Source organism: Phascolarctos cinereus, unplaced genomic scaffold, assembly GCF_003287225.1.
Source record: "Phascolarctos cinereus isolate Bilbo 61053 unplaced genomic scaffold, phaCin_HiC Scaffold_9;HRSCAF=440, whole genome shotgun sequence".
Taxonomy (NCBI): domain Eukaryota; kingdom Metazoa; phylum Chordata; class Mammalia; order Diprotodontia; family Phascolarctidae; genus Phascolarctos; species Phascolarctos cinereus.
The window spans coordinates 191,176,750-191,465,107 of record NW_027556402.1 but is presented as its reverse complement, the minus strand read 5'-3'; the positions used below and the strand labels follow the sequence as shown (position 1 = coordinate 191,465,107).

Genomic DNA, 288,358 nt, shown 5'->3' with positions numbered 1-288,358 from the left:
AAAAAAGAAATAGAGATAATAATAGCACCAATCTCACAGGGCTGTTACGGAGATCAAATCAAATAACATTTTTACGGTGCTTAGCACAACGTCTGGCATTTTATAGATAGTTGTCCCTTTTCCCCTAAGGTCTCCATCAGTTCTAAGTTCTACAGTCTCTTTGATCTCTAAAATTCCATGTTCTAAAGCTCTAGCTCTTTAATTCTGCATTCTAAAGCAAGAGTTCTTACTCTGGGGTCTGTGAATTTAGGGTTGTTTTAAAAATATTCTGATAACTGCATTTCAGTATAACTGTTTTCCTTTGTAATTCTATGTCTTTTATTCTATGTATCTAAAAGCAGTCTTCTATAAAGAGGTCCATAGGCTTCACCAGACTGCTACCGGCTACTGATGGGGATGGGATCTGAACCCCTAAAAGGAAAAGACTATGTCTTTGGGATCTGGACTCCAAAAAGGAAAAGCCCTGGACTTTTCCCACATGGTCAAGTCTCTGGCGTTTGCCTGAGGCATCTACCCATCCCAGTAATCCTCTGAACTGGCCTTTCATTGTTGCCTATTGTCATTGCCTGTTAGCTCTGTATCGTGGCGAGGTGGGGGGGGCACCCCACTTCCTACGGTTCCTTCCATCTAGACCCCTTCTGCGTTCACCTGGGGCACCCCAGCCCCTCCAGGTCCTTCACTATTACCTCCCAGTCACCCAAGACTACTTGTCCATTCCTACATCCTTCCCACAGTCTTTCTGTATGTAAGGTCCATCTTGCCCCCCCATTAAATTGCTCAGATTCCTTAAGAGTCTGACCGATAATGCGGATTTTTAGAATCACACCCACCTTGAACCATGTTCCAATAAACCTTGGTTTTTGGCTAAAAGAAGGCTTGAGTCAAATTCTTTTGAGGCAGGACCTACATCGTTATTTTGGAGCAACCCTAAACCTCAATAGTACCACAACCCAAAAGGTGAAGAACTCCTACTCTAAGGTTTATTCCAGCTCCAAAATGATGTAATCTGATACTTGTCAAACATAATTTTTCAGATTTCCAAGGTCTTAAAGGGCATGCATATGCATAAAGTAAGCATAGTGCAAATTATTTATGCTGATAAAGAACTCATAAGTTTATACAAATCAACTGACAGGAGATGGCAAGGACTGCCAAACAATGCCCTCGAACCACTCACTATAATTTCAGGTTCTCAGCCAAGTAACAAAATCCAGACACAGGCCTTAGTCCTGCTGGCTCTCATTGAAACACAGTTTGATGGTATTCCCAGGTCACACATGGCTCTTTGACCTTGGGAAGTTCTGTACAACCAAGGTCCTGACACCCCTCAGAAACTGGTCTAGGGCCCTCAAGGACCCAAGGATGCTAAAAAGAGCTCACATCCCAAAGCACTCCAAGATTTACAATCCTTTCTCCCTACCACACCCCTGTAACATAAGTAGGAAATGCAGTGATGCTAATCCCATTTTACAGCTGAAAGAACTAAAACTCGCTGAGAAGAAATTTGACCCAAGGCACTCAACTTGTAAATAGCAGAGCTGTGGTGGGGTTTCCCGTCCTCTAACTCCAATACCAATGTGCTTTAAACTATACCAGACAGCCTCTCTTTTCTCTTAGTACAAGGACAAAGAAAGTGTTGACAACAAGAAGCAGTCATCCAAATTCTGCTTGAAGACTTCCATTGTCAAGAAACTCACCACTTCATGACTCATCCAATTCTACTGCTTGACAGTTGTAATCGTTTGGAAAGTCTTCTCTATAAAGAGCCAAAATCTGCTTCCCTAGAGTTTATTAGAATTATTAATGTAGGATAGACTATGAATTCTCTCTCTCTCTCCCCTCTCTCCTCTCTCTCTCCTTCTTTCTCTCACTCTCTCTCTCCCATACACACACATTTCTTTCAGATTCTCTTCTTTCTAGCCATGCTTTCCCATTTTGTATTTACAGAATTAATTTTTGAACCCAAATGTTAAGTTTTCGAGTTGAATCTATTAAGCTGCAGACTAAATCCCAAAATCTAACCTATCAAGATCTTTTTTGTCTCCTAACTCTATTGTCAAATATGTTAGCTCAACCTTTAACTTGGTATCATTTGCAAATTTGATGAGCAGGTCCTCTATACCTTTATCAAAGTCATTGCTGAAAATGTTAAGCAGCATAAAGCTCTCTATGGCACTCCAGTAAAATGTTCCTTCCAAATGTGCCAACAAACAATCAGTGACTATTCTTTGTGTCCCAGCACTCAATCAGTTCCAAGTCCTCCTAACTTCACATCCTAGCTGACATCTCTCCATCTTGTCCACAAGAATAGCATGAAAGGCTTTGGTAGTTGATTTCCTAAACTTGTGGCAAATTGTATCTGGAGCATTCCCCTGATACATCAGCACAGTAATCCTGTCCAAAAAAAGGAAATGCGGTTGTCAGTCATGACCTGCTCTTGAAGCCATCTTGATTCTTTGTGATCACTCCTTCCTTTTCTAGATGGTCACTAACCATCCCTTTAAGAATATACCCTAGAATTTTGCCAGAAACCAGTCAAGTTCACTGACCTACAATGTGCAGATTCTATTGTTTTCTCTTTTTTCACAATGAAGGCAATAAATATCCCCTTCTCCCATCCCTCCTCCTCCTCCTCCTTCTTCTTCTTTTTTTTTTTTTCTCTCTCTCTCTCCTCTCTTTCTCCAAGATAGTTCAAATTGCTTACACAGTAGCTGATTACTCACATCCACCAGTTCTTTCAGTACCATGTCATGTGGTTGATCTGGGCCTGCTGACTTGGACTCATAGAGACCTGCTAGGCCCTCTCTCCACTATTGCCCATTTATCTTGAGTGTCCACGTCCTCTTGTCCATTTCACTCTTCTTTCCCAATCCAAACATTCCTCCTGCAAAGCAGAGAAAAGATGAGCAAGACGTGGCACACAGCTTTTCCTTCTTTCCATAATCCATTATTATCATCCTATCTTCCCCAAGAAGCAGGCCTAACCTTTTTGGATCCTTTTCTTTGCCCAACTTAGATTTTTTTAGAGCCTTCTTGTTGTCCATAGATGTTTTCCCAGCCTCAGTTCACATGAAGCTTCCTTATACTCTTCCTACATGGACATGTTATACTTTTGTGCTCCTCCATCTTACCTGCTATCTCTTTGGGGTCTCTCATTCCCAATACATAGCCAGCTCTAATCCTATTCTGGTCTAAATATGATTAAGATTATAAGATTTAGAACTAGAAGGAATCTTGGAGATCACCTAGTCCAGAGGTTCTTAACCATTATAACAGTATTTCAATATAATTATTTTCCTTCATAATCCATATGTATTTTATTTTGCATATCCAAAAACCTTTTGAGAAGGGGTCCATGGATTCACCACATTGCCAAATGAGTGGATGACACAAAAAAGTTTTAAAACACCTCACCTACTCTAACTCATTTATCTTACAGATGAGGAAACTGAGTCCCAGAAGGATTGTGACTTGCCCAAGTTTAGACAGGTGGTACAGCCAACATTCAAACTCAGGTTCTCCAATTCCAAATCCAGAATTCTTTGCATTATTCCATTCTGCCTCACTTACACCCTTCATGATGTCTTTGACACTACTTTGACTGAATATTTCACTGTTGGGAATGTTATTCTAACCATGCTTGGTTTTTTGTATGGTATAGCAAAAAGAGTACTAGACTTGGAGTTAGAGGACCTGGGTTCAAATCCCACCCCCTGCAACTTGGACCATATATGACCTTGGACAAGTCCTTTGACTTCTTTGGACCCAAGCATCTCCTTGGTAAAATGAAGGGGTGAGCCTTGAAACTCTAAATCCTATGATTCTAACACCATAAACCTCAAAGCAACAGCAGCAGTGGCAGCCGCCGCCCGGTGAGGGTTCCCAGTCCATCAACCAGCCAGCAGGTACCAGCTGTCCAGAGAGAAACATGGGGCCCATTCAACAGTCTCTCCAAACCACCAAGTATTTAGGCAACAGCTGCAGCCACTGGATATGGATATGGACCATTTTCAAGGAGAAGCTATTCGCACTGAAGGTTGATATCAGAGGAAAGCATTTTTTATTGCGTTTTGTTTCATTTTTTAAATATCTCACACTCTGCTTCCTCCAAGATGCAGCCCTGCAATCTTCCATGTTTTAAATCAACACACTCGGTTGGAAAGCAGGCTTTCAACTTTATGAGCCTCTTTTTTTTCCTCATCCTCCCAGTTTTAATTACAGTGGGGTTTGCCAAAAAGCTCTATCTGAGGAGCGGCTCCATTTGCCAGAAGAGACTTCCAATGACCCTGCGGAGTTCTGGCAGCCTCTGCTGGAGGCAGCGGCTGACCCCACAAATATTTCTTCCTAACCAGCGGGGCTCTAGCAATTGGCCAGGCAGGCTGGATGTGTGAGTCAGGGTCTGTGAGAGATGCTACAGTCTATCCCCAAGGCAACAAGATGCCACCCCTCTTGTAGAGGTAAAAATGAGGAAGCCAGGGATCAGAGTTCTAGGCATCTGAATGAAGGCATGAACCACCTCGGTTATGTTGCCTTCCTCCCTCACCCCAAACCTTCTCCACTCATGCCCAGCACAGAACATCCCACACAGAAGAGCATTTTTATTTCCTCCTGCTTTTTTATAATTACATGCAGTATGAATCTGCCCAGAATCTGGATGCTTTGCTTCCTCTCATGCTTTTTGTGTTCTCTAGGCAAATACAGTCGTCATGGTCAATGAATCATGAAAAATTACCAGTAAATAATTCTTCTGGAATCATAATAGATCCACTGTATATAAAACAATCTGACTATCCTACATTCCTAGTTCAGAGAGTGTCATCTAGTGGCAACAGCAGGAGATTCTAACTCGTCCCATTTCTTGCTTTCCTGGTCTTTATTTTATTTACATTTATGCCAGGGACACATCCATCTGGACTTACTAAGCCACTATTTCTACAGTGTATTAGGGTCTACAAAACAATGCCCACAGAACAACCCTACAAGGTAGACAATGCAAATGTTATTATCCCCATTTGACAGATGAGGAAACTGAGACTCCAAAAGAAAACAGACTTGTCCAAGGTCACACAGGTAATAAGTAGCAGAAGCAGTTAGGCAATTGGTAGTCACTGATGGCTTCTGAACAGAGAAATAATTTAGGAAGATTAACATAATAGTGGTGTGAAGTTTGGTCTAACTATCCACATAGGATAGACCAAGTGGATGAAGAACAATTATTGTCCAGGTCATGAAATGAAGTTCAATAGAAAACCCTATAGAGCTCATCCAACAATGCATATATCTTGGATAATCACTGAAAATGGACAATGAGCTGAGCCTAGACTAAATGGTGAGAGGGTAAGTGGACTGGACTCCTTTCAGGAAATTGCATATTTTTCTCAATAACCCCAATCTTCTCCCTAAAACAAAGGCCCATCTTTTAAACATTATTACTCTTCCTATAATATAACAATCCAGAGTTGTCTGTAATATATTAATACAACTGCCAAATATCAATATGGTGGTAAGTAATATGGTACTGCAGACTCTAAAAAAAAGAAGTTAAGGACGGTACAGAGGGCAACATGAGGCACCTAATGGGCATAACAAACTTCATCAAATCACAAATAAAGAATTCCACAGAGAAGCAGTATAAAGGCTACTGTACGAGAAAAAGGGGGGAAAGAGGGGAAAAAGATGGCATCAAGAAGCCTGAAGGCTCAAGTCAAAAATGAACTGAAACAATAACTTCAGCAAAGTCTCAGGATACAAAATTAACACACACAAAATCATCAACATTTTTGTATATGTTGCCAACAAAACCCAGAAGGAAGAGAAATTCTGTTCAAAACCATGGAAAGCATAAAATATTTAGGCATCCATCTACAAGGACACATATGAACTATATGAATACTAATACAAAACACTCTTTTTAGAAATACAGACCTAAGTAAGAGGAGAGATGTTTTTTATGCATGGTTGGGTTATTCAGAAATAAAAATGACAATCACGTATAAGTTAATTTAGTTGTTCAATGTCGCGCCAGGAGGTGATCATGGGTGAGGAGGTCCCAAGAAGGAACACAAGCACTCAAAGGATCATGAGTCCAGCTGTTTATTACCATCAGGCATGAAAGTAGTTGCTTCACCATACAGTCCTACAGGCACAAGTGGGATATGTACCCTAATTAAGAGCCCAGTTCTCCTAAGTCTCTGCCCTTGCATGTGATTGTTGTTGCTAAGCAGATTTGCAGTGATCAAGCGGGAAGGGAGACCTCAGAGATAATCAGTGAGTGGTCTAGATTGTGACTCTTCCCTTTTAATGCACAAGAACGCTGAGATGAGTTAAGTTTGCTAACCTTGCTAACTTGGATTAGATGAAGTTTTCTGAGCCGACATTTTCCTAACTTTGCATTCCTAACCTTAAATGTAGCTGACCAAGCCAGTTGCTGGGTACATAGGAACTTTCCAATATGTAAGCAACTCAATCCATCGTCAATCATGGAGTCACTTATGTCAGCTAGAGCCAAGAAATAGGCCAATCTTCACCTGTGCCAATGAAATTATTGAAGTGTGACTTTAGAGAGCCAGAAAAAAAATAATAAAATTCATCTACAGGAAGAAAAGGTCAGAATTCTCAAGGGAAATAATGGAGAAAAAAGTGAAAAGGAAGGCTTTTTAGCAGTACCAGATCTCAAACTACACTACAAAGTAATAATGATCAAAACTATTTGGTGCTGACTAAAAAGTAGAAAAGTTGATCAATGGAACAGATAAAATACATAACAAAGAGAAGTAAATGAACTACTAAATGAAAATGAAAAGTAAATGAAATAGTAAGATAATATTTGATAAATTCAACTACTAGGGTAAAGATTCACTATTTCACAAAAACTGCTGGGAAAATTGGAAGTAGTCTGGCAGAAATTAGGTTTAGACCAACACCTCTCACCATGTAACATAATAAGCTCCAAATGGATATTTGACCAGATTGAAAAGATTATGTCATAAACAAATTAGAGAAGCAAGAGAAAAACATGTCTTTCACAACTATAGATAGGGGAAGAGTTCATGACAGATAAAGGATAGAGAGGAAGACAGAAGATAAAATGGGCAATTGTGATTATATAAAATTGAAAATATTTTGTACAAATAAACTTGATGCCACTAAAGCCAGAAGGGAAACATTTAAACGGGGAAAAAATTTTCACATAAGGTTTATCTGATAAGGATCTCATCCAAGATATGTAAAGAATTCACTCAAGTTTATAGGAACAAGAGTCATTTCCCAATAAATAAATATTCAAACGGTATGAACAGGCATTTCTCAAAGGAAAAAAATCTAAGCAACCAACAACCATGTGAAAAAATATTCCCAAATCATGAATAATTGGGGCAGCCAGGTGGTGCAGTGGATAGAGCACTGGCTCTGGATTCAGGAGGACCTGAGTTCAAATCCCACCTCAGACACATAACACTTACTAGCTGTGTGGCCCTGGGCAAGTCACTTAACCCCACTGCCTAGCCAAGAAAAAAAAAAAACCAACCAAATCATGAATTAAAGAAATTCAAACTAAAGCAACTCTGAAGTTTCACCTGAGATAAGACTAGCAAAGATAACAAATTTAAAATCACAAATGCTGGAGGTGCTGCAGTAAGACAGGCACATATATGCACTTCTATGGTTTGATCTAGCCATTCTGGAAAACATTTTGGAACTATGCCCAAAAAAGTCTGTGTAAGACATAGTTTAGGCCTACATCCTAAAGAGATCAAAGGAAAATGTAAAGATTCACATGCACAAAAATATTTATAGCAGTAGTTTTTGGAAGAAGAGGAAGTTCACCAATTGTGGAATTATTAAATAAATTGTAATATATGAATGGAATGAAATGTTACTGGGTTGTAAGAAATGAAGAACTGTATGGTTTCAGAGAAACCAGTGAAGATGTATGAACTGGAATGCAGTGAAGTAATCAGTACCAGGAGAACAATTTATACAGTAACAACAGGGTAATGAAAAACAACTTTGAAAGACTTAAGACCTCTGATTGCTGCAATGACCAACCATTACTCTAGACGACCAATGGTGAAGCACGCTCCCCACCTTCTTGCAGAAGGGTAAGACATTCAAGGTGCAGAGTGAGGCATACATTTTTGGAGATGGCCAACACGGAAATACATTTTGCTTTATTGTAAGGATTGTGTTTCTTTTTCTTTCTTTTTTTTTTAATTCATAGGGGAGAAATAGGAAGGAAGAACTAGTGATAGTGCTGGGGAAAAAAAGGAACAAAAGATCACTGGAACATTTTTAAAGATGCTTGGGAAAGAACAGAAGGCAATTCTGATGGAAATACAGACAAGCAGGACAGCTTTGAAAGTAACATTGAATTTAGTATATATAGTTTTTTAAACCAAGCTGTATATAATAAAGATTTGTGCTTTTACATATAATCTTTTTCTATTCTACTTTTCATATGGAAATGCTTTCTTCTTGTACTTATTAAATCAGATAAAAAATTTAAATTTTAAAAAAGATGGGCTGATCATATATCAAGAGCAAGGAATCACTGGTAGTCAATATACTCCACTGTCAACCATGTGATGTTAAAATGTTGGGTAGGCAAGCATTGTACAGGATGAATAGGCTTATATAAGATGTCTCACGAAACCTACATATTCCAAAGGCACTGCCCTTTAGTTACTGCTCTCTAAAACAGGCCCTCCAACTTTAACATCATGTCAAAAGCCTCTTCTTCTTCCTGTTGAAGGGTATCAAGGAACCTCTCATAGCTGTCATGTGCACTCTGAGTGCCACCAAATTAGTTGCCTAGCTTTTGCAAATATTTGAGTACTATGACCCTGGGTTATTGCAGCTTCAGGAAAAATATGAAAGCTCTTCATTACTTTCCTAAATGTCTAGGTTTCTTAGTCTGAGTCTCCTGCCATTCCTGAATTACCTCTACAGCATGCCCAGGTCACCCCTTGAAGGGTTCCTCTCCTGGTATACAGAGATGCTCCCTTGAGAAATATCATACAGTTATTTTTTCCCTTTGGCTGCTCAATTTGGGTTTGATTCTTTCATTGGTGGAATCTAATGAGAGACAAGCACTCATCCAGCAGCCGTCCATACCTGGACATAAACTTAGGTAGGAACAATGCTGTATCGGAATTGAGTTGCATTTGAGCTCACTGTCCCCAGAGACCAAACTGGGATAGAGGAGAGTATGCCTCTGTGGTATTGGAGATAAATGTTTATTGACATATGTCCCAAGTAAATACCCCTTTATAAAAACTAGTTTTTATTAAGTGGTTAAATGGAACAAGAGTAATAGTCACTGCCACCCAGGTCACTGCCTTTAGCAACCTGGCTCTGGGACAGTAAGCCTTGTGTTTAATCACTATATGTACGGCCTTGTCTGGGATAAAGCCATGCCCTTCAAATCTGTAGGGACACCTGGAAAGATTCTCTACCTGGGACTCTCATTTTTTGATACCCTAGTTTGTGGGACCCTAGAGCAATTAGAAGGATTTTTTCTTTCGCTTTGTTTTAGGTTATAGTTGCACAGATATATGAATATAGATAAGCACATTTATATAGTATATGTGTTTCCCTTATAAGTCAATTCTATTCGAGATATCATTTAAAAATTTTTTGATTTCTTGATTTGTTGAATTATAAATATTAATACCACCTGCATTGCTGAATCCCATGCAAATACTGATAGTAAGACTAAACTTAGAAGCATGGAGTTTGTATCACTAATTGAAAAATGTTCATTTTTCTCTTTTTCTTTCTTTCTTTCTTTCTTCCTTTCTTTTTTTTTCCCCTTACATTTAAACTGACCTAGACTGCTTGCCTTACTATGAGATTCTTATTCCTATGAATCCATAGGGTAATGTTTGCTTGTGTGCCTGGTAACTCTCAATCAACCCTATGTATTTAATGGTTTTCTTGGGAGCCTCACCTGTCTTCAGGGCTCATTTGACATGGTTTGATTTTGTTTTCCACTGTCTCAAAGTTAACATGTCAAGTTATTGAGCGAGCTTGGAATTCTGGCAGGATTGCTCTTGCAACGTCAGGGATCCATTCGGGGCATTTTATTTTGGCTTTGGAATAAGAACACAGAGGAAATTTGCCTGGATATCTAAGGAGATTGCCTATAGTATATGGGCCCTGAAAGAAATTTTGCTGTGCCTTGCGTAGAAATAGACACTTAGAAATGTTTGTCCAGACTTCATTTGGATGGTATATGCACCTGGTACCTCTGACTATATTTTCCAACATGGAGGAGACTGGAGAGCCTTCTTCTAGGAGTATTAGGATAAGATGTAATAGAAATGACTCGGAGAGACATTGGAGCACGTGTAGATATTCTGCGGCTTGTTTTAGTCAACTAACAATGTGGTGAATAGGAAGCATTTTGATAAGCTGTGGAGACATTCAAGAAGAACTAGCAACCAGAATCTTGGCTACCTTTCTGTTAGACTGCCTGCTCTTTGTTTGGACTACCCTTCTGACAGTCCCAAGTAAGAGACCAATGCTGCAGAGAACTGAGATCAATTTAAACCTACTCCCCCTAGGGACAAAGATAGGAGGGGAGGAGGTGGGGGGAAATATTTTTTTTTAACTTTGTTATTGCTACATCTCTGAAGTATATCCCTTTGTATAAGTGTACGTGTGTGTGTGTTGTGTGTGTGTGTGTGTGTGTGTGTGTGTGTGTGTGTAGGGGGCAGGTGTGGTTTAAGATACCACAGCTTTCCATATTGGTCCCAAGTAGTACACTGACTGACCACCATCACCTTTGCCACTGGGTTCCTAGCTCCTGAGGAAGTGGCTAGTACTACTGCAGCACTGGTATTGATGAGGGTATCACTCCTCTCAGTTGGCCTTTCGCATCATCCTCAGTCCATCCAGATCTAAATATGAAGTAAACAAACTGACCAACGTAGTAATGAATTGAAACAAAACAGCGAAGGAAATAACAAGGAATAATCAAGTAACAGAATCATTCTCAGTTAAAATCTTTACTCGTCCCTCATTAATTTTGCAAACTTTAACCTCCTTTGCCAGTCCCTGTTCATCAGCGGGTGGCTTGATAACTAATTTTCAGATGCCACCTAGGATAGTAACAGCATCTACTAAAATCCCTTGCCACATAGATGTGGATGGTTTGCTTATTGTTTTTCCTCCTCAAAATCAAAGAAGCCATTCTCCAGACATGTTTGGCCCAGGGACTACCACTCAAAGCTTAAGGTTTTCTGGTTGGCTAACTACAAAAGTCCAATTCTTGCTTCTGACTAGGGAAGCCACTGTGACAAAAGTGGAGGCAGGGAAGCACGGAGCACCTGGAGCGAGTCTGCATCTTTGCTAAACATTCTTTCCACTGTATGGTGAAGTGAGCTGCCTTTTATTTAACGTTATAGAGCTTCTGACTATCTCATTTTATTCCAATTCTGAACCTGAACTCAAGCCTCCAAACCAGCCTGAGTTCGAACTGTTCTAAAACGTTTGGCCTTAGTTGTCAAGAGTAGATCAGGAGTGCATCAGAGCTGCGGCTGAGCTTATGCCTGAATTTTTGTTGTTGTTCAGTCATTTTGGTCATGTCCACTCTTTGTGACCCCACTTGGGGTTTTCTTGGCAAAGGCACTGGAATGGTTTGCCATTTCCTTCTGCAGCTCATTTTATAGATGAGCAAACTGAGGTGAACAGAGCTAAGTGACTTGCCCACAGTCACACAGCTAGTAAGTGTCCAAGGCCAGATTTGAGCTCATGTCTTTCTGACTCCAGACCAGCACTCTATCCACTGCCCACGGTTGAGTTAAGGGAGAGAAAGTATGGAGGAAGAGGAATCCCAGGTGATTATACATTCAGATATTGAATCCTTGCATTCTATGAGTGCCATGTGTCTGACCATGCTTTTGAATGCATATCTCAATAGGGGCAAGGACTAAGTATGCAATATCACTTTAACACAATTAAACACTGGCTCCTCAAGGTTCCTGAGCAGTACTGTTTGCACCAGGAAAAAATAGTGGCCAAATTACCATCTAGACCTTGAAAAAAATTCACCTAAGTGTGAGTGCAGATTGTCCTTAGTTTAACCCCAAACTCCATTAATAACTTTAAATATCCCTTCTTCTGGATAAGCCCCATAAATGTCATGTGTCACATTCAACTCAAAGTATACTGTCTAATAGCCTCTAGCAACTAGTAAAAAATATGAATATCACCTGGATCTTTAAGAATTATGTCCTGCAATCAAACTGTGTATATCTTTGATGCAGCAATACCACTACTAGGTTTATACCCCAAAGAGATCATATAAAAGGGAAAAGGACCTATATGTACAAAAATATTTATAGCAGCTCTTTCTATGATGGCAAAGAAGTGGAAATTGAGAAGAGGTCCGTCAATTGGGGAATGGCTGAACAAATTGCAGTAAATGAATGTAATGGAATATGATTGTGCTATAAGAAATGATGAGCAGGTGGATTTCAGAAAAACCTGGAAAGACTTACATGAACTGATGCTGATTGAAGTAAGCAGAACCAGGAGAACATTGTACACAGTAACAGCCACAGTGTGCGATGATCAACTATGATTGACTCAACTCTTCTCAGCAATACAATGATCTAAGACAATTCCAAAAGACTCATGATGGAAAATGCTATACATATCCAGAGAAAGAACTATGGAGTCTGAATCCATATCAGAGCATATTATTTTCACCTTTTTTTTTGTTTTGGTTTGGGTTTTTTTTTGGTAGCTTTCCCTCTTGTTCTGTTCCTTCTTTCACAACACGACTAATGTGGAAATGTTTCCATGATTATACACGTATAACCTATGTCAGATTGCTTCCCATTTTAGGGAGAGAGTAAGAAAAAATTTGGAGTGGTGCTGTGGATAGAGCACCAGCCATGGAGTCAGGAGGACCTGAGTTCAAATCCGGTCTCAGAACAGACAGTTGACACTTACTAGCTGTGTGACCCTGGGCAAGTCATTTAACCCCATTGCCTAGCCAAAAAAAGAAAAAAAAATTTGGAACTCAAAATCTTGTAAAAATGAATGTTGAAAACTATCTTTACATGGAATTGGAAAAAAGAAAATACCATTTGCCCAAAAAAAATGCCTTGAAGATGATAGACAATGTAAGATACCATTTCCTCAACAGTTATCTCTTTGGGGATCTGGGAATGCCCAACATTTTCAGAAAGCTCACATAATGCAATTACTGTATCATTTTCCTTCCTGCATACCTTGGTCATTACCTGAGGTTCCCCTAAATGTTCATCACATAATGTAAAATCCTTTCAATACAATAATAATAGCTAGCATTTATATAGTGCCCAGTTTGCAAAGCACTTTACAAATATCTCATTTGGTACTTACAACAACCCTCCAAGGTAGGTGCTGTTATTCCCATTTTACATTTGAGAAAACTGAGGCAAACAGACTGAATTTGACTTCAAATCTTCTTGACTCCAGGCCCAGCAATCTATCCCCTGTTCCACCTAGTAGCCAACAAGCTTAGCCACAAAAAGGGAGAGAGATATGGAATGATGGGTAGTGGGGATGGATGGATGGATCAGGTGGGGGGGCAGGGTTTGAGTATCGGGAAGGCATGGGCTTATTTGTAGGCGGTACAGAAGCTGCCCATAGGCAGCAATCAAAGTGAGAGAGTAGGGATAATAGACGGGGCAATCTACTGAAGAAATGGGATGGGAATGAGGAAAAATACAAGCAGAAAGGAAAACCAGTTTGTTACTGGCACCAACTTGACCCCAATGCAAGTGTTTCTGCTATCATGTTGCTCCCTTACATTGAGATGAAAAATCAATGAAACACTGTACTTGATAATGATTACTATTTTAGGTTCTCTGGCAACCACTGACTTTCTCTTTTCAGAAGCCCTTGTTCTGCCAGCCACACCCCCTCCTTGGGGACCGCCTCTATCTACCCATTAGAATGTCAGCTCTTTGAAGGCAGGGGTTATGCTTTTGTCTTTCTTTGTATCCCCAGCACTTAGCACTGTGCCTGACACACAGTCTTCAATTAAATAAATGTGTGCTGACTGATTGACCGTCTTCAGCTCCAACCTGAGTCTCCACTCTCAGGTTAACCCTTCTTAGGAAAGGACAGAGCCTGCCTTGTTTCCAGAGGACCTGGCCAAGTGCACTTCTAACCTTCATTGGCACTCTGATTTAGAGTGTACTAGAAGATCTGAACTTGACTTTGGACTCCACCGGTTCCTAGCTTTGGCACCCTGGGCCATCACTTTATTTCTTGATGTCTAACTTTCCTCATCAGCAAAACAGAGATGATAATATTGCCCTGACTTGCCTACCTCACAGGGATAGAGGAATATCAAATGGGATCAAGAATTCTTGTAGCTGAACAATGCCATATAAATGCAAACCATCATTGCTTTGACCGTAGGGTTTTAAGCTATGAGTAACCTTATAGGTCACCAGGTCATAAGACGCTAAATGTCATATTGCACCTAGCATTTATAAAGCACGTCAAGGTTTGCAAAGCATTTTACAAATACCTCACTTGATCACCACATCCCTGAAGGTAGGTGTTATTATTATCGCTACCATTTTACAGATGAGGAAACTAAAGCAGACAGAAGTTAAGTGACTTGCCCAGGGTCACACAGCTAAGGAAGTGTCTAAGGCTGGATACAGACTTTGGTCTTCTTAACTCCAGGTCCAGCACTCTAGCCACTACGCCACCTAGCTAGAGGGGACCTTAGAGGTCTCATTTCTCAGAAGAGGAAATTAAAGTCTAGAGAGGTTAAGCGACTTGCCCACAGTCAAATGGAAAGTAACCATGTCAGCATTTGAACCCAGGTCCTCTGCCTCCAAATCTAGTGCTCTTTCCCTGATATTACCCTCTCTCTCCCATCATCAAAGATATATATATATGGGCAGAAAAGGAGATGGGACAGTAAATGAGTGAGAATGAGGGAAAACAGCTGGATGGTCTGATTGCTGCACTGGCACCCACTCCCAGAACAGTTAAAAAATCAGAGGATGCCCTCCGGCATTAACATGGTAGATGAGGAAACTGAGGCAAACAGGGTTAAGTGACTTGCCCACACAGCTAGGGAGTGTCTGAGGCCAGATTTGAACTCAAGGAGATAAATTTTCCTGACTCCAGACCCAGGCCTCTAACCATTGTGCCACCTAGCTGCCCAATATTTTGATTACATGAAATTAAAAAGGTTTTATACAAACAACATAAATGCAGCCAAGAGAAAATAAAGTTTTAAAAAATAGAGAAATGTATAGCCAGTTTCTTCGATAAATGCCTCATTTCTCAAATATATGGGAAACCGAGCAAAATTTATAAAAATAAGAGCCATTCTCCAGTTGATAAATGGCCAAAGGATGTTAACAGGTAGTTTTCAGGAGAAGAAATCAAAGCTCTCTATATCACTATTGATTTGAGAAATACAAATTAAAACAACTCTGAGGTACCACCTCATACTCATCAGATTGGCTAACACGACAGAAAAGGGAAATGACAAATGATAACGGGAACATGGAAAAACAGGGACACTAATGCATTGTTGGTGGAGTTATGAACTGGTCCAACCATTCTGGAGAATAATTTAGAACTATGCCCAAAGGGCTATAAAACTGAACATACCCTTTGACCCAGCAATACCACTACTAGGTTTATATCCCAAAGAGATCAAAGAAAAAGAAAAGAGCCTATATGTACAAAAATATTTATAGCGACTCTTTCTGTGGTGGCAAAGAACTGGAAATTGAGTGAATGCCCATCCATTGGGGAATAGTTGAACAATTTACAATATATAATGGTGAGGGAGCACTATTATGCTGTAAGAAATGATACAGGGGATGATTTCAGAAAAATATGGGAAGATTTATGTGAATTGATGCAAAGTGAAGTGAGCAGAACCAGAAGAACACCATACACAGTAAAAATAATATTATAACAATGATCGACTATGAAAGACTTAGCTACTCTGATAAATATAATGATCTGCAACAATTCCAGATGACTCATAATGAAAAATGTTGTCCATCTCCAGAGAGAGAACTGATGCACTCTGAGTACAGATTGAAGCATATTGTTTTTCACTTTCTTTATTTTTCTTTACTTTTTTTTTTTTACAAAATGCCTGATATGGAAATATGTTTCATATGACTTCATATCTCTAATGGGTATCATGTAGCTTGCCTTCTCAATGGATGGGGAGGGGCTGGAGAGAGGAAGAGAATTTAAAACAAAAAAAATGTTAATGAATTTTTAAAAGGTATGTAATAAAAAAAATTTAAGAGGGAAAAAAAAAACATGGGGCCTGCCAGCAGCACTAGACCCTGCAACAGCTGAGTGCCACAGGAATCAGATAAAAATGTAATTGGGAAATATTTAATAATACTTAACAATAAATTTAACAATAGTTAGCAAAAAACAATCTTTAACAATTTAACAAATATTTAACAATAAGTAAAAATAGAATAGAATATAGATGATGTTAATATGTGGTTTTCTCAGTCAATATGCAACCATAGGGATCCTTATGTATAATTTAGTGACGCACAAACTCCACCCCCTGCCCAGAGACCTAGGTTGCCTAGGTTCCTAGGTTCCAATTCCAGCTTTTCTACTATCTTAGGCCAATTTCTTTACCTATACAGGTTTCTATATCTCCTCTGTACAGTGAAAAACTAACATGACTGCTAAGTTTTCTTGCAACTCTAAAGGCTCTGGTCTTTGCCCACTTTGAGCTGTTCATAGGAAATTCTCAGAGCAGCTGTGTTCATAGAGGGCTTACAAGGCAGGCCTGGTACCACTTCACAAACTTGCCCATCTCTCCAGAGCTAACTATTCTCTCCCAGGGCAGCTTTTCTTTCCAAGGGGGAATTCCTTTCAAAGCTGGGCAGGCTAAGTTAGGCAAAGTCTCTTCCCCAACTCCACCCCATGGGTTCAGTACTAAAGAGTGGTTTTAAAAGTTCTCTTTTCATATCAGTGCACAAATTATATAAGAGGGATAATCTCAGCTACACCTCGTAAGGCTAGTTAAAGGCTCCAATAGTCCTGACCCATACATTTGGTCCAAAAAAGACTTCTTCCCATACTTGCTACTTATCCTCCCTGAGGACAGCTATTCCTTTATGGCTTTCTTTGTAACATGTACTTGTGATTTTTATCAGAATGGAAATTCTCTCCATCCATCTATGGAGAACAGCAATAACAATAGCTGGTATTCGTATAGCACTTTAAGGTTTACAAAGCACAAAGCAGGCGTGATTATTATCCCCATTTTACAGACAAGGAAACTAAGGATTGTGGTTAAGTAACTTGCCCAAAGGTCACACAGCTAGCAAGTGTCTAAGGCTGGATTTGAACTCAAGTCTTCTTGACTCCAGGTCCAATACCCCTTCACTACCCAGCTGACTAACACAGTCTTAAAGGGTTGCCTAAGGCTCTGAGATAGTAAGTGACTTATTCAAGGTTACAAAACTAAGACGTTTCAGACAGAATTCAAACCAAGGTCTCCCTACCCTAAGGCTGGCTCTTGCCTTTAATAATACTACTTCTAGAGCACTTGAATGTTTACAAAGTCACTGTGGCACACAACAGCTCCATGAGGTAGCTAGTAGCTTATTAACGCCTTTTTATAAATGAGGAAATAAGCTTGGGAAGGTTATGACTTAGGATAATGGGATTTTTGAGTTTAAGTAGCCCTTCATTCAACCCCTTCATTCTACAAATGAGGAAACTGAGGCCCAGAGAAGCAAAGAGACTTGACAAGGACACATCCTACATTAGCTGAGAGAACTAGGCCCAAACTTACACTGAACTTTGCCTGTCAATGCACTCGATCCGGCTCCAGAAAACTAACGGCTTTGAAATGCTGACTCCATGAGGGAAGGATAAAAAGGGAGAAAGAAAGGGAAAAACAATTACTTTTTCCCTAAGTGCTTTTGCTAAATAGGATGGGAAAAGAAACCAAACTCACAGATACGGAGTCAGGAAACAAGTTCTGATTTCGGTTCCGCCAGGTTCTCCCCAAGCAAATTAGAGCAAGTCTACCCCCTCCCTAGACATCAGTTTCTTCATCTGTAAAATGAGGGGGTACAACGAGATTACGTCCCTTACATCCCTTCCAGTTCTAACACGTTTTCCTATGCTCTCACATCCCTTCTAGCTCTAACATTTCATGCTTTAATATCCATCCCTGCTCTGATATTCTATGTTCCAAGGTCCCTCAGGGCAAAAATGTTCTTTTTTTTTTTTTCCAGGTCCCTTCCAGCTCTAACATTTTATGTACTCAGGTTCCTTTCAGCTCCGACTTTCTATGAGTTTCTGAGTCCAAATGTTACTGTTTTTGGCATCTCCACTTCCAGGGAATAACAAAACAAACCAACAAAACCTTGGATCGTGGCTATGACCTTGATAGGGCAATGCCATTTTGAAGAACTGCTCAGGAAACCTCTTGATTAACTCAGGAGGGGTGCTCTTAGCCTCCAAAAGGACCAAAGCCCAGATCCTCTGCTCTGGAATACAGGTGACAACCAGATGGCTGGAGACTAAGAAGGAGGGAATGTATTCTCTTTGGCATGCAAGTCACACAGATGAATCCTCAAGGAGACCCCTATTAAAAAAAAAAATTTAAAGACTCAAAAAGCAATCTGCCCACAAGCTTGACAACATTTTTTCTTTCACACAAACTCACTCCCACATCCTCCCAATACTATACTATGAATGTTGCAAAATAACACCTGTTTTGCCAGGTTTCCTCCCAGGGTGCATTTTTTTTTGGTGACCGGGGAATTACACCCTTTGAGTGAGACTTTTATAAAGCCCCAAGCCCTTCAGAACTGACTTGCAAGAGGAATAGCTCTAAGCAAACCTGGTTTTCATTTGGCCAGCCAGGACACTTAACACCTCTGGGCCTGGGGTTCCTCTTCTGTAAAGGAGGGAGTTCTCTGTGGTCCCTTCCACCTCCAACCCTTAGGATCTTGTGATCCCATGACCCCAGTGTGAACTGACTGCCAATCCCACAGCCCTGCCACACTGGACAATCAAGTTCTCTGCGAAATCCTACACTCCTGGCAAAGAAAAACACTACAACTAGACAGGAAAGCCACTGAAAAGGAGGGAAGGAGGTGAGAAAACAGGATGCATAAAGGTGAATGCCAGATCCTGTTATTGCCAATTACAAGTGGAATCCAAATAATAAATTTGCCTGGAAGGCATCCCAGAATTCACAGTTAGTGACTGAATCCTCAGAAATCAAGCCGGCTGCATTACTAAAATGACAATTAAACTGAGCTGTAGAAAAATACTTGGTAACAGAGTGGTATTTGGCTCAATGAATTAAATATGCTATTTAATATAAATACATTTTTCCAAAACTACTTCCAATAAAAGCTCCAGTGGATGTAAAGTGAACATTTCTGAAGTTAAAACTATTTTTAACATTTTCCTAGGCTAATATCTTTTCCTAACAATTGGCACTGTCAGAAAGCAGAATAGGTTATGTGGTGGAGGTGGTGGGTTCTCCTTTATGGGAGGTCTCCAAACAGAGCCTGGAGGAGCATTTGACAGAGATTCTATAGAGGAGTTCCTGCCTCGGGTACCATTTTAACTCGGTGACTTCTAAGAGACCTTGCAACTCTGAGAGTCTATGAAATCTCTAACTCATGATGCTCATTTCAGAAAAGATCTTTGTGTGACTTATTTGACTTCAGTGCTATCTAAGGTCTCTTCGTTATCTTGCAGGAGCCCAGGCCTCCATTTAACTTCCCACAGTCTCCTCACCATGCCTTAACCCTTTAGGTACCGTTGCCCTCCACCACCATTTTCTAGGACCTCTCTGTGGGTTATCTTCTCCTTTAAAATGTGAGGAATTTGAGGGCAGGGACTGTCTTGCTTGTCCTCGTATCACTATTGTTTAGCACGGTATCTGGTATGCAGAGCATTCATTTAGTACATTCTATCAATCTATCTACCAATCCAGCTGTCTAGCTATTTATCTATCATCTACCTATTCATTCATTTATCTATGTACATATCTTCTAGCTATAAAATTCTATGCTTCTAAGTTTCCTAGGATCCCAAAGTGCCAGGTTCTCATCTGTAAAATGGGAGTGATACCTTACCTGCCTGAAGGCGGAGGACTAGAGCAGATGATCCCTTGAGGTCCTGTCCGACTCTAAGAGGAATGACTTTAAGTAATTACTGTCCCCTTCCTGTACTTTTCTGCTTTGGTGTCAGAGTACAGCACATGCCACATCTCAGAATCAGAGTCACAAGCGTTAAAATGGAATAGTTTCCTTTCATTAGCTTGAGAGCCTTTCAGTGGTTGAAAATCAGCCCGCCACCCATTTGTCTGTATTGCTAGGGAGCACATGTCTATGGCATTAAAACTATATTGCAAGCTAAATAGTCTGCTATTTAACTCACAAGAATGTCAATCTGTGTATATCTTACAGCTAGAAGGGATGACAAGAAACCATCTGATCTGCTCTCCTGCCTTTAGGATAGCACGGCATAGTGAAACGTGGGAGGACTAGGATTCTAATCCCAGAGGTGCTGACTACCTAATTGACTTTGAGAAAATTATTTTCCTTTGCCTATTCTATTTTAATGGACTCCTAAATGTTTTCTAATCCATCCTTCCTATAGCTGCCCAAAAAAAAAAAATCTGGCTGACCATGCTATTCCCCTACTGTAAAAACCTACTATGGCTCCCTATTACCTATAGCATAAAATATAAACTCCTTAGCTTGGCATTTAGAGCCCTTAGCAGTCTGGCCCCAAATCATCTTTCCATATTATTCCATTTCATACACTCTTCATTCTAGTCAAACTGGCCTAGATGGGTACAAATCTTGTCCATCCTTCTAGTACCTGCACGCACTCACGTAGGTCAACCCCTATTCCAAGAGATCCCTCCTGATCTCTGCCTGTTGAAATATTTCTTTTCCTTAAAGGTCCAGTTCATGCAGCATCTCCTCCGTGAAGCTTTGTCTGACTCCTCCCTTTTGAAACTCTCTCTCTCTCTCCTTCTCTCTCTCTCCCTCTCTTGTCTCTGTTTCTCTGTCTCTCTGTCTCTCACTCCCTCCCTCCCACCCTTCCTCCATCCTCAATTTTCCTTGAGTGCTTCTTGTGTAGTCTTCTGTATTTCTCCTCTGTCTCTATTACATGCCCCATCATCTTACAACTTATTTGTGTACATGTCATATCCCTTCTATGAGACGTAAGATCCGTGGTGAAAGGTATTGTCTATTTTTTCATCTTTATCTCCCCCTAAACCTTTCATACAGCATGCACACAGTACTTGTTGATTTGGGCCTCAATTTCATCATCAAACAAGAGTTTGAACTAAGCCAGGGAACTTCTTTTTGTATCATAGACCCCTTTAGCAATTTGGTGAAGCCTATGGACCCCTTCTCAGCATAATGGTGTTAAATGTATAAAACAAAATTCATAGGTTCACAAAAGAAACCAATTATATCATCATATCATTACCAAAATAAAAAATAAATTCATGGATCCAGGTTAAGGACTTGTGGACTAAATGATCTCTGAGTCCCTTTCTGTTTGCTAGTATTATATGACTTTATGGCCTTCTTATTCCACAATTCTACTACTGAGGAGAAGTCATCACATTACCAGCACAAAATAGAAACAACAATAAGCTTTTTTAAATGCTTCCTAGATCTAGGGCACTAAGTTGGTTTGACCCTGAAAAACATGAGACCTAGGTCCTTCTCTTAAATAGCTTTTTTTCCCAGTTGACAAGACAGAGTAGATACATAAAATCCCAACGTAAGGCAGAGTAGGGAAAGTTCTAAATGAGTCTAGGAACAATGATAACTGTCATAGTACTTGCAAGGAAGAAGAGATCCATGTGGACTGAGGTAGGAAAGAAAGGCTCCATAGCAGTGATAACATTTCCTGGGATGAACATTGAAGCATAGGTAAGATACAGGTAAGTGTCACGCCATAAAATGACTGAACACCATTTGGTGAGGGGTTCTGGTTTGTCCTATTTTCAGTGGCAGGCAAATCAAAACCCCAGGCAAGGTTCATTATTATTCTCTAAGAAACAATGACCATGATGACTACAGATAAGTATGAAATAATTTACATGAACTGATGGAAAATAAAATAAGGAGCTGGGAAAACAACATACACAATAACAACTACGTAAATGGAAATAAAGACAACCATAATACAGGATCCATTTTGGGGTGGATGGAGGACATAGAGGGTTATCTATCCACCAAGACAGGGAGAGGCTTCATTAGAAGCAACATCGATACAAATGAACTAATGGATTTGTCATGCTTGGCACATAGTAAATGCTTACTAAACGCTTTTTCATTCATTCATTCATCCATCCTTAAAAGTGTAGCAGTGTGTTATCTGATAAACTGCCCTTCTCCATTCTAATGGTATTTTTGTCTAAATCACTAAGATGGATCACTGAGGATTGGAATATCCTCATCCCTCAGCAGTGTAGAAGACACACTGACAAATGCTTTCTCACTCCTCTTTTTAAAGACTTCACAAAGATTATGAATTCTGCTGTTTATATTTATTGCAAAATGCACCCAGAAAATATTTACTAAGCAATTACTATGTGCAAAGCACTGTTCTAGGAACTGAGGAGTTACAAAAGACACATGAGACATGGATCCTGCCCTGAGCTTACGGTCTAGAAGGAATAGAGAACACATGCACAGAGGAGTATAACACATATAATGCATAAACTACACATACAATTCCTTATGACATAATTTTCCAAAATATTGTTTATCCTACTTTAGTTGTACTTTAGGAAGTTACTTCCTGCTGACATAAGGAGGTAATGCAATCTTAACAGTATTGATCTCTAAACTGTACTTTAGTATGTAGTTACTTTGAACAAGGTCCCTGGAGATGTTTAATTTCATTCATGGTGGCCCTACTAGAGCTTCAGGAAGACAGGACCTGTATCTTTTTGATATCTGAATCTCCCCCAGAGCCTTGTGGGCTGCTCTGTATACAGTCAATCATTTACATTTGTCGATGTTGTTCACTTGGTGTGTGGAGATTCTTGTTACCTACCGTCAGAGAGAGCCCCACCTATACAACCTTACAATTGGAAAAGGCTTCAGAAGTCACCTTCTCCAATCCCAATCAAGTCAGAAATCCTGTCTACAATATTCCCAATGAATGGTCCTTCAATGTTGACTTAAAGACCCCTCAAGATGAGGAATCCATTACCTCTAAAGCAGATTGGTCTATTTTGGGACCATTCTCATGTTTAGGAAGTTTTTCTTAACAATGAATTTAAATCTGCCTCTCTGCCACTGCTGTCACTCACGGGTCATAGTTCTACCCTTGGCAGCTAAATAGGAAAAATCTAATTCCTTGTCCCTTCAAGATTTGAAACAACTGTTCTATTCCACTCCCCCAAATCTTGTCTTCTCCAACCTAAATATCCCCAGTTCCTTCCATTGGCCTTCATGTGGTATAGTCTCCAGTTCCTTTACCACCATACTCTAGCCATCTTCTTGTCTCTCTACCCTTAGCAACTCCAGCTGCCACCCTGAGATTCTGCATTCCTGATGAGTGTTCATTATGTCTGGGCACTTCCAGGTCTACCATGATACACTCCTTCTTTGTTGTGCCATGCTGCTACACTCTACCCTGGCTTCCCATCCCACTTTCCATCCCTTATTCTGAAAACAATTATCAAGTTAATACTAATATTCCTGGGAAGATGTCAATCAATTACCCTATGATTCCACTCACCATTGCCATAATTAATGTCCCAAATCAAAATACTCCTCCCTGACCACCACATACAGATTGTTTTCCCTGATGGCAGAGACTGTCTTAATTGTTACATTTGCATCCTCAGTGCCTGGCACTTGAATACTTTTTCATTCAGTCAGTCATTCTAGTCATGCTCCTCTGCACATGTCTGTTAATGTCTTCCAAGAATATGGCACCCAAAGCTGAACAATGACAAGAATGGGGTCTGACCAGAGCAGAGGACAGCAGAACAACTACTTCTCTTGCTCTGCACTCAGTGCCTTTCCTAAGGCCACCCAAGATGACCTATTTTTGTGAATGACCATCTGGAAAGGTTTTTCAGAGGACTCCCTCCCATGCTGTGTGAACTCTTCTTGGCTTCAGTCACAAAGATGGATATTTTCTAGTCTTGCCCTTGAATTTGTAGGGCTATCTCTCTGTGAGGGCCCAATGTCTTCAAATGAGATAATATTTGTAAAGTGCCTAGCACAGTATTTGGCACCAAATGCTACATAAAATGCCTATCCTTTTCCTTCCCAACCTCCCACTGCTTACTCATTACAGCCAATAATCAATAAACAAAATCATAAGCAGAGAGAGAGCCTTGTTTGCTATGTTGAATGTTATTTACATTTTGTCCTCCATCAGAACATAAGCTCTGTAAGGGTAGGAACTGGTTTAGCCTTTCTTTGTATGTACAAAAATTAGTACATACATAAAGCTACCTAATAAATGTTTATTGATTCAGCCAATCAGGAAACAAGTACATATTAAGGCATTGTGCTAGGGGCCAGGGATAGACGTGTATGTATGAAACAATTCCTACAGACAAAGAGCTTACATGCTAATGAGATTTAACAAGTACATATAAAAATATATCCATAAATACAAAGTAAATCAATACAAATATATACAAAGTGGTTAAAGACAAGGCATTTTGAGAGGAAGGGCATTTCTATTTGGTGAGTAATCCTCCCCGACAAAATAAGTAGGGTACATCACCAAAATGAAATCTCTTCAAAAGGAAGATAATTTACTGGTATACACTGAAAAGTAATCTATTACAAGCCTCTTTAAAGTTTCATAAAAGCCATATTTGGGAGGAAAGCCTCTTCTGACTTTGGCATCAGAAGTCTTGGGTTCAGGTTCTGCTTCCTTCACTAAGGGTGTGAACCAGAACAAACTGCTTAACTTTTATGGGCCTCAATTTCCTCATCTGTAAAATGAGAGGTTTGGTCTAAATGGCCTGGAAAGTCTGTTACAGCTCTAAATGTATATTGCTATAATCTTCTGTTTGGGCCAATGGGCTACATCACACATCTATGTTATCCAGTGCTTCAGCCTGGCTCTTCTTAGCACACTAATGATTTGTGTATGGGCCCTAAGCAGCGTGTGCACGTTGTGATATAACATTAGAAAAACAAATGCCCACTTTAGTCTGACAAAAGCCAAACAACTTCTGAGCTAGTCTGACTGATGACTCTGTGGGTCCTTGAAGAACAGACCTCTTCCTCATCCATCCACAAGCAGTTTCTAGCAGCTTCTCTGAGGATCCGACATCTTATCAGGCCATTAAGTGCAGAAAAGTCCATGCTGCATCATGTCAAAGAACCAAATACAAATGTCCAAGAGCACAATCAGAACACAAAGGCCCTTTTTCTTTGCTAAGGATCTTTGATGAGATAGGAGAGCTTTTATTTTCAAAATTGTACAAAGGACAGAACTATAAAGGAGTCTCATTATACTGCTCTTTTCCTTAGGGCAATGCTCCAGTTTGGGTAAGATCATCCCCTTAATGTTTTACAGCAATAAGGGTAACTAATACTCTAATTAAGGTTAGTCAGTGATTTCTTTAATAGCCCTATTTTAAACTGTTCATGGCTCACTTCCATGATGAGGCATGTGAAGGAGATGGGCCATCAGGCATGATTCCCTATGGGGTGGGGGAATCCACAAGAGTCAAGTAACTCACAGAAAGTTAAAATTGGAAGAGACCATATTCCCCTAATCTTACAGTGGGGAAAACTTGAGCCCAGAAAGTAGAATTGATTTGTCTATGGCCACACAGACAGTAAGGGCAGAGAAAGACCTAGAACTCAGGTCTCCTGACTCCTAAACCAGAGCTTTTTCCATTGTATCACATTCTGAGAGAGTGTATATTTCCTGGCGATCTCTATGTGTTTCCTTCCCACTGGCCATCATCTCCACCTCCTCCCCAAAGGAACTTTGAATTCTGCCCCGGGAACAGCCACACTGGGCTCTGATAGGTAAATCTTCTTCTTATCTTTCTTACAACTAGACCTTCCAACCATCTCCAATCCAACTGCACCCAGCTACAGAATGCCCCCACCCTTTTCAACTCCTCTTTATGTGTTATCTTCTCCCATTTGAATATCAGCTCCTTGAGGGCAGGGACTGTCTGGCTTACTTTTTTTTGTATCCCCACTTCTAGGCTTAGTGTCTGTCACATAGTAATGACAGAGCACTTATAAATGTGTTCTCTGTCTCTCTATGTCTCGCTGTCTCTTTCTCTGTCTCTGTCTCTCTGTGTCTCTCTTTCTCTCTCCTTACACACCTACCTAAAAAAAGCAAGAAGACAGAAAGTGTGGAGGAGAAAGATCAACATAAATGCTGCGAGTTTGGGGAAAAACATCTCCCTAGATAAAGTAACTTCTGGGACCAAAGGAAAAGACCTAAGAGACAGTGTTAATAAGAGACCTTCAAGCTATACTTCATTCTCTGCCTTACTCTTACAACAATAAGAATGAGTCAGATTCCATAGGAAGGCCGCCTCCACTATCTCAGAGAGCACAACTACGGAGAAACGGTTTTCCCCACCTGATCTTTATCAGCTCCTGTAGCTCCAGGCTTTCTTATTTTCCCCCATTTCCTTTCTGCTGTGGAATGCCAGTGATTGGCTGTATACTCTAGGGGAGCCAAAAAAAGCTATAGAAACTTAATCTGTGCCCTAAGAAGTGGAAGCTGCTACCAGCCCTGGCAGTCTTCCTTAGTACCCTAATGCATTTCTTTTCCTTTCAATTTGGCTTCTCATTTTTTGCCCTCCAGTCTAGCAGACCTCATTGTGGGCAGGCGAGATGCTCCTTGGGTGCTCGTGGAACCCCAAGAACCAACAGAAGAAAGCAGGCAAAATACATATTGAATGGAGATTTTAGGAAATGGAAAAACAACTGGATAAATTAAAAGGGAGGAAAACAGGACAGGAAGTTAAAATAATACTATCTCGTGCTTCTATAGCACACGAAACAAGAATAAACTGAGACTGTACATACATTAATAAGAAGCACACTGGGGATTGAGAGCAGATTAAAGGAAGAAGGGCATGAGAAGATGCCCACATCTGACACAATCACTGAATTCACTTCAGGGCCAAAACCAGAAGGAGAATTGGCTGGTTGGTTATTGTCCTTCATTCTCAAAGCCGACCAAAATGACATCACTGTGCTAGAGTCAAGTGACAGTGTGTCAGGCTGTGGCTGATCAGACCAATATGAGCTCGGAATGCGCTACCACAGGTCAGGCACAAATAGTCCATGTGAATGTTTGGGGGGGATTCTCTAACTTTGCGCATCTCGAATTTCGTTCGAGCTACTTTAATTCTGCTTTGCTCATAGAGCACAGAGGCAACTTCTCTGATGGTGAGCATGCTGAGCAGTCCTATGCCAGTGGCTTTCAGAGGTTATACGTGGGTCTGTCTTGACTATGAATTCCAAGTGTCTGATTCCTAATTATAATGACAACCGTTCTTTTCTTTCAATACAGAAAACAGATATGAGCTGCTAGAGCAAGGATGAAGCTAAGCTGAGCCCTTTTTTAGCATGGGGGTGGGGATGGGAAAGTCATAGCAGATGGATTAAGTGCCTAGGGACAACAGGGTAGAATCATCAAATTTTATAGCTGGAAGGAAGCTTTGCTATCAATCAAGTTTAGTGGGTCTCAAACTTTTTGGTCTTAGGACCCCTTTTATACTCTTAAAAATTATTGAGGACCCCAAAAGATCTTTTGTTTATGCAGGTTATAGCTATCAATATTTGCCATATTTAAAGCTAAAACAGTATTATTATGAAAACAGTTTTGACCTTGCTGACCCCCTAAAAGGGTCTCAGGGACCCCCCCTCCCCAGACCACACTTAGAAAATCAATTATCTAGTCCAAAGCCTTAGATAGATAGATAGATAGATAGATAGATAGATAGATAGATAGATAGATAGATAGATATAGACAGATAGACAGATAGATAGATAGACAGACAGACAGATTGATAGATAGACAGACAGACAGACAGACAAACAGACATAGATAGACATAGATAGATAGATAGATAGATAGATAGATAGATAGATAGATAGATAGATAGATAGATAGATAGACAGACATATGAGGCAAAAGGGGAAGAAGAAACCTAAGGTTGCACAGCAAACCCACAGAGTTGAGCTCTCCTAGCCCCCACTTCAGCATTTTCCCCCACCACCACTGTTGCTTTAGTGTCAGAGTTAATCTTCTTTTTCTAAAAAATAAACAAATCAAGTGAAAAAAAATTAAAAACCATTAGCAAGTTAGAGTTACAAGAGCCCTTGGAGATTATAGAATCATAGAATCATAGCCCTAGATCTAGGGTGGACAATAGAAGCCATCTAATCTAAACCCATCAGTTACAAATGAGGACATTAAGATACTGGGGGTACACTGGAAATTTGCCCATGAACTTTCTCAAGCCAGTTTCAGCTGACTCCAACACACCCCTATACTGGTATCCTTGAGACTTGATATGAAGAGACCAAAGTCTGGAATATGGTTTTAAAAAAACACCAAAGCTCTACCTCAGTTCAGTCTCAGCAGTATCTCTTTTTTTGGAAAAAAAGGGGGGAAAAAAGGAGATATCTAGTTTCTAGTTTAACCTCTTCATTTTGCAAAAGAGAAAAGTGAAGCTCAGAAAAAAAAAGTCAGTCAACAAGCATTTATTATGTGATTACCAGGTGCTAAGGTACTCTGCTATGTTCTGGGGATACAAAGAAAGGCTAATATAGTCCCTGGCCTCAAGGAACTTACATGCCAATGGAGGAAATAAAATAACCAGGTGAATGAATGAAAATAACTAGGTACATACAAGATATATACAGAGGAAAAGGAAGGCAATCTCAGAGAGGAAGGCAATAGCACATAGGAAAACAGAGAAAAGGCTCATGCAGAAATAATTTGCCCAAAATCACAAAAACAAGTTCATGTCAAAGCTGGGGATATTACCCAGATTTCCTGATCCCCAATCCAAAGCTCACATTTGTTACAAGAGTTTTGTCATTTTGTTTTGTTTTGCTTTTCTGATGTGAAGGGAAGGTGGAAGTAAGAAAAAAATAAATGTTGTTAATGGAAAATAATTGTTTGATTATTTTTTAAAGAGGAAAACTTGGCCATTTCTGGCCAGATTATAAAGAAAACACTTCATGCACTGAAAGAGCAAAAATGAACTTGGCTAGTAGGTTCATGCCTGCATGTACACACACACACACACACACACACACACACACACAACACACACAGAGATACACTCCCTCCCCTTGTTTTCCCCTGGACACAAAGTTGGAGAGGGGAAGCAGAATGACCCCCACCTGCTATTGCTCTAAATGAAAGACTCTAAATGAAGAGTCAGCATACAACCTCCCTAAAGCCCCAAAACATGAGCAATGTTTTCCAGCCTAAAGCTTTTGTCTACATTTAATCAGATTCCTGTCGTCATAGCCCAGTCAAAGGCACCATCAGCTTTTTTCTGACATCCTGTGATACATCTGCACACCTCCTGAGTAATTTCCTCAGCATATTAAAGGCTATTCATAGCACTGAAGATTGGACTGTGAGGAACAGTACTGTATTGGCAGGGGGTCTGGAAAAGATGACCAATTTGATTTGGCATTAGCACTGAATACTATTTCAGTTTTCCCTTTTCCCCCTAGGAAAAAAAAAATGTGCCTCTTATGAAGCTCTCATATGATTTAGAAAAACTTCTGGCCAACGCAGCAAGCAGTGCAATAGAAAATGCACTAGGCTTTGATTTAGGAGATCTGAGTTGGTGTTCAGACTCAACCGCTATTTTCCTGACCTGGAGCAAACCAGCTGCCCCTTCTGAGCTTCAGTTTCCAACTCTGTAAAATGAAGGGCTTCAATCAGATGGCCTCTAAATTTCCTCCTAGCTCTAAAATCCTGTGATTCTTTCACCTCAGTGAACATCAGTAGCCCCATCTACAAAAGAGATAATATTTCCCTCTTTCCCTCTTTGTACATGTTAAAGCATTAAATTGGGACCCAATAGCCCACACCAAAGCTCTGCATTTACTCTACCTCAGTTCAGTCTCAGGAGTATCTCTCACAATTCTCTTTTGACTTTTGCCCTCATCCAGACTTTCTCCTTGGAATATCAGAATTTGGTTTGTGTCTAGGTCTTCCCAATAAAAGATGTTGTTCAGTTGTTCAGTCATGTCTGACTCTTCACGACCCCCTGGACCATAGTGCATCAGGCCCTTCCATCCTCTGCTATTTCTCAAAGTCTGTCCGAGCTCACGTTCGTTGTTCCCATGACACTATCTATCCACCTCATCTTTTGCCACCCACTTCTCCTTTTGCCTTCAATCTTTCCCAACATCAGGGTCTTTTTCAATGAGTCCTGTCTTCCCATATGTAACCAAAGTATTCAAGCTTCAGTATTTGTCCTTCCAATAAATAGTCTGAATTGATTTCTTTAAGTATTGATTGATTTGATCTCCTTGCTGTCCAAGGGACTCTCAAAAGTCTTCTCCGCACTACAATTTGAAAGGATTGATTCTGTGGCACTCTGCTTTCCTTACAGTCTAGCTTTCACACCCATAATGGAAAAACCATAGCTTTGACTGCACAGAACTTTCTTGGTAAAGGATTATGCAAGCACTCAGGCTAACAAGAACATTAACTATAAGAATATCTTTATTAACCTGACAAAATACAAAGGATTCAAATCTTAACCTATGAAAAATCAACACAATTCTCTTTTCCTCTCCAGTGTGCCTTCTTCCAGGGACCCATAAAGTCTTCCATGCTTTTTGGTATTAACTTTCTATGAGCATCATCCCAGTCGCCCAGTGTGGCTAAAAAGAGGGTTGGACTCAATGACCTCTAAAATCCTTCTGACCTCTAAAGTGCTTTCTAGCTCTAAATCTGATCCACGAGCACATGGCTTTACCTCAGCACCATCCCCCATTTGCATGTTTCCCTGAAGGGGAATTCCTTCCAGAGAATGCCATGCACATGTGTTCAAACAAGGAGATCGGATTAGATGAGCTCTAATGGTCTCCTCCAACACTAACATTCTGAGTCTTTGAGACTAATCATGTCTTTCTGTCTTGTATTACTGGAAAAGGAGAGATTCCTTAGTGATATACCTACTAATCTAGCTTTGCCTGTGGATGCCAGGAAGGAGGCAGAGAATTGGTATGAGCTGCTTTAAAGAAGCCTATTGACCCGTTGCCTTTTATTATGAAATTATAGACATATTCTAACAAAGCTACCAACCCCACCCCAATTAATCACTGACAATTATTCATGAAGATGGAATTCAGGGGATGGGTCAAGTCCTTAGTACCTATCTTTGGTAGGTTTTGTAGTCTTGGAGGATTCTCTGCTTCGGTTTTAGGGCCACACTTTCCCAATCAGAGTCTCTCTTCCTCTTCAAGGGGTACCACACCCTACTCTATCACTGCTCTTCCTCAAAACACAGGTATTTCTTCTGTCTGGGAGCTCCTTGACTTCATATGCATGGCTCCCAGAGATTTTCACTCCCATAGCACACAGTAGAGTAGAATGCCATGAATTTGGAATCAAAAGACCTGTGTTCAAATCCCATTCTTAATAATAATAACTATTATTGTTGTTGTTGTTGTTGTTACAGCATTTTAAGGTTTATAAAACCCATTACAAATATTATCTCATTCTATCTTCATAAAAACCTGGCAGATAAGTACTATTACTACCTCCATTTTACAAATAAGAAACTGAGGCAGACAGTGCTTAAGTGACTTGCCCAAGGTAATACAACTAGGAAATGTCTGAGGCCAAATTTGAACTCAACTCTTTCTGACTTCCTGTCCAGTGCTCTATTCACTGTACCACTAGCTGCTCCTATAAACAACTAGCTTGACCTTGGACAAATTATTTAAACTCTCTGGGCTTCAGTTTTTCCATATTTAAAATTATAGACTGAGACTAAATTATTCCTAAGACCCTTTTCAGCTCTAAATCCCAGGATTCTTCTAATGGGATAACAGTGACATCTGATTCAGCTAAATTGTAATAAGGTGCTTCATCAGCAGATTCTGTTACCCAACAACTTCAAATTCTTGATGTTATCAGTTTTAGGATGCATTAAGATTAATCATTTAGAACAAAGCAGTTCTAGGAATTCAAAATTGGGCATATCCAGTGTTCTGAAACCAAGAGACACCCAGAGTTAAACGATCATTTTAATATCCACATCTTCATGTTTCAGAAGGTCTTTCAAAGTTGCACCATCATTTCTTTTGGGGTAGGGCCAAGAATAAAGATCAACGCTCATGAATGTGATATTGATTTTATGGAGTACCTGATACATAATGGTTCACAATGGCTTTTTCTTTTTTTCCTTTTTTTTTTTTAATGACTTCTCAGTCCTGAAGTCCTTCTAGTTCTGGGGAGTATGCCTATTCATAATAACTAACATTTACACAGTGCTTTAAGGTTTGCAAGGTACTTTACGGATATCATCTCATTTGATCTTAATAACAACCTGTAAGTTTGCAGATGCTATAATTATCCCCATTTGCAAAAGAGGAAACTAAGGCTAAGAAATATTAGGTGACTTGGCTAAGGTCAAACAGCTAGTAAGGGTCTGAGATGGGATTCGAACCCAGGTCTTCCTGACTTCAACTCAGCTGCCTTTTATTTATTAAATATTTGATTTATAAAATATACCCACTTTTATCTTCAGAATACAGTGGAGCTCCAGAGCATTAAAGCTAGTGAAAGAATATCATGGGCAAGAGTTGAATACAATTCCCTTCTCCAGCAATAAGGTCAAAACTATGATTTGCATCACACTCTCTAAGTTAATCATCTGCAGCCTAAAGCAGGTCTTGGGAAAAGAGTGCTTTGGAAGTGAATGGAAACATCACGAGAGAGTCAGAAGGAGGCAAATTTCAGCTCACTAAAAGGAAGAGCTTGCTAATAATTAGAGACAGAGACTGGACCAATAATTTCATTGGTGTTCATGGGAGTTCCTAGCGAGTAACTTCCTCTACCATTTTAGATCTGCATCTCCTCTGCAATTTACAAACCTTAGAGAGTTTGTCTGGAGCACTGAGAGGTTAAGTGACTTGTCCAGCATGGTGGAGCCAGTATGAGACAAAGCCCAGGTCTTACTGGTTCCGAGGCTTAGTCTATATCTACTATGCCACCCTGCCTCTCAACAATGAGTTATCCCAAAATGGAATGGGCCGCCTGGTAAGGTAGCAAGCTCCCTAGCATTGGAGGTTTTCAACGGGAGACTGAATAATCCCTTTGGGGGAGGTTATAGAAAAGATTCTAGTTCATGTATGGTTTGGATTGAATGTCCTTTGACATCCCTCTGAGATTCTATGATTCTAAATATGAAAATGATAAGTAAAGGCCATTGATTTTGGGAAAATACTATCCTCCCTTCATAGCCTTGTATATGAAGGTAGAGATTTTCCTTTCCTACTCACTCATCTCTACCATTTAAGTCATTAATAAATCATTTGACAGTGTACTTTCTCAACGAAACCATCATATTATCCCTTTCCCCAATTCTGACTCACAGGAAATTCTTAAATTTAAGAATTAGGAGGATTTTTAGAGATCACCTAGTCCAAACACCTCATCTATATGGATGAGGAAACTGAGGCCCAGAGAAGGAAAGGGACTCATCTGAGGTCACAGAGCAGCATAAAGTGAAATTAGGACTAGAACTCACCTCAGCAGATTACTAACTCAATTATTCTCTACATAAATAGCATAGTACCCGCAGTTTTGCATATGAGTTCATGTGTATACTGTATATAAGAAGAGATATTTCTTCATGCAGCATATTAACTCTCTCATTATCCCTACTAAAATATAATTTCATTAAGCTAATAATAATAGCTGATATTTATATAGCAATTCAATGTTTCAAAAGTACTTTATATATAACACCTATGGTACCTAGTCAACTGCTGGCAATAAAAATTACTAATATTTTCATAGTGTTTTATTTACATGGTGTTATTTGATCCTGGCAACAACTGCAGCAACTTTCATTACTATAGTAATTTAAGGCTTTTATAACAGCTTAGTGAAGAGTACATATTAATGAGGACCTCCCTTTTACAAAGAGGAAAACTGGAACTCCAAATGGGAAAGTGATCAAAGGTCACAGAGCTGAGAGCTGGCAGAGACAAAAGGCTCAAACCCAAGTCTTCTGCCCCAGATTCAGTGTCCTTGGTACTACTAAGAGACTGTGTGGCACTGTGGGAAGAGCTCTGGATTTGACATCAGAAGAAAGCGGTTTCGGCTCTAGCTGCACTAATTACTATTCGTGTTACTTTGGCCAAGGCACTTTCAAGGGTGGACGACAGGGATAATTTCTGTTGTCTCTTCCAGCTCTAACATCCTATGTATCGTGTTCTAAAGTCTCTAGCTCTCATATTTATGTATTGCAAGATCTCCAGTACTCGCTTCCTAGGTCTGCAGGTCCTTTTCAGCTCTAAATGCTAGGAAAATATCACACTGCTTCTCAGTCCATTTCCATACTGGGATGAATTCATTATCTCAGCAGTGAGAGTATTGTATTCCTTTCACTGGGGCACACCATACCCCCTCAAAACATCCTTATCCTGTTTGGTTTTCTTCTATATTTTCCTGTAAATCTTTCACTAGAATCCTGGAAGATTTCCTACGGTTGTTTTAACCAGCTGGTGGCCAACTGTTGTTGACTGCTGATAATTACAATAAGGAGACAGGGTTAGGAAACGAACCCCAGCTGACAATTTCAGGAACATGGACCTAGAGCATTTCTTTAAAACACTGAATGCCTATCCTAGTCTCTTTAAGTAGTAAAAATGTATCCCTGATCGTCTTCAGTCTTTTCCTTCTCTTTTTTCCCCTAAAACCTTTGTTGCCCTCTTTCTTTTTTCTTCCCCTGTCTTCCCAAGCAGTTGTCTTTCCAGCCATTTTCAGCTCCTTGATGATTTCCATCATTCTCCCGGGGAGTCAAGTAAGCCCCAGGACTGCAGTAACTTATCCGTCACACAGTTTTCTGTGTTTTACATGATTGGTATTTACTATGTCGTTCAATAAAAAATTCACACTTACCATGGCAACCCTCACATCACGTGGTCTACACAAAATTGCCAACAAAAAAAATTCATGTTGGAAGGGCAAAGACCAACAGAGCATATCAATTTCTATGCATTTCATGACCTTTTAAGGGGGGAAGGAAAGGTTAACCTACCACTTTCCCCATAAAGGCATTTCCATTTTTCAGGTCTTACCTCCTTGGCATTGGGGGCATTTTAATACAATTTCTCCTTCTGTCTTCTTTTGTCCTTCTGTACTAACTGTAGATATTTTCCCCCAGAAGGCCATGAACATGGTGGAAAGGGCACCTGTCTAGGAGTCATGAGATTTGGGTTTGAGCCCAGCTCAGCCACTTACTAGCTTTGAATCCTTGAACAAGGCAGAGCTCAAAGGAAGCTTAAAGAGTTAAAAGGGAACTTAGAGGTCAAATAGTCCAACTCTTTAATTTTATTAAATAACAACTGAGGCACAGAGGACCTTGTCCAAGGTCACCCAAGTGTTAAGTAGAAGCTAAGTAGCAGATCCAGGTTTGAACCAAGGGCCCCAAATCCACCATTCTTTATATCAGATGCATCAAACATGAGCCTCAAAACTCTGAATGCTTCCCAAAACAGATTAAAATGTAATTGGGAAACACTTAATAAAATAAATAAAAATACAATAAAATACAAATAATGTTAGTATGTAGTTAATATGAGGCAGCAGGGATACTCATGTGCAGTTTTGTGGCCCCATTTCCATTCGAGTTTCGCACCACTGTTTTCCATGACACCATGATACAGAATAATTATAGAAGGGAAGAGTTGGAAATTACTTTAGAGGACTTCTATTTCTACCCCCAACTGACACAAAAGCTGCCTATGATACCTACAACATACAGGCATCCAATCTACACTTGAAAACTCCTAAGGACCACCCCATCACAGCCACCATGAGAAAGTCCATTATATTTCTGGATGGCTTTCATTGTTAGGGAGTTTTTCCTCCAAAGAATCTCCAAGTTGTAAGGGACCTCAGAGGACATTTGGTCTGACTCATAGCTGACTAGGAATTCCCTTTAAAACCGCCCTACTAAGTGACCACCTGGCTGTCCTTGAACACTCTCAATGATAGGACATTCTCTCTCCCTAACCATTACCTTGGTTCACAGCAGTCAGATTGGTCCATTCCATTTTCTAAAAGCTCTGAACGATGGTAAGTTTTCCTTATGTCAAGTGACTTAAGTATATGGAAGTCACTCACTCTTGAACCTCAGTTTCTTCATCTATAAAACAGGGAATGGTAATGCCTACCCTGCCACCTCACTGGGGTACTGGTAAGGTCATACTGTTAACATATGTAAAGGAACTGTAAATTGTAAAGAGCTATAAAGCAACACACATCTAAACTACTCAGGCAAGCTAGGAGGTTGATATCGTCCAATGTTAGCTCATAAAAGAAAGAGAAGCCCAATGACCTTGGAAGATGAATGCATCCTGCTTTCAGAGATTTACTCCAATCTACTCTATAGCTGCTAAAAGCTATTTGTCCATACATTTCCATCCTTCAGGCTAATCTACCCACCATCAGCACCCTAGTTCATTTATCCATTCATTTAGCAAATATTTGGTAAGTGCCTACAATATATAAAGCAATGTGCTTAGTCGCTTGTAGAGATTACAAATATCTGTAAGATATGGTAAGAAGGCATTTATGATCTAGTAGGAGAGAAAAGGTTTGTGTGCATTATAATACAATTATAATTATAACACAAGGCATTATAAAATAGATAATATTATTCATAAGAAAGATTGCTGATCAAAGAGCAGCATATCTCTTCAGGGAGAGGAGGTACCAGATATTCTAGGTAGAAGAAACAAAATGAACAAAGATGTGAAGGTAAGAATAAATAATAGCTGAGGTTTATATGGTGCATTAAGGTTTACGAAATGTTTTCACATATAGAATTTTATCTCATTTGATCCTCCCAACAACCCTGTGAGTTAAGTAGAAAAAAATGCCATTACCTTAATTTTTACTGATAGGAAAACAGACTGCAGGAGGTTAAGTGATATTCACAAATTCCACAGCTAGTGAGTGGAGGACCATGCTATGCAGATAAGATCCATTGGGCTGGTAGAACAATTGGGCTGGAGCATAGGGCTCTTATAGGGCAGTTCATGAATAAAGACTAGAAGGTAAGGGAAGGCCAGATTGTATAGGGCCCTAAATGCCAAACTAAGAAGCTGGCATTTTATTAAGTATGAAGTCATTGGATGAGTCCTAACACAATGTTTTAGGAAGATCAATATGATAGCAGTATATAAGATCAACTGGAAAAGAGCAAAGCCTAGAGATGGAGAGACCTGTTAGGAGGCCAGTGCCAGTCCAGGACTGGAGCAGTAAGAGTTTGAATGTACTACAGAGGTAATGGTAATAATGGAAATGAATGGATTGTGAAGGAAAAAATCAACAGGATCCAGAGACTGGGTATTGTTGAGGGTGGTTGAAAGAGGAGACAACAAGGATAATTCCCACATTTTGAGCCAGGGTACCTGGAAGAAGGATAATGCTACTAACAGAAATACGAAAAACAAAATAGAGAATTTGTTTGAGGGGAAATGGGGTGAGTTTAGTCTTAGTTATGTTAAGTTACAAATAAAGCAGAAGTATCTAGTAAGAAGTTAGAAATATGGGCCTGGAGTATGTCAAAAGTTCAAAGATGAAATGGGGTGCCCCATTACTGGAAATCTTCAAGTAGAGATTGAATACCATATGGCTATGTTGTAGAGGGAATTTCTGCTCAGGAAAAATTTGGACTAGATGACCCCTGAAATCCCTTCCAATTCTGAAATTTCATTATCCTGTGATTCAACAGATAACAGAAATCAGCCTCATATTTTTACCATAAGGAATCTGGTTTCTATCCTCTTGTACTAATGGACATCAGACCATGATGGAGCAACTTGACTGACATAGCTTGATGGATCTATGATTTTATCAATGTCCAAACTCCTGACAATGACTCAGATTGTGAGCCATCCTGTGATATTCTTGTCCTTTTTTCCCATAAATACACTCTAAGGGGTCCACCTAATATATTGGGGCCCCTCTCTAATTCCCTTGACATTTAAAAAACTAGACATAATTTTAAAAAAACAAAACAAAACACCTAAACAAAGATATGATGCATCACATGATAAAGAAGATACCTGGTATCAAAGTCAAAAGAACTAGGTTAAAGTCTTGCCTCTGATACATCATTGGCTTTGTGACTCTGGGCATTTCACTTAACCTCTTAGAATCCCTAGGCAACTTTCTAAAACCATAAATTGCCCAGCAGGTGCCTATCTGCACTGGTGAAGGAAGTTTCCTCACTGGAAATTCCTTATGCCAATGAAATCACAGGTTCATACAAGGAGAAGGAAAAAAATTAAACAAAGACAGTGTAATATGACCCCCTATTTTAATGTGGTTCCTCACCACATTAAGGAAACAGAATATTGAATAAGAAGAAAATTACAATTAAAAACAAAGTTTGCCTTACATTCAAAGTGTATCCTAAGACCATTTGAAACTAAGAGGAGAAGCAAGAGAGTGCACTGATGCTTCCCAGCTGTCTCCTCTAGAGAAAATAGTATTTATTGCCCCCCAAAGGACAAGTCATTTTCTTCCTCCTCACCCACATCAACCCTCTAGCAAGTAAATGAAAGCTAAAATTAAAGTCAGTTGCTTAATGTTTCTTCCCACTTTGAACTTTGGATAACATCAAGGAAATAATGCTTCATCCCAAAAGCTCCTTCTCAAAATGTTATTCATGGATGGGATTTGTCACTTACTGACAGTACCTCTAACTAGTGGATGCTAAATCTTTAAAACGTGAATGTGCCTGGATATATCTAAATTCCCTAACATCCCTACACCAACACTGTTAGGCAGAGAGTTTGGACAAGAATGTGAGAAAGAGGAAAAAAATGCCTTTGAATCTCACAGAGCCAGGTCAGTCTGAGTGATGAAGAACTGGGCAGCAAACAGACTTGTACCTCTGCAAGAGTCCTGAACAAACGGAAGGCTGGATCATCCATATCTTCTATATCACACCTACCCTCCAAGGGCTACTAGGTAGCTCAAGTGAGATAATCAACATGAAAGTATTTCCAGTGGTTCACAACTATGCCCGTGACCCCTTCAAACTTTTCTTTGCTATTCCCACTCCCACTGTTTTTCACTGTGTCAAGTGTTAAGGTAAAACAAAAACACACCTGGTAGAAAAGCCTATTCTCGCCATACATAGTTCCCTCCCTATCTCTCCCCCCATCACAGTCCTCACAGAAACAAAGGAATTCTGTATGAAGAATGTTCACAGTCAAGAACTAGAGAAATGGGTACCAGTGGTATGTAAGTACCTGCCTTTCACTATGGTTCTTAGGTTGGTGATTGATGGCAGTACATAAAAGGTGGCACCAGAGTTTCATAGTGCTGGTGGTTGTGCAGACTGGCCCCTTTATACTGAAAGAGTCAAGCTTATTGCCACATCATTGGGGAACATTTCAGAGAAGTCAAATTGGGACCAGTACCAGCATTCACAACACACTTGTGTCGCTTATTGTCTCCACTTTTATTGTCCCTTGTATGAAGTTGTATAAAAAATAGTATTTAAATGTCACTTTAAGGTTTGTAGAAGGAAGCACAGAAAAGCAGGGTAGCTTGGCAAATAATATGTAGTATTTATTATATAGTTCTTCTAAAAAGTAAACAGTGTGAAATGGAAATTTTTATATTGAAATCCTCTTTTTAAGTTGTGCTGGGCACAGGGAAGTGTTCTTTTTTTGTCTTTTTGTATTCAAGTTCAAAATGAGTAAAAAAAATGAGTTCAAAATGAATAAAAAATTTTAAAAGTTTTAAGTATGGAGAGAAAAAGATGTTTTGTTTGTAAAAAGGTGGGGAGGGCATAAAATTTGGAAAGTACTCATAGTATTACAAGATCCAGTGAACATCTGTTTTGGAGAGGAATGTGTAGGTGACTGGGCTTAGTTCAAATAAAGTTCTGGGAGGAGAAAGGTGGAGGACAATCAAAATACACTGAATTCAAGAGGAACCAACCTGTTCTCAATTATCTTGAATGTAATGGCTCGACTTTCGTATCCAAAAAGATTATGAGAACCAGATTGTACAGGTGTGGTTGATCAATTTCTCCCCCGACACTGGATGTTCTGTTCATTCCCTCTTTCTCTTCTGATTTGACCCACCCACATATAAAACTAATTGAGTACTCTATCCTCAATTACCACTTTTTTAATCTGGTCCGAACTTATAAGCAAAGGGAATAAATAATGACCAGAGAAGGTGATTCATAATCAGAACTTGAATTCTCCCTAGCCCTATTATTCCTAGATGATCCCAGCACCTAAAAGAGGATGCAGGAAAGAGACTGAGCCGCATGAGCTACACCAGGTTCTTACCCTGCGCTATATGTGATTTCTCCCGCCACTTGAATGGTGTGTGAAAAGTTGCTACCAAGATGTTCAATATGCTATATTTGTCATTCTTTTTCATCCGCTAAATAAGATCGATATTTTGACTTTATAAAGCCAAAGTGCAAGAAAAAATGACAAAACTATTGAAAAAAGCAACCAGAAAAAAAAATTGTTTCACACAAATAAGATCTTAGGAACAGTAGTAAAATGTGTTTCACTTTGTTTCATAAACCAGAGAACTCTTTATTCACCCACAGGCAAAACGTAAAATTTTCAGGTTCAAAAGTGCATTCAGTGTACTATCATAAGACAAGTATATTAGCCGTTCTTGTTCAGGTGGAATAAGATCAAAAGCAACATGTTTGTCTATAGAAAGTGGGTTCCTTATATAATAATACTTCCAAAATAACTAGCTACTTAAAATAAAAATGAGAACTGCTTTTTTTTTAACCAGTAAGTTAATAAGCCTTTATTCCCTTCTATTTCATTTTCAGGTGAGGCATTTTTTAAAATTGGGAAATGTATCAAAATATATAATATACTTTAATATTTTCTGAATTAGAGTAAGAATTTAAGGAACATGCATTGATATTTTTAGAGTATTTAGTTCTTTAGAAAGATTCACCAAATACAAGTTTCTGGAGAATATTGTTCCTGTAAGACAAACTTGCTTTATCTTTGTTATCATTAAGAAAACAAAAGTTTCTTCATTTAGCTTAAACACCCTTCAAAGTACTTTGACATTAGAAAACTATTGTTTCACAACAAAATAGAGTTCCTTGTGTTCACAAAATTCAGTGAAGAGCCTTCCTTTCAGTGGACTATTTTTTATAAATTTGAGTACCCTTGTAACAAGTTTTAAAACTATATGTAGCTACTTACTAACATTTTTCAATCAAGTGATTGCCTATGAAGCATGTAAATGTGCCCAAAGTACTAAAAAGTCATATTTTTAACTACTACTTGTAGACCTGGGTTTCATCCTGATATCAAATGAACTCCAGCAATGATAAGTTTAATACAATTCTCCCACATTATATTATTTTCATTTTTTAAATCCATCAATCACATCGAAATTTTCATTTAATATGACATTGCCTTTAATGGTTTGCAAAGTAACCCATCCTCCCTAAGAACAGTTTCAAAAACACATTATTCATGTGCCATCAAATAAGCATGCCTAAATACATCTGTTGCTTCGTCCACTTGAAAGCAAAATATGAAGACTTCAGTTTTTCAACTAATTGGTTGCAAAGGTTTTGAGACATATGAGCAATTTGCCTTCTCATCTACAAGGGGAACCTTTGGAAGCTGCTTTGCATATGATTTTGCCTAGTGTCATTTTGACCCTCACAACACCTGCAAGTAGCAACAATCTGTCTAGTGGACTGAGTCTTTCAGTATTAACAATTATGCATTAATTCTGTGAACAACATTCAGAAGATCATAGGTTGTGAGATCAGAGTTGTTGTTTGTTCTTCATCCTCAAAGAGGGAATTTAGAGGTCATCCAGCCAATCCTATAATTTTACCCAAATAAGATGAGGAAATGAGACCCAGAGAGTTTAAGTGACTTACCCAAGATCCCACATTATTTAATGTGGTGGAGTCATGATTTGAATCCAAAGATTCTGAATCAAAATCTAGCACTTTCCATTGTACCACACTGTCTTCTATGATCAAAAAAATTCTTTTGATATCATAGACATGATGGGGGGGGTTGTTTACTAAAAGCTCCTTTCTCTAGAAAATGATCTTTTCTTACTAACATATTTTGCCTGTACATTTTAGATGTCATTTAACTTGGTTTCATGCTATCATCTGCTAACCATTGGTATGAAGCAGACACAGCATTCTTTTCTTTCCATCAACAGCAGTACTTGTTGGGGCAGCTAGGTGGCTCAGTAGATAGAGCGCTGGCCTTGGAGTCAGGAGGACCTGAGTTCAAATGCGACCTCACACTTGACACTTACTAGCTGTGTGACCCTGGGCAAGTCACTTAACCCCCTACCTAGCCAAAAAAAAAAACAGTATTTGTGAACCCCAGTGATAAATAAAGTGGATCCGATTTTCTGGATTTAAGGCTTTTTACTTTCATGTCTGCTTTTTTGCTATTTAAAGTGTCTCTGTTGTCTTCTTTATACCAGGTTCAGCTGCTCCTGTAGTTTCTCTTCAAATCTCTTATGTACTTATCCTTCTTTTAAAAAAAAATATTAGAGATGTCAAAAAGTATAGCAGATCACAGAATCATAGATTTGGACCTGAAAGCAACCAGAGGCCATCTAGATCAATTCTTTTATTTTTACAGATGAGGAAGCTGAGGTACAGGGATATTAAATGATTTACCTAAGATCATATAGTTATTAGAGTCAGAAAAACTGACGTAGGTCCTCTGACTCCAACATCAGTTTGCTTTCCACTGTATCAAGCTTCCACACACACACAAAAAAAGGTTAAACTTTAGTTTTATACATTTCTCATTCAAATGAAACAAATTGAAAGACTGTAAGGTTCCTTTATCTCTTAATAGGTCAAAGAACTTGGGCAATATTTTAATACTCACCTCTTATACTTACCTCAACAGGCTTCGACATCTCCAGCACCAGCTTCTTTAAGCTGGAGAACACCCCCCACAGAACACACGGGACAAAACAACTTTCAGTAGTTCCTCTTTATTCTTCATCTCCTTCTCCTCTCCTCTTCTCCTTCGTTGCTCCTTTCTTATCTATTTTCTCCTCATAAGCTCCAAATAAGCTCCCATTGGTCACCCTTTCTTACCTCCGCCCAGGCAAGCCACTGTACGCTGCCCCGAAGATCTTGGCCTTGTGAGGAGCGTGTATCAAGAGCAGCGCTGACCAATCACTTACCCAAGATCGCCTCCTTCACCTCATGTCTTTTACATGATACCAGAGGTCCTCAGGCGACTACGTGCACTCCCTTAGGCTAAAGGCGGCAGGGGAGTCCGGGTCAGTCAGAACACACCCTACAAAAGACAATACACCTCATTTGCAACATGAGCCTTCCTCAAATGATGGTGACAGTGGCAAGAGATACGCATTCTGAGATCTCACACATGATTCAAATCTTACCAGCACAGCATATTAAGCTATCATTGTACTGAATTCACTGCAGTTGGTGTCAGTTCACTGCATAAAGTCTTGCTTGTTTTGACTTTGATTTGAACTTTGCTTTTTTTTGAGGAAAAAAAAGATTTGTTTCTGCAAGGGGTGCACTAGGAAATATCCAATAATTTTGGCCATTGCTTTATGCCTCCTTGAAAGCATCTCATAACCCCATGGGGAGAACAACATGTTCTTTTAATTTGGAAAATTTTGTGAGAGGCTCCCCTCAAATTTGAGCATGGTAAGATTAGAATAAAAGGAGTATCACTTATGTGGTATTTAGAGCTGGACACAATGTGAGAGATGGAGTCCAAATTGTTCATTCTACAGATTAGAGAACTAAGGCCCAAGAAAGAATGTGATCTGCTAAGGTCACATAGGTAGTTAGGTAAAAGAAGAGGGTTTCAACTCCCTGGTACTTTTTTCCCCACTAAACTGCCTCATCTACCATTCCTAGTAAACATATGGAACTTATCCTGAAGAAATGGTACTGGCTGAGGATGCAACATTTAGAAAGGGCTTTAGATAAACTCAATGATGACAGCACCACAGTGGACTTTAAAGGAAATTAGGATGTTGGGAAGAAGGTGACTAACCTCTTAGATTGTCATCAAGGAAAACAAACATGGCTGCCTCACAACATAGAGCCATAAAACTTTAGAAAGAACAAATCTCAGAGATCATTAAGTCCAACCACTTCATTTTACACAAAAGGAACCTGAGATCCAAAGACATTAAGTAAATTTCCCAAGGTAAAGCAGGGCCAGGGCTAGGACCTAAGCATTCCTGACCACCAGTGGATACTCTATCAAATGCACCATGTTCCCACTCATGTTCCTTAAGGCCTTTGTCAGAGTTGGAATCTTACCCTGGCTGGGCCATTGTCATTAACCAATTATGCTATCTTAGCGAGGTCTCATTACCATAAAAATGTAATCAGGGGCGAGCTGATGGAAGCAACTACATTTCATATGAGGATGCCTACCTCAAGGACAGCCTTCACTGAAGTTTCCAGCAGTGAAATCCTGTTAACTATATTCTTGCACATAGAATATTTTCATTGTGGGTCTAGGAGACAGAGAAAGAAGATGACACTAAAGTCCTCTGGACCCGTAACTAAGCGTGACATCTGGGAAGCTGTTGTGTCTTTCTAGACAGCTAGGTAGCAAAATGCAGTCAAACTGGAATGGACTGATTTTTTGGAACATGGTATACTGACCAAAGACGGAGGAAGCATGGTAGATTAGAAAAAATACTAGATTTGGAGTCAAAAGGTATGAGTTCAAATATCAGTTCTACTACCTACTGTGTAAACAAGTCACTTTAATTCTTTGGACCTCAGTTTCCTCATCTGCAAAATAAGAAGATTTCCTCCATTAGAGGGCAGGGACAGATTTGGGAGTCTGGGTAACTTTCTGTTATATCTATCCTTACCACTTAGTATAGAGTCTAGAATATAATAAATGCTTAATAAATGCTTATCAGCTGACAGTTGGACTAGATGACCCTTGACAGACCTCCCAGCTCTATATGTACAATCCTATCATACAAAGGGAAGCCAGGAGCCCAACACTACCTCTACGGAAGTAAGCAGTGTCTAGTTCCAGAATGAATCCTTCTGGGCCCCAGCTTTCCTAATGGGTACAGAGATTACATGAATAAAATCAGAGGAAGAGTTCTTCACACTATTATTGAGGAAGGGAATTACAGAGGAGTGAATATGCTCTCAATCTTGGGTTCATGATCCTCTTACCTCTGAGCTTGGAGTTAGTACTGGTCCTATGCATTAACAGTACTAATACCTGTTTCTATAATGTGTTGTATCACTCACTCATAGTTTCAAATGTGATCAGTCTTGTTTACCAAATCAGCTAAGTGCCTTATACATAGGAAACATTTAATGAATATTTGTTGAATGCAATGGAATGGAATAGTATAGAAGTGAACAGAACCAGTAAGCTTCTCTGATGAAAGTCTCATTTCTAAGATATGTAGGGAACTGAATCAAATTTATTAGAATAAAAGCCATTCGTCAATTAATAATTGGTCAAAAGATGTGAATAGGCACTTTCAGAGGAAGAAATTCAAGCTATCAATAGCCATTTTTTAAAATTTTGCAAATCACCAATAATTATAGAAATATAAATTAAGACAACTCACACCCATAAGATTGACTGAATTGACTAAGAAAAAAAAAAGGAAAATGACAAATGCTGGAAGGACTGTGGAAAAACAGGTACTTTAATATACTGTAGGTGAAGCTATGGACTGGGCCAACCATTCTTGACAGCAATTTGGAACTATACCTCAAAAGCTATTAAACTGTGCACACCCTTTGACCCAGTGATACCATTACTAGGTCTATGCCCCAAAGAGATCAAAGAAAGAGGAAAAAGACACATACACACAAAAATGTTTATAGCAGCTCTTTTTTTTATAGCAAAGAATTAGAAACTGAGGGGATGCCCATTAATTGGAAACTGAGGGGATGGGGAGTGGCTAAACAAGTTATGGTATATGAATGTGATAAAATACAACAGTTCTGGAAAAAAATGATGAAAGATGTAGTTTTAGAAAAACCTGGTAGACTAGTATGTACTGATGGAAGTGAACAGAACCAGCAGAACAATTTTCAGTGACAAAATGTTGTAAAGGTAATCCACTTTGAAGGACTGAGGAATTCTGGGCCCCACAATGACCAACCACAATTCCAAAGGATTCATGACGAAACATAATATCTGCCTCCAGATGGAGAGCTAATGGACTTAACATGCAGATTGAAACATTTTCTTTCTTTCCTTTCTTTTCCCTTGTTTCTTTTTTTGGGGGGGGAGGCAGGGAGGAAGGGGAGATGTGGCTAATGTGGAAATTTGTTTTGCATATCTGCAATAGGCTTTGTTTTTCTAAACTTTTCAATGGATGGAGGAGTGACAGGGGAAGGGAGAGAATTTAGAAATAAGAATAAAATTGAATTTAAAAATTAACTGAGCAAAATTCAAGGAAATAGAACAGAACAGAAAATTATAAACTACCTGAGGGCAGGAACTACGTCTCATGCTTCTGTATTCCTCACAGCAGCTAGCATGTAAACAGGCATATAATAGAATCTCAATAAGTACTGACATTCCCTAGCAAATACAGAGGAGCAGGGTCTATTTGGAAAGGAGAAGAACTGTACATTACAGGATTTCCACCAGGTAACCTTCCTGAAGGTGATGCCAGTCTTTTGCCACAGATTTGCCACTGCCAGTCAGTGAAGATACTCTGAGGGATCTAAAATTGCCTGTAGTTCATCAGTTCAGTTCCAAATAGGTCATCTTCAGAGAAAGTACATCACCTGCTCAAGAGAATAGCAAGCCTCCATGGGCCTTGTTTTGCAAATCCCAAGGAATAATCATATTAGAATAGGTTAAGCCTATAAGCGAGGCATAGCAGTGCCATGGAAATTCAGAGAAAAGAGAAATCAGCCCTGGCTGGAGGCATCAAAGAAGCTCCTTGGAGGAAGCAACATTTTAGCCAGCCTTTGAAGGAAGTTGAGGATTTCAACAGCTAGAGATGAGGACATTCCAGATTGCCCATACACTACTTGGAGTAAGTCACTTAACTTCTCCATTTTATTTTTTCATCTGCTAGAGGACAGCGTTGGATTGGCAGGAGCAAAAGCATAGAGAAGGCAATGGTTATGTTCAGGAAATGGAGTTTGGCTGCCTGGATGTCCTTCCTAATCTGTGGAATGATTGGATTAGCTTAGAGGTATGAATCCTCTGAAGTCCCTTCTGACTCTGAAAGTCTACGCTCTTAAAGGCTTCCAGCTGTGAGATTCTGTGTTCAATATTCCATGCACCTCAAGTGTAAATGAATGAGTCTCCAAAAGGAGGTTTTGATAGCAGAATGCTAGGAAAAAGCAAGGGGCAGATGAGGTGTTTGTGCCTCTGGCAACTGGGAAGAAGGGAACAGCCCAGAGTAGATAAATGAGCAATGCTGAAGAAAACCTTCACGATTCTGCAATTTCATCTCAAGTGGTTAACTAGGCCCCTCCATGGCCAATTTCATTTCTGCTAAGAGACTCTGTTATGGAACCAGAACAACTTAGACAATAACAAAAAACACTGAGAAGACAAACAACTTTGAAAGATGGCAGAACTCTGGTCAATGCAATAACCAACCACGAATCCAGAAAAACGATAAAGCATGCTACCCAACTGAGAGATGACAGACTGAGGTTACAGAATGAAACATATAGTTTTGGGCTTGGACAAAGAGGGGGTTTTTTCTTTTGACTTTGCTATGTACATTTGTTATAAGGGTTTTGTTGTTGTTATTGTTTCTAATAGGGAGAGGGAATTACAAAAGAGACAGAAAAGGAGATTTTTGTAAATTGAAAAAAATTTTAAATTTAAATTGCCATCTCACAGCATGGCTACTTTGTGCAAATGCCACATTTATTATCTATGGAGGGAAGAATTTAATCACATTATTTTTAAGCTAGTCCACCACCATCTACCCCTTCTTTTTTACAGAGGAGAAAACTAAGACCAGAAAAAGAAAGCACTTGCCCAAGGTCCACAAAACTGCTAAGAGGCTGACCAGGGATTCAAACCTTGGTCTTCTGATTCCAAATCCAGTTCACCAAGTCCCCTCCTTGACATTTTTCATTCCCTGAGATGAGGTTTTTGATTTCCAGGATCTTGAATTTCTCCATGCAATTATGGCATTATTCCCTGGAGACAAAATTCCTGTCTCAAGTGGGGTCCAGTCATTAAAAAAAAGATGGAAAGGAGGAACTTAATATGGTGGATTCACAGCTGCCTCCCAACCCTTCTTACCAAGAGGGAGTAGGAGAACCCGTTTTTCAATTCTTCTAAAACTGTGCTTACTGTAAATGATAACTAATGAGCACAATTAATTTTTATCAATTGAAAATGATCACCATAATAGTAAATTACCTAAGACAGCTATCAATAACCATTCTACTTGGAAGGCAAATGCACTTAAAAAAAACCTTTTGTTTACAAGAAAACACTGATGTCTGTATTTCTCCATTTCAAGATATTCAAGACAGCTGGCATTTCTTTTTGCTGCCCTCACCAAAATTTCATTTCAGAGATTGAGAATTCAGAAAATGAATTTACCAGCTAATGACCATAAAGAAAAATAACTGGAAAATGACCAACTTTTATCAAGGGGAATAATGTATCTATGCATCTTCACAAAGAAGTCAACTGCCTATAGTAGAAAGAGCACTGAAAAACGGGTCAGGAAACCTGGGATCTAAACCCAGTTTGGCCACTAACTCATTCTCTGGGCCTTTGCTTCCTCATCTGTAAAATAAGAAGGTGGCAAATATAATATGTTACATATATATATACATACATATGACATTTTATATATATAATATATACACACAGTAACAATAACAACATAAAGGAAAAAATCAAAAGAAGTCAAGCTGAGCAACTCAAAAAGCAATAATGGTCCCTGAGAAGACATCATGAAACCTATCTTTCTCAGCACAGCATAGGAGCAGAATGGTGTCTTGTCACTGGTGGTCACTATACTGAATGTCTTGCTTTAATTAATTTTCTTATTGCAAGAGAGATCTGGAGGTGGGAGGAAAAGGAATGACCCTGAGATTAAAATAAAAGAACATCAATAAATGAGGATTGGATTTAGATAATCTATAAGGTCTCTTCATTCTCCAACATTCTATGATTCTAAAAAAGTCGATAAAATTTAAAAGGTCTCTGGATTTTTTTCTTATATCTTCTTTTCACTGAGGTTGAACCTGCTTGGGAAAAGGAAAAATAAGATGACAGTATTTAGAGCTGAAAAGGACCTTAGAGATGAACTAGTGCAACCTCTTAATTACACAGATAAGGATCGTTCCTTTATTATTTGTCTTTCGTTCTTGAAGAGGATCCAAGACATCAGGAAGGTGATGTCATGACTTGCAAGTGAATTGATTTAAGTGAGGTAAGGCTGTGCAAAGTCATGAAACTGAGGACCAAAGAGGAGATTTGCCCATAGCCAAAGAGACTGTAATTAGCCATGCTGGGGTTCAAATCCAGGTGCTCAATCTTAATCTAATTCCAGTGCTCTCTTTACCACACCATGATATGAGTAAAATTGAAGAAACAATGATAAATTGAGATTGGAAGGGGGAAAGGTGTGTTTTGTGAGGTCAGAATGCTTTTAGAAAGAGGCTAAGTCTGGGTAGGTGAGTCTTTGGCCAAATACAGAAAGGAGGAGGTGCTGAGCAGGGTAAAAGAAGATAAAAGAGACAGAAGTACTCAAAGGGGTAATGGAAGCAATGATACCTTCACTCAGTACTTCCCAAGACCAGGGAAACCAGTAACCTACAAAGACAATACCCTGACCAAAAAAAAAAAAAAGGGCACTTCACTAGAAAATGATGATTGGTCCATTGTCTCTCCTGAGCAGAGAGAACCCTGCAGGGGGACATCTTCAACATGGTTTGTATTAGTTTTTCTGCTTTCACAACCAATTATATGCCAAAGGGTAAAAATGTTTCACTAAATAACAAACGCCAATCATTTCTGTACCTTCTGTTCCTCTTTAGCTTAGGAAGACAGATTCCAAAATACTCTAAGATTATTCTTATGGTAGATTTTCATCTGCCACAGAATGTCTTCTTTGCCAGCATGAATAAAAATATGGACACCAAAAAAAAATTCAATCTTTTCAAACCAGGGAGCATATTGAATGCAATTTGTTGTATTGATTTTTAAAACATAAATACCATGTGCAAGACATTTCCAGTAACAAAAATTTTTTTTGAAATTATTGAAATAATCTATCTTGGCTATACTCTCTACCAACTCTGGGAAAACAGCTACCAGGCTCCAGCCTCAGCTGCATGGGTTGGCCTCCTCCCCAGTCACATAAACCAACATTTATGACCCCCGGCATGATCCTCTTCCCTCAGCAGTACAGTCAAGGCACCTGGTGGATGCTTTCGACATGTCATGTAAATCAGCATTACCTCTGATAAATCAAAGAGGGAGAACAAACACACAAAATGTGCCATGACTGAGAAAGAGAAAATGTAGCTGGTTTGCAAGGGCTCATCTTTGCAAAACTGTCATTATCTCAGCATGCTGGAGAATCAATAGAATCCAGCAGGATAGAAGGAAACTGAAAAGAAAGAGAGGGAGGGGTGTGTGTGTGTGTGTGTGTGTGTGTGTGTGTGTGTGCGTGTGATGCCAGTGAGAAGACCAAGTGACGTAGAGGCATTAGAAGCACCACTATTACATGACTATCATAGAGCTTCGTGATTTGGTGACCAATCTCCCCCTTGTGAACGTCTGGACCTCAAGAAGATTTCCTTCCCAAATGTTGGAAATGGTACCCAGACATCACGTTTGTAATTACCCAGAAAACCAGACAAAAGTTTAAAAGGACAATAGGTATGGAGCTGGAAGACTTTACAAGCCAGCTCTTCTATGTTACAGATGAAGAAACTGAGGCCTGGAGAGCTCAAGTGACTTCCCCAAAGTCACCTAGTAGTGACAGAGATGGCTGAACTCAGGTCCTGTGACTCCAAAACAAGTGTCCGTCTACTCCACCGTGATCCCTTCAGGTATACTGCCTTGGGAGCCAATAGCAGACTTTGGAAATAGGATCGGAAGATCTTTGAGCTAGTAGGGACATTCAGGATCATCAAGGCCAGCCCCTTCCTTTCACAGATGAGGAAAGGGAGACCATGAGCTGACTTGTCCAAGGTCACCTAGGCAGCAAGAAGTAGAGCTGGGATCCAAACTTGGGTCTTCTTGGACTTCCAAGTCTAATTCTCTTCCTAATATGCCGCAGCTGCTTCCACAGTTTGCTTTACCTCGGCACGCATGAGAATACCTAAAAGAGCTCTCCTGCTGCCAATGTGGCAAGGTCCCTTTTAATCCAAGAGTCTTGGGACTGATCTCTTATACTGCTTCTGATAGATAGCAGGATCAGTTTGCCCTCTAGCTCAAATGAAGTGCCATGACATCACCAGCATGGTGACCACAAGATCACATATCCATCACAAGAAGTCAGTGAAAGCCCTGAAGTGTCAAAGGCATGAGTGTATGTTGGCCGTACTTTCCCTCCATGTGTGTCCCTTCATGCATGTTGCTACATGTGTCCATTCTTCCCACTGATGGTGTGTATATTAGTGGATGACTAAACCCCAGGTTTATGAGGGAAGTATTTTATTGCTGCTTTCCTTTCTATACTTTTTCACTAAATGTCTCTACTTTGATTAACTTGTTTTGAGATAGTCCTCTGGCATAAAGGCATCCCCCTGGGAGGACATAGGGTTCCCCTATTGACCTTTGCTTTCTACAACTAGGTTCACAGTGTCATACTCCCCCCACCCACCCAGTGTAGGTGTGTCTGTCAATAGCTTAAGTCCTTGCCAACTACCTAGCTTTTGTCTAAAGAAAGACCTATGGGCCAGCCAGAGACATAGTGGAAAACTACCCTTTAATGAGTTCAGGTGCTGAGAATAACATGTGAAATAACGGAAGTCAGTTCAAATGCAAAGCTTTATTGCAAGCAATGGGGAAGAGGAAAAAGGAAGGAGAGGAAACTGAAACCCAACATTACAACTCAGGCAACATAGAGTATAACTCATATAAGGACAGCACTGCATTGGGGAGCACATGGGTCCATTCAGCAGAAAAGGAGCGCTCCAAAGTGCCCTTCCAAGGGTGGAATTTTTAACACTCTGATTTTGGTGGCCCCTCTGAAGCTGAATCAGCTGCATATTAAGGGTCACAGCAAAATATTATTTTGGGGGGGGTTGCCATCTGGGAGAAAAAATGCAAGCTGGCAGTAGACAAAATATTATTTGGGGAATTTGTTATCAAGGAGAAAAACAAGCTGACGGTAGACAAAATATGGAGGACACAGTTGTACTAACCTTGGAAAATATTATTGTCAGTATTTTTCCATGACTGTGTTCTATAAACTTACAGCCTCCCTTAAGGGGAGACTGTCACAATGGCCTCAAAACCATCAGGTTTAGTTTTATAACAATGGTTTCTGTGCATAGATTCTATACGCTACTGCCTCCTGTATGGGAAAACTGTCATGGTGGCCTCAAACCTACCAGGTCTAATCATATAATATAACTGTATCCTTTGGCTTTCTAAAGAAAAAAATAGGCAAATATACCAGGGGGATAGTCGAAAGGGGTAGTTTTTTGACTGAATATATACCCATAGAGTTACCTGAACCCAGGGTAGCTTTGAATAGAGGCCCTAGTGTGTGAGTTCCATGTGCTACAGACAGAATAGTTGTACTACTCATGGCATAGAGTTTTTGTTAGGAAAGAATTTTGTGACCTCTAAAACTCCAAAGAAAGGTAAACTAGTACTCTAATCATCATCATCATCATCACTTCATCATACCAGGCCTTGTCACATTCCCATCTTACAAATATTCTAGAATCAAAGGACACTAAAAAGATTGACTCCTAGAATTTTAACCTAAAATACATAGTAGGGATTATTGGTTTCAGAGAAATCAGTGCTGGCAGGGAACTTAGAGAGTATTTATTTAATCCAACATCTTCATCTTAGTGAAGAGAAAACTGAGGGCCCAGAGAAGAGAAGAGATTGATTTGCCCAAGGTTGCCCAGGTAGTAAGGGGCAGAGTTGACGTTGGAGCCAAAGCCTCTGATTCCAAATCCAGGGCCCTTTCCACTCTACTAAGCTAGTGAACAGTTGACCAACAGTGATGATCATCCCTGGTGCTACTAGGGTTTCTAGGTGAAGATGATTAAATGGCTCAAGAAGTGGTGTGATGATCAAACAGGCAACAAATATTTGGTAAGTGCATAAGTGCGTATGGCAACATGCTAAATTCTACAGGAGATACAAAGAAGCATACGAAAGGGCACCCACTATCATGGACCTTATCAATCAGAAATGAGCACTAAAAAGATCTAAAATAGCATACAATATATGTGACTGAGTCTAAAGTACTCATACATGTGAAGGAAATCACGTCACTTTATAATAGGGTGTCCCAAAAGTCTTAGTGTCATTTTAAGCTTCCAGCCCTGTAATTATTACACCATCATATCAATACCAAATAAGTGATATATATAATAAGTGTTATGGAAATCCAGAGGTGGTGGAGGGAGATGACCATAATCTGGGTCATAAGATTTTCAAGTCTGAACAGACCTTATATACCATCTAGTCTAGCTCCCTCTTCGAAATAATGTTTCCTCACTTCTTACGGTACAATAGGTTTCTATCACATTCATATTCCACAATTTGTTCAGCCTTTCCCTAATAGACAGATGGGGATATTTGGGGAGGAGGTGGGATGATCTGTAGCTCACAGTCAAAACAAAACAGATATGAGGAAGGAGGGTCTTATGACCTTGAAAACCTACTACTTATAGGTCTCAACCTTTCCATGCATGGTTTCAAACTTGAAGTCATATAGGGAAATAAAATGTCAGGGAAATAAAATGAAGGTTTGCTCAATGCTGACGTTGGGCTTTCTAGTATAAGGAGTCTCCCATTGATGAAATGGATCAACAGGCAAATACAAAGGCTACTATAGGGAGTTGGACCTAATGACCTATAAGGTCCTTTCTGATACTACCAATGATCTCAGATAGATCTGCGTCTTATAGTCATATAAATAAAACTCATTGCTTTCTGGGTCTGCAGACTGCTTTGGTATTTGATGTCAAGATGGTGTCACATGTTTTGCCCCAAGGAAAACTTCCTTTAGAGAGGCTAACTGGGACAATGAGATATTGATAAGGGAAGGTCATAGTTGTCCACTCTCTCACCTACAAGTTATTCTGCACAAGTCTGATTACCATCTGCCAATATGGGACCAACTTCAGGAAAGTCTATAAGTCAAGTCATTCTTATGAACTATGGGTAGCAAAACTATGAGAAGGAGAAAATGGGGGTCCAAAGTCTACAAAATGGTGGGGAAAAATTCAAGAAGGGAAATCCAGTTAGCAGAACAGGGTCAAGCATAGATTCAATAATTCTAAAATGCAGAGTAGTCAGAGGCAGGTGTTTTAAATAAAGGCATATAAGGAGGCCTTGGGCAACTCTTATGACCCCTTGTTTTATGTAGATACTGAGCTGGGCACTGACACCATCTATGGTCAATGATTGACAAAGGGAAACTGTGGTTTGGAATGAAATAAGGAATGGCAGCCCAAGTCTAAAGACCACATGGAAATACCAAACTAAGAGGGCCTGCTAAAGCAGGAGTGAGAGGGGGAACAGAGGAGGAGGAGAACCAACAGGGCTATAGAGCTACAATCTGCAAAGTGCTTTACATAGATTTTCTCATTTGATTCTTACCATAAACATGTGAGGCTGGTACTAAAGAAATTACTACCTCCTCTTTACAAAAGAAGAAACTGAGGCTTAGTCTGGTGCAGTGACCTGCCCAGAGTCGCAAGCAAAATTTGAAACCATGACTTCCTAATTTCAAACCCAACATTCTAATCACTACAAATTATGCAAAACATTTTTTAAGTGCTTGTTCTGTGCAGACACTGCTCCAGGCACCAAGGGAAGCACAATGTTTAAATAAAATATAGCTCCTGACCTCATATAGTTTATATAATTGGATAACAAAATACATACACAGGATACCTATAATGTGCAATATTGTGTGATAAACGCATTAGAAATGTGCTAGGTAAAGTACTACGAGAGGTCCAAGGGCAAAAGTCACACTGACTAAGAAAGACTTTATCCAAGGGCTAAAGGTGGAATTGGGCTTTACAGGGGAGAGCTGAATGTCATACAGGAAATAGAGGGCATTCCAGGCAGGTGCAACTGTGTGAGCAAATGACAAATAATATGAGGTGGGCAAATAGATATTTAGACAATAGAGAATCGTCCAGTGGCAAAGCGGTACATCTTGGGATCAAAAACAGGAGACTCTTTGTGCAGTAAGAAGTCAGCTGGAGTCTGAGCCAAAGGAGGGTGATAGATTTTGTATGCCTTGCAAAGAATCCAAGAACAAGATACTCCTGCTAAAAACAGAGCTTGTAAAACCACAAGAGTGACAGAGTGAGGAGAAAGCAATAGCCATTTTTCTCCTCCATTTGGAAGGGAGAACAAGAAGGATTTGAAGGTGGGGGGAGAGGGTTTGAAAAAAGGAGAGGCTAGGGAGGTTGTGCCCACTAAAAAGGATAAGGGAGGGAAGTTTCCTAGGTCCAAGCAGGATTGACAGATCAACCTGCCTTTCTCATCAACACCATCTGGTGGTTAGAACTTGCACAAAACGAATACTGGTTTTCTATTACCCTTTATCTTCTTCCATTAAATGTCAATGTCAAACAATGACATTGCAAATGAACTTACCTATGGCAAAAATCCACACTCCCAGGCTGAGAATCTAGCACCATCCACTAGGATGAAAAGTGATTGGTAACTACCTGCTCTGAGATCCTGAAATAGGAAAAGCATCCAATACCTAGACCCCTGGTGTCGGCGGTCCACAGTACAGCTATGATGTAAAGTAGACATGCTAAGCAGGGCCTGTGTCTTACTCATCTTTGTATAATCCCCAGCACCTCGCTTGGGACATTATGCATAGGAGGAAATTAAAAGAATAGAATGAGTGCCTAGAAATAGTTACATTCAATTTTCAATGAACACTGCTACTGCCTAAAATAAGGTAGGATTATGGTAGAAAGAAAGAAAGAAAGGAAGGAAGGAAGGAAGGAAGGAAGGAAGGAAGGAAGGAAGGAAGGAAGGAAGGAAGGAAGGAAGGAAGGAAGGAAGGAAGGAAGGAAGGAAGGAAGGAAGGAAGGAAGGAAGAAGTAGAGAATAAATACTACCATATTGCCCAAAGCAAACTCATTATATAGGTGCTACCAACTAAAAGAGACCTATTATTTTAAAAGGACATAACAATTCCAGGTATCAACAGGGCTGTTCTCCATAAATAACATTGATGATATTTATAACTGTGGACGCAGACTTGAAATATCATAACTCTTATGTAGTTAACCCTAATTTGAATTTTTTTTAAACACAGTCTTCCTATCTCAGTCAGGCTGAAAGTGCAATGGCCACTCATGGGCCCAATCCCACTATTGATTATCACAGAACTTTGACCTGCTTTGTTGCTGACCTAGCTAGTATATTCCTCCTTAGGAAGCCTGATGGCCCCCACTCCTCTTCCACTTGAAAGAAGGAAGGAGGGAATGGATAGTGCTGGGCCTAGAGTCAGGAAGACTCTTCTTTCTGAGTTCAAATCTGGCCTGAGACACTTACTAGTTGTGTGACCCTGGACAAGTCACTTAACCCTGCTTGCCTCAGTTTCCTCATCTGTAAAATGGTCTGGTGAAGGAAATGGAAAACCACTCCTGTATCTTTGCCAAGAAAACCCCAAATAGGGTCATGAAGAGTTGAATAAAACTGAAACAACTGAACAACAACTAAATATATATTCATTCCTGAACTTTTTAGTTCAAAACTATGTGTTATCTCAGAATGCTATTTAAAAACAGATAATGAACACAGAGCCAGAAGGTACCTTAAAGTTCTTATAGTCCATCCTCCTCATTTCAAATGTGGAAAATGAGGGCCAGAGAAGGTCAGTAATTCACCAAAGATTACACAGATATTGAGTAGCAGAGCTGGGATGCAAACATGGGTTCTCAGAATACAAATCTGGTGCTCTTTCGAAAGTACTTCCTCCCATTTATCAGTAAGACAGTGGAGGCTAATGTTGGGGATATAGCATGCTGGTTCTCATAGAGTTATTCTAGGGAAAATAAATCACCATATAAATCGAAAGACTTCTAGTTACAAGGGACTGAAAGGCGTACTGGAAAGGGCGTAGGATTTGGAGTCAGAGGATTTGAGTTCAAAGGGAAAGAAAGAGGGATGGGGGGAGAGAATGAAAAAAGAGAAGAGAGAAGGAGGAAGGGAAAAAGAGAGGGAGGGAGAGAGGGAGAAAAAGAGGTGGAGGGGAGAGAAGGAAAAGGAAAAGGAGAGGAGGGAGAAAGAGTGGAGACAGGAGTAGGAAAAGGGGGAAAGAAGGAGAGAGAGAAAGAGAGAGAGAGAGAGGTTGTTCCTAATAAGTTACTGATGGAACTGAGAGCAAAAAACACAGTTACAAATGAGAGTGCTATTGGTTTAAAGCTTTTTCTATCCTCTTGAGATAATTTGGAGTCATTTAAAGCAGAAAGCCATTTCAAGACCATGAAAAGCTCCTGTGCATTTGAACAAAGGGGGTTTGTGAATGTATGCAACCAGACATCTCTCTGGAGGCTAAAGTGAATGACACTTGGCTGTCAGCATTCTCTAGGATTGTGTCTTGGGAATATGATAAGCAGAAGTCTTTTAGGCACCAGTAAAACCAGAGCACTGTGACTACACAAGAATATGTTGAGAAAAGATGCCAAGCTTGGAGTTAGGAAACTGAGCCTAAGGCCTGTCCCTCTGTGTGATCTTTGGTCAGTCGTTTCTTTTCTTTGAACCTCAGTTTCTCCATCTGTAGAGTGGGGATTGATAACACTTGCATAACCTGTCTCCCAGGTTGTAAGGTCAGCTAGAGGGTAATGTGAGATACCGTAATAGGCTTTGAGGGTTAAGACCAAGTAGCCTCCCGGCTCCCACTCATAAGGCCAGCAAAGACGCCTGCTTCAGATCTTCTTCTGGAAAATGAGAATTATAGTCCACGGGACTATAAGAGGAGAACTATGATGTGATGTCCTCACCCTGGGGAACTTTGAATGTAAAAAATGACCAAGCAGGGCAGCTAGGTGGCGCAGTGGAGAGAGCACCAGCCCTGAAGTCAGGAGGACCTGAGTTCAAATGTGACCTCAGACCACACACTTGACACTTACTAGCTATGTGACCCTGGGCAAGTCACTTAACCCCAATTGCCTTAAAAAAATTTTTTTAAATAAAAAAATGACCAAGACCACAAAGTGCTAAAGTTCAGGAGATAAATTTCAGAGTTGCCAGAAGCTTAGAGTTTAAGTGACTTGTTCAAGGTCAAAGAGTTCAACTTAGTCTGCCTGACTCAAATTCCAGCACTGTACCCACTATAATAGCCTGTCTCTAGGGATTATACTTCTTAATTCAAATGTGAATTAAAAAAAAAAAGAACCTGAAATAAAATGGATAGTCACCAAATGAGCAATAATATATGAACAATTTGTAACATAGAGATGTAATGGAATATAATTATGCCAGAAAAAATTATGAAGATGAGAAATTTAAAGAAAAAATAGAAATTATATGCAGTGATGGAGAATAAAATAATCACACTGTGAACTACAATGTGCAATAACTACAATACTATAACCAGTAACACCAAAGTGTAGAGGACAGCCTAGGTACTGGGGAACTGAAGAACGCCCTTTCTCAGTAAAGAAGGGGAGGTGGGCAGCAATGGCTCTGGAATTTGATAAGTGCTGTAGACACTGGCACCGTGTCGGTCTTGCTGAAGAGTTCTTCCTAGACAGAAGGAAGTGTGAAGAGCATAAAAACTCCCTCTAGTACAAAAGCAAAAGGCAGAGGCAGCCGGGTGAAGTAATGGATGGAGTGCCGGGCTCAGAGTCAGGAACACTTGAAGTCAAATCCTGCCTCAGATACTTATTAGCTGAATGACCCTAGACAAGTTATTTAACTTCTATCTGCCTCAGTTTTCTCAGCTGTAATGTGAGGATAATAATAAGCAGCTATGTCTCAGGGTTATAATGAGAACCAAATAAGATAATAATTGTAAAGCCCTTAACACAGTGTCTAGTCCATAGCAATGCTTAAATGCCTGTTTCCTTCTACCTTTGGGGGGGGGAATGGCAAAAATAAAAAAGGGGGTATTTTCAAGGGGAGTGAAAAAAAAAGACCTCACTAGTCTCAAACAGTCAGAAAAACTGTTATAGTCCCACTTCTAACATTTACTAGCTATGACACTTTGTACAAGTTTCTCCAGACTATTTCCACACTCTTTCCCCCTTGCGGATTATTGTAAGATTCAAATGAGATAAGTTAGATAAAGCGCTTTGTCAACCTTAAATAAGCACAATGTAAAGTCGACTGTAATTATATTTGTAGTGAAAAGTACTACAGAAACATAATGCATGAGTATGGCTCACTCACCAAATGGAAGATTAGGACAAGAAATTTTGGAATCTATTTGATCTTTTTCCCAGCTATCATCAGGGTCAATATGTATCAACCTATCTACTACCCTTCTACTCTTACACCTCATGACAATATGGTGGTGATGTTGGGGCCTTAGAGGATAAAGCAGTGAAGCGCTGAGCTTTGGCCAAGCTAGAAAAACTTCAGGTACAGGCCTGGACATCAGCATTCTGCCCTGAATTGTTCTGGCCACAGCAATACCTGAATATTGCTTACTAAAATGTGGAGGTTGGAGGCAGCAATGTATGTCCATGGAGGAAGCACCCAAAACAATGAAATGACAGATTCCTAAAGTATTATAATGATCAGGAACTAAATAATCAAATGATTAGTCACTGAATCAAAAAAGGAATCATGTAAAACTGGAAAGGGCTTTAAGTTTCATAGTCTTAGATCCCCGGGGCTAGAAAGTACTTTAGAACACAGAATTCATTTATCATCCATCCAAATCCAGTTTCCAAGTTTTCTCAATTCTTCCTCCAAACCATCTCTCAGTATCTATCTCATTTTCTCTCCTCACACAGCAACCACTCTAATGCAGGCCTACATCACTTATCGCTGGATTGAGCTCGTGTATCCAGACAGTCGTATACAGTTTCTCTCCTTTCCAATTCATCCTCCACACAGATACCCAATTGCTATTTCTAAAGCATAGTTCTGACCAAGTCAATCTACCTCTAAGACAAAGTATAAAGGTCTACATTTGACATTTAAAGCCCTTCATGATCTGGCTCCAAACTATGTTTCTCTCTTCATACAGCCTATGTTCCAGCCCTGTAATGACTTTGCCTCTTCCATGCCTTTACGTAGGCCATCTGTCCCCTATGCCTGGACTGCTCTCCCTCCTTACCTCTGTCTCTTAGAAGCCAGCATTCCCTTTAAAGCTCAGCTCAAGTGTTACTCCCTAAAAATTTTACATATTCCTGATTTCCCCGGCCACTAGTGTTCCCCTACAAATATATATATATATGTATACACACATACTCATATTACATATACACATATATACATACATATACATACACATACATACACACATACATACGCACACATACACACATATATAAATTTACTTATCTACATACATATTTTGGCTCCTTGGAGGCAAGGACTACTTTGGCCTTGTCTTTGTATTCCCAGCACAGGGACTGGCTCTAGGGAAGAGGGGAAGAAGTATCAAGTGCCTTCTGTGTGCCAGGCTTTGTGCTAAGTGTTTTACAAGTACTATTTCATTTGATCTCTAGTAAAATGCCTGTTCAGTTGAATCAAATTGAATGTCAGAGGAGGCAGGGACTTTTGAGATGATTTTGTTCAACCCCTCTTTCTTAAAAGAAGAAACTGAAGCCCGGAAGTGAAGGGACTTGCCCAAAGTCACACAATGAATTAGCAGCAGAGATAGGGCCAGACCCTAGCTCTCCTCACTCCCAAGCTTATACAGTTTGTGATTTAGTTGCTAAGGCATTCAAGATGAGCGTGAGGCTCCCAATTTTTCTTCAATCTTAAAAGACAAATTGCATCAACTGTTCAGCTGCCTGGCTCTTTGGGCTGTTGCAAAACCTAAATTGGAGCAGCCATTTCATGCAATTGAATCTGCTGCTTGGTGATCAATCTGCACAATTTATCCAATCAACCATGAAGATATAGACTCTCTGGTCATTTGTATTGTTAGTTCCAGACTCATGTCCTTGCTGTTTAAAATCGTACCACATTCTAGATGCTTCCTTTACTTAAAGTTCTTCCTTTTGCAATAATCCAGCAAGGGTCACTAAAAAGACATCATAGTATAGTGGAAGGAGCCAGGAGAAATCTGCACTGGGCTCTGACCTTTCCTAGCTGGGTGAGCCTGATCAAGTTATTCCATCTCTTTCTGCCTCGGTCCTTTCATCTGTAAAATGAGAATAGAATTACTTTCAACTCACAACAAAAGAACTTCATGAACAGTGAAAGAATTTCCACACTTAAATTCCAGCTCTAATATGTGACCTTGGGCAAGTCACCACCTCTTTGTGTCTCAGTTTCTCAGTGTGAAAATAAGGGAGTTGAACTGGATGATCCTTAAATTACCTTCCAGTTCAAATTCCTATGGTCCTATTATACTAATGGGGAAATTGCACTGCCCCCAAAGGGATATTACCAAGTGACTCCCTTCAGAGGATAAACAAGGACAAGTGAATCTCAAGGACACAATACAGTTCTCAATCTTGAAATTTTATTTATAAAGGATAAGTTTTATTATATTAACTTATATTTTAGTGACTAAGTTTCAGGCAAGAATGATATTTAAAGGTAGACAGTTTCCTGGACCTTTATGAACCATATTAAGGAAAAATAGTCTTGCTGGAGACTTTATTCATAAAGGGCAGAGATGAAAGAAAGAGCTTTGTCTTTGCTTTTAGAAGCTTGTCCAGTTCTGCTATTGCTACCATTTTCTTTGTTTAGTTTGATGCATATATTCCTGGTAATTGGTTTTAAAGGTCAGTCCTAGAATCTTCATAAGATGTTAATTTTGTATTCTACTCTCTGCTAGCTTTTTCAGTGATGATTTTTTTTGGTTTGTTTTAAAATGGATACAGCAATATAGGAGAAAAAGAAGTTTTGTAGAACAGACTAACAAAATGAAGTGGAAAACTGGGACCATTCAACATGGGTAACACTGTAGATGGGGTATAGCTACATTTCAGCAAGGCCTTGGGCAAAGTCCTTCATGCTATTCTTGTGTACCAGATGAAGACATGTGGGTCAGATGGCAGCAAAGAGAGACAGATTCAAAACTGCTTGAATGACGACATTCAAAGAGCAGTAACTAAAAGATGGATGTAAGTCAGTACAGAGCTCTCTAATGGACTGCTCCAGGGAAAATGCTCAACATTTTTATCAATGACTTAGAGGAAAGGATAGATGGTATACAGATCAAATTTGTGGAAAGTATAAAGCTGAGTGAGATGCCTCTAATGCTTTGGACAAGAGAGCCAAAATCTGTAAAGGCCCTGACAAACTAGAAATGATGCTTGTGGCTGCTCAGCCACTGTCAAGGATTTTTTTTTTAATCCTAAAGAATACATGAGGCATTGTAGGCCTAGAAACAACCAAATGATTGCCTAGTTTTCAAAAAAGCAAGAGTGTAGGCATTAAACTACAGGCAGGTATGTTTGAGTTTGATCCCTAAGAAAATTCTAGAATGTATTACTAAAGAGATGGCCTTTGAGTATTTAGAAAAATAAGCCAACATGAATTTATCAAGAACAGGTGATGCCACCTTTTTGACAAGTAGAATGGGGAAAAGCATAGACACAATACACCTGGATTTCAGCAAGATGTTTGACAAAGTCTCTCAAGATTGGTTTTTTTAACAAGATGAAAAGATGTGTGCTGGATAGTTCTAGAATGATTTGAATGAACAAATTTTAAAAAAAAATAGTGGTTGACAGATTGAACCTGAAAGAGAGACCTCTAATGGAAAGTCCCTGGAATCTCCCTTGGCCTTACACTATTGGACATTTTTTATCACTGACTGGAAAAGAGGTATAGATGATATGTTTATCAAATGCATAGATTACATGAAGAAGGGAGGAATTGTTAACACATTGGATGATACTGACATATAGAAAGTCCTTAGTAGAATGAAAGGATGGGCTGAATTTAATAAGATAAAATCTAAAAGGAGAAAGTACAAAGTCCTACACTTGGGCTAAAACTAAAAACTAGCCTCACAAGTATAAGATTGGGGACACGTGACTAGATAACAGTTGATATGAAAAAAGACTTAGGGGTATTAATGTACTATAAAACTCAATATGTCATCTTAGGCTGCACTCACAAAAAGTGTCCAGAATCATGGAGGCAACAATTAGGTGATTATCTACAATAGTCAGACAACATCTTTAGTAGAGATTCTTAATTTGGGGTTCACAGACCTCTAAGGAGTAGATGGATAGATTTCAGAGGGTCCCTCAACTTTCATAGGAAAAAAAAATACACCTTTATTTTCACTAACCTTTGGTTTCCTTTGTAGTCTTATGTATTTTAGTCAACTGATCAATAAACATTTATTAAATGCCTACTATGCACCAGGCATGGTGCTAAGCACTGGAGTTTAAAAAATTTTTTATACATTTAAAAACTTCATCCTGAAAAATGGTTCATAGGCTTTGCCAGACATCTAAAGGTGTCCATGACACAAAAAAGGTTATGAATCCCTGATCTAGAATACTGTGTTCAGTCCTGGACAACATATTTTAGAAAGCACATTCACAAGCAGATGTCCAGAGGAAAATGGTCAGAGTGATAAGGTTACTGGAAATCATAACAATAATTACTATAATTATGATAATAAAAAATATTTCCATGTAAGGATTGATTGAAGGAACTGAGGATACTTTGTTTATAGAAGAGAAGTCTTAGAAGAAACGATAACTGTTTTCCCTTCCATGTAAGGCTGTCTCATAGATGAGGAATCATACTTGCTCCCGCTTGGTTCAAAAGTGCCCTCTCTTTATTTAACTTGGGAAGTCTACCTGGGATCTACATATTGATGATGGCTGAGGAGGAGGGAAATTATTGTGGAAGCCTAGGAGATAAAAAGCCCTGGGGTACTTTGCTACCAAATCAACTGAAAGATTCAGTACAAACTCTTAGGAAGGCTCTTGATGCCAAGCAAAAATTCTGGATAAAATGAACAAGAAAAATGTGATCAAGAAAAGCACCAAATTTCATCTTAGACATTTGGCTATATTAAAATTTACAAGCTCATTTAATCACCTCATTTTACAAATAAGGAAACTAAGATGAAGAAAGCATAAGTGACTTACCCGAGGTCAAACAGAGAATAAGCAGGGGAGTCAAGATTTGAATCCGGGTCTTCTGATTCCAAATTCTATATTCTTTCTACTGCCTAAGCTGCTTTAAAAGAATTATATGCTTTTCTAGTTACTGGGTTTTTAGTTATGGTCTTAGTGAAGAGATTTAGTTTTTTCAATAAAAAAGATCAGAGAAATAGATTAATGCCTATTTTAAATAGATCTACAGTATCTTATAACGTCATCAGAAAAATATTGATATTACAAAGATCAGGTTTGGTTGGTGGTTTGGTTCAAGGAACAGTATGGCATCTTTGAAAAGGCTGAATGCTCCATTTGGCCTCACGGCTCATGCTAACACAGAGACCCAAGTTCAAGGGTCTGCAGAATATTGGTACTTGGGAAGCTAGTTCAAGCATGAGGCTTATTACTATATCATTATGCAGTGGAGCAAACAGGCAAAAACAATCTGTCTCTCTCTCTCTCTCTCTCTCACACACACACACACACACACACACACACATACACACACACACACACACACACACACACACACACACACACACACACACACACTATGGCAACACAAACTGAGACTTGGCCCCACAGGGCCAGAGTCACTTACATGAGTGTACAGTGGCAAAATCAATCTCAGTGAGAGAACACACTTAGAGTGGGGTCAGAGTAGGTGAGTTTTTTACCTTAAAGATGGGCTTTGTTCAGAACCAGTAACTGATATTAGATATAGGAGGGAATATTCCTAATCAGACTCAGATGTGGAGAGAAAATCCCCCTGGATTGCTCCTGGATTCCAGACTTGGGCGGGGCAGTTAAATTAAGTGAGGATCTGAATCTATAATCAGGGATCTCTAAAACAGGCATCTGTGCATAGCTATGGCAATCTGCTAGGAGCCTCATACAATCAGGCACCATGGCTGTTGACATATTTGACACAGGGACGGAATGAGTTATGACAGTGGAAAAGCACAGGTTGTCTGTCATAGCTTCATGGTCATTAGGATCACTAAGTGACTCCATATTGGAGTCTAATCACTTATGCTACAACATCAAACAATAAATCACAATGATCACTCTGCATGTGCAGCTAGAAGGCACCATAGTGCATAGAGCGATGGGCCTGGGGTCAGGACAACTCATCCTCCTGAGTTCAAATCTGGTCTCAGACACTTACTAGCTGTGTGACCCTGGGCAAGTCACTTAACCCTGTTTGCTTCAGTTTCCTCATCTGTCAAATGATTCAGAGATGGAAATGACAAACCATTCCGTTATCTTGGCCAAGAAAACCCCAAATGGGGTCTCAAAGGGTTAGACACAACTGAAAAACCACTGAACAACAACAAAATCACTGCACAATTTCCCAAATAAGATTCACATGGGCTACAAACAGTCCTTTAATTCTGGCCCAGCTCATTATCCATCTGCAGTATCTGACCAAGGGGTGGGGGTGGGGGTGGATGTGTGTGTGTGGGTGTGTGTACACACTAATAGAGATTAAATGACAAATCACAGAATATTAGAATTGGAATGAATCTCAGTTGTTATCTTGTCCTTGGACAAGAATTCCTCCTATACCACACCCAACGAAGGTCATCCAGCCTTTTGCTTGAAGGGAGGGTAAACTTACTGCTTCCACTTGGGACAGTTCTGGCATAGTAGAGAGAGTGCTAGACTTGGTACCATTATGACCCAGGATAAAAATCCTACCTCAGACCCTAACAAATTCTCTGTGATCCTGGTCAATTCACTTACCTTCTCTGAGCCCAGATTTCTTCATCTGTAAAGTGATGGCTGTAGTAGTGCCTTCTTCACAGGGCTGTATGTAAAACTCTTTGCAAGGGAATTTAAGTGCTATATAAATATTAAAGTTCATATTAAAGTAAGGACAATAGACATTTTTCATATATTTGGTTTTCCAATGAGAATCATTAAGCAATCCAACCCAATCCAACAAACATTTATTAAGCAACTAGTATTCCTAAAGCATTGGGCTGAGTGCTACAGATTCAAAGATAAAATGAAAAATAGTCCCTGCCCTTAAAAGGCTTATAGTTTACTGGGAAGCATGTTCAGGTAAGCAGATAGGGACAAATGATTATTTGAGGAGAGAGAGAGAGAGAGAGAGAGAGAGAGAGAGAGAGAGAGACCGAGACACAGAGACAGAAAGAAAAGGAAGGAGAACACTAACAACTACCAGAGATCAGGAACATCTCATTGAAGGTACCAAGTGCTGAAGAAAGCTTGGAATTTTAGGAGGCAGAGATCCAAAGGGAGTACATGCTATACCTAAGAGACTGAAGAACAGACCACAGAAAAGGGACAGCCAATGTGAAGGCACAGATGCTGTATTGAGGAAAAATAATGAGGCCAATTTGGATAGACTATTGAGCACATCAAGGAGAGAAGCAATTCTGCTTCTACAACATTTCTCCACTTGATGGCATGTTCAAATCTCTTGCTAGACTACTGAAATAGCCTCCAAACCCGTTTTCCACCACAGAGTCTGTCCTCTCCTCTCAGCCGCCACAGCAGTATTCCAAAACGCAGGTGCTCATGTCACTCCCCTGCTCAAAAAAACCTCACATACTGCCTCTCCCTGTTGCCTCTAGGATCAAATAGAAAACCGTTTGGCATTTAAAGGCCTTCACCCTAGTTCTAACCCATCTTTCCAGGTTTCTCATGCATTATATCCCCTTACATACTCGATGGTTCATCCAACACGGCCAACTTGCTTTTCCTCATTACAATGTTTCCTCTCCCTTCTCTGTGCCTTTGCAAGGCTAAACCTCGTACCCAGAATGCATTGTTAGTAATGCTATAACAGCTAACATTTATAGGGCACCTTCTCTGTCCCAGGCCCTGGGCTAAGCATTTCACCTATATTGTTTCATTTAATCCCTTACTTCATACCCTCCTTACCACTGCTTCTTGCAATCCTTAGCTCTCTTCCAAAGCTCAGCTCAAGGGACATCTCCTCGATGAGGCTCTTCCTGATGCCTGCCCCTGGTTTCAATTCCCTTCTCCTCAAAATCACTTTCTCTATGCTTATATATTTATGTCTTGTATCCCCAGGAAAATGTAGGCTGTGGGAACCTCTGTATGAGGCTCCTAGCAGACTGCCATAGCTATGCACAGAAGCCTGTTTTAGAGATCCCTGTTGTCATTTTTGTCTTTGTATGTGAAGTGCCTGGCACATAGCTGTGGCGGGCACTTAATAAATACTTATTGAAACCCTGAGGTTTCATCTCATACCCAGCAAATGGGAAAAGACAACAAAAAACAGAAACAGTCAACATTGGAAGAATTGGAGAAGGAAAGACAGACACACTGATACATTGTTGGTAGAGCTACGAGTCAATTAAGCATTCTGGAAAACAATCTGGAATTCTGCAAACAAAGTGACGAAAAGATTCATACTCTTTGACTCAGAGATTCCATTGTTAGGGATAAACCCCAAGGAGGTTACTAACAAAGAAAGGCTCCATACACACCAAAATCTTTAAAACAGAAATTTTCACATTAGCAACGAGCTATAAACAAAATGGATGCCCAACAATTAGGTAATAGCTAAATGAACTATGGAATGTTAATATAACGGAATATCAATATACTTTAAGAATAAACATGAAGTATACAGAGAAACATGGAAAGACTTAGGCAAAGTAAAGTGGGCAAGGTCACAAAAATAACACATCCATTACTATAACAGTGTAAATAGAAAAAACAACCTCAAAACAGATGAAACTGAGTGTTGTGAAACTGTAAAGAACAAGTTTGGCTCCAAAGAAAACATATTAGAAGATATCTTTTTGAAGAGGTTGGGGTCCATGGTTGTGAAACATTTCACATAACATCAGATTTTGTTCTGTGTTTTGACTGGTTTTGCTGATTTATTTTTGTTTATTCTTGGTTATGAGGGATAATTCTCTGGGAGCAGGGAGGAGGAAGGATAGGAAGAAAACCTAGATGAAGCACAAACAGAATATATCAATAAAAATCTATTGCTAAAAAATAAATGTTTATTGATCAAAATTATCCTGGGTCTTTTGTGATTCCTCCTCACAAGATGATCCAGAGGTGGTCATATACAACCCATCCAGTGCACTAACTATACTGATGTAGTGTCTGAGGAAAAGGCCATCAGGACGTTCATCAACCACAACACTGTCGAGGTCTTTAAGTTCTATTAGCTGCCCAAGCTGTATGTGAAAAGATATTACTGTATGAACTACGTGATCAGCAGCAAGATGGTAAAGAAACAACTATGTGAGGCATGAGATGATGAGACAACCCCACCTCACTTCAGACCAGCTGTGTCTGCCCCCAAACCCCATGTAAAGAGCTATCTGCCCATCAAAATTCCAGAGGCCCTAAAAAAAGTCTACCTTTTTAAAAATAGCCTAGAGAGGTGGGCTAGAACTAGTCTATGAAGTGCTTTAAGTGCCACACAAAGGAAATAGTGACCTACAAAGGTTGTTGGACAGAAGGGTGATATGATCAGATCTACGCTTTAGGATGATTATGGCAACTCCGTGGAGAACTAGTTAGAGAAGAGAGAGACTGAAAGTTGCTGACCAATTAGGAAGCTATTAAAACTCTTCATGACTCATGATGTTAAATGCGATCTACCTCCAGAGAAAGAACTGATAAACTCTGAGTATAGACTGAAGCATATGCTTTTAACTTTATTTTTTGCAACATGATGAATATGGAAATCTGTTTTGCATGATTTCACATGTATAATGGGTATCTCATTACTTGCCTTCTCAATGGGTAAGAGAGGAACAGGAGGGACAGAGGGAGTTTAGAAAGGAGGAGTGAGATGTGGTCTTAGTATATATCTATATATGGCAAGAATGCAGTCATATATAGTAAGAAGCAGTCACTACATGAGATGTTTTTGCTTGTTTTTGTTGTTGTTTGTTTTTGTTGTTACAGAGAATTTTCTCTAGAGAAAAAATATGGGAGGGAGGGAGTCATCTTCCAGAAATGACTCAAATAAAGGCCATAGGCATTAATAAGATCATTTTTTAAAAATAGACCAGATTAATAAATAAATGAATGAATGGATGAATGAATTAATATAAATAAATAAAAAATAGACCAGGTAAGAGATGATGAGGTCCCAAACTAAGGTGGTGGCTAAGGGAATGAGGGGAGAAAGGTGAGAAATCTTGAGATGTAGAATTAAAAACACTTGGCAACTAATTGGGGATGAAGAAAAGGGAAAGGAAAAATATAAGACTGACTATGAGTCTCTTAACCTTAGTGCTTGGAAAGGTAGCAGTGCCCTCAATAGAAATATGGTATCTGGGAGATGGATGGTTTTGGGGGAAATGATAGGCTCCATTTTGGCTATGTTGAGTTTGACAGAACCTTGGAGAACACATGCTTTTAAGTGCTGAAATCTGAATGATGATACAGCAAAGGAGACTAAGGAGGAATCTAGGGAAGAGAACTAGGAGACGCAATGTCATGAAAACCCAGGGAACCGCATGTTCATGAAAGGATGGCCAATAGTGTCAAATGTTGCAGAGAGTTCAGGGATAGGACTGGAAAAGGGCCCTGAGATTTAACAGTTAAAATATTTGAGAGCAGCGTAGTTTCCGTTGAATAACGAGGTAGAAGTTCAGATTGGAAGAGAGTCAGAAGTAAGTGGGACAGAAATTAGAAGAAACTAAGAACTGGATTACAAAAGGGAGGAGAGACACAGAATGGTAGTTTGAAGAGATATATAATCAAGAGACAATTATTTAAGGATGAGAAAACCTAAACATATATGTAGGCAGAAGAGCCAATACTAAGGAAAAAATTGAACATTAGGAAGGAATGGAAGGGAATAATAAATGGGGCAAGCTCTGAGAGGAGATGTAATCAAGGGCCCAAACAGAGGCATAGGTGAGAAGAATCACCTCTGCCTTGGAGACTAAAGCAGAGGATGAGAAACGATGGGAAGAGGGAGGAGATAAGAGGAAGCTCACAGCAGATGACAATTTTTTTTTCAGTTAAGTAGGAAGTAGGGTTCCCTGCTAAGATGGAGAGGGGAGAGGACATTATAAAAGACTAGAGGAGAGAAGAAAAGGTTTGGAACAGCTCTGTGGAATGTATGCTAGCTGATTACAAAAGATTAAAAGGAGAATTTGCCTCAGTGGTAGTCTAGTTGAAATTAGATAATATGCAATTGTCATAGATTCAGTATTGTTGTGTGACTTCCTCCACTGATGTTCATAGCATGTGTGTGGAAGTGGAAAAGGTGCAGTTGGATTTTGGCAAGGCACAAGAAAAGTGCCTTGTAAGTAAGTATGTGGTGAGATGTGGTGGCAAAGAATTTTTTTTGTATTAACATTTTTATTTGAAATTTTGAGTTCTAAATTCTATCCCTCCTTTCCCTTAACCCTTCCTTTGACAGTAAGCAATCAGATACAGGCCATACAAGTGCAATTGTGTAAAACATTTCCAAATTAGTCATTTTGTACAAGAAGACTCAAATAAAAGAAAAAAATTAAAGAAAAAGTGAAAAATAGCATGCTTCAGTCTGTATTCAAACAACATCAGTTTGAAAATGGATGGTATGCTTCATCATTAGATCTTTGGGATTGTCTTGGATCATTGCATAGCTGAGAACAGCTAAGTCATTCACAATTCTTCATCAAACAATATTGTTCTTACTGTGTACACTATTCTCCTGGTTCTGTTCACTTCACTATGCATCAGTTCACGTAAGTCTGAAAGCATCTGTGACAAAGGATTTAAGAGTAAAAAAACACTGAAGAGTTTAACTGGTTAATTATAGGGTCAAGATTGTGAAGGGATAAAAATGATGCCTGAGCAAGGGTAGATGGAAGATGAGGAAGGGATGGAAAGACTAAAGGTCGAGAAAAGGATAGAGAACAAGTTTAGGAAAAATGAGGCATAGAAGAATGGGAGGCTATAACCTCCTATTATATGAATATATATCGTGTGGTCTCCTATGCGACATTATGCCTGGAGTAATTTCAGATTTTTGAGTCATAGAGGTAAATCTGTTATGGATGATGGTGAAACCATGGATCTGACCATATGTGCATGCAGCTGAATTGTTGAGAAAGTGTTATTAATGAGAGTTTAATACTCTCATTTCATTTTACTCCCCCTCCAACCTCAACCCAACAGTTAATCATTTCAATCCTACACCATGATCTTCTCTTGAATCCCTTGCCTCTTTGTCCTACTCCTGCTCTTCTCTTGCCATACTCCAGCCCTGGATTTCTCCCACCATGTGCTCCCTCACTAGTCTCTGAAATAGGCTGGAGGATGTCCCACAACCATGTTGATTGAGTACGTTACAAATTCATGCTACTCAACTTCAACTGGGCTCTCACTGCAGCAAGGCAGCCTTTTTATTCCTCTCCAGTGGATTCCCTTTCTCAGTCTCCCAACTTTTCCTTCACTCCTCAAGCTCCTCGATCTCCTTCTCCCCACTTTCTCTAAGCTCAGAACTTTGACATTTCAATGGGGAAAAAATGAGGCCATTCAATGTGAGCTCCCTCTTCTCTCATTCTCGTCATCTCAAAATCTCTTGACATCATCTCCCACTTTCTCCTTCTTTTCACCTCTCTCTGACAAAAAGGTGGCCCTTCTTTTTGCTAAAGCCAACATTTCTATATGTGCAATTGATCCCATCCCCTCCTATCTTCTCCAGCAGACTGCATCCTCAATCATTTCCTCCACCTCTCAAATCTTCAACCTCTCCTTATGAACCGGTTCCTTCCCTAGTGCCTTCAAACATGCCCATATCCCCATTCTAAAAATAAAAAACTCACTGGACCCTACCATCCCTTTAAGCTATGCCTCGCCTCCTTTTCTCAAGCACCTTGAAAAAGTTGTCTCCATTGGTTCTCTACATTTGCTCTCTTCTCATTCACTGCTTAACCTTTGAAATTTGGCTTTTGACCTCATCACTAAACTGAAAAGTCTTTCTCCAAAGTTATCAATGTTCTCTTAATTGTCAGATTTAATGGTCTTCATTTGACACTGTTAATCACTTTCTTCTCCCAAATGCTCTCTCTTCTCTGGTTTTTCAGGATACTGTCCACACCATTCCCCCTAATCACAGGTATAATCCTACTCAGCCAATTCTAGTGGTTTCCTATTACTCCTGGGATAAAATGTAAGCCCCTCTGCTTAGCTTTTAAAGCCGGACACAGGCTATCCCTAACCTATCTTTCCAGCCTTACTAGACATTACACTTCTTCCTGCCCTCCGAGATCCATCCAAATTGGCCTTTTCTCTCTCCCTCACTTGGGTCATTCTACCTCTAGTCTCAGTTACTTTGCACCAGCTAGTCCCCTTGCTTGGAATACACTGCCTCCTGACCTCTGCCCCCCTCCTTTCCTTAAAGATAAAGCTTAGGCACCAACTTCTGCATAAAGCTTTTCCTGATTCCCCCAACTATGAGTGTTTCCCTCCCAAATTACCTCTATTTAACTACTTTGTCTATATTTGTTCTTAATAACTTTATAATTATGCTGTGTGTAGATATGAATATATATGTGTGTATACACACACATACACAGAGTACTCATCTCTCCCATTAGAACATAAGCTTGTTGAGGGTAGGAATTATTTCATTTGTTTTGCTTTTATCCTAGCATCTAGGACATAGGAAACGCTTAATACTCGATTGATGATTGAAGGTTGAGTGAGGTTTATGAACATTTAGCCAGCATGACTTGGTGGTCAGGAGATGATCACAGAGTTAGAAACACTTGGGTTCTAGTACTGCCTCTCACATACACTAGCTATCAGGATCTTGTGACTATCTACATTTTCTTTCATTCTTTTGTTATCGACCTCTGCCTGAGGCATCTTGTAAAATGATACCCAATGCATCCGAGACTGTCACCTCCAACATGAATTTTTCCCAGCATTTACAAGTTCTGATCCAGCTGCTCTTCTTGACGTACATATATCTGGGACAGGCATTACAGGTGGTCAGTGAACTAAGTTCAGAATTGAATGGAGGGAAGTGAATGGGTTGGGTTACATTTGGAAAAGCATGCAATTCTTTTAACAATACACACACACAAACACACACATACACAATCCACAAATGCTCTCCTAGATGTTTTCTGGTGATAAACCTTGGAATACTATAATACTATAATTGTTAAAGAATCAAAATTGCATATGATCCAAAGGAGAATGAAAAGAAACATGGCATGCATAAGTAGGCTCCAAAATGTTGCTAGTTGTGGCTTATGTGCAAAAAATAACGTAAAGAATAACACTGATGAAATACGTACTTGGGAAAAAAGAGTAACAAGTAGATAGCTGGAGTGCTGCAGTGGTACCACAAAATGTAAAAAGATTGAGAGGAAGCACTTAGGTTTGGCTAATATATGAATGTGGGCAAGAATTGCCCAAGATAAGAAATTATGGATGGATTGCAACTTGCACTGATTGAGGGAATTGAAATCATAGAACACCAGAATTTTGAGGGACATCAAAGGTCATCTAGTCTAGGACCTTAATAAATAACATCCTCAGTAAGTGGTCATGTTGACTAAGAACAACAGAGGCCATGGTAGAGTCATCAGGAAGTCACACAATTCAATCCCTTCATCTTACCAATGAGGAAACAGAGACCATAGAGGTGAAGTGATGGGTCCAAAGTCACAAAACTAGTAAGTAGCAGAGGAGAACTTAAACCCAGGTGTCTTGTGTCCCATCCAGTATTCACTACATTACGTTAACCTCCAGTGTTGGCAAATTCACTATTTCAGAAAGCAATCCATTCCCCTACTGAATAACACTAATTTTTAGGGACTTTTTCTTTATAGCAAATTTTCCCTTTTTTGGAGAAATATTCGCAACCAAGAAAACATTAAGTTGAAGGTATATTTTTATTACAGATATGATAAAGCATGATATCAGAGAATGCATTTCTAAAAGTGACAACTGAGATATTCCCAGAAATGGTCCATTTAAAGCAGAGAACATTTTTGTGCTGAAATGAGAGAAGAAGGAATGAGGGAGTAGGAAAGCAGGGTCGTACAGATAAGCAAAGTCAGCATAAATGGACATCTAATTGGGTACCTAGTCTTGGTCAATGGAGCTGCCCAAGTTGGTAATTGTGATTTATTGGAATGCATTTGAACTCTCCAGATTTTTTTTTCTTTATCCTCCAAATCAAATTAGTAAAGAGTCCACTCGTGGTTTGGTTTAGACTGTTTTTAAGTAAAAACTTTTTTCCTAATGCCCTTTTTTTTTTACTGTTTTCTGCATTTAAAAGAAAAACAATCGAAATCACAAAACATATGAAGCTCCTGTCCCACCCCAGGTAGGAATGTTGGTTCCCAGAAAAATAGTACTATAACTGCCTTCCTACATATTCAAAAGGGTGATCTGATTGACTACGAGATCTCTGAGCCTGTGATGCATAATTGCAAAGTGAAGAAGAAAAACTTATTTAGAAATAGAGAGATTCTGAGAGAAGAGAAAGAGTTAAAAAAAAAAACCTAGGGAGAGAGGCAAGGCATGGACTTTTAAATGGCAGTCAGATCTCCCTGGAGAAGACATGAGGGAGTAGGAGGAGAAGAGGCAGCCAGCCTCCCTAACACATCCCTTAATTTCTAAAGCCCACACTCCCAAAGACTGAGAACAGATTTCCTGGGTGAGACGTTTCTCTCCTTGCTGGAAATCCATGATTATCATTTGTGTGACCAGCATTTGGTGGGAGTGAGCCATATGAACCAAGAATGGGTTATTTGTTATCCTCCCCTTTAAAATAACCTAGGAGGGCAGCTTTTAGTCTGAATTCATAACAGAGAGAGCATCATACTCATAGACTACTAATACTTTAGGCAGATAGATTATTCTAGCCTTATGCCCCTCCTGGAAATAGGATAAAAGTGCAAGCACCTCAAAATGGTCTTCCTGCTCCCACAAAAGCAGAGATTGCAATCTCCCTTGCAGAAGAGTAGGGGTCAGATCCTGGATGGGAGATCTAACTACCCACTTTATTGCTGATTCGAAGTTGGATGCATATGCATTACTATTACAAAGATGTTGGGAAGTGAGTTGAGTCTGGATACACAGATGTACTTTTGGGAGTGGAATACCACATTTAATTTAAAACAAGACAAAAAAAATACCACTTAACTGAGCTCAACTGTGAAGCTGGGTGCAGAAAAGCAATAAGAAACAACATAAATGATGTCATTGAGCCTGGACCAAGTTCTGCAAATCTTTCTGTATCCAAGAAGTCAGAAAAAATTCTTACACCTAGATTTAAATCCCAGTATTGTGATCTTGGGCAAGTCCATTTTCCTCTCTCAACCAAAGTTTCCCCATCTGTGAAAAAAAAGAAAGGTACCAAATGAAACAATTTCTAAGATCCCTTCCACCTCTAAATACTATGATCCTAAAAGCAGTCTCAGCATGCTGTGTTACAGAGTGGAAGCAGTGGCTGGTCTTGGACTTAGAAGACCAAGAATAGAATCCTAGCTGTATCAGCTAGATAACTGCCAACAATTTACTTAACCTCTCCAAGCTTCAGTTTTCTCATCAGTAAAATAGGAATTCAAATGTTTATACTACCTAACTCACATGTTGTTATGAAGAAACTGCTTTATAAACCTTAAAGTGCTATGGAAATGTGAGCTATTATTAGATTCCTTCATGGATTCATGATTTCATGAGTGTGGTCCTCCTTCCACCAACCCAGACTATAGCCTACTAGCCAAGAGAGCTGAGCTCCCAGAATAGCTGAAGATGACAGACCCAAAACTGATTCTTCTAAAAGCTGTGAAATTAACTTCTGCCTCCTCCCTCCATCTCTCTGTCTCTTTCCCTTTCCGTCTCTCTCTCTCTCTGACTCTCTCCGTGTCTCTGTTCTCTTTCTATGTGTCTCTACCCTCTGTGTGTGTCTGTACTCTCATATACATACATGCATATATACATATGCATGTATGTATATATGTATTTGTGGATGTGTGTGAATAAATGTATATGTGTATATATACATATATGCATATGTATTTGTGTGTATACATATTATATTGTATATTATATAATTATATGTATACATGTATATATATATACATGTATACACACACATATATGTATAGTGGACCGATGATAGTCCTGGAGAACAAATAACATACATACTTCCCTCCTCTTGGCAAAGAAGTAAGGGACTACTGGGGAAAGAATATACTCTCTTTCTCCTTCTCTCTTTCCATATATATCTAAACATATATCTATATCTATATACACATATATACATACGTGTGTGTGTGTGTGTGTGTGTGTGTGTGTCGCCATAGTTACAGCTCTGGTTGCCAAAGTTTTGTGAAGTCTTTCTGAGAAGCTTGTTATCAATAGTAGAGATTGCTGAAGGCATCATGGAGAAGGTGGCCTGTGTGTGGAGCTTTGAAGGATAAGAATTCAATTGGCAAAGAAGAGAGAAGGATATTCTAGAAATCAGCAACAAAGCCTGGAAGCCAGAGATCACCAAAACATGTTCAGCAGACAGAGAGTTATCAAATTCTGCTTAAACATATACAGCATAGGGAGAAAAATATGAGGGGAGGCTGGAAAAAGCAGGGAGGCCTAAGATCGTGAGGGGCCTTTAATGCCATGGGAAGAAGTTAGAATGGGGGGGAGAAGAACTGGGGCTATTTGTCTAAAAGTTTCCTTTTGTCCTTCCTCTTAGTACAGTCCCCCACATCCTCTGACAACAAATCCAGTGTTCTTTCTTTAACACTAGATTTTCTCCCACAGATCAATGAGTTTTTCTAACGAGATACTACCAACAGAGCAGAATTATTAATTTAGTCAAACAAATACTTATTGAGGGCCTACTACGCGTAAGGCTCTGCTAGAGGAAATGTATAAGGAAATCTCCGCTCTTGAGAAAGGGTCTAGGGGAAGTCTAGCTCAAACTTGCACATATAAAGATCACAATACAAAGTAGAGGGTGAGTGAAAGAGAAGTACAAAATGCTCCAAGAGTTTGGAAAAAGGAGAAAAATCGCATCTGGTTTAGAGCCAGGGTAGTCAAGGAATAGTATAACACTTGAACTGAGTTTTGAAGAATGCCTAGGATTTCAGCAACTGAAAATATTGAAAAGGTGTATGACGTTTGGGGTAAGTGGGAGGTTTGGGGGGTTTTTCCTCTTGTCTCAGACAGAAGCATGGGGCACATTCAGGGGGCAGTGAGTGGTCTAATATGACTACAGTCTTGGATATGGGTAGGGGAATATTGAAAGAGAAGTCTGGAAAGCAGGTTGGGCCAAAGAATGAAAATCCTTAAATGCTAGATTTGGCTTTAATTTGGTAAATTTAAACTACAGTAGATTTATTATGAACAATTTAATCATCCTCAAATTCAAATTATATTTCCATGTCAATATTCACATTAAAAAGCTCTCTTAGGGATTCAGATATGGAGTTGTTTATTATTTCGTTACTGTCCTCTAAAGTAAGCCTGCGCAATCAGTAGTAAGTACTGGTAGCCCATGTCTGTTCTCCTCTCAAAGCAGCACTGATAGTATAATCAAAACATAAAGCAGACTTCCACAAAGAGGAAAGTGCATTATACCAGTTCGATGGACCAGACTCCCAGTCTTAATTTCCTTATGCCCAACAGGTTATATTTTTCATTTAAATTGTTCCTAGGGAAATGCTATTATTTCATTGTATCTTTGTGCATTTCCTTTATTGAATATCATCTGATTAAAATACCCCACTTGAAATCTTTACCTTGTTTTGTTTTGTTTTTAATCCAGATCTGTGGTTTAATCAGTGTAGGGAGCTCCCTGGTGAGCAAACTCCCTGTACCATGCAGATCAGCAACAGTTCAGCAATTAATAGTCTCATATGGCTCACAACACTCCTGAGTGCAGCTGAATCATATTAAAATATAACTGGGAAATATTTAACAAAATAAATAAAAATGCAATCAACTATAGGTAATGCTAATATGTTGTTTTCTAAATCAAGGTGCTCCTGCAGGGATCCTTAGAACAAAGTGTGACAGCCTCGGTTTCTGTATTAGATTGATACCAAAGTCACAAAGTTAGAATGTGTAGGTGGGACCTGAAATTTAGGTCTTCTAAGACTAGCTCTTTATCCAGTATACCATAATGTCTCCTTTAGCAATTTATGCGACATTTTTTTTCTCCACAAGGATATCTGTGGCCTTCTCCTGGTGTGATTTTTTTTGTTGCAAGGACCATCCCACTCATTGTGGAAGAAAAGGTAACAGATTAATCCTGTTCCATTCATAGCAATCTCTGTTCACTGAGTGTGGAATGAAGACAGTGAACCTTTATACAGTGATTCGGGATAACCAGATTAGCTAAACAACCTGCAGGACCTTCACCTGAAAGACATTTCACAAATAACAAAGAACCCTGTTTGGAGACACCAATTGCTATTTACGCACTCGATCCCCGCATTTGTTACAGGAGATGGAATAGAATGCTCTCATTGCTGTGTTTAAATGAAGACTCTTGAAGAATGCAGACAAACAAGCTGCTGAAATTCCAGCTGTGCTTCAGAGCAGTGTACAGGACTAGATTTCAGCTCAATATTGTTAAGAAATGGCAGATAGTTAAAAAAAAAAAACACACACCAAAGCTAGCATGGGTTACCCAAAGACGGGAATGCCGCCTCTGAGAGGCATTTGAAAAAAGGGAAATTCTCATCAGCCTTGGATGAGTCCGTGGAGCTCCTGGTGGCGGAGGGGTTTTTGTTTGTTGGTTTTGGTTTTGTTTTTCATGGATGAAGTAGCTGTGAACGTGTAGTGGGTAACGAGGGGGCACAGCGGATACAGCACTGGATGTGGGGTCAGAAAGACATGAGTTCAGATGTGGCCTCAGACACTAGCTGCATGACCTCTATATGCCTAAGTTTTCTCATTTATATAAATGGGGATATAATGGCACATACTCCCCGGGATTGTTGTGATGACGATGAGATGATATTTGTAAAGTGCCTTGCAAACCCTAAAGTTCTATAAAAGTGCTATCTATTATTATTAAACTTGGGAAAGCCACTTTTCTTTAGAACTCAGCTTCTTTAGCTGTAAAATGGAAATGAAGGAAACGTGAGTTTGAGGGATGTTATATTAGATGGTGTCTACAATTCCTTTCAACACAAACATTCTACATTTTAGGCTTCCTTTTGACACCAATAATAAAAAATAATAATATCTACATAGTGCTTATTATGTGCCAGGCACTGTGCCAAGCACTTCATAATTATCCCAGTTGGGCCTCAAAATGACCCTGTGGGGTAGGTGCTGTTATGATCCCCATGAATAGATGAGGAAACTGAGGCAAAGATTAAATAACTTGCCTAGATTTACATATCTAGTAATTGTCGGAGGTCATATTTGCACTTGGGTCTTTCTGACTCCAGACCCAGTACTCTATCCACTGTTCCACCTAGTTGCCCTTTCAGCGCTGAAATGTTCTATGTTTTACATACTAAGGACTCTTCCAAATCTCACAATCTGTGAATTTCTAATGAACCTCTAACATTCTGTACCAAGTGTAAACGGTTCAATATTCCAAGCAGAAAATATTGGTACTACTTTGGAATATAATATTCCCACTAGGTGGCAGCACAACAGCAGACAACTAATAATGAAAGAGAGTGAATATTTTCAGTGACATTGATGGACGCTGCATCATTGTTTCAGCTTATTAGAATAAGAAGCCTCTAAATATAGACCAGGTACTGAGCCTCATTACTAACCCCCTGGACTCCCATCAGTGTAGCACATGTAGGCACTTAATAAATGTTTATTGATTTGATTGGACTACTGCAATAGCTCCTAATATATCTTGCTTCTATTCCCCACACCAATCCATCCATCATACAACTGTCAGACTACTTAATCTTCCTTCTGTAGAGAAGCCCTTCTTTGTGGAGAGGGAGAGAGACAGAGAGAGAGAGCAGGAAGGAGGGAGAAAGGAGAGAGAAAAGAGAGAGAGCTCAGAGAGAAGAGAAGGCGAGAGAGAGAGTAGCAGAGGGAGTGGAGGGGGAGAGACAGACAAACAGACTGTGGGGCTACTTTTCTAGGAGTTTCTCTTTATCCTTCCTCAGAGTGCATGTTTATGGAACAAAACAAGCATTTGCATAATGTAGTACAATAAAAAGATGATTGTCCATAAAACTGCAAATCTGCTATGTACAACTTGCTATTCCTTTCAAATATACAATAAAATTAGCATGTAAATTTCTTTTTTTCTCCTTTTTTTACCCTCCCCCCACCCTGCCCTAGAGATGGCTACCATTAGACAGAAATAGGTACATACACACACACACACACACACACACACACACACACACACACACACACACACACACACACATATATATATATACATACACACACATATATATCTATATATGTAAAATAATTCTATATACCTACTTATCAGCTCTCTCTCTGGATGCAGACAGTGTCTTTCTTCATATGTCCTTTACAGTTAATTTGGGTATTTATAATAGCCAAAATAACTTATTATTAACGTACTTAGGAATATCTGGAATTGTAGTTATCTGTGTTTGTCTCTTCTTTTACTAGACTTTTAAGTTTTATGGGGGCAGAGACCATGCCTCACCAAAATTCTTTTCATCTTGTCTCCCACTGTGCATGAAGTACACAGAAAGTAATACACACAGAAGGCAGGGAGGTGGTATAGTGGATAGAGTTCTGGAGTCAGGAAAGACCTGAGTTCAAATCAAATGCTAGCTGTATTACCTTGGACAAGTCTCTTAACCTTCCTTCATCTATAAAATAGGGATGACACCTACCCAACAAGGTTATTGTAAGGATCAAAATGAGATAAAATGTGTAAAGTACTTTGCAAATCTTAAAGCACTATCCTAACGCTAGTTCTTATTATTAGCTATTATTTCTTGAAAAGAAAATTGAGTGAATGAAAGTTCATATACTCCAAGGAATTTTTTTCCTTGTTCCCTTAAATACTATTAATGAAATGTAATTTAAAGACTAATCACAATGTTTTGGGAACTCTGACTACTAAAAAGGACCCTATTTCTCCTCATTTAAATGCATAAGAGGCTCCCAAACACTACATATAAACACATCTCTTTTAGTTCACACAGACAGTTGAGAGATTGAATTTAATCCTCATTACTTTAAAACAAAATCTTGCTCTGTGCAAAACTTTAACATGTTAACCAGTTCCTTCCCCCAATTCCTTCTCTGATGCCTCAGTGTAGTATAGCAGCCTGTGACCTTCAAGTCCACAACACACAGTGAAAAATTTTAACATACTGGGAAGTCATGGGAAGGGACTAAGTAACTCTCATCTGAGGACCAATTTAATTGAGGTCAAAGAAATCATCATCAAAGGTTAGCCAAGGTAACTGCTTCCAACTACAATCACTCATGAAGCTTTCAATGGAAAGCATAGGACCAGAAGTGTTGATAAAGATCCATGCTATCTACCTGTTGAAAGGCAGGAAATTGATTCAAAATGCAAAATGAACCATATATATTTTGGACATAGCTGTGCAGGAATTTGTTTTGCTTGACTGTGTATATTTATTACAAGAGCTTTTCTTTTCTTTTTAAAATATTAATTTATAATTTATGTAATAAAACATGCATTTCCATAATAGTATAATTTTTAAAAGAGATTCAACATGAAACTGCAAATCTATTATGTATAACTTGCTATTCCTTTTAAATATATAAGTTGTCATGTAATTTTTTTCCTTTCTTTCTTCCCTCCTTCCCCTCCCCACCCAGCCCTAGAGATGGCTACCATTAAACATAAATGTGTATGTAGATATAGATAGAGATATGTATGTAAAATCATTCTACATATACTTTTATTTATCAGTTCTTTCTCTGGATGCAGATAGTGTCATCCTTCATATGTCCTTTGTAGTTAATTTGGCTATTTATAATAGTCAAAATGACCTATTCACTCAAAGTTGTTCTTAAAATAATATTGCTGTTGCTGTATACAATGTTCTCTTGGTTCTGCTCATTTCACTCTTAATATTTCATGCAAGTCTATTCATGTTTTTCTAAGATCACTGAGCTCACCATTTCTCATAGCACAGTAGTATTCCATCACAATCATATACCACAACTTGTTCAACCATTCTCCAGTTGATGGGCATCCCTACAATTTCCAATTCTTTGCCACCACAAAGAGCTGCTATAAATATTTTAGAACAAATAAGTTTCTTTTCCTTTTCTCCTAATCATCAGTGGAAGTTCTGAACAAAAGGAAATAACTCCAATGAGGAAAACACATGAGAGTTGTCTGAAGATATCATCATGAAAGCAGAGATCCCCACAGACCAATTTAGATTTTTTTAATTTTTAATTAATTTATTTTGAATTATCAACAATCACGTCCATAAGCTTTTAAGTTTTAAATTTTCATCCCCCTCCTTTCCCACCTCCCTCACCCAAGACAGCATGCAATCTGATATAGGCTATACAAATATATTCCTATTAAACATATTTTCACATTAGTGATGTTGTAGGTAAGAATTAAAACCAATAGGAGGAACCACCAGAAAGAAGAAACAAAACACAACAGAAGAAAAAAATAGCAAATAGTATGCTTCGATTTACATTCCAAACTACACAGTTCTTTCTTCTTTGTGGATAGCATTTTCCATCATGAGGCCTTTGGAGATGTCTGAGATTCTTGTATTGCTGAGAAGTCTATCAATATTTGTCATCGAACAACATGGCTGTTACTGTGTATAATGTTCTTCTGGTTCTGCTCATTTCACTCAGCATCAGACCAAACAAGTCTTTCCAGGTTTTTCTGAGGTCAGCTTGTTCATCATTTCTTATAGCACAATAGCACCATTACATTCATACACCACAACTTGTTCAGCCATTCCCCAACTGATGGGCATCCTCTCAATTTCCAATTCTTTGCCACCACAAAAAGAGCTACTATAAATATTTTTGTACATGTAGGTCCTTTTCCCATTTGTATGATCTCTCTGGGATATAGCCCTAGAAGTGCTGTTGCTGGGTCAAAGGTATGCACATTTTTTTAGCCCTTTGGGCATAGTTCCAAATTGCTCTCTAACATGGTTGGATTGTTTTGCAACTCCACCAACAATGCATTAGTGTTCCAATTTTTCTCACATCTTCTCCAACATTTATCATTTTCCTATTTTATCATGTTGGCCAATCTGATAGGTGTGATATAGTACCTCAAGTTATTTTAATTTGCATTTCTCTAATCAATAGTGATTTAGAACATTTTTTCATATAACTATAGATGGCTTTAATTTCTTCATCTGAGAACTGCCTGTTCATATCCTTTGACCATTTATCAATTGGGGAATGATTTGTATTCTTATAAATTTAACTTAATTCTCTATATATTTTAGAAATGAGGCCGTTATCAGATAGACTGGTTGTAAAAATTCTTTCCCAATTTTCTACCTTCCTTCTAATCTTGGTTGCACTGGCTTTCACAAACAATTTAGATTTTTTTAAAAAATGTGTAGAAGATGCAAGCAAGTGCAGATAACAGAGGATGAACATAAGAGCAGAATGATCTTGGAAAAAAATATTGTAACTACTACTAAAATTCAGAATTAGGCTTGTGAAGGAAGGTAAGGACAACAAAAACAAAAAAAAAGTTGCTTGTTAAAGCAATATTGGGAAAATGAGGAGGTTAAAAGAAGGGATTGGTCTTCTGCTTGGGGAGATGAGAAACTGATAACTTATAACAGAGAGAAGACTGAATTGCTCAATTTTTATTTTGCTTCTGTTCTCTCTGCCAAGCAGAAGGATCTTTATATTGGAAAAGACAAAATCTAAGTGATTAAGTGGAAGCTGATACCCAAGGTAACTAACTATTCTTGGCCCTATTCTATTTAACATGTCAGTCCATCACTTGAATAATTTCATTAGATGGCATGCCCACTGTGTGCAGAAAGCACCAAGCAGAGCGCTAAGTCCAGCTCTGCCATTTAGTTGTCACATGACTTGATCAAGTTCCTTCCCCTCTCTGGGTCTGTCTGTCAAATAAGGTTGAACTCACATTGGAGAGAGGAGAGAAAAATAAAGATGAAAAAGAATATAAGAACAAAGAAAGAGAAAAAAATCTGCCCTTATAGGATCTATTTCTTTTTCACTGGGGGAACATGAAACACTGGTATTTTATTATTATTTTTTTTTATTTTTAGGCAATTGGAGTTAGGTGACTTGCCCAAGGTCATACAGCTGGTAAGTGTCAAGTGTTTGGGTCTGGGGTTGGATTTGAACTCAGGTCCTCCTGACTCCAGGACTGGTGCTCTATCCACTGTACCACCTAGCTGCCCCTACTGGTATTTTATCATAACAAGGTTAAATATTCTACAGTATGGCCACGCAGTGCGCAATGGTGGAAAATACATTGGCCTGGCCTTTAAAAACAACTGGGTTCTGGTCCAAGCTCTAGTACTAATAAGCTGTATAGCCTTTGGTAAGTCACTTTTCCTTTCTGCCATCTATTTTCCCATCTGTAAATTGAGATGAGTTGATTTTGATAATCTCCCTCTCATTAAAGTTCTCCTTTGATGCCACAAGGTGGGCAAGGAGTTACCTTAGGTTCTTAAAAAGCTATTTTTTTTGGTGGGAAGGAAATCAAGGTTAGGGTTAAGTGACTTGCCCAGGATCATATAGCTAGTAAGTGTCAAATGACTGAGGACAGATTTGAACTCAGGTACTCCTGACTCCAGAATCAGTGCTCTATCCATTGCACCACTTACCTACCCCTTAAAAGGTAATTTCTATGAAACACAAGTTCTGGATTGTCTACACGAGGCACAAGTACTTACTACTGTGCAGAGCACAGTGTTTAGTCACTGGGACTATGAGCTTGGTGACAGAGTGTGTGTTGGTCTTAAAAAGTTAAGTACATAGAGACTTATCAGATCATTAGGGGACAAATTTTTTTTTGACCACAGAAACCCATGAAAATTCTTAACCAAAGCATTGAAATATTAAGATCTGCACAAATGGGAGCACCCAGACTGATAAAATCATGAATCTTTTAAAGTACTGAAACATAGGGAAACAGTGCTAATTAATAAAAGCTGGAAAGGACACGATGGTCTGGTTGGGGCTCTAGAACTTCTCATTTTCAAAGTACCTCTAAAATTGGTTTGAGACTTCTTAAATTCCCTAACTGTTCACTCACTGTGAATATTCTGAGTGATGCTATGAGGCTGGCAAACGATTCAGGCCACACCAAAATTCAACTGTTTGCACAATGGCAAAGTGTACCAAAGGGCACCTCTTTGAATACTGGCTGATTTACTGGCCTGCTTCATCACAAGTGGCTCTTTTTTGCCTCTAGGATAAAACACAAACACCAACCTCCCATTCAAGCCTTATTTCACATTAGTCCTTTTTAAACACTGGAATACCAAGATCTGCTAGTAATCAACATTTCTGTTTCTGCACCTTCACACAAACTGCCCTCCATGCCCTGATTCTAAACCCTTTTCTTCCTTTCAGAATCCTTATCTTCTTTCTTCTCTTTCTCACCTCTGGTGCCACCTTTTATGGAACCTTCACAGCTCAAAGTATTTTCTTGATCCCTAAATAGTCCCCCAGCACTTTTTCTGAATCTTCCCTTTACCTCCATCATTTCCCACTTCATATGACATTTGCCTGTATATATGTTGTTTTCCCCTCACTTCCAAAGTAGAACACAAACTCCTTGAAGTCTAAAATAATTTCCTTTATTCCTCTTTTTCTTCCCAGGTTTATCATGCTGTTGTTTGTCCTTCATTTTCAAAGAGGACCAATGACATTCTAGGGTAATGTCTTGACTTGCCAGTGAATTGGATTTAAGTAAGGCAGAGTTGCCCAATGTTGTCAGCCTCACTCTTCCAGAGATGTGAAAGTCCAGTGGCAAGATAAAAGTCAAGACAACTGTTGAGGCCCAGGATACAGTGGATGATCTTGGCATCTTCAATATCTGACCAAGCTCTAAATGCTCCACAGTGCCTCCTTCAGCTGCCACAACAAATTGTTCTCATCTGCCCATTTGTCAAGGGGAACTCTTCATAAGCTTGAGGGAGACATCCTCCTAACTCACTGACAGGTTTGATGCTTGTTGGTTACCTTCAACCTGGTTTAGCCTGTCTGCCAAGATGGTTTGGCTCCAAGAAGGTAGAGCAAGGTCTCACTTAGAGCCTTCTACATAGTAGGTACTTAGGTAAAAGGGGCTCCCCTTCTCCCTCCAAGTCACAGGTTATTTAATCTGGAAGCAGCTACTGCACGTCAATGGCTCTTGTCTCCCTCTCTCTGCCTTTTGGAGCTCTCCAAGGAGCAGCCAGGGCAATGTCCATAACCCAACCCAGCTACTTAGAAGAATATTGAATTCATCTCCAGATTCCAAAAAAATTCAGTAGGTACTTACATAAATGGGAAATCACTCAAATGCTGGTGGAGGGTGGGGTAAATGGCTGTGGACACAACACAAGCAAGTTTAAAAAGAAAAGATCTATTTGAACAACCCAAGAAAGAGTCATCTGAAGAAATCTTTTTTGTTGAGGGTGGAGCTGTAGGAACCAGGTATCATAATAACAATGTTAATAATAGCTAACATTTATTATAAGGGAAACACTTACTGTCTTGGAGACTTCAAAGTAACATAAAACTGCTAGCTAAGTTTCTGGTATAATCACTCAAGTTGCTCAAGCAGCTTGGGTCTCTCAAGGGAGACCCAAGATGTTTGCCAATAAGAATACTGACAACAATGAGGACTCAATTTCTGGAATGGACAACAGTGATAACACAGGTGTCCAACCTCAATGAGAAGATAGTTACCAGCTCTTCAGAGCAGGTGGGCACTGTGTGGAGCAGATTTAAGCTTTCTGCCTTTCTGGGACTCCATCCAAAGTAAGATTGTAAATCTGTATATAGGTGTCTGGCCGAACAATAGGACATCAGGATGTGAGATGGTCTCTACACTCTGCGAACTCAGATTTGAGTCACTTACTGTGTTAAGTAAAGCTTGTCTATTTAACTCAACGGTTTAGGTTTTTAACTCGATGCTTAATATGATCAGTGATTGATCTTTGGTGGGGTGGGAGAGAATGAGAAAATGTGTTGGGCTTTATTTGTGCTAAGCACTGGAAATAAAAACAAATTTAAAAAAGAGTCCCTCCCTCAAAGAACTTACATTACAGCTGAGGAAGATACATAAAAGGGAGCCCAAGTTCTTAAGTTCCACTTGGGTAAGTACAATTCATCTTCCTGCTGAAGGCACCCGATGAGAAACTCTCCAGAATCTCTGTGAACTCAAATGAGTCCTTTACTATATAAACAAAACGGTTCTATTTAATTTTACCGTTTTGAAGGTTTATAAGATTCAGTGCTTTATATAATCAGTGCTGTTTTCCAATCCCACACTGCCCTCATCTGGCCTTTGTGTATTGCTATAGTCAGTGACCTCCCAGTCTTTGCTTGTTGAAATCCTTCTCCATCCACCTTTCAAGAAGCTTCCCTTCCGGGATTCTCCCAGCCAGGACTGTTCGCTCCTCCAACTGTCCTGGAGCACATGGTGTAGGCTTCTCCACCATACCCCCATCTACCTTGCAGTACTGAAGTGTATACGTGTGTTTGGCTGTTGAAAAGTGAATTGGCACCCGAATGCTAAATTTTATATCTCTGCTCGGACATTTACTAGCTCCGTGGCCGTGGGCAAGTCATTTGACCTGTTTCTCCATAGGTAAAAGGGGGTGGTGACACGTGCCCTTCCTATCTCATCAAGTTGCTGGGACTGCTGGGTCCCACAGGACTGAGTTGTTGGCGTTTTCTATTTCAGTTTCAAGCGTTTTTCTTCAGTTTCTTCCAAAATACAACTTAAAGGATAGGACTGAATGTCTGCAAAGGTCCTTTCCGGCGACGGCATGGCAGTTATTCCCCCCCAGCAAACCCGCACGTGCAGTGCTCTAGCCGTTCTCTGGCTCTCCCCATTCTCTTTCCCTGCATTGGTTCTCGCTTCGCTTCCGCCCAGACCCGGAAACTCTCCCACCCCCTCCCGTCACCTTTCCCCTCTTTCTCAGCCTAACCACGGGGAATGACTGAGAAGATTCTCGCATTCCGTCGTCAGGCCCCGCCCACAACCGGGCAGCTCCGCCCATAGGACACAAGGACTGGCGAAATGACTTCTGTCCATTAAGGGATGCACAAGATCTAATTGGTTAAAACTGTGGTCGCGGGCCCGAGTGGATGCGCATCTGTCTCGCGCTAGGACGAGATTCCGTGGATGTGAACGTGCGTGCCGTTGCGCGTGCGTAGTATCAGGGGCAAGTCAGGGCTGAGGGGGTGGCCATGGCGGCGCAGTGCTCCGGTTTGGTGCGACGGACTCTCCCGGCGATCGCCCTTTCGCTGCGGTAAGAGGCTGCAGGCTTCTCCATTGAAGGGGAGGACGGGGTCCTCGTCTTCCTGTCACCCTCCTCTCGCGCGCCGTCGTTGGAGACAGGCAGTCTTGGGTGTCTGACTGCGAGGGAAGGGGCCTACCGGGACCGTGAGGGGCTTTGGGAACCGCGGGGCTGGAGTGCCCGGCCTTTCTCCCCAGAGGTGGTAGCGGCTCCGGCTTGGCCCAGGCTTCGTCTGTCCCGTCGCTTCTTCTGCCCTTCCTGGCTCCCTCCAGCGCCAGCACCAGCGCCGAAGACCGCCCCGGGTTTGGGTTCACCCGGGCCCCTTCCTCTTTCTGCCTCCCAGCCCCTCTTCACCCCATCCCTTTGCTTTTCCTAGCCTAGCTCCACGTTCCCCCACCTACACGTCCGATCCCTTCCAACTGTGTGGGTCTCATCCTCTCTCCTGACCCTGAACTTGGGAGAAAAAATACTTCTGGCTATCTCCCCCCCACCCCGGCCAAGTGAAAAAGCACGGGCTCCTTCAACACAGCGGTGTTCTCAGATTGCTTCATAGCACTCTGTCTGGACTTTTTTGCAGCAGCAGCGAGGGTGTAGTGGAAAGAGCACCCGGCTTTTGAAGGTGGAAGCCCTGTGATTGACACTAGCAGTGTGACCCTGGGCAAGTAACTGAAACCTTTGGAGCTACGTTTTCCTCACCTGCAAAATGGGAACAATAGTGCTTGTGTAAGGGGAACAGGATTGTGAGGAAGGTACTTCGTAAATGAGGTGTTATTTTATGTGAGCTTTATCTGTGCATGTTGTATTTCCCCATTTGGCCATAAGCTCCTTGAAGCCAGAAACTTTTATCTCGAATGTAATAGGCATTTAATAATGAACGGAGCTCACATGGTTAATTCAACGAAGTTATTGAATACCAATAGTGTTTACGGCACTGCTAGATGGTAGAGATAAAAAGATGAAATAATCTCAGTCTTCAAGGATCTTAAGTTCCGATGTAGGGTGGGACAGGCAGGATGTTGTGAAATGGAATTTCACCAATAACTGCTCAGTTCTAGGAAAAATACAAAGGTAAATAAGACATGACCCTTGCCGTTGTGTAGCTTCCTGTCCAGTAGAGTAGTAAAATAGTTTCAAATGTAACGAGAACCAGGATCAGAGAGGTCTCCACTCTCACCTGTCTGTTGAAAGGAGTTAGGTTTGTTAGAAAGTTTTGGGTCAACTCTTGTTTCATTCTGAGTATTTTTTTAGAAACACAATCTCAGGGTGCAGCTAGGTGGCGCAATGGGTAGAGCACCGGCACTGAAGTCAGGAGGACCGGAGTTCAAATCCCACCTCAGACCAAACACTTGACACTAGCTGTGTGATCCTGGTCAAGTCACTTAACCCCAGTTGCCTAAAAAAAAAAACCAAACAGACACATACATAATCTCTGCTTCCAGGTACTTCAAGCTTATTCTCTATCCAGACCTGGAAGAGCTGATTCAAATCAACATTGTAACACCTGTTACTCTGCAGAGCTAGTTTCTTGATAAGATACAAAGATCATTAAAATCTTTCCCTAATGTTCCCTAGTGTGGCTTTAAATCTAGTAGGAGAAAATACACATGTACACTGAACATAATTTACCTCATTTAAAATACATTTGAGGAATACAAAGTATTTTTAGATCAACTGAGGCAGATTTCATACCCAGAAATTCTCTGGTACATCTGAAACATCGATTGACACTATTGTAGTGCTGAGTTACTGTTATTTCGTCTGAGGTCACTAAATGGAAGGAAGGAAGGAAGGGAGCTTTTTGAGACAGTTGTGAAAATGCTGAGCTGTGTTAACCTTCACACTGGGAAATCAAGAACACAGATGTTATACTAACAAAGGGGTTTACATCTAGTAACAGTTAAAAGTGCACTATAGTCCAAGGTTCATAAGGGAAAGCACCCTGACCTCTCTCTCCTTGCTAAAAGTTGTTTGCATCTTAGAGTTAGGTTGGTTAGAGGATAGCTTGTTAAATTGACAATTACTGAAAAGCCTACTATGTAGCCAACCCAGGAAGGGCTTGTTCAAATCTATAGTTATTGTACACTTTTCCTGTTCAGTGCTACTGTAGGGGATACAAAGAAATGTAAGGCACTCTTAGCATTTACCATCATGAGGTTCAGTCCATTACATAGACTAAAACTTTACAAAACCATCTTCCACTGCCATGAGTAGTGTTGAATATGTAATGACTAATTTGATGTGAAGAACAGAGTAAGTGAAGCTTGAGTGGAAATGTCTTTTTTAGCAAGTCACATATGGGTTGAGCTAGAAGGTCATTAGGGAAAATCACTGGGAAAATGTGAGCAAACTTTTACTGTAATTTCCCCCTTCTCTGCTCTGAACCCCAAGAGCTCTGAATTTAGTCTTTATACCACAGTTTTTAATATTGTTTCTGCCAGTGATTAGCCTTAAACTGTCTTTAAAAATGTAATCTGGCTCTTAAAATGAAAGAGAATAAATTGCTTGCCTCAGAAGGGAAAACTTAAACCAGTAGGTAGAAGTTAGAGGGAGGCAGATTTCTTTTAACTAATATATAGAAATTAGTTTCTTTTCAATTTGAGTTGCCCCAAAATGGAATGAGGCTGCTCTTGTGAAGTTATGAATAGGACTCTATCATAGAAGTCAGTTGTCTGACCTATGGTTTCAAGTCTTCAAATGCCTGTTGGACATCTCAATATCAACATGTCCAAAACTAAACTCATTATCTTTCCCCTCAAACTGCCCCCTTCAGACTTCCCTATTACTATTGAGGGCACCACCATCCTCCCAGTCACCCAGGCTCAAATCCTAGGTGTTAGCCCCAACTCATTGCTAATCAATCTCTCTCTCTCTCTCTCTCTCTCTCTCTCTCTCTCACACACACCCCTTCCTCCCCCTCATATACAATCTGTTGACAGGACCTATTAATTTCAGATTTCTAACATCTCTCAAATATGGTTCCCGTCATTTTAGGCCCTCATTTCCTCATGCTTTCCCTACAAGTTTTTCACCACACCAGTCCATCCTCTACTCAGCTGCCAAAATTATTTTCCTAAAGTGCAGATCACACACACACACACACCCCCAACTCTTCACCTTTCACACTTCTGCCCCTTCCCCCCATTAAACTCTAGTGGCTATTTGTCACTTCAACCTTAAAATACTGAGTCTTCTAGTATTCAAAGCCCTTCACAACCTAGACCCCACCTATGTTTACATTCTTAGAACTTCCTTCCCCCTACCCCATACTGTTTAATCCAGACACTGGCTTCCCTGCCATTCCTTGAGCCATTCCCTCTATCTCTCAGCTTCAGGCATTTTCTCTGGCTGTCCCTCAGACCTGGACCGCTCTGCTTCCTTCACAAACCAACTTAAATCCCATGTACTACAGGAAGCCATTCCCAATCCTTCTTAATCCTAGAGCCTTCCTTCTGTTGATTATTTCCTGTTTATCCTGTATATAACTTGTTTGTACATATATTTTAGAATGTTGTCTCCCTTATTAGATTATGAGCTCCTCAGGGACAGGGGCTGTCTTCTGCCTTCATATCTCCAGTGCTTTGCATAGTGCCTGGTACAAGGTAGGCACTTAACAAATGCTTACTGACTGATTAGAAGTGTTCAGGTGTTGGTGTGTGACTGTCAGTCAGGGATGTTAGAGAAAAGATTCCTGTGTTAGATGAGACATTGGACTAGAGGACCTAAGGTTCTTTTCCTCTTTGACATTCTATGATTAAATGAAAATTTAATTAATAGTTCAAGACAATAGGACAATATATAATTGCTGATGAATAGTACAGTCAGCCTACTATCATTTATTAAGTGCCAGCTATGTGCCAGGCACTTTGCTAAGCACCTCAGTACTTACACAAAGAAAGGCAAGACAGTCCCTGATCTCAAGGACAGTCTAATGGGGAAAACAATAAGCAAACAATCATGTACAAATAAAATGTATACTAAGAAACCTTGAAGATAAAAGAAGGAAAGTGCTAACTGCAAAAGGAAGGACTTAAACTGAGAATTGAAAGACCAGGAAGGACTTAGAAATGGATAAGAAGGGAGAGCATTCCAGGTGTGGGGGTAAGCCATCAGGAAATGGAATGCCATATGTGAAGAACAGCAAGAAAGCCAATGTCACTGGTTTATAAAGTAGGCTTGGAGGATGTTATAAGCTGTAACAAGACTGGAAAGGTAAGAAAGGGCCCGGTTTTGGAGGGCTTTGTGAGCCTAACAGGATTTCATATTTGATCCAAGAGGCCATAGGGAGCCTCTAGAGCTGATTGAATAAGGGATGACATGGTCAGATTTGCACTTTAGGAAGATCATTTTGGTGGCTAAGTAGAGAACGAATTGGATTATGGAGAGACTTGAGGTAGGGTTAGAATAGCCCGGCATTAGGGGGTGAGTGCCTACCCTGGGTGATTAAATATCCAGGAAAGAAGGGAAACAAAGGAGGGTACTATTTTAGCTCTGAGGGGCAAAGCCATTATCCTATCAAACTGGCATCTAAAGAGGCTTGAACTCATCTTCCTAAGTACAATCTGGCCTTGGATACTTATTAGCTATGTGACTCTGGGCAAGTCACTTAAGCCCGTTTGCCTCAGTTTCCTTATCTGTAAAATGAGTTGGAGAAGAAAAAAGCAAACCACTCCAATATCTTTGCCAAGAAAACCCTAAATGGGGACACAAAGAGTTGGACATGACTGAACAACAACATTGTACTTTTTAAACTAAATTTACAAGTTTAATCATAGCATCTTCTATATATCCAAGAGTTTAACTGTATTTAACTTAAGTAGACAATTTTTTTCCCTCTCATGTTTCTGGCAAATAATATGAATGAAAATTTTTAACAGGTCCACTTTCATTTTCTTTAAAGAGTGAAAATCATTAACATTGTTGAATTTTCTTCAGGACCTCTTCTAGACTCCTCTGTACAGCAGCAAAACAGAAAAATAATGGCCAGAACTTAGAAGATGACTCGAGTCAAAATGAACAGAAGACAGATAGTACCTCTACAGAAAAGACACTAACTGAAGAGAAGGTCAAATTAGAAGAACAGCTGAAAGAAACTTTGGTAAGATATTTGAAGGGCACTTACTGAGTAAGGTAACATAGGCTGTTAGATTTTCATCCTAGTTCTGCTTCTTGCTTTGTGAGATGATTATAATCCTACTGCCAAAAAAAAGAAAAGTATTAATAAAGTATTTTTAAGAAAATGCACAGAAGAGATCAAAAACAAGTTTAGAGGGAAACACAAGGAAGACAGCTTAAGAACCAATTTGTTTAATTGAATATATACTTTTAAAGTATATGTAATGAGATTTAGCCTCATATTTAGTTTCTTTTTTTGTTCTTATGGAAATTTTCATATTTGGTGTTTGCCAAGTTCAGAATAACTATCGTTTCTAAAATTAGAATATTTTCCTGGAGGTCTAGGTTCTAGACATGTTTTTTGCTCTGAGACATTGAACAAGTCTGGATCTTTTGAGAGGGATGGGATAGATCCAGGTGAGCTTTCCTAGCTCCTTGGCATCACACACAAAAAAGAATCTGAAAATGAAATTTGATGCCCATTTGCATCATGAGTTGTTCTGCTGATACTTTTGAGTAGAAAATTTGGAATGTTGTAATCTCCCTGGAGTAATATCCTGTGTTTGTCAGTTAAAGAGTGTGAGTACTTTATTTAATGAGGTTTTGGTTTTCATCCTTGCTTATTCTTTATCCTTTTCCCCTGGGTATGTTTATTTTTTGGTAAAGAAGGATTGGCAGTAGCAGTATTAAAATGTTTTATAGTTTGGCATCTTGTTCCATCCTTAGCTTGAAAGTTCCATCAATTCTTCCATCACTTACTGTCAAAGGAGCAGTGATATAAGGTAGTAATCTACTTTTTTTCTTTATCTTAGGAGAAGTACAAGCGAGCCTTAGCAGATACGGAGAACTTGCGACGGCGAAGCCAGAAATTAGTAGAAGAGGCAAAATTATATGGTGGGTGATCCTCAAAAATACAAAAATTATCACATTTATTCACAAGAGTACACTTGTTGTATAACTTATTTTCCACAGGAATTCTACCCTTTTTTTTTAATGTGAGAAAAAATAATTGGAAAACTTGTAGTTGGGGACACCCAAAGGAAGCAGGTGCTGCATTGAGCAGAATAGGGAAGGGAACAGGGCAAATGCAAGGCAGCACTCCCTGAGGTACATTTACATTGAGTTGGGGAGTGTCTGAGGAGGATTATATACAAAGAGTTTGGTGTTATGGTAAAGTGAAGTATACAACAAAATTAACCTGACACTTAAAGCCTAATTTTTATATAGTAATTATATGTAAATGTTAAGCAATTAGTATTGGATTTAGAGGCTGAGAACCTGGATTCAGCCCTAATTCTGCTTACTGGCCAAATAAATCACTTAACTCTTCTTGACAAGTATAGGTAAATACCCAAGAGAACACATGTATATATTTCATTTCTAGTTAGTGTTGCTATGAAAAAATAATAGGACTAATGTACTTCCTATCTTTGTCATTAAACAAATATACTGCATTGCTGCTAAGTGCAACTGGTAGGAGGGATAGAGCATGTTTTAAAGTTTTGTGGCTTTTAATTAGAGATAAGGGATTACATACATTTACAAAGATAGTAAGATTGACCAAATATGTATAAAATCTCCTTTTTTTTTGCAGTCTTAGAATTTTCTCTATTATTTAGGCTTTAAGAATAATATGAAATTAATTAGTACTTACAGCCTAGAAGATCCCATCAAGCAAATAAATCCTTAATTTCACTTTTCAAACTATGTATTTCTCTCCAGCTATAACAGGAAGTGATGTGTGCTTGTAGTACTACTCATTATCGTACTACTCGGGAGGATCACATGGATCTGTTACCTGACATTTATAATTAGAAGTTACATAATATTTTGTGGTATTGATTTTTTGAGCTTAATGTACCCAAGATTTCAAATGTGTTTGATGTAGGGCTTTAGTCATTAAATCATTACAATCAAACATCAAGTGCTCTAGGGAAGTTTGTCATTGCTAATTCTCTCCTATATTCCTCCTTTGATGCCTCTTCTTACTTAGCATAGACCCTGGTTCTTGAAGGCTTTTCTAATGGAACACAAGCTCTGCTGTGTTTCAGCCAGACCGGAAAGGCTTCAAGCCTGGGGACAATGTGCTCTCAGGACTACCTTCAATAGTTCACAGAAGGAAGGTCTGCACTGGCTGCTTGCAAAACATTTTGTGTACACAGAAACTCGCAGAGGTTGTCTTTATACTGACAATCATATCCTTGAAACACTGGAGTAGGATTATGTTCTGCTACCTTCTGCTTATTTGTTCCAAAGGGAATGTTTTATTGTTTATTTAAGTGGTTTTTTTACCAGCACCTTGCAAGATGCTGTTCAGAGGCCGAGGCAAGGGGCCAATGTGAGGATCCCAGCCTCTTCCCTATGGCTTCACTCTGGGACCTTGAACAAGCATTTAACTTCAGGATCCTTATCGATTAAATGAGGAAATGCTTCTAGGCCCTCACAAGGTTTCTATGAAGAGAATAACAATATTTAAACTTTAATGCATGGTAGGATGAATATGATAGAGTCCTTGTCCTCCAGAAACTCACATAAATACACAAAGAATGCTTTTGATTATGGGCAGGGGCCTTTCTTGGTGTGGGAATTTTTTCTGACAGCACAAATTATGAACACTTTATGCAACAGAGAAAGAGCTCAGTCTGGTATAATTGTAGCTTTGTTTCCTAGCAGAATATTTTATTTTGCATTCTTTATCTAAGACTAGTTTTACTTTAAAGGGAAATTACTGATAATTGGATTGGGGGGTTGTATTTTATTTTAAATAAACCTCACAATTTCCCTTATTTAATCAGTGAATTGTTGATTATTTTCTTGAGTGGGAATCTCTGCATTATGGTTTCTTTTAAGCAAGATGACGTCTGCCAAGAAACAATTGTGTTCTTGAGCTTGGGGGTGCTGTTTGAATTGAAATTCCAGTACCACAAGCATTTGTTAAGCACATACTTAATGCTAGGAACTGTACTTGGTGTTAGAGATGCCAAGACAAAAGTAAAGTCCCTACCCTGGAGGAACCTATGTTCTACCAAGGAAAATAAACTCTACTGCCTCAGGAAGGCAGTACAACATAAATACAAAGTAATGTGGAGCTACTAGAGCACAAACAATTAGAGAGGGTGAAGGAAGGCCTTGGGTTAGGGAGTAGCACTGTGATTGGAGGGCTGGAACACGTAGTGGTGGCCGAGTGCGTGTAGAGAAGGAAAGAGATTTAAGAAGTGTTTGTGTAGATAGACTCATAAACTATTTATGAAGAAGAGGGAAGAATCAAAGATGGTTCCAGGGTTGCTAACCTGGATGACTAAAATATTAGCAGTGAGTACCCTCCACAGAAATAAGGAGGTTTAGAAGGGGTGGGTTTTAAAAGAAAGATAGCTCTGTTTTGAATGTATCAGGTATATACCGTTATGCCATTTGTTGGAAACAATAAACCTGGAATGATAGGAGACAGAATGGGAGTTCAGAAGTAAGTAGGAAGTGACAAAATTCAGTCAAGGAGTATAGATTTTTATTTTGTTTGTTTTTTAGAATGTAACTGGAAAAAAGGAAGGAGAGAGGACAATAGAGTCCAGCGATAGGAAGGTTAGGGCATGTTTGGAAACAGAACAAGAGCCAGAGGATATGGTGAAGTTGAAAATTAGAAAAGGGGATGATTGTGACAGCAGTCTGTTGGAGGAGATAGAGAGTCAGGGTGGAGGAAAAGGTTGCCATGTAGCATTGAGGAATCATTTGAAAATAGATAACAAATTTGTATTGGACCCAATCAGCACTTCTTCCAGAAGTGAGTAGGAGCAGGCAGCCCATGGAGTTAGAATGTTTGGAAATGAACAGATAGGATTTGAAGAAAAGAAAGGGTAAAGTTGAACTGATTGTAAGCATTACATAAGGTTTTTGAAGGGAGGAAAGTGAGACCAGAGCAGCAAGGATGACAGGTTAGGAATGGAGTGAAATGATTGAAGGTAATGTTGAGGATAAAAAGTAGGTTTAGGAATATTGGTAAAATGCTTAGCACATTGCCTCACACATAGCAGATACTCAGCCAGTGCTTATTCCATATGAAGAGTGAGGCACAGGGAGAAATGGAAGGAAATTAGAGTCAGAAGTACTATGTTTTTAGGCTGAAAATGACCCAGTTGAGGGGAGACATTGAAGATGTGTGAGTATGTGGTTTATAGAGCAAAGTCATGGAGGAGAGGGGTACCTTCAGCAAGGAAAAGACAAAATAGAAGGATGAAGAGAAGGGATTTGCCATTAGATGGCCTCAGTCTTCTGTCACTTAAGCTGGAATACACAGTTATGTCATTTGGTGGAACCAATAAATCTAGAATGATAGGATTCAAAACTGGAAGGAACAGCTGAAATGGGGTCTCATACCCTCCTTTTACAGGCCCAGAGAGGGAGGTGAGAATAGCTGGCCTGAGATCACCCAGGTCGGTAAGAATAGAACCAGGGTGCTCAGGTGCCTAGACCAGTGTACTTGCCATCTACTATTACTACCCTTCTGAAAGCAGCTCAGCTATTTTGTGTGGCCTCTGGAATGGATCAGATTTAATTCTTAAGGTATGGCATTGAATTTAAAAGTTGATACAAAGGAAGTTTAGTTATTCCAGTAGGGATTCAACTTTACAGCTAGGATGCATTTGAAAATGTTAAGACCTTTTCTTGAATTCATAAACTCAAAGAAAAATAGTACAGATGTTAAAGACTTCTTTTTCTTCCTCTACCTAGCCAAAAGTTATTTTGTAAGGTAAACTCTAAATTACTTTAGCCCAAGAGTATTAACGGAATAAATGTTTGTTGAATGATTTTTAGTTTGTATCTTCCTTCCACTGACCTAGTCCACAGCCTAGTTCACAAAGGCTTGAGTGGACAGCCTTTCAAAGTCACTGTAGTACTCAGAATTCCATTATTGATAAGCCTTCCTTAACTTGGGTAGCCTAGTCCTTCACTGACAAGCATAGTTGATCACCTGCCAGGTCACTTGAGTTCTTTCCATTTTGGTAGGACCCACTAGTTTGTACTCCTCTGGCATAGCTTTTGTGAAAGTTTGGTCACCTCCATTCTATGCTGAATGGGGGATAATTTCTGGGAAGGAGTAACACATATAAATGAACTGTTACAGATCTACTGTACTTTCTCTTCCAAGTACATTTGTTGTTACATGTTTAAAAATTATCCAGGATTCTAATAATCTGTACTTAGTATTATAGGTGAGAATTGGCAGTACATTACTTAATCATTTTGTCACTTTGATAGCTAGGTGACTAGGGGATAGAGCTCTGGGCCTAGAATCAGGAAGCTTCAGTTTACTCAGATACTTCACTTAACCACTGTTTACCTCAGTTTCCTCAAATGTAAAATGAGGAAAATAACAGCACCTACTTCAAAGGGTCATAGTGCCTGGTATATAGTAGGCACTTAATACATGCTTATTCTCTTATTTTTCTCTTCCCTAATAATCACTTTATTATTTGAACATTTTATTTTTGAAGCCACATGTAAGAAAACTTGAAAGCTACCTGTAATTTGGTGGCTACATGCTGAATTCTATTTTAAATTTTGTATCTATTTGACTTATCTTCCCAATTAAGCTCCTTAAGGGCAGGGATCATGTCACAAAACCTAAACTTATAGTAGGCATTCAGCAAGTATTTAATTTGCTAGCTTTCCCAAAAAAAAAAACCAAACCCTCAGCTAAGTTTCATTTGTATGCCTGCACTTAGCTTCCTGTTTTTAAGACTCAGTATTTCAGAATGTAGTTTTTCTCATTCCTTTAATGGAATTGAAATGGACCAATTTTTTTCCTTTCATTTGTATATCTTATTTTCCAAACTCTTCCTGAAAGTTTTTCTTTTTGAAAATACTCATTGATGCCTTTTGTTTTCACAAACCATTTCTGGGAGTGTGGGGAGAAGGACAAGTGGGAACTTTTCTACCCTCCCCTAAAAGTTTCTTAAGAATTAGTTGTCAGGGGCAGCTAGGTGGCGCAGTGGATAGAGCACCAGCCCTGAAGTCAGGGAGACCTGAGTTCAAATGCGGCCTCAGACTAAACACTTGACATTTACTAGCTTTGTGACCCTGGGCAAGTCACTTAACCCCAATTGCCTTTTAAAAAAGAACGAAAAGGGAAAAAAAGTGTCCATGGACATTTTCCTGTGAATAGTAGAACAGAAAAGAGGATTGTACATGAAACTGCAAGTCTCTGTTTATATATAACTTTTTAAGAAAGTCTATAATAGTTTGATCTGTAACTTTCAAAAACTGTTGTACTTGTCTGCAAAACTTTCTGGCTTCTGTTCTCTTTTCTGTCTCCCTTTTATCTTCCCACGGAAAAGAAAAAGAATAACAAAGCCCTTGTAACAAATATGCATAGTCAAAACAGATTCCCATGTTAGCTATGTCCAGAAATGCATATATTCATCTTGAATCCATCACCTGTCACGAAGTGAGTAACATTCTTGGTTCTCAGGTCTTTCAAAGTTGTTTCTCTTTATAATGTTATTGTATAAATTGATCTCCTGGTTCTGCTCATTTACTTTGACATCATTTCATACAAAGCTTCCTAGATTTCTCTAAAATCAATCCATTTTGTCATATTATGGCATAATAATTTTACATTCATATACCATCATTTGTTTAACTCTTCTTAAATAAATGGTCCCTTCCTTAGTTTCCAGTTCTTTGCCACCATTTTAAAAAGTGTGCTGTACATAAAAAGAGCTTTCCCTCTTTCATTGATCTCCTGGGGATAATAGGCCTCAGTTTAGTAATTTGGGGGACATGATTCCAAATTACTTTCAGGATGGCCAAACCAGATCATAGCTCACTAATGGCATATAAACAGGCCTATTTGCCCACAGCAGCCACAATATACTGTCATTACTTTTTTTGTTATCTTTTCAATCTGTTAGTTGGAAGAACCTCAGGTTTGCTTTATTTTTCTAAATCTCCCTGATTTGGAGCCATATTTAAAATTTTTCATGCTTTTTCACCCCGTATACAAATAAATGTTACCATATGTAGAATCTTATGTCAGTGCCAGAAGGCACCTTCGTAATTATCTAGTTTTTTGCCCCTAACTTTTTAGGCCTAGAGAAGTTGTGGCATCTCAGATTTCTGTAGCAAATCATCCCAGGTAGGAGAAGGAAGATAGGGGAATGCAAGTATTTTGCCCATTGTATAGAGAAAAAAGATACAGTCCTTGTGGTATGACTTGCCAAGTCACACAACTATTAAGTTCCAGAGCCAGGGCTGGATTCCAAGTCCTGTGCCCTTCCAGCTGTATCAAGCTGCTTTAATACTGTTTCTGACAAATTTATCCTTATGTGCATATACAGATAACATTTGTGATTACTGTGTAAAATTATAAAGTTTTGAGTTGATATTAAAAATACAATTGCATTTTTTTTTTTTAGGTATTCAAGGTTTCTGTAAAGATTTATTAGAAGTTGCTGACATTTTGGAAAAGGCAACAGCAAGTGTCCCAAAAGAGGAAATAAAGGAAGAAAACCCACATTTGAAGAACCTGTATGAGGGTCTTGTCATGACTGAAGTCCAGATTCAAAAAGTGTTCAAAAAGCATGGTTTGCTCAAACTAGATCCTGTTGGTGCCAAATTTGATCCCTATGAACATGAAGCCTTGTTCCATACTCCAGTAGAGGGGAAGGAGCCTGGCACCATTGCACTAGTAACCAAAGTTGGGTATAAGCTACATGGGCGAACCTTGAGACCTGCTTTGGTAGGTGTGGTTAAAGAACCGTAGCAGTCTAACTTTCTAACTCTTCCCCACGCTCGAATGTGATACGGCTTATTAAATGGATATTTTCCCCTTCAAACACTTTTCACGTTTTCTCACTCTTCATGGAAGTAACCAGTGGCTCAACAGAAAATTCACCCAGTCTTGAAATTGCATTATTTAATGAACTGAACAATTTGGAAAGTCTGCAAATCGATTTTAGTGTTGTATATTTAAAGAGCAGAGCCTCTGAGGCACTCTTGTACTTGTATAGTATCTTGAATAATGTTTTATCTGTTAATAACCCTGGCTACTTACAAGGTATGTTCAGTGAATAAATCGTCTCCAGGAATTCTGCAGTGTGGCTGGCCAGACAGATTTATGGGTTTTTTTTGTTTTTTTTATTTTTCATCTGGATTTTTTTTTCTTTTGTACTATGAAAAGGTTATGAGAAAAGCTCTTTGAAATTGATAAGATGACTAGATGAAACCAACAGATTTTCTCTCCGCAACACATTTTATAATGATATTTGAGAGAAGTGTACTTCAGTTCCTTGTTTACGTTGCTGTCTTGCTGCCAAAACTTTTGGTGGCTTCTAGCTTTTCCTTGGGGATACATTGATGTGTCTATAGTGCTGTTTATTCTGAACCATTATGTGAACTTCAAAAAAGAAGCTATTTAAATAATATCTAAGTACTACATATTATCCAACTATCACTAATAATTTCCCCATCATTTGGGTTTTATTTCAGACCTTTAGGTAAATCATTTTTAGTAGTCCTTCTCATTTTTACAGCTGTCCTTTTGCCAGTTAAGTAATTTGGTTTGGCCTTCAAAATCTGGGAAAATGTTTGCAGCCTTTTGGAGTGTATATTTAAAAGTAGAAGTATGTTGAAGTCAGTGTCTGAAATAATCTCAACAAATGTATTTAATTTTACATTCCTTAGTAAGTTCTGCTTTCCCAGAGTTTAGGAACCAAGTACTGGGTGTGCTTTTTAAAACATTGTTTGAATTTATTATTTAAAAGGATTAAAGGCCTAATTTGTGCTGATTTTCCTATTTTCTGGCATTTGTTTTCTATTTGTTGGGTTATGTTCTTGTTATAATAGTAATGGCCCTCATATTAGCTGCCTTTGACATTTCAAAACTAAAAGCCCTAAAATCATGTTAACTCTTAGGTTTTTTACATACACATTTTAATTGCTGTACCAATTACAATGAACTTTATTTTCAATTATATTCAGCAAACATCATGCATCTACCATTTATGTGATCCTCAGGGGACCGATTAAAAATGACAGTTCCTGCCTTCAGAGTTCAGTGGTAGAGACATGACAACTCTACCTTGCGTTGTTTTGTGTATGGCAGCAGAATGTTTTAAGAAAATTTCATTAAACACTTTGAGTTGGAGGGTTGCAGAGAAGACTACGTGAGGAGGCGGCCCTTAAGCTGAACCCTGAAGACAAGACATTAATGTTCCCAGAGATGTGGGCTTGTATTCTAGGCATGGGAGAAGGAAGGCTTGAATGAACATGCAGAGGTAAGGCTAGCAGTTTGCCTGGAAAGTGGAGTACATGAAGAGTAGTAACATGGAATCCAGCTAGAAAAGTAAATAAATGGCCTTAAAATACCAGGCTCTAAGGAGTTAAAGGTATGACTATCATATGAGTATATTGAGAAAATTCTTTTAAAAGCTGTATTAAGGATAGACTGTTAAGGGACTTGCCACTGGAAATAGAAACTAATTAGGAGGTTATTACAATAATCCAAATGAGCAGTGATGACCCAAATTAGGGTAGTGAATAGTTTTAAGTGTATGGGGGCTGGGAGGAGTATGATATCAGGTCTAAAGCTAAGCTAGAGGAACATTTAGAATTGACGAGTACATGTTTTAAGTAATAGAGACATTTAAAATGGCAAACTTATAGCCTGAATGAGGTAGTAATATCAAAGTAAATCAGGAAGTTGGAAAAGGGGGCAGGTTTAGTGAGCAAGGTGAGTTCCACTACATACGTGTTGATTAGTTGCAGACATGTAGGAAGGGCACCGGCAAGTAGGTGTAGATGGGAACCAAAGCTCAAGAAAGGTAAAGACTGGGTATGTAATTTTGAGAGTCATCCTCATAGAACAGTGGTAAGATCAAGGTGGGAAAGGACCTAGAATCAAGTCGGGGGAAAAAGAAACAAGGAAGTTTAAGGATCGTAAGGACAGCTTCCAAAAGGTGGCTGACCTCTTGGGTCCAAAACGGGTGGACAAAATGAGAAATGCGAGGTGCTGATAATAACTCTGTGAAGAGGTTATGGAGTGAATCTCCTTTAGTATTCAGAAACACTGACTCCTACCTGCTTAGAAAAGTGCCAGACCTGAAATCAGACTCATCTTCCCAAGTTCCTAACTGGCCTCAGACACTACTAGTTGTGTGACCCTGGGTGAGTCACTTACGCCTGTTGGCCTCAGTTTTTCATCTGTAAAACAAGCTGGTGAATGAAATGGCAAACTACTCCAGTATCTTTGCCAAGAAAACCCCCAATGGGGTCGTAAATAGTTGGACATGACTAAAACAACCACAAATCAGAATAAAAGCTTATTAATGAGGTTAAGCAAGCCTCTTGGCTAATGGGTACTTGAGAAGGTATATCCAAAAATTACAAGTTTTGCCTAGAGGAAACGGAGGTTTTATTTGTAGGGCTATCGCATGGTTTAAGTAGCCAATGGCATATTACCAACAGTGCTTTGCACACAAGAAGAGACCTCAGAGGCTTAATGAACTGTACTGGAGCAACACTGATTGTCTACAAATTATCATAAGGCCCCTAGTGTTGGACAGAAACTCCTATGAGAAATTTATGGAAGATTTAGAGGCTGTAAGAAAAAGGATCTGTGCAGAGGGGCTCAACGAGGTCTTCAAATGAAGGCTGGATAACTGGGAAGGTGGAATGGAGTCCTATGAAGTCCCTTCCAAACTCTCAAAGTACATGGGTCAGGGACATTCTGCCTGTAATACAGAAACACGGGATTTAGAGCTAGACAAGACCTTAGATATCAGTAGCAGTCCAACACTCGTTTTAAAGATTAGGAAACCAAAACCCAGAAAGGTGAACTGACATATCCAAGGACACAAGGCTAATTAGCAGCAAGGCTTTCCAACTGCTATAATTTCTATTCATACTTATTTACCAACAATTTAACTCTAATCTCCCCCTCCCCCACCCACTACGGTAATTCTGGTTGCATATTTACATGCCTAACATTCATTTATCAAAGATACACATTTTAATTATACACATACTACAAATATGAAAACAAATCATTTTAATTATATACATATTTACACTGAAAAATTAAACAATGACCTTTTCAACTGTTTTCTATTCACAACAACAATTATTTGGATTTTGCATAATTGCATCATGGATGAGCTGTACAGTATGGACACTGCCAAAACATCGCACACTTCAGAAAAGTAACAAAACATGACTCGCAGCCTTATCACAAATATGTTGTGTGAAACCTTCATAGTCATCTTGGAATACTGCAGACTGGCTCAGTGAGAAGCAGTTCTTTCACTGGCGTAAGTTCTGGACTGTACCTACAGAGATACCTAGCCCAACCTAGGGGTTTTCTAGTAACGGAAACACTTACTGAAGGACTGAGTAAGTTTCAGTTTGGCACTAATGTCTCAAATTTAAACAAGTGTCCAAAATGCTGTTTGGGACTGTTACCTCTTGACTGAAGCAGTGCATGCAGCTTGAGTATACCTTTTGCAGGCATGACCCAGGACATGCAACTTGAAAAATGCATGAAAACTGAAGATTTAAAAGGCTGAGGTGGGGGAAGACAAAGGAGGAAGGGCTACAAACTTGAAAATGCTCTTTCTCATTTCACAAATAAAAGCCGTCTTCATTTTTTATCAGGGGGTTAGACTACAATCTCACCTACATTCAAGTTCTCACACAAGTCTATGTCTAATAGTTGAGTGTGGAAGAAGCACCTTTATGGTGAAGTAGTAATCTTGGCTTCAGTTTCTAGAGAAAATGTTTTAAATAAAAAATGTAATTTAAAAAAAAGCTTAAAGTTTAGTAAAGATACTATCCAAAGGGGAAAAAAAATTTTTAATTGTATCTTCTAAATACTGGCAACTAAGTGCAGCAATTTTAAGACCCCTTCTTTAGCTGTAAAACTATTGATCCACGTAACTAAAGTGTATATGAATAACTTTCAGTTTTGAGATGTGATACAAATGTTTAAGAGGATCTGAAGTAACAGCCGAAGTTAAGGATAAATATGACACTACAGCTGTGGAGGATTAAGGGGTAAGAGACAACCAATGCAAAGAGCTTCCCTTTTAGCTAATTTTAGCTAAGTGTTAATACTTTCACATACTGTTAATTATACATTCATTATGGTGTTTTCAAACAACAGTCAAACCTATATAAATTCTTCATGCTTTCAAAAATATATACAAATGAAAAAGCCTGAAGCATAAAGTTTTTCATTTGACAGCTGCCTGCCCGGGTTACCCACGGAATACCTATTGCTTCTCAAACTTCCTAGAAGTCTGCTAGTCATCCTAAATAGAAAAATCAGACTAATTTTAAAACCACATGAGTAAGCCAGTGTCTGATGCAGTTAGAACTCAGGATAGATGAATTAAAGGCACCAGAATGGCTAAGACAATAGTAAAAACTTAGCACCATCTCCCCGCTTTCAATGTTCAATAGTGGACAGCAACCAGCTTCAGTCCTTAGCATTTGGCCTGCAGGACAAATGATGGATGTGGTCCTCAGAGCTGTTCCTTTTACACACCAATATATAACTATTCCTTAGAAAAAGCATCTATATTGCCAAAGGAGAAATCATCAGCTTAAATAATATTCCAAGCTTATCTGCCAACAACATACAATGTACCTCACAACTAAGATCATAAATAACATTTTGAAAATGTTTAATGTTGAAAATTTACTTTTTTCAGGTAGGGATTAGGGGGAGAGGGAAGCAATATACATGAAAAGGAGAAGATAAAGCACCTTAATTAGGTAATTCACCTTACCTTAGAAAATGCTGAGTATTTTTTTTCTTTTAAACAAAGCTACTCTTGAAACCCCAAGCCAATAATATACCAGTACATAAACAATCTTCCATTCCTTCTACAAAAGTCAAAAATGTATGGAGAGGGTGGGATTGGGGGGACTGGAGAAAGCAGGCAGTGAAGAGGGGAGAAGAATCATTCAAGTATGAAGTAGTCAAAACACAGTCCCATAATTTAAACTATGGGTCCTGGATATTCAAGAAAAGAAAACTAAAGACTTGATAGCCCACAGTCCAGTTTCCAAAGCAAAGAAGTCCACAAGAAGCCAAACTTACCAAATGGGAAGTTGGAGAGAGAAGACAATTTATTTTTCATTTTGACTGAAGAACACGAAGTAAGAGACTAAATGGTGTGGGCACTACCATAAAGCTGCTGATGAGTTCATTACACTACATCCTGTTTCAACAGTTTTGAAAAAGCAACAGCATTTTAATTTCTTCTCTGCTAAATCTTTTGTGAATCTGCTTAGTAAACATGCTGGATGAGAATTTTCTGACTTTTTCATAAGTAAAGGTTATGGAATTTATAGCCCTTAGAATCTTGACAAAGTGACACTACAGTGTAATACTTTTGGCCAGGCTGGTCCAGTCACATTTTCAATGAACCATAGTGTACATGAGGAATAAAAGCAGCAAAAGAACTGGAATGTGATGGGGGTAGTCTCATCCTTAACTCATATATGCATTCCCAAGTTAGATGCAAGGAGACAGTAAGTATTTAGAACAAAACAGTAATCAGATAGTCTTGTAGAGGGCAATTTAGAGCTTTAGCAGAAAAAAAGAAGCTAAGGGGTCCACTCCGAACTCCTTTTGCAACCTTATGTTTCAGGTTAACCACTCGGGTATCCCCAAATGTACCAATGGGGGCCATAGCAATGGAATAGGCTGAAGGCATCATTTTTACTGGAGTAATTCCAGCTTCTCTGAAGCAGTCATGATCTGTACACCTTAATCTGAAGGAGGAAAAGATACCTCCTAGAAAACAGCTTAGAGACAAAGGATAAACTACAAAACACCTCACTGTTTGCTGCCATCAGTCAATGACTATATTCCTTCCATCTACTTCTTAGCCTCCAAGGCCCCAGTGTGCTTTGCTATCCTGGCTGCTTTATTACTTCACCATCCTTGGGCCACTCACATCTTAAGCAGTCTATTTCCTATTTAACTCCCCATTGGTTCAGGATGCTGGCAGTGAAATGTGAACCAAACTGCTCCTTTTTAAAGTGCTTTGTGCCAGTGCTGACATGGAGCAAGGACTTCAGATGGCTGGCAGCACTGTCTGCAGATAAGAAACCAGAAGAGAAGGAGCAACACGAGAGCACATCCTCAAGTCAGTCCCTGCCCATCAGAACTCAAGTATCAAGGCCAACAGAAAAAATAACAATAATTCTTTTTATCCACAGTCTCTCTCTCTTCCCCATGGGCAAAGACCTCAGGAGGCCCCAGGAAATCATCCAATCTCATAATATGCCAAATATCAGAATCCTGACTAAACACATAGGGGCAATATGATCATTTCCAAGTATCTACCTTTAAGACTACCCAAGAAATGAAAATCTATTTTCCCTCATGATCCCCGAGATGATTGCTACTATTGCTTCTTTCAGAGAACGGTGAAGAGAGCTTGCACTTTAAAAAGGAAATTCTCAAATCATATTAAACAGGGCAGCATTGGAAAGAAAACTAACAACTTCTTCTCCCTCTTCCCCTCAGACCCTCGTCATTTTGGCTCACAAGCTTTTGGATATCATTTCAGCTTTCCAAGTGTTCCTGTTTCAGGAAGCATCCCTAGATATCCAACCACTTTCTGTGAGGAAATTTAAAATCCTTTTCTTGAGAACTTTGTCCAGATAACTAGGGAGGCGACTTTTAGATGGTATGCCCTGTCGTTTCTGGAGGTGGTCTTTTATGATAATTGTTTTCACAGTCAGATAACGAGCTGGGCTCAGATTTAAAGAACTACAAAGCACCTTTTCCCTGTCAGACAAGAGCTCAAAGCCAGGGAGGTTTTCAATGGCAGCAAACTCCCCATCTTTCCCATCTTCCTTTCCTCTTTTAGAGTTGGCTATGTTCTTGTTTTCTTTCCTTTTCTCCCGTTTGTGCCTGGCAGCTTCATATTCTGCAGACTCCTCCATTTTGGTGATTCCATTTCGACGATATCGCTGGAGTTCTCGGATTTTTGTCCGAAGCATTTTTTCTTTGTGAATGTTTTCAAAGAAGTCATCAAATTCTTTACAGGACATAAACTGGTACAAAGGCCTCAGTTTTACCCGTATCTCCTTCTCATCTTTTGTAATTTTACGTTTCATTGACTTTTCCTTATCTTTTTTATCTTTCCCTAGAAAGGCAGGCACTAAGTTATAGTCTCGGGCAATATTCTTTCGTCTTTGTCGCTCCTTGAGTTTTCTAACATACATGTCTACGTGGGCTCTCTTGAGCTCTATTTCCACATCATCATCATCATAGTTTACTGAAAGTCCACTAATCAAAGTCTCGGCATCTTGGTCATATTCAATCTCATAATCATCCCGAAGTGGCATGTACCCTAACTGTTGCTGTTCAGCAACAGTTATATCTAAAGGAGGCAAAGGTGTCGTCAAACTGGGAGACAAGGGTCCTCCACTGGGGCACGTATGATCTGTCACCCTATTAGGGATGGTGTCAGGGATACAGGCTTTTCCAAGGTTTCCGTGGATGTACATGCTTACATAGTGTTCCATCACTTCTTGAGGTGTTCGAGAAGCCCCAACATGAGCAGCCATGTCTTCCTGTAAAAACAAGACCAAAAATTAAATTCACAATCAAATTTTTTAGACCTGGGTTTTGCTCAAATCCCTATCATCAATCATCATCACTGTTTTTCCCCAAAAGATAGTCATTGTAGCTTCTCTACCAGTTCCAAATATATAGTTTCAGAATCTAGAAACTAAGGCCCTAGTCACAAAATGAATACTGGAGCTGGAAGGGACCTCAGAAATCATCTAGTCCAATCTCCATATTTTAAAAAGGTAAAAACTGAGCCCCTGATCATAGAACCAAATAATGGCAAAGGCAGGACTAGAATCTCAAGTCTCCACTCCCAGCTATGCTGCCTCTATACCCCCACCTGGTGGGTAATCTTTGTCACTTTCACATAGTACCTGGCATAAAGTAAGCTCTTAATAAATTCCTACTGACACGGTCAATGTGTTAACTAGTTCTGCTAAAATGACTTTCTTCCCCTCTTCTATTTTAAAATCTTTATTACAAAGGGTAATTTGCCAGGCAGGGAAGTAGAGAGGAATACTCATGGAAACAAATGTGATATTTTTAAAAAGGCATTTAAAAGCAGTTTTCCCCAAAAAAGTGTACACCTCAATTCATACTGTTATCACACTTAGTACCCCAAATACAGATGGTTCTTTTGGAACACCTTAGTTAAAACGATACCTTCATTTTGATAAATTTACACTAAGACATGATTTAGTCTTGCTTTTTTAAGATCTTTAAACAAAAAATAATTGCATGACAAAACTATTTCTTTAATAGAATTTGGCTAAAAATAGGTCCAGATTTTGGGGGGTGAGTTTATATTTTTCCAAACATCTTTCTTAAGTCATGCAACCTATGTTCATAAGGTTCTCATCAAGAAGAAATCACAAATTTAACTTTCAATGGAAAAGAGAAGCAGGGCACAAATTATATGTCCAATAAGGGCCTGGAATTCAGTTACCCCAAGCATAAAAGTAAACCAGGGGAAGTAAAAAACAAAACACAGAAAAAACTAATAAAACTAGACAACAGTCATAACTGAACTTTGGAGAGGGACAGACCTCACATCAGTATATCCATTTAGGTGACAGGCCTGTTCTGCTCTGACATCATGGCCACTACTATCTAAAGAGGGCAAAACCCAAACTCTATTTTCCTTGGCTGTCTGTACCCAAAGACGTCAGTGTGATATGATACTCTAAGACAGTCGGGGGACCTGGGCCAACTATGTTACTCATAAGCTATGTGACCCCTTAGGGCAAGTCATTCCCTTTCTCTGGGTCTCAGTTTCCTGACCAATAAAATGAGGGGATTAAATTAGAAGATCTCTAAGATTCATTTCAGCTCTGACATTCTTTGTGCTATGTTCTTAGGTCCCTACTAAGTGACCCTGTGTTCTATGGTCTTTTTGAGCTTTTACATTCTATCTGTGTGACCTCAAGCAATTCACTTCTCCTCTCAGATATCTGCTTTCTTGTCTGTAAACTGAGATCACGCTACATGGCACCTAAGGTCAAACTATCTATGCTTCTTCATCCTGTGTTCTATGATCCCTTCTAGCTATGACATTCCATGTTCTAAGTTCTTTCCAGTTGTAATTTTCTATGGCCTGAAGTCTTTTCCAAATCTAATAGTATAGATGATTTAAAGTGTATATAAGCCACAGCCAAAGTACCTTTATGAATGCCAAGTTTCTCCAGGTAAGTAAAAACTGACAAGGCAATGTACTCCACCCCAACCCACTCTTATTATTCTTAACTAACACAAATCACACAATTTAGGAAGTTATAGCCAGAAATGAATTTAGAAATTATCTCATCCAATGGCCCCTTGTGACAAATAAGGAAACAGAAATTTTAAGAAGTGCAACAATTGGCCAATCTACTCCAAGAAGCATTCATAAAGTTTCCAGTACACGCAAAGTATTGTGGTAGTCCACCCCACTGGTACAGCCCCACTGAAGATAGAGGAAACACCAAGAAAACAAGCACATCAAGCAACATTCTACTGGAAGGAATACAGTTTGTAAATGGACAGTTGTGAGAGAGAAACAGCTAAGGGGATCAGAAAAGGTTTGCTAAAGGAGTACAAATGCTACATCTTGATGGAAATCAGGGATTCTAAGGGCAGGAAAAGTGGAATAAGTGTGTGCATCACATAAAGGGATAAAAGACAACCAAGGCAAGGCAAAATACAAAGGCAATAGACGGAATGTTAAGCTCACATAACAGAAGGCACACTAGTTTTCTCGGGCCACGTAGTATCTGAAGGGAAATAAGGCTGGAAAGGTGGGCTGGAAAGAGACTGAACAAACAGCTTTACATGCTGAGGTGACAGAAAACTAACAGCAAAGCTGGGACTGGCATCCAGCTAGCCTGGTTCCTGGTTCCCAAAGCCACCAACAATGATGTAAACACAGAATGCATGAAACAGCACTCGAGGGTCAGGACTTGGGAGTAACTACATATAGTGCACAATGTGAAAAGAGAAGAAGTAAGAGTGTGCAATGTGTACATACAAACCACTTAGAAAGGGGCGGGGGGGGGGGAAGCCTGCATAATCTTTCTACACTATTTACTGTCATTTATAGAAAATGATACTTAAGTATATGTGCATTATTGTGTGCCTTCTGAACATAATCCAGGCAAAGTCAGGGATTATCGATAGAAACTGGATGGTTGGAGGGGTGAATGGGGCAGGAGATAGATAGATAGATACATAGGTAGGTAGATGTGTATGTGTATTTTTTTAATCTAGCAATCCTATTGCTAAAGTTGATTAAAACTGAACTGAAGAACTGTAAGGGATTACTCAAAATCCTCATATGTAGCCATGGCATTAAAAAAATGGTTAACATTTCACCTACCCTGTGACCTCAATTATCTAGAACTTAGACAAGGAGTAGGAATAAAGCAAAAACAACGCACCTCAACAATCACAATGGATGATGCACAAAGTCAGTGCATGGAAGCTCAAAAGAGAGGGCACCACAACATTACTACATTGCTTACAATAGTCAACTGCCATATAAAGATGACTCAAGATAGTGAGCAAAGGCTCAGGCTGTAAGCAGAAAAAGAAGTGGGAGATATTTTGGAAAGATTCCATTCAAGATGGTTGAAGATTAGGTACTAAAAGGTGATGGAGGCAACCCTGAGTTTCTAAAAGTTAGGGTCCTACCCAAGCTGGAAAAAGGCCTTAAGTTTAGTCTCAGGGACTGGCTGTGTCTACTGTCTGTCATCCAAGGATGACACACTAGCTAGGTTTGGAGTGGCTCATCTTTAGAAAATTGCCCATCAATGAACAAAACTCCAGATCTGACTAAACCATTGCCTTAGCAAAGAATTTTCCTTCAACTTCTGTTATTAGCCTTTGTATGTTTTTCATTTAACACAAACATTTCCAAACAAAGGCTGTCCTTACAAGCAGCGTGCTCTAGATCATTTTATTAGGTTGGCTATCAGTAGCATTTTCCCTGAATAAAATGTCGTGAGTATGCTTTTTCAGAGCACAAGAACGAAAGAAAGGCTATTTGTCTATCAGTCTATAAATAGAATTCCTGTAATGGTGTGAGGAGGAAAGGTCGGTTAAGACAGCAGACCTCTCTAAGGTCTTTTCCAACACTGGATTCTATGTCATCAATGTCAGGTACTGTCTGTCATCTATGGCGCTGTCATCAGTGAAGACATGGAAAGGTTGTGACATGATTAAATTAATGATGGAGCTCCCAAACTGATGAACTCATGTACCTTTTAAAGTACTGAAGTGCTTTAAGGGATAAAGAAAGCTTATGAGTATTAGTAGTTGCAACCATTCATTTTCTAGTGATGATGGATGGATAAAATGGTTACATATAAGCAAATCTCTTTAAAGGCCAATAATTTATATAAAAGGCAACAGTGCTTTTCTTAGTCCTCAGAGGGGCCAACCTTCCTGAAGTAAGAATGTTTCTGAAATTGGAAGCATGATGCTAAAGGAAACATGAATTGAGCAAAGGTGATTATGCCTTAACTGACTCTACCCTAAAAGATCTAAAGATCTACATTCCCCCACATCAAGGATGAGGGTAGTTAACAGCCAGCAACCAGACAGCTACCCAAAGGCATCATTCAAACATTAATTATGAGCTTGGATAGAAGACCTATTGTTCCTCATTCTCTATTTTGACTCTTTGAGGGGACTTCACGGATCAACAATTTCCAATTGATATATGGTTGGAAGAAATAAGTCACAGTAGCAAAGAAATTAAAGACTCTTAGAATCTTGTCCTGCTGTCTCAACTTAAGTCAAATAATTCCATGAGGAATTGTTTAGCTAGAACTAAAAAAAACACAATTTGCGTTTTAGTCGATTGGCCACATAAAGCTTTTTTTTACTTTTGTTTGCCTTCTTGGCAAGGAAGACTACTACAAGTGCTATTTACAAATTACAAATTATCACTAATTTATTTTATCACTAAGTTATTAATTTACAAATTATCACTAATTTTACACTATGCTTGTCACCTAGGTTATCAGTATATCTTCAGCAGTGTTATGCATGATTATAAGATTGAGAAATAACAAGCATAAATGAACAGCTTTCCATTAAATCAAAAGCAAAGTCAAATATGAAAGTGGCTACCATCTCCCCTAAAACACATACCATCTATGAAACAGATAAGAACTCTAATAGCTTTGCACAATTCCTAACTTAATCTTAGTTTTTGAATAAAAACAGGTTTAAACGAGACCAAAAGGAGAAAAGTGTGAATGAGTTTGATTTCCTAAATGGACCTAGAGCGATCTCCACTCACAATTTCATCCTTGACACTGTCCAATTAAAATGCCTGTCAAAATATACACATTGAAAAAAACGAGGTTTTCCTTGTGAATTCTATGTCTCCATTCTATGACCCACACGTCCTCCTTCCAGGATAAGCATGGTTTTCAAAGAAAACTTACTGCTTGTGAAAGCATATTAAAAACCTCCTGTTTAGTTTCTCAAGAAATATTAAGAAATGATATTTTACTCTAAAGCCTTTTCCATTATCCTTTAAAAAGTCAATAATACCTTAAGGCAGATAAACTGTGGTCTGGGGTTCATATTACTGCCTCCCCATCCACCCAAAATGATTGATATTAGGACTGGTCTTCTCCAAAACCGGCACACAACCTGGTCAATCAGAACTGGTCAATGGAAAAAAGGTCCCTTTGTTTAACTCAGAAATGAAGATGGTAGTCCAGTAGTCCAGGATGGAACAGAATTAACAATTCTGGAATGTAAACCCAAACTATATTTTTACATAGTGATCTTTTCCTACTTTAAGATTCCTATAAATGTGAAATTCTAATTCTCTTTGTCTCAGCTAGAAATAGCTTGGATATGAGATTAAATTGTTTCTGGTAGCTGTTTAGTCACTTTTAGTCATGTCCAAATCTTCATGACCCACCCACCCCCCACTTTTTTTTTGAGGGGTTCTTAGCAAAGGTATTGAAGTAGTTTGCTTTTTCCTTCTCCAGTTCATATTACTGATGAGGAAACTGAGGCAAACAGGATTAAGTGATTTGCCCAGGGTCACACAGTGTCTGATGCCAGATTTTAATTCATGTCTTCCTGACTCCAAGGCTGGCACTTACTCTATCCACTGTACCACCTCCTGTTTCTGTTAGACTTGAATCTAAAACTGTTGAGTACAGTATTAGTAATGATAATGATAATGATATTTTTCTTCAACATGTTTCATAGGCCATAGTATTTCCTGACCCTATGGCATGTGTTTATGTATATATTTGTGCTACCAATCAAAGCCAAGACTTCTACATTTCTCCCTAAGTATCCTACAAACTACCATGGATGCTATGCAATTTAACTGTATACATCAAATCATGTTCAAAACAATCTTTTACAAAATGGTAAGCTATAGTGTTTATTGCTCTGCTATTCTATGAGAAATTATCTTAGTCTTTGAATAACCCGAAGGCTTTTACTAAAGCTACTAACATCTCTGGCTTATGGTTTTTGTACAGTTCTGGTCTCCTAAACCTGTAATAATGGTATTCTGATTTGGATGTCATTATTCCATTTCTTTCCTCTACAGTGATATGTACTGTGCAAAGCCAAGAGAGATGAGGCAATTCTCTAGGGTTTATGATCCAAAGTGCTTGTGAAATCTAACCCATAAAGTCAAACTAAGAGAGGGAATGCTAAATTTAAGAAGTTTTGAAAATTCCTCTTTCTTTTTTCTTTTTGTAAAGAGATTTGGCAATCAGACAAAAACTAAAGATGAAATCTTCAAGAGAATGTGAGCTTAGGTAGCATTTGAAAGGAGAAATGGGAACTGATGAGGAAAAAAAGAGTAAAGACTCTTGAGTGGAAACAAGAAACAAGGCACACTGAGACAAAATAACTAAAAACTAAAAGGGAAGAAAAAAGGAAGCAGGTTCAAGATTAGAATGAAAATCTAAAACAAAGGATAAGTTTTCACATGAGGTGGGAGGTGGGAAAAAGTCAGTCTAGTAATGTTTGGAAGCACTGTAATGTTTTTTGAACAGAAAGGGAAGAACACAATACTGGCAACAGTCTTTAAAGAAATGGGAGGAAGAACAAAACTGCCAAACTAGACAGTATGTAATAAAATCCTACAAGCACTGATGAGAGTGCTAAACTCTCTTTATTCCTGAGCTGCCTCTGGTCCCATAGGGAGAGGCCTGTGGCTTCTAGCTGTTGCATGATTGCTTCCTCTTCACATCAAACATTCACACACCTTCCTCTGAGGGTATCAACATATGAGTGTTGCTAAATTAAAGTTGTAAACTTTCTTCAAAGTCTCCTTTAGAAGTAGCAAGGCATGATAGAAAGTGCACAGATTTTAAAGGTAGAGAATCTGGGTTTGAATCACAGATCTGCTACTTACTACCCCTGTGATCTTACAGGATAAATCGTTTCCCCTTCCTTAGCCCTCGTGTCTTCAATAGTTTTTTGGGATTTCCCCCAAGTCTAACATTCTATGATCTATGCTAGATCATCCTTCTGTTCCCACAGGCTGGTGAGCTTCCTGTCAATTCCCTCTCCGATCCATACATTGTACAAGCTGTCAAAATCACTTCCTCATACAGCACTTCTGCATATCTCCTTTCAAAAACCTTTCACAGCTCTGTACTGACTATCAAATAAAGTCTGAATCCTTATAACATTTCAAGGTCTTCTACAACCTAGCTCCACCCTCGAACTATTCCCATTCCACCTGAATGGCTCATTGTTACTTTCCTTCAGTTACCCCTTCCAACGCCTGAAATAGATTTTGCATTTCCCATCTTAACTGAGCTTCTTCCCTTCCTTTGAGTTACAGTTTGGGGACACAATCACCTCCAATAACCTCCCTACCCCCAAGAGCTATTCCTCTTTATATTTCTCTCAGAATGCTTCATTTAAACCATTCCTTTGCCTATATCACAATCTATTTTGTATCATATCTATACGTCCTATTCTCCAATTGGGATCATACAAACTTAAAAGGTAAACTTTTCATCTCTGAACCTTCCCAAATACTTGCACATAGTAGGATTTTAACAACAAACAACACACACACACACACACACACACACACACACACACACACACAACAAAACGAAACAAGAAGTGGTTGGCAAATTGCATGTAATGATTCTGTAAAATATGGCCTGCAGCTTGTCCACACCTGCCAGTCTTATGCTACCTTACTTCTGGCTATGAGAAAAAATAGTAAGCAGCATATGATGAAAAGTAAGTGTTGGGATTTTTGTTACTGTTTTTAATCAAATGCAAGGCTACAATGAAGCCTGGCATCAATTATAAAACATGCTCCTTTGGAACAAGGACTCCTTCATTTTGTCTTTATATCACCAAAGCCTAGTACATACAGAGCTGGGAACATAGTAGGCATTTGGTAATGTTGAAAGAGTGTGTGGACTATTATCCTTTGTATGAAGTAACCCAATCTGAAGCAAAAAGAACTTTGGAGAACACCACGAGTATCAAAAAGGTTTTAACTTACATGCCAAATATGAAAGGAACTTCTGAATAGATGCAACCTGAGAGGAGCCAAACGTGAATGGCAAAGGGCAAAACGATTCCTAAAGGCAGAAGTCCAAAGAAACAGTCCGACAGAGCCTAACTAAAACCTGCAACACTACAGGCATAACCTCTATTATGTTGCCCGGACTAGTAAAGTCTCAGAAAAATGTTGATAACACAGTATATAATCAAAGCCCATTTGCAGCCTAGCACAAACTGACCGTAATATCATTCAATAGGTTGTGTCTTAGATACAAATCAGACGGTCACTGATAATCAGGATGCTTTGAACCCAGCAGCTTTTATAACAGTGTTCCTATGAAACTCTGACATGATTTCAGCAGCAAGTGATGTCATATGGGGTAAACCTGTAGCTGAACTTAAACCTTTACGTGCTCCCACCCATGACCAAAACCTGGCTAACATTATGACTAACAGAATTTGCACAGGGAGCTACACTACAGATTTGAATCATTCATACTTACAGAAGCAGAAATAACAAACTGGCACAACCCTTCATCTTGCTGAGGGAATTCTGCTGAGAATCATAAGTAGGTCTTTTGGAGGAGGCCTTACCAATTAAGGGCCTACTTGTATGTAAACTGAAAAGAATGACACTTGTTATTAAACCAAGATTTTCTGAAGTATCCCTAATTATAACTTTCTGATAAATATAAAAGGGTGATTCTTACATATTCTCTCTTCTGATAAATGACTTTAAAGGAACATTTTTATGTTGAGAGCTGAAGGACCATTCTTGAGTCAATAATTTCTTAAGTCAAGGAATATGCAACTAAATTATAAGACTCTTAGAATGTGTCAACCTTTGTATTGTTAGTACATAGCACAAGGCTAGGCAGTTAACAAATATTTACTCAATTGAGCTGAAGCGTTTCTCAACTGCAATCTACAATTCAAAAATGTATCCTACTCTTGTTTCTATCACAGGCCACTCTCCATGGAAAGTGATGTTCTGAAGATAAAGATAAAAGATATCAGGAACAACCAGGTGGCCCAGTTGATAGAGCTCCGGCCTTGGAGTCAGGAGGATGTGAGTTCAAATCCGACCTCGGACACTTGACATTTACTAGCTGTGTGACCTTGGGCAAGTCACCTAACCACAACTGCCTCACCAAAAAAAGCAAAACTTTTAAAAAAGATATCAGTAGTATTTTGAAACGCAGAGGACTGAAATGTAAAGTATTTTACGAGTAGATTCTCTCAGTTCAAATTTTCTGTTGACTAGATCAAGATGCCCATGAAATAACTGGCTCTCTGTCCCTGGAGGTGTTTGATAACACAAGAGGCTGGACAATGACTTTGTCAGGAAGGATGTAGAAAAGACAGCTGCTTCGGTGGTGAGTTTAGACTAGATGACCTCCAAAGCCCCTTTTTCTCTTCTAAAATCCTCCCCAATTGCTATGAACATGGTTTGCTTCATTAGACAAGAAAAAGTGAATTTACCAGTGATAAATACACTCTGTTAATTATCTGGCTGAATACTGCTTCCTTTTGTTGAAGTGCAGAAAATGGGACTTATCAAGGCAAATGATATTCTACCTCACCAACTCAGCTCCCACTGTGCCCTCTGATGGCATTCCATCCCTCCTACCTCTCAGGAAGAAATTAAGAATATGGTAGGACTGAAAAAGCACTGGATTTTGGAGTCAGAGGGATCTGGGTTTGAGCTTAGGCTCTGCCACTTACTACCAGTGTGGCCTTAAGCACCTCATTTCTCTTCTAGAGGCCACATGTGGAAGAAGAGGTGGACTCACCTAGAGAAAATGATTTCTAAGATCCCTTTTAAATCTAAGGGGAAAAATTCTATGAGAAGATACAATGATATTTATTTTCAAGTATATGAAAGATTGTTGCATGAAAGAGGGAAAAAAGAAAACTAGGAGCAACAGGGTCATAGTCATAGCAGAAGATCTTCATTAAATATAATGGAAACACTTCTCCACAATCAAACTGTTGTGTAAAAATGAGCTGCCACAGAGGAAGTGAGTTTTTCAACACCAGGGCTCTTTCCACAGGGGCTTCAGCTCCAGGATATTCTGTCACAGATTCTTGATCAGGTACAAGTAAACAAGGTGACCTCTGGGGTCCTGCTAACTCAAATGTTAGGAGCATGGGAGGTCAAGAAGATGAAAAGGAGGTAGAAGTTGGGGTAAAACATATGTTTTACCTAGGGAGAAGGAATGAAAAGGACCTGGGGAGGAGGAAGGATAGGAAGGTTCTGGGGAGGTGAGAGGATAATAAAGTCCTGGGGAGGGAGAAAGATGAGAAGATTCCAGGGAGAGGGAGGGAATGGGAAGGTGGGGGGGAGGGATTGAGAAGGTACTAGAAAGGGGGAGGGGCATGAGGTGATTGGAAGGGCGGAGGCTATGAAAAGGTTGTGGGAAAAGGAAGATGATCCTGGGGAGGAGGAGGGATGAGAAGGTCCTGGGGAGGGATGAGAAGGACCTGAAGAGAAAGATGGCGATGAGAAGGTACTAGGAAGGAGAAGGTTTGAGAAGGTACTGGAGAGAAAGAAGGATGACAAGGATGCCAGGGAGGAAGATGAGAATGAGAAGGTCCTGCGGAGGGGGAGGGATACAAAAGGGGATGGAAACAAGATGCAGATGTGGGGGAGAAATGACAAGATGCAGGGGGTGTGGTGTGAAGGTGCTGGGAAGGGGAAGGAGAATAAGAAGGTCCTGGGGCAGGGAGGAGAGATGAGAAGGAGGGATGGGGGGTTCGACAAGGTGCTGGGAGGAGGAAGGATGGGGGGAGGGGTGACAAGGTGTTGGGGAGGGGAGGGATGCAGAGGGGGATGAGAAGGTGCTGGAGAGGAATGGGGGAATGACAAAGTACTAAGGAGGGACAGAGATGCAGGAGGATGACAAGATGCTAGGGAGGGGAGGGATGCAGAGGGGATGAGAAGGTGGTGGGGATGTGGGGATGACAAGGTGGTGGGGAGGGGGTGATGCCAAGGTTTGGTAAGGGGGGGTGAAAGGGTGCTGGGGAGGGGCATGACAAGGTGGGGGGTGACAGGGTGCTGGAGAGGGCAGATGACAAGGTGCTGGGGGCAGTGACAGGGTGCTGGGGAGGGAGGGATGCCAACGTATGGGGAGGGGGGATGACAGGCTGCTGGAGAGGGGGGGTGACAGGGTGCTGGGAGTGGTGACAGGGTGCTGGGGAGAGGGGATGACAGGGTTGCTAGAGAGGGTGGCAGGGTGCTGGGGAGGGGGGGATGACAGGGGTTGCTAGGGAGGGAGGGTGGCAGGGTGCCGGGGAGGGGGATGACAGGGTGCCAGGGAGGGTGGCAGGGTGCCTGGGGAGGGGGGATGACAGGGTGCTGGGGGGGGAGGGTGACAGGGTACTGGGGAGGGGGATGCCAAGGTGCTGGGGGTGGTGACAGGGTGCTGGGGAGGGGGGATGGCAGGGTTGCTAGAGGGGGTGGCAGGGTGCTGGCGAGGGGGGATGACAGGGTGCCGGGGAGGGAGGGTGACAGGGTGCCGGGGAGGGAGGGTGGCAGGGTGCCGGGGAGGGGGGATGACAGGGTACCGGAGGGGGGATGACAGGGTGCCGGGGAGCGCAGGGAGGCTGGGTCCCCGCCCCCGGGCCGCGGCGCTCACCCAGTTGCCGAAGCCGAACTGCTCGATGGCATCGAGCAGGAGCTGCTCCTCCCGGCTGGTCCAGCCGCCCTCGGCCTCTGGCCCCCACAGCGTGAAGCGGCCGCCGTCAACCAGCTGATAGCCGTGCCAGCGCCGGTGGTGGCCGATCTCGGCGCCGGCCGAGAAGCACTCTGGGCACAGCTCGATGTCCTGGCACTCGGTGCAGCGGAAGCGCAGCGGGCTCACCTCGGCCAGACAGTACACACAGTACTTCTTCCCCAGCTCCGCCATCTTCCCCCGCTCGCCCGCGACGGTCCCGCCGACGCCGCCGACCGAGACGCCGCCACTTCCCCCGGCGGACGAGGGCGGGTACGATGAACAACCGCCGCCGCCGCCGCCGCCGCCGCCGCCGCCGCCGTCGCCCGCCGCGGCTGCCGGAGCCGCCACCGCTGCTGCTACCGCCAAGGCCCAAGAGCCGCCGGAGCCAGCCAGCCGAATGTCTCGTCTCAGTACGCAGGCGCCATCAGACCCCGTCAGTCCGCCGTCTTCCCTCCTCCGCATCGCGCAGGCGCTTAGCACCAATCAGCGCGCGGCGCAAGCGTGAAATCCTTTAATAACCTCCTCCCGCCCCCGACCCTTATAGAGGAGAGACAGTTCTAGTATCTGCGTCTGCGCATTCCCTTTTCCCTCCTCCCCCCCGCGGCTTTCCCGACTTTTTTCTTCCCTGCGCCTGCGTCCTTCTCCTGGTCGCTCCCAATCCCCGAGCGAGTGAGGAGGGAGGTGTGGGCCGTTAGCCGACCGCGCTTCTTTTGTCACGCCCCGCCCCGCCCCGCCGTCCCCGCCCCCGTCCAGTCGGCCCTCCCTCACGCTCCGCGCCTTAGTGGCCTCCCATTGGCGGGCGAAGAAGGAGAAAAGCCAATCGCTGCGTCGCCGCCAGCGCCTCTGGTTGCCCCGGGAAACCAAACGGAAGAGGAGAAGCCGATTTTCCTCTGCCCTGAGTTCGGTTGTGAGAAAGAGGGGTGCGGATGTAGAGGGAAGGGATGGAACTGATCGAGGAGACGCCCGGAAAGGCCCAGGCTCCTTTGGAAACTGAGGAGCAAAAGAGCGTGGAGGTGCCCGATGCCTCCGAGGCAGGGAACCCGGACGGCGGGGGGCCGGAGGAAATGGCTTCGAAGGCCGAGCCGTCGGAGGGCGGAGAGGGCGGCGAGGCCGTGGAGATTGAACCAGCAAGCATGGAGGAGGCAGAGGAAGCCGAGGAGGATGAGGCCGAGGCCGAGAAGGATGAAGGAAAGGCGGCGGAGGAGGAGATGCCGCCAGCCTTCTCCGACGCCGGGGAAACCAGCGCGGGCGTGGTCCCGGAGTCGGTGGAAGGCCTCGACGACGACGACGACGACGACGACAGGCTCTCGAGAGACAAGGCGAGGTGGGCCCTGAGCGAGGAAGTCGCGGAGAGCGACGAGTCCTTGGACTCCTGCGACAGGGACGAGGACGCTACGAGCAGGAAGAGGAGGCCGAGGAGGCCTCCGACGAGTTGCTGAAGCTGCAGGAGCAGCAGCTGCGCGGCGAGCTCATGGAGCAGTATCACGGGCTGCTGTCAGAGCGCAACCGGATCCACCAGTACAACATCCACCTGCAGCACAAGATCTCCCAGGCCCTGCGCAAGAAAAAGAGCGCCGAGCCCGGCGTGGAGGTGACGGAGACCGCCCCCGTGGAGCAGGACACCCCCGAGAAGGAGCAGGCCTACCAGCGCTACCTGAGCTCGCTGGAGGAGCTCAAGAAGCAGCACAGCGAGGACGTGGACTGGTACCAGCACGAGCTCGAGCAGCTGCGGCAGCACTGCCTGGAGAAGGTGGCCCAGGTGGAGAAGGAGTGGAAGGCCTTCCAGACCCTCAAGAGGCAGGTGATGCTGCAGGCCATGGGCAGCTGCCTGGCGGGCGGGAAGCCGGCCGCCCTGCGCGAGGTGGAGCAGATCCAGGCCAACGAGGACCGCAAGGAGAAGGAGATGAGTGCCGCGCGCCTGGAGAACGTGCAGCTGAAGCAGTCCTTGCTGCTTCTGGAGGCCAGGATGAAGGCGCAGGAGCGGATGACGGAGGGGCTGCACCTCATCGACTTCGAGCAGCTCAAGATAGAGAATCAGACCTTCAACGAGAAGGTGGAGGAACGCAACGAGGAGCTCTTGAAACTGCACTACAAAGTCACCAGCAACGTCCAGATAATCAGCCACGTGAAGGAGAAATTACAGTTTGTGGAACTGGGGAACTTGCGCCTCAAGTCGGAGCTTATGGATGTTGATGCTCAGGTGGCCCAGAAGAGGGACATCTTGACCAAGACTAAGAAGGCCAGAGACAGCCTGCGAGTAGATAATGTCAAGTTACATCAGAAGTGTGGACTGCTGGGCAAAGAGGTGCTCCTTCGGGACCTGGAGCAAAAAGTGGACCAGACTGAGTTGCTCAGCCAGCGGCTAGAAACACTTAAGCGTCAGCATGCTGGGCTGACACTCACTTGCAAAGGACTGAAACAGAAAATAAAGGAATCCAAAGCATTCCTGCCATCCTGAACATCAGAAACAACTGATATAGATCTTCAGCAAAACCTTTTCAGTTTTCATAAGGAACTTAACCTTTAGTGGACTTATTTTTCAATAGGTGCCATTCTTTAACAGGCCTGTGGTAGTTAGGACAAAAAAAAAACACCTATATTTATTGAAATATGTAGCTTAAAATAGATTAGTGCCAGACACTAAGCGGAGACAACTTATTTTAAATGGGTTGAACATCTTATCAATTTAAAACAGGGTCAAAGAAGCCAAGTACTGTGGTTGACTAAAAATTATCTCTTGACTGAAGAGTAGAAATAAAGGACAAGCTAGTTCTGAACATTTCACCATTGCAAATCATCAGCCACTACAGAATTTTCATTTCACTTTGATGAAAGTACACAGAGAGGACCAGAAACCTCACCTGTGAAAAGAGGCAAGGGGGGGGGGAGGTAGAAGAATAGAGAAAACTAACTTTACTCCCATGCATAAAGTGAATTATTAAATTTTTTCTAAAATTTTTGAGTCACTCAACTAAGCCCATTAAGTAAATATAAAATGCCTCTTAAATTATTCATAAATATTTTAGATCTACCAGTCACTTAACTAGTCTATAAGATGTAATTTACAGACAAAAAAAATTAGCAGAAAAATGTGTTTCTTTTCCTCAGATGTACGTTTTCTTCTTGGCCAGGACTACTTCTCTAAACGATACTGGCATTAGTCTAAGCCTTAAATTAGGGCTCCTTTTCTCTTGCATTCTCTAAAAAAAAAAACTACTGGTCTGTCAAGCAATTTGATCAAGGAGGTTATTTACAATGGAAAAGATGGACAAGAAGAAGCATAGTTTAATGGATAAAGTCAGTATATTCTGCTTTAAGTAACCTTCTGCACATTGTCCAGAAATGTATAAAGGGGGAAAAAAATACCTTTTTTTAAAGTAAAGGTTCTCAAATCTTGACAGCAGGAGCCAAAATATTTCTTACTTAAAAAAAAAACCCATTCTCTATATTACATTACCAGATGCATGTTATAAGCAATCTAGAATCAATGAGATTGAATTTAGTTCTTAGACCTCTGGGGGAACTGGAGATGTCATGGGATGGGTTCCCCACTCGTGACCAAGTCATATGGATTATATCAAAAGAGAGGTTTGGAAAATCCTAGTTTAGAGTTAGACTTTTTTGGTCTTGCAATTTTTGAATATTCCTTTTCATAATATCAGAAGCACCCTCTTGGTGGTATAACTTATGTTCTATTTGGAGTTAATAAAGATGAATTGAAACTTCTAACGACTTTCCTTCCATGCCTTAAAAACATTTTGTAATCATGCCGTTAATGGATCGTGCTCTTTTATTAATACAAAGTTCAATAGTTCATTTCACTGGTAGCTTACTTTGCATTGCTTCCTACCCACAGTCCCACTTTCTTCTTTCCAGCTTCATCTGGACCTGAAAAGTGAAAGCCTTTCACAGAAACCATTCATTTGCAAACATTTTTCTTTGTGCCTCAAGGTATCAAGATACATCCAAGCAAGTGAATTGGCACACAGTGCTGAATACTACAAAATGAAACTTACAATTAATACTATGAGTGACCTACTCTGCAGAAGCTGGTACATGGTAATAAGGCTGTCCATTTATGGAGAAAATGCAAAAGTATGAGGACATGCATTTTAAGTTGATTTTTAATTAACAGTTGTACTTAGCTATCAGGAAGGACAATGTAGTAGATAGAGCATTGGGCCAGGTCTAAGTTCAACCCTAACTCTACCAAGGTGTGATTTTGGACAGTCAGTCACCTCATCTCTTTGAGTTCCTCTGACTGACATCTACAAAATGGGGATCAAACTCTTTGACCTCAGTCAGTTAACAAGTATTAATTGGACTCTTACTGTGTGCCAGGCACTGTGTGCTAAGTGCTGGGAATACAAAGAGTAAAAACATTTCTTTCCCTCAAGAAGCTCACATTATGAAAGAACATACAAGTGCATACAGAAAAAATTTATACCGGATAAATTGGAGGTTAAGCTCTGAAGGAAAGCTGTGGGTGGGGGGTTGGAGTTGCCTCTTGCCGAAGGTAGGATTTGAAGGAACCAGGAAATGGACAAGTCAGGAAAGCATTCTAGGCATGGGGGAACAGCCAGTTAAAAAGTCACAAAGATCATAGATGTTCACTGCATTTAACGAATGAGGAAAACGAAGTCCAGGGAGTTTGTGACATCAAAAGTCATACAGGTATGAAGTATCAGAGGCAGGATTCTCTTGGGCTAATTGTCAGGTAAGGTAATGAATATGTAAACTCTTTAATGGCAAAGAATTGTATACATACATACATACATACATACATACATATGTGTGTCTGTGTGTATACACACACACACACACAGAGTTAAGTAAGGTAACAGAGGTATCTGATGAACTTGGCTATGTGCCAAAGCCTAAAGTGTTTAGATATCTTGACCAGGATATTATGTAGAGAATTAATGTTGCTCACACAAGAGGGAAACTTTTTAAGATTTATAAATGGATGTAAGGTTATTAAGAAATTCTGTGACAAAACTCTACAGTGTATATACTGTTATGATACAGAATTGGAAGTGAAAAATACCCCATACATTATTATTAGCCTGTAAGTGGGGTTTTGACAGCACTGATCAAGGGCAGGAGTGAACCCAGAGTCCAGACAAGAGGTATGAAAATAGAAAACACTGACTTCAGTTGAAAATGAAACAAAAAACATTAATGCATTAGAGATATTAAGAGGCAAAAAAGGAACATCTCAATTGTCTATAGTGATTTGATTTACTGAGCTTGTCCGACAGTCACAAGTGCTGCTGGTGTGTGATTTCTCTGTCTGGACTTATTGAAGTTCATTTATCCTCACCCTGGTTTGAGTATTTTAACATTTAAATTCCATTCAGTAATATACTGACACACAGATGTTATGATGAAAGGTCTATTTCTAAGGCAGTGGGGGGAGAGAGGGTGAAGGTACCTGGTGCAGGGGCATAGTGTTAAAGTCTGGAAAGTTAGAGACAAATGAAGAGAAGGCTAGCCTAAGCCTCTCCCAAAAAGGGAGACCCCAGAAAGAACTCACTAGGAGAAAGGGAACTGGCTCAACAGAGGGATGTTCCAGGGTGAGGCAGCTGTAGAGAAAGGGATGAATGTTTCAGGGTTAAGACTACAGATGAGGCATGGTATTGAAATCCACAAAATCAGGGGCACAGACATGAGTAAAAAATGCATGACACCAACACTTTATAAATAGGAAGAAAAAAATGAAACTTTATGGTAAGAGGTGGAAGACAGACTACAAGTGTGGAATACTGCACATACTATAACTGGGTTGATGTGTTATCCTTGTTTAGCTACTTTTTCCCTTTTTAATTTGCTACATGGGATGGCTGGCTGAGCAGAGGTGGGTGGGGGGGATATATTTAGACATAAAAGGGAAAAAAGATAATTTAAAATATGAAAAAAGAGAGTCTGGAGTAGATGTTCTGAGGTTTTGTCAAGATCTAATTTTCCAAGATTTTGAGGAACAAAGTATTACTGGAGCACCTTTTAGGTACAGTGACATCTCTAAAGAGAGTTTTGTATCTGGTCATATTAAGTTTGAACCTTTTGTGCATCAGTTTTCCACAGACTGTCATGGGAACTGAACTTGTATAAATATTATCTCTTCCTATCTAAATATGGTCCAAAGTGAGAAAGAAGGGTCGCTCTCACTTAGAAAACTTCCCAGGGATCAGGTTTCTGAATAGTATTTATGTTAACAAAGTCTAAGATCCCCCCACAGAGCGACTCATGGAAATTCACACCCCTTAGTTCCATAGTGATAGGGGCCCTAATATTAGAGGAAGGAAAGTAAATCTGGCCCAGAACAAGTGAGTGATAAATGATCACATGACAGTTGAAAAAGACTTTAGCATTTAGTTCAACCCTTCATTTGCAGAATGTAGAAAATGAGCAGAACTGGCTTTTAAAGATATATAGATGTAGATATAAAATACATATATATAAATAAAAATACATAAATATAAATAACAATATAGGCCCTTTAGATGGGTGGATTTGGTAGGGCTCTCCTCCTTTTGGGAGTTGGGAATGGTGCAAAATATTTGTGAAATGTCCATATTAGAATCAACATATACTCAATTTTAACTCTCAAACTCATGTTTTATGTAAGACCTTATTGCATATGTTCTTTCCCAGCATATAACTATATTTTCCTTCCTTTCAAAGAGATCTCATTTTAAGGGGGGAAGGGATCTCAAACTAATATAGCAATACAGATATCCCCTTAAAATCAATTTAGTTTTCTCCAAATACTGGGAAATATTTGCCTGTGCCCTTGAAAAGAAAGCCCTTATCTACCTTTGTAATAAAACCTATTGAAAATTCAGACAAAATATAGTAAGTTATTTCTAATCTCGAAGATAAGAATGTAATCTTTCAGCTAAAGTGTATGAATAATGGAAATAAAGTAATTTTACATGACTTTTATTTAATAAAACCACGTTATTTACAGTCCAAAAAGTTTGATACACTCACCTAAACAAAAATGGATAACTGTACAAGCCATCAAAACATGATCTGTAGTAAGTGTATCAAGAGTCTATAAGGAATTTGAATTAAGACATTGAAAAATATAAGTAGTTATAAAGTACCTTTAAAATGAACTTTCTTTTAAAACTAAATAAGACATTCTGACTAATGACTGAAAATGCCAAATTTGTTCTCTACTATAAAGTGCAGGTTGCACAAAATCCCAAACATGAGACGTCTTAGATTCTGGAACTGAGCAGCACATAAAGTGAAAAATGCAGACTTCTGAAATGGTGCAGCATTTCAATATTTGTTTTCCAGTTATTCTTAAGGAAAAGCCTAGTTCTTTTGGATGGGGACATCTGCTGAAAAGAGGGCAAGTCCATCTGCCTTACAGTTTAAACTTCCCAACACTTGAACCGTAAAAATTAAGTTGGCAAAATCTTAGGTGATCACTGATTTGGTTATGAAAACTATTCTTCAGAACTTGGGACTGGGTAAGTAGTCCAATCACAGGGTGTCAAAGACTCCTATGCCAATTTCACATGCATCAATAATTCTATCCAAAGGAGTATTTTTTCCAAATTAGTCTAATGAAAAAAAGTTAAACAGCTGAATTTTTAGACAGGTGAAAAATTTCACAAACGGTGCAAAGCTCATTATTGCATCACTTTTCTTCATTACTTAACAAATATTTATGTACACCAAGAAAAGATAGAAAATATATACATCCTCAGAGATCAGAAATCCTAAGTCATTGAACAAAAATAATTACATCTGTGGGTAATTAACAGTGCACAAGTTCTGCGGCAGGCCCTTGGTCACAACCATGCCACTTTCAGTCTGTGTTACATTCAACATCTTGATTTTAGGAAATAGGCATCTGCAGGGGTTAGGGGCTAGAACAGTTGGTAGGGCATCCAATGGAAAAAGAATGCCTTCTCAAAAAAATTAAAATTAAAGATAAGCAAGTCATCTTTTTAAAGGCTGAGGCAAAAAGTGACATCAACAGCACATGACAAATCTCACTGGAGGAAAGAGTCAGCATTTTATAGCTGAACACATATCTAAAAAAGTTCATTCCAAAAAAGGTAACAAACCACACATAGTGCAAGTTAGGCATACTATGACTTCAGAAGTGGATACCTCACCTGAAGATCTATTGACTTTCTAGTTGTCTATTGCATCTAGGCAGATAGAAAGACAGAAGTAGCAGATTTGGAAAAACTATGGAAATAACACCATAGTCAGGTTTGGATGGGGCTGACTTCTGATATACTCAAAGAGATCACCCACTAATAGCAACAATCTACTTAAGAGAAATACGTAGTTGGAATGAGAAGTGTAAATAAGAGTAAGCGTCCTTTTTCTTGTATGGTGTGATAATACTCCTCAAGCACTTAGGGGAATGTCAAGTGACATCACAATATGCTCTGGACTGGTCAAAACAGCATTCTAAGAAACCAAGAAGTTGATGGATCACTGGGCGTTGTGGGGGAGGAAGGGGGAGAGTCATGGATTCACAAGGGATTATCATCCATTTATAAAACTTTTGTCCAAAAAAATCCTGACCGTTTTATGCAAGTGGAATTACTGAAGCTCTTAATTACATTATTAGGAAAACTGTCTGAAGGTAACAACAGACATAAAGGATTCTTATATCCTAGTTCAGAGCTATTAGGTATATATTGCTTCATTCTTCTGTGATGATGACAATTTCTAAAGCGCATGATGCCATACATAGAGGTAATCATGGGCACTTATGATTTATTCTGACATTCAGCTGAGGAAGTCAGGGAAAGAAGTGGCCTTTCCCTCATGCGTGACCCCCTGTTGTGGGGTTTTCTTTTTGTTTGTTTCTGTGTCTGTCATATAACTTGCATTCATACAGATATTGTACAGTCATCTCATATGGTTGTTTCTTATGTTTCTTTCAACAAATAAAGGCTGTTTATGTTCTTCCATCCACCAAGTTTTTATTTCCTCTTGGTATGATTGCCAATAGAGCAGAGGAACACTTTCCGGGAGAACTTGGTACTCTTTGGATATTAAATGTGTCACTTCAACCCAACACATATGCTAAGAAACTTCATGAAGGCAACTTGGTAAAACTCTAAAACAAGCAACAGGTCTCTTGCCCAATAACGTGTAGCTCTTTTGGTTGTATCAATACACAATCCCATTATCACTGAATGTTATCTTTGGTAAATGTATTTTTAAAATATGACCCAGAGTTTTGGGGGGAAAAATAGCTAGTGAGATTAATACCTTCCTTAATGAAAACATGCAAACATGAACTGGTGTCACAGATTAAGAGATCTTCAAAAGCACATTTCTTAAGCATTTTGGCTACAAAACTGTATAAAGTACTTTACAGCATTTCATTAACTTGCTAAGATTTAATTAACTTGTATGGAAACTGAAAGGAAAAACTTAGTCATTGCCCTTATTCAAAATCGTGCACAGAGTGTGAGGGCTGTGTACAATCAACACCGGCCATTGTGCCACTGAGCTTCTTAAGGCTCAGCCTTGATTTACTCTTGAAAAGACATGTGTGGGAGTGAGTTTTTAAGGCCAACTCCAGTATTATAAACAAAACTTGAAAATAATAGACTTGATGTTTCTCAGATGCCTGTATCCATTTGAAAGCAAGACATTTGCCACCGGGATATCTCTTGCCCCAATACATCTCAAGTGTCAGTGTCTGAGGGAAGGGCTTCCCCTTTCCATGTCCCGGTTGTCTTTCTGCAACGCAAGCAGTACCTAGAAATCAGATGGGAGACAATTAACCAAAGGCTGCCTAGCATATACACATACCTACAAACAGTTACATGAAAGACATGACAGTCAAGCCAGTTACAAAAGGGGTTAACAGTTTCACGGTGGATTTTACAGGGCTTGCTTGCTACAGGACCCACAACAATTAAACAATTCTAGTAAGAAGATTCGCCACCTCAAAAGCTGCTCAAGTTTTAACCTGAAAGATGCTGAGAATTAAGAGTACTGATGGCTGACAGGTATAGAAAGCTTTATAATTGCCAAATGGTTTTATGCAAATTACCTCATCAGACACAAATAAATAAAGCCTATAAGAACAAGTTGTATCTACAACTCTGTAACAATTTGCCCCTAAAAGCCAGGTAAGTATAGTATCTGTGTCTGAATTTCATTGATATACATCAGTGAAATCCACAAATAATCCTTTAGCAAATAATTTCAACCTCTTCTCCCAGAGTAACAAAATTTTATATTAATAAGAGGAAAAAACTAACAAGCCATACAAAACCCATTACAAATATGTAGAGTAATGAAAAACAAATTTCTACATTAGCCATGTCCAAAAAGAAAGAAAGAAAATATGTTTCAGTCTGCATTCTTAATCTATCAGCTCTCTATCTGGAAGTGAATGGTATATTTCATCATGAGTTCTTTGGAACTGTGATTAGTCAATTTGCTGACCAGAATTCCTAAGTCCTTAAACGTTGATTATCTTTACAATACTGCTGGTTCTATATAAATTGTTCTCCTGGTTTTCATTTCACTTTGCCTCAGTTCATGCAAGTTGTCCCATGTTTTACTGAAACGATCCCTTCATCATTTCTTATGACAACAGTATTTCCAACATATTAATATACTGTAACTTGTTCGTATATCATAACTATTTCCCAGTCGATGGGTATCCCCTCCATTTCCAATTCTTTGCCACCACAAAAATAGATGCTATACGTATTTTACATTTGAGTCTTTTTCTTTTGTCTTTGATCTCTTTGGGGTATAGTGATATTGTTGCATCAAAGAGTACACCCATTTTAATACTTTTATGGGCATTGTTCCAAATGATCTCCAGAATGGTTGGACTACTTTCCAAATCCACCAATAGTGAACTGAAGTACCTGTTTTCCCATAGTCCCTCTAGAATTTGTCATCTTCTGTTTTTGTCATTTTAGCCAATCTGTGGTGGGGTATGTTGGAGTTGTTTTAATTTGCATTTTTTTCACTATTAATGATTTAGCTTATTTTTTTAAAATAGGTAGTACAGTGGATAGAGTGCTGGACCTGGTGTCAAGAAAACTCATCTTCCTGTGTTAAGATCTGGCTTCAGACACTGATTAGCTATGTGACCTTGGGCAAGTCACTTAACCCTGTTTGCCTGTTTTCTCATCCATAAAATGAACTAGAGAAGGAAATGGCAAACCACTCTAATATTTCAACCAATAAAACCCCAAGTAAGGTCATGAAGAGTTGAGATATGACTGAAAAATGACTGAATAATGATAGTTTTGATTTCTTCCTCTGAACACCGTTCATTCATATCCTTTTACCATCTGAGAGATGGTTCTGATTCTTGCATATTGGACTCCATTCCACATATCATTTAGAAATGAGATCTTTATCAGAGAAATTTGTTGCAAATGTTCTCCCACTTTGCTGCTTTTCTTCTAGATTTGCCAGCACTGGTTTTATTTAGTGTCCAATTAATTTTTAATCTATGTTTCAAAGGTCTTTACTGAATGTAATTTCTATTACAATATGGTCAGAAAAGTGCATTTAATCTATCTGCTTTTCTGCTTTTGTCTGTGAGGTTTTTATGCCCTAATACATGGTCAATTTCTGTAACAGGACCATGCATAGCAGAGAAACAAGTATACTCCTTTCTCTTCCCATTCAACATTCTCCAAAAGGCTAGCATATCTAGTTTTTCTAAAATTTCCATTCATTCCCCTCAACTTCTTATTTCTTTTATGATGAGATTGATCTAGGTCTGCGAGGGGTAAATTGAGTTCTTCCACTATTATAGTTTTACTATTTCCTCCTGTAACTCATTTAGATACTATGTTAGTTGGTATGTATATATGTTCAGCATTGATATTAATTCACTGTCTGTGGTAGAATTAAGTTTCCTTGTTTATCACTTTAAATTAGGTCTATTTTTACTTCAGCTTTGTCTGAGAGTTTACTTCACTGAAGAATAATAAGATTCTGCTCCAACTCCTTATTTTAACTCTATGGGTATCTTTCTATTTCAAGAGTGTTTCTTGTAAATAATATATTCTTGGATTATGGTCAGTCTCTAATCCATTCTACTAATCCACTTCCATTCACATTCACAGTTATGATTGTAAACTGTGTACTTGCCTCCATCCTAGTCCAATATACTTATCCTCTTTCTCACTCTGTCCCTTCTTTAAGAGTTTGTTTTATTTTTGACCACTGACTTCCTTCATCTACCTTCTCTCTTCTTCCCCTAATTCTTTTCTGTTAACCCCATTCCCTCCTACTTCCTGATTGGGTAAGATGAATTTCTGTCCCCAATTGTGTGGGTATGTATATTCTTCCCTCCTTGAACCTGTTCAGGCAAAAAAGAGGTTCGAGCATAGCCCACTCCCTTCACTGCCTTTCTTCCCTGTATAAACTCTTCCTTGTACACTCAATTTATGTAAAATAAGTTTCCACATCCATCCTCTCCTCCTCCCCTCTCCCAATGCATCTCTCTTCTCATTTTTCCATTATTCTTTTGAGATCATCCAAACATAATCACACCCAGGCCCTCTGGTTAATTAGACTCTCTCCAAGAGCCCTGGTGATAAGGGCCTAACAGGTTACACATTCCATCTCCCCACATAAAACTGTAAATAGTTTAACCTTACTTATTCCCTTGGGCTTGAGTCTAATCTGCATTCTTCTCTGAGGCTTTACTTGTAGATGTTTTCAAGTCATTGTCATCTTTTGTGTTTCTGTCTTGAGCTTCCCTATCACCATGGTGGCTCAAGTTTTGGGGTGTTTTTTGTTTTCCTTCTTTCTTTCTTTCTTTCTTCCTTCCTTTCTTTCTTTCTTTTCTTTCTTTCTTTCTGCTCATTTTTCTAGCCTATTTCTTGACTTTGTATGTTAGTGTCAGGCTCTGCTCACTTCTAGGGCAGGGCAAAGGGAGGGAGATATCTAGTCTGAGCTTCTGTCCTTTCATGTCCTTTTACTGCTTTCATGACTTCAGAAGGGACCCTGAAAGTTTTCACTGCTTCCAAAGTGGTATGAATCAAAGACAGGTCTGTTCCTTGTCCTCTTAATCTGAGCTCTGCAAGTTTTTGACTCAAGGTTAGGTTTGTTGGCTTGTGCACGGCTGAGTTTCAATAAATTGCTGCTAAACCCCATCACCTACTGGGAGGATCTGTAGGTTCAAAACAACCGAAGTGCTGGCTCACCTTTGGTCTGAGACCCTCCTGCCCTGGTTATTCCACTGACTCGTTGCTCTGCTCCTGGGCTGACTGCCACACAGCCATGTTTCTGGAACTTGTTCTGTGTTCAGTACTCAGCTAAGGCCCTAACCACAAGCACTTTTCTTCACCCTGGATCTGTTACCCAGAATTGACTCATGTGAGACAGGGCTGCCAGATGGCAACCATTCCTGCATCCAACACTGGTTCAGAGATCCCCTGGGATCTCTCTCTTCTCTGGTGCTCTCCTCCCTGGTGCTCTGTCTTAATCTCCGTGGGTACTGGAATGTTCTCACTTCAGCTGCCGCTGCAACCTCCTGGCCAACCCAATGTTAGGAGACCTCTCTGTCTAAGTAATCAGGGCTGCAAAAATGACTCATTGTGACTTTTTTCTTGGCTTTCTTTATCAGAACTCTGGCGCATTAAAAAAAAAACTGTGCTAGATGAGGCAGACAAAAATGCTTGCTCTGCTTCACCACCTTGATTCTGACAGTGTTTAATTTTTATGACCATATTATCAAAAGGAAATCTAGCACTATCATAAGCACTACCATCTTTTAGGATTTCCCAACTCAAACTACATTGAACTAAAGGAACAATTCAGAAATGAAGCAAACATCACTGATACTAATAGATACAACTCACATTTGTATAATGCTTTAGGGTTTAGAAACCCTTTATTCAAAATGACCCTGAGAAATAGGTGGTGGAAGTATCATTTCTATTTTATAGATGAGGAAACTAAGCTATAGAGAAGTAATATACCTTGATTAAGGTTACACAGTAAATGACAGAACTGAAAGAACCCCACTCTTCTGCCTCCACATCCAATGCTTCTTCTTATACCCCAAACTACAGCTTTCCTAACTCTCCCCACCACACACACACACACACACACACACACACACACACACACACACACAGCCACTACCAAAGAGGGCCTATTAAGGATATATACAATATTTAATAATCTAATCTGAGTGCTAAGGGTCATATATAAAAGAGATAAACTGTGTGTGTATTTATTTTTCAAAAAATTACCAGGAAACACATACAGTAGAGAAGGTATGTTGCCATTACTGGTGATGGTGGCAAACATCATGACTTTACGAATAGGAACAAAAAACAACAAGATCTATTCCTATATCATTTCAAAAATGGACTTGGTAGTGGTATTTCCAAGAGCCTCAGACTAATATGGCAAAGAGCTTGGAGTCCAGCACCAAACAGTTGGCTCAGGCCACCTCTTGTTTTATACCATCCCAAAATCACCCACAACACCAAAATAAAGGGTCTCAAGAAAAGGAGGGATTAGATTGGCATTGGTATTAACGTTCAAACAGAAGCAACATTAACAATAGACTAATACTAACATCAGATTGTAAGATCTGTCTTTTGCCTCTTTTTTGTAATCCTGGCACTTAGCACAGTGCCTGGCACATGTAGGCATTTAAATGCTGACTGACTGATTGAAAATGATGCATTCAATTCCCAATTATCCATAGCAGTCCACAACCTACTCTCTTCATTCAGCTCCCAGGCCAAACAGTTATGCAGAAGAAATTGGGAAAATCATCTTAAAACACTGACACAGATTATCATTATCATTTCTGGGGCAAAAAACCCTAAGAATTCAAGATTCATTCAGTAAATAAATACATAGATTTAGGTGCCTACATGTGCCCTACGCTGTAAGAAAAGGCTGGATTTGTTAATAATTTCCTGACATATCTAATGTTTCGTGCTTTGAAAAACACTTTCATAACCAATCTTTTGTTTATCCTTAACAACCACTTTTCAAGAAAGGTGGGGCAGAGATTTTTTCCCCTTTTAGAGATGGGAAGCAAGTCACAGGTTTGAAATACCAAATGAGTACATTTAACCTGCACTTTTTCTTTAAAAGGTAAACATTCAACAGAATAACAGGATCACATAGAAATTACTGTTGAAAGGAAAATGAACTTGGAGCCCCACACCCACTTGCACAGGCCCAGTACTTCTACCTTTTAGCCGTCTGGCCTTGAGAAAGCCAATTTATATTGCATGCACCTAGTTCTTTCATGAGTAAAATCAGGATAATACAGAAATTATTGATTTCAAAAGGTTGTGGTGAGGAGCAAATGAATTAACATGGGAATGGAAGCCCACAGAGGTTAAGCATCTTGTCAAAGACTGCAGAGCAAAGTTCCAAAGGAGTAATGCCAAGGTTTCCTAGTTCCTCATGTAAAGACAGTGTGCTTACAAGCTTTATTATTTTCTCTTCCAAGATTTCAAATAAAACAGATTTCAAACCCACTTATGAACTGAATTACATTGCTCTATCATAAAGATGCATACACACAACACTTACTAGCTGTGTGATCCTGGGCAAGTCACTTAACCCCCATTGCCCACCCAAAAAAAAAAAACCCATAAAGCATGCATAAAGTACAAAGAATCTAGACTTGAGAGTCCAAAGAGCCAGGTTTATTTTCCAGTTCTGACACTTAGCACAGTGCTAAATGTGCTAAGTATGTGCTTAATAAATGTTTACCACATACTATGTAATCACAGCAAAAATCACTTCCCTTCAGCTTACTCATCTGCAAAATGGTAATAATACTTAACCCTGCCTCACAAAGTTGTTTTGAGGAGAGAGATATGTGAACTTTAAGATACAAGAAAAATTGGAGTTATTATTCTATTTTTTGCCTAGTGAAGTCACATATTTAAGGGAAACTTTTAAAATAGTAGAGAGTTATTTACCTGAGCCCACTTTTTGTTTCTACTTTGCATCTGAATTGCAGCAATAGATGTAAAGAACTCTTCTGAAGGCAAATCTTCTGGTAACTTGGTGAGGAACTGGGCTATGTGAATAAAATCCATTTTGGTCAAAATATCTTCAAACAGTTTGAGTATTCCCAGGGCAGTACGGAAAAGAAACTCTTCACCATCACGGCAGAACACATCCCATATTCGACACGCCAGATCAAGTGGCAAAGATTTACTGTACAAGGTAAAAATCCTAGAAATGAGAGGGCAAGTTTTTCAGGTCTGGGATCAGGCAAAAAGAAAACTCCTAAATACAGTCATAGTCTGAACGTTTTAAAAACAAGTACAATTAAAACAGAAGCCCTGATTTCTTTCTTTGGTATGAGTTGGCTAGGATATGCAATGATTTTAAAGAGCAGGTAAGCATGTTTCAAGTCATTGACACTGGAAAACTATTCTTTTTCATTCCATGATGCTAATGAAGGGGGAAAAAATGGAACAACCACGTGGTTCAGTGGATAGAGCACCAGGCTTGGAGTCAGATAGATCTGAGTTCAAATCTGGCTTCTGATTACCTGTGTGACCTTGGGCAAGTCACCTAAACCCCATTTACCTCAGTTCCTCATCTGTAAAATGAGGGCACAGTGGAGAAGGAAATGGCAAACCATTCCAGTATCTTTGCAGAGAAAACCCCATTGACAAAAGTCCAAAAGGTCACAGAGTCAGACATGACTCAGTGACTGAACAACAAATCAAAAAAAAAAAAGGTTAATGATACCTTTGTTTACATTTCAAATTTTACACACAAATGTACTTATATAAGCGCTTTGCTTTTCAAATACATTTCAAATTTCACTGGCATTATTCCATACTAAACAGTACTGGAATTACTGAAGAGATACAAGTTACTCAAATATATTGCTACATACTGCATCTAATTCCACATACACCACATTCCAAGAAAGGACAATGCAGTTTTTCCCAGCAGGGGTCAGCAAAGAAGCAAAATTAATTTTTCCAGCAAGCCGATCTGTGACTGCTAGAAGCTGACTGGCAAACATACAATAAAATACAGGCAGGCCTTACTTCAAAAATACTGAGAATAAAACTGGAGCGACCAAAAATTAGGGAAAAGGGCAAATACTTTACAAAAGAATTCACTAAGTTTTCTATTAATAGTTAATTCCTCTAGTGCATTTAAAAAATAAATTAATATATTTTTCTGTAATCTATTTCATACAGAAAATTTTGGAAACTGAATTATCTCCCAATCTACTTTAGGACTCACTGGTTTTTTTCCCTTCCAAAGCTGTCATGAGTTTCTGTCACTTCACATGCCATATCTGGATGTGACCTTAAGGCTATGGTGGAGCTTATTTAGTGAAGTACTATGGTTACACTGTATGAAAAGCCAGTCAACCTTCTAAGCCCAGTATAACAACATCAGGGTGATAGATTTCATCAAGAAAATTACTCTACATTGGTTTCAAAAGCCAAGTAAGCATAACAACTCAACAATAATAAGGACATCAGGAAAAGGATAGAGTTTGGGGTGAAAGATACTGAATTCTGCAAATAACCCGTTGATTCAATCAATATAATGTCACCTCAAACAGGGGCACGAGCTACCTACAGAAAACTCTTCTTTCACATGTCCTCTTCACTGCGCATCTTCTATGACAGTAGCAAACACTGTTGGTGAGAGTATATCATTCTATTCTACGCCTTGATTAATATTAGTAGCCATAGAGTTTCCTAACAAAGTTACCTATTGTTTAATCTGTTCAGAAATCTTAATGTGATTTTAACACACACACAGGAGATACCCTGCTAGAGGTAAGCCTTTAAAATTGCATTTTACTGGACCCAAATTAAATGCTTTTTTTTTTCTAAGCACAATCTATAAGCCTAGGGGCAGTTGTTTGCCCATAAAGAGCTCATCTGCTATAGAATATCATTTTAAAAAATTAAAAGCCCAGAGGCAGCTAGATGGCACAGTGGATAGAGCACCAGCCCTGTAGTCCAGAGGACCTGAGTTCAGATGTGGCCTCAGACACTTGACACTTACTAGCTGTGTGACCCTAGGCAAGTCACTTAACCCTGAATGCCATATGTGTGCGCGCAGACACACACACATTTAGAAGCCTGCCCTTTTCTTCTTCAGTCATTCACATGTGTAGTTTCCAATGCTTTATAGAAATAAGAAAACAGAAATACTGTCAAGTTATTTTTCCCATTTCATGTGTCTTAAATATAAGTTACTCAAAGGATGAGATTACTGTTTTTGCCTTTGCACAATGACTTGCTAGTGCCTGCTGAACTGAATTCATAACGTTCAACTATTTTCCCTAAGTATCTGATAGCCTCCCCTCTTTCAGATATCTTGAGAGTTAACCCCTATTGACTTCAAAATGCTCCCCACTCCAACATGGCCCTCTCTTCTATTCACATTTAATCTGGTCCAGGTGCTCTTTCCATTTCTGTTTTCTTTGGTGACTGTTCTACTTCATAGAGGAAGATTTTAAATATGCTTTGGTATCCACTCTCACCCATGAAGCTTGGGAGACAAATCTCAAGAGTTTTTCCAATTTTTCTCTGTTTACTTACTGTTCTCTTTACAGTATTGTCCTATGCATGGTTCTCAGTGACCTGACCTAATTAAGCCTTGTGCCAGGTTTTCTGTAAACTTGCTCTTCTCCCCCCCCCCACATCTTGCTGTTTCCTGACACCACAGGACCAATGGTCATTTACCCCCCCTCCTCTGTAAAACGTTACAAACAAGCTTCCATCCTAAGCTGACAAATGGTGCCCATGGCTCCCATCTCTCCACTCGTTGGTTGGGATTGTTTCTAGACTCTGTCTTTCTTGTTGTGGAAACTGACTTACATTATCTATGCTTTCTTAAAAATGATGACAGTCATCAAGTTATCCCTATTTTTCAACATCAATAGCTTGACTCCAGATCCTTTCTATTTGAAAATACTGTCAATATCATATGGGGGGGGGGCAGTGTTGATTGTCTTCTGTCCTTATCATACTCTTATTTTAAAGAAAACTTAAACAATGTTAAGACAGCATTCATGATACACTGCATACTGCTCTTGTTCAGTATCTACATCCTTGGACTTATTTCATTATCCTAAGCCATATTTTCCAACAAATGTTTTTGCCATCTTCCCCTATATCTACCTCTGTACTGAGGTCCCTGAGAATATGTGGATTAGTTTAGAGAGTCTTATAGAGCTCTTAATAAAATGTCTCTGCTTCTAATCTTCTTCAGTGAATACTGGCACATAAGTCAAGTTAACAAAAATATAAGCACCTCACATTATGTGTCAGGCCCTGTGCTAAGCACTGCAGACAGAAAGAAAGGCAAGAGACACTCCCTGTTCTCAAGGAGCTCACACTTTAATGAGGGAAACAACTATGGAGAAACAAGCCATATATAGGATAAACTGCAAATCATCAACAGTGAAGGCACTAGAATTAAAAGGAGTTGGGAAAAGCTTCTTTTAAAAGGTGGGAGTTTAGTTAGGTCTTGAAGGAAGCCAGAAAAACCAAGGGGAAGAAATGAGGAGAGAATTCTAGGCATAGCGGAGGGCCAATGAAAATGGTGAGTAACAATACTTCAGGCTGGAGTCACTATACCAACGTGTGGGCTTAGAGAGCTCCTGACCAATAGAGCTCTTATGTTAAAATAGGTTTCCTCTTCCTCATCCTCTCCCACTCTATTTTTTTTTATCTCTTCAACACCAACTACATCAACCACCACCCTGGTTCAGAGTTTCATTAAGTACCTACTATGTGACAGTCACCATACTAAACACTGGGGATATGACAAAGCAGTCTCCACCCTCAAGAAGCTCAAGGTCTAGAGGGGAAGACAATATGCAAACAACCCTGTACAAAAAGATAAGATGGAGGCCATCTCAGAGGAACTCTGAGGAACTCAAGGAAAGGCTTTCTGCAGAAGGTAGGACTTTAACTGAGACCTGAAGGAGGCCGGGAGGCAGAGGTGGAGGGAGGTGGGGGGCTGCGGGCCAGAGGGATGTTCAGGGTTGGGGTGATGGGGCATCTTGTACGAAGAACAGCAAACAGTCCACTGCTTCTGGATTGTAAAGTACGTGGAGGGAAAAAAGGCACAATAAGACTAGAAGGGTAGGAAGGGCATTAAAAGCTAAAAAGGGGGGTTCATATTTGATTGTGGGAGTACACAGCAAGCAAGAGTTTGCTGAATGGGTGAGGGTGGCGACACGGTCACACCTGGACATTAGGAAGATTCGATAGCTGGGTCAGGGATGATCTGAAGCAAGAAAGACCAATCAGCAACCGACTGCAACAGACCGGGAATGAGGTAATGAGGGCCCACACCAGGAAGGTGGCAACAGGAGAGGAGAGGAGGAGGAGAGGAGGAGGAGGAGGAGGAGGAGGAGGAGGAGGAATGGAGAGGTGAGGAAGGTCAAAATGTTAGGGGATGTGGGGAGCGAATCACCTTCACTGTGGTCTTTCTGTAAATGTTCCCAACGAACACGGCAAAAGCAAGATGGGTCACAAGTGCCCAACAGTTCTCTCTTACTGCTTTTGGACACGTGCTGAAAACAGCTCCGCTAGTTCCACTACTTCCTCTCCCAAAGGAATCTTCGAGTCAGACTCAAACTAGCAGCAACTTGCTTTTGTCATATGGTACATCACAGCAACAGTGCGATGTGGTTCCTCCAGGTATGTCGACTCAATTAACAAGAATCTCACATTTACAAAATCAACAGTCATACATTAATCTGCAGAGCCTGTATCGAAGTCATGTGATTCTTGGCATCTCCTGTCCTCCCCCCTAACTTACCGCCTCCCACCACCCAATCACTGTCACTACCAATAAAGAAGCTGAGATTCGTTTTCAGTTTTTGTTTCATGGGTTTCCGAGGCCAAAAGCCACATCACTTAGGGATCGGTGTACTGATGCTGAGCTGTTTAGTCTTTCTGCATCCAGTCTGCTCAGGCAGAAAGGGAAGGATTCAGAACAGGCGGTCTCTGAAGTTCCTTCCAGTTCAAAACGTATCCTCTCATTCATCTTTCACTACTCTGTTCCTCAGAGAGCAGATAGCACCAGGATGGTAATGAAAGATTTTTCACAGCATAAAGAAAACCTACAAGCGCTAATGCTCTACTAGCATAACCCCTGAGAATCCAAGGTTCTTCCACATTCCTCAACTGCTTCATGATAGCAACCAGGTGACTCTGGAGCTTGAAGTCTAAGCCATTCTGCCAGGTCCTAGACTAAGTCAATAAGACTTTGATCACAGGTTTACCCAAATTTGCTGTCCAAGATCCACTTTAGTTAAGACAGGAGAGATTCACACTACCAGGCTGGCTGCAAGGTGATGATCTTATTGACCCTATTAACTCACCATGATTTAAGTTATGAAAGGGCCACAACCCCTATCAATGGAAGAACTATCTACAACGACAAAATTACGGTGTTAAGTAAGGAGTATAAAATAAAACCTGCTATCAGAGGCACAAAATCAACATCTGAACACAGTGGTTCCCTATTGGATTAGTTTTCCATAGAGCAGAAGGCTTCAGCTCTAAGTCAGATGGAAAGATCCCACAGGGTACCCTTACAGTACAGTGGCAAAGTAGATGGTATTGCTTCATTAGTATCATTTCCACTGATAAAATCTTATCTGTTTCTGATGTCGAATCATCTGACGATGCCAAGGACTTTGGTAATAAGAACCTTCCTTTCTGGGTCTTTGGGAGCTGTGGATGTTATCCCTGCAGGAGCAGCGACCGATCAACAGGGTATATTCTACCCTAAAAGTTTTCTTCAAAAAGTAAACCTTCATCATAATAGTAAGATCATTGTATCAGAAGTATTGGTAAAACTTAAATTTTGTGAAAGATCTAAGCAGGGAATGAGCTATCAAATCCCTTCATTAATTCAAGACTTTTTTCCCCTCTAAATCCACTTATGTTTCCTTATAAATCCTTCATTTGATTATCACAGGAAATATTTTGACAAGTTAAATGACCTTATCTCATACCTCCCACAAAATACGTATTCTTTGTTGTCTGAACATTGAAGTAGGCGTAGGAGAGCACTGACAGTTATGAAACGTTCTGTGCCGCTCATCTACATCAAGTAAGGGAGCGTCAAGTGATTAAGCAAAACAAGATTCCCTGCCAGAAAGGCGGGTGTCAGCGACTCAGTCTTGCTCTGGTTTTGGTTCGGCGTTGATAGTGCACAAGTCCAGGGGCTAAACGGTCTCTTTCCCTCCAATGACACCGCTCACAGCCCATTCAGACCTTCCCATCCTCCTGTCCACATCCTCCCCTGCATTTTCAACAAGAGGTCTACCCAGCTTCCTGGAGGCTTTCCTCAGTTTCTCTTGGTATCATGAGGAAACCAGTGAAACAGGTTTGTTTTTTTCCCAAATAACCTGTCAAGCAACTCTCTAAGACTAAGCTACAGAGAGGTGCTTATCTGCAGAGAGGAGGTTCCTCATTCAGGAAAATCACTGGTATAGACACTGTCCTTTATCCCTATATCCAATTATTAGGAAATATTCTTTAAATAAAAGCTTTAATCTTCCCCATCTAATCCCTACCTATTAAGAAGGCACAGCTATCAAGGTTCCAATAGATAGAGATTTACTAAACACTTGTAATATGCCAGGCACTCAGAATACTAAGTCTTATTCTAAATTTAACAAACATCATATAAAGCGAATATTTCCATAAAGTGAGTGCAATGTAGAGTAGGAGTATATATGAAACTACATTTCACAGCTTACTTTTCTTTTTTTAATTCAATTTTTGTCTTCAGATCTAAAATCTTTCCTTCTTCCTCCCCTCTTTTTCACCTCTTGAGAAGGAAAGAAAAATTTGTGTTGCTGAAGCAAACAGGGTTAAGTGACCTACCCAGAGTCATATAGTTAGTAAATGTCTGAATCCAGATTAGAATTCAGGCCTTCCTAATTCCAGGCCAAGCACTCTATCTACTTCATCATCTAACCGCCCTACTAAAAATATATATAGCCATGCAAAACAAATTCAGAATGGTGGATGGGAAGGAAGGAGGAGAGAAAGAGAGCGAGAGAGAAAAAGAGAGAGGAAGGAAGGAAGGAAGGAAAGAAGGGAGGGAGGGAGGAAGGGAGAGAGGGAGGGAGGGAGGGAGGGAGGAGGAAGGAAGGAAGGAAGGAAGGAAGGAAGGAAGGAAGGAAGGAAGGAAGGAAGGAAGGAGGGAAGGAAGGAAGGAAGGAAGGAAGGAAGGAAGGAAGGAAGGAAGGAAGAAGAGGAAGGAAGGAAGGAAGGAAGGAAGGAAGGAAGGAAGAAGGAAGGAAGGAAGGAAGGAAGGAAGGAAGGAAGGAGGAAGGAAGAAGGAAGGAAGGAAGGAAGAGGAGGAGAGAGGGAGGGAGGAGAGGAGAGGAAGGGAGGAAGGGAGGGAGGGAGGAGGAGGACGGAGGGAGGAAGGAAGGAAGGAAGGAAGAGAGAGAGAGAGAGGAGAGAGGAGAGAAGAAGAGAAAGAAAGAAAGAAAGAAAGAAAGAAAGAAAGAAAGAAAGAAAGAAAGAAAGAAAGAAAGAAAGAAAGAAAGAAAGAAAGAAGAAAAGAAATTTGTAATTATCTGCACTTCTCTATCTAAAGGATAGCATGTTTCATCATGAGTCCTAGAAACTGTGGTGGGTCATTGTATTTGTCAGAGTTCCTAAGAGAAAGTTTATATTCCAGTGGGGAAGATAACAGATAAAAGGGAGCTGGGGAAGTGGGGAAGGATATAAGCATGGAACCAAGGTGGAAAAACTCAGAGTTAGGAGTGGAACTGGGAGAGAAGTGGGGCCCAAAACTGTGGAAGGAGTAGGCATACGAGGCAATCAGTAGCTGTGTGGTTTGGAGCACTGAGTCAGATCATGGATCTAGCTTCAACGGAGGATGTACCCCACACCTAGGCTTGAATGACACACCTCAAGCTATGTACTGGCCAAGAAGCATCTAAGTAGCTCAGACCCTGGAGCAAGGTCTCAAATTCAGCCTGCTGCCTGACCTAAGGCCCGCAGCTAAATAACAAAAGCAGGGAGATCAGACCAGGTGACTGAGACTGAGTTCCATCTCTCTAGACCTACAAGGCCTTCCAGTTAGTTGATGTGGCCTGGGCCAAAAACAATTTATTGAAACTCCAACTGGGGTGAGCCTACAGCTGTGTTGTCCAGATTCAAACCCAGGTCAGGAGCTTGCAAAACCCAAACCAAGAAGTTATTAATCAGACTTCATCCTAGACCAGATTACTCTGGGCCCAATGAATTTGTAGGTCCCTGGCCTAAGCCACCCAAGACCCTCAAAGAACACTAACTATATAGAGAAAGGAGCATCTGGACACCAGAGAACACAAATCTGAACCCAAACAAGGCTCACACATTCTCTTTAAAAGTATGAGGTGTCCAGCCTGAGTATAAACTCTCCATTTAGCAAGTAAAATTGGAAGAATGAATAAAAAAAAAACAATAATTTGGCCATAAAAAGTCATTTTGGTGATAGAGACATCCAAGACACAAACTCAGAAGAAGGTAATAGCTCTAGAACATCAACAAGCAAAACCTAAAGGAAAAACACAGCTCAGATGCAAGTTCATCTAGAATTACTGAACAAATAAGGCAACTTAGAAGAAATGAGAACAGCAGAGGAAAAAAGGATGGAAAAGAAATAAGAACTATGGAAGAAAAACTTTAAAAAGAGAATTAACAGCTTGGCATAAAAGACACAAAGCCATGCCCAAGCAACAACCTCCTTAAAAATCAGAATGGACTAAACAGAAATTAAAAATAAGAATTATTAAAACAAATTCAAAAGATTAAAGAAAATAGAAGAAAATGTAAGATATCTCATGTCACAAACAACTGATCTGGAGAAAGAATTTAAGAATCTTTGGACTATGTGAAAGATCTAATTTTTTTTAAAAGCCTATCTATAACATTTTAAGAAATCATTTAAAAAAAAACCTGCCCAAATCTTATTAGAATCAGAGAGCAAAGGAAAATGGAATCCACTGGTCATCTCCTGAAAGAAAACCCCAAATGAAAACTTCCAGAATATTATAACCAAAATCTACAGTTTCCAGATAGAAGAGAAATTATTTGTTTTTCACTTTGGAAAATCAGGACCATGTCTACATGTCATGTGTACCTAACTTGTTTTCCATTATATTTCAAAGATAACCAGTTATTTCACCTGTAAGTTGAATATCCCAAGTTCATCTGGGTCTGGGAAGCCAAACTCACTCAAAGCAACTGCATCCATTACATTCTCAGTTGCCCTCGGGTTTAGATTCCCTGTTAGCCATTTTTGTTCTATCTTCTGGAGTTTGAAGGCCATTCATTGCAAAGAAAAGATAGGGATTGGACCTGTGATGTCATGTCTAGGACTCTGGTGTGCAGAACTGTATTAAAAAGTTCCTTTTTAGTTCAACTGAAAATATTAATAAATATTTCTCTAGCTCTTTCTAGACTTTTCTTTTTCAAAATTATGTAAAAGGTCAAAAACAAAAACTAAATCCCCAGGGAAAACGGACTAAGAATGGTTGCCAAATTTAAAATAATTTACTTGATTAGTTAAGAAGTTGCTTCCCCCCCCCCCACAAGATTAGAGCTATGACTAACCTTAAGGGCAGAGTCAAAGAAATAATTGAGTGGTTTTAAGGTAAGATTAATGGCTATTATTCTATTAGAGCAGATGGTTAGCCCCAAACCATATTTTACCATATTGTGACCTTTTCCTTACTCAAGATTCCTATAAATATTACTTCAAATTGTCTGAAGTCATGAGGAGTCTATGAGACTTGAGACTTTTTTCCTCAAACAGAACAATGCTTGAATTTAGAATAATGTTAAATTAATAAAAATTGTTCCTGGAAGAACTGTGCCTAAAATGTAGAGTTGAATGTTAATATTTCTTTATTTGACAAGAATGAGGAAAGTCACTTTACCAATGCAATGCAAGTCAGCACCTTTTATGCAACTTAATAATCCTAGGAAGCTGCCTGGAGCACTGAGCATTTACCTGACTTGCCCAGAATCACAAAGTCAGTATGTGTCAGAAGTCAGACATAAACTCCTGCCTTCCTGGCTTCCAGACTAGTGCTCTCTGAAATGAGCCACACTGCCCACCTCAAGTTTGGCAAAACAAACAGAAACAAGTAAGAATTGTGTGCTTCTGCCTTCTACAGGTCCTTGTACCCCAATGCTGTTGGGCATTTTTGTCAATGACTTAGATGAAAGCATATGTATCCAGTTAATCAAATTTGTACAAGACATGGAGGTAGAAGGTGTAGCTAGCACACCAGATGACAGAATTCAGAGCCAAAAAGACCCTGACAGTCTACAATGATATGCCGAATAGAGTAAGATAAAATGTATAGGGATAAATGTCAAATCCTAAACTTGAGTTAAAAAAAGACAGGATGAGGGATAACAACAATTATATTAGCTAACATTTACACAGCTCTTCCCTATGTCCCAGGCACGCCACTGTGCTGAGCACTTTACAAATGTTATCTCATTTGATCCTCACAACAACCCTGGGAGGTAGGGGCTGTTATTATCCCCATTTTATAGATGAGGCAACTGAAACAAATGGGAGTTCAGTGACTTGCCCAGGAACGTGCCTAAACAAGATGCCAGAACACGTCAGGGATTCCTCCTCCTGTATATCTCACACCCTCTCTCCAGCACTATGTTCAACGTGGGACATTCCATGTAAATCAGAGCACTGACAACTGGCTCTTCTTATTCTGGGGGCCCAGCCTGATGTGGCTGCTGTTCAGTCATTTAGAGCTGTGTCTGACAATCTGTGATCCCTTTGGGGGATTTCTTGGCAAAGATTCTGGAGAGGTTTGCCTTTTCCTTCTCCAGCTCATTTTATAGCTGAAGAAACTGAGGCAAACAGAAGTTAACTGACTTGCCCACAACTAGTAAGTGCCTGAGGTCACATTTGAATTCAGGTCTTCCTGACTCCAGCCTGGTGCTCCCTCCACTATAGCACCTACCTGCCCAAGCTGAGAAGGGAGGGCACAGCAGGCATGATGGGAGTCCAATGCAAAGGCACAGAGACGGGAGACTGTGGAACCGCAAGGAGGCCAGAATGACCGGACCATGGAGCACTGAGAGGGGGGGACGGAAACGAGCAAGAGGAGTAGCAAGGCAGCCAGGTGATGAAGAGCTGTACCTGGCAAATATCTGGTCCTTGAGCTAACAGGAAGCCACGGGACATTACCGAATAGGGGAGATTTGATCAGACCTTCCCCGCCTTCATCGGCTCCCATGGACTCAATGACCATTTCTGTACAAATGATTCTCAGATCTATTTATCCACCCCAACCTTCTTCCTGACCTCCAGTTTTGACTGTCCAACTGCCTACTGGGTATCTCAAAGGCCTTATGAGTTCAAAACTGGACTCATTATCTCCTCCTCCTCTCCAAACCCTTCCCAGGGCACCACCATTTTCCTGTCTCCCAGGCTCACAACCTAAGTCCAAAGTCCTCCCTATTCAACAAATTCCAGTGATTCCCTATGACCTCTAGGATCATATATAAAACCCTCTGTTTGACCCCATCCTACCCTTCTCATTTCTTGTACCCATTGTCCTCCACAGACTCTATCATCCACGGACACCATCTTCCTGGCTGTCCACTACACCTGGAATTCTATCTTTCCTTGCTTTTGCCTCCAGGCTTTGCTAGCTTCTTTCCCATCTCGGCTAAAACCCTATCTTCTGCAAGAAATGACTAACTTATCCTACTGTAAATTGTTTGTATGTAATTGCTTGCATATTGTCTCCCCAATTAGGTTTTGAGCTCCTGGAGGGAGCTCTGCCTTTCTCTGTATCTCTAGTGCTTAGCACAGTGCCTCGCACAAAGTAAGCCAACTTAATAAATAAATGCTTACTGACTTTTGATCTGGCTTTAGGAAAATCACTTTGGCAGCCTACTGGAAGATGGACCGGGGAGAGGCCTGAGGAATGCAGGCCACAGAAGAGCTACTGCAATGGTTCATGGTGAGAAAGGGCCTGAATGAGGGTGACGGTTCTATGAGGGGAGGGGAGACATGCTGGAGAGACAGAAACAAGATCTGCGAGTGACCGTGCATGTGAAGTGAGAGTGAGGATGACAGCTCCTGGTCCCTGAAGAATGGCAGTATCCGGACAGAAAAGGGAAAGTTGAGAAGGGGGTTTGAGGGAAAAGAGAAAAGGGAAAAAAGTCTAGCTGCAAGCCTGCTCATTTTGTGCAGCTAACTCTGTCCTATTCTCAAGACTGCCTGCTGCAATGCCTGCGGTAACCTGCGGGGCAAAGTCTAAGCACACGGGTAGGGAAGGGGATTTTGCCGGTATAGTTGCCAGTGCCTATGGCTGTGGCTAGATTATAACTGCCCTGGGCAGAAATGCTCAGCAGACATAGGATGAGGTTTGAAGCCAGCACAGCTACAAGGGTGGTGAAGGGCATAGGCTCTATGTAGCATGGCTGTGATGAAGAAAAGCTTAGAGACTGGCTAAAATGGGGAGGGTGAGATGCAACCCAGATGTCTACTCTCTGGTTGACTGATTATGCACCCTGTGGCAACCCAGATGTCTACTCTCTGGTTGACTGATTATGCACCCTGTGGCCCCCTACTCTGGAGACCACTACTCTAGATAAGCATTTTTCAATCAGTGGTCTGTGACCACATATTAATTGTGCCGCAGCGGCTACTTTCAAGCTCAGGGACTGGTCACCAATGGTCTCTGACACAAGCATCAACATTCTGTTTCACTTTACAAACACTCAAAGGAACCTAATGAGCCTAATGGGCAACAAATCCATCCAGGCAAACTGGCAGAGAAGTGATCCTTAAGAAGACAGCTGAGTCTATTCTACTACTAATAAGGTTATGCCATGATTCCTCTACCAGGCAACATTTCACTCTCCACAAGGGAAGTCTTTTTTCGATTCAAGAAATCGTGCTTTTGAAAACACTGATGTTATGGCTTGAAACAAGAAGGTATAAATTTACATGACAGAGATCACTGGCTTTCCTCTGTAAAAGGATCATCTAGGACTGAGACAGCTGGGGAAGGCTTCATGGTATAAGATATATTAAGAGCTGGTCCTTGACAGAACTTAGATAAATCAGAAAAAGTGGGGAGTTTGTATGGAAATGAACACAGAACAAATCTCTAAGTCTTACCAGTCAATTAGATAGATGTCTGGAGTTAGGTTATGTTTCTTGAAATGGGCAAATAATTTTGGCAGATTTTCTTCAAAGAACACCTCAAATGCTGCAAAGTATGTCAACATCTGTGGAAACAATGTGAAATGCAGTACTAAACAAATTATTGATGTAAGTCAGCCTTGTTTAATGTATAGTCATTTATCATATTCAATCATCACAGAAAAATCAACATTGTTCATAAAAGGTATGGGCTTTAAGAATTATTTCAATCTATTCATTTTTAGGGTCATAACATGGATTCATTGGAAACAGCTTAAAATAATAATAATTTTTTTTGTGTGTTAAACAAAAACCAAAAAAACCCAGAGACTATTTTATCCGGAAAAGCATCTCCCTGGTTTCTTTCTGGGAAAGAGTTATGCTAGTATTTAGTAAGTCATTGTGCCTGCTAAACTTTATATTGGCTGGTATCAGTAGAAAACTCTGCATCCCCAAAGGTAACAACTGTGACGGCTACTTTTAATATCACCACCATCATCACATCCTTCACAGGAATGAATACAGAAGTACCTGCTTGCATTTACATAGAGCTTTAGTATCTGGGAGAGGGGAGGTACTTCCATATATATTTAACAAACTGAGGAAGACAGTAGGGCAAATGCTCTTCTCATTTTACAGAGAAGGAAAGAAGTTCAGAGAGCTATGTGATCTGTCTAAGGTCGCAAAGCTACCAAGCAGAAAAGCTGAAAATATACATCTTTTCACTACAAGACTTGTACTCTTTCTATCACACCACTTTTATTTGTTAATCTTATTTTTATTGATATCTTTTGCTTTAATGTAATTTTATTTCCAAATATATAATCCTCCTTCCATAGCCAGCAAGTTGTCCCTTGTAACAAGGATATTTTAAAGTGGGAGAAAAGGGATAGTTCAGCAAAACCAAGAAATATTCCACACCAGCAGCAGCCCCACCCCCCACCTCAATAAAGAGGGGAGATGAGGTGCTGAATGGTTTTTAAAGAGTTATGCTAGATCAAGCATCCCCATGACCAACTTCTTAAAGAAGGCGTTATGAGAGAATTAAGTGTATTTTTCATAAAAGTAAAATAGTCCTTTAAGTGAATGATTACTTTTTTGTTGCGACTTATGTAATTTTGTATTCCTTCAAAAAGGGCTGTAGGAATTGATTAAAATCAAAAATACTAAGTTTACATATCTTGGTCAAAAAGCATATATTATATAAAACAAAATCAACCTGTATTAGGCAATACTACGTCATTTCATCTGTGCATCCCAGAGAGCACCAAGCATAGTGCCCCAGAACTCAAATATCTGAATTGATCTTTCAAGATAAAATATGCTTACACCTGATTTTAGTTTGTAGAAGCATACTTTCTTTTAAATCTTTTTAGTAAAACAGAATATTAAGAAAGAAAAGTTCTTTAAAACTCTTTCCGAAATTCTTAGGGAAAGCTCCTCAGAAAGGCAAGTGGGAAGTTGATGATAAAAAGGCTTTTCTCAGGAAATGGATTGGGGGGTTTCCAACCTTTTAAGAGGAGTAACTCAGGTTTGTTCACATCCTTGCCTCCCTACCCACTTGACGTAACTGATGCTAGAACCTGCCTTTACTCTCCACAGAGAAAGGATTAAGATGGGTGGAAGAGACAAAGTCCCTTTGCTTGCTCAGGAGGAAGGGGAGTGGTCCAGGCAACTTGGTTCCTCAACTCTGCTTGAAGATTAACACAGATTACATTTTAACATATCTTTTCCTTGTTCAAAATTTCTATAAATTTACCTCACATCTTCCTTTGACAGAGAATTATGTCAGAGGGAATGGAAGACTCTCCAAACTAGAAATGGCTTGGATACACAGATTAATGTTAAATTCAGTTTCTCACAGATGAGCATAAATCACAGAGTGCTGTATTAATATTGATATTTTTCTTCCACAAGCTCAATTTGACACAAAAGCTAAACTAGTTACACATGTACCTGCAAATATGTGTTTTTCCAATTTACTGACATTAATTCTTAAATTTAAGAAGTCTGAATCCTCTTTCTTCTCTAAAGGAAAAACTTACCTAAGAACCAGAGTGTGATGGAAACTTAGAGGCCATTTAGTTTATCTACCCCCCAGCACAAGGATCCCTTCTACATTATTACCCCTATTACCCCTAACAAACAGCCAAACAAGTTAAAATATTTGACACTCTAAAAGATGTTATAAAACTGACAACGAATGAAACGAGCTCATTGATTAAGGTATATTTTTAGTGGTGATGAACAATCTGTAACAAGACATTTTTCGTTGGAAGTGTTTATGCAAATAAGAAATAAATTTTAAAAACTAAATAATAGCAACTTTAACACAAAGTTCCTTAACAGTACATGATTTAAAGTTAGGAGGAATCATAGAGTTAAGTTATTCCTGAACTCTCCTTCTATGGAGGAGGAAAGTAAGCCCCAGAAAACAGTAAGTTTATTGCGTAAAGTCACACAGCTAATAATTAACAAAGTAAATACTGAAATCCAGGCTTTCTGATTGCAAATCACCTGGATTTTCTAATACATAATATTAAATAACTGATAGTCTAACTTGTACCTTTTAAATTTATTTCATAATAACATTTGAATAGTGCTTCAAGGTTTGCAAAGCACTTTAGAAATATTAATATTTAGAAATATTAACATTTTATTCTCACAACAAAGGTGCTTTAATCTTCGTTCTGCTGATTGAGAAACTTAGCTAGAAGGTTAAATGTCTTGCTCAGGGTCAGTCACACAGCTATAATTGTATGCGGCTGGATTGTGACCATATGTTTGCCTGACTCTAAGTCTAGCACTCCAACCACTGTTCTGCCAACAAAGTTAATAATCACTTATATCTGGAAATATTGGATATTTTCCCAGTGTTTTAAAAAAATAATATAAGCCAACAACTACACTTTCCCTTTTCAAATCTGAGTTAATTTCATTTCTTAAAGTGAAGTTTGGAAATCGACAATTACTAGGATGACGCAATTCAATTATAGGGTGATTGCTCTGGATAAGTTGAAAATTTTGTAATCAAATTCACTCCAGGTCACAGTTACTCATAAAAGAAGTAGCACTGTGCTACTATGCCCTCTTAACAAAACTTGGTGGTCAACTATAGCCTATGGTAATATCATTCAGTCTGATCTTGCCAATAATTAGGGTCTATTTATGCTATATGTCATTTCTGATAAATGCTACTGGAGAAAATGACCTTTTTTTTAAAAAAACAGTAATGAGCTGAATTATTTAAAGTCTCAGAGCATCAAAGTGAAGTAGATAGAGCAAGGAGTAATTGACAACTATAATTAGTTCTTTGCACACTACTGATAAAGGGGAAACATTTCATAGAAATGACTACAGCAACTACACAATACTCACAAGGCCATGGTCCACTCGAAAAAAAGCCATTTGACAAGGTTTATTCAAAAGATTAGAAAATGCAATAAAGGCATCTGCAGTGTCTAAGTTCAGAATCAATACTGCTGCTATAAACGACATGCCCTGAACCTAAAAGAAGAAAAATATTAAACTAGTATCAACCAAAATGGGTATGTATACATTCACAGTGCACATTTTTATTATATTTCGCAAACTGAAAGTTGGGTGTTCTTATGGTTCAAAATATATCACTCTCCATTCCAACACATTACAAGGGAAATAAATAGCCCCTTTCCCATCTACTTCCCCCCACCACCAATCTTGCTACTGAAACTCAATGTCTAGAACTCAGTAGGTAACATTAAGATGGACCAGGGAATGTATTCATGACCTTCATCTGTTTTTGCTCGTTTCCCTAACCCCATTTATGTCTGTCCCTGGTCCTTATTGTTCTCTGTATGTCTGTCAGCCTGCCTATCTCTTTTAACCTCAAAGATGAACCACATAATAGCACTCTGCAATTTGTGACAGGTCATTTATCAGCAGACTTCTCATTCTCCTTCCTTATCAAAAATGATGAGAAAATGTAATTTAACTTGAGATTTTCTACTGTAATATGCTACAAAAAAAGTCCTATTTCTGTTCAGCTTATACCACCCCAAAACACTGAAGAATAACTTCACTTACATAACCAACATCCGGTCTGTAACAAGTATAAGCGCCCAAAATACTGTGCAACATGTCATGATATGGACCACCCTATAACAATCAATACACCAAAAACAACACATGCATAAGTATGGTTAGTACTGGGAGTAACTTTTCACATGGGTTATCAGCAATCCATAGTTAATTCTATGAAGTTATCTCACTAACAAAATTTGGAGCCTAGCCCCTTTAGAAGAGCAGTAGGTTAGGTTTGAATGCTGAATGTTAGCCTTATGCTCTTTGCTTGGTTTCTCCTACATAGCTACACACTTTTTCAGAACAGAAAAAAATAAGCTGTATCTATAAAACATGCATACAATACAGACAAGTGTTTTGCTGTTCCTTGTTCTGTTTCTTCACCATTCTCAGCTTCTCTGTTTCTCATACCTCTCAACGAGTCTTGCCTGCCCTCTCAGTTTTGCCTTCCTTTCTTTACCTATATAGCTATTGTCACATGTAGGAAGTACAGTCTCACAAATTAACCCTACAGCTAATTCCCTGTTATTTCAAAATATATGAAGGCACCAGTTTTGCTCCCCTCCTTTCAACTACTGTGTATTACTGGCATACATTCACCACTTAGAACAGGAGTGGAGAACCCACACACAAGTAAACAGCAATACAGTTGGGTAGGTTTTCCTTGAGAGATATCAAAAGCTCAATCCACTTGCTTTTACAAATATCAACAGTAGGGAACACAAAATTTTATTAAATGTGGAAAACAACAAAGTGATGAAACGACCACTTAATGAGACCGTCTTTGTTGATCTCTCTCTCTCCCTATACTCTAGAATCTACCCCTATTTCCTCTAAGACATATCTTTTATAAGTACTTCTCTCTTTATAGAATCTTCTATTTCTCTTTTTCCAAAGGCTCTTTACTTTCACATTCAAAGATGCTCATATCTCCCCATCTTAAAAAAATCTCGCTTTACCCTGGTATTCCATCTGGCAACTACTCCTCTTTACATCTTTGCTAGTGGTAGAAAAAGATGTTCCCCAGCTTTCCTTGATAGGGTGTATCTGTATTTCAGTTTCAGCACACATTTTTTAAAGCTACTACTTTCCGTACATTATGAAAATATACTAGCTGTCCGATCGTGGAAAAATCACTTGGCCTCTCAGTACCTCAAGCAACTAAGAGTCTGAGTTGCAGAGACAATACCAATTTGCACTGGAATATTACCAATGACACTCTCAAACAACACTCATTTATTAAGTATCAATTATGTGCCAGGAACTGCGCTACAAGAAATTAAGCCAAGGATGGATTCAGAGCGTGGACCATGGGTTAGGTTAGTGCTACAAGTGCAATCTGCGTCAGGAAATGAGCTTACTATCTGGGGCTTTCATTATTCCAAACCCATACCACCACCTTACAGAGGTCTGGATAGAACATAAGCATCTCCCAGTACCCTCTATGTGGATACTTAGCTACTGACATGTTGCCTCTCCTGTTACCATGTGAATTCCTTTCACCTTCTTTGTAACCTGGATGCTTAGCCCAGGGCCTGGCACATAGTAAGCACTTCAATGTTGTTTGACTGATTAGCTCACTCGGAACGTGTGCATTTCAAAATACTCTATCTTCATTCTACAGACCCAAAACGATGTGGAAAGATGTCCATTTCATCTACTCTCAGACACAGCAAACCTCTGACGCACACACGGTGGTGCTAATCAGTGCACGCTGAAATATGTGCCTAAAATGTGGTGAAGGCAAGCAGTTAAGCATGTCAATACATAAGTGTTTCAATGTTATAAGTAAAGGGTTTCTATATCATTAAGGATAGAATTTTTAAAAACTGGGAAGTAGTATATTCTGATATTTCATTTATAAAACTGTATAGTTCATCATCTTCAAATTTTAAGCCAAAACCACTGGTGTAAAAATAACTAATATGTACCACTTACTTGCTGGAAAATACAGAGATTAGGAAATGTTCTAGAAATGTCCAGTTTGATTAGTTCTAGACTGGCTTCTCTGTCAGCTGCAGAAAAACTTGTATCTATCAAAAACAAAGAATAACAATAAATATAAGAAACAGATATGTTAATATTTATAAGCACCAGGGGTTTGTAACTGTATGTCACTAATGGATTCTTGTGAGTACACTGTTATAATTATATTTTAAATTAAGTAGCAATTAGCTTTAAAAGTAGTAATGACTCATTTTTTAAAGAAGATCAAAATTATTCTCTTTTCATCTTTCAAAACAAGGAAGAGGACAAAGATTTGAGTGACATAAAGTAAGAGGCAGTGGATCAGAACAAGAATATAGATCTTTCTAATATGCCACACCACCTGCACATAAAACTAAGTACCATAACCATTCTCACAAAGTGAGTTTATTTTTAACACACTGACATTTTTAAACCAAGATCCATGTGGATTTACAGTTCACTTTTGTCCAAATCAGGAAGTCTGAAAACCAACTTATTACTGGAGCACTGTGAGATATTTTCCAGCGCTTTAGAAACTGAGTGATTTGACAAAGTTCTTCGTTAGCTACAAAATTACAGGAATATAAGAATATTAGTATTTTAACAATTAAAACTGGAACAAGTCATAGTTAAAAATAAAAAATAAATATTTTCTAACTTGGAACTATATTCCCAAATCTACTTGTGACTAAGATCTCAAATGTTTAGGAATCTTTTCACAGATTTGCTTTGTAAATCTCAGATTTTCTTTGCTATCATTTTTACCACTAGTAAAATCTTACAACTAAGAAACGTTCAAGTGTTAAGCCAGGAAAATGTATCCACTACTCAAATTAAATCTATATGAGAAATGCTATAATAACATAATTCAAATTTCAAGTCCCAAAACAACTGCTAGTTAGAAAGCAATCCTCATACAAAATGACACTGCACTGCAGCTATTTGAAATGTCACCTAGGATATTTCTGGTTTTTTTTTTGCTCTCTGGGCTCAAATACCACACAGACATACCTTTAAAATAACAACATGGTAATGCCACATTGCCCTGGAAGATTTCTAAGAATGTTTTAGCATCTGTGCAGTTTTCCTTTGGGGAAGTATAACACATTTCTCTAGAAATCAATTCTATATCATGAAGCCCTAGACACTATTGTTGATATTGTTAAAAATGACGTGAATAACTTTAAAAGGGAAAACTACTCGTGTGTACACAAGAGTCTGCATACTTACACGTGAGAATTTCACTTAGAACCAGAATGGTTATGTTATACTTACTATAAAAAGCTTTATTGTCCCACTTAAAAATCCTTGTTCCTAAACAGTACTGTATATATTCTTTTCTAACCCCTAATAATCTTCATAAATTTTAGTTTTACTTTTAAATTAAGAAAAAAATGTTAAAATCCAATTAAAGAAATCACTTATTTATTTGTTTGCTTGTTTTTAGGCAATTGGGGTTAAGTGACTTGCCCAGGGTCACACAGCTAGTAAGTGTCAAGTGTTTGGTCTGAGGCCGGATTTGAACTCAGGTCCTCCTGACTTCAGGGTCGATGCTCTATCCACTGCGCCACCCAGCTGCCCCCACTAATTTATTTTTTAATGCACACTTAATGGCAGTATTAATTGTGTGCTAAATTCACACAATTCACATACAGACAGACCTTCATTCTCTGCTTCAGAGGCCCCAGCACTGAGGGACCGCCACTTTTCCTTGGCTCGAGCGAGGCAAATGTCATAGAGCTCTGAAAGAAAGTAAATTATTTTTAAAACCACTTAATGAAGTGAGCAAAACTAAGAGAACAATTTATAAAGTAACAGCAACAGTAGAGTATAACCAACTTTGGAAGACCTCGTGTATTTCTGATCAACACAATTACCAAACACAATTCCAAAGGACTCATGATGAAACATGCTACGTACCTTCACTTAGAGAACTAATAGGCTCACCGTGCAGAATGAAGCACATTTTCTTCTCTTTATTTCTTTTTTCTTTCTTTTTTGGAATATGGCTAACACTAAAATTTGTTTTGCGTGACTTCGCAATTTTATAATGGGTTTTGTTTTCTTGCTTTCTCAATGTGTGGGGAAGAGGAAGAAGAGGGAGAGAATTTGGAAATGAAAATAAAATAAAATTTCATTTAAAAAACCCATCTAATATATATCAGTTGCCAATACCTGAGGGGAAAAAAAGTCAAAATACTTAGAAATATTTTCCAGTATTTAAAATATTTTAGTAAGTAGACTGAAGTTTACTTTTTAAAGTAAGCTAAAGCCTACTTATTAAAATACTGTTAAAAAAAAAACTAGCCTCAAAGTATTCCATGCTTTCAAATTATACCCATATGATGAATCTCCTCACCCTAACAAGAGAATAAAGGGAACTTGCTGGTCTTCTACTGTAGGTTTCTTCCTTTCTCCTAGTTCCATACCAATAAAAAATAAAATTATGGGAAGAGGAAAATAAGGAAGAGTTAAAACCCTGCATCTTATTGCTCTAAAAGAATTCCACGTCAAAAAGCATGTACTAAATACCAATTACACAAAAGTATGGAACTAGAAGCATGGCAGAGTATATGGCACAGAGAGAAGTATAAATCACAAGGCAGAGTGCTGATACACAAAAAAGGAAAGATGCAGACAAAAATATTCTAGGAAAATTTTAGGAGGCAGAAAATAGTTTCAGCTAGGAAAACTTAAAAAGGCCTTTATGAAGAAGGTAGCAGCTGATGAGCCTTGAAGAAAGAGGTTTCAACAGTTCGAGATGGGGCTCAGAGGGTCAGCCAGCACCAACAATTAAAGGTGAGGGAGACAGCAGGACATTGGGGACTAGCTAATAGCTGAGTTTGAATGGAACAGGTTTCGTAAAGAGGAGTAATATGAAATAAGGCAGGTTGAAGGCAGCCTGCAGGAGGGCTTTAAATGCTAAGTAAATTTTATTTTACCCCACAGACAGCAGAAACAAACTGAAGGGACAGAGTCAGACTTGTTCATTAACAAGAGTATTTTGGTGACTGTGTGAAGCCTGAAGTCAAAGAAAGAAGCAAAATGGCTAGAAATGACAAAGATCATTGCAAATGGAACTAGTTAAACAACTGAACGAGGAAGACCCTGACCACACTAAAGGAAGTCAGATTACATTAGGGATTCAGTCTTTATTCTGAATGACTTTTTAGTAAATGTAAGAATGAATCAATGCCAAGGTTAGGAGTAGAAGTGCAAATATGTTGCAAGTTTTAGGTAAGATTAACATACACCCACTTTCTTAGGTGTATTTCATAATTCATTTGTCTTGAAAAGATATACAAGATTGACCATGCTAATCAAGAAAGCTTTAAACTGAAGAGAGGAAAGGGAAGGCAGAAACTGCTTACTCAGATCTGACAAATCCAGCTGGTCCTGGTAGACAGTAGCAGAGACAACAGAGAAACAGCAGAAAACAGAATCAATTATACACGTAAGACAATATCCAAGAAGACATCCAGCAATAAAATCCATACTCTTAAATATCTGTTGTTCCAGGTATCTATACACAAATGAACAAAGCATGAAGAATCAATAGAGTAGACTAACGCAAGACAAATGAATTCACAGATATCAATGAAGTGACATGGGATTCATGACTGAATTATAGGTCTGGAAGTACTTTATTAAAAAGGAACAGAATATATAAAAGGGAAAGGTAGAATAGCATCCTATATTAAGAAGATGCACTCCTATGACAAAATCCAGAAACCCACAATGGGGAACCATGATGGAAAGAAGTAATTTTAAGCAGGATACTTAGAGAAGCAATTAGATAAAGCAGTTGGGAAATAGATAAAAAAGTGAACACAGAAACATAATAATGAAGTAATGGGAACTTAAATGACCCAAACATATGTTACAGGTTCTCTCTGTGTCCAAAGCAGAGTAGCTTACAATTTTGTCATTTACATTAATGATCATTTCATTCTTCAAAAGATAAAGCAAGAAGGAAAATTTTTATTCTTGACCTAATTCTGACTAAAGATAAATAATGATAATAAGAGTTAACATTTCAGAGTGCTTTCAGGAGCAGCTAGGTGGTGCAGCAGATAGAGCACTGGCCCTGAAGTCAGGAGGACCTGAATTCAAATCCAGCTTCAGACACATAACACTCACTAGCTCTGGGCAAGTCACTTAACCCCAACTGCCTCACCAAAAAAAAAAATGGGGGTGGGCAGCAACTAGATGGCGCATGTGGATAGAGCACTGGCCCCAAGCAAGTTACTTTACCCCACTGCCTTGTCCCCAAAAGGGCTTTCAGATTTGCAAAGCACTTTACATATGTCCTCTCATTGATTCTTTACAACAGCTCCATGAGGTAAGTATTTCTAGATGTCATTACCTTTTTTATAATTATGGAAATTGTTTCCCTTAATTTCCTTGATTTTATAATTAAGGAAACTAAGGCTCAAAAAGGGTAAGAACCTGGTTCCTAAAGCAAAAAGAAAGGAAAGCTTAGGGAGAAGATTTAAGAAGGATTCACAACTGAGAAGGAAAGGGGCAGACGTAATTTGACATGCACCTTGGATTTTGGAAGACCTATTTTCAAATACTTCACAGAAAGGATAGGTAGGATCCAATGACCTAATATTTTTACAAGAAAATTAGCACAAATGTGATGGGAAGCTCTCAAGAATGACACTATTTAGGCAGAAGCAGAAATTACTCTGATGAGGAGGAGAGCAAGAATTATAATAGCTAGCATTTACATAGCATTTTAAGGTCTGCACAGCACTTTACATACTTTAACTCTTTTTTAAAAAATCTATTTATTTTTAGTTTTTAACATTTCCTTCCATAAGCATACTTTAACTCTTGCAACAATCCTTGTGACACAGGTGTTATTATTATTCCCATTTTACAGATGAGGAAACTGAGGCACAGACAGAGGTTGAGTAACTTAAGTCATGGTCTGAGGCAGAATTCCAATTCAGGTCCTCCTAACTCCAAGTCTTACGCTGTATCCACTGGACCACCTGGCTGCCCATTATAATGGTCTAAAAAAATGCTAATGGGCATGTATGAGGAACTCAACATTCAACTCAGATCTTAAACGGACATAAACACAAAAGGGCAGCCTGATCTTCTAAGGATTGTGTCAGGAAAATTAAAGATAAGAATGCACCAAGCCTAATAATGAATGCTAACAAGGATAACAAAGGGTTTAAGTCCACTGGGGTATGATAGCAGGTGACAAGGAAAAGACTAACCTACTTCTCAACTTTGTTTGCTCAATGTTTTCTCTTTTTAAAAGGGAGCGAGAGGGGAAAGTTTGGCCTGGGAAGACAGCAGAAACAGTCAGCAAAAAACGGAAAGCTAAGGTAAGTAAAGAGATGTCCAGACAGCATCTAGATGCCCTTTACAATCTCAAGTCACCAGGTCCAGAAGAACTGTCTTCTAGAGTCCTGAAGGAACAGGTAGATGTGATTGCTAAGCTGCTATGATCTTCAAAAGATTGTGGAAAATAGGAGGCAGAGCTAGAGAAGGCCAATTCTCAAAATAAAGATGGTGGATTTTGAAAACTATAAGCCAATGATGAGCCTAATGTCTACTTTATTCCTGGCAGGGTTTTAGAAGAAATTAATAAAGGGAAGTCCTCCAAGCACATAAAAAAGAAAGCAGTCAACATCACTTCATCAAGTAAAGGTTATGCCAGCATAACCTTATTTTCTTTTCTGATAGGGCAACTATACTGGCAAATCAGAGGAACACTGTAGATCTGGATACAGATTTCATCAAAGCATCTGACAATGTTATAAATGTGAATAAGATGAAACTATATGGGCTAGGCAGATTTGGAACTGGTTGAATAATTGAACCAAAAAGGTACAGTGTCACAAATCAGTTGACATTAACTTGGAAGGTGTTCATTACTGGGGCATGCCTGAGAGAGATGTCTTTAGTGCTATGCTGTTCAATATTTTTATCAATACCTTGGATGAAAGCACATATAGTGCACTTATCAAATCTATATATGGCATGAAGCCTGGACGGACAAAAGCTAACACAATCAAACATACAGAAGAAACCTCTGCTAAAGTACATTCCAGCACTGGCCTTGGAGTCAGGAGGACCTGAGTTCAAATCCAGCCTCAGACACATAACACTCACTAGCTGTGTGACTCTGGGCAAGTCACTTAACCCCAACTGCCTAACCAAAATAGCAATAATAATAATAATAATAATGAAGTACATTCCCTCAAAACTATGATGCGAAACAGCTTAAAAGCAGTTATACAATAGAGTATTATTATGTAGGAAGAAATGATGAACAGGAGTAATTCTGAGAAATAGCAGCATGACGTGCATGAACTGACACAAACATAATCAGAAAAATAATACACACACTATTTTTCACCGAGGAAGCTCAAACTCAACCTAACTACTCAACTCAAATCCAAGTGAACTCATCATCACTAAAAATCAGGTTCTCTTCCAGTCCTCCCATTCTGTTAATGGCACTATCATCTTCCCAGTTACAAAGGCTCAAAATGTCAGAACCGTCTTTGCATAGACAGACCAGAGAAGAAGAGGAGACTCCCCCCAAAGCTTTGCCCTTATATCCTCTTTCCATTCCCAATGCCACCACCACAGTTCAGGTCCCCATTAGCTCTCTCTTGGACTGTTTTTCAAATGACTTCTAATTTATTTACCACCTCCAGCTTCTTCCTATTTCAACATACTCTAGACTGTGCTTCCACTTTCATCTCCTGAAAGCACTGTGCTGGTCACATTACTACCGCCTACCAAACAATCCACACATGATTTAGTTTTGGGGGCTTGGGGGAGTTTTTTTTTTTTTGGTCTACCACTCAAGATCCTTCACACCTGGCTCCAGCATGTCTCAGTGGTCTTCTTTCCCCTCTCCTCCTCTAAACGCAGACATGTACTCTACACTCCAGCAAAATGACTTCTCAGAATTCTACAAACATGACCCATATTCTGACACTCCAGCGCCTGGGTCCATGCTGTTCCATGTGCCCCAACTTCTTTAGCTCTTGACTTATCTCCATCTACTTCTGAAATTACACTGATTCTTCAAGACCCAACTACAATGCCTTTTTTTTATCCCACACTCCCTGTCAAAAGTGATCTACCTTCTTAATTTCTGATATGACTTTGTACCCATTTTATGGCATTATCATCTTCTGCCTTATAGTACAACTAGCTATGTACACTCAAGGACTTTATAGTATTCATTTTCCTATCCCATACAGTCCCTGACGCATATTTATGGAATGGAAAAATCTGGAAAATGAGTGTCAAAAACACAGTATCACCACTAGAAGAAATTCACTCCTGTCCCCCTAAGGAGTCTTATCCCCTACACCACTGCCTCGGGTCCTCTTCTCTTCTTCCTCCCTACTATTTCACTCTTCTCTCTCTCTACTACTTCATTTACGGATTTCATCAGATCTCACAGATTCAATTATTATCTCTATGATTCTCAGTTCTATTTACATATCCTTAACTCCTGACTTACAGTTTTGTATCTCCAACTGCCTTTTGGGACACCCGTAGACATCTTAAACTCAACATGTCCAGATGAACTCATTCTCCCTGACACCCAGGCTCACAACCCTGGTGTCATACTAGATTCTCATGCCACCACTCACACACCCCAATTTGTTGCCAAACTTTGTCAATTCTACCTTCGTAAGTCTCATACATGCCCTCTTCTCTCCTCTGACACTGGCATGACCCTGGTGCAGACCTTCCTCCCCTCACACCTGGACTACTCCAATAGTTGCTGGTGGGTCTGCCTGCCTCAATCTGTTCCCACTTTAAATGACACTAAAGAAGAGGCATTCCCATCTGTTCTGTTTGCACTTTCAAGAGCAAGGCGACATCCTCACTGGACTGGCAGGTGGAGCCTGCTTGCACCTGTACTGTCTCCCCATTAGAATGTGAGCTCCTTCTGAGCAGGGGCTGTCCTACCCTTCTACTGTATTTTCTGTGCCAGGATAGTGCTTCGTATACACTAAGTACTTAATAAATGTTTTATTTGCTCACTCATTCATTCACTCTGGCCCATCCTCCACTTGCCCATAAAGGCAATCTTCCTAAACCACAAGAAGTCTGACCACATCACTCATTAAATTCTAGTGGCTCCCAATTTCCTCTAGAATCAAATAGAAGATCATCTGTTTGGCTTTCAAAGCCCTTCATAACTCAAGTCCTTCCCACCTTTTTACACCTTACTCCCTCCACATATTCTATGCTACTACCATCTCTGGCTCCCTTGCTTTTTCTGCTCACAAGACACTTCCTCTCTCACCTCCCGCCAGTTTCCCTGGCTGCATCCCACACCTACGATGCTCTCCCTCCTCATCTCTACCTTCTGGCTTCCTTTAAGTCTCACCTAAAATGAGACCCTCTACAAGAAGCCTTTTCTTGCACAAGAAACGCTAACGCCTTCCCTTTGAGCTCACCTCCATGTCACCATGCATGTATCTTGTTTGCATATAAGAGTTTGCATGTTGTCTCCCTACCAGATCGTGAGCCTCTTGAGGGAGGGGCTGTTTTTTGACTTTCTTTGTGTCCCCAGTGCTTAACCCCACACCCAGCTCATAACAAGGGCTTAACAAATGCTGGCTGACTGGACTTGATTGCCTCCCACTGCCCCCATTCTCCACTCACAAGATGATAATAAGATGTTGAAAAGACTTCTGAGTCTTTTAATAGAACTGTGATCATTGATCCTACTGTAATTTGACCTACTGTAACTTAACTCTAGGTGCAGACAATTGTTATGCCGATATACAGAGAAGCAGCAGCAGACAGCAGGTAGAGAGCAGGTGTTTTTTGCTGAAATGTCAAAGAATAAAGACAATAATGCAACACTCAAAGCATCACAAGCCCAGTCTCAAAGATCAGTCCATTGTCCTAGTGTCTCTTAGCACTCTCAGGTTCATCACTCGCTAGTTAGTCTTCCTAACAATACACTAGATGAGGAAAGGGAAGCAATATTATTTGCAGTATGAGTGACGCATACATAAGGAAAACAGAAGATACTCACCATGGGTAATATTTAACTCGTTCCCTATTGCCAAGCTCCAGACTTTACCTCTCACACTTGGAGGAATGCCTTGCCACCATAATTCTCGAACTTTTCGAGAACACCACCTGGGTAAAAATGGAGCATAAATTCAAGCCAGCACTACTTCAATGCCTTTATGGTACTTTATATAAGCACGTGCTATTGTTAAAGACAAACACATCAGCTTTGGGGCCTGAGAATGGGATTAATGCATCTCAATAAGGGTGAAATGAATAAAACTCCGTTCTGATTGTGATTATTTAACTGATGGTAGAATGATCTGGCCTGTAGCTTTCAGTGCAACTCATCAACCTTTGCACATTCATTCACTCAGTGCTACGGTTAGAAGAGACTTCAAAGTACTGTTTGCTCTCTACGCAGAACATCAGTTCACCCAGAAGTTACTCGGTGAACACTCCTGCAGCAGCTTCTAGTATTGTGCAGGAATATGGCCCACTGAGAACTTTGGTGTTGTACACAAAGCCTCTTCTCCCGCCTGCCTGCAAGAAATCACTTGGCCTAATGCTTCAGGACCCTAAGAGGAGGAACACTGGTAACCATTAAGTATCTAGTGCTCAAACTCTTAGTCCCATTTGCCATACTTTACCATGTCTCAAGGTACTTGCACACCTATGATCTCATTTGAAATGCAAAACAACAGAGAGAAGTAAGAAGAGCAGCAAGGGCCTCAGTTTCTTCCTCTGGAAAATGAAAGTTGGACAAGATGGCCTCTGAGGAACCTTTTAGATCCTACGATTATTACATTTTTACAGATACAGTAAGGTTAAATGACTTGTGCAAGGTAACACAACTAGGAAGCAGTGGAATCAGGAATGAAATGTTGGCACTTGGACTCCTAGCACACTGTTCTTTCCTTTATCACACCCTACCAGTCACAGTTATGGTGACAAAGTAGAAACAGGCATGATTAGATCTCTGGGGAGTCACCAGGCCAAGGTAACCCAAGTAGTAACAAAACCATGCTTGAATCCAGGTTTTCTGACTCCAAATGCAATGCTATTTCCACTGTACCATGAATGACTACACGGCCAGCTAATAATACATTAAATATAGCACGTGATATAAAAACAGAAACCAATTCCATTAAAAATTAATAGATGTACATAGCTTACATTCAATAAGTGACAAATTAATTTCAATTAAAAATACGACTCGGTGAAAATAGCTCATCTCCAAAGAAAGGGTTTTAAATTAAACAGCAATTTCTCTTCTTTTCTTACATTGTTTCCCAGTTGGGTAAAATTTCGTTGTTCCAGACCAAGACAGCATTTCCAATGCTTTCTTCCAAACGACATCTCTCTTCCTGTTGTTTTTTCCTCCTCTGTGCTTCTTTAATCTCTAAATTTTTAAAAAAAGAAAAGAAAAAAACACTAATTGAGAACCATCAGACTTACACAATACAATTTCAAAAATTATACTACTATAAAATAATTACGCGCAAGAAAAAGTCAGAGTTGACTACAGCTATCCTATGAATATGCCTAAACGTACTGATAATCAATATTAATAAAAAATAACTGTACAGTAAAAAAAACTGTACAATAAATGTCTAGAAAGACATGCTTTTTTATGTCAGACTCTTAGGAGTACTTCTTTAAAGCATTTTCTGTATAGCCAGTGCTAGGAAGGACCACAGAATACTATCCTGCTGAAATCTCTCATTTTACAATGGAAAAAACTGAGGTCCAGAGAGGCCAAGTGATATTCATACAACTGAATAATGGCAGCAGAGGAAGTAGAACGCACATCTCAATTTTCAATCCTACATTTTCCCATCGTACCACTTTGTCTCTTAAGCTGTATCAATTAAGAAGATATACTTATTAACAAAAATAATGATAAACCACATCCAGAAAATAATGCAGTTAATACTTACTAATTCAACCAACGTTAAACACCTAAAGGATTCTGTACGAGACACTGCAGGGATATACAAAGTCTGCTCTCAAGAAGTTTACAATGTAATAGAGAATAAGAAACAAAAGACTGATAATTATGCTACATAATGCTATATGTTGAATTTATTGGAGTTGTAAATGTGAGAGCTACATGAATTCTCTGGGGAAAAGTTGCTACTGACAAGCCCCTTGGTGAGAAAATGACAGGTGAATTTTTTTTAAAAAAGAAAGGTCATTTAAATTGGGGTCTACAAAGTTAAAGAGAGAGCACAGCTATTCCAAGTGGAGGGAACAATGTGAACTAAGGGGCAGAGGTGAAAAGGCTTGAAGCCTATTTAGGAAAGAGAAAAGAAGTCAATTTGGGCCAAAGCATAGACTACATACAAGGGGATAATTGGAAATAAAGCTGTAAAGATAAGAGTGGCAGCAAATTATGAATGGCCTCAAAAACCAAACACAACAGTTTGAATTTTATTCACTAAGCAATAAGTAATTACCAAATATTTTTAATGCAATAGTGACATGACCAAATCTAGGCATAAAAGGAGAGAATGGAAAGAGAAAATGAGAGTGACAGCAGGACCTATTAGGAGGCTATGACAGTGACTCCAACACAGAGTAACAAAGGATTGTACCAGCATGCTGGTAGTGGAGAAGAGTGGTGGCACCTCGAGCATTTGCTAAATGACTGAGAGGTCAGCGACATCCAAAGCCAAACAACTGAGGTTTGAACATAACACAATTAGAGTAACAATTGTGATGAATATAAATATTCAACAAACATTAAGTACTAGGTATTCAACAGATGTATGGAAATAACTGAAGTTAAAGACAAAACAAGACAAGAATACAGATTAGCCACTCTAAACTTTCAATCTTCAGGGCTCCACACCATCCTCTGAACACAGAATAAATGTTAGTAAATGTCTGGTGAATGAATGTATGACTTTGATCACATAAAAAGGAACTATACACCAAAAATAGGCAAACAGACCAAAAAAGAAACCAAAAAAAACACTGCAAGGGGACATAGAGGGAATAAACAACAAATTGTTTTAAACATCTATAGGCTGAAGTTCTTTTTAATCAGCTATAAATGTAAATTTAACTGGATGTGTTATTCTGTAAAGTTAGGTTCATAACATTTTTTTTTTAAAAGAAGGCATGTGTGAAGGAAATTTTCTATCTAAAATTTCACAGAATGAAAACGTTAGAAATACACACATATCATCAAGGCTTAACTTTCTAGACTCCAAAACTTAAAAAGGAAACATCTAAGATGGCCATTAAATCCTAAAATTTTAAAATAGATTGGCAATGACAAATAACTTTACCTCTTTTTTTGGCCTGAACCACCATTTCTTCGTACTCCTGTCTATGTTTCTGAGCTTCTTCAGCTGGTTTTGCAGGGAGGTTTCTAGAGAGAAAAGAAAGGATTTTCCACCATTATAAATAACAAATTCAAGTTGTGAGAGCCAGGGGAGAGGGAAGGAGTGTAGAACTGAAAAGCATTCATCCCTAAAAGATGAAAAACTTAAAAAGCTGCAATCTAACCGTACTTATAAAACAAAGGTGGTAACTTATATTTTATAAAGAATCCCTAATTTGGCCTTGCTGCAAAAGTTTTGTGTTTTGAGTTATTGCCAGTCATTAATCCCAATACCTTACCTAATCATTTTTAAATCTGTAAAGTTTGACACTATATGGTTCACATATGTGAGATAAAAAAAATGAAAGCAATGCAAACATCTTTTTTCCCCTGAAGGTAAACTCTTCCAGTTCTTTATCTAAAAGGTAAATGCTAAAATTTATTTATTTATTTAATGTTCATTTATTATTACTAAATAATGCATGCCACAACAATAGTCAAGAAATGTCTGACATGTAAATTATTTCACTTCAGGGAAGAAAAAAAAACTCAGTTTGTCAGGTATGTTCCAGTTTATGTACTCTACCACTTATGCTGCTTCAAGGCATTCTCTATGACAATTATTTAAATTATTGAGAAGAATTAGAATCTGCTACATGAGTAGGACAGCGCAACGCATCCTCCCTAGCAAATATGACATGTACTATGTGCAGCAGTGCAATTTACTTTTACTGATGGTTCATACTGTTATCATTTAAAATTTTTAAGGTTTAAGAAAAAATCATTCACCAAAACCTAATAACAGTATTAATCCATTAAATTTCTTAATACAGAACACACATACGAATACATTTCTACTTTTATTATATTTAAAGGCAGTTTGGATGCCTTAACTGGAAGCATATGTCAAGATGAGCCATCAGTAAAAATGCCTAGTGAAAAAAACAGTAAAGTTGAAATATCTAATAAATGCTTGAATAGAATTTGTTGGCCACCACCAGCTACTCACATTTATACAGTAACTTTATCAGACAGGGCATTGGATCAAAGGATTTTCAAAACAGAATAGTCATTAGGGACTATTTAGTGCAATCCTTTCACCTTGCAGGTAAGAAAACTAAAGCTCGAAAATGTCATCAATTTACTCAAGATAACAATAAAGCATAGTCATAAGTAGAAGGGATAATCTAGGTCTGCAGGATCCACTTGCAGGGAGCTTCCCACCCCACCACGGAAGCTTAGCTGAAGCACTGACATGTGCCATCTCTGATCCCCAACGCCACAGAGCTGGAGGCAGGACGTAAGTCCAGGTCCTAGGACACGTCTCACAGACCTTTCCAGTATTATAAGTGCCTCAGAGTAGTAAAAATAAATGTTATAGGGTAGTTTTCAAAATCTTTCCTGTTACACAGTTTCCATAGTTGAAGAACACATTTTTAAGCAAGAGCAAATCTTATACCTTTGTTTGGGAGAGGTTGCCAATGGCTTACATTATGGTTTCCTTTAAGAAACACACTCTCTAGCTCATTTATAATGAGAAAATATGAGACCTCACTAAGACTTACGCTGGTCTGTCTTCTAGGATAAGAGCCGTGGTGGAAAGTGGCTCAAAATCAAGATTCTTCCTCACATTCTGTTTAGGAGAAAGAGGCTTGTGAGGTCGTCCAGCTTCTTCTTCATATTCCTATATAAAGAAAAGAGCAATTAAAGAATATCGGTAAACATAGGTACACTGTGATTATTCTCAATGAAGTAAATTAAGTTTTTATTGAAATCATATTGTTTGTTATCAAAACCTTTTAAACCAACCAAGCCATAACACAATGCAAGCTCTTGATATTGCTGAGCCACAACTAAAATGCTTTACAAATAAAAATGCCAGAGTTAAAGTTTTCCCAAAAAGTCCATCAAGTGAGAAAATTCTTTCTGATTTGTAAACCTGCAAACCACTGTATGGTCTTTGGAAACTACAAAGGATCAAGCACAGACAGAGTCATGGAACAGGCAGGGAGTGCTGGCCATGCCCCAGGGCTGCACTGTTGAAGGAGACAGAGTGGACGGCCTAGGGTACATTCACATCCCCCAGAAACCCTGCTAAGAGTTCAGAATGGTAATGTGTAGCTGGGGTTTAGACCACCCCAACAGCCAAAAGGGCTACGCCAGTAACATCCCACTTTAGCATATGTATAGAATAACAAGAGCCTCGGTTATCAAATTAGTGAATTGTTAATGAATTACAGTAAACACAAAAAACAAACATCTTCATAAGGTAAAGCCAGGTAGAATTTTGAATAAGAATAAGGAGAACAGCTAGAATGAAATAACTGCCTGAAGAGTCTAAACCTTTTGTGCATCCTTAATTCACAGAAACATGTGCAAGGTCCTAAAGCAGAAGATGTGGGGAAAAAAAGGGAAGTAAGACATGGTACCTGCCCCTTATAACCTTTTTGGAGAGGCAAGATAGATGAAGTGACTTCCCTAGAGTCAGAATGACAAAACATGAAGAAAACTAAATAATAATTCAAGATTTAAATAACACTTCACAACCATAGTATAGACATCATAAGGGAGGATTCAAATAGACGACTGCTGAGATCCTTTCCAACTATGAGATTTTATAAGTATACAATTCAGTAGCTAAAACATTTTTCTGATCAATTTGACTGTGAGCTAATTATTTTTAGCACAAAAAGTAAGAGTCAAAATGGTAAAGGAAGGAAGACCAACCACTCACATTCTCATTTCACTTTTACAGCAATCTTGTGCAGTAGGGAGTAAAAATATCATTTACCTCCTATTTTACATATGGGGAAACATGATCAGAGATTTTAAATGATTTGCCCAAGGTCACCTGGGCAGTAAATACCAGAACTAAGATTCCAATCCAGGCCTTCTGATTCTAAATGCACTGCTCCTTCCACTACATGATGCCTCTCAGACAAAAATAAAAGATTTTAAAAAGTACCAGGGTATGGGGCAGCTAGGTGGCGCAATGGATAGAGCACCAGCCCTGAACTCAGGAGGACCTGAGTTCGAATTCCGTCTCAGACCAAGCACTTGACACTTACTAGCTGTGTGACCCTGGGCAAGTCACTTAACCCCAATTGCCTAAAAATAAAAACAAAACAAAAAAAAAGAAATCATAAATCTCAGAATTACAAAAGCTAATCAAACTTTTAATATCACCTGGGCCAACCTCCTCATTTAGGACACTCAGGCCAAGTGACCCAGGTCAAGGTCACACAGCTAGTCAATGGAACAGCAAGAAACAGAACTGAGAATCTTTCAGCTTATATGATTCAGTTTATATAATTATATGATTTGCAATAAAGTGAACATCCCATCGAAACAAAGATACTAATAGTAAGAGCTGTTAATTGTTCAAAATCAGTACAATGCACCATCTTCTGCTTACAGTAACAATAAATTAACATACAAAACAGATCAGACTATATTCAGGTTTGAGGGGGGAGTTGAGGGAATCACTTCTTTGTTAAAAGTGACAGAATTAATATGGCTGAAATCTCCTTCATTCACTCAAGTCTTCCTGCCTCTGGGCTTCTGCTCATTAGATTTCCAACACCTGGATTGCCTCTACTTTCCCTCTTCCTCATGTCCATGTGCTAATGTCATGTCCATCCTTAAAGACCCAGTTAAAATGTCACAACTTTCACTGATACCACTTGCTCCTCCTCCTCCAAGCCAAATGATTCATCTCTCACCTGATTTCTTAGAACTTTGTGCTCTTCTCAGGTCACAGGGTTTGGAGCTAGAGCGGACTTCAGCAGAGGAAATGGACTGAGACAGACGAAGTGATTTCCCTAAAGTCAGAATGGCAAAGCCTATTATGGACTCTAAATCCAATGGTCTTTAAACAAGACCACTGTTACACTTCTCTGTGGCCATATTTTATCTCTCATTCTCTTATGAGCTCCTGAAAGGCAAGGACTGTGCCAAATTTAGCACAATTCTCTCACAGTGAGAGGCAGTGTGGCATAATAGATAGAGAGCTAGCTGCAGAGTTACAAAGACCTGGTTCAAGTCCTGTCAAATACAGGTGGGTGACCCTGGGCTAGTTCATGTAACTCCCAGCTCCACACACACACACACCCCTCTGTCTTTGCACTGATCCAAGAAGCTCCTCAGTGGGAACTCCCCACACTGATGGAAGCACAGATCCTATAAAATAAAAGCTCACAGTATCTAGTACACATTTAATAAGTAGGTCACTAGGTGGTGGGGGAGGGGTCAAACAATCAGAGCTACCACAACCACAACCTGGAGAGAAAGCAGCTGTAAAGTAGAGAAGACAGTTCACAGTAAGCTGGAGCTAGCTATTCAAAGGGAAAACTGATATTAAGTATGACATGAAGGAGATAAGCCCACTGACCATGGTCCACCATGTGGAACACTCCCAAGAGTGGTCTGTGGCACTGGGACCCTACCATTATCAGTGGCAGACAGTAGGGGGAGATGCCAGTCAAGTGATCCCTAAAATTCTGCGTAAGTATAGTACTATAAGCAAATCTCAGGATGGTCACATCACATATATAATTATTCCTATACCTACCCAAAGTGGTGGGCCATGGTGGCCAGTGAGGATCTCTACCATGGGCAATACACAGCCAAAGCACCTTGTGTCAAGGCCCGGAGCCTCTGCCAGTTGCAGATGAGCTTGACTGCTGTCATGCATACAAGATGGACAGTTCCAGGGCTTTGTGGTACCTACCTTTGCCCTCGGAGAATGAGATCTATCGACCTGCTCTGGCCCTGAGGTACCTGAAGGAATCTAAGTTGGCCAGCTACCAGATATAAACCTGCCTTGAGGCTAGCCCCATCTTGCAGAAGCCCCTTGGTGGTCCCTTTATTTTGCTGGTCCAGCTCATTCTAGCTCTTTTCCCACTCAACCAATAGTGTCAGTCAGTTTGTGCAATCTCTTAAGCCATCTGTTATGCTTTTTCTACTCCCCGTGGAGATTAGGGAGACAACCCTCAATTCTGTCAGACCTGATCACTTGATTGGAGGGGAAAGGGAAATCCTGATTACAGAGAATAATCCCCAAGATTCCCTTCACCCACTGGGACATTAACCCATTTTGAAGCTCTGCTTTAACCTCTTCATCAATGTGATTTCCTTTAAGAGAAAATGACCAAATCGACCTCTTTCCTCTCTCTCCCCAAATTTGTATTCTGCTGGTTCTATGATGTAGTTTGGGGCTCGATTAAATTTTTCTGGAAGAAATCCATTCTGCCTCCAGCAAGGAGAATGGCAGAGTTTTCAAATGTTCAGATGTGTCAAAATGGACATATTTCTCTGTGGAATACATAGAGTCTGGAACTTTATCTCTCCACCTCCTCCATGAGGCCTCTCCTGATCCTTCATCTGCTAGCACCTCCCCTGCCCCGTAAGATTGTACTTATTTTATATGTACTTAAACGTGCACGGGCTGTCACCCATTCTAGCATGGAAGGTCCTTCAAACAGATTATTTCTTTCATTCACTATTTCAAATTTCATTTTGTCTTTTCATCTCCAAGGTCTAGCACAGTGCCTGAACCATAGCAGATCCATGATAGATGCTTGCTGATTGATTTCTGAACAAATTAACTAATGAAAGAAATCCTTACCGTGCAATGTTGCCTCGAAACCCCTCTTTCAAAAAAAAAGAGAGAAAGGAGGATGAAGGAGATTCTAAGCATAAGAACACTGGCATGGAGGTAGGAAAGCACACAACCTATATAAGGGACCACAAATACTCTAGTTTGACTATAGCATAAAATAAATGGATGGAAGTAACATAAAATAAAGCTAAAAACATAGGGCTGTAAGATATCTAAGCCTGTAGAGGAGCTTGAATATCAAACTAAAAAATTCAAATTTATTAAATATGTAACAGGAAGCCAGTGAAGGATTCTGAGCAGCAGAGTGACACGGCCCAATCTCTGCATAAGGTGGCAGCAGCACTGTTAATGATGGACTGGAGGTACAATGGAAACCTGAAGACCTATCTGGACCTTGCCTACTGCAATCATCTTCGCAGAGAGTAATGAGGAGGTAGTGGGACAAGTAACTTAAGGACAGGTAAGCAAGATACTACAAAAGGAAAAAACTGGATGAATATGGGAAATAAAGGTGAGAAAAGTTGAAGATAACATCTGAAGACTGGGTGGTATCACATAAATCAGTTAGTAGAAGAAAAAGTTAAAGGAACTAAAGACAATGAGGAACACAGCTCTCAACACAATGCATAATATTTATTATATAGGCTTTCTTGAAATGAAAATTAATTGCTTTATAGTTTGAATCCTCTCTTACATTCTGTTGTGCACATGACATGCTTTTTTTCTTTTCTTATTTTGTATTTAAGCTTTACAAATTTATAATATGTTTCTTTTTCTTTTCTTATTGTGTATTTAAGTTCTGGTAATGAAAAAAATGACAAAAAAGATAATAAACTGGGTTTAGGGATATTTAAGGTACTAGTAAAATACAAGTGAAAATGACTTTATCAAGTGAAGACATAGCTCTGGAGCTCAGAGATGGTTGTTGTGCAGTTGTTTTTCAGTCGTGTCCGACTCTCCATGACCCCATTTGGGGTTTTCTTGGCAAAGATACTGGAATGTTTGCCATTTCCTTCTCCAGCTCATTTTACAGATGAGGAAATAAGGCCAACAGGATTAAGTGACTTACCCAGGGTCACACAGCTAGTAAGTATCTGAGGCCAGATTTGAACTCAGAAAGAAGAGTCTTCCCGACTCTATCCACTGTGTCACCTAGCTGCCCCAGAAGAGTAGTAGCCTCTACAAAAAGATGATAGTTAAAGCTTCAGCAATAGATAGAGCTGCCAATAGTACAGTGGGAGGAGAAGGCTGACAACAACACCCTTGGGGATCATTCACATTTAGGGCATAGGAAAGGGAAAAGGAATTGAGGCAAGAGACTAGTCAGGACTGATTAGGGGCAGCTAACCCCGAAGATCTCTGAGCTCCCTTCCATAGAACCAGGAAGGCCCAGTGTAACTGAAGCTGGGGAAGATGCCATGGGAAGGAAGAGGGGGCAGTCAGCTGTGTCAGATGTTGTCAGAGCTCCTGAGAGCAGGACCTTGGGTCTCACAGCTCAAAAATCACTCATGACCTCAAAGAGAACAGTGTCAGTACACTGGTCAAGATGGAAGCCAAACCGCAAGTGGACGTAGCAAGTAGACAATGCCCCTTCTGGAAATTTAGCAGTGAAGTAAAAAAAAAAAAAAAGGAAGAGAATAATAATTTCGGGGGGAGCATGGTCAAAAGAAGGTTTGTTGTTGTTTTGTTTAAGAATAGTAAGTCCTGAGGTTAGGAAGGCTCTCTTGCCTATGTACCTTCATTCATACTGTTCCACAACTCCAGAGTACCTACCTTCTCCCTCCTGACTTTTTGAATTCCCACTCATTTTCCAGAGCCCATCTCAACTACAATTTCCCTCAAGCTGCAGGAAAAAGATCAAGATTGGTTGAGGCAAGGAAGAAGTCACATTACAAGTGGTTAAGGGCTGAATGGACAGTTAGAAAGTAGAAACAACGGGTAAAGGCTACTTTTTCTAAGTGTGGTAGTGTGGTAGTAAAAGGAAAAAGAAGTGAGGCAGTAGTTGGAAGGGTTAAGTGAAGGTTGTTTGGTTTTTTTTATAAATAATTATTTACAATTCATTTCTCAAACTCAATGATACAATCTATATAGAATTATTAGTAACTTAGCAACACACATGGCAAACCTTTACATAGAAAGGTTCTTAAAGTTACAAGATCAAATGCTGATATTATACAGTATCAGAGTTATCACAAAAGAATTTTTCTTTTTGGCTACTCAGTGGGGTTAAGTGACTTGCCGAGGGTCACACAGTTAGTAAATGTTATGTGTCTGAGGCCAGATTTGAATCAGGTCCTCCTGAATCCAGGGCTGGTTCTCTATCCACCGCACCACCTAGTAGACCCCACATTTTAAACAAAAGTCAGTGACCCTTAATATGTACCTGAGATTAGAATATATATTTAATTAAATCAAAGGCTAATTCCTACTGCTGTGTATGTTATTTTATGCTGATATCATTGACCTTGCTCAAAATTTGATTCTCATAAATAACTAAGGATATCACCAAGTCAACTTGATAAACCTCAACCTAAGTTCTTAAATGAAATTGTTGCTAATTACCAACCTTCTATATTAGCAATTGACTTCCAGTTGTAAATAACTTGTATTGAAAACAGCAAATATGACTATCTGCTTCTGTGCTAACAAAAAATATCCTGTAGCTTGTGTATTAAGCCAACAAACAAGAAATTAAATGTTTATTATGTGTTCACCACTACGCTAGGTGTTACGGCGGATAAAGAATAACAATAAAAAAAATGAAAAAAGTTTCTGTCCTTGAGGAGTTTATGGCATATTTGAAAAAAAAAGCAAAGCTAATACATTAAAAGGAAGATGACAACAAAAGCTGCATTAAATAAAATGGTCCATTCTCTAAGTGCTGTAAGACTTCAGAAAAAGAGAAAGTCACTGTAACTAGTGCTAGAACTAGAAGGGTGAATGGGATTTGGAGAGAGACAATGGAAAGGAGGATGCTTCAGATAAGAACATGGAGAGTGAGTGCGTGGAAGTATTCACAGAAAATATAAATCATCTGAAAAAAAAAACCATAACACTTAACAAAATTTAAAAGCACAAATAATGCTAATAGTCAGAAAGTATTTTTATCCAGCTTCCTAAGGCTACTTTGTTCCCTCAGAGAAGCAACTTCTCAGATTTGGGAGGCAGAACCGGGAGAGTGTGGGGGCGGCAGAAGGAATACTGACTGGATCTGGGGTTGCCAGGACGGGATGTGCTATTTATCACCTATATGAAAACTCTGGGCCTCTGCCTCCTTTTTTGTGCTGTAAGAGTGGTCGGACTTGATTATTTCTGGGGTACTTTCCATCTCTGATAACTGTGATCCTATGTTATAGGGCCAAAGACACCAATACTACTTTGGGTGTGTCATGCCATTACAGAACGTAAGCATTTAAGAGCAAGGATCTTATGCTTTAACTGTACAGTGTTAAGAATAAGGATAAAAGTATCTTATGCTCCTCAATTACCCCCTAAATTTAAAACTAGAAGACAAAAAGTATGTTGTCTAAAAGACAGAGGTAAACAGGAAAAAAGGAAGGAAGAATATGATATAAAAGAAAATAATGCTGACAATAACAGAGTTCCAACTGTGACACATGAAAAGAGCACTAAAAATCTGATTATTTTAATTACATTAATTTTGGTTTCCTTTTTAAATCACTGGTTTTTGCAAGAATCTATTTTAGGGAAAGAGAAAGGAAACATTAATACCTATGGCATCGAGACTAAAGTTATATTAATGCTTCTTTTTGGCTAAATCATCTATAATATAAAAGCTGGAATATTAAAATAACTTAATGAGGTATAAAAATATCTTTGGAATAAAATGTACTAAAATATGGGGGAAGTACACATGGTACCTATTAAAAGATTTAGTTGGAAAAAAAGTCACTGATCCTGGAGCTACACTGCTGAAGGAGGGAAGCTTTTTGTCATCTGATATTAAGGAATTATTTTTTCAAAATGTTTTACTTCAATAGAACCTACTTTTTAGCTCAACATGCTGTCATTTATTTTTTTTTAAATCATACTTATCTGGCAAAAGTGGTTTCAGAATTCACAGTCTTCTTTCTCTCCATTTTATTGGCCAAAAAAGCTCACAGAACCTTAAATGAATGACTTCACTTCAAAAGCCAACTGGAATTACTACCGAGGCTTCATTTTACAATAAGCAGCAAGCACCAGAACATGGGAGTGGCTCGATGTTAAGTAGCTCAAGCTGCAGGAATTTTTTTAGCATGTTCATATGACTATAAACAGCCAGTGTTTATATACCAATGAATATTTCCAAAAGGGCATTTACTAGGCTGGAAAAAATTGGAGGAGCAGAGAAGAAGAGAGTTTTGGAGTAATCTTCATGAAATCCTTCTTTAATCCAAGATACAATCAAACCAACAAAGCATTCATTAAAAATGCCTACTATGTGTCAGGCATTGTGCTAGGCACTGAGGATCCAAATATAAAGAATGAAACAAACCCTACTCTCAAGGAGCAATCTTGGGCAAAACAAAGAGTACACTATTTAAGAATACAGGCATATACTAATCTTTGGACATTACAGATGACTCATTGCATCAAATAGTTTTACACTCTTTTAATTTTTTAAATAAATCCTGGATTTCCATGACAAGTCAGCCAGCTACTTTATCTTGCCTAAAGCCAAAAGGAAAAATACAAGAATAGCACAAAGGCTTCAAACAATTCAACATACAACTAATAAAGCCAGCTCTGTATGATGCAAAGCTTTAACTTAGGTTTTAAATAATGTCACCTGAGATTTGGGGAGGCCCATGGCAAAATGTACCAAGTCTCTAAAAACATTTATATTTTATGGTAGAGATGGAAAATGTAAGTCTAGGTCAACAGAAACCAGACTTTATTTAGGATGTATAAAACATGAAAGTTCAGGTCAAACAGCCTCCACTTTCTGCTCAGACAGAATGCTTCCACACTGTAGCAGACAGATCAGTGAAGTACCCAGCTGGGTACAAAGAGAAAATGTCCTCTGGCTCTGCACAAAGGACTCTGCAGCCGCCTCCCAGGTAAGCCAACGGCATGGATGACGATGCCCCACGCAGGTGGCCCTAGGTAGGAGCCTGCCGTACACCCACGCTGGAGGCATCAGCATCGTGCTGGCTGGCTCTGCTCACCATGAAAGCTGCGGGGCCTCAGAGCCCCTCGGGCTGCACCTCCATGGCCCCCCGCATCACATCAGGCGCTCACCCGGACACCATCCTCGCCAGGCCAGCCGCACGCACTCACACAGTGGTGAACCCAGGCCCTCCAGCTCTGGGCTGCCGGGCCTCCGTCCCCTGCTCTCTGCTCGCCTCCCAGAATCAGAGCGGTCTGCATGCAACTGAATGTGCTCTCCAGCCTGGAGAAGGCAGGCAAGCTGGAGCAGTCACATTAATCATCTGCAGAGGCAACACATCCAATCAGTTCTCTCTATTTTCTTCTGTTATGCCTGAACATGACAAGCGGGGAACAAAGGAGGAGGACACAGCCTGAGAAGGAGTTGTCACCTTTAGAATGTCATTACACAAAGGTCCACGTGATTAGTGGAATTTTCCTTAATGATTAAAAATTTCAGAGCTGAGTCTCAGTAATAAATCAGAAGAATGATGCTTGAAAACACAGTAATTCTGTGCCCTGCTTTGAGACAAAGTAACACACTCTGGAGTTTGTTTTCAAACCCTGCTGTTCATAAAGCTTCACTGTCACGACCCTGAGGCAAGGTACAATTACCGAAATCAAACCACATCTCAGAACGGCTTCCATTTTGTGTGAAAACACTGTATGTGGCTCCCATAAACTTAGGGCTTCCACCTTTGACAATTTTCTGGAAAGCAGATGCAGCTATCTAGGAAAATTTGTCTCACCCTGGGACTAGACATCAAGAATGCTCATATACTAACAGAAAAATGACAACAGAGAAATCTTCAGTTTTTTCACAGCAAAAATACTATCGAGCCCCGTGGTACACCCATTCATAGTGACTGTTCATTTACTTACTGTCATCAGATTAATAGCTTTATTAACCCTCTTGGATTAAAAGTCTAATCTCTCCAGGCCTAGATTTTCTCATCTACAAATAAGGGATTTAGACAGAGGAGGTACCATCTCTTTTTAAGCAAAGAATGATCATTTGTTGGGGATATAATATTCAAGATGCCAGTGGCCTCTGAGGTCCCTTTCAGGTACAGTATCCAAAAACACGATTGATATTCAAAGTCCATTTCAGCTAACATTGTACAACCTAACCCAAGTCATACAACTAATGACAAAGAGATTTTGTCCACAAATATATATTGCCTTTCTGCATTTCATTACTCCAGGTAGGTTAAAATACAGAGCAAGCACACCATTGCATTACTGGTAGATTTATGAATTTGTATAACCATTGTAGAACGTAATTTGGAATTACATAAATAAAGTGGCCAACGGTGTAACCCAAGGACATCACTGACAAAAGGAAAGGCTCTATATACATGAAAATATTTATAGTAGCACTTTTAGTGACAGTAAAGAACTGGACACAAAGCAAATGTCCATCAGTTGGGAAACAATTAAATTGTGGTATATGAATTCAAATGGAATATTACTGAAATGAATTGCTAATGAACATGACAAATACAGACAAGCATGGACTTATAGGAACTGACACAAGTTAGAGGTAGCAAAACAATACACATGCCATCATTGTAAATGTAAAGAACAATCATCAAAAAATCAAAGATGAATGCTATGAAATTATAAAGAATAAAGCTGGTCCCAAAGAAGAGATATGAGAAGATAACTCCCTCCACTCTTTTGCAGAGATTGCTGGAGGAGGGGGAGAGTGTCTCATGATTTGGAATCACTGCATATAACCTCAGATTATTTTCAATATATTGATCAATTTTGTTGATTTGTTCTTTTTTTTTTTAAAGTCTTTAAGTAATGGCTATCTGGAAGGGAGGAAGACAAAGGTCATGGGGGAAACCTAAAGCAATGTAAAAACAAGTCACTAACAATCTATTTTTTAAAATCCAGGGCCAGCAATTAAAAAGGGAATAGAGACAATAATTGTGGCTCAAGAGTACAGCATACAAGAGTAAACTCTTCCATATAGACAAATGCCCAAATGGAAACCAACCAAAATGTTGTGTCAATTGAAAGAGGCAGAAAAATTGTAGATAACTCTCATTGTGTTTAAGTACAAAGAGATGCATTCAAATGAAAATGACCCAAAGTATGTGTATCTGATTTCTGAACTATCAATTATGACTCAGGAGAGGGGATTAGGAATCACTGTAGATTATTCTCTAAAGACACCGGCCCAATTGATAACATGGCCAAAAAAGTCAACAAAACATTGGAAATTATTAGGAAGAATACTAAAAGAAACAACAGAAATTGTTCTCTCTAGGGACAAAATTAAGGTGGGCCTGCCTTTGAAATCCTGCATGTAGGGCTAGGAAGTGAACCTTTAACAGATAATACACCTTGGAAAGGGGCAAATGAAGATAATAAAAATTACAGACTTGGAATTTCAGAGCTGGTCCTAAGTGATCTAACCCAAATTCCTCTATAAATAAGGAAACCGAGACCCAGAGAGAGAAAACAACTTCTGTGTAAGGGGTAGAAGAGCAGGGACTGGGAAGAAAGATCTTCTAACATCTAGCCTACTGTCTATTTCCTCTACAACACACAATAGAGGATGGGATACTGACAAATAACAACAGATGCCAGCATTGGGCCACAGGTGCCAAGGGGGCAAGGGACACATAGTAAAGGAGAGCAAAAGAAGGGGTAGGTATCAGTGCAGTGAAGGGTAGGGATAGGCTCATAAACTGCCAGTGACCTAGGAGCAAGTATTTATCTGATGTCCAAATCTGAAGTCATGGCCAGGTATAAGTGGAGTCCAGAAAAAGCAGGCATTTTAAAGAATAAGGAAGATATCTTAGTCAATGAGTCAAAAATATACATAAATAGCACAAATCAGAAGTCCTAGCAGTAAGATAGCAACAAGAGGCAACCAAGCAAGAAACCCCAAAATTTTAAATGGGTCAAGAGATCCCCAACAAATTTAAGTCATCAGAACAGCTTAGACTGATATTCAAGGCCTTTTGTACTCTGTTCTTGATTACCACTTCTCTCTCACTATTCCTATGGTTCTGCCAAAATGGACTACTTAATGTTTCACAAATACCCCCTCTGCTTTCTCACCTATATACCTATTCTTTTTTTTAAAAAATAGATGTTTATGGGTGTCTTTTGTTTTTACATCACCCACATCTCTCCCTGCATCCCTCCCAGAGAACAATCCCATATAACAGAATTTTTAAAAGGAAAAAAGAAAAAAATTAGGAAAACCAATCAATACATTAAAAAAAAAAACTAACAATATATAAAATACTCCTTACCCATGGACCTCCCACCTCTGCAAGAGTGAGGGAAGATGTCTTCTCATAGTTCTGCTTTGGAGCCATATGCTTGCTCTTCGTAATTTTTCAACTCTTTTTCAATTCTTCAATTCAACTCTTTTTCAATTCTTTTTCAACTATTTTGTGGTGGTTGTTCTTTCCATTTTTATTATCATTGACCTCCATACCATGCTATTCCCTCCACTTGGAAAGCTGTCCCCATTCATTACTTCTCCATCTACCAAATCCTACCCTACATCCCAACAGAAATGCCATCTCTTTCATGATCAGCCTCCTGTGACCCACTGATCCTGGTAGAATGCAAGCACTTTTAGGGCTAGTTCCATTTCTGTCTTTGTAGGCCCCATGTCTGACACAAAGCAGGGGCTTACTAAGCATATGTTGAACTGAATTGGGTTTCTGTTCACCTTGAGTCACCCAACTTCAAGCAATAACTCTAGGTTGTTGAGGCCCCCAGGGCTGATCAAATCAATCCCCGAGGTCCTAAAAAGAGTAGGTTTGAAAACACTAAAAGCCTAATAATAAACAAAGGGTTACTAACCCAATTCAACTACCTTAATCGGAGTACTTAAGGTAAGGCATAGCCTCCTTATAACAGCCCTGACAAGGCAGGCAGCCCTATGAATTTTCAAACTTCTAGAATTTAGATATAGGTCAGTTTATTAAATCACTGTCACAGCCAATATAGTCTTATCCTCACAGAGCCAAAGCCTTTAAATGCCCTCACCTCTGCTAGTTAAGGCAACAAGGAAGTTTTTAAAAATATTGGCAGGAGGCTCCTACCAGATCTAGATCTACTAAGACAGAACCTTAGAAACTGGAATACTTTAGTTATCTTTAAGCAGGAAGAGAGAACATTAGAGGATGTAGCTTAAACCCTTTTTTAAATGATCCAAGTTACAAGTATAGGCTTTACTCTATGCCAAAGATAGTTCCTAAGGACAATAAATTTTTTCCCAAAAAAATTCATTCCAAAACTGAGCACTGAATAGAACGGAAACAATTTATATTAATGTCTTAGACACCATTCAAATTAGCTAAACTGGAATCGGTAGCAGGAAAATAACATACAACAGAAAAGATAATTTATCTAAAAATGTATTGTATCCTTTTCAAGAATGTGGTGAAACAAGTTATTTTGCTAATAAATCATCTTCAGGAAATTTCAGCAAGCACTGTAATCTAAGCATTAATGAAACTGCTAATATAAGGACTTCAACTATGAGAGTCCACACAGGACCAGGATTTGAATCTAGGCTTCAGTACTTAAAAACAGCATGACCAAAGAAAGTCATTTCACTTCTTTGAAACTCAATTTTCTCATCTATTAATTATGGTGATAACAATACTTGGCCTACTTACCTCATATGGCTTTTGTGATAAAAACTTTTAAGAGCACCACAGAAACATGAACTCTATTTCTACATCTTAAAGCTGTCTAAAATGACAGCCTTAAATTTTAAGATTTGAAATGAAACTTAACCATAGTCTTTTCTCCAATTTGACTTGCTGCTTAGATTACAATGCTTACTAATTTAACTTTCATAAAATAACTCTCACTTCAGTGATAGTTTATAATTTAACTAACAAACTACTTACTATGACAAAGGTTCTCTAGAGTTTTCTTACCTAAAAGTTTTGTTTGCATATCCTACTTATCCACAACAATATTGCTTTTGGTCCTGGAAGTCAGAGGCCAAGGTCTGATTTAGTTTGCTTTATCCTGTGCCCTATACTACCATGCAACTGAGAATTCAGAATAGTCACAATTTCAATAAAAGTTATTGGACTTCTAAACAAGGCTTTGTTTGGCAAACAAAATACACGCCAATTTGTTAGTATATGAAATATATGCCAATTTTTGGTTAAAAACTGTAGTCACTACTCCCATATAGTAGAATGGGCAAGTCAATTTTCTGTTAATCTTAACAATTGTTATTTACAGCTCTGGTGGTCGCACTGAGCCTTAAGAGGTAACTACTTTCAATAGACAATGGGATACCATCTTATTGTCTGGGATTCTTTAGTCTGACATAAAGAATTAAATCTCAAGCTAATAAGACCAATAAAGATGAAGATTTTGAGTGAAATCTCATTTATTAGGTTCTAATTTATAATATGACTAATATCCTTGAAGAAGCTTAAGAGGAACCACTTCCTATAAACAATTCTCATTAATATGCAGCAAGATAACTCTAAAAATTGGTAAGATATTCCCAAGGAATCCTAAAGGATCTGGCTGGAGCTGGAGTTTATTCTCTAGTACCTAACAAAGTATTCTCTGTACAGAGAAAGTGTTTAATAAATGGTTGTTGAATTGATTTCTAAGGTTTACAGACTCTCACAAGCTGGAAGAGAACCCAGAAATCATCTAGTCTAACCTACACCTGAAAAAGAATCCACTGCACATCTTCAAAATCAGATTCTCTAGACTTCACTTGAAGATTTCTAATGAGAGAATAAACACTACTTACTGTTCAAGGCAATCCACAACAGTTTTGAGTAACTGTATTATTTCAAAAATTTATATTTTATTTTTATACCACATATATCTTCAAAAAGAGACCTTTCCTCTTCTCCCCCCTATTCCTCTCTTACACTCAATAATAAAAAGGGGGAAACAATTCAACAAAAGTAACCAATACAACATTCAAGTCTTATGTCATATGCAATGCTCCTCACCCATAGTCCCCTAACTTTGCAAAGAAGAGAGGGAGGTGCATTTTGTGAGTCTCTGAATTTTCAATGCTTAAGATTAAGGCTTAGCCACAGAACTCTAGGAGGAAAGAAAAGTTACAGGTGAAGGAAACTACATTTAGGTAAGAATGAGATGGACAGAGACACACCAAGAAACAGAAAGGCAGAAAGAGAAATGCACAGATAGAAACATATTTAAAGGGAGAGAGGGAGAGAGACAGAGAGAAGCATAGAGATATACAGAGACAGGACAGAACAGAAAAATAAGGAGAAACATAGTGACATACACAAAGACAGAAATAAACAGACACAGGGAAAGAGAGACAAACAGATAGGTTTTTTCTTCTACCAACCCAGGATTTATGTGTCTACAATCTACACATTTCTCATATTTCCACCCTCTGGGTGAAAACAAATCTAATCTCTCCTCCATTGACAGCCCTTTAAATAATTCAAGATAGCCAAGTCTGAACTTGCACCTAGATTCCTTCTGATCCAGGTTAAACATTCCCACAGCCTTCAACTTACTCTACTGTAGCATGATCACAAATAAATCACCACTCTAGTTGTCTTTTCAGACATTCTTCAGCTTATCAATGTTCTTCCAAAAGTATGGAACCTAAAACTGAACACCATACTCCAGATGTATGACCAAGAAATAAACAGGGCTATAATTTCTTTTATTCTAGATACTATTTCTCTCTTCAAGAAAAAACTTACTAATTTTTTTATTTTAAAAAAATGATCAACTTAAACATCAACCCATGAACACTTCTACAAACAACAACAAAGAAAGACTAATGAAACCATATATCTATTATGTATAGATTGGCTTTTTAAAGTATCTCTATGACATTTTTCAGTGTATTCATATTTGTGAATATAAAAAGTAGATACCAGTTTTGAATACAAACCAAATAATGTCACAAACAAAACCAGAAAGTGACTTCAACAAAGAAATGCATAAGACTGCTCCAAATATCAACACAGGTCCAAGTCAAACACTGAAAAAGAAAACTTGCTAATGGCTGCTACTTTGGAACTCAGTATGTTTTCAACAAAGTTTTGTTCTCTGTTTCAGCACACAAATTTCTTTCCAAATAAAAAAAATTCTGAGAGAAAAAAAACCTAGGAGGAGAAATACTGGCAAAGAGAGGTGCATTTTTTGGTCAAAGAACAAAGTAAGAAGGTAGTTATTCTGAGTAAAGATAAAAGAACATTATACTAATCTACTACTGAGAGTTGAAAAGGTGACAGGAGCTTCATGGTGAGACTGAAGAAGGTAGTATTAATATTTCTTCTCCATTGAAGTCAGTCGAGCTCCAGTGCAGCTCAAAAAGTGGCTCTTTTCTAACAATGAAATTTCAAACTCTATCTTGTTACATTAATGCTCATGAAAGACCTACACAACCTTGAATCCCATAAGCAGCACCACTGAGTTTTTTCATTCAGCATTTTTCTTGTCAGTATGTAAAAAGTATCTTCAAAAGCCTGTAAAGTCATGGCTAAGGTTTCAATGAAGGGAATCTCACAGCTCTTGGCTAGTTCATGAGCTGTTTTGTGTCAACTTGTCCTTGTTGGCAAATCACACCTATTTCCAACTAGATTTGCATTTGAATTCTGCAGATGATTTGCAGAACTTGCAGAGCAAACCTTCACCTGTCTTCATATACTGGTCTTTCATGGCACTGTACTACTCCATTCTAGCTGTGTCAAGTATGCCCTAGAAAAAGGCTTCACTATTAATAACTACATCCTCTCTCTAAGAGTCCTCTATTGTGGGATCATGCTCATCTACAAAGTGATTCTAGATGAGCTGAATTATCGAGGTATTCTTCCCAACACCACCAGCTCCAACAACCATCAGTCTGTCTTCAGTCATTTCATACCACTGAAAACCTCGAGCTCTGCCACGCCAAGTTCAGTTGGACTCAGTCCCCCATCTAGTGAAAGTTCTGGAGACACTGCCACAAACACCATCTCTCCCCACAACCCCTAGGGATACTTTGCAGACGTCATCAATCATCAGTATATACTGACTCTGTATATTCATTTTAACGTGGTAGTCTCAACACTACCTTACTTGTCAGTGGCCCCTTCGGAGCTCCTTCTGCTCTCCTCTGTATTTTTTTAAATGATTCATTGTCACTCTTTTCTTCTCTTCTTTTTCTTTTGGTATCCCCCCAACCCTCCACAAAACTCTCCCCCGCTCCCCAAAAAAGCCTTTCCTTATAATAAATAAGTGTAACAAAACAAAACAAACACATCTATATACAATGTCTGAAAATGTATGTCACTGCCCTACACCTCTAGTGCTACTATTCCTTCTCCTAATATTGCCTAGAATCACATTAACTTTTTTTTTTTAATTTGGCAAGCACTGAACTACTGACTCATTTTGCATTTAGAATCCACTACAAACCCCAGATCATTTATAGGCCAACTGAAATCAAGACCTTCTTCAAGAGGGAATCAAAACTTCTGAGTCAAAGTCAGTCAGTCAACAAGCACCGATTAAGTGCTTTGCCAGACATGGGGCTGGCACGTAGTCAGCACTTCATAAGAGTCTGTTGAAAGCAAGCTCTATGGTCATTAATTCTTCCATTTTTAATAGTACTATAGAGTGGGGACAGTTTTGTTTAGTGGAAAGAACAATGAATTTGGAAGCAAAAGACCTACATTAGAATTCCAACTCCAGAACTCATGACTTGTGATCTTGAGTAAACAAAACAGTGGAGTAAGCATTTCTATAGCATTTACTATGTACCAGGCACTGTGCTAAGCATTTACAAATAGTATAACATTCGAACCTCTTAACAATCTTTGAGGTAGGTGCTGTTATTAGTCCCATTTTACCAATGAGGAAACTGAGGCAGTCAGAGATTGACTTGCCCGAGGTCACACAACTAGTACATGTCTAAGGTCATATCTGGACTCAGGTCTTTCTGACTACAGGTCCAGTAAGCACACAGACTCTCTTGGCCCTATGAGAGACTGGAACAAGGCTACTTCTAAAATCTCTTCCACTGAGGGAACATCTCTTCCAGATATTGGGCCTTTTACCATCCAGAATCTACTTAGAGCCTGAACCACCAGAGAGAGTAAGAAAATCAGCCCTCTGTTACCACTGAACTAGGGTGCCATACTTAGAGGGAAGGTCAAGAAAATCTGTGACTACTGAACTCTTCTCTTCTCTTCATGCCTAGGCCTAGCCATCGTAAGTGCTTAACGAATGCTCTGTTTCTCTCTCTATCTAGCGGCCTAGGCTCCAACGCTCCTTGCTACTATTATTCTCTAATCCTTCCCCACATACCTCTCGAGTGCCTAACCTGCTCTGCCCTTCGCTTCCACTATTTGACCTCCACAATGAAAAACTAAAGTTCCTCTGCTGGTCTTCCTATGCCTATCCCTATCTTTCCCTCTGACTCCCTCCTCCTAAATCTATTCTTTGTCCTCCTCCCAAGGCCCTCCAGTTGCTCCAGTCCTCCACTGCTCTCCAAGTCCATCACCCCTGGACAGGTCTCACTGTCCTACCTTCTAAGTGTCTTCCCTACAGGGAGCCAGTTCAACCATACCTGCTCTTTTATTTGTTCCTTAGTCCTGTCCATACTTAGGCCTTGCCAAACACCAAGGCTAGGTCACCTCCATCTCGTGCCTTCTGAAGTCCTACTAATGTGTGCCAAAAGCTCCTGGAAGAAATCACAAGATCACATTGATTGGATCCGCTACCAATTTACACTGTCTAATCTCAACTGAGCCCTCACAGCGGCACCATTATCCTTTCATCATGCTTCTCTGACCAACACTTTATTGGACCATGCACAAGAGCTGTTTCAAACCTCCTCCGATCTCAAGCCCTCTATGCTGATTTTCTTACTCTCTCTGGTGGTTCAGGCTCTAAACAGGTTCTGGATGGTAAAAGGCCCAATATCTGGAAGAGATATTCCCTCAGTGGAAGAGATTTTAGAAGTAGCCTTGTTCCAGTCTCTCATGGGGGAGGAATCTAAGGCCAAGAGAGTCTGAGTGCTTACTGAACCTGCAGTCAGAAAGACCTGAGTTCAAATATGACCTCAGACATGTACTAGTTGTGTGACCCTGGCCAAGTCATTTAATCTCTGACTGCCTCAGTTTCCTCATTGGTAAAATGGGAATAACAGCACCTCAGAACTCAGTAAAGAGTAAAATAATATACAAATATGAACTACTTTTTAAAATGTGCTCAAACTAAACATTGTCTAATAGCCAACTAGTGGTCTGACTTTATACTAGACAATATATTCACACAAAAGGAAGCAAGAAAATAGAAAAATAGATTTCAACCTCAAATTTGTTTTTTGGTCAGGGAGTACTCACCATGCACACACTAACTAAAATTACTAAGAAAACAACTTTCTAACTAATAGAACTGTCCAAAAGTAGAACTGGTTGCTTCAAAAGGTATTTTACAGCACTATTCTCACATAAACTCTATGAGGTAAATATATGAATGTATTCATATTTCCTAGTTGGTGAAACCAGGGTTCTGAAGTGAAATCACTTGCTCAGGGTCACAAATCTTTTAAGTGCTAGAGCTGGGATTGACTCCAAATAGAGAGTTCTTTTCACTATACCAAGCTCCACAAGAACGACTCACTTCTCTAAATATGTTAGGCTTTATAACACATATTCCTGCATTCACAACAACTCTGCCTATTTTACCAAAGGAAAAAAAATTGAGGCTCAAAGGTTTAGAGACTTGCCTGTGGCCACCTAGCTTTAAATATCAGAGCAAATCTAGGAGAGAATTCCAAATAGTGGAGTTCTTCAAGTGGAATATGGATCACTACACGTTGGACGAGGGGGTTCCTGCTTCAGGTAGAGGCTGTATGAGAGGACTTGAACGTTCCCTTTCTACTCTGAAATTGTATCATCTTATGTTAATCCTCCAACAGTGAGCTGCTAGCAGGGCTCTGATGTTACAACAGACCCTGGGAAGAGTTAAACTCTATCCAATTCAATCACTAAAAAGATACGAAATGTAGATGAAAGAATCTGTCAGCTCTCATTGAGTTTAAAACCTCAGATTTAATACTCAACATTCACCAAAATGGACCTGAGAGGTACAAACAAAATTCTAGAGGATGTCCACACATCATTAGTCATGAATGATTTAAGAGTTAGATTAGATCACTCAGATACTAAAAGACTCCATGAGTAAGGCCTTTTTTGGGGAGGGAGGGGGGTTGAGTTTTTTTTTTCTAAACAAATATAGTAAACTGCCAAAAGGAAACAAAAAGAAGGAAAACTTCCTTTTTGTTTCTTAGAAATCTACATTAATACAGTTACCATTATAAAGCCACAGGGTTCAGTTTCAGACTACACATTTAGATTCAAGTCTCAACAATGAGACCTGCCATCTAAGGCCATGATCAGTCAGAACCTACACAGAAAATATTATAAGTCCCTAACCTGAGAAAAAGTCATTCCAAAAGTTTTGGCTGGAACTCAGAAAAGCCTTTTCCCACAGAAACATTAGTATAAATGGCAATTACATTCCAATGCTAGAACACAGAAGCTTAACCTATACCTTAGCTGAAGTACTAAACACTTGCAATTTAAAAGAACCCCCAGCCCCTTCCACTAGTGCAGAACAGTAATTTAGAACCCTTGAATAAGAAATCATTTCATATATATGTCATACTCTGCTCTTTCATCATGGCACAAAGGTAGCTCCGGGCTCTCAAAGTTTATATTAGCAGGGAATTCTCCTAAGTCCTATACCCAACTGGAAAAGCTTCAAGTCCATGCCCAACAATGGACTGTGTATGAGGTGTGTCAAGCCTCTCCCAACAGACTGTCAGAACTGTGCTGAACCTACATCCATGAAAGAACAGGAATGACTTAGTATCCCTCTCTCACAGACCTTCTGAAATATTGAAAAAGAATCTGATACTCAATAGAGGTTTTAAAGACATAAAAAGAGGTCAATGGAGGATTTGAAAGACCAGGTCTGTGGACACAAGGGATGATAGGGTCTGGCCAGCAAAGCTGGCCAGGGAGAAGCTGGACTCCAGGACAGGAGGAGGTCCTGACCCAGACCCATCCTGGGGCGCTGTGATAAAGGACAAGTGCCAAGTGGCAGCTTTGTTACCCCCTACCCAGCTCTGGGTCACAGATTCAGCATGTATAGAAAAGTTATGCTTCATTAACAGCACATATTCAGGTAAGATTAGAGGTACTTGTAGGAAAGACCCTGAACATTCACTCTATTCTTAAGGACAGCACAAAAGGCCATCTCCTCAAATCTATCAAATTGGGATCAGGAGACCTAAAGTTCAGCCCTACCTCCATTTTTACTTAACTTTATGACTTGAATATTTTTACTTCAGCTTTCTGGAGCTGAAGGGGTTGGGCTATATGATCTTTAGGGTCCCTTCCAGTTCAAAAATTCTTTCATTCTGTTCTGACACTGGAAGGTAAGGCAGAATAATGGGGAGGACATTGGACCTCAGAGTTAGAAAGGTTCTGCCACTTACTAGCTACATGGCCCTAGACAATTCTGTCTCACCTATAAATGGGAAGCATAATGCTTGCCTGGCTGAAAAGCCTCCACAGATGATACATTCACCGATGGAGCACACCTTAGAGATCATCTAATTCAAACCCTTATTTTACAGTTGAAGTAACAGACTCGAAGGGGTTAAATGACCTTGTTTAAGGTCACACTTGTGACACACCACAACCAGGACATGAACTGAAGACTTCTAATTCCAAAGCTGGTACTCTTTACACTATATCATATGTTAACTCCCTATTCTCTATCAAGCCAGACAAAATCTCTCTTTTCTCAGCACTTATTTTATGTAGGAAAATGGTAGGCACTGATCTTCGTTATGTCAATAAAATGTATTAATAATTTCTATTTAGTATTGTTGGAAAGAAAGAACTTTACAAACCTTAAAGAGAATTATTAAGCCAGTTAAACATTATATATCCTCTCAAAAAAATTCTTCAGGCATCAAGACATTGCCCAATTTATAGCTTAATTACCTTAAACAGATCCACTATTAAATAATGAGGATAGTAAATTGAATCTTCAAAGAAGATCACAAAAAATCCATTCTACTTATTTATAATTATATATTAATATATTAAATATTTCCCCAAATAGTTAAATATATGCTTAAAAATTATCTCACATTTCTAAGAAAACTACACAGACATATATACATGATAAAGGTCTGAGTAAATACGTGGTTCCCTTCTGTTTACACATGCTAAGAGCATAGTTAACATGACAGAATCAGCATGTGGGCTTTATATTCTTGAAATTATTACTCTAAAAAACAGAAAAATTACCCTGAAAGAATCCACCATATTAGTTATATAAAACTGAGACAAAACGTGACTCAAAACAAGGTTTGCTTGTTTTTAGCTATAACTTTGGTCTTCAAATGAGTAACTGACTACTAAATTAATGAAAAGGAGAATTTTTCATGATTCAAAGTGAGCAGCAGCAATGACAATAAAAATCTACTTTACTAAATGTTATCTATAATCTCTACCACCATCATAGGATCTTGACTCTAGAGCTAGAAGGGGCCTCAGGGCCCAGGAGTCCAACCTCCTCTTTTCTCAGTTGAGCGAGCTGAGGCCCAAAGAGGTTGGAAGAGACTTGCCCAAGGTTCAAGAGTAACCATGAGGGCTCAGGGTTGACCCTCTGGCCCTCGGACTCTACCTCAACCTGAACTCCCCATGTCCTTGTAATTTCTATAATAACTAAAGTTACAATGTCAAAAAGATTATTTCATATAACATTGATAATGGGTATTAAACAAAACCACTAACTACATTCATTCTCAGATAAGCATGCTGAAAGGCGAGGGGCTTTAATATTCATTGGCCCTGTTCCTCCAGCTGTCATTAGAGACAAACTAAGTTGTTCTTCTCCTCCCTCTTACTGTGCAGTGGGAGCAACAGAAAAGACCTCTGTGACCACCCGACCTAAGTACCTCGTTTTACAGAGAAGGAAATTGTCCAAAGAGAGGATGAGCTGTGGCTCAAAGATCCCACACCAACAGGCAGAAACGTGCTCTCTCTCCTACACTTTCTACAAGACGCACTCACACCAACTAATGTCACCAAGTTAGTTCAAACTGTTATTCTTATAGGTTTCCAACTGCTTCACAAAAGTTTTGTCAATAAGGAACATAAACAGTAGAAGAAAGAAAAGCACATGTGCTTTCTAAGCTTTTAAATCACGTTTTCATAGTAGATAAAATTATATCCGTACTGCTGTTTAAAATTTAAAATCACCAAACTACTCTAACCCTCCTCCTCTCTCCCTACTAACTCAGGATGCAGAAGACAGGAGAGGAAACAAAGCAAGACAAACTAGGTCATGAACAGGATTGTATGACTAACGCAGGTATAATTACATTCTTTTCTTACTAACACTGCAAACCAGATGGTCTTCTTTCACTGCAATATTGTATTACTATGTAATTAGCTGTTCTCATCAGTCATGTGTTACTTTTAAGTTAAAGACCATAATTCATTTTCATGTCTTGAAGAGAAAGGATAAATGGGAAGGACAAAATCACTCAAGAAGCTTGAAGAAAAATATGCTTTTGACCCAAGAGTCCCATTATTTTCAGTAAGCCCTCAGTGTTAAAAAGAACAAAAGATTACAGGATCACAGATTTGGAGCTTAGGAGTTGTCTGGTCCAACCCCTTCCTTTCATTTTTAACCAATGACGAAACTGAGGCCTAGGTCGGTAAAGTGATTTCTCAAAATTCATACAGGGAACAGCTGAGTGAGGACTCAGACCCAGGTCCTCTGACTCCCAATACAATCCTGTGGCATGTGGCTGAGAGAGACAGAAACAGAGACAGAAAGCTAGAGAGAGATAATGATACATATATGTATGTTACAAATGTGTTTATAACATATAGAGGGAGATATGCCAACATATTTTGCAAATACAAAGACCTAGAAATAACCTAAACATCCAATAGCTGATGAAAGGCCAAGAAATTATATTTTATCAATGTAATGAAATTCAACACAATTTAACAAATACTCATTAACACCAGAAGGGCCAAGTTTGTCAATCGATGCAAAAATATTATAATTTTACTCTGAAATAAAATTTTAATTCTACTCTATTTTCTTGGCTTAATGGATTAAAAAAATGTAGTGTCAATTAATGTAGCTATGTTGTTTAAGGTATTCATAAGTTCTGGTCCATCTAGTGTTAAGCACCTTCTATGTGCAAGGCACTGCAAGTACAAACACAAAAAGGTCCCTGCCCTCAAAGAGCTTATATTATAGGTGGGAAGCAGGAGAGTACAACATGACCTCAAGTAAGTAAAAAGCATTCCAAAGTGACTGAGCATAAACTGGGGGAATCAAGGCACCTGAGATAAGCTTTCAACAGAGACAAAGACTCCACGAAGCAGGGGGAGAAAGAAGAACATCCCCGACACAAAGACAGGAGATGGAATGTCATGGCCTGCGTATAACAAACAGAGCAGTCTGACTGAATAGAGGACCTGTGGGGGAGCAACATGGAATTGACCCAGCAAGACAGCTAAATTGTAAGTGGCTTTCAATGACGAATGGAAAAGCTTGTATCTAGAGGAAGTTCTTGACGGAAAGTCTCCATAATGAGGAATGGAAAAGATGTTAAAATGAGGCCACCCACACCCTAAATATATATTTAACTTTTTAAAGAACTTAGCATGCAATTCTTTACACAATGCTGTATTACCTGCTCAAGCTTCACAGCTTGTGTACATCACAGGCAGTTTTGTGTTTTAGTTTAGCAGACATACCTTTTGTGTTTTCTTGGAATCTTTCTGAGAATTCTCTCGAAGTGGTACTTTCCCAAATAACTTCCATCCCAAATCACCATGTGGGTCAAGTCTTGCATTTTGCTTTCTAGCAAACAAATTCCTACAAAAAGAAAATATAAAGAGTAGGAAATTATTAGGCATTAACTATGAACACTGAAGTGACAGCTCTCTTTCCTCTATCATAAAGACAGTATATACTGTGTAGAATTACACAAGTACTACTATACATTGAAATCAATTTTTAAACTTACATGCAAAAAAAAAAACCCAAAAACAAAAACGGAAAACAAAGCTTAAAAGTACAACTGCAAATGCACTGGGAAGATGACAAAGAAAGAAGGATTTTTTTCCCCTTTTTTGTTAATTCATGAGACTCTACCATATTCTACCATGTAAGATTTTCACCCTTATTTTGTAAAATTGGTCTTCATGGCTGATAGTTATTAAGTTTATAACAAAATATACATAAAATTAAATGCAGTTGTATGCATAGAAAAATAACACAAACAAAGATAAGCACTATGTTAATTCTAGAGTATTAACTATACTACCCTACCATTTATTCTAGGAAAATCTGTTATACAGTTAATTCTGTCTCTGGAATTTATCATAAGTAACACTTCTAGCAAGATAAATGCATATTTCTTGGCAATTTTTCAAGCACAAGAGAGAGGAACTGCTAAAAGAATTTCTAAATGAAATCTTCTTCAGTTGAAATAATAAAGAACCAGAATACCTAAATAAACAAGCAAATTATCTCCACTCTCAATATAAAATTACCATAATACATTGCCCTGTTTGGACAATTTCTATGGAAAAAGAAAACAAATGCTTCCACTTCATCTTCCCAACCTCTTTGAATCTATTCCAGAAATAATTTACTGGAATAGCTGCTACAGGCAATTTCTATTTAAATTTACAAAAAATGAACTGAGGTTTTGTTTTATTGGTTGTGTTTTGGTTTTTTTTCCCCAGTAAGCCAACTGGTTTGACTTCTAAGAGTTTAAAGATGCTGGAGTTCAATTTAAAACTTCAAATGATTCTTAGAATAATAAGTTTGAGGTTCGATAGGTTGAAAACAAGAGGAAAAACTCTGGGGAAGACTTTCAAAATTACTGAAGATAAAAGGCCCAGCTACTTTTTTCCTTGCTCTGATTCAAGTCTTTCCCTTCAATCCTACAGGAGAAACACCCCAGTAAGCAGTTTTTTAAATGTTCATCTGGTACTACAAAAACTTATTTGCAAACATAACAGAAAAACTTGCTATATAATTAATTTCCCTCCCTCCCACAAAGTCATGAAAATATTTGAAACTGCAGGCTTATTTTTAGCATACTACTACTTATTTTTATTTCTTTAAATACATCTTATTGATGATATATCTTTCTATCACAGCCATTATCCACCCATCTCTTCCTATCCACATTGAACTCTTCCTTATGACAAAGGAAAATTATCAAGCAAAAAAAAAAAAGAGAATCAAGTGGGCATAATGTAATATCAATAACCAAGCAAAAGCAGAGAATAAGCTAATGCTTAGAGCTAGAAGGCAATGGTTGAAAGTGAAAAGAAGATCAACTCAGTAATCAGGTAAAGAGTCCCAAGGAATAAGACTTGTTGTTACTCAGTTGTTTCAGTCACGTCCAACTCTCTGTAACCCCATTTTGGGTTTTCTTGGCAGAGATACGGGAGGGGTTTGCCATTTTCTTCTCCAGCTCATTTTACAGATGAGGACACTGCAGCAAACAGAGTTTAGTGACTTGCCCAGGGTCACATAGCTAGTAAGTATCTGAGGCCAGCTCTTACACTCTATCCACTATACCACCTAGCAGTCAGGAATAAGGTTACAATTGTTCAATTACCAAAATTAAAAAATTAAGGGTCAGAACAGCAAATCTGACAAAAAATGCCATCCATGTGCCAATCTCAGTTGGTCTATGAGCATGTAAACCTTGCATGCCCAACTAGGCACAGCCATTCCTTTTAAGTCATAGTGGCACAGGGGGAAAGAGTGTTTAGAGTTAGAGGAGTTGGGTTCAAATCCCAGTTTTGTCCTTACTGCCTGTGGTAATCTGGGTCTCAGTATCCTTACCCATAAAATGAGGAGGCTGACATAGAAGCTTTCTAAATTATCTTCCAACTCAAAAAAAATATCAGGTGGAAAGTTTCATCTTCCATTCTATTCTCTATATCACAAGCTAATTCCACAGAGTGGTCAAGAAGTTACTAGGGACTTTCCCTAAGGAAAGCTGAACAGTCAGGGGACAGAATCAAAACAAGACTTTAAGAAGATTAAATTTGGCAGTAAGAGAAGAAAGGGAGGGAAGAAATGGAGGTAGAGAGATGGGTTAGAAAGCTATTCTGATTGTCCAGGAGAAAGGTAATGATAGGCTGAACTACTGAGATAGCAAACAGAAAAAGAAAAGAGAAGGCAGTTGTAACAAAGACTGCAAATCATTAAACATATATTTAGGAAATTGTTGAATCTTAACAACTGCTGGAGAGAAGGGCTGCTTGGAGAGAAGGATACGTTAAAATCGACTCTTAGACCATTCCCTAATTGATAAATGGACAAAGGATGTGAACAGGCAGTTCTCTGAAGATAGCCAGGCTACGAAGAGCCATGTGAAAAGCTGCTCCAAACCACTAATAAGTAGAGAAATTCATATTATAGCAATTCTGATGTTCTTACCTACACCCATCAGATTAGGGAAGATGACAAGAAAAGAAACTGACAAGTTAGAGGGGCTACAGACACATTGACGCACTTTTCATGGAGCTATGAACAAAAACAAAAGTTACTGAACTGTAGCTACCCTTTAACCCAGAGATACCACTGCTAGTCCAAAGAGAACAAAGAAAGGAAAATTATTATATGTACCAAAAATATTTATAACATTTTTTTTGTACTAGCCAAGCACTAGGATCTAAGGGAGTACCCATCAACTGAGAATAGCTGAACAAATTATGGCATATGCATAAAAGTGTAATACTATAGCACTGTAAGAAATGATGAGAGGGACGGTTCCAGAAAAACCTGGAAAAAGCTTTATGAACTGATGCAGACTGCAGCGAGCAGAACCAGGAGTATAATTTACATAATACGTAAACACCAAAGACAAGCAGCTTCAGAGACTTAACAACTCTAATCAGCTTGAGTCCCTTTAAGACTTCTGAGCTGCTCCATCTATCTTGTTTATATATGGTCTCCCCCACGAGACTGTGAGCAAGTGGAGATCAGGGTGTTTTTTGCCCCTCTTCTGCATCCCCATCACATGGTAGAGTGCCTAGCACAGAGCAGATGCTTAGTGAATGCTTGCTGACATGTTATTCTTCACCAGTTTCTCATCTCCTCAAGAATTGGCTATCCCTCATGCTTAGACTAAACCTGCTCCTGACCTGAGTGACTCACAGAATCCTGACACTCTGAGATTCTTTTAAAGCTCTCCCTGATGACCCCCAATTCTAGTGCCCCCCTTCCCAAACAACACTGCATTTTACTACTTTGTATTCTCATTATATTTATTCTGTATATCTTAGTATTGTGTTCCCCATTAAGACAGAAGTTCTTCGCAAGAAGGGATTGTTTCATTCTTGGTATATATGTCCCCAGTCCCGGGGAGAGTGCCTGGCACAGAGAAGACTCGACTGGTCGAATACCAATTGAATTTTATTCAACTTTATATGCCACTCATCACCTAGTTCAATGCATTGCACATAGCCCAAAAATACTAGTTAAGTGGAAGGTCTGGGAAGAGCAAACATATGTCAATAAACATTTACTAAGTGCCAGTTACTGTACCAGATGCTGGGGATACAAAGACAAAAATAAAAGTCCCTGCCCTCAAGTAGCTTCCATTCTATTGTGGCCAAACATATAAAATAAAGGCAAATAAATACATGAAACAGAACAAAATAGAAACAAAAAAGAAACATAGAAACAAGGTGATTTGAGGAGGGTACTAGTGGTACCAGAGGGAATCAGAAAAGGCCTCTAACACAAAATGATACTTTAAATCAATCTTGAAGCTGACTAGGCAGCTAGCTACATGATACAGTTGGATGGGACACTAAAATGGAGTCATAAAGACCTGAGTTCAAATCCTACCCCAGACACTTACCAGCTCTGTAACCCTGAGAAAATGACAGCCTTTTGGCCTCAGTTTCCTCATCTGTAAAATAGGGATAATTATAGTATCACCAACCTCACAGGGTGTTGAAGAGAGAAAGGAAGAAAGGGATGAGATGAGATAACATTACGTAAAGCACTTTGCAAACTTTAAAGTGCCGTCTAAGTGCTGGTTATTGTTATTATTCCTTCTACAAGGGATTCTATTAGGCAAAGATGAGCACTCTGAGTGTGAGGTACAGCCAATGCAAAGGCCCAGAGATGGGAAATGCCTGGACATGCACAAGGCACAGTAGGAAGGCCAGCGTGACTGGATTAGAGAATGCATGAGAGCTGTGTGAAAAAACTAGAAAGGCTGGCGGAAGCCAGGTTAGAAAGTATCTGAAATGCCAAAGAGAGGGCTTTAGATTTGACCCTACAGGACACATGGAGTCACTGGAATAATAAAAAACGTTTTTGTTATCATGAACTTGACAAACAAGAATGAGCACTTCCATACACACACAAAAAAAGGGTTGGGGATCATACATGAACTATGAATCTCTATTACATACAGCTTATACTTTTCAAAAGAATGATAAATTCAATTTGTTAATTTCAAAGGTGCCCCATTTGTCTCTCTTTCCTGCTCTTCTCATTTGTGTATTTTGGGGGTGGTACAGTGGATAGAATGCTATGCACAGAGTGAGGAAGACCTCACTGCAGACACTTTGTAGCTATGTGACCCTGGCCAAGTCATTTAACCCTATCTCAGTCTGCCAAAGTCACCCACATCTGTCAGGCAATTAATAATATATGTGATTCACTGTAGTCACGGTGGGTCACTGCACTGATCAGGATACTCGTTTTTCAAAGTTGTTTTGCTTTACATAAATTGTTCTTTTTTCTGTTCACTCTGAATCAACTCTCCAAATTCATCCCTTGTCATTTTTTATCACATAAAAGTATTTCAAAATAAGTGATGAACACTCTCTTAGTTTCCAATTCTGAGCTACAACAGCGTCACTATAAATACTTTTACGTACACACACACACACACACACACACACACACACACACACACACACACACATACATATATGCATATAATTCATTTTCCTCCTCCTTTGATCTCTTTGGGGAACAGGCCTAGTAGGAATATCACTGGGTTTAAGAGGAAGCATAATTTAGTCAGGTGGAGTTTAGATCTAAATTGATTTCCAGAAGGATTAGACCAATTCACAGTTGCACCAACAGAGCAACGGTGTGTCTGTTCTCCTGTAGTCTCTTTGACGATTGTCATTTCCCTTTTTTGTCATCTTTGCAATCGAATGAGCATGAAGCTGAACCTCACAACTGTTAATTTGCATTTCTCATTAATTACTTTGAGGTTGTTGGGCTTTTTAAAAATGGCTGCTGAGTGTTTAGATTTCTTCCTTTGGGAAATGTCTGCTCATATCCTTTGACTATCTTTTGGGGAACAGGTCTTGTTTTTATGTATTTGAATCACTTCCTTATATATCTCGGAGAGTGAGGCTTTATCAGAGGAATGTGATGCAAAGATTTTTTTTTTAAATTCAAGCTCCTCGTCTTTCCCTTCTACCTCCCACCCTCCACTATGAAAAGAAAAAAGGAAAACAAAAAACAAAATCCATTACAAATGTGTATTGTCAAGTAAGACAAATTCCCACCCTGGCCACGTCTGAAAATCACATGTATGATTCAATCCTTACTCTAAATCCACAACCTCTCTATCTGGAGGTAGGCAACATATTTCATCTTGAATCCTCTGGAATTGTGGCCGATCATTTTGTTGATTAGAATTCCTAAATCTTTCAAAGTTGTTTGTCTTTATAATGTTATTGTTACTGTAAAAAAAATTATCCTGGTTTTGTTCACTTCATTGCACATTAGGTCATACCAGCATTCCTAGATTTCTCTGGAAGTATCCCTTTCATCATTTCTTAAGGAGCAATCATATCCTATTACATTCATATATGATAACTTATTCAGACATCTCCCAACTGATGGATACCCCCCTTAGTTTCAATTATTTGCTACCACAAAATGTACATCTGGGTCCTTTTCCTCTTTCTTTGATCTCTTTGGGGTCTAGGCCTACTAGCAATATCGCTGGGTCAGAGTATACACAGAGTAGTTCAGGGGCGTAATTCCTATTTTCCAGAACAACTAGACGAGGTCACAATTCTCCAACAGTGCATTAATATACTTGTTTTATCACAGCCCTTCTTGCACCTATCATCTTCCTTTTTGTCAATCTCGCCAATCTGATGGATGTGAAATAGTACTTCAGAGTTGTTTTAATGTGCATTTCTCTGATGAAATTTGATTCTTCTACCAAAGACAGCAAATATAAAGAAAAGTCCTAAAATGACTTCTTGTACAAACAATACTTTCAAATTGAAAGGAGCAAAACTAAAATTTTACTTCTATAAAGTATATCATATTTAAAAATAAAATATATTAATCTGAAAAGCATTTTAAATATATTTCCATCTTAATGAATGGACATTTAAAACATGCCAGGTCATTTATTTAAAAACCTTTTTTTAAAAAATAAATGATGCCAATTACTATAGAAGAAAAGGTTCTGTACAAAGAACAATTTAAAATGTCAAAGTTGATGTCCCCTCCTGATAATTTCTACCTAGAAAAGACAAGAAAAATTCTGTGCTCTAGAATTCAGATTATAATCACTCAATAAACTTCAATAGTATTTCAACGGCCAGTACTCCTGGGGAAGAAAATCTACCCTAACACACAAAATAATACCCCTCCCAAACTATGCTATATTCCACGATTACTCATTGGTCAAATCATCAGAAAATTGTACAAAGATTCCTGAGATCTTAGAGAAGAGGAACAACAACAACAAAAAAAAATTGCATGCATTTAACACGTATTTCTTGAGGCCCAATTATCTGCATAAGATGTACAAGATTGTTTAATGAGATGCAGAAGAAATTTAACAGTCTCTGCCATTCAAAAGTTCATGTTCTAATTTGGAAGGCTGGACATACATCATGTAAAAAAGCAAAGTAATAAAAGCATCCAGAGTATACAAATAAATTGTATAAAATTAAAGGAGGTAAAAGAAAGAAAGGTTTTTATCAAGGGGAGGCTGAAAAATCTCTGAGGATCTTGTAAGAAAAGAAAAGCTAGTTATTTTTCTGAAATGATTTTAAAGTGCAGTTCAAGATCGGGCCCAGAGTGTTATGACCCTAAGTCGAAGTCCAGTCCTGGTGAACCTTTCTTGCCTGTTTTCTACCCAGAAATGAAAGCTATAGCAGCTAACTCACCGTGGTCAATCCTAAATTTTGTTGAAGAAGAAATGTCACCACAGAGACTAAGGAAATAAAGAACATCTAAAAACATAAAGCACGTAAGGCCACTGGGCTCCAACAACAGTAATTAGAATACTTAAAGGTAGTAGCAACAACACAGCGGACCCACCTAGTATACAGCCAATGCTCTCTTACTGTCCCACTCTTAAATCACTTTTCCTAAAGAACACAGGTACCACAGTGATGGAAGTACAAGAGAAAGCTGAAGAACTCCACCAGAAAGTAACCAGGAAGACTATACACCATGAAGAATTTGAAATTGCTGGACAGAATTTCAAGATCTTATTTTACTTGCAAATTTAGTTATAAAAGCAGTCACTTTGTGTTTAAGTCAAATAACTGTGATAATTATTAAATGACCAATTAAGGTACAAAATACTGAGTCAATTTTAAGAGATGCAGAAAAATACCTTTTATTTGTGCCTTTCCCACATGGCTAATCTCAAATGTATGACTAGATCAATTACGCGTGCTAAGAAAGCTAACTACAAGCTTTGGTTACCCTGAAAGAACATCATGTCTGAAACAATATACAAAGCAGATAGAACAGAATCTGGAATCAGGAAGACCTTTGAATCCAGCTTCAAACACTAGCTATGCAACCCTGACAGATCACTTAACCCTTCTAACTTTCTTTAGCTATAAATGAGGATAAAAGTGGCACCTAATTCACAAGACTGTTATGAAAATCAAATGACAAACTCACATAAAATCACATTATAAGCCACACAAACTCTAAATAAATGTCAGCTATCACTATTATTGCTTTGCCTTTCTCCGATTCTAGGCACACTTCAGGTATGATGACAAGCACAATGCAGAGAAGGGTCACCAGGATGTTGGTGAAGATAGAGACCACATTACATGCATGTCATATGAAAGAAACAGAAATGCACTAGCTGTGTGACCCTGGGCAAGTCACTTAACCTTGACTGCCTCACCAAAAAAAGAAAAAAAGAAAAGAAAAGAAAACAAATGCTGAACCTACAGAAGAGAAGACCCAGTGTGGGGAACTTGATCTCTGACTTCAAGAATCTGAAAGGCTACCAATTTGTTCTGTTTAGTCTCAGAAGGCAAAACTGGGAGGAGCAGGTGGAAGGTATAAGGAGGCCAATTCTGGCTCAATGTAAGGAAAACCATGAAGCCTACAAAATGAAACAGGCTGTTGCCTTGGGAGGTAATGCTCTCCCTGTCACAACAGGTCATCAAGTGGAGGCTGTGTAACCCTTCCAAGGGGAAGCTGTAAGAGGTATTACTTTTCAAGTACAGATTGAACTACTCTGTGATCCTTCACAGTTATCTGATATTGTAGGAAATCACATATATAATCTACACATACATTTGCCTTTGAAATATGGAAACATTTATATTTATTAGCCACTAACTACAGAATCACAGAATTTCAGAATTGGAAAGGACCTTGGAGGCTGTCTGGTCCTACCTGTATCTGGAGATGTCACCCCTAAGATGCACACAACAAGCAATCCTCCAGCCTTTGCTTGAAGGCCTTAAGAGAATTTCTGTAGAATCCACTACTTTCTGAGGCAGTCCATTCCACTTTGGGGTAGCTCTAATTGTTAGGCTGTTTTTTCTAACATCAAGTGTGAATATTCCTCTTCAAAATTTCCACGCATGGGTGGAACTCATTATCTTTTCCCCTACACCTTCCCCTTTTCCTGACTTTCCTGGTGCTGATGAGGGCACCACCATCTTTCCAGTCATGCAGGCTTGTAAACTAGGAATCATCCTTGACTCCTAGCTCTCCCTCATTGAGTCCCCCCTTCCCCTGCCCAGTCAATTCCAAAGTTCTATCGTTTCTACCTTGGTACCATCTCTCCTTTATGTTCTTCCTTCTCCTCTGACACTCCCATCACCTTGGCACAGGCCCTCATCTCCTCAGACCTCACATGCAATAACGACAGCTGGATGGTCCATCTCCCTGTCTCAAGTTTCTCCCCATTTCAGTCCTTTCTCCACTAAGCTATCAAAATGACTTTCCTAAAAAGCCCATTTTTACATCACTACCCAACTCAATAAACAGCTGTAGCTCCCTATTGCTCTCTGGCATCAATACATTAACATCTGGTTTTCAAAGCCCTTCATAACCTGGCCCCTTCCCACCTCTCCAATGTTCTTATACCTTGCTTCCCTCCACACACTCTCCAATCAGTGAAATTGGCCCCCTTTCTGTTCCTCGAACAAGACCTTCCATTTCCTGACAATGGGCACTTTTTCATTTGCTGTCCCCCAAGTCTGTAACTCTCTTCCTCCTCACGTCTGTTTCCCGGCTTCTCTGGCTTCCTCCAGTCTCAGCTAGATCTCCTTAATCTTAGTGCCTTCCCTCTGAGATCATCCCCAATTTATCCTGTACGTAACTTGATTGTACAAAGTTATTTGCACATTGTCTCCGCAAGTTGAGTCTGAACTCCGTAAGATCAGGGCCTGTTTTTTGCCTTTCTTTGTATCCCCAGCACTTACCATAGTGCCTGGCACAGAGGAAACACTTAATGCTCACTGACTTGACTTGACATTGCTCCTACTTATGTCCTGTGGGGTTAAGGAGAATAAGTTGAAACAGACTTCTATATTCCAGCCCTTCACATTCAAGCATATGAGTCCTGAAATCGAAGTAAAACAACAGTATTTATCACCTGAAGCTGAAGCCTGTGGTCACCCAATATGCAAAAAAAATAACAATGGCCAATATCTCCTGCGGGGCCACCTAAGACCTCTGGTGGAGGGGAAACATTTTAGGAAGAACACTGATAAGCTAGAGAGTGCTTACAGGAAGTCAACCAGGACAGTGAACGGCCTTGGGCTCATGTCATAAAAAGAATGGCTGAAGAAACTGAAGATGTGGGGACTGGAAAAGAAAAGTGGGTGGTAAAATATGATAGCTATCTTCAGGATCTGAAGGGCTGTCATGCAGAAGGACAGGAAAGGAGGGTAGGAATGAGCATTTATTAAGCACCTACTATGTGCCAGGCACTATGGTAAGCACTTTACAAACATTACCTCATTTGATCCCCACAACAACCCTGCAAGGTAGATGTTGTTATTATCCCCATTTTACAGTTGAGGAAAACTGAGGCAGAGACTAAATGACTTACCGAGGTTCACACAGCTATGTGTGAGGCTAGATTCAAACTCAGGGCTTTCTGACTCCAGGCTCAGCACTCTATCCACTTCACTACTCAATTGTCTCTAGAAAGATTAGATTTGTTCTCCTTAGACTCAGAGAACAAAACTAGGTAGAAGATGAAAAAGAGGCTAACTGAAGCTTGAGGTACAACAGTAAAACTTCTGAACAATTAGAGATATCCAAAAGAAAAATAGGCTACCTTGGCAGGCAATGGCCTCTCTCTACCCAAGGCAACATGGTGGTACAGTAGAAAGAGCACTGGGGCTAGAGTCTGGAAGACCTCAAATCCTGCCTCAGACACTTATTTACAGTGTGACCCTGGGCAAGTCACTTACTCTGCCTTAGCTTCATGCTCTATAAAGTGGAAATGAAAATAACAGCCTCTGTCTTCTTCCAGGGTTACTGTAAGGCTCAAATGTGATGTCAAGCACTTACCACAGAGACTAGATCAGAGTAGGTGTTTAATAAATGCCTGCTTCTTTCCTTCCTTCCTTCAGTTTGGCACTGAATGATTTTCACCACTTATTCCAATCTATCTTTCCAGGCTGATTTCATATGAATCCCCTTCGAGGCACTCTATACCACAGCCCAATTGGTCTATCCAAAGTTCTCCTCGGGCACTTGCCCAAGGCCACACCCCATTCCTAGAATACTCTTCTTCCTCATCTCAGACTCTTGGAATCCCTAGTTCCCTTCCGGGCCTGGCTCAAGTACCATCCCACAAGAGGCCTTTCCTCATTAACAAAGTCATAATGCTCTCCTACTTGCTTGTATTAATTTTTTTTGTGTACTTAACCTTTGTACACATTGTTTCTTCCCAGTAGAATGTTAGCTCTTGGAAAGCAAACTCACTTTTTTCCTCTGAATCCTCAGGCCTAGCCCAGCCTAGGACATACAGAAGGCACTTCAAAAATACTCTTTAGTTCTGCCAGAAGTGGATGAAGTGCTGGAGGCACTCTTGTGGAAATGATATCAGAGAGGTCACATAGTCAGGATGCTAGATCACAGCTAGACCACATGATTTACATGCTGGATCGAATATAATCACAAACAACCCACCAGGAAGGTGAACAGGAGGCATAATAAGCCACTGATTGCTTAGGCAAAACTGAAAGCCTCAGGTACTAGAATGTCAATTCTGGTTGGTAAATATGGCAACACTATCATCGTGAGAAGCAACAGTGGACCTGAAAACAATGTATCACCAAATATCTCACCATTTCTGGGGATGGCCTTAACGAAAGGGAAAAATATAGCATACAGATAACAATTAGACTACTGCCAATTATTAACAATGATTTGTACATCATAAGCAGAATGAGAGATATTATTAAGGACTTACAAGACCAAAAAGAGTGCGCCATCATGTAGGAAGAGCCAAGGGCTCCTCCAAGTCTCAACATGAGGGTGCTGCTGTACCAAGCCTCCATCACACTGGAAAGTCCTCCATGAAGGATTTGTAGCAGGACAGGGATGAGAATCACAAGCAAAGAAGGTCAGAGTTGGCTGTGATCTGTTCCACTGAGGGAAGCGACTGAATTCACAAGATCACCAAACTATCTAAGTGGTTGGACAGACCAATAAGAGGTGCTTCATTTCTGTTTTCTTTTCTGTTTGTCCCCAGACTGATCCATTGTGAGCAGATCACAAACTGCACATAAAGAGAATCAGTCCCAACTACTTTATCAGATGCTCAGCATCAATATAAAAAAAGAGAGAGAGAGAGACTGAAGAAACAGGTCATGAAGTCTCCAATACTCTCCTCTTACAAATAAGGAAATGGAAGCTTAAGGAACATTCTCCAACTATTGCTATCATCAAAAGTAAAAAAGGTGAAAAACTTCAGGTGCTTCTAAACAGTGAAGCTACAGCCCTTCTACTTGTGCAATAGTTTTCTCATTATCACTACAGTGTAGCAAAATAAAGCAATCAGAGAAGGAGGGTTAAACCCAAGTATTAGTAATCTCCATATCTAGATAAACAGGTTTCACAAGTTGCCAAAATGGAGGTGACTTGTGGAGTTAAGAAGTTACAGTTTCCAAGGGTCATTAACAAAGAAATGCTCCAAACACCTACTCTAAAACATATAACATATTCAAACTCACTTGATAATAATATTTTAATCATTGACTTGAGATTTCTTTGACCTTTTCTCCTTTGTGCTCAAGGCAGCAAAAATGTCTATGCAAGTGAGACATGGGACAAGTAAAAAAAACAACTTAAAATTCCTTTGAATTTAGTTCCTTAAATCTAACTCCAAACTTCATCTGAGAACTCTTCTGTACTCCAAGGGAAAATTCAAATCCTCTTTTCTGATTTAACTGCTTAGTTTTTCAATTTGTTTTGGTGGGATAAGGCAGAAAACAATACTTTTTTTGATACTTCCAACAAGTCTATTTGAGAGATTGTTTCCAAATCAATGCTACCAACTTTCACCTAAGGTAAAAAAAAGTCTACAGGATACGGGGGTGGGGTGAGGTGGGAAATCAGGGTAATAAGTCTCAAGTATTTCCCAGCACCTTCCAGAATCCTGAATCCAGTCCCCAAAGACATTTGTAATCCTTATTATTTTCTTACACGCTTAGGTGGGGAGGGGAAGAAGGAAATAAAGATCTGCTTTCAGGAAAAGAGAAAATAAGAGCCAGTATTCCCTAAGTAAATAGTTTCTATAATGAGGTTTACCCTTTCCAAGAGAAAACATGAAGCAATGAGGAAGACAAAGGTTTTACTACCCTATTCAATCAATCACAACTGTAGGAGTCCACGGTTTCTCACAAACAGCTATTAAAGAGCTAGAAAGTCTCCTAGAAAAAAAAATCTATTTTAAAAATTAGCAAGCCCTTACGCCCTTTATTAAGCACAAGCAACACCACAGTCACATCTATAAAAACGATTTTTAAGTTCATACAACAATGGTGCATTCAACTCACTCAAGGATTTTTCCCCGTGAACTTAAGCTAAATTTGAAATCTTATTTCATATACCTCTGTCTAAACAGATTACCAATTACCAAAGAAGTTCAAAAAACCAAAGTGGTATTTAAGCTTGAGACAACAAACCTGTCCATTAACAGGAATAAAGGTGAGACAGCCATAGCTCCTACTGTAACCACGCAGATATAAAAAGCCAGCAGCCAGGAATCTTGCACTCTGAGCTAGACATTCCTGCCAAGTTCTTCAGGATCACTGTCCAAAGAAAAACCATGCTGCTTGAGTTTACAGCTGTCACTTCATAAACCTGCCTGAAACTTAAAGTGTTTACAGTTGAATAAACTAGCCTCTTTCTCAGTGTAAATAGAGAGGACTGGCGCTTACCTTACATTAATCAATGGGAGGGGTTAAGCCAAAAGTTAGGTAGGGCTGTACACACCCACTGAAACTTGATCATAAACACAGGTTCATTTTGGTCAGAAACAGAACTGCCTCCTGAACTCATAGACACAAACTCAAAGAGTTCTAGGGATAAATCTGGTAGGACAATTTTCACAAATGTCAATAAGGATTTTAATATATTAGTAAAAAATTTTCTGACATGTTTTATATCTTATATTAAATATAATTTAAACTTAAAAGAAAGCTGTTTGAACTTAACAAAAATAAGTTGTTTGGGATATTTGATGGGGGGAAATTATAACCACAGTGATATATTTAAATTTTCTATTTCCAAAAGAATAGATTGTATTGTGTATAGGAAGACTAATCCTTGTCCATTAAGTCATATTCATAAAACAATTCATAGCCTTAACATCAGTATAACAATAAACTGATTGATTTGTTCTAAACCCATAACAAGTTACAAGTTTTCCACTTGTAATAACAGCAAAATTTGATTGTTTGTAGACAGTCTTACAATGGTAGAATGTAATTATTTAACTGATCCTGAAATAGACTTCAACTTTTCCCCAATTGGTATGTCACCAAATTTTCAATAATTACTACGTGATCTGACAGGTTTGCCAAGAACTAAGATGATCACTGACTAAGGGAGCTCTATCCCTGTGTTCCCAAGCTCCTGAAACACTCACATTTAAAGGCATTTCAGTTGCATTTTTGTAAGAAAATCAAAGGCAGGAGAAAGAAGGAAAATGGTTATATGACTTTGCTACATTAATTTTACTAAAAATAAATAATTGCTAACTATTTCCATCTATTCTTGTCCTACTAGACAATGGGGAAACAAGCAGCAAAATTACTAGTGAGTACATGACCTTTTTTAAAGGTTAAATGAATAATCAGAATAATCCTATATAAATGGGAAACCAAGTTATACTGCCCAGAAAAAAAAAAAAAAGAATAGCATGCTCTACTCTCGATACTAGAAACAATCAAGGATAAAATATTCATCTACTTCTAGTTTCTCTGATAGACTCTACAAATTCATACTGATTTAATATTAACTTTTTGGGGAATTTCTATAAAACCTATAATTAGTATTCAAAGAAAAGATACTAAAATTATTTTAATAAACCAGTTTATCTTACTAGGAAAAGACCTTGACTAGTATAGTTAATCATCTGACAATCTCTTTATATTGTGCATGTTCTTCATCTAGATCTTCAAATAATTCATTAAAGTTTACTTTATGTAAATACAAGTATTTCTAACACACATGAATGCATGCAGACATATACAGTCAACTTTCAATAACATTTATTTCCTTTCACGTCAATAGGAGCTATTCAGACACATTGAAACCGATCAATTTTTAAGTCGGGGCAACTTTTCCCTTAGCACAGTTTCAGGATAAGTAGTCCACCCATTACGATCACAGAGGAAAAAAAATTAGCACAGGAGAATTCTGTTATAGAACCCAGATCATCACTGCATGATGCCCAGAGTTAGGTATACTGCATTTTATCACTTTCACAATGAAAATCAGCATAGTGCATAGACATTGCTCTTCTTCCCTTATCTCTTTCCTTTAACTTCTGAACAACCAAAGCAAAGATACTCGCTTCTCTCTTGAACCACTTACTCTGTGGGGAGCTTCAAGCAGTGAGTTGGAACTGAGGGCCCTGCTGAGTTCTCCTACCAAAGGAAACCTGCTGAAAACTTCTGAAATCTGAAAGGAAAGGAAATCCTAAAGGTAAACAATACCATTCACATACACAGGCTCTACTCACTCCAGTTTTTGCTATCTTAAACAAAAAATCTGGTTGAAACCAGCCTTCCTGTCAGCTGAAGAGATGGCTGCAGGATGGCAGACCCCTGAGGAGACCCAAATGCAATTATTCTGCCATTTCTGAACTCATTCTTCCCTAAGTATGGGGAAGATTAACGAAAGTGTCCATGCTCAACTCATCCTTTCCCCCACGTAAAAATTTTAAAAATCAGAGTAAAGGGGGAAGAAGTTTTATGAGTGATGTCAAACATGCTTGTAACTAAGCAGATTTATCAGGGGGTGAGGAAGGGAGGGGATAGAGACTTTCTCCTAGTCAAAACAAAAAGCAGTATCAAAAACGGAATGTACAGAGTCAAGGATATAGTCCAACTTCTTTTTAAGGTCACAGGTTTAGAGGTGAAAGGGACCTAAGAGACTATCTAGTCAGGATCATGGGCTTTGAGTTGAAAGAGCCCTTAGAAGTCATCTAAATTAAATCCCCTCATTTTACAGATGAAGAAATGAGGCCTAGAGATGTGAGATGACTTGCCCAAGGTCACACAGAGTTCCAGAGCCAAAAGCTCTGATTCCAGATCCAGTCTTCATACCACATTTGTATTCTCCAACACCTTCATTTCACAGATGAGGAAACTGAGTCACAGCGAAGGTCAGGACCACTCATTCAGAAAATCAACAGATAATCAACAGCTAAGGCTCAGCCCTGAGATACATACCCAGCCTACTTGACCATTTGTTGTTGCAATCTACATTATTTGTAAGCATGCATACTAAAAGTAAAGATTACCAAATATTACTAAAGATACTGACATTGCTAAATATCTAAGGACCAGAGTGTAAAATAAATACTTAACACTGACAAAAGAATCAATCCCAGAATTAGAATGAACCACAACAGATCATCTAGTCCATTCTCTGCCTTCAGACAATAGAAAACAACGATTGCTAGTCTACAGACAACTGAAGTTTAAAAATCCCAGGCATCTCGCCAAAGATCATAAGACAGCTACCTCACAGCATTTAGCTATTACTGAAAGCCTGAAGGAGGGTTCTCCTTTAAAAAAAAAATCAAAATAACAAATATTTGTCCAACTTCAGGCCAACCAACATGTTTCCAAATAATATGAGAGAAAAGGAATTAAATTAAAATGGCATTTCTCTTCTTTTATCAATATATTTTTTTAAGAGTTTCTAAATCTTGAGAGAAAACCAAAGGTCAGAACTAAATTCTGTAAAGACTCAAGTGGATCACAGTCTGACTGATCAAGAGCTAGCAGGGGCCTCAGAAGTCAGTCATTCTAACACTCTCATTTTTACAGGTGAGGAAACTGAAGCCCAGTGAAGTTAAGGGACTCTCCCAAGGTCATACAAATAGTAAACAGCAGAGTAAAAATTCACTAACATGATTAAACCTACAGGACACCAAATGAAAAAGCTCCTATAGTTACAGAGGCAAAAACATGTTGATAAATTGACAAAATGTTTAAAAATTAATAATATATAAACTAATTATCTGGATGCAAAAGGTAACAGAACCCAGAATACATGGGAATAAGCCAAGAGTTGGGCGTGCGTGAGAGTGTGTGTGTGTGTGTGTGTGTGTGTTGTGTGTGTGTGTGCGCGTGTGTGTGTGTACACATATATTACAGATTTATGGTTTTACAAATAATCTCTTTTCTGTTCTACCCTGTATATGGAAATGATCCTTTTTTTGAAGTTTTTATCATATTCAGAACTTTAAACAAAAAAAGTTGAACGAGAATAGCAGTACTCAAGAAGTATTTTTATAATAAAATTATACATTCCATAGTCCCATAAGATTTCCTAACTACAGAAAGATTCAGTGACCTACTTACATTTAAACACCATCTCCCAGATTTACATTTATAGCAGCCATATTCTTCAAAAGCTTTTTTTGTTTAAATTGGGACTCTCTCACAAAACCTAGGGCCTATGGCTGAATTAACTATATCTGTATTATTATATTAAGAATGCCTGCTGACTAGGGACACATTTTAAATATTCCTTAAGAAATAAGAGAAATGGAGGGGCAGCTAGGTGGCTCAGTGGATAGAGCACTGGCCCTGAAGTCAGGAGGACATAAGTTCAAATCCAGCCTCAGACCAAACACTTGACACTTACTAGCTGTGTGACCCTGGGGAAGTCACTTAACCCCAATTGCCTAAAAAAATAAAGAAAAAGAAAAAAGAAATAAGAGAAATGTGGTAGCTAGGTGGCACAGTAGATAGAGCTCCCGCCTTGGAGTCAGGAGGACCTGAGTTCAAATCCAGCCTCAGATACATAACACTCACTGGCTATGTGATATTGGGCAAGTCACTTAACCCCAACTGCCTCAGCCAAAAAAAAAATTAATTAATTAAAAAGCAAAAATAAAGTAACTTCAAAATGTGTAAAATAACAGAGATAATCTACTGAGACACTCAAGACTTAGATAAATACAAATATAAAATACTCCTGAAAAAAATTAAGAAATAATTAGAGGTATGGTCATTATTCACAGTTACACCAGGCCAGTACGATAAAAATTACATTGCCTTAATTAATTTACATATTTAGTGCTACAGCAATCAGTTACTGTATAGAACTAGGCAAATTATAGGGAGAGGGCCTACAGCTTGGATTGACTTCACTGGTACAATGATCTCCCGAGTCAGAAACTCCATCTACCAACAAAGAACACCACCTTCTCTACAACTTATTGGCTTAGAGAGTTACCTAGAGCACCCAGAGGTGAAGTAACTAGCCCAAAGTAACACAGCCAGTATCTGTCAGAGGTAGGACTTGAATCCAGGTCTTCCTGGCTCTAAGTCCAGCTCTTTATCCACTACACAGGGTTTTCTCTCAAAGCAATACCAATAATTTGGAGGAACAAAAGGTCTAGAAGTGAAACTGAACAAAAATTAGGAAGGACATAAGGGCAGCACTTTCAGACCTCAAACCCTATTGCAAAGTAAAGCCATCAAAACTATTTGGTACCAAGTTAAAAAATGGAAAAGTAGATTCGCCAAAAAAAAAAACTAGATAAGCAAAAATAAATAATATTATAACCCAATAATACAAAGTATTTGAGTAAAAACCCTCTAATTGAAAGAACAGTTGAGAAAACCAGAAAAGAAAAAAGAAAAACAATTTAGGTCTGCATTCCACAGTAAGTTCCAAATGGATAAATGTGTAAAAAATCACATCATTTTTAAAAAATTGAGGAAAATGAAAGGAGGTACTTTTCATAGCTACAAGTAAGGCTGGAGTTCTTAACCAAACAACGCACAGAGAAGGTCAATGATTATAAAACAGGCCATTTTAACAACATGAAATTGAAAAATGTTAACATTAACAGGGTTAGGATGAGAAGAGAAAAAAACCCTAGCACTGACTATTTCTGAGAAGGGTATACCTAGGATATAGAGGGAATGACCACAACTATAAGACCAACAGGCAGTCATTACTTGATAAATGATCAAAAATCATGAACAAACAGTTCTCAAAAGAACTGCAATTATGGACAATTATATGAAATATTGCTCTATATTATGCCTAACAATAGAAAAGAAAATAATAGAAATCAAGACAACTTAGGTTATTCTTCATACACAGAAATTTGGCAAAGATAACGAAGGATAAAAATAGGCAATGTTTAATGAGCTGAAAAACACTGGCATCTAGAAATCTAATATACTGTTGGCATAAATCACTTATTTGGAATTATGCAACAAGTGACTAAAACGTCCACATCCTTTTGCCCTGAAATCCCACTGCCAGGCATGTACTCCAAGGAAGGAAGGCTATTCATAGGTAGGTAAGTAGGTAGGTAGGTAGGTAGGTAGACAGACAGATAGATAGATAGACAGACAGACAGACAGATCCATATCTCAAAGTATTCATAGCAGCACTTTTTGTCATAGCAAAAAAACAGAAACAAATGTAGACATCCATTTTATGAGGAATGGCTAAACAAATCACAGCACACAAATGTAAGGATATTATTGTGCAGTAAGAAATGATGACTATGATGCATTCAGAGAAACACACTGAGATTTATACGAATAAATGCAGAGTAAAATAAATCAAGGGAAACAATATTCACAATAATAAAACAATGTAAAGGAAAAGGATTAAACTGAACAGTGTTATGTGAATGGCCTAAACTGGTCTCGGAGAAGGGAAAATGAACCTCTTCTCTTGTGTTGAAGATGCAGACTACAGGCATGGAATGTTGTACCTGCTGCCAGACACCATATAGGTTTTACTTGGTTTTGCTGACTTGTTCTATTTCTTTTTTCCTTTTTACAACAACACTGGTAGAGTGTTGATATTAAAAAGACAGGCCTCTGCTTTCATAAGAAGCTTAGGATCATTAAAGTAACATTTCAGTTTTCTTCAAGGCAATCCAGCTGACTCTTCCCCTTCTTTAATTCTAGCCCCACCCACATTTCTAGATGTACTTAATGCCTGCCCCAGGCATATACCATAAGGGATAGGAAAGCTCTAAAGTTTGCATATCCAAATACATGTTGCAGTCTGGGAAACAGTCTTATCCACTTGATTTTTCCTGAGCTGATAATCAAGATAATCAAACTTTTGAATTATTACAGAGGTCTTACAGGAGGGTCTGTAATATTCTGGGGCTTAAAGAAATCTGCAAAAAGGAGCATCTGAAGAAAATCACCATCAACAAGGAATCTCTTCAACATGGATTCTGCTAGATCACCCACATAACAGGGCTGAACACCTATGGCTAGCTTATATCTTTTTGTTTTATGCTTTGCTTGGCATTTATCATCAGAAGGTCATGGAATAGGGCTGTTACTATAGTTTTATTTTTTAAGGAAATCTTGAATGATTCTGTTGTATGAATGGGAAATGCTGTTCGGTCATTTTAGTCACACCCAACTCTTCGTGACTCTTCACATCCCCATTTGAGGTTTTCTGGGCAAAGAAACTGGAATGGTTTACCATTTCCTTTTCCAACTCATTTTTACAGATGAGGAACAGAGGCAAATAGGGTTAAGTGACATGTCCAAGGTCACAGAGCTAGTAAGTGTCTGAGGCTGGATTTGAATTCATGAATGTGAGTCTTCCTGATTTCAAGCCCAGTGCACCACCTAGCTGCCCAAATTTAGAGATACTCTGTTAGAAAAAGATCCTTTAAGGTGCAGTTTTGCTCTGCCCAATCAAATGCTTTTTCATAATCAACAAACAATTAGCTAAATGGGTTCTTATATTCCCTACAGCTTTAATTCAAATGTGAATTGTTAAAAACATGGTTACTGTTTATTGCTTTCAAAAGCCTGCTTGTTCCTTTACACTATGTTTAGATAATTCTTGTTAAGATTTAGTAAAAATTGAAGAACAGGAAGGTATAGAGTTATTAGGTTCTCTTGGCTGACTTACTCTAGTATTAACAAGGCCTGAATTTTTCCCCCCATCCCTTTGATATACTCCTGTTCTCTTTCAGGTATTTTGTATCTCTGTCCTTCAACATCCACACAACCATGTCACCTCCCACATGGATCAACTCCACATGCATTGCGGGGAACCTGGCCACTTTCCTTTGTTCTCTTTATAGTCTTTTCCTCTCCCTAAACAAACATGGACAATGTTAGGGTTCACAGGAAATGGATGGCACTGTCCTAGACAGCATAAACAGTGCTATAATAATTTTTTGCTATTTTAAAAATTCTTTTTGTTGTCTCTACTTTCATTCCTAAATGCCCTTGGGCTAATGTTGCTTAGGTGGATTTCTTGCCAAGCTTTGTTTAAACTGGTTTTATTCTCTACTGCTTTTTTTTCCTTTGCTTTATGAGATCATACTGCTTATCTCTATCTGTTGTTCCTCTTTGTAAGATTTTATGAATGAGGTATTCTAGTCCACTGCTGTCTGCCAGCCAACTCTTCATTTAGTCAGATGTTCGTGGAGGTGCTTTCTGGGCTCTTTTTCTGACAATTTATGTTACTTAAACATCTTCGTAAAACGATTACAATCAGTATCAGTGTCATTTCTATTATCTATTAAACACGAGATGAGGCACAAAAAAAATTAAAAGCTTAATATTTTCAAAAATCATCGTAAGGCATTTAGATTCATATACACATATATTTGAAAATGTTTTCCTTGTACAATTTTACTCTAAAAGCAAATGTCATATTCAAAGACATTACACTTAGTTTACCTTTTAGCTTAGAAAATAAAAACCTTTAAACAAAAAGATTGCACGTATGTCCCCGTGCATATGAGAGATGGTGCCATGCCAATCAAATTACCAAAAAATTACCTTATAGAGCTAGAAAAATAATAACAAAATTCATCTGGAAGAATGAAAGGTCAAGGATATCAAGTCAGTTAATGAAAAAAATTGTGAAGGAACGTGACCTAGCCATACTAGATCTCAACCTGTATTAAAAAGCAGTAATCATCAAAATCTAGTACTGGCCAAGAAACAGAGTGGTATCAATGGCATAGATTAGGTACACAAGACACAGTAGTAAATGACCATAGTAATCTAGTGTTTAATAAACCCAAAGATCCAAGCTTTTGAGATAAGAACTTATTATTTGCCAAATTGCTAGGAAAACTGGAAATGTTTGGCAGAAACTAGGTATAATAATCTATATTCAATTGCTTGTCTTCTTAATGGAGGGGAAGGAAGAAGGGAGAGAATTTGGAAGTCAAAGTTTTAAAAATGAATATTAAAAATTGTTTTTACATGCAATTGAGGAAAAATAAAATACTAAATAAAAGCTAAAATTGTTTAAAGAAAAAAAAAGAAAACCTGGAGAGACTTACATGAACTGATACAAAATGAAATAATCAGAACCAGGAGAACCTTGTACACAGTATAATGATCAATTGTGAATGACTTAGCTCTCCTCAGCAATACAATGACCCAAGACAATTCCAAAGACAAAATCCAAATTCGTGATGAAAAATGCTATTCACCTCCAGAGAAAGAACTAATAGAATCTGAATGCAGATCAAAGCATCCTATTTTTTACTTTATTTTTTTTTGTGGTAGGTTTTTTTTTATCTGTGTTTTCTTTCACTGGCTAATATGTAAAAATATGTATATTTATATGACTTTACACATATAACTTATATCAAAATTGCTTACTGTCTTGGGGAGGGGAAAGATGGCAAGGGAGGGAGGGAGAGAACTCAGAATTCAAATTTTAAAAAATACATATTAAAAAAAGTTTTTACACATAATTGGGAAAAATAATAGAATATTATTAAAAAAAAGAAATATGCTACCCACCTCCAGATAAAGAGCTGATGGACTCAGAGCACAGAGTGAAAGATATTTTCTTCTCTTTCTTTTTTGGGTAATGTGGGAATCTGTTTTGCATGACTGTATAATTTTGTTCTTTTCTTACCTTTGCAGTGTGTAAAGGAGTAAGGAGAGGGAAAGAATTTAGAACTGAAAATAAAATAAAATTGAATTTTTAAAAAAAAGAAGAAACTAGGTATAAACCAACACCTCACACCAGATATCAAGATATGGTCAAAATGGGCACATGATTTAGACATAAAAGGTGATACCATAAACAAATCAGGAGAGCATGGAATAGTTTATTTGTCAGATCTATTGATAAGGGAAGAATTTATGACCAAGCAAGAGATAGAATTATGAGATATAAAAGTGATAAATTTGATTACATTAAGTTAAAAGGTCTTTATACAAAGAAAACCAATGCAGCCAAGATCAGAAGGAAAGCAGAAAGCCAGAAAATAATTTTTTCTGCAAGCGTCTTTGACAAAGGCCTGATTTCTCAAATATATAGAGAATTGAGTCAATTTTTAAGAATACAAGTCACTCCCCAATTGATAAATGGGGATATAAACAGGCAGTTTTCAGGCAAAGAAATCAAAGCTATCTATAGTCACATGAAAAAAAATGTTCTAAATTGATTGGAGAAATGCAAATTAAGACAAAGGATAAGTTCTCAGAAGAATTGCAAATATTAACAATTATATTAAGAATGATCCAAATGAGAAAAATTAAGTCAAAACTACTCCAGTGTTTTACGCCTCATCCAGCAAGTTGGCAAAGACAGTAAAAAATGGCAATAGTCAATGTTGGAGGGGTTGTGAAAAAGAAGGGCAAACCAATGCATTGTTGGTAGAGCTATGAAGTAGTCCAATTATTCTGGAAAGCAATTTGGAGTATGCAAAGTCTACTACATGCTAAGCATTATACTAGACGCCAGGGGAGATACAAATTTCGGATAAAACACTGTCCCTGCCCTCACAGAACTTACAGTGTAGTAGGGGGAAATAATACACTCAAATATCCATAAAACCTAACTGCAGAAGGCAGGTACAGAAAAAGTGCCACATGACCACATCCAAGGATCATTACCATGGTCAATTATATGGGAAGTCTTCCTAAAAGTGGCATTTAAGTAGGACAGGAATTCAATAGTTGGAGTATAGTTTTACCTAGAAATTTTTTCATCTGGTTACAGCAGGGGAGAGAAGAGAGGAAGCTCACAGAGGCCAGGCTAATAACTGGTAGGATTGGGGGAGACGGTAACCAGATGGAATGAAAGAGTCAAAGGAAGGATAGTGTAAGGCTTGGAGATGGCTAAGCACATTTGTAGGCAAAAGGGAATGAGTCAGCAGAGACACTAAATGTTTACAAGAGAATAGGGACGACTGCCGGGGCAAGATCTTGAAGTAAGCAGGGGGGGAAATGGAATCCAGGGCACAGGGGAGGGCATGTGTGAGGTGAGTAAATGATGATGGCAAGAAGCTGAGTACAAAGGTCAGTGGGGTAGTTCCTTTGAATGCTCTCGAGCTTTTCGATGAAACAAAGAAACTCACTCTTTGTCAGCGTTCCAAGAGTAATTGGCTATGAAATACTTTGGGATTTGAAAAAGACTGAAGGAACCCATAACCATAACAGTCCTAGGGGCATGGGGCATATGATCCCCAAAATACAAAAAGGATAGCTGTGACAGTTTGAAGCAAAATGGAGCAATTACTCCTATTCTTATGCTCCCAAATCATTATGCATCTTTTTTGATTATACAATTCCACCTTTGGGGTGTATGGGGTATTCAAAGTAGGACTAGTGGCTCTGGCTTGGGGGCTGCTGAGCCCTTTTCAGGGCTGCTCATCCACCTTTGGTGTACAGATCTCCCAAGAAGCTGTAGCATGGGCAGTGGCCACATAGCAGCCACACCCTGGTAAATCGTCTTGACAGGTGGGTTAAACCAGGCTGAGGGTAACTAGAGAACCTCCAAACCATCAGTGAGTTAGGGGGTGAATAACCCAAGCATTTGAAGACTTCCCTAGTGGAACAGGCAGATGTGAACATCTTGTTTCAACGAAGGCACAGGAAGCAGGTGCTGGGGACCGCTTAGAGCTTGGTCAGACACCAAAGAAACCAGGTCCACTTCCAGAGCCACTGCCAGTTGTCTTGACTCTTGCCTTGGAACTGGGCTCTGATGACTTGAGAAGAGAGTGAGGCTGATGACTTCGAGCAATTCTGCCTCACTTAAATCCAATTTACATGCGAGTCAAAAGCATCACCCATACCATTTCACTATTTTACTACTATTTTACTATTTAATGATTTTATCATTTTATTATTTTACTATCTTATTATTTTACCTGCCTCAAAGTCCTGTAGCAAAGGGCTATTGAGGAAGCAGCAGGTGCAAATACACCTGGAGCTGTAATCACAACCCTGTGCACACGTGGCCCAGGCATTAAGTCCTCTTCTCACCAGACTGAAGCAGCAGTGCAATTCAGCAGCCCCCTGGGTGTCTGAGTAGCCTTTTTAAGGGCCACAGTGCTCACCTCCTGGCACGAGGAAGAGGCTAGCAAGGTGCCCTAAAAATTGTCTGCTTCACCTAACCCTAGCCTGCTTACCACAACAAGCAGGGATCCCACCCTGCAGTCAAAACACAAAAACATGTACAAAAACTTTTGTGAAGATGATCCACTCACCACTGCTACATGAAATGTGCACACTTATGGAATAACAAAGGCAATGTGTGGTACAAAGTTCTGCACTGATCACAGATTTATCCTCTCCAAGCTAAAGTTGCACATTGAACAAAAGTGGCAGCCCCAAGGTATGACAACTATCAGAAGACCCAACATCATCAGATTAGCACACTTCTCCTGTGTGTGAACAGTTTTGTTACTGACTTGAAGGGAAAGCTGAGCCAATACTCTGTTGGTAACAGTGGAGCAGAAAAGGAGTGGGCAGCTTTCATAGATTTGATGTACAGCACCACATTTACTCATCTGGGCCAGAATACTTGCAAACATCTATACTTGTTTGGTGAAAATTATGGGGAAATTCAGAAGCAACTAAATAAAAAAGGAGAACTCTACAGGGTCTACTGGCAAGATAGTTGATCCATCTCTAAAAAGGCAGCATTTAACTCCATCAAAAGTAAAGTGCAAGCAAAGATTAGAGAAATGCAGGTTTCTGGGCTCAGTAAGAAGGCAGATGAAATTCAATTTTACACTGATACTCTGAAGGCTATTTAAGGGCCAAAGACCTTTCTCAACTGCTCAGTGCTGATGGAGCCACCTTGATCAATGATAAGGACATGGTCCCGGAGAGATGGACTGAACACTTCCATAGTGTTCTCAACAGACCATCATCCATGCTGAAGCCACTGACTGTTTACCTCAGGTTAAAGTCAATCCCTCTGTAGCTCAACTTCCAACTGAAGAGGAGGTTTTGAATGCCATTAGGTTCCTCTCATGTAGCAAAGCCCCTAGTACTAATTCCATTCCAGCAGAGATCTACAAGGCAGGAGATCCACTGCTCATACAAAAGCTGACTGAAATCTTCCAGGTTATGTGGCAAGAGGAGGTTATCCCCCAGGAAGTGGGGGGGGGTGGTGAAGGATGCCTCTACTGTCCATCTATGTCGAGGAAAAGGAAATAAGTTGCCCAATGACAACCACAGTGGGGTCTCTCAGTCACTGTTGGCAAGATTCTTGCTAGAGGGCCTTAATAGGTTCATCCTTCACCTGAAAGATGGTCATCTACCTGAGAGCCCGTGTGGCTTCAGAAAGGGCCAAGGAATGGTCAATATATTGTTTGCTGCCTGACAACTCTGGGAGAAACACCAGGAGCAGAAGAGAGATCTATACACAACATGTGTCAGTCTGACCAAGGCTTCTGATACTGTCCGTCATAAGGGCCTGTGGAAGATCATGGAGAAATTTAGTTGCCCAGAGAAATTCATAAGTATCATACACCAGTTTCAGTTACCATAAGTATTGTACCAGTTTCATGATGGCATGCTTACATGGGTTCTGAATAATGGACAATACTCTAGCGTTTCCCAGCCACCAATGTAGTGAAAAGCAGGGCTGTGTGCTTGCTCTCACGCTTTTTAAAAGCATAATGTTTTCCCTGATACTGTCAGATGCTTTCAAAGAGGACAAAAACAGTATCAAGGTCAACTCCTGCACCAACAGTAAATGTTTTTAACTTGAAAAGGCTGTAGCCAAGACTAAAGTGGAGGGAGAGCTGGTGCACGACTTTTGTTCACAGATGACTATGCACTCAATGCAGCCTCTGAGTCTGAGATGCCAGAAGGTATGGATCAATTCTCTGCTGCCTGTGCTAATTTTGGCTTGACAATTAACACCAAGAAAACAGAGGTTTTTCACCAACCAGCACCACACCATCCATTCATGGAACCAAGAGTTACAGCAAATGGAGAAATTCTGAATGCTGTGGATAAATTCACTTACCTTGGCAGTATGCTTTCCAGGGATGTACACCTAGATGATGAGGTTGATGCACACATTGCCAGAGCTAGCTCAGCATCTGGGAGGCTCCAAAAGAATGTGTGAGAGAAGAGGTATTAGGCTGCCCACCAAAATGAAGGTCTACAGAGCTGTTCTGCTAACTTCATTGTTGTATGCCTATGAATATGCCTACAATATCAGCACCAAGCCAGAAAATGGAGCTGCTTCCATTTGAATTGTCTTAGGAAGATTCTGAAGATCACCTGGTAAGATAAGATTCCTGACACTAAAGTCCTTTCTCAAGTTGAACTGCCAAGCATTCAAACTCTACTGCAGAGAGCTCAACTCCAAGGGGCTGGCCATTTTGATCAAATGCCAAACACTGCCTAAAAGACTCTTTTATGGAGGACTCACCCAAGGCAGGTGCTCACATGGTGGTCAGAAGAAGTGACACCAGGACCCTCTCAAAGTTTCTCTGAAGAACTCTGGAATCGATTGTAAGACCTGGGAGACACTGGCACAAGACATCCCAGCACGGTGTGCCCTATCAAAGAAGCCACTGTGCTCTATGAGCAAAGCAGAATTTCAATAGCTCAAAAGAAGTGTGAGATGCTCCAATTTAGAGACAGCTTTACTCCAAATGTGCATACGGACTACCTATGCCCAACCTTTGATACAGCTTCCAAGCTCACATTGGTCTGACCAGCCAGTCAGACACACTGCACATTGATCTGACATCATGATGTCATTTTGGTCCTCTCTGAGCACTAAGGACAAACAGCAATGCCACTTTCAATATCTTGAAGGAAAAATGATCAGCAGCACTGAAATGATGACAGATCCCCACAGGTGTCATATTCAGGTTCCAAAGCACACAGTTTGGGAAACGTTACTTTAAGTCTTAAAGTAGTGAATGCAACATTGTAAGAGCTCCAGCATGGTTCAGAAACAGCCAGCTCAGGGCTATAACAATGCTCATTTCTTACCTTTATCCCATCACTCTTATCCTAGACAATGTATGTTATCCACTCACTCCTTGTCAGTCATTACTACTCAAGTCCTATACAAAAGTATAATTTCTAGCCCCTGAATTCTACACTTTTTTTTAAACATTTTAAGCATCTCTTCTCCTGCACTAGTCCAAATCTGGCTTACTGCTTTTTTTTTAAAGTTACTAGTAGATTTCCCCTCAACATGAAATCTAATCAAAAGGTACACTAATAATGTGGAACATCACTGCAAGGGCAGGGTGTACAAGTTTGAAGACTAAGAGTTTGGAAAAAGACTCCTTTAAGTAAGTAGGGGAAGCCTTTATAGTTTAATAGAAAAAATATTCACACTTGGGACTCTCAAATCCTAGCACAATTCCAGCCTTGCTATCAACTGGGACCCCTTGGGCAAGTCACTTAATTTGTCCTGGCCTCTGTAAAATGAGAGGGTGACCTCAAGTCCCAGCTGGGATACTCTGTGTGACCTTAGACCAGTCACTTTACTACCCCGGGGTTTCAGACCCCACATCTTTAAAAATGAGGGGTAAGTTTAGATGGCCCATTCCAGTCTTAAGTCTGTAAACCTTTGGAATAGATGTTCTTGAAGTTCCTTCTGTCTCAACACTTTGGAATTCCAAGACAGATAATAAAAGAAGTAACCTTAAAAAAAAAAAAAGACTGGGTTGTCATTTTGTTTGTGGCTGCAATATCATCATATTGCTGCCATTTTCTTTTAAAGAAAAAAACTGCTCTAATGACAGTATCTCAGTCTCGTGATATACAGACTAAAATCAGCAGTGAAACTATTGTGTAGGAGTTTAATTCTATGACAAGTAACAATAGTATAAATATTAACTGAAGAACTTACATTAAGTGATTGTTATTATCTTAATAAGATAAATATATAACCAATACTTCAAAACCTGTTTCTCCTTTGTTGAATTATATTTTATGGCAATAACTAATAATAAAATTAAGACAACAGACATTCTTATATGCAAAATACCAGTGATGGTCTGCTTCTATAAATAAGAATAAAGGAGTACGAAAATAGAGTAAAATCCTATTTAACACATCATGAAGCTCTAACTGAACTGAACCTCATGGACTATAGCCCAGAATCACTCAATTTCTTTGGGCCTAATTTCCTTCATCAGTAAAACAAGACAGTTGAATTACATCTCTGAAGTCCTTTTGAGCTACAAAATTCAATAATTCTACCCCCCCAAAAAAAAAAAAACACCCTCTGAACACTGAGGAAAAACAGCCAAAGAGTTTACCACTCTATACTCCAGGGGCAGGTCAGCCATGGGGCTGGCTAATATAAATTAAGGTTACTGATTAAACTAGCCTGGTTATGTGAGACTTCAAATTTGTTCTAAGTTCTATGAGAAAGAAGATGAAAGCAATGACAATGAATTGGGGGGAAGACTACGAGAATATGAGACAAGATGTAGGTATAGCAGACAGTGATAGAGAAATCCACAATATCACTAACAGCCTCAGGCCCTCAGTGCACGAACAAAGAGGCTACTCTGGGCTATAAAGAAGGTTAACCTACGTTAAATTTATTCTGCTTCATGAAGAAAGAAAGTGTAGAATGCATTTTAGAAAGATTTCCTTAAAAACTGTTTTGTTGCCTAAAGTGATGAACTTTAGCTAAGAAGAAACTTTACTCGTTAGCTTCTTTACCAATGCTGGATAACTGAGCCATTACTATGTACAAGCAATGCAAAACTCAGTGATGTAAAAGTGATGTTCACCTCTTCTGACACAAAAGGACAAACTCATCTCTTTTCAGGAGTGATATTTAAAAAACCCATCAAGTATCACAAAGTTACAGTACCTTGTGAAGAAGTTAGTAAATGGTCCCAATATTTTCAACCTGCTATCCACTTGTGTTTCTTCACCACAGGCATGGAGGGTTTGATCACTGATTTCTTTTGAGGAGTTCAATGTAATATCTGAAAAATGAGCGTCATCATTCTCAAGAGGCACGATCGCACTTGAATTACTGGTGACCACCAGGTCTAAGATATCTTCGTGACTAACGGATAAGGTTGTGGATAGTTCAGTACTGAGACTTGATACACTGCATACGGAGATATCATCACTTCGAGTCAGAACTTTAGAGGTGGGACTGCAGAGCTTCACTGTATCATATCCAGTTCTTGGGAAAGTTGAAGACTTCCGTACACGAAGTTCCCGTTCAGTCTTTGTGGAAAGAGGAGGTACATAGGATGGAAGCGTGCCTGCACTCTGAAAAGTTCGATCAGGGACAATTTCTGGCTCAGATGGTTTTCTTTTGACGTTTAACACGCTGCAGTGGACAGGTTCTGGGTCCCCTATTTCCAGGGTTGGAATACCTGAATCCACTGATTTAAGGCTATGTCTATCATCTACATCACTGAGTTTCAACTTAGGTTTATAATCAGACAATGAAAGGGATCTAGGGGTCTTTACATTCAAACATTGAAGATTCTGAACATGATTGCCTGACCTCTCGTCCAGAACTTTCATCGAGCTGAAGCCATTTGTTGAAGGGGAAAGATTCCCATCAGTCATCTTGGTCCAAGAAGTAACTAGATAAAAGTGTAAGGTTAAAGAAATAAGATGAGAACACACGCAGTACCTTACCCCCTAATGCAAAACCCCATTTCTTCCCCTCCTAATAATTCCCATTCCACACAAAATCCTGCATACCTGACCTTAGACTACATATATACATACATATATACCTTGGACTACAAGGTGAATCACCAACATGTATCCCCTCCTCCCTCACGTGTATGGCCAGATTGAAATGCATCACCAAGAGAATACCACATTACTAATACATTTGAGACTAGTCAAATTAGACATTTTTACTCCCTGGCTATTTCCTTAGCAATCACTTTGCCAGCTGGACCAGAGACACATCCTGGATGATTTTGATTTGTTTAGTTCTGGAATTCCCATTCAGGCCATGCTGTACTTGACTCCCAGACCATCTTTTCTCCAGCTGCCTTTGAGATGCTCCACCCCCCCATCCCCTTCCCATTTTCTGGTTCTAGAACCATAATCAATTCAATACTGTCACTGCTAATGGAAAGAGTGCACCAACCTACTACCTACAGCTACATTCGACAACTTTGTACCTTTTCAAACTAAAATCCCCTCCCCGCCACCATACATGCTGCCTCGTTCTACTAAATTAATAGCAGACTGAGAGCAAGAACTGCCTCTGCTTTTGTACTTTTATCCCCAGTATTTACCACAGTCCTGTGCACACAATAAGCAATTAATAAATGCTTTTTCAATCATTCCTTGTCATAACTTATAAAAAGCTATTTCTAACTCAGGAGGCCATATTTTAAAGGTATATGCAGGCTATTTTAGTGGTGAGAAAGAGTTGAAAGGATGCCAACTGGGAAATGGCTTAACTGTAGTACATGAATGAGATGGAATACTATTGTGCTATAAGAAATAATGAGGGGGGTGGTTTCAGAAAAACCTGGAAGGACTTATATAAACTGATACAAAATGAAGTGAGCAGAACTAAGGGAACAATCTTACACAGTAACAGCAATATTGTAAAGATAATCAACTATGAAAGATGAGTAATTCTGATCAATACAATGATCCACCATAACTCTACATGACTTATGATGTAAAATGCTATCCAACTCCAGATAAAGAACTGACGGTCTCAGCGTGCAGACTGAAGCATTTTTCCCTTTATTTTTCTTGGTGTTTTTAACATGTCTAATGAAGATATGTTTTGCATGACTTGATATGCATGATGGGCATCATATTTCTTGCCTTATCAATAGTTGAGGGATAGGGAGATATAGAGAGAAAAAACTTGGAATTGAAACTAAAATTTTTAAAATAATTGTACATACACAAGAAAAGTTGAGAGATTCATAAGAGAGAAAAATCATGGGGTAGGGAATAAATAAAAAATATGGGGCAAGGAAAGTGAGAAAAAAGTGACTGAAGGAAATTAGAGGTTATAGGAATGAGTCACGGTAATAATAAGCCCTGCTTAGTCCAAGAGAGAATACTCAAAGTTGGTAAATACAAAATACTATTATAAAGATAGTGAGATCACAAATCACGCAGGGAATGAGGGGATCTTGGAGATCATTCAGTCCAACAGTCCTTGTATTCACAGAATAGTAAGAAAACCAATCTGATGAGTGTATGTTTGGCAGACGTGGGAAACTGTAACAAGTAGGGGACAGAGCACTTTTAAGATTGAATAATGTTATCTCCTTTGATCCTCACAACAATCCTGTGAGAAAAAGTGCTTTTACTGTCACTACTTTACAGATAAGAAAACTAAAGCTGAGAGAGAGCAAATGACTTATACTAGGTCGTCTGGTAGTAAGGGTTGAAAGCAGAATTGGAACCCACATCTTCCCGACTCCCAGTCCAGCAGTGCATCCAATACAAGAGGTCCTTGAGAATCTGAGATCAGGCAGGCAGCTTGGTGGCACAGTGGATAGAGCACTGGCCCTGAAGTCAGGAGGACCTGAGTTCAAATCTGGCCTCAGATCAAACACTTGACACTTACTAGCTGTGTGACCCTGGGCAAGTCACTTAATCTCAACTGCCAAAAAATGAAAGAGAATCTGAGATCTGAGTACTGCCATGGTGGGAAACAGGGAGCTACAATGTCTCTATAGAAGGGGTTGTAGTCCCTTTTCCTTATATAGATATAAGGCTCAAAGACTGATTCAGTGGACTACAAGTTACCAAGGTACAAACGCTTCCAATTTACTTCGTGACCTGTGTCTATCCTCCAGGGGCCAACTGAGCACAGCTGAGAGAGGCAAATAGAACAAGTGGGTGATGAATTTTTGTCACCACAGCAACTCATGAAGTCCATCCACTAAGCCACGGAGAAGTTACAATATGAAAGAAGACACAGTGATGAGATCACAGATCTCTTAAGTATTTTAAGGTATAAGAATATTTGTGTCATAGCATTTTGGTTTGTGGTATTTCATTTTTCCCCTAAGGAAAGGCACTATCGCTTAGATATCTTTGCATAAGCCCCCACATCTTCTCAACTAGCTAGTCTTGCACATAATAGAGGTGCTTTTAAAATGGCTGCTAAGATGAAATAAAAGACATAAGGAAACCATGCTCTCATCTGAAACTAAACATGTCTAAAACCAACTTACTCATCTTCCTCTGCCAAGCTGATCTGACTTTCCAGCTATCCTATTTCTATTAATTGTACTGCCATTCTTAGAATCTCTCACAGTTCAACAAACATTCGTTGAGCTGCTATTCAAGAAACATGACTAAGTTATCCATACCCTTTTACTAGACTTACATGGCAAGGAAATAAGAAACAAGAGAACTCACAAAAGCCAAAATAATCATAGCAGCACTCTATTCAGTAACAGAGAACTGGAAACAAAATGAGTGTCCCACTGATTAGAGAATGACTGAAAAAACTATGGTATATGAATGTCACGACATGAAGTCATGCAATAAGAAATGATGAATGAAGAATGTGTAGAAACATGGAAAGAAATATATGGAATAACATAAAATGAAAAAAACTGAATCAAGAGAAAAATCTATATCTACACTCTAAATGAAAAGACCACTTAAGTAGAAGCTGAATTCCAAGTAACAGAAAAACCAGTGAGGGCTCCAGATATTAATGAACCATACTTCCTCCTTGATGGCAGAGGTGGGCAACTAGGAAGACAGAATGCCCTACGTACTGTCAGACACAGTTTTTGTGTCAGATATTTTTGTTTGATTGCTTCTTCCTTGTCACAAGGGAGAGTTTAATCTAGAAGGGAGGGGCAAGAAACTGTGATGGAAAGACAAACACTAACAATATAACGTTAAAATACGCTTATTGAGCATCTACTACAGAGGAAGCACTAGCTCTAGGCTGAGGGAAATCTGAAAGGCATTGAAATATGGTACCACCTTCAAGGAGCATATAAAAACTAGCAGAACAGCAGTTCTCAAACTTTTGGGGATCTCTTTATGCTCTTAGAAATTAGTGAGGTTTCCCAAAAGAGCTTTTGTTTGTGTGGGTTACAACTATCAATATTTGTTGTATTAGAAATTAAAATTTCTTAGAATTATTATGAAAATAGCCCTGAAAGGGTCTCCTGCACCACCCTTTGAGAACCACTGTAGTAAAGACATGCACACAAACAACTGTAATTTGAACTAGCATCCTACTAAGTGCACGGGGTAGCTCACAGTGACTTGAGACTAGAGGGTGGGGATGAGGGAAGCAGAACAGTAAACAGGAGACAGTAAGTAGAGTGTAAAAAGTGCCCAAGACAGGTACAAAGTACTAAGAGTTCAAAGGAAGGCTCTCCCAGGTTTCAATTTTGTTGTTATCTTTGATATCGCTGATTTCCAGTCATCTATTACCTTCAAATACCTCTCTAATTCCCTATTCTCCATTTTCACCATTTCCTCAACTCAGCCCTTCATTACCTCCTTCTCATAGAGCCCTTCCTGTCTAGTCTCCTTACACTCAGTCTTTCCCAAACCTAAGTGCCTTGAATACTACACCTAAACTGATATTTCTAAGAACTCACAACTCCCTACTTTTTTTTTTTTTTGGTGAGGCAATCAGGGTTAAGTGACTTGCCCAAGGTCACACAGCTACTCCTTGTCAAGTGTCTTGAGGCCTGATTTAAACTCGGGTCCTCCTGACTCCAAGGCCGAGTTCTACCTAGCTGCCCCAATGACTCCCTATTTTCTAACACAACCAATCCAAATACTCCTTCCTTTGCCTAGGTTTTCAAGGCTCTCACATCTCAGGATATTAGAGTCTCTTCTTTCCTTTAAGGCCCAACTCAGATGCGACTGCTTCTGCAAAGCCTTCTCTTATCATTCTCTACTTCCTTTATTCCTCTGTGAAAGAGATCTCTCCCTCCCAAGATTTCTCAGGTCACTTTCCCCGGGTCTCACCTTTGATTTAAAGATGGAAGGAAGGAAAATGAAAATTTTTTAAGTGCCTACCATGTGCCAGGCAATGTGCTAAGCACTTCACAAATATTGTCTCATGAGAAAAACTAAGATACCTGTATGGGTATCTGTTATTTGTCTTCACTGTTAGAATGGAAGCATCTTGTTAACAGGGTTTATATCCTATCTGACTTTGTTTTGTACTTTGTACACAACAAGCATTTAATGAATATCTATTGACTTGATTTGAAATCAGCTAAGTAAGATAAGTATCTTTATCCCTGATCTATGGAGAAGGAGATGATGGTCCACAGTCATATGGGTAACGAGTGGAAAAGTCAGAACTTTGCAGCTAGGTGGTGCAGTGTACAGAGTACCTGGCCTGGAATCAGAAGGACCTGAGTTTTAATCTGGCCTCTGACACTTACTAGCTGTGTGACCCTAGGCAAGTCACATAATCCTCTTTGCCTCAGTGTCCTCATCTGTAAAATGAGCTGGAGAAGGAAACAGCGAACCACACCAGCATCTTAGTCAAGAAAACCCCAAATGGGATCGCAAAAAGTTGGACAAGACTAATCAACCAAAAAAAAAAAGTCAGGACTGACAACCTTGTCTTCAGACTTGAGGTTCAATGTTCTTTTCACTCTACAATCCTGCTTCTCAGAACAAAACCCAATTCCAATGTTATAAATAACAGCAACATAGAAAACCCTTTGAAAGTGTCCATTCATCCAAAAAACATTCACTGAGCACCTATTACAAACAAAATGCTGCTGTACTTACTAAAAGGAATACCTTGAGGAAGATGAAGAAGATTCAATAACTACTCCAAGGAACTTACAGCCAAGCTAGCTTAAGATATACCGTACACATATAGAGAGTCTATTGTACCTAAAGCAGTAGTCTCCTGACAATCTTCTATATCCCAACATGGAGGGTTTCTACTCTCAAGATAATGATGAAAAACCCTATAGTTCAAAATTATTATTTACTGCTTTGCTCCTCAAAAGTAATGACTGGGTAGACCTTTCTGTCTACCCAGCAACGAGCAATGCTGTAAACAAAGTAAATGTTGGGGATAATACATCAATTCTTAGATAAATGTAAATTTTATCAAAGCCTAATTTACTGTTAATAAAAACTTTCGGGTTAAAAAAAAAGCTTCCACACAAGAAGACAAAATACTGCATGTCTACCTCCATTTCTTTCTGTAGCTGTAAATCATCATCTTGCCTCTAATGAGGATTAAGTGCTATTTAATGGCCAGGAAAAAAAGTAAATGCCCTCTGTCAAATCCAGAAAGACAAAGCTTCTGCTTGGCCCCAGAAGGCAGAACTAAGATTAGTAAACAGAAATTAGAAGTAGCCAGGTTTCAGCTCAACCTAAGAAAAACAGCTAAGCACTCAGAGCTATCCCAACAATGAAAACAGCTACTTCCAAACCTAGTGAGTTCCTAACTGATTAAAGCCGGAATGACTTCTCCTGCACAAAACAAAGGGTTCTTAACCAGGGAATCTAACATTAGATTACAAGGGAAGGGGGGGAGCAGGGGGAAATTGCATTTTAATTTCAATATAATTTATATCCTTTGTGATCCCTACATATTTTATTCTATGAATTTAAATACATAATTCTGAGAAGGGGTGCACAGGTTTCACCAAACTGTCAGAGGGGTCCATGCAATGAAAAAAACTTAAGAACCCCTTTTTCAAGGGATTTGTGAGTTAAGACTAGAAGACCTTGATGGGATACAGGATAGAAACTGGACTTGCAAATTCACTGGTACAAGGAATCTGAGGATGAGGAAATTTCCTTGACCAATGCCACCACTGTCTTTTCAACTTCTATTCTTAGATGGCAATCTAGAGCCCTGAGAGGTTAAGTCACCTGCCCAGGGTATAATCAGTATATGTCAGACACAACATTTGAACTTCAAGGCCAGATCTCCATGCAGTAGGCCACACTGCTTCCGTGATATGGCAGCCAAGAAACACAATGCAATCTTGGACTGCTTTAAGAAAAGTAAATTATTTAGGAAGAAGGAAGATTGTCTTCCTGTATTCTACCCTGATCAGACCACAACTTGAGTATGGTGTTAAACTGTGGGGGTTCCATTTCAGAAATGACTACTAAGCCAGACATCATCCAAAGGAGGGCACCTAAAATGTGAAACTACTGAACAGGCAGCATGGCATAGGGAAAAGGGGACTGGATTGGGAGTCAAAGGACCTGAGTTCAAAATCTACCTTTCATTTACTACATGTGTTTCTGATGCCTCTTAATTCTAGTTCCTTTCTTTGGTCAATTATATCCAATTAATCCCTTATATAGTTTGTGTTAGCATGTTGTCTCCCCTATTAGACTGTGAGTTCAAGAGCAGGAGCTGTCTTTTTTTTTTCTTAATTTTTTAATTTTTTTTTTTATTTTTAGGCAATTGGGGTTAAGTGACTTGCCCAGGATCACACAGCTAGTGTCACGTGTTTGGTCTGAGGGCGGATTTGAACTCAGGTCCTCCTGGCTTCAGGGCCAGTGCTCTATCCGCTGCATCAGTGGATATCCTAGCTGCCCCCAGGAGCTGTCTTTTGCCTTTCTTTGTATCGCCCAGTGGCTTATCAGCACAGTATGTGGCAGGTGCTTAGTAACGTTTATTGACTGACTACATGACCATGAGCGAGTAACAACCTTTACAAGTCCTGGTTTCCTAATCTATAAAAATTCCATTCCTTCCCAATTTATTAACCTCTTCAATTCCTAATCTGCACCTTCCCTCCATGTTCGACACACAAAGGGATTATCACACACCTGATCTCATCATCATCATAATCTATAAGTGGTTCACCTCCAGAATCCCGAATTTGACATTCCTACATCTAATCATAAGTTCTTGCTCTTCTGATCCCTCTGGTCTTCAAAGCAATGTCCAGTCATTTCACTTCATCTTGCTTTCCTAGGTCAAACCTGCCCTGTCTTTCTAATCTTAAAAATCTCAACCCTTTAGTTAACCAGTTCAGCTTACACTGGGCTAGACTCCAATCCTCTCTGTCCTATGGCTGGTCATCACTTTCCTGACCCCAACTATGGATTATTCCCTAAACCAGAGGAAGGGAACCTGGGGCCTTGAGGCCGCATGTGGCCCTCTAGGTCCTCAAGTGTGGCGCTCTGACTGAATCCAAACTTCACAGAACAAATCCCCTTAATAAAAAGGATTTGTGCTGTTAAGCAGAACATGTGTTTAGGGTCTAAACCTTGTCTTCTCTGCTTCTATTCATGTTCTACTCAACTCAGATGAAAACACAGAAGCATGCTCACCAGTTCCATGACAACTTTCTTATACACTCTCAACTGGGTCATCTTCAACTCTTTATTTCCACTCACCCCCACATCTAATAAGTTGCCAAGTCTGTCAATTCCATTTGTTTAATATCTTTTACATTTGTCCCCTTCTTTCCATTCACAACACAATTACACCAATCCAGGCCCTCATCACCTGCCACCAAGACTACTACAACAGTCTCCTAATTGGTTGCCAGACCTCCAGTCTCACCCTTTTCCAAATCATCCTTCCCAAAGAAGCCAAATTGATTTTCCTCATATCTCTGTCTGACAATGTCATAACTTTGCTTTAAAAAAAAAAAATCTTCAGTGGCTTCCCATTTCCTCTAGGATAAAACGAAAACCCCTCAGTTGGCATTTAGAGTTCTTCACAATCTGGCTCCAGCACATTATTCCCCCTCATTCTACACTCTAGTCAAATTTAATTCCTTGGTGTTGCTCATACACAACATTCCATCTCTTATTGCTTTTTTCTTTCTTTCTTTCTTTTTCTTTTCTTAAGAGGCAGCTGGGGTTAAGTGACTTGCCCAGAGTCACACAGCTAGTAAGTATTTGAGGCTAGATTTGAACTCAGGTCCTCCTGACTCTAGGACCAGTTGTTCTATTCACTGCACCACTTAGCTGTCCTCCATTCTTAGAATTTTCTCCCTCATCTTTCCCTTTTGGAGTTCCCAGGCCCCTGCAAGGTCCAGCTCCAGAAACACCTCCTTCGAGAGGCTTTTCTTAAATCACCCCAGTCCTTAGCACCACCCCAAAATCACTGTAAATTTATTTTGTATACATACTACATTTACTTTTCATTGAAAATGTATCTTAATGGTAGAATATAAACTCCTTGAGAGCAGGAACTGTCCCTTTTCTATTACTATGTCACCCCCTCCTGCTATAGCACTTGGAACATAGTGGCTTAATAAATATTTGTTGCTTCAACAGAATCTACTCTACAGCCTCTGAGCCTTCCTAGACCTAACACATGATCTTTGTCGTAAGTAAATCAGCTGAAGATACTGGAAATGCTCATCCATCTGAGCTAGTTATTGTCCACATGTCTTCTTCCTTTTCTGACAAAGCTCCTTGAAAAGGTCATCTACAGGGGAAGCTAGGGCTCGCAGTGAATAGATGGTCCTGGAGTCAGGAGGACCAGGGTTCAAATCTGGCCTCAGACCAGACACTTGACACTTACTAGCTATGTGACTCTGGGCAAGTCATTTAACCCCAATTGCCTCACACACAAAAAAAAGAAAAAGAAAAGAGAAAAAAGAAAAAAAGGTCATCTACAATGGCTACCTCCACTTCCTTTCCTCTCACTCTCTTCTTAACTACAACAATATAGCTTCCAACCTCATTGTTCAAAGGAATCTACTCTGTCCAACATTACTAATGATCTCAACTACTGATGCTGACTTTCCTCAATCCTCATTTCTCTGGTCCTGTTTGCAGCCTTTAACACTGTCAATCATCTTCTTTCCCTTGATACTCTCTTCATTTTTGTGACAATACTCTCTCCTAATCCTTCTCTTACCTCTTTGACCACTCCTTTTAACCCTCTTTTGCTGGATCTTCATTCAGGCCATGCCCATTGACAGTGGATGTCCACAGGGCTCTGTCCTGGGCCCTCTTCTCTTACTGTACTAGATCATTTGGTGATCTCATCAGCTCCCATTAATTAAATTATCATCTCTATGCTGATGATTCTGAACTCTCTTTATCCAGCCCTAACCTTTCTGCTGACCTTCAATCCCAAAACTCCAACAATCTACTAGACATCTCAAACTGGATGGCTGTAAACATCTTAAACTCAGTATGTTCAAAATTCATTCAATCTGTCCCCAGAACTCCTGCCCTCTTCCTAACTTAACTATTACTGCACTACCATCTTCCCAGGCACCCAGGCTCACAACCTAGGTTGTTAGCCCCTTACCCTCTCTTCCTCTATACATCCAATCTGTTGCCAAGGCCTGTCAATTTCATCTCCCCCTTCTCTCCTCAGGCCCTCGATCCCCTCACAACTGTATTGTTAAAACAGCCTTCTGGTTGGTTTCCTGGCCATAAGTCTCTTCCCACTTCAGTCCAACCTCTACTGAGCTGTCAAAATGATCTTCCTAAAGTGTATGTCTGACCAAGACTCCATAAACTCCAGCAGCTCCCTAGGACCTTCAACGTCAAATATAAAATCCTCTGTTTGAGCCTCAGAGCCCCTCATCACCTTCCTTCCCCCACCCTTCTATACTTTCATACACATACCTCCTCCCCCTGCCCCCACGAACTCTGCCACCCAGTCACAGTAGACTCCTTACATTCCTCAAATACTCAAGGCATTCTCCCTGTCTACTATGACTGTAATGTTCTCTCTTATCTTTGTGCCCTGATTTCTGGACTTCTTTCAAGTCCCTAATTCTAAAGCTTTCCCTTCATTGATTATTTCCAAATGATCCTATCTGAGGCCTGTTTGTACACAGAGGTTAGCATGTTTTCTCCCCCTAAGACTGTGAGCACCCAGAGAGCAGGCAGGGCCTACTTTTGAATCTCAAGCACCTAGCACAGGGCTTAATACAGAGGAGGCACATAATACATGATTACTGATAACTGTCTTCAAGTATCTGAAGGGCTTTTACACAGAAAAGGAATTTCATTTCTTCTGCCTGGCTCTAATGCATATTTCAGGGGGTCAGTAATCTTGGATGGGAAAAATTACAGCTTTATTTTCACTAACCTCTCTAATTTAGCATTTCCTTCAATTATGATTTTTTTTTAAATTATTCTAAAAAGGAGACAATAGAAATCACCAGAATGTCAAAGTGGGCCATGACACAGACAAGGTTAAGAACTTCTGCCCTAGATAGATCAGGAGCATTAGGTTTGTTACAGAGAAGCAAATTCAGGTTTTATATAAGACAGCAAACCTCCTAACAATGAGAGCTATGTCAAAGAGGAACAGGTTGCCTCAGAAGAGTGGCCTTCCTTTTACTGAAGAGCTTCAAATAAAGGCTGGATACTTGTCAAGTACATTATAGAGGGAATTCTTGTTCAAGCAGGAAGTGGACTAGAGTCTGAGATCCCTGCCAATACTAAAAAGGTGATTTTGATTCTAAAGTCACGGGATTAATCCCAGGTCTACCCTGGACCTATATGTTCCCTGTGGCAAACAAATCATTAAACCTAAAGGTAACACCTCAGTTTCCAGCTCTACAGAATGCCATGGGCCAGATTTTGGTAAATATGCAAGATGAAAGTTGTGAAACCAAAGCGAAGCTCCACAATCCCTGGTGGGGGAGGGGAAGGAGACATCATTCAATAGGGCTTCAAGGGCCAAAGGTTCAAAAAGGAGGTTCTCCTCCCGGGAAGGTCTTTAAATAGAGGCTGGAAGATTTCAACTGGTTTTTATAGTGAGGAGTCCTTTGGAGTACAGATTGAGCAAAATGACCGACTTCCTTCCCAACTGTCAAATTCTGTGATTTTAACACTATTCTGAAAACACACATACATTCTTGTAAGCCTTAAAAACCCTGGAAACTTGGTTTACAATCTTTTCCTTAAACAAAACATGAAGAAAATTCATCAAGTCCTACCACCAAAGTGTAAATCAATTAAACTAAGAACTGAGATAATTATCCAGATAATTCAGATTACAGAAAAACTCAACACCTTTACCCAGTCTAGATATGGAAATGCCCACCACCATCTACCCCAAACCCACTTTCTAATCCAAATATGTACTTTCTAGATTTAAGATGTACATATCTACATAGATTTGTTTTGGTTCTGTTGTCTCTGGATTTCTATTCTAGAATGGAAGTTGTAGATTGCTTATCTTCTATTAGATAAGTAATTTGCTAATTTACCAAGTTAAAGTTCTATAGAAGGGTTCTTAATCTTATGTGTCCTGGGCCCCTTTGGCAGTCTGATGCATATGGATCCTTCTCACAGTAATATTTTTAAATGCATAAAACACATAGGATTACAAAACAAACCAATCGTACTGAAATACAGTTATCAAAATAACTTTTTTTTTAAGTTTATGGACTACAGGTTAAGAACCTCTGTGATGTAAGTGACATAAGATCTTTGCTCCTGGAGCTCTTATGTGTTAATGAGGAAGTACTCAAATAGCTTTTTAAGTTTTAGCAATGTTTTCCAAAGAAGGTTAAATATTCCCCAAATCTATTTATACCATTTGCTTAACAAATCCTGTTAGCATAATGAAAATGTAATGCAAACAAAGGGCACAATTCTTTTATGGACTTAAAATTGGAGGGGGGAAGAATCCAAAGGAATGAGGTTTTACTGCTGTTAAGGAACCTTTCCATTTGGACAGACTTGGGAAACTGGAACAGGAGGAACTGGAGCTGGCTTCAAGGAGAAAGGAGGGCTCTAAAAAGCCACCCATTTTATAGTATCAGAGACTTAGACCTGGAGGGGACCTTAGAGACCACGACATCCCATATCATCATTTTACAGACAGAAAACTGAGGCCTGTGAATGTTGCCACTTGTCCACAGTCACTCAGCTTGTAAGTGGGTAGAATGTGAATTCAGGTCTTTTTCTTCCAATTTTATGAATTTTTTACTTTGAAAATAAATAATATTTTTATCTGGTTTACGAACACTGGATACAAATAAGCATCTCCATATACAATGTAGCTAAGAAGGAGAGGACTGTACACGAAAACATGAATCTCTATTAGATTTGCTTTAGTTTCCCTTGTTAAGAATATAATAAATTCATCATGTCAATTTCTAGCCTGTTCTCCTTGTCTGAGTTTCCTTCTGGCCTTCCTTTTCTGTCAGGTCAAGAATAAACCATATTCAACATGTCAGTTTCCAAGCTGTCCTCTTTGTCTAGGTTGTACGAACCCTGGTCTAATCAACATATCATAAGCTGTCCTGCTTATCTGAGATTCCTCCTGGCCTTTCTCTGTTTAGGGAGGTAGAAGTGGGTGGGAGGGATGCCTGTTCACCAAGTCATTTTCAAGCTATCCAGCTTATGTGAGATCCCTTCTGGCATTCTGTCAATGAATCTTGTCTACTCAACATATCACTTTCCAAACTATCCTTTTTGTGTAGGACTAGGCTTTCTTCTGGCTTTCTTTCTATGAACCTTGGTCTATTCAACATGTCACATGCTATTCTGCCTGTCTAGGATTCCTTTAGGCTTTCTCTCTCTAAGGGGAAGAAGGGCAGTAATCTATTAAGCATATCACTTTCCAAGCCATCCAGCTTATCCAGGATTCCTTCTGGCCTTCCTTCTTGGTCAACCCCAGGGGTCTATTGACCACATCACCTTCCAAATTATCCTGCTCATCTGGGATTCTTCCTTGTGTTCCACCTATGAACCTTGGGCTACTCCAGGTGTCACTTTCTAAGCTGATCTGCTTGTCTGGGATTCCTCCTGGCCTTCTACCTCTATCAACCGGGGAAGGAGGGGTGAAGTCTGTTACCCACGTCACTTTCCAAATTATCCGGCTTATCTGGGAATCCTTCGAGCATTCCATCTATGAACCCTGCTCTACTCCACATATTACTTTCCAAATTGTCCTGCTTATCTGGGATTCCTTCTGTCTCTATCAAAGGAGGAAGGACAAGGGAAAGTTTGTTCACCATGTCACTTTCCCAGCTATCCTGCTCATCTGGGATTCCTCTATGAACCCTGGTCTACACCACAGGCCACCTTCCATGCCGTCCTGCTGCTCTGCCTCCGACTCCAGTGCCCGCCACTGCAGCCCGCTTCCATCTCTATTTGGGGGAAAACAAACTTTTTTGCTAAGTGAGTCCATGTAAAGCACCGGGGAAGCCCGGCCTTGCGAGGCCCCGGAGAGAGTCCCCGGCGGGCGCCGGGGCGCTTTACCTGGGAAGCCGGGCCCCGCGCTGCCCTCCAGCTCGGCCATCAGCCCTCCAGGCTCCCTCCTCTAGCGGCTGTTGCTGTGGCTACCAGGGCCGGGGAGCGGCGGCTGCGGCAGCAGGTGGTGGAGGCGGCCGCAGCAGCAGCAGCAGCCGGGAGGTGAGTCCATTCTCTTCTCCCCTCCGGGCCCGCTCCTGGCGGCCGGCCTGCCTCCCCGCCCCTCACCCTCCGGCCGGACCCCGAGGCTGCTCCATCTCCATCCTCCGTGGGACTGGGGGGCGAGCCCCGAGCAACTTCTTATGGAATTTTAAAAGAGAGCGAGAGAACGCGGGAGAAGGGGGGGGTGGGGGGAGGAGGAAAAGGGGGAGGAGCAGGAGCGGCGGCCCCCTGGGCTGCCCCGGGGCAGGAGAAGGAAGCGCGAGGCAGGTGCGCCCGCCCGGCAGCCCGCGGGGGTTCCAAGAACAGCCCCGAGCTCCCTCCGCTGCCTCCTCCCCCCGTGGCCGCAGCTGCAGCGGCTACCTCAACCGAGCGCGCCTCCCTCCGCGGCTCTTCCCCGAACGCCTCTCCCCCGCCCGTGCTCTGTGGGAAACTTTCCCACTGGTCGGCCGGCTTGGGGGCGGTGACTGCCTCTGGCCCCGCCCCAACACGCCGCGGGCAGCGGCTTTTCCTCTCCCTCCCTTTTCTCCACCCTCTCTCCTCCCTGGCCCCGCCCCGCCCCGCCCCGCCAATCCTGCGCCCTCGAGGCGCGGAAGGCCAACTGCGCCTCTGGGATCGGCGAAGCGCGAAGATCCAAGCGGAAGACGGCGGTGCGGCTGACCCGCCCCTCCTCCCTTCCTGAACCCCTGCACCGCCCGGGCCTGCAGGAGGCGGGCGAAGACGCGTTCCCCGCCCCCTTGCTTACCTGAACTGTTCCACCCGCAGCCATCTTGAGCGCCAGGGGAGGGGGAAGGAGGGGAAGGTGTGCGAGGGGGAGCTGGAGCCCAGACGAGGGGAGTCGAGAAGCCGAGCGCATCGATCGTGCTCACCTAAGCTGGGGAGCGGGAGCCAGGGCAGAGGGCCAAGTATGGCTTGCTGACCCATGGGGAGGGAGGAGGGATTAAGGGAGAAGAGAGACAGCGGATGTGGTTTTGCATACTGGCTACCAGAATTACTTGTGTAATTCGTCTTCCTGAGCCTCAGTGTCCTTTTCTGTAAAATAGGGATGATACCAGAGTCACAGGACCTCTTCCAACAGGAATCCTTTCTAATTTATCTCCACACCCCCCCAAAAAAAAATAGTAAAGCAGCCGTTTACTGAAGAGTCACTCCCTCCTCCTCCTCCAGAAGAAGCCCATTCACAATCAAGCAGGAAGTATTTATTAAGTGCCTCCTATGTGCCCAGCGCTGTGCTAATCGCTCCAGGGCAAAAGAGGGTCCCTGCGCTCTGGAACTCACGGTGTTATCCACAAAACAAATGTCTATATTATCATAATGTATATAGAGTTAAACATCTAATGGGGGAGAAAACACGCAAACAAGTATGCACAAACAAGATACGTACAAGCCAGTGCGGGGTGGGGGGAGAAATGAGCAGGCAGGTACATAGATGGATATAGATAGATATGGACAGATATAGATCGGTAGAAATAGAGATGGACAGGTAGGTAGGTAGACAGGTACGTAGAGACAGGTAGAGACATAGATAAAGATGGGCAATAGAGATAGAAAGAACACGTATTAAGTATTTGCCATGTTCCAGGCATTGTACTACAAAGTTTTATCTCAACATGAAACTGCCTTCGGCTTCTCAGGCACCTTACAAAGTTCTCTCAGTTCTGCCCTCTGGAGCCAAGCAGGATGAATCTATTCCACATGATTCCACATGGCAGCCTTTAAATATTTGAAGACAGCTGTCCTGTGGCCCCCTAAATATTCTCTTTTTTTTCGTTCTTGCACTACTCACGTGGCTTTTGGTAGGAAACTGTGTCCTAAACTTAAAAGGACTGGGGTTACCGGAGAGAATAGGAATGCCATATCATCATTACCTCTTTTATAGGACTTAGAGCTGAAAAGGTCCATAAAGATCATCAAGGCCAGGGGGTTTGGGTTTTGTTTTTGGGGGGTTTTTTTGGTAGTGAACCCTTTTGTCAGTCTGGTAAAACCTATGCACTTTCTCACAATAATGTTTTTAAATGCATAAGATACATTAGGATTACAAAGCAAACAAATTGCAATCAGTTATCAAAAAGATTTTTTTAAAAATTTTAAAAAACAAGTTCATGGGCCCCAGGTTAAAAATGCCTGAATTTAAAACCCAAAGGAACTTTAAAAAGTCACTCCCTAGCTCTGAATCTCAGCTTCCATATCTATAAAATGGTGGGGAGGGACCTATACAAACATTCCTTACTTCTCAAGGTTCTTGTAGAAAAGTTATTTGTAAACCATATAGTACAATAGAAATTTGAGTTTTCTTTTTGCCAAATGTTGAGTTTTCTCTGTTTCTTACCTGGAACCAGGTATTCCACCACACTTCTCAACTCCCGGCTCTAAACCATGCTGCATTATGAGTAAGCCCCAACCCCTTGTCAACTTCCTTTATATTTTGTGTTCCTTCCATTAATAATAGAAGCTCCCTGACATCGGGGACTATCTTACTTGTATTTGTATCCCCAATGCGTAGCACAGTTCCTGCCTGGCACATAGTCAATTTTCAGTAATTGTTTTATCTGTCTATCTACAAGAGAAGTTCTTCTGCCTCAGCTTTAGGGTAGTGGTTAGCTATGGTCTGGGAGTAAGGAAGTCATAGTTTGAAGTCCTTCCTCTAACGTTGACTCTGGGACCCTGCCTGACAAGTCACTTAACCTCCCAGTGCAGGAGCCCTTAAATTACAGAACAAGTGCTATTCTGCATTGCTAAAGGGAATTCTTCACCTGGAGCTCCCTATACCAATAAAATCACAAGTATGGTTAAAAAAAAGTAACTTTAGTGTATTCCCAAACTCACCCATTAATCATGGGATAGAGATTCTTAATTTTTAGAACACAATACTTGGATTTTCATTTTTCTACTTAAATTAATAAAGCATATATGTGTGTGTGCATATATGTATGTGTACATCTAGAGAGACCGAGTGTGTATACACACATATGAGCAGAGGATGCCCATTTATCTGTGAGTATCCAAAAGTAAGCAGGAAAAGCCTCAAAGTAGCTAAAATTGCTGTCATAAAACCCATGTGCCTTTACTTCCATCGGGAGTCTTTATTCCCTCCCTCTCTATTTACTGACTCTTAACTTATGGACAATTCTAAGGAGCACGAGCGAGGTATTCTGTTTTCCAAGTCCATGGTAGAGGAAAAGTAGCAGATTATTGAGGGGTGGGTAGGAGAGGATCCAGGGGAAAAGAATTCTAAAAGCAAAGAAACATGATTTATTAATGAACACTTGAAACTCTGCAAGCTCTCTAATAATAAGAGGAAAATCGGGCATAGAGAGTCAGGAGGCTATGAGATCCAGTTGTGCAGCTAGTTTTGTGACCCTGGGCAAATTACCTGTTCCTGCTGCCCCAGGCAACTTTCCTAAGATTATACATTACTGACAGATTGTCACTCTGCATTCATGGGGGGAGTTTCCATACAGTGAATTTTCATCTTGGGTGAAATTACAGGTGCAGGCTCCCCTGCGCCTCAAAAACATAAAGGAAACACAAAGTTGAACAACTCTGAGGCATCATCTTACACTTTTTCAAAGTAGTAGAAGTAGTTCTGTACTTGGATACCTCAAGGTTTCTTCATAGTGGGCACTCCCTCCACTGGTACAGGTTTACATTTTCTCTGAATTGAGAGGTAGAGCATCCACCACCCTGAGGCCAGTGTGTCGGTGATCTTCCTCAGGCTAGCTAGTCACATTATGGTTTAAGATTATAAAATTCGACGTTGGTGAGGTTCTGGGCAAACAGGCACACTCTTCCTCTGCTAGCAGCCCTGTGAATTGGTACAATCTGGATTTATATTAACAAGTCATAGCAGTTTAATTTGTAAGGATAAAAAAGAAAAAAGTGGAAGAAACTCATGTGTCCAAAATGGGGGAATAACTGAACAAAGTGTCATATGTATAGAGTCACAGGATGTTTGTGTGGGAAGGAACTTCTGTGAGAGGTAGTCCAACTCCCCCATGTAGATGAGGAAACAAAGACCCACAGTGGGGAAGGAGACTCACTCAGTCATGCAGATAATAAAATATCAACTCAATGGAATATTATTGTACCATAAAAAGACAAATATGAAGCACATAAAGATATATGAAAAGAAATGACATGATGAAGACTTCTAGAATCAGTAATATGCATGACTACATTTATGTAAAAAAGCACAAAAATCTGATAATGTATACAAATGATTTTTTAACATAGTTTTTTGTTTGTTTTTTTTTTAGGCAGTTGGGGTTAAGTGATTTGCCCAGGGTCACACAGCTAGTCAGTGTCAAGTATTTGCTCTGAAGCCAGATTTAAATTCAGATCCTCCCGACTTCAGGGTTGGTGCTCCATCCACTGTGCCACCTAGCTGCCCCTACAAATGATTTTTTTTTTGAGAAATGCTTTCTGTTTTAAGAAAGCTAATAAACATTTTTTAAAACAATTATGGGGGGGGGGAGCAGCTAGGTGGCACAGTGGATAAAGCACCCATCCCTGGATTTAGGAGGACCTGAGTTCAAATCTGGCCTCAGACACATAACACTTTCTAGCTGTGTGACCCTGGGCAAGTCACTTAACCCCATTACCTAAAACCAAAAACAAAACAAAACAAAAAAAATTACACAGAATACTATTGTGCTATGATGAGCAGGCAGACTTCATAAATGATGAGCAGTCAGACTTCAGAAACACCTGGAAAGACTTGTGAAGTAATTGAGTGAAGTGAGCCGAATCAGGAGAATGTTGTATACAGTCAGTAACAGCCACATTATGGGATGACTAACTTTGATAGACTTAGTCCTTCTCAGCAATGCAAGGATCTAAGACATCTCCAAAAGTCTCATGATGGAAAACTCTATCCACATCCAAAGAAAGAACTATGGAGTTTGAATGCAGATCGAAGCATACTATTTGCTCTTTTTTCCCCTTCTGTTTTGTTTCGTTTTCTTTCTTGTGGTTCCTCCTATTGGTTCTAATTCTTCCTTACAAGATGACTAATGTGAAAATATGTTTAATAGGAATGTATATGTAGAGTTTATATCAGATTGTGTGCTGGCTTGGGGAGGGAGGTAGAGAGGGAGGGAGAGAAAAATTTAAAACTCAAAAGCTTAAGGAAGTGATTGTTGATAACTCAAAATAAATTAATAAAAAATGCCAAAATAAAAAACAAATTACAGATAGTTCAGAGTTTATGTTTTAGGTGTGATTTTTAATTTTCTTTGGATACTTGTATTTATAGTTATTAAATTAACAATTTTTAAAGAACCAAGTGACTCCTAAAAGCTAGGCATATACAAAAGAAAATTTAAAGGAAAATAAGAAAAGTTCAGCATGGTGGAGCCTCGGGAGCCTCAGAGGGTACATAATATTATTCAAATAGATTATCTGAGTCAGGGGAATAAAAATTAAATTATATTCAGTTCAAAAGCTTTGACATCAAAAGCATTGAGCCTCAGTTGTTGATCTCCCCTCACAGTAGGACACTTGCTGCTGATTAGGACAATTAATGGGGCCTGAGGGAAAAAACGTGGGTGGGAAAAAGAAGGGTGTGGTACGAGTCTTGCTGGGGAAGATAAGCAGGACTTCAAACCTGGCTTGTAGGAGCTCCTGGGTAAACACAAGCAAAAATTTACCTAAGAGGCTTGATGAACTTTATAATTTGGGATTGAAGCAAAATAACCAAGAAGCAAGAAAAGATAGTAAGACGTTTATAGGGAGATTTCAATGTTTGCAAAGTGCTTTACATAGATTTTTATTTGATCCTCATAACAACCAATTCATTATAAAGACCAAATCCTAGATCTAGAAGCTAGACATCATCAGCTCCAACCTTCTAATTTTGCAGATGAGGAAACGGTGGGGAGGAACTGGAAAGAGGAAGCCCCAAACTTCCTTAAAGAAAGTCCCAGAGGTAAATATCATTGTGAGGGCCCAACTCAGTAAGCCTATAATGGGGATAGATGGAGAACGGCGAAAGGGGAGAAGAAAAAAAGAAGCAATGATCCCTATTTCTTGTATGCAAATAGATAAAAGATAATGGGAAGTATTGTAAAACATCATTATTTCCCCTTTACTGATGAAGAAACACTTAGTTGAAATGACTTGTCCAAAATCACACAGCATGTGGCAGATCTTGGTTCAAAAGTCCTTTTAACTTCAGATCCATTATTCTTTTCAATGCATTTAATCCTGGGCTCACTAAGGATGCTGGGCCAAAAGAAAAGGGAGAGACCACATAGTGAGATTTTTGCCATAAATTACACTCCTCTAAGCATTGCTCAGTGGGAAGGCGCTTCTCCTTTGTTGTTCCACAATTCCAATCCCCTCCACCAGAGTCTCCAAGTGCCAGTCACAGCTGGACTCAAGTACCACGTAATCATTAACAGTCAATAAATATTGTTGATTTGCATAATTTAAAATCAAATTGCTCTACTTTAATATTCCAGAAATTTATGACTTCTGATGATGTGAGTACTCCCTTCCCTTCATAAAATACAAACTCCGTATTTTATAGAAGTTGATTTAATGAGTTCCTGTGGCCTTAATTATCTGCATTTCATCACTTGATGGCCACCATCTGGTGAGATACCTCTTCTAACAAAACTGTTTTAGTCTGTGGATGACAGGCATGATACAGTCTATTGCTAACCCTTCTCTGCTTGGTTAGGTATGCCCAAGTTAGTGCCTGGCCTTTGAGAAGCCAGAGTCACTTCCAAACCATGGTCAGCTATTAGAGGAAGACTTTCAGGCAATAGCTAGTTATTATTTCCATTCTTAGATGAATCAATGAGATCTTTGATATAGGTGTTTCCTGCACCAGGAGAGAAATCTACAAGCCTCATTCTGTGTGTCCTCTCATGAATCCTCCACAGGAAGGACCATTCCTCTAAATACCTTTATGTTGGGTTGGTAGAAATGAAGCACCAGAACTGTCCATCAGTTCTCATTTGCTCTTACTGTATGACCAGTTCATTTTCTTTTCGGGTCTTACTGTATATTTCTTTAACAATATTATTTATGCCACCTTTTTCTCCCAATTCTTTGCTGACCACATGTTGTAGCTCGCTCTTGCCCATTTGACTTCTCTTTGTCCTTTGATCTGTGATTTTGATTCTTCGGAGTTGGTGGCCTGCCATGCTCCATAAACATACCGGAAAAGCATCACTGGAAAAAAAAATTAGTATTAAAAAGGAGGACATTTCAGGAAAAGCCCTGGAGTCACTAAAAATACTGTATAATTTCCCAAAGACAATCTAACTCACAATATCCTCCTGCCATTCAACTGTTGTTTCAATTTGTTCTCCATCTGCCAAAACATATAGGTAATGCAAAACTGGCCAATGAAAGCACGGTCCTTAAGAGAATGTGCAAAATATGCCTAATGCATTCGCCGTCATGGGCATTTAATGAGCCTACTTGCAGGTATGTATTAGGGCTAGGCTGTCATTGGCCAGCCCTTTATTTCATGTAGCTTGATGGAATTTCTCTAGGCTCTCTACACAACTGAATTCCATAGCCTAGACAATAGGTCTTCATCCACTCAATTTTTTCTCAATGAGTACTTATGCCAAACTCTTTTGGCTGTTCACAGAACTAGGGTGGGAAAGGATCTCAGAAGACATCTAATCCAACACTCTTCTTTTATAGATAAGGAAACTGAGGGCCAGGTGTGGCTAAGGGACTTGAGCAGGATTAAGATAGAAAGTGTTGTAGGAACTCAGGTCCTTAGACTCCAAAGTCAGTGCTCTTTCCACTTGTCCATGTTATCTATCTCATTTAACAGGATCTGCAATGTGAGGATGCTTTACAATATGCCCCCTAATCGTTATGAGTAAATGATAACATGTATTCTGCCACTTGTATGCTGAAGCCAGCTTGTAATAGCTTGAGAGAAACTGTTAAATTTTCAATATGAGAATTTACATCTCAGAAATCGACAAACTCTATACATCAGTGCATGATTTGTTGTTTTGTTGATTGTTTAGACTTAAGAAAGTAACTGAATAAATCTTAATAATGAAGATTAAAGTTAAAAGTATGTTGAATTTTTTGAGAGCTGGTTGTTAAACATTTACTAGCATACCCTGTTTCTGATCTTCATAAGCTAATTTTTTTTTCTACATAAAATATTGGTTAGCAGCTGTACTATATGTTTAACTTCGGCCTACAGTGTTAGAACTAAACCTGTTCTGTATAAGAACTTTGACTGAATGCTTAGAATTCTGTAAAGAATCAGGCTTTTGGAGAGTAGGGTCCCTGCTACCTCTAAGATTCTATGATTCAGAGTAGTCCACACTTTTCATTTGGAATGACTTTAACTGGAAAATCATCAGAAAATCATTACAGTTTGCTTCTTCTATTCTGCATAAGAATAGGTGGATGACCACGTAGAGATCCTCCAAGATGTTTGCTAGATATAGGAAGAACTTCAGGTAAAGGACAACTGTGTTATAGCCCTCCTTTCCAAGGCTGACTGAGAACCTTTTTTGTTGTAGCTTAGCCTGATTTTATCTGACCACCAAGTAATCTGTTGTCTAAAACTCTTCCTTCCCAAAGCAGTAAACAATTGTGTTACCTAAATTATCCTCTCCCAACTAATTCAGATATTAGCCTTTTCTGTTTCTTAATGTAGTCCCCAAGACCGAAGTATAAACTTCTACATTATTATACATCTACAAACTGAATTCCCTGTGGCTTTTAGCATTTTAAAATCCCATTTTACCACGGGAAGACCATGAGGGCCTAGATTTCTTTCCATTGTAGTTATGGGTCATCCCAAGCCATGTAAATACTGCAAACAAAGGTACCTTAGCAATACTTACTCACTGCATTTAACTTGTGTTTGTTGACTTTAAAAATCATTTGTATAAGGTGCCCTCTGGCCTAATTAGAGAAAACTGAGGCCTGGCAACTCCTGGGAATGTAGGGATGGAAAGCCTATTTCTACAGAAGGCTACAGAAAACCAGGAGTGAAGTAAAGGACGGTTCAAGGGCACCTAGACAAGAGCACACACGTTAGCAAGGAAAATAAATAAATAAATAAATAGGTAGATAAATAAATAAATGAAACCTTGGTTAGAAAGAACCTGTCACTCTCTCCGAAGATATCAAGGTGCTAGTGTTCCCTGTGAGAGTAGGTGAAAGTGTCTTCCCTTTTACAGAAAATAATTAAATGAATCAATTACCAGGCGTTTATTAAGTGCCTGCTCTGAGCAAGGCTTTGTATCCTAGGCAATGAAGATACAAGGAAAAAGCAGGAACAATCCATGATCTCCGGAATCTTACGTTCTACTAGAAGAGACAATAAGTTCATAAATTGAAACATACAAAATATATAGAGAGTGGATGGAAGTTAACATTTAAAAGGGAAGGCGTATGAAGGCAAATGAGTGTGGGGCACTGGGAGATAACTCCTATTGAAAGCAGCATTTGACCTGAGCCATGAAGGAAGCCAAGGATTCTAAGAGGTGGAGGTATAAAGGAAGAGCATTCCGAGTGTAGGTAACGGCCAGTGAAAAAGCATGGACATTCGGAAATGGAACGTGAGAGGAAAAGAAAATAGGCCAATATAGATAGATTATACAGTGTGTGGATGGGAAGGAAGGAAGGAAGATAGGAAGGGAGGGATGAAGAAAGAACACAAAGGAAGGAAAGGAAGAAGGGAAGGAAAATAGGAAGGAAGGAAGAGAGGGAGGGAGGGAAGAAGGAAGGAAGGAAAAAGCATTTATTAGGCACCTACTATGTGCCAGGAATTGTGCTAAGTGCTTTATAAATATTGTCATTTGATCCTCACAACATCTCCGGGAGGTGGTGCTATTATTATCCCCATTTTACAGTTAAGGAAACTGAGGCAGAAGTTAAGTGGTTTGCTCAAGGTCATACAGTTAGTAAACTCAGGTCTTCCTGACTCCAGCCCAGCCCTCTAGCTGTCCTAGGTGAGGGGGGTCATGTGGAAAAGGACTGGAAAGACAGAAGTCCATGTTGCCAAAGTTTATATTTGGTCCTACAGATAACAGGGCTAATGAAGTTTATTGAAGAGGAAGTATGTTTAGGGAGATCACTTTCACAGCTCTGGCTTTGCACAGCCCTCCCTCACTCAAATCCAATTCATTTGCACATCATGGCAGCACCTCCGTGATGCCAAGGTCCTCTTCCAGAATGAAAGACAAACAATAACAACAAGATGGATTGAGTGGGGAAGACTGGAGGTAGGAAGCCTAATTAGAAGGCTATTGCAATAGCCCAGGTGAAATCTGATGAGGTGGGTGCTCTGTGAGTAGAGAGGGAGCATCTAAGAAGACGTTATGGAGGTAGAAATGACATGATTTGACAATTTATTGTCCATATGGATTGAGTGAGGAGGAGGAGTAAAAAGTACTGAGGTTGTGAATCTGGGTAAATCCAAAGTTGGGTACAAGTACAGGTAGTGGATTTTGGAATTCACCTGTAGCTGAGATCAATTCCAGCTCAAGGGAATCAGCTTTAAGAAGGAAGAAACACTTAAAGTGAGCCTGGGAATATGGGGAGGATTTAGAAGGCATTCTAAGTGGCAGGCAAGAAAGTGAAAAATAAAAGATGTGGTTAAATTGTAACCTCAGAGAAGAAGCCCCCAATTTGTTACAGCAATAATTGTATAGTGTGCTGGAAAAACTAGTTTCTTGCTGAATATGTCCAGGATCCTTTCTAGAAATGCCCACTGGGCCTGAAGAATTAGCAGGCCTCTTTAAGGCACAAAAAAGAAACTTGGTCGGAGACCTGTTATCTCAGTAGCAGTGAAGAGAATCAAGCAGACCTTATGAAATTTGCTCATTGATTTTGCCTAAGCTTGCCTTGTAATTCAGTTCAATAAACATGTATTAAGCACCTACTATATGTAGATTACACTTTCAGTTTCAAAATATTTACTGTCCCCTAGGCGTTTACATTCTGTTTAGGGGTGGAGCTTACAACATTTACACAGAAAAGTAAATACAAAGTGATATGTAGAAGGAGAAAGCACTGGGAGAATCAGAAAAGGCCGGGGGACTACAACAGGGTAAATAGAAAAAAAAAACCAAATCCACAAAATAATTTTTTTTAATAATATTGGAAAATTACAAAGAATATACATGTGTGTATGTGTACATATATATATATGTATATACGTTTGCATATATCCCCAAAGAAAGGACATAAGAAGACATCTCCTTCTATTCCTTTGCAGAGGTGGCAGCTCTATGAATGTGGAACATTTCATATGTATTGAAATTAGTTTCGCTTGTTTTTCTCTCTTCTTTCTCTTTTTTCTTCTAAGAATTCTTGTCTTATAGGATGGTTCCCTGGAAGAGGAGAGAGAGAGAGAGAGAGAGAGAGAGAGAGAGAGAGAGAGAGAGAGAGAGAGAGAGAGAGAGAGAGAGAGAGAGTAATGCAGGGAGAAATATAGGCAATGTAACAACAAAAAATATCAATAAAATGTATTTTAAAAAAAGAAAGAAAATCTAATGTAGGAATGAGGCACCCAAAGGCTGATCCAAGCCAAAAGCCTGTTTTCCCTGGTCATAGTAAATCATAGATTTCGGGCTGGAAGGAGTTTAGAGGTCATCTGTCTTAGAAAAAAAGGCCTAAGGACCAGCCAAGCTACCTAAGAGAGAGGGGGGGGGAGGGAGGGAGAGAAAGAGAGAGGAGAGAGAGAGAGAGAGAGAGGGGGAGAGAGAGAGAGAGAGAGAGAGAGAGGGAGAGGGAGAGAGAGAGGGAGAGGGGGAGAGAGAGGGGGGGGAGGGAGAGAGAGGGAGAGAGAGAGGGAGAGGAAGAGAGAAACACAGTTGAGGAAAAACTAACCAGCACATCAATGAATTCTGACAATATGTGCACATTTCACACCCATGTCTGCCCACCCACAGCAGCCAGTGGAATGCATGGGTATAATTGAAATGGTAGCACCATTTCAACCTTTCTCTGGAATTGTTTTATTTAAGAATACAATATCACAATGACCAGCCTAAGTCCACAAGTGGTAAGGGGAAAAGAAGAAATACCCATAACCAAAAGGACAATGCAGAGGGGTCATAGATTTAGAGGTGGAAGGAACCTCAGAGGGGCATTTAATCCAACCTACCTAATTTTATAGATGAGAAAAGAGACCCAGAGAGAAGTGATTTGTCCAAGGTCACATAGGTAGTAAGTAGCTATGTCAAAATTTAAACCTTTGACTCCAAATTTCAGGCTCTTTTCTACTGAGCTGGTACCATTCTAAAACCTATTTTCAGTGCAACACAGTCTTGGTCTCTTATTCTTCTCAGGCTTTTAAATCCCAGGGGCTATAGAAGGCTAAGAGGGGAGGGACTGGCTTCTTGACAAATATTGAAGCTATGGGAGGTGTGGAAACAAAAGTCCCCAGGGCTTGTCAGGTGACTGATTAAACTACATTTAGAGGGTTTGTGATGGGCTCATTGACAGAAGAGATTTAAGAGCCTATATAGTTGTGTTCATAAATCCCCTACAAGTTAAATTACTTGGAAAGCTTTGACTCTCTTTTTGGCCTCTTATCTGAGGAATGTTTGAGGCCTTAAGTAAATTTTCATATCCCGTGGGATAGATTTCAGCCAGCTCAATAGCCTTCTAAATAGAAGAAATAGCCCTGGCCACCCCCTAAATAATAACAATGAACAAAATTAAATCAAAGATGGAAAATAATTATCGCACAAATTATTCACTCCTGCCACTCTGAGGTCCAGGCTTTCTTGCTGTTCTTCACACGTGATGCATTATGTCCCACCTCCATGCCTTTGCCCTGGCTGGGCCCCCTGCCTGGAATGTTCTCCTTCCTCACTTTCACCTTTTGGAATCTCTGGATTTTTTTCAAGATTTGGCTCAAGGGGCCACCTTCTGAAGAAGGGGAGTAGGTAAGAAGAGACCAATGTGGGCCTCAGTGTCCAGGAAGGATTCTTGGAGAGACGGAGCCCATAAAGGTGGTCCAGAGGTGAAGGAGGCTCAGCCAGCAGAAGAAAGACTGAGAACCCCTGGTGCCAGGGCTCCTGTATTGACAGGCACCACTTATACTTTAATCTGAACCACCTGGACAATTCTTTAGCCTCAGCCAAGTAGGATGGGCCAAGTCCATCGCAGAGGGAAGGCATGGGCATTCCTGGTGTCCATCTCAGTGCCTGGCTGTACCCCATTTCCACCATAGGCACTATCCCACCATCTCTCTATGCATGGACTGCCCCATGTTCCCAGGCCTGGTGCCTACCCCACCCCCCATTACCCACCTTCTCCCCTCCTCCACAGCCCTCAGCACTGTCCAGACACCTACACACACACACACACACACACTAGTGTGAACCACGTGGACAGCTCTTTAGCCTCTACCAAGTATGATGGGCCTAGCTCAGTGCAGAGGATAGGTATGGGTGCTCCTTGTGGCCAGCTAAGTACCTGGCTGTCCCCAGTTCCACCCAGTGTAGTCAGCTTCATTGAGTCCTTGTTATCTGCTCAAAATCCCCTTCCTCTATATTTCTGAGGGGTGGCATCACCTTCAGTGAGCCCTCCACTCATGCCCTGGGCTTAGACCTCACAGAAACCATAGATGAAGGCTTGCTTTAAAGGCAAGCAGTTACCCGAGTGGCTGGGAGCGGGTGCTTTCCAGGCACCACTTAGACTCTCTACCCTATGCCCTCACAGGAATTCCCTGTACATCAGACCGGCAGCTGATCATCTAGCCTCCACTTGAAGACCTGGCCTGAAAGCTGCACAAGACTACATTCCATCCAGGGAGAGCTCACCCTCCCAAAGGATAGGTTGTTTCTCCTCCAGGCCCAAGTCTCTCTCTGTGGCTCCTATCCCTTCTTTCTAACTCGGCTTTCTAGGGCCCAGCAGGCCAAGTCTAAGCCTCTTTCCTGTGACAGCCCTTTAAATGCTTAAGAAGTCCACTAAGGTCTGTGCGAACCCCTGCCTCTAGAGCCAATGCAAGTGCAGGTGCTCATGTTTCTCTTTCTCTACTACCAAACACACACCAAGCAGCCTTCCCCCAACTCAGGATCCCCCCCCCACCTCCCGTGAAAATGGAAGCGATGGAAGTCCCAGGTCTGTATGACTGTAGGGTATGAAAGAGGGGCCCTATCTTCTTAGGTGGGGATTTAAGGGCCATTGCAAGGGAAGGAGGCAGGGGAGAGGGACTCCCACAGTGCTTCTCAGGCTACAGAATGTGGGGTGTGTGTATATGTGTGGTGTTCACAGGGGGCAGATGTGCAGACTTTCCTGTTTGTGGACCCACTTTTTCACATCCTGGTTTTCTTTTGTCTACTGGGTGGAAACAGCTAAAGGCAGCTTGGTCTTGGCCATAAAGAGGATATGCCTGAGCCCCAGTGGCTAAATGATTTCAGTTACCCCAAGCCCAATAGGATGCTGACAGGAGGAGGGAGACACTCAGTTGTGTCCACAGGTAACCTGCAGGACTTGCCCTCTGTGAAGACCAAATGCAATCAGGTTCACTGAACTTAGAAGTGGAAGGGGCCTTAGTGATCATCTTGCTCAGGCCCCTCATTTTACAGATGAGGAAACTGAGGCCCAGAGGGAGAAGTGACTTGCCTAAAATGACACAGGTAGTCTGATTCCAATTTTGTTTCCACTCTATTACAAATTAGAATCCCTCTACCCTCCTTCCCCTTGATGTTTGCAGAGAAAACTAAGTCAAAAGTTAACCATTTTTGTGTGTCCCATGGACCCATTTGTCAATCTGGTGAAACCTATGGAGTAGAATTATGTTTTTAAATGCAAAAAATAAAACACACAGCATTCATTACAAAGGAAACCAATTATCTTGAGATACAGTTATCAAGATGTTAAAAAAAAGTTAAGAACACTTCACCTGAATAACAGCTGATAGTTCTAGAATGCAAGTTTGTCTAATCTCTCTCCTGACTACACTCTCATCTCCAGCTACCTACTGGACATTTCAGACTGGATGTCCTGTAGATATCTTAAACTCAGCATGTCCAAAATGGAATTCACTGTCTTTCACCCCAGATCTTGGCCTCTTCCTAACCTTCCTGTTTTGTTCAGGGTACCACCAATCCTCTCAGTCACCCAGACTCACAACCTAGGTCCCATCTTGACTGCTCACTCTCTCACATCTAATCAATTGCAAAGTTCTATTGTTTCTATCTTCATAACATCTCTCCAATATGCCCCCTTCTCTCCTCTTACTCTGCCACCACCCTGGCATAGGTCCTCATCACCTCACTCCTGGACCCTTGCAACCTCTTGCAGGTTGGTCTCCCTACTTCACTCCTTTCTTCATTCCAGTCCATCTTCCATATTAAATTGATTTTCCTAAAGTATGAGTCTAAATATGTCAATGCTTAGTCAATCAAATCCAGTGGCTCCCTATTACCTCCAGGCTGAAATATAATGTCCTGTTTGGCTTTTAAAGCCTTCCATAACCTGGCCCCTTCCTATCTTTCTAGTCTTCTTATATCTTACTCTTCTTTACTCCTTACTGCCCTTCTCCCAACCCCCACACATTCTGTCATCCATTGACACTGGAGAAATTCCTTGCTATCCCTCTAACACGACACTCCATCTCACAGCTCAGTTCATTTTCACTGGCTGTCCCCCAAGCCTAGACTCTCTCCCTCCTTATCTCTGCCTCCCAGCTTCCCAGGCTTCCTACAAATCTCAGCAAGAAGGCATTCTCAGTTTTTATTAATCTCAGTGCCTGGGTAAAAGGAACCAGAACACTTAGGTGTCAACAGGGGGCCATCTCCAGTTGTCTTGATCTATGTCTGGCCACTGGACCCAGATGGCTCTGGAGGAGAAAGTGAGGCTGGTGACTGTACAGCCCTGCCTCACTTAAATCCAGTTCACTTGCATGTCATGACATCACCTTCCTTATGCCATGGTCTCTTCAAAAACGAAGGACAAACAACAATAATCTTAGTGCCTAATCTCCACTTCACCTCCTATATATCTTGCTATGCATAGCTGTTTCCATATTGTCTCCTTCAGACTGGGAGTTCCTTGAGAGAGAGAGAGAGAGAGAGAGAGAGAGAGAGAGAGAGAGAGAGAGAGAGAGAGAGAGAGAGAGACTCCTTTTTGTCTTTCTTTGTATCTTCTGTGTTTAACACAGTGGAACAAAGAAAGTGCTTAATGAATACTTATTGACTCAATATAGTAAATGTTTACTGACACTTAGTGGGTGATTAATAAATTATATTTTGATTTATTACAAATTCACCAATATTTCCTGCTGAGAGGATCAAGCCTTAGTGAGAGAGAAAAAAAAGTTGTTACCTGATAATTCAGAGGCAGTAAACATTGAATAGAGGGATGAAGGGAGCTATAACTTGGAAGGCAGGCTAAGGAAGACTGATGGGTCATGTGGTGAGATATTGAAAGAAGGAGCAAAACTGGGATGGGGAAATAGTTTCATGCCTTGTTAGGGTGGGGGAATGTGTGATTAAGAAAGAAAAATGTGGTTCAGATTCGCTCCTACAATAAGACACACTCCTAGAGACAGAAGTGAAGGTAGCTTTAATTAAGATTATAATATAGGTATAGAAAAGGTAGATTTACAGCAACATACAATTAGCAATATGACTATAGCCAGGCTAAGAATACAAAGGTTAGCAATAATATAAGAAAACATCCCCAATTCGGGGAAGTCCAAGCTGGGGATTCCCGGGCACAGCTTTCAGGGTCCCAATTGGGAAAGTCCCAGGCAGAGCATCCTCTCCATGAGTGAGAATCCAAAGATGGCTTTCCCAATTAGGATTTAAATAGGGCCTCTAACAAAAGAAGGCCCCCTGCCAGAGGGGCCCATCATTCTAGTACATGTTTTCACTTGGTCCAGGAACTGTCCAAGTTCCTGGAGCAAGCAAAACATCTTAGAATATTAATTAACTTGATATGTTCTGATGAACTGGCCAGGTTCCCAGAGCACATCTCCTGAGAACTGGCTAAATTCTCAGGTCCACATAGATAACCACACTCTGGCTTATAGCCCCATGTTTAGAGTCATACAGGGGACATGGAAGATCTTTCCTTATAAGATTTATCGATCAGGGAAGAAGAGAGATTGGCTAGACAGTTGGAGGGAAACACAAAGGATTGACTGGAGAATGAAAGATGGAAAGGAAGGGAAAGGGTGGAGGGTTAGAAAGCATGAAAGAGGGCAGCTAGGAGGCACACACTTCTGATTAATCCTACTTTGGGCACAAAATTAGAGGAACAATTTTATTTTTCCTTCTTGATCTGGGAGTTCTGACTGCATGTTACTATTATAATAATTTACATTTATGCAGAACTTTGAGTTTTATGCAACAGCTGGTAGTCAAGTGGATGGGGTACTGGGCCTGGAGTCAAGAAGTCCTGAGTTCAAATGCAGTCTTGGATGCTTACTAGCTGTATGACTTTGGGCAAGTCATTTAATACTCTGTTTGCCTCAGTTTCCTCAAGTATAAAATGGGGATAGTAATAGCACCTACCTCCCAGGGTTGTTGAGAGGGTCAAATCAGATAATATTTGTAAAGTGCTTAGCTGGGGGGCATGGAACACAGTAGGTGCTATATAAATGCTTATCCTTTCCCTCCTCTACATTGCTTCATTTGATCATAGACTTGGAGTGGAAGGAGCTCTTAGAGACCACATAGTCCAACCCTCTTACTGTACCAATGAGGAAACTGAGACCAGAGAAGACTTGCCTAAGGTAGTAAGAGCAGAGATTAGAATCTAAATTCTCTGACTTGAAATCCTTCATTCTTTCCCATGCACCACACTCTCTTGATCTTCACAACAATCATCTAGGATGGGTGCCATAGTCAAGTGACTATGACTACATCTAGGCCTTTTGTACCTGGCATCCACAGATCGGAGAGCAGGAAGTGATCAGGTGTTAAAAGAATAATCAAATCCTCCAGAAGCCAGGCATGGAAGGGGTTAAATAGAAATTGAGGAAATGAGATTAAGCACAGTTAAGTGAGTTCAGGGAGATTTTTTTTTTTGGCACATGTTAGAATCTGGCCGTTAGAACCTGCAATATGAGAGCCCATGAGTAAAACCTTTCTTCTCTGTGACTAAGACACAGCCTTGATTTTCAAATAACAGTGGCCAAGGAATTGTTCAGACTGTACCTAGAGTACAACATAGCTTTCTAACAAACTTTATGGTTTAAAAATCTCATAATTATCAGGATTTCATGATTGCCTATTTTTTTTTCTCACTCTTTTCAGTGAAGCCAAGGGAAAAAAAATCCAAATTTACTTCCTTTGGACTGTTGGCAAATCAAGCAGATTTTTTTGAAATTCGTTTTCAGTCAGTCCAGAAGTTACATATGAAATGTACATATGCCTGGACAGTAAAGGACTAAACAGGCCACTTCTTAGTCAAAATAATGTATTTTGTGTTTGCTATGCAGGCCCTGGATGAAATAATTAAGCAAGCAAAGTTTGTCCTCATCTTCTGCCTCCCTTTGTTTCTGTACCAGCCTCTCTCTTTCCTCCTTTTCTTGTCTCTCACCTGGTTCCCAGAAAGCCAGCCTTCTTACATCCCTGTCTGACCAGGGCTTCTCACAGGGGCACCCCACTCAGGTTTATCCTTCCCGAGCAGTGCCCATACCCCAAAATAAACCCTCCTGCTCCATTCAGAGGCTTCTGCCCTGCTAATCCTTGACTTTGGGTAGACACCATAAAGGCTTTTTCCATTCCCATTCCCATTTCAGGCTGATGAGCCTTGCTACATAAAGACATGAAATCACGTGCATTGGTTTCAGTCTAGACATAGGCCATTTCACCTTAGCTGAGCCTTCACTGCTATGCAGTTCCTTTCATTCTCTTCCTGTTATCTCCTTTTCATGTGCCCTGCAGCAACCCTTACAGATGTTTTCTATGCTTCTCAAGATTCCTCCGTATTCCACTCCTCAGCAGATGATACGGACTTGTCTTTTGCTGAGAAGTTGAAAATACCTCAAAGCAGTTCTGATTTTCTACTTTTCCTTCCTACAAATGACACAAGTTTTGAGAGAGCTTCCCTAAAATGTCTGAGCAAGAACTGACCTCCTTCTCTGAGCTCACATAGTATTATATCACTTCTTTTTCTCATGACTTGAGTTCCATTTTGCTGTTGTTAAGTCATTTTTTTCAGCTGTGTCTGACTGTTCGTGATCCCATTTGGGATTTTCTTGACAAAGATACTGGCTTGGTTTACCATTTCCTTCTCCAGCTCATTTTACAGATGAGGAAACTGAGGCAAATAGGGTTAAATGACTTACTTGCCCAGGGTCACACAGATAGTAAGTGTGTGAGGCCAGATGTGAACTCAGGAAGAGGAGTCTTCCTGACTCCAGACCCTATGCTCTTTCTATTTTTGGCAGGTGATTATTGCCCAGGTGACTTGCCCAGGGTCACACAGCACATAGCACAGGAAGTGTTATGTGTCTGAGACTGGATTTGAACTCAGGTCCCCCTGAATTCAGGGCCCCCTGAATTCAGGGCCAGTGCTCTATCCACTGCCCAACCTAGCTGCCCCACTCTTTCTTCTTTGTAAAGGCCTTACCTTCCCCACAGGGTGGTAAAGTCCTCGAGGGTAGAGGTGTGGCTGATAGATCTTTGTATCTCTTATCTGCTAGCACAGGGTGGGTATTTAATGATATTTATCAAATTTGAGTTCGCTTTACTGAACCCCATTATGAAGTCAGGCATTGTGCACAGTTATATATACTGGTGTACTTAACTCAGTTTTTTTCAAATCTCAATATTATTCACCTCTTTTTCTCTTTGGAGGAAGGAGAGACTCTCCTTTTTGACAAGATTAACCATTGCCAGCTGTGACTTTGATCTTACCCCCCCCCACCCTTGTTCCAGGACTTTGCTTTATCAATCACTCCTCTTCCCCTCATCTCCAGAATCTTCAACTTTTCCCTCTTCGCTGACTGTCACTTATGCTACAACTATGCCTGGGTCTTCTCAGCCTCAAAATTTCTTCCTTCCCTGACTCCAGTTATCACCTCAAGCTGCATCTAAGGGTTGTTAAGAGGATTAAATGAAAAAAAAATTGTAAAGCTCTTAGCACAATGCCTGGCACACAGTAGGCACTTCATGCTTATTGCTTTTTCCCCCCCTCCTCCCCCCCCAACCCTCATAATCTAATCTCATTCTTTTCTAATGTTTTTAAGTTTTAAGATATGACCTTTTATTTTCAGGTTATAAATCTATTTTAAATTCATTGTGATATGTGAAGTAAGATATTGATCTAAGTCTAATTTCTGCCAAACTCTTTTCCAGTTTTCCTAGCATTTCTTGTATTTTTTTTTAAGGGTCTTTTTTCTGTTAACTTTATGGTCCTGAATTTATCCAATACTGTTTACAGTTTTTTTATTTCTTCTGTTCCTTATTTATTTAGTCTGTTATGCTGATCTACTTTTCTATTTCTTTAAACTAGTACCAACTTATTTTCATCACTGTTGATTTATAGTATTGTTTTAAGTCTGAAAGTGCTATTCCCTATTCCTTCTTTTTTCCCTTATGATTTCTCTTGAGATTCTAGACCTTTTGTTTCTACAAATGAATTTTGATATTATTTTGTCTAGTTCTGTAACCCCTTGCTGGTCTGTCCTCCTCCCCACATACTTCTTATCTATCCTTTCTTGGATCCTAGGCTATCCAGAACCCAGAGGCTGCCAGAAAGGAAATCTTTCACCAGAGGTTTCCCCTGATACTAAGCTATATTTCTGCAGAGTCACTGCAAACTTTTAATAGGCTTTTATTCATTTCCTAGAGATGATGTTCTTCCAAAGGAAGTACCTTGTACTCTTCAAACCAAACTTGGGGTTATTGCTACCCAGGATATTTAAAAAAAAAAACCATGGCATACTCTTATACTGTAAGCTTCTGGACATTAAGGATCAATATCAAATACTCTTTTTTATATATGATGGCTCTCTGGGGTGGAGAAAGGAAGAGAGATGAGGGAAAAGTTAGGCAATGTTAAAACAAAAGCTATCAAAAAGAATCAATACCTTTAAGTTAGCTTTTTTTTTCAATTGGGGTTAAGTGACTTACCCAGGGTCACAAAGCTAGTAAGTGTTAAATGTTTGGTCTGAGGCCAAATTTGAACTTAGGTCCTCTTGACTTCAGGGCCGGTGCTCTATCCACTGTGCCATCTAGCTCCTCCTGGATTAACTTTCTTATGAAGAGAAAGAACTACCCCCCTATTATTATCCTTAGGGTCCCCTGTGTGGTAAGGAGGAGGAGGTCACTCAACATATTTTGATTTCAGGGGAACTTCTGAGCTGCTGTAGCACTTATTTATTGCCTGTACCTTTCAGAATAGCTCTTTAAAATGGAATCATAGAATCATAGCATGTTCAGACTAGAAGGAACCTTAGAATATTCAATATTAGATCTAGTAGAGATTCTAGAACAGAATGTCAGAGCTGGAAGGCCCTTAACGTAAATTCTTGGGACTGGAAGGTGTCTTAGAATATAGGATGTCAGAGCCAGAAGGGACCTTATCATACAGAATGTCAGAGCATTAGACATTAGAAGACATTAGAAGATAGAACGTCTCATCTGAAAAAGAACTTAGAACACAGAGCACAAAATTTCAGGGTTAGAAGAAACAACATTCTACAGAACGTGGAACTATAGAATTCTATAGAATATAACATATCATATGTTCTATGTATGTTCTAGAACATAGAATATTGGTAGTAAGAGGGACCTTAGAACCTAGATCACAGAATTAAGAATTGAAGGGGACCTTAGAACACAATGTTATAGATAGAAGGAAGCTTAGGAATATAAACTCCTCAGCTTGGCACTTAAAAATCTCTGCAATACGAGACCCTTTCAGTCTTATTGCACATTATTTCCCTACGTGCATTCCATGTTTCATCCAAATTATACGTTAGCTTTTCCCTGAACTCAGCTCCTGTTGTTGAGAGCTTCTGGTACACAGCCCGAGCCAGACCTTCTGCTCTCTGTGCATCTTCATGCCAGTCCACTTTGTTCCACCCTTTGCCTCGACCAGGAACCCATAACTCCAAGCCCCGAGACCCTGGTCTACTTATTGATCTCAATGTGTAGCCTAACCCAGAATCAGCACTGTCTCCAGCTCTAAAACAGTAAGTAAATAACACTACCCTTCCTAGAAAGCATGAATGAATTAATTGCCCTATAGCTCCACTCACCATCCTTGATCACCAGACTGAAACATCCCTGCCCTGGCTACCATTCCCATATTTGGGTTGTTTTTGCTATTAAAATGTAAGCTTTCTGAAGGCATTTTTTTAAAATTCTCCACACTTAGCTCAGTGCCTGGCACATAGTAAGTATTTAATAAATGCTTTTCATTCGTTCGATCCCATCTTCCATTTCTATTCCTTCACAGACTATCCTACTCTTGCTCCATCCTCATCTCCTCTCAAGGCTCAGCTTAGATCCATTTACTCCAGGAATTTTTCCTTATTAGTGCTGTTGAGAGTGTTCTTCATCTTCAAACTGGTTTATACTTATCTTATACTTACTTACAATATGTTGTATTCCCCAGTCCATCTTGAGAGCAAAGACTATTTTTTTATTTTGTTCCCAAATGTATTACAGTAATTTGCATGCAGTGGGCATTGTGTTTGTTGAATTGAATTAGAATATAGAAGATAAGACATGAATGATGGAGCTAGAAGGGACCAAAGAAGTAGGGCTTAGAGAGGCAGGGAGCGATTTGCCCAAGGTCACACATGTAACTAGTTACAAACCTGGGTTTTTATAGACTTGCTTGTTTTTTAATTGATTTTGTTTTTTGTTTTACCCCTTTATTTGGGGTAGCTAGGTGGTGCAATTGATTGAATGTCAGGGCTAAAGTCAGGAAGACTCAGCTTCCTGAATTCAAATCTGGCCTCTGACACTTACTAGCTATGTGACCCTAGGCAAGTCACTTAACCCTGTTTGCCTCAGTTTCCTCATCTGTAAAACAAGCTGGAGAAGGAATGACAAACCACTCCAGTATCTTTGCCAAGAAAATTCCAAAATGCTCTGATCCCACTATCTTAGGGTCAACTAGGCTCTATCTCCTCTCAGGGTTCTAGGCTTCCCTGACATGTTTGTAGGTCTCTTCTTTCTGCATTCAGCTTGAGCCCCACTGGCCATATTCCCCATATTTGTAAGGGGTCAAATGATTAAAATCTCTATTCCATTTAACCATTCAATATCAATTAGCCTTTTGGAAAAGGAATGTTTACTTCAAAGATATAGCAAAAGCAAACATAGAAGCATTTGCCCCAATACCTTCCAGGCATACTTTTCCTTACACCATCTTAGTCTCTAGGAAAACAGACTCGTTGCCTACATAGCCTTAGTCCTACTAAGCTCAAGTCCAAAGGCAGCATAATACCAGATAAGGCCTTTGGCTGGGCTGGGCTAGGCTGCTTGCACCTAAGGATATTGATGCTGGGCTGGCTGTAACACCCAATATGAATCCTGACTATAAGATTCTAGTGGCTTGCTCTCATGCTCAATCTCTACTCTCTGAACCTAGAATGGAAAAGAATAAAAAAAAAAGCCAAGGAGGCACCATGGCCTTTTCTATAACAGCATGACCTCTCCCAGGACATCTTCATATCTCTAGAGTACAGTTGAAGACAATGAGGTGAAGAGACAGCCAAAGATGACTTGGGCCTCTTTGGAGAGTCCCATAGTTCTGGCTACACATCTAATCAAAAGAGGCTCTTCCCAACCATGCATTTAGCCCACTAGAATCATTTACAGACATGCATGCTCTCACATTCCATAATCTCCCCAAAGGAGGCAACTAGAGGGACAGATAGGGAGATACAGAGAGAAACAGAGACAAAGACAGAGAGACCATAGCATAATGGATAGAGGGTTGGGTGGTGCAATGGATAGAACGCTTGGCCTAGATTCAGGAATACCTGAGTCCAAATTCAGCCTCAGACCCTCACTAGCTGTGTGACCCTGGGCAAGCCACTTTAACTGCTGCCTGCCTTAGTTTCCTCAGTTGTAAAATATGGTTATTAATAATAGCATCTACCTGCCTCCTAGGGATGTTGTAAAGACCAAATAAGATATTTATTTTAAAAAAGCTTAGAATAGAGGAATGATTGAGTTACACAATTAAAAAATTTCAGAAGGCACACAATGGATGCTTAATAAGTGCTTATTTTCTTCCTTCCAAGAGCACCTCCCTTAAACCTCATCACAGTTCTCCCAGAAGCAGTTCCCTTGTGTTTTCCACTTGTAGACACACCATCGGTCTGTAATTTACACTTTTAGGGAATTGCTTGGAGTACTAATAAGTGGCTTGTCATGGTCACAAAACTAGTATATGCCACAGGCAGAACTTGAATCTCAGTCTTCCTGACTCTAAGAACAGCTCTCTATCCACTATGCCATGCTCTGTCTCTCTCTTTCATGCACACATACACACACACACACACACACACACACACACACACACACTGCCGCTGCAGTTATCTGGCACAGATAGCATATGGTCCATCCTCTTAGCTAATAGAATAAACAGATGAAATTTGGCTGAGGTATAAAGTGAAAAAACTTTAGAAATTCCAAAAGAACAGAAATAGGGTATGACAGCTTTCATCCTCTTTATCTTGTACTGTGGGTTATGAGTAACATGGGCAAAGTCTTTCAAAGTAACGCCAGAATTTTCTGCTCAGCACAAGGTTAAATCCATTTGTCCAGTGAAGGATCACCACGTCAACTGTAGCCAGGCTATTATCAGAAGGCATCCTTTTAGAGTGCAAAGTTGTTTCAGCTGATCTCTCATTCTACATTTTAAAAAACTACCAGTCACCCTTTTCCTGTCTCATGACCAGATCATCAAGGCAGTGCCCATGCACTTCGAAAATAGCTTCAGAAAAATAGGAAAGTTGAAGCTTTTCAAGGCACCCTGAGGAAGAGGCAGGAGGCAGCATGTGTTGGGCAAGTCAAACCACCATGCTGACCAACTCACACCCATCCTTTGTGTACACAAACCTTGAACTCTGAACCCAAAAGCTCAGGCATAGTGATGCTTCCAGCCCAGGGCCCCTAGCCATCATCCCGGGAAGTCATCCCTGAAGAGATGTAGCCTGGCAACTTTGCCTGAAGGTGTTACAGCCGCACCTACCAAAGACTTCGAAAGAAAAATTCTTGCCACCGTAGTCCTCAGCACAGTTAAATGGTGCTGTAGCAGAGACTGATAGGATTTTATCAGTGGAAATGATATTAACAAAGAGGCATTAACATCTGCTTTGCTGCTGCATCCTAAGGACCATGGGACTTTTGCATCTCATTTTTACTTGAAACCTTCTATGTGTGTTGTCTTGCCCCATTAGAACGTGAGCTCCTTGAGATCAGGGACTGCCTTTTCTATTTATATCCCTAGTACTTAGCATAGTGCTTTGTACAGAGTAAGTGCTTAATAAATGCTTCATTCATTCCTTCATTGATACGTCTTTTAAAAGTAAATTCATCTAGTACAATCCCTTTTCTGCACAATATAGACACTTAATAACTTTATTGAAAGATTGCTGTTTCTTTGGCCTATCATGTCATCCCCTCTTCACCCCTTCCTGAATATGTCCAAGGAATCCTTTAAGGTCCCTCTTTTTAAAAAAAAATTGTCTTTAAATTTATTGTTCAGAATTCTTTAATTTTTTTCCAGTTCCAAATTTTCTCCCTCCCTCCCCCACCCATGAAAAGGCAAGCAATATATCAATTATACATATGAAATCAAGCAAAACCTATTTTCATATTAGCCATGTTGTAAAAAACAAACCAAGAAGAATGACAGGACAAAATTTTGCTTCATTCTGCATCAGAGCTCATCAGTTCTCTCTTTGGAAGTGGGTAATTTTTTATCATGTGTCCTTTGGAATTGTTTTGGCTCATTGTCGTGATCAGAGTAGCTAAGTGATTATTGTTCCAAAATTGCTATTATTGTATAAGATCATCTCCTGGTTCTGCACACTTCACTTTGCTTCAATTCATATAGGTCTTCCCGGGTTTTTCTGAAACCATCCCCCTCATCATTTCTTATACCATAGTAGTATTCTATCACAATCATATACCGCTCAGCCAACTTGTTCTGCCATTTCCAAACTGATGGGTATCCTCTCAATTTGCAATTCTCTGCCACTGCAAAAAAGAACTGTGATAAATATTTTTGTACAAGTAGATCTTTTTCCTTTTCCTTTGACCTTTTTGGGACACAGACCATTATTTCTGGGTCAAAGGGTATATACAGGTTTTTAGCCTTTTGGGCATAGTTCCAAATTGTTCTCCAGAATAGTTGAACTATTTCACACTACCACCAAGAGTGCATTAGTGATCCTACTTTTCCATGTCCCCTCCAGCATTTATCATTTTCCTTTTCTGTCATGTTAGCCAATCTGATAGGTGTGAGGTGGTACCTCAGAGTTGTTTTAATTTGCCTTTCTCTTATCAATAATGATTTAGAGTATTTTTTTCACACGACAATAGATAGCTTTGATTTCTTCTTCCAAAAAGTTCCTGTTCATATCCTTTGACCATTTATTAATTGGGGAATGGCTCTTTTATTTATAATTTGACTAAGTTCCTTATATATTTGAGAAATGAGGCCTCTATCAAAGAAACTTAATGTAAAATATTTCCCCCCCAGTTTTCTGCTTTCCTTCTAATTTTGGCTGCATTGGTATGTTTGTACAAAACCTTTTAAATTTCATGTAATCAAAATTATCCATTATACTTCCCATGATTCTCTCTATCTCTTGGTCATAAATTCTTCCCTTATCTGTAGATCCAACAGGTAAAATTTTCCACACTCCCCTAATTTGCTTTTGATATCACCTTGTATGTCTAACTCATGTACCCATTTTGACCTTATCTTGATACATGGTGTGAAATATTGGTCTATGTTCAGTGTCTGCCAAACTGCTTTCCAGTTTTCCCAGGAATTTTTGTCAAACAGTGTGAATTCTTGCCCCCAAAACTTGGGTCTTTGGATTTATCAAATACCAGATTACTGTGGCCTTCAATTTCTTTGTTGTTGTTGTTATTGTCTTATTGTTATAGCTAGCATTTCTAGTAAAATATTGAATAATAATGGTGATAATGGACATTCTTGCTTCACCCATGATCTTACTGGGAAGACTTCTAGCTTACCCCCATTACAAATAACGTTTGCTTTCAGTTTTAGATAAATACTACTTATCATTTTAAGAAAAGCACCGTTTATTCCTTTGCTTTCTAGTCTTTTAAAATAGGAATGGGTGTTGTATTTTGTCAAAAGATTTTTCCTGCGTCTATTGATATAATCATATGCTTTTTGTAGTTTTTGTAATGGATATGGTCAATTGTGCTTATAGTTTTCCTAATGTTGAACCAGCCCTACAATCCTGGTATAAATTCCTCCCGGTCACAGTGTATGATCTTTGTAATACATTACTGTAATCTCCTTGCTAGTATTTTTTTTAAATTTTTTTGCATCAATATTCATCAGGGAAATTGGTCTATAGCTTTCTTTCTCTGTTTTTGCTTTTCCTGGCTTAGGTATCAAAACCATATTTGCATTTTAGAAGGCATTTGATAGCATGCCTTCTTTACCTAATTTTTCAAAAAGTTAAAAAATATTGGAATTAATTGTTCTTTAAATGTTAGGTAGAATTCACTTGTGAATCCATCTGGTCCTGGGGATTTTTTAATGCTCATTTATGGCTTGTTCAACATCTAATTTTCTGAGAGAGCTATTTAAGTATTCTTTTCCCTCTTCTGTTGATCTAGGAAATTTATATTTTTGTAAATATTCATTCATTTCACTTAGATTGTCAGTTTTATTAGCATACATTTGGACAAAATAGCTTCTAATAATTGCTTTCATTTGATCTATATTGGTGGTGCCTTTACCCTTTTCATGTTTGATACTAGTAATTTAATTTTCTTCTTTCTTTTTTAAATAAAATTAACCAAAGATAGATCTATTTTATTGGGGTTTTTTCTTTCATAAATCCAGCTCCTAGTTTTATTTATTAGTTCAGTGTTTTTGTGTTTTTGTTTTTGTTTTGTTTTTGTTTGTTTTTTACTTTCAAGTTTATTAAGCTCTCCTTTGATTTTTAGGCTATTTTAATGTTTGATTGGAAATTAAAAATTTTTTCCTAGCTTTTTTTAATTGCATACCCAATTCTCTTCTCTCTCTCTCTCTCTCTCTCTCTCTCTCTCTCTCTCTCTCTTTCTCTTTCTCTCTCATTGATGTAATAAGCATTTAGAGATATACATAAGTATATGTATATCTAAGTACCGCTTTTTCTACATCCCACAAGTTTTGATATATTGTCTCATTATTATTATCTTTAATGAAATTATTGATTTTTTCTATGATTTTTCTGACCTATTCATTCTTCAGGATCAGGTTATTTAGTTTCCAACTAATTTTTAACTTATTCTTCAAAGGCCTTTAATTGAATGTAATTTTATTGCATTATAGTCTGAAATGGGTGCATTTAATATTTCTGCTTTTCTGCAATTGTGAGGTTTTTGTGCCCTAATACATGTTCAATTTTTGTGAAGGTGCCATGTACAACTAAGAAATAGGTATGCTCCTTTCTATTCCTATTCAGTTTTCTCCAGAGGTCTCTCCTATCTAACTTTCTTGACATTCTATTCATTTCCTTAATTTCTTTCTTATTTATTTTATGGTTAGATTTATCTGTTTCTGAGAGGGGAAAGTTGAAGTCCCCTAGTACAGTTTTACTATTTCCTCTTGTACCTCATTTAACTTTTCCTTTAAGAATTTGGATGCTATGCCATATATTGCATATATGTTTAGTATTGATATTACTTTGTTGTCTATAGTACCTTTTAGCAAAATGTAGTTTCCCTGATTATGTCTTTTAATTAGGTCTCTTTTTGTTTTTGCTTTATCTGAGATCATGATTGCTACCCCTATCTTTTTTTTAACCTCAGCTGAAGCATAATAGATTCTGCTCCAGCCCCTTATTTTAACTCTTTCTGTCTCAAGTGTGTTTCTTATAAGCAATATATTGTTGGATTCTGGTTTCTAATCCATTCTGTTACCTGTTTTCATTTTATAGGTGAGTTCCTTCCATTCACATTCACAATTATGATTACTGTGTATTTCCCTCTATCCCATTTTCTTCTATTTATCCTTTGCTTTCTTTTTACTCTGTCCCTCCTCAAAAATCTGTTTTGCTTTTGACCACTGCCTACCTCAATATGTTCTCCCTTTCACCTCCTCCCTTCCCTCCTCCCCTTTCTCTTATTCCCTCCCTCTCCTACTTCCCTGCTATGTGAGATAGATTTCTATATCCAATTCTCTCTCTCCCTCTCTCTCTCTCTCTCTCTCTCTCTCTCTCTCTCTTTCTCTCTCTTTCTGTGTGTGTGTGCACTCATTCTTCCCTCTTTGAACTAATTTTGATGAGAATGAGGTTCAAGTTTTGCCTGCCACTCCCCCCATTTTCTCCTCCACAGTAAAAGGTCTTACTTGTATGTCTCTTCTATGTAAGACCATTTTTTTTTGCCATTCTTAGTCTCCCTTTCCACTTCTCCTGATGCATCCCTCTTTCTCATCCCTTCATTTTTTTAGATCATTCCAACATAATCAACTCACACTTATGCCCTCTGCCTACATAGACTCCTTCTAATCACCCTAATAATGATAAAGTTCTTAGGAATCACATGTTTCATCTTCCCATATAGGAATGTAAACAATTTAACCTTATTGATTACCCTATGATTTCTCTTTCATGTTTACCTTTTTATGGTTATTTTGAGTCTTATGTTTCAATGTCAAAATTTCTGTTCAGCTATGGTCTTCTCATCAGGAATGCTTGCAAGTACACTATTTCATTAAGTATTCATTTTTGCCCCTGAAGGATTATACTCAGTTTTTCTGGGTAGGCTATTCTTAGTTGTAATCCTAGCTCCTTTGCCTTCCAGAATATTATATTCCAAGCCACCATCTCCTTTAATGTAGAAGCTGCTAAATCTTGTGTGATCCTGACTATGGCTCCATGATATTTGAATGGTTTCTTTCTGGCTGCTTGCAACATTTTTTCCTCAAGCTGGGGCCACTGGAATTTGGCTATGATATTCCTGAGAGTTTTCATTTTGGGATCTTTTTCAGGAGGTGATTGGTGGATTCTTTCAATTTCTATTTTACCACCTGGATCTAAGATTCTGGGTCAGTTTTCCATTGTAATTTCTTGAAATATGCTATCTAGGCTCCCTTTTTGATCATAGCTTTCAAGTAGCCCAATAATTCTTACATTATCTCTTCTCTATCTATTCCAGGTCAATTGTTTTCCCAACGAGATATCTCACATTTTATTCTATTTTTTCATTCTTTTGACTTTGTTTTACTGTTTCTTGATGTCTCATGGAGTCATTAGCTCCTATTTGCCCAATTCTAATTTTTAAGGGATTATTTTCTTCATTGAGCTTTTGCAAATTTTTATGCCTCTTTTATTATTTGGCCAATTTTGTTTTTTGAGGTGTTATTTTCTTTAGTACTTTTTGTGCCTCTTTTACCATAATGTTCTTGCATCACTCTCATTTCTTTTCCCAGTTTTTCTTCTACCATTCTTATCTATTTCCTTAGCTCTTCCAGGAATTCTTGTTGGACTTATGTCCAATTAGCATTTTTTCTTTGATGCATTACTTGTAGCTATTTTCTTTTTCTTTTAAAAATCATTTATTTATATTTATTTTTGGTGGGGTTTTTTGTTTGTTTTGGTTTTTTTGCTGAGGCAATCAGGGTTATGTGACTTGCCTAGGGTCACACAGCTAGTAAGTGTCATGTGTCTGAGGTCGGATTTGAACTCAGGTCCTCCTGACTCCAAGGCCAGAGTTCTATGTACTGTGCCACCTAGCTGCCCCTCTTGTAGCTATTTTCACATTGTTGTTTTCTTCTTAGTTTGTGTCTTGATCTTCCTTGCTACCATAGTAGCTTTTTTATGGTCACATTCTTTTTTGTTGTTGTTTGCTCATTTTTTTCCAGCCTATTTTTTGACTTTGATTTTATAGTAAAGTTATAATTTGTTATAATAAATATAAAATTAAAATAAGTTATATTTATATTAAAGTTATATTTGACTTTATATTAAAGTTAGGTTCTGTTCACCTGGGGGTTGGTGAGGCACTACCCAAACTTCAGGCTTTTCCATGCATCTGTTTTCACAGTTAATTCTGGGATCTCTAAGTTTTTGGTGCTTCTAAGGTGTGTGACCTGGGGAGAGGTGTGTTTACTGCTGTCCTGTCCTGCTCTCTGGTCTTTACCCATGAAGGGCCCTTGCCCTCCTGCAGCCACAAGTGCTAGTACTCCACTAGGCCCTAGAACTATGACCAGTTCTCCCGCTGTCTCGTGACTGACCCCGAATGCTGTTCTCTACCCTGGAACTTGTGACCCAGAAGGGCAATGAAGCTGCCAAACCATGCCAGATCCTGCATCCAGTATCAATGAAGGATCCCCTTTCTGACCTGTTATCTCGGCCCTTACCGTCTCTGAGCTGCTGCTGCTGCTGCTGCTGCTGCCTCAGCCTCCAAGGCCCACCACCACCACATGCACTTGGGACCAGCCCTCACCCTGACACTACAGATCTCTCCTGTTGACCTCCTAAGTTGTGTTGGGCTGGAAAAATGTCTCATCTCAACCTTTTGTTGGTTATGCTTCTCCAGAATTTGATTTGATGTGTTATTTTAAAGTTGTTTGGAGAGGAATGTTGAGAGAGTTTGGCTGGGTAGCTGCTTCTGCCATCTTGGTTGGCTCTGTGCCACCCCTTCACTCCCTCCCTTTCTTAATTACCAAGTCTTTCCTGATCTCTCAACTGGAAATACATAGGACAGGATCATGGAATCTCAGAATTAGAAAGGATTTCAAAGGTCAAATTCAATCCAGAATGGAACAGGAACCTTCTTCATAATATCCTTGTCAAGAGGGTCATCTTCCTTTTGTGTGAGCCCCTCCAGCACTCCCTACCTCTAGGAACAGCCCATTCCATTGTTAGACACATCTGTTTGGAAGTTTTTCTGTATTTTAAGCTAAACTTGACTCCCTATGCCTTCTAGCACTGCCCTCTGGTGCTAAGTAGGACAAGTCTAATCTCTCTTCCATGAGACAGCCCTTCAAATATCAGACATTGGAAACCTTGTGCATTCCAGAATATCATGAGACAGAAAGGAGGTTTCACTTTTCTTCAATCTGCTTTGTGACTCGTGACTAATGTGGTACCAGGCTATACCCCAAAGAGATCAGAGAAAGAGAATAAGGACCCACATGTGCAAAAATATTCACAGCAACTCTTTGTGGTGGCAAAGAATTGAAAACAGGTAGTGCTCAGAAACTGGGGAATAGCTGAACAAGTTATGGTATATGAGGGCAAAAGGACAGGATACTATTGTGCTATAAAAAAATGATTAAGGGTATGATTTCAAAGAAATCTGGGAAGACATATTATGCAGAACAAAGTCAGTAGGACCAGAACAATTTATACATGGCAACAATATTATAAAGACAAACAACTCTGAAAGACTTAGGAACTCTGACCAATGCAATGACCAGCCATGATTCCAGAGGATTCGTGATGAAATATACTATTCGCCTTCTGACAAAGAGAGATGATAGACTCAGAGTATAGATTAAGACTTTTTTTTTTGGACAAGACCACTGTGGGAATTTGTCTTACTGGATTACACATATTTTAACAGGAATTTTGTTTTTCTTTCTCATTGAGAGTGAGGAGAGGTGGGAGGGATAGAAAGTGAATTTTTATTGATTGAAAAAAATAAAATTTCATTTTAAAAGAGTGACACCAGGAGAACTTTTTCCCCCTTTTATCTGAAGGCTTCAATAAATTATTGTTGACCATGAGAGCACTCGTATATTTTTTTTAAAACAATTGGACTACAGCATCATAAATAGAATTTAATGTGGTAATAGTAATGATAATTTAAATGCAATTTAAGACTTATAAAATACTTCCCTCACATTAGCTCTGTAACATAAGTTGTAAAAGTGTTATTCTCATTTTGCAGATGAGGAAACAGGTTTAGAGAGAGGAAATGACTTGCCAAAGTTACACAGTTGGTAAGTGGAAGAGCTGGGATTTGAAATTAAGTCCTCAAAGTCCAATTCGGTTTCCTCCAGAACATTAGACCAATTTTATTAAACCATATTTAGGAAGAGGAAAAAGACCAATAGGTACAAAAAAGATTTATAGTAGCTCTTTTTGTTATAGAAAATAACTTGAAACTAAGAGGGTGACCATCAATTGGGGAACAGCTGAACAAATTATGGTATATAAATGTAATAGAATATTAGTGGGCCATAAGAAACGATGAAAGGGATGGCTTCAAAGAATCCTGGTAAGACCTGTATGAAGTGATGCAGAATAAAGGGAGCAGAACCAGGAGCACAATTTATACATTAACAACAACATTGTAAAGAAAAGCAACTGAAAGATTTAAGATCTCTGATCATTGTTATGACCAACCATAATTCCAGAAGCACTATGATGAAGCATGCCATCCACCTTCTGACAGAGGTGTGATAGATTCATGGTCCAGAATGAAACCTACATTTTTGGACATGTCCAATGTGAGAATGTGTTTTGGCTGACTATGCATATGTATTACAAGGTTTTAGTCCCACCTTCCCCCATGGGGACTGGGGGGAGAGGGAGAGCCAGTAGATAGAGAATTGTCTGAAAAGTAGTTAAACCAAAAAAATCCAAAAAGAAAAAAAAGAGGGTCACTGAAACATTTTTTAGGAGAAAAAAAGAAGAGATATGAAGGAAGGCCAGAAAGATGCCGAGACAAACAGGACAACTTTGAGTTACATGATAAATTTATTACATGCTTAGAACAAAAAGTAAGTTGCACATAATAGAGATGAGTAATTTCATGTATAATTTCATTTTTTCTTGTTCTACTTTGTATATGGAAATACTCACTTTATTTGGTTTTTGTTAAGTTTAGAATAAAAAAAAATTCTCAGAACTGAATCAAGCTAATACTTCCCTACTAGTACTCAATTCAAAGTGCTTCTGGAAATTGTCCCCCATGGTCAGGAAGCTTTAGGGAGGGAGCAGCTTGATGGAGGTAAGGGAAATAATTTTTAAGGGAGACTACTTTACTTTTCACATTGGCAGACACATGCCTTTTGTATATATCTATATCTATCTATCTATACATATTAAGTCTTGCAGAGTAGGAATATAGTGGAAATTAAAAAAAATAAGAAGAGCTCACATTTCTGAAGTGCTCTAAGGTTTATACTGTTTTTTGTCACCATAACCTCATGGGGTGTAAAAGGAAAGACAACTCTTTGGTCCTCCATTAGAGGGAGAGAGGAGGCCTTTGTAACAAGTGGCCTTTGGGTACACAGCTCAAAATAGCCCTTGCTGTTGTATCGTGTTTCACACCCCTCAGAGTTCATTTCCTTCCTTCCTTCCCAGATACCACTTCTGCTTTGGTGCTACGATCACTATGATGTTTATGTGCATTTTTTTTCAGGCTCTGTACCCTGCCTCCTATACATGCATCGGGCTTTTTAACCAGAATGCTCCTCCACCCTCATTTGTAAATTCACTGTGCCTTATTCTTCTTAGGAGTTAATAAAACAGAAAACTCACGTCAAGCTGGGCATTTCTTCTGAGTCCCCAACTACTGCTTATAAAATTGCTCTCTTTTTTAGAGCCTTCTTTGCTGAGAACATATTGTTCTTACAGGTTCACCTTCCCCTTCCTTCTCAGAAGGTTCTAGCAGGAAGGTATTACTTGCATTTGGGAACCTGAGTTCAGGGCCTCATTTCCAATGTATTCAACTATTGTATTAAACTCCTAACTATTCTCCCTACTAACAATTTTTCCCCATTCCAGCTGCTTTTGTCAAACAGTGACACCAGCCACTTACCCCAGTAACTGGGGTCTTTGGGTTTATCAGATACAAGACTACTGGGTTCATTTGCTTTTGCATGTAGTGTATGTTATTTGTTTCTTAACCAGTACCAAATTGTTTTGATGATTATGGCCTTGTTTGTATAGTTTGATATCTGGTACTGCCAGGTCCAGGGGTAGCTAAGTAGTACAACGGATAGAGGGCCTGGCTTGGAGTTAGGTAGACTCGTCTTCATGAGTTGAAATATGACTTCAGATATTTACTAGCTGTGTGATCCTGGGCAAGTCATTTAACTCTGTTTGCCTTAGTTTCCTCATCTAGAAAATGAGCTGGAGAAGGAAATGGCAAACCACTCCAGTATCTTTGCTGAGAAAAACCCAAATGGGGTCATGAAGAGTCAGATATGACTGAAATGCCTGAACAACAATTGCTTGGTCTCCTTCTTTCCCACTTTCCCCCCATTATTTTCTTTGATGTTCTTGACTTTTTGCTCTTCTTGATGAATTTCATCATTTTTTCTGGCTCTATATAATCAAAGTAATCTATTGGTAGCTTTTTTGGTATGATATTGAATAAGTAAATTAACTTAAGCAAATTGTAATTTTTATTATATTGGCTCATCCTATCCATGAGCAATTATTATTCTTCCAACTATTTAGGTTTGTCTTTATTTCCATAATGAGTGTTTTATAGTTGTATTCATATAGTTCTCGTGTATGTCTTGTTGGAGAGACTCTCAAGTATTTCATACATTCTGTAGTTATCTTCAGTGGGATTTCCCCTTCCATCTCTTTGTGTTGAGTTGTGTTAGTAACATACAGAAATGCTGATGATTCAGATGGGTCTATTTTATATCCTGCAACTTGGCTAATTATGGATTAAATTAATTTTTAGTTGACTCTGTAGGGTTCTATAAATACACCACCATATCTGCAAAAAGTGATCATTTTGTTTCTTCTTTACTTATGCTTATTTCCTCAATTTCTTTTTTTCTCATCCAGTTGCTCTAGCTAGCCTTTCTGGCACCATGTCAGATAGTAGTTATGACAATTACTGGAAAGGCTACTCCCAATTTTCAAAAAAAGGAAGAAAGTGAACCTGGAAACTACAGGCTACTGAGGCTTACTATGATTCCTAATTGTCTTCTATGGGCCAGGGGATTTAAAGACAGAAATAAAACAAGCCTCGCCCTCAAGAAACTTATAAATAAATACAAGATTTATTCAAAGTGAATATAAGGTAGAGCTGGTCTCATAGTTAGGAAGGCCTGGATTCATCTTGCCTGTCACAGATCTGATGTGTGATGATGGGCAAGTCACTTAGCTTCAGTGCCTCACAGAATTCTCCCAGACTAGAAGCTCCTCATGGGACATTTCCTAAGCCAATGAAGTCACAAGTCTTGAACAAAAGGCAACAAAATAATTTAAGGATGCTGAGGGAATTGGGAAGTTTCATGTAGGAGATGGCATTGGAACTGAACTTTGAATGAAGATAGGTTGTCTAAGACGGGAAGTGAGGAGAGAGTGCAAGAGATGGGAGATTGAATGTTGTGTGTGAGGAAGGGTAGAATTCACAGAGGGAGTAATCTGTAATGAGTGTGAGGAGGCCAAATGAAGTCAGATTGTGAAAGGCTGTGAATGCCAAAAAGCAGTTTAGGAGCCACTGGGGCAGAACAATGACATGTCACACCTAGGCTTTGGGAATGTGGATTTAGTAGTTTTGTAAGGGATGGATTAAATGAATGAATGTAAAAGTATTTACTAAGTGATTACTTTGTGGAAAGAGCTGGAGGTAAAAATAGAAATGTGGAGACAGTCCCTTCTCTCAAGGAGCTCACATTATAATGGGAGAGATATCACATGCAAGAAGCTTCAGATTTCCGGGTCATGTGAGCAAGAAGATGGCGGACTAGACATTTTCTCTAAGCCCCCATGACCTCTCAAACCTCTCCAAAACAGAAATTATGTGCCAAGGATAAAGTAACTTTAGCTGTCTCCATGGTCTAGGACACACAGAATCCAAAAGAAGGTTAAAGAAAACAACAACTCCAAACCCATGAATGATGCTCACTGATCTGGAGCTCATTCAGTACCCCTCTTCCACCTTCCACAATACAGGTAGTGAGGCTATACTAGCAGAAACAAAGACCTGACTCAGGTTTACAACAAAACCCACTTGGTCCCTTCACCTCCCTCCTTCCAGAGCCATGGAGACCCCAGTTCGAGGCAGCAGGACAGCCATGCCAGCCACAGCCCTCTGGATCAGCACTGCCAACCTTTGAACTGCCAGTACTGGGGTGAACAGTGCTGCAAAGTTCTGCACTTCTACTTCTGGGCCACAGAACTGAGGAACAGAGGGAATGGGACAGGTTATCAGAACCATACAACAACTCCACACGTGGAGTGTGCGGGGGCATTTGGGGGAGGGGCTGTGTGGTACTTCATTAAACCTGAGGGAAAGAGCATAGCATCTGGCTGGGGCCAGTTCTGACCACCCAAAGGTCACCTGCCGCAGAGACCTAAGTTGGTGAACCATGAATTGCCCAGTGTTCAAGTAGGCCAATGTGTGTTAAGATCCAGCCCCCAAGGAAACCACCATCAGACAGTCAGAAAGTGAATAGAGGAAAATCAGAAGGGGAGGAAGGGCTGAAATTACCAAAGACTGAAGAAGAAGAAAAGTCAGAGACCTTGAATGGAAGCAGATGAATTAACAGGAAAAACATTAACAACCAAAGGAAATATGGCATCTTGATCTAGTAAGTGATGAGTTCAGGCATCTATGAATATTGCAAAAAAATAAAAAAGAAATGATCCAATACTTGATGAGACAAAGGACCCTGTGGGATTTGAGAACATGGAACCACAATAGGCTGTTTCTGAGTGGTTCAAAAGAATAACGAGATTACAAGAGCAGAATTCATGTCCTGCACAGCAAAGTAATGGGCAGAATAAAGAAACTGAAATCTGTGATGACAAGTCTCACCAAAGAAAGAAAGAAAGGAGAGAAAAAATATATTGGGAATGCAAATATACAGACAGAAAGGTCAATCTGGAAGAGGAGGCCAAAAAACCCAATAACGTCAAAAGAAAATACGTTCACTATGCAAGCAAAACATATTGCTCTTGAGGATGCACAAAGACAGCCTAAGAATCAGAAGTCTCCCAGAAGAACATAACAGGACAAAAAACTTTAACAACATATTGAAGAAAATAATAGAAGAAAACTGCCCAGCTCTTTTAAACACAGAAAATGAAATAACAATGAAAAGGACTTGCAGATCACCTCCAGAAAAAAAAAAACCCAAGGCTGCAAACATCAAGACACATAGTTATTAAACTGAACACTTCAATTCAAAACCAGCAAGTTCTACGAGTGATTGAACGAAAGACCTTCAAATTCACAGGAAAGGAAACTCAAATTACATAAGACTGTTCTGCACCTACCATAAGACATAGGATGGAATGGAATAAAGTATTCCAAAGAGCAATGGCACTCAGGATATAGCCAGGGTGACCCACCCTGCAGATCTGAGCTTAACCATGCATGAAAAATAGATGGATGTTCAATAATAAAAAGGTGTTTGAAAGATTTTTAGGAAGAAAACCAGAACTGAAGAGATTATTTGCTTCTTGAATACTCCAAACAACAGCAATGCTGGTGGAATTAAACAAATGCAGCAGCCAACGGACAGCAACAGAGTGACAACAGAAAGACCAGTAAGAAACTCCTTTCTAAATATATGTAAGGAGCCAGGGTGGAAGCGGAAGTTTGGTAACAGTGAAGAGAGAGGTCTGGGGCATTATGGACAGAATCTGGTGATACCCTGCCTACAGGTGAATTAAGGTTTTTATGTAGGACTACATCACAACATAAGAGGATACATGAAAGGGGGGAGGAAAGCAAGGGAACACAGAGGAACGTGTGATGTGTCAGAGTCAAATCAAGGGCCAGCAATGAGGAAGGTAACCCCTTAGGGTCTCAGAAAGAGAAGAGTTTATGGGAGAGTAAGGGAAGAGGTGGGAGTCAGGATTAAAAAGGAGAAGGAAGAAGGTCTTGCTTAGGTGTGGGAGGGGGTTCCACTGATGAATGGTCCTATAAGTGAAGAGAGATGGTCAGTGAAGGGAGATGAGGACCTTACTCTGAATGAAGCCAGGGTAAGGGGTGAGGTGGAGAGGAGGATTTGGAACTTGAAAAATCTACTTGTCTTGGGAAGAGGAGAGTTGGAACCCCTAGGGGCAACTGATACCTGGAGGATTGAGAAAGCATGGACAGAGGGAGATTTCCAGGCAAATATAGGAAAAAATGGTCAACAAGAGAGGGCATAGATCAGAGGTGGAAGAGAATGCACTACCATAGGGCAGCGTCTTCTTTTATACCTACAATAATTGGAATCATTCTTAGAGTGAGGCACAATGGAAAAGGGAAATTTATGGGGCAAGCTGTAGAAGGCAGTAGCAAAAACCGCCTCGAGGGGGAGCCTAGAATGGGTATGTTGGAAACCTTGACTTTGTGAGGAATATAGAGAAAAGAGAGACCAAATAATTATGAAAGTCATGAATTGAGAACGAAGGTCTAGAGTAGACAGAAAGGGATGATGGCTAATGTAGAAAAGTTCTTGAAAAGAGGCACAAAAATGAAATTTAAAAAAGCTAATGAGTTCAAGGGGAGGAGAAGAAGGAATCTACTTGACTTAGAGAAAAAAAAAGAGGGAAGACATATAACCAAATAAAAGCAGGAGAGAAAAAGGAACTAATAAGCAAAATTCCAAAGGGAAAGGGTTAACAAACCAGAGGAGGGTATCAGAGGTGAGGGGAAGAAGGCCAGTGGGAATAGGGCCAACTTAAAAAAGATTAACGTAAAGTTATTGAAGGAATATACTATTGTGTTTACAGAAAAGAAAGGAAAAAACAATGATTTGAAAAACAAAACAATAATAGAGACAGATGGAGGAAAATATAAACCTAACTCATGATTTTAAATGTGAATGGATTAAACAATACAATAAAACAAAAGTGACAGACTGGATAAGAAAACAAGACCCTCCAATCTGTTGCTTACAAGAAATATATTTAAAAAACCAAAGATATACACAAAATAAAATTGAGGGGATGGAAAGAAATTTACTATGTATCAAATGAATCCAAAAAAGTATGTGTTGAAATTATGTTATCTGACAAAGCAAAAACAACAAAAAAAATTCAAAAAATGAAAGGGAATAAATAAAAAAACTATATTACACTTAAAAGAACTATAGACAACAAACCATTATCAGTAATAAACTTATATGCTCCAAATGACTTACCATCCAAATTCATAAGGGAAATATTAACTGACCTACAAGAAGATATAGATGGTAAATCAATAGTGAAAGGAGATTTCAATATCCTTCTATCAATTTTGGATAAATCTAATAGAAAGATAAACAAAAGAAAAAAATGTAGAACTGAACAAAGTGCTAAAGAAACTAGAGTTTAAAAGACTTATCCTGTCTTCTAAATGGAACAGCAAAAAAAAAAAAAACAACAAAAACCAAAATGAAACCTATTTCACTTTACCACATAGGCCTTTTTACAAAAAATGACCACGTAGTACAGCATAGAGATATTGCAAACAAATACAAAAAGTCAGAAATAATTAATACATCCTTTCCAGACCAAACACAATAGTAGTTGGTTCAGGGATCACAGACAAAAGATCATATCCTAATGGATACTTAACATTCAAATTCTAAAAAATAGGTGGATCAAAAAACAAATCATAGAACCAATGAATAATGATGCAAAAGAAAATGATAATGATGGAACAAACACAGCAAAATTTTTGGAATGAGGCTAAGGCAGTCCTTAAGGAGGGAAATCATATCCTTACAAACATACATTAATAAATAGAAAAATAAAAGATTAACGAACTGAATTTGAATTAAAAAAATTAGAAAGCCAAAAAATAAACAAGCCTAAAATAAGCACAAAAGAAGAGATATTAAAAATCAGAAGGGAAATAGATAAATTGGAAACAAAAAAACCCATAGAAGTGACAAAACTAAAAGCTGGTTCTTTGAAAATATTAATAAAATCAATAAACTCTTAGCTAATCTAATTAAAAAGAAGACAGCAGAAAATCAAATAAATAAAATAGCAAATGAGCAATGTGAAATGATAGCCAAAAATGAAGAAATAAAAATAAGCAGGACATATTATACACAGTTATATGGTCACAAAACTGAGAACACAAAAGAAATAGAAGATCTTCAAAAATATCAAATTATCAGAAAAGCAGATAGACTAACTCAACCACATAACTGACTCAACCTCGGAAAAGGAAACACATCTAACTGTAAAGGGACAACCAAGGGAAATAAAAATCCTGGTTCTGATGGATTCAGAGGAGAATTCTATCAAACCTTCAAATAATATTTAATACCCATACTTCACAAATTACTTTTAAAAAATAAGAAAGAAAACATGTTACCAGTATCCTTTTATGAGGCCAATATAGTCCTAATATCCAAATCAGAGAAAGATACAATACAGAAAGAAAACTATAGGCCAATATTATTAGTGAACATTGACTTAAAAAATCCTGTCAAACAGATTATGATGATTTAGGAAAGAAATCATTCATTACGACTAAGTAGTATTTATTCCAGGGATGCAAAAATGGTTCAGCTTTAGGAAAACAATCAATATAGTTAATCATATTAAAAATCAAACACGTGAAACCACATGATCAACTCAATTTTTGTTTTTCAGTCATTTCAGTTGTGTCTGATTCTTTGTGACCCCATTTGGGGTTTTCTTGGCAAAAATACTGGAGTGGTTTGCCATATTCTTTTCTAGCTCATTTTACAGATGAGGAAACTGAAGCAAATAGGGTTAAGTGACTTGCCTAAAGCCACAGAGCTAGTAAGTACCTGACTTCATATTTGAATTCAGGTCTTCCAGATTCCAAGTCAGGCACTTTATCCACTGTACTCCCTAGCTGCTGGTTCATGTCAATAGATGCAAAAAAAGTTTTTGACAAAGCACAATACTTCTTTATGGCAAAAACTCTACAGAGTATAAACATAGAGGGACCTTTTTTCTTTTTTAAATATCATAAGAAGCACTTATCTAATACTCTGGAGATACTAGAACCTTTTCCAATAAATATAAGAAAGGATGCCCCCTATCCCTACTATTATTTTATATAGTTCTAGAAATGCTAACAACAGTAACAAGACTGTTTCTGTTAAAAGAGTTAAAGGTATAAAGAGAGGTAAAGAGGAGATAAACTATCCCTATTTTCTGATATAGACAATTTACTTGGAAAATCCTGAGGAATCAGCCAAGATACAAAATGAAATAATTAAAAGCTTCAGCAAAGATGCAGGTTACAAAATAACTCCCTAAAAATCAAAAGCATTTCTATATAATAATAACAAAACACAAGAAACAATAATAGAAAGGGAAATCCCATTCCAAATAACTATCAGTCTACCCAAACACACATAAAACTTGTATAGATTCATTTACAAAGTGCTCCTTAAAGAAATAAAGAGCAGTTTAAATAGCCAGAGGAATATTCAGTGCTCATGGCTAGGCTGTGCCAAAATAATAAATGTGACTCTTACCAAAACTGGCCAGTTACAGGGCTCAGTGGATAGAGCACTGGGCCTGGAGTTGGGAAGAATCTTCCTGAATTTAAATCTGGCCTCTGACGCTTACTAGCTGTGTGACCTTGAGCAAGTCACTTAATGCTGTTTGCCTCAGTTTCCTCAAGGATAAGGAAATGGCAAACCACTCCAGTATCTTTGGCAAGAAAACCCCAAATATGGTCATGAACAGTCATACATGACTGAAAAATGACTAAACAACAAAATCAAATTACTAAGGGTATATTTTATAGAACTTGATGAAATAATAACTGAATTCACTTGGAAAAACTAAAGATCTAGAACATTAAAGGAAATGATGAAAATGCATAGCGACAAAAAGGGATAACACTTCCAGACCTCAAACTATATTATAAAGCAGCAGTCATCAAAACCATCTGGTATTGGTTAAAAAAATCAAGTTAGATTAATGGAACAGACTAGACAAGGAAGAACAGGAAACAAGACAACTCAATTAACCTAGTGTTTGATAAAATGGAAAATATAAATTACCTAGGGGAAAAAAACTCCCTATTTAATAAAAACTTCTGGGAAAAATGGAAAACAATCCAGCAGAAATGAAGATTAGACTAACACCTTACACCATATTCTATAAAACATTCTAAAGGGACATGTGACATTAATATTAAGAATATTATTAAAAAATTAAAAGAGAAACAGATCATAGATCTCTGACAGCTGAGTAGGAGATGAACCAAACAAGAAAAAGAGACAGTTACAAAAGGTAAAATAGATAATTTTGATTACTTGAAACTAAAAACTTCTGTAAAGACAAAATTAATGTATCTAGGATAAGAATGGAAGTGATTAAATGGGAAGAAATATTTACATAAAGTTTCTCTGACAATAGTTTGGTATCCAAGATATATAAACAATTTATATATAAACACACACACACACACACACACACACACACACAACTAGTAGCCATTCTCCAATAGATAAGTGGTCAAAGGATATGAACAGTTCTCAAAAGAATTGTAATGTGTTCACAATTATATAAAAGAATGCTCTAAATCACTGAAAACAAGAGAAATGAAAATCAAAACAACTTTTGAGGTTTTAACTTATACTTTGTAAATTGACAAAAATGACACAAAATGGCAAGTCAGTGTTGGAGGGGTTGTGGAAATATAGGCACACTTATACATTGTTGATGGAGCTATGAAATGGTACAAGCATCTTCGAAAGCAATTTGGAATTATGAAAATAAAGTGACTAAAATGCCCATACCCTTTGACCAATGACCTACTTAGATTATACTCCAAGAAAGCCATCGATGGGAAAAAGTTCCCATATATTCCAATATATTTATTACAGCACTTTTTGTGATAGCTAAGAATTGGAAACAATGTAGATGCCCATCAGATGTGGAATGGCTAAACAAATTGTAGTATTTGAATGTAAGGGAATATTACTGTGCTGAAGGACATAATGTGTGATGAATACAGAGAAACATGGAAAGATCTATATTAACTGATACAGAGGAAGTAAACAGAACAAATAAAACAATATACATAGTAACCACAACAATGTAAATGGAAAGAACACCACACCAAAAAATCAAAAGTAAATGTAACAAAAATATTGAGATCATTTAGGACTCAAATGAAGAGATACCAGAAGATATCACCAACCCACCACTTTATGGAGGTCCACAGGTGTTATACATTGTGCATGTTTTGGGACTTTTTCAATGTATCCATCAGTGGTACTGACCTTTTTCTTTTTTCTCTCAAAAAAAAAATTTGTTATATGTGGTACTTTTCAGGAGGGAGGGAGGGAAGGATACTTGGAATAACCATGATGATGTAAGAAACAGAAGACAGAAAAAAAAAGTCATTACAAACAAAGTTTCAGCTGTGAGTCAGAGCAGAGAGACTGGATGCAAGAAGTCCAGATAGAAGGCTTTTGCAATGACCCAGGTGAGAGGAGAAGAAGAGGAATGATCCAGGCTTGAGCTAAGGTGGTTGGACCATGTAACTAGAGAGAAGGGGATGGATATGAGAAATTGTAGCAATGTAATCTATACAATTTGACAACTGATTGGTTAAGAAGAATGAGAAGTTAAGGACGACCAAGTAGCTAAAAACTTGGATGCCTAAAAGGATGGTGGTCTTTCTGACACAAAATAGAGAAATATAATGAATTCTATTTTGGACACGTTGATACCTATGGAATATCCAGTTAAAAATGTCTAATCAGTGGTTGGTAATATAGAATAGGAGCTCAGGAGTTACATTAGGGCGAAATGTATAGATCTACGAGTCACCTGCATGGAAATGATAGCTGATCCCCTTGGGAGCTGATAAAATCAGCAAGAGAAAGGACATGGAGAAAGAAAAGGTCTAAACAGCACCATAGGGTATACTCAGAGTTAGGAGGCAGGACATGGCTGTGATTTTATCCTCTGCTGCCACTTCGCTCTCTTCAAAGAGATTTCTAGAGACCATGCCCAAATAGGTAGGAAGAGAATCAAGAGAGACAGAACCCTGAAAAACCTTGTACACATCCTCCACACCTGGGATGCCTTCATTCCTCATTTTTGCTCAGGAAGAAAGAATGGCATGCTGTAGAGAGGCCAAGAAGAATAAAACCTGATAAAAGGTCACTGACTATAGCAATTAAGAGAGCGTTAGTAACCTTGGAGAATTCAGTTTCAATTGAGTGATGAGGTTCAAGACAGATTGCAAGCGGTTGTGGAAGTGAGAAGAGAGGAAATAAAGGCAAGTATAGACTGCTCTTTCCTAGGAGTTTGACTACTAAGAGTTAGAGGTAAAGAAGTTTAGCTTGAATGGTATGGTTAAATTTGGGTTTTTAAGGATGAAGGAGACACAGGCATGTTTATAGGCAGCAAGGAATAAACCAATTAGCAGAGAGTGGAGCTTAGGAAGAGCAAAGGGCTGGTTGTGAGGGCAATCTGTGGGGAGGAAATGAAGGGGAAGAGCCATTTTTTCACTGGAGACTGAGTGGAGGAGAATGGGTAAATGTCAAGGGATTCTGAGGTCTAAGTAGGAAAAAGAGAACTCACTGTGAGTAATCTCTATTTGCTCAATAAGGTATGATGCAAGGTCCTTTGTGTTAGTTACTCCTCTTAACTCTATAAATCCGATAAATGAATACAAGAAAAAGGATTTATTAATGTGCCAGGTACTGTGCTAAGCACTGAAGAAATACAAAAGTGAATAAATTCCTGCCCTTAAGGAGCTTACATTCTAATAGAGGGAAGCAAGAAATAAAGAGGAATGGTATCCAGGGAGCGAAGTTTAGAGTTGAGTGGTTTAGCTCTTTCGGCGCATGGTCTCTGGAAGTTAGATTTGGAGGATAAAGCAGCAGCAGGTCTTAGCTTCTCCTAAGCAAGATCCCTGGAGGTCTGGTTTAAAAGAGTGAAACAGCTGCAACAGTTACAGCAGGGCAAATGGCAGGTGGAAGGTAAAGAAGCATGGTCCTAAGGCTGAGTGGCTTAGCTCCGCCTAGGGATGCTCTCTGATAAGTATATCATTTATCCCTTCTTCCACTGACATTGATAAAAATGTTAAACAAGGAGTTTGGCTATGAAATGGAAGTGATAAAGGAGATTTTACTAGTATTACTAGATATTAAAGGGCTACGCTCAGATCCCTGAGAACACAACACAGGAAACCTTCTGAGGAGACATAAAACGAGTAATGATTACTCTTTGGTCAGGCCAATCAGTTCCAGATCCACCTAAATTATGCTCTTGTCTCTCTCACCTTTTCTTTAAGAATAGACTACTTAGATTTTGATAAAGCATTTGATAAACTATCTACACCATTTCCCTGATTTGCCAGTATAGTAATTCTGTTAAAAAACAAAAGAGCATTTTGGTAGGACCTGTTTTTGAAGCTCTGTTTTTTTTTAATATAAATTTATTTATTTTTAGTTTTCAATATTCACTTCCACAAGTTTTTGAGTTCCAAATTTCTCACCCCTCCCCCCACCCCAAGATGGCATGCATTCTGAATACCCCTTCCCCTGGTCTGCCTTCTCTTCTATCTCTCCCCCCTCCCTTCTCTTACCCCCTTCCCCTTCTATTTTCCTGTAGAGCAGGGTAGACTTCTGTACCCCATTTCCTGTATTTCTTATTTCCCAGTTGCATGTGAAAACATTTTTTAAAAAACATGTGTTTTTAAAACTTTGAGTTCCAAATTTTCTCCCTTCCTTCCTCCCCACCCACCCTCATTGAAAAGGCAAGCAACTCAATATAGGTTGTACATGTGCAGTTATGCAAAACACTTCCTTAGTAGACATGTTGTGAAAAACTAACTCTATTTCCCTTAATCCTATCCTGCCCTCCCATTTATTCTATTCTTTCTTTTGACCCTGTCCCTCCTCAGAAGTATTTGCTTCTGATTACCCTTTTCCCAATCTGCCTCCTCTCTATCACCCCCTGCTCTCTTGTCCCCTTCTCCCCCTATTTTCCTGTAGGGTAAGACAGATTTCCATACCCAATTGAATGTGTATGTTATTCTCTCCTTAAGCCAAATCCTATGAGAATAAGATTCCTCATTCCCTCTCACCTTCCCTGTTTCCCTCCACTGTAAGAACTTTTCTTTCTGTTTTGTGAGATAATTTACCCCATTCTACCTCTCCCTTTCTCTTCTCCAGTATAATCCTCTCTCATCCCTTAATTTTATTCTCCAGATATGACCCCTTAATCTTCAACTCACCCTGTGCCCTCTGTATCTATCTATCTATCTATACATACATATAATTTTTTCCTCCAACTACCCTAATACTCGACAAGATCTCATGAGTTATAAATATCATCTTTCGTGTAGGAATGTAAACAGTTCAGCTTAATAAGTCTCTTATGATTTCTCTTTCCTGTTTACCTCTTCATGTTCCACTTGAGTCTGTATTTGAAAGTCAAATTTTCTATTCAGCTCTGGTCTTTTCATCAAGAATGCTTGAAAGTCCTCTATTTCACTGAATGACCATTTTTTCCCCTGAAGGATTATACTCAGTTTTGCTGGGTAGGTGATTCTTGGTTGTAATCCTATCTCCTTTGCCCTCCGGAATATTATATTCCATGCCCTGCAGTCCTTTAATGTAGAAGCTGCTAAATCTTGTGTTATCCTGATTGTGTTTCCACAGTACTTGAATTGTTTCTTTCTGGCAGCTTGTAATATTTTCTCCTTGACCTGGGAACTCTGGAATTTGGCTACAATATTCCTAGGAGTTTTCCTTTGGGGATCTCTTTCAGGAGGAGATCTGTGGATTCTTTCATTTCTATTTTGCCCTCTGGTTCTAAAATATCAGGGCAGTTTTCCTTGATAATTTCTTGAAAGATGATGTCTAGGCTCTTTTTTTGATCATGGCTTTCAGATAGTCCAATAATTTTTAAATTCTCTCTCCTGGATCTATTTTCCAGGTCAGTTG

At 39.4% G+C, this 288,358-nt stretch overlaps 4 protein-coding genes and 1 pseudogene across 8 annotated transcripts; 2 read left to right on the top strand and 3 right to left on the bottom strand.

Moving 5' to 3' along the window:
- Window positions 1–88,975: 88,975 nt before the first annotated feature.
- On the top strand, window positions 88,976–102,290 carry GRPEL1 (GrpE like 1, mitochondrial). The gene is made up of 4 exons (XM_020992280.2): window positions 88,976–89,106; window positions 94,027–94,189; window positions 95,019–95,100; window positions 101,619–102,290. The coding sequence occupies exons 1-4, from the start codon at window positions 89,045–89,047 to the stop codon at window positions 101,963–101,965; spliced, it is 654 nt and encodes a 217-aa protein (XP_020847939.1). The 5' UTR covers window positions 88,976–89,044; the 3' UTR covers window positions 101,966–102,290.
- A 2,945-nt stretch (window positions 102,291–105,235) lies between these two features.
- On the bottom strand, window positions 105,236–122,157 carry TADA2B (transcriptional adaptor 2B). The gene is made up of 2 exons (XM_020992224.2): window positions 121,432–122,157; window positions 105,236–109,794 (listed from the first exon to the last, which is right to left on the bottom strand). The coding sequence occupies exons 1-2, from the start codon at window positions 121,969–121,971 to the stop codon at window positions 108,802–108,804; spliced, it is 1,533 nt and encodes a 510-aa protein (XP_020847883.1). The 5' UTR covers window positions 121,972–122,157; the 3' UTR covers window positions 105,236–108,801.
- Window positions 122,158–122,695: 538 nt separating this feature from the next.
- CFAP184 (cilia and flagella associated protein 184) lies at window positions 122,696–125,379 on the top strand (the record flags this gene model as incomplete). The annotated part of the gene is made up of 1 exon (XM_020992064.2): window positions 122,696–125,379. A coding segment is annotated over one exon (1,272 nt), but the record flags the coding sequence as incomplete, so codon positions are not given.
- Window positions 125,380–128,435: 3,056 nt separating this feature from the next.
- On the bottom strand, window positions 128,436–240,742 carry TBC1D14 (TBC1 domain family member 14). Of its 5 annotated transcripts, XM_020992114.2 has the most exons (14): window positions 240,260–240,740; window positions 225,987–226,722; window positions 195,653–195,773; window positions 170,638–170,756; window positions 169,038–169,120; window positions 167,026–167,143; window positions 165,764–165,870; window positions 158,382–158,462; window positions 156,691–156,785; window positions 154,756–154,827; window positions 154,069–154,197; window positions 150,667–150,776; window positions 137,451–137,709; window positions 128,436–131,259 (listed from the first exon to the last, which is right to left on the bottom strand). In XM_020992114.2, the coding sequence occupies exons 1-14, from the start codon at window positions 240,297–240,299 to the stop codon at window positions 131,194–131,196; spliced, it is 2,136 nt and encodes a 711-aa protein (XP_020847773.1). In that variant the 5' UTR covers window positions 240,300–240,740; the 3' UTR covers window positions 128,436–131,193. The 5 variants fall into 5 exon arrangements, with proteins under 5 accessions (XP_020847773.1, XP_020847774.1, XP_020847776.1 ...); XM_020992115.2 differs by lacking the exon at window positions 154,756–154,827 and having other exon boundaries at window positions 240,260–240,742; XM_020992117.2 differs by lacking the exons at window positions 195,653–195,773; window positions 225,987–226,722; window positions 240,260–240,740 and adding an exon at window positions 189,412–189,490.
- LOC110212199 (GTPase NRas pseudogene) lies at window positions 187,216–187,718 on the bottom strand (annotated as a pseudogene).
- Window positions 240,743–288,358: the final 47,616 nt, after the last annotated feature.

Excerpts from the sequence above, each read along its gene's own strand:
- GRPEL1 (XM_020992280.2), top strand. The coding sequence starts at position 89,045 with ATGGCGGCGCAGTGCTCCGGTTTGGTGCGACGGACTCTCCCGGCGATC. Across the intron at positions 94,190-95,018 it reads AACAGCTGAAAGAAACTTTG|GAGAAGTACAAGCGAGCCTT; the intron begins GTAAGATATTTG and ends TCTTTATCTTAG. Across the intron at positions 95,101-101,618 it reads AGAAGAGGCAAAATTATATG|GTATTCAAGGTTTCTGTAAA; the intron begins GTGGGTGATCCT and ends TTTTTTTTTTAG.
- TADA2B (XM_020992224.2), bottom strand. The coding sequence starts at position 121,971 with ATGCGGAGGAGGGAAGACGGCGGACTGACGGGGTCTGATGGCGCCTGC. Across the intron at positions 109,795-121,431 it reads AGTTCGGCTTCGGCAACTGG|GAAGACATGGCTGCTCATGT; the intron begins GTGAGCGCCGCG and ends TTGTTTTTACAG.
- TBC1D14 (XM_020992114.2), bottom strand. The coding sequence starts at position 240,299 with ATGGCCGAGCTGGAGGGCAGCGCGGGGCCCGGCTTCCCAG. Across the intron at positions 226,723-240,259 it reads CGCGGGGCCCGGCTTCCCAG|TTACTTCTTGGACCAAGATG; the intron begins GTAAAGCGCCCC and ends ACTTTTATCTAG. Across the intron at positions 156,786-158,381 it reads CTCTGAAGCAGAGAATGAAG|ATACAAGTTTTTCTGCAGCT; the intron begins GTCTGTCTGTAT and ends TGTTTTTGATAG.